The sequence below is a fragment of the Coregonus clupeaformis genome, chromosome 3 (genome assembly GCF_020615455.1).
Source record: "Coregonus clupeaformis isolate EN_2021a chromosome 3, ASM2061545v1, whole genome shotgun sequence".
Classification (NCBI taxonomy): domain Eukaryota; kingdom Metazoa; phylum Chordata; class Actinopteri; order Salmoniformes; family Salmonidae; genus Coregonus; species Coregonus clupeaformis.
Genome location: NC_059194.1, coordinates 3,643,180 through 3,880,633, shown reverse-complemented (window position 1 = coordinate 3,880,633; position 237,454 = coordinate 3,643,180). Strand labels below are relative to the sequence as shown.

The 237,454-nt window shown below is 45.3% G+C and overlaps 13 protein-coding genes across 22 annotated transcripts in view; 7 read left to right on the top strand and 6 right to left on the bottom strand.

Annotated features, from left to right (window-relative positions):
• Window positions 1–1,671, top strand: part of LOC121539167 (neuroligin-3-like) — a 343,557-nt gene extending 341,886 nt beyond the window's left edge. For both annotated transcript variants that reach the window (XM_045206887.1, XM_045206888.1), the window contains one exon: window positions 1–1,671. This exon is cut by the window's left edge and continues 43 nt beyond it. In XM_045206887.1, the coding sequence (XP_045062822.1) occupies window positions 1–599 (599 nt within the window). In that variant the 3' untranslated portion in view covers window positions 600–1,671.
• A 35,857-nt stretch (window positions 1,672–37,528) lies between these two features.
• On the bottom strand, window positions 37,529–41,699 carry LOC121539183 (regulator of cell cycle RGCC). Its single transcript, XM_041847494.2, has 5 exons — window positions 41,510–41,699; window positions 40,992–41,177; window positions 40,335–40,415; window positions 38,811–38,873; window positions 37,529–37,579 (listed from the first exon to the last, which is right to left on the bottom strand). Exons 1-5 carry the CDS (start codon window positions 41,550–41,552, stop codon window positions 37,572–37,574), a joined length of 381 nt encoding a protein of 126 aa, XP_041703428.2. The 5' UTR covers window positions 41,553–41,699; the 3' UTR covers window positions 37,529–37,571.
• A 1,498-nt stretch (window positions 41,700–43,197) lies between these two features.
• LOC121545732 (protocadherin-20) lies at window positions 43,198–48,484 on the top strand. Its single transcript, XM_041856519.2, has 3 exons — window positions 43,198–43,288; window positions 44,778–44,971; window positions 45,962–48,484. Exons 1-3 carry the CDS (start codon window positions 43,265–43,267, stop codon window positions 48,402–48,404), a joined length of 2,661 nt encoding a protein of 886 aa, XP_041712453.2. The 5' UTR covers window positions 43,198–43,264; the 3' UTR covers window positions 48,405–48,484.
• A 15,515-nt stretch (window positions 48,485–63,999) lies between these two features.
• On the top strand, window positions 64,000–78,902 carry LOC121539188 (myelin proteolipid protein). Of its 3 annotated transcripts, XM_041847513.2 has the most exons (7): window positions 64,000–64,146; window positions 68,520–68,706; window positions 69,534–69,690; window positions 74,644–74,812; window positions 75,061–75,134; window positions 75,287–75,352; window positions 78,014–78,902. In XM_041847513.2, exons 1-7 carry the CDS (start codon window positions 64,143–64,145, stop codon window positions 78,188–78,190), a joined length of 834 nt encoding a protein of 277 aa, XP_041703447.1. In that variant the 5' UTR covers window positions 64,000–64,142; the 3' UTR covers window positions 78,191–78,902. The 3 variants fall into 3 exon arrangements, with proteins under 3 accessions (XP_041703447.1, XP_041703441.1, XP_041703455.1); XM_041847507.1 differs by lacking the exon at window positions 64,000–64,146 and having other exon boundaries at window positions 68,504–68,706; XM_041847521.2 differs by lacking the exons at window positions 64,000–64,146; window positions 78,014–78,902 and adding an exon at window positions 75,759–78,005 and having other exon boundaries at window positions 68,504–68,706.
• Window positions 78,903–84,319: 5,417 nt separating this feature from the next.
• LOC121545739 (ras-related protein Rab-9B-like) lies at window positions 84,320–91,299 on the bottom strand. 3 transcript variants are annotated; one of them, XR_005996293.2, is made up of 4 exons: window positions 91,218–91,299; window positions 86,626–86,959; window positions 84,893–86,101; window positions 84,320–84,760 (listed from the first exon to the last, which is right to left on the bottom strand). XR_005996293.2 is itself a non-coding variant. In XM_041856532.2 (3 exons), the coding sequence occupies exons 2-3, from the start codon at window positions 86,773–86,775 to the stop codon at window positions 85,640–85,642; spliced, it is 612 nt and encodes a 203-aa protein (XP_041712466.1). In that variant the 5' UTR covers window positions 86,776–86,959; window positions 91,218–91,299; the 3' UTR covers window positions 84,320–85,639. The 3 variants fall into 3 exon arrangements, 1 of the variants encoding a protein (XP_041712466.1); XR_005996291.2 differs by having other exon boundaries at window positions 84,320–85,024; window positions 85,069–86,101; XM_041856532.2 differs by having other exon boundaries at window positions 84,320–86,101.
• A 454-nt stretch (window positions 91,300–91,753) lies between these two features.
• LOC121539209 (alpha-(1,3)-fucosyltransferase 11) lies at window positions 91,754–95,865 on the top strand. 2 transcript variants are annotated; one of them, XM_041847532.2, is made up of 7 exons: window positions 91,754–91,897; window positions 92,275–92,643; window positions 92,933–93,107; window positions 93,422–93,627; window positions 93,870–94,016; window positions 94,407–94,882; window positions 95,078–95,865. In XM_041847532.2, exons 1-7 carry the CDS (start codon window positions 91,889–91,891, stop codon window positions 95,244–95,246), a joined length of 1,551 nt encoding a protein of 516 aa, XP_041703466.2. In that variant the 5' UTR covers window positions 91,754–91,888; the 3' UTR covers window positions 95,247–95,865. The 2 variants fall into 2 exon arrangements, with proteins under 2 accessions (XP_041703466.2, XP_041703476.2); XM_041847542.2 differs by having other exon boundaries at window positions 91,755–91,897; window positions 95,093–95,865.
• Window positions 95,797–116,864, bottom strand: LOC121539219 (zinc finger protein 185). 2 transcript variants are annotated; one of them, XM_041847554.2, is made up of 12 exons: window positions 116,298–116,864; window positions 115,892–115,951; window positions 113,380–113,439; window positions 113,006–113,074; window positions 110,067–110,126; window positions 107,805–107,864; window positions 106,219–106,287; window positions 103,959–103,982; window positions 102,069–102,143; window positions 101,254–101,382; window positions 97,135–97,240; window positions 95,797–96,893 (listed from the first exon to the last, which is right to left on the bottom strand). In XM_041847554.2, exons 1-12 carry the CDS (start codon window positions 116,489–116,491, stop codon window positions 96,795–96,797), a joined length of 1,005 nt encoding a protein of 334 aa, XP_041703488.1. In that variant the 5' UTR covers window positions 116,492–116,864; the 3' UTR covers window positions 95,797–96,794. The 2 variants fall into 2 exon arrangements, with proteins under 2 accessions (XP_041703488.1, XP_041703498.1); XM_041847564.2 differs by having other exon boundaries at window positions 102,069–102,125.
• LOC121537997 (extracellular matrix protein A-like) lies at window positions 116,770–130,311 on the bottom strand. The gene is made up of 12 exons (XM_045206440.1): window positions 130,227–130,311; window positions 123,991–124,046; window positions 123,558–123,675; window positions 122,984–123,094; window positions 120,969–120,995; window positions 120,797–120,859; window positions 120,395–120,445; window positions 119,395–119,475; window positions 119,016–119,096; window positions 118,797–118,859; window positions 116,894–118,691; window positions 116,770–116,775 (listed from the first exon to the last, which is right to left on the bottom strand). The coding sequence occupies exons 2-12, from the start codon at window positions 123,998–124,000 to the stop codon at window positions 116,770–116,772; spliced, it is 2,409 nt and encodes an 802-aa protein (XP_045062375.1). The 5' UTR covers window positions 124,001–124,046; window positions 130,227–130,311.
• Window positions 130,312–132,508: 2,197 nt separating this feature from the next.
• On the bottom strand, window positions 132,509–147,761 carry LOC121539231 (sterol-4-alpha-carboxylate 3-dehydrogenase, decarboxylating-like). Of its 3 annotated transcripts, none has more exons than XM_045206866.1 (8): window positions 147,694–147,761; window positions 147,430–147,488; window positions 147,104–147,265; window positions 146,780–146,926; window positions 146,447–146,575; window positions 145,704–145,846; window positions 137,451–137,553; window positions 132,509–133,552 (listed from the first exon to the last, which is right to left on the bottom strand). In XM_045206866.1, exons 2-8 carry the CDS (start codon window positions 147,448–147,450, stop codon window positions 133,220–133,222), a joined length of 1,038 nt encoding a protein of 345 aa, XP_045062801.1. In that variant the 5' UTR covers window positions 147,451–147,488; window positions 147,694–147,761; the 3' UTR covers window positions 132,509–133,219. The 3 variants fall into 3 exon arrangements, with proteins under 3 accessions (XP_045062801.1, XP_045062806.1, XP_045062795.1); XM_045206871.1 differs by having other exon boundaries at window positions 147,702–147,761; XM_045206860.1 differs by having other exon boundaries at window positions 147,430–147,750.
• A 391-nt stretch (window positions 147,762–148,152) lies between these two features.
• LOC121539239 (caltractin-like) lies at window positions 148,153–152,072 on the top strand. Its single transcript, XM_041847586.2, has 5 exons — window positions 148,153–148,491; window positions 149,220–149,381; window positions 149,620–149,748; window positions 150,346–150,483; window positions 151,215–152,072. The coding sequence occupies exons 1-5, from the start codon at window positions 148,489–148,491 to the stop codon at window positions 151,302–151,304; spliced, it is 522 nt and encodes a 173-aa protein (XP_041703520.2). The 5' UTR covers window positions 148,153–148,488; the 3' UTR covers window positions 151,305–152,072.
• An 8,738-nt stretch (window positions 152,073–160,810) lies between these two features.
• LOC121538001 (acidic repeat-containing protein-like) lies at window positions 160,811–204,164 on the bottom strand. The gene is made up of 10 exons (XM_045206438.1): window positions 204,079–204,164; window positions 202,874–202,923; window positions 202,173–202,236; window positions 202,008–202,087; window positions 201,159–201,599; window positions 200,037–200,104; window positions 164,866–165,021; window positions 163,549–163,684; window positions 162,324–162,528; window positions 160,811–161,628 (listed from the first exon to the last, which is right to left on the bottom strand). The coding sequence occupies exons 1-10, from the start codon at window positions 204,162–204,164 to the stop codon at window positions 161,397–161,399; spliced, it is 1,518 nt and encodes a 505-aa protein (XP_045062373.1). The 3' UTR covers window positions 160,811–161,396.
• A 1,147-nt stretch (window positions 204,165–205,311) lies between these two features.
• LOC121539247 (zinc finger and SCAN domain-containing protein 12) lies at window positions 205,312–208,937 on the top strand. The gene is made up of 2 exons (XM_041847600.2): window positions 205,312–205,590; window positions 207,424–208,937. Exons 1-2 carry the CDS (start codon window positions 205,401–205,403, stop codon window positions 208,701–208,703), a joined length of 1,470 nt encoding a protein of 489 aa, XP_041703534.1. The 5' UTR covers window positions 205,312–205,400; the 3' UTR covers window positions 208,704–208,937.
• A 2,282-nt stretch (window positions 208,938–211,219) lies between these two features.
• LOC121539260 lies at window positions 211,220–222,158 on the top strand. Its single transcript, XM_041847624.2, has 4 exons — window positions 211,220–211,279; window positions 212,093–212,118; window positions 212,393–213,000; window positions 221,289–222,158. The coding sequence occupies exons 3-4, from the start codon at window positions 212,602–212,604 to the stop codon at window positions 221,553–221,555; spliced, it is 666 nt and encodes a 221-aa protein (XP_041703558.1). The 5' UTR covers window positions 211,220–211,279; window positions 212,093–212,118; window positions 212,393–212,601; the 3' UTR covers window positions 221,556–222,158.
• Window positions 222,159–237,454: the final 15,296 nt, after the last annotated feature.

Below are 237,454 nucleotides of genomic sequence, written 5' to 3'. Positions count from 1 at the left end.
AGACGTGGCCCTTCAACACCAAGCGGCCCCCCATGTCCCCGGCCTACAACAACGAGGATAATGAGGCGTGGAACGGAGACGAGGACACCGGCCCGCTGGTCGTAGAGAACCCCAGGGACTACTCCACGGAGCTCAGCGTCACCATCGCCGTGGGAGCCTCGCTGCTCTTCCTCAACGTTCTAGCCTTCGCAGCGCTTTACTACCGGAAGGATAAACGGAGGGAGGCTTCGGGAGGTCGCCGCGGTCAACCCAGCCCACAGACCCGCCACGGCCAGGCTACATCCAACGACATCGGCCACCACCAGGGCCCCAACGAGGAGGAGATCATGTCCCTGCAGATCAACCAGACGCACCACGAGTGTGAGGCGATGGGGGTGGGGAACCCGGGGAATGACGGGGGGCTGCGTCTGGCCTCGCTTCCCGACTACACCCTGACCCTGCGGAGGTCACCGGACGACATCCCTCTGATGACCCCCAATACCATCACCATGATCCCAAACTCTCTGGTGGGGATGCCCAACCTGCACCCCTACAACACTTTCACAGCCGGGTTCAACTCCACCGGCCTGCCCCACTCCCACTCCACCACCCGGGTATAGCTTTAAGGAGGAGAGGGTGATGGAGGAGGAGAAGAGGATTCTGTTTTTTAAATATCACAGGGAAAGGATTTGGGGGGAGGGGAGGGGAAGGCAGGAATAAGTGAGAGGGATTAAAAAGTCAAGAGAATTAACTAGACTTTTACTACCAAGAAGAGGACAGAGAGTGGCTGAGAGGAGACGAGAGCTCTCTGCTTTCTGTGTGGATGTTAAGTTGTGCAGAGCTGCCAAAATCAACCTGCTACTCCTCCCTCCCTGGATGGGATGGGGCTGCGGAGGGAGGGGTCTTTTCTGCAGTGTTTTTCTTCAAATAATCATTTTAAAAGCCTTTTTAAGCAGACTGACAGGGGATATTATCAACACGTTCTTCTTGAATTCATAACACCAAGAGAAAAGTGCTTTTTCTTCCTCATCTTCCTGAGGGAGACAGAACAAACATTTCAAACAAAGGCCTCTACCAGGAAATCAGCGTTATGTTTGAGTCGCTTGTGTTGTTTTGTTTCAATGCCTTACAAAAGCTTGTCTTCTTTAGATTCTTTTTTCTTCTTCATTTCTATTATTCCCAGAGACTATTCCATGTGGAGTGTGTGACAATTTGACGTGACTCAAAAGACACAAGTGACTTAATCGTTAACTGAATCGTGAACTGAACTGAACTGGAACCAAGAGTATCAACTCTGCTGCAGTGCTGAAGATGAAGAGAATTAAAAAGCATCTTGGTGCAACTTGTTTCTCTGCTGCATACCCAAACAACAACTACAGCCACACAGATGGTGGTAGCTTTTTTTTTTTAGCTCCCATAGAGAGGATTGTATGGAATAGACTCTGCCATCCCAGATGATACCACAGAGATAAAAAAAAAAACGATGTTACTGTGATTGTTTTGTTAAGAAAATATATTTTGCAACCAATTTATCCATTAAGCGATTTGATCTTATCTCTCTCCACAAAGTTACACTTCTATACACACACTGCTCAGCGCACCTGTGTGTCGGTGTGCATATACATTTACATTTACATCATTTAGCAGACGCTCTTATCCAGAGCGACTTACAAATTGCGACTTATATAAACGTGGTTGTGTGTGTGTGTGTGTGTGTGTGTGTGTGTGCGTGTGCGTGCGACTGTGTGTGTGTGTGTGCTTACACAACTGTTTTTGTGTTTGCAGGGCGTTTTATGTGGCGGGCGGGATAGGAGGGGGTTGAGGGTAGGAGTTATTTCTCATATTGTTCATTCAGTTCTCTATCACCAGTGTTGTTTACGCTGCAGCTGCATCTCTGGGTGTATGTCTTTCCTGCGAAATAGCACTTTTGTTATTTTAAAAAATATTATATATGTCTAATTTTGCTTCAAGTTGACAAAAACAAATCTATAATTTTACGTGTAAGAGAAAAAATAGCTAAAGATTCAACTGAACTAACTGACATGATTCCATTGGCTTTGTAAGAAAGAGAGAGAATCTCTTGAAAAGCAGACAGTGGTCTGTTTGCACTGAATAAACTACATCAGTGCACACTTGTGTTTCTTTGAATATACTGTATATATATATAAATATGGGCATACATACATATACGTATAGGGCTTTTACAGAGAGATATCACTCCCATGTACCTACTCTACTAGTAAACTACTGTTAAGCAGTGCAGAGAGGTAACTACACTAGGTAACTAGTACTACTGTTAAGCAGTGCAGAGAGGTAACTACAGTAGGTAACTAGTACTACTGTTAAACAGTGCAGAGAGGTAACTTTAGTAGGTAACTAGTACTACTGTTAAGCAGTGCAGAGAGGTAACTACAGTAGGTAACTAGTACTACTGTTAAGCAGTGCAGAGAGGTAACTAGTACTACTGTTAAGCAGTGCAGAGAGGTAACTAGTACTACTGTTAAACAGTGCAGAGAGGTAACTACAGTAGGTAACTAGTACTACTGTTAAGCAGTGCAGAGAGGTAACTACAGTAGGTAACTAGTACTACTGTTAATCAGTGCAGAGAGGTAACTACACTAGGTAACTAGTACTACTGTTAAACAGTGCAGAGAGGTAACTAGTACTACTGTTAAACAGTGCAGAGAGGTAACTACAGTAGGTAACTAGTACTACTGTTAAACAGTGCAGAGAGGTAACTACAGTAGGTAACTAGTACTACTGTTAATATCAAACTGAAAGCCCCACCAACATGTATGAAGGTAATTTCTGTGTATGAGCTGTCTTCATCATCGGTAACATCATGAAGTTGAACAACCGACTGCTCCAGGTGGCTTTGTACAAGCTCTATATGTATATTTATGTATAAATATATTTAATATTTATTTATGTATACCACACGCATACATGCTGATTGTGCCATGTGCCAAATTAAAACCATAAAAATGGAGACGTTTCATTAAACCTTTTTTCTTGTGCTGAAATTCTTTCTTTCTTTTTTTGATGGAAATTCTGTTTCTCCTAATTTAGAATGAGATTATAGTTCTGGAAAAATCCCCAAAACAGAAATTGTTCATCTCAATGTTCTCTCTCGCTCTCTTCCCTCTCTCTCCTTTCTCAACCCATAAGAAAAACTGGCTAAAACCCTCTTCCAACAAAGCCTGAATTATGACGATGATGATTGCTGAATGATTTCCTGCTGGTTATCAGAAACCGCTTTGAAGGGGACAATGCTCTTGATGAGAAGGAGGACACATTAGAACAAAATGCATCATTACATGTGGCTAATAATTGTGTATCCTTTGTTGCCAGGCAATGCATGGGAGGGGAAATAGGTGGGTATCTTGTTCAGTAACAGTCAACCACCTCCAGCCCAGTGTGAAACCTCGGATTCATACCAAATGGCATCCTGTTCCCTACATAGTGCACTCAGAGCCATGTATTTAGGGTCATGTCTAGAAGGGATGCCGCTAATGTATTTAGAATGTTTAGACATTCAGTTACATGGCATTATTTAAATATTTCCCATGTTATGTTAATGGTGCTCTAACATGGCTGCCATAGAATGTTGTAGTGTCGTGTAAATGCATCATAATGCAGAAACCTCAGTGTCCCAACTCTCTAAATACATGGCTCTGAGTGCACTATGTAGGGCCCTCAAACTCAACTCTGGGCTTTGAAGCCACTTCCACTGTGTTTTTTCATTGTTCCCCTCTAATCAGGGACTGATTTAGACCTGGGACACCAGGTATGTGCAGTTCAGTATCAGGTAAAACAGAAAACCAGCAGGCTCCGGACCTTGTAGGGTAAGCGTTGAAGGGAATAGGATGCCGTTTGGGACACAGACATTGGTTAAGGTGTCCATATTTGGACAGCCTCAGAGTCACAAGCAGTTGGCAATTCCTTCTTACTCTCAGGCTGTCCTAATATGGACTCTGTACTCCTTAATAATCAACCTCTCTCCTGAATGGATTGAGGAAATATACCTGTACGCCTGGTCAGACCACAACTAACTGGTTAAACTGTACACGTTATAACAGGTATTATGACATTCCTATAACGGTATAATAACAGGATACCAGTTATAACAGTGTTGTGACAGGATACCAGTTTTAACAGTGTTATGATAGGATACCAGTTTTAACAGTGTTGTGACAGGATACAGTGCCTTGCAAAAGTAAGGCAAGGAGGCCATTAATCAGAGAGGCTCAATCTTTCTCTCTCTCCTCTCTCTCTCTGCACCTGTCTCTCTCCCTCTCCTCTCTCTCTGCACCTGTCTATCTCTCACTCCTCTCTCTCTCTGCACCTGTCTCTCTCTCCCTCTGCACCTGTCTCTCTCTGCACCTGTCTATCTCTCTCCAAACCTGTCTATCACCTTCTCCTCTCTCTCTCTGCACCTGTCTCTCTCTCCTCTCTCTCTGCACCTGTCTCTCTCCTCTCTCTATCTGCACCTGTCTATCACCTTCTGCTCTCTCTCTCAGCACCTGTCAATGTCTTTCTCATTGTTACGAACCCCGTGGCTTTAAACGTCTAGGGTGGATGGACAAGAGACCCGTAACATAATTCATGCAAATTAGAATCGTGACATGGAACAGTGAGAACAAAAACTACACGACAACCATAAACTACCGTCAAACATAAAATGTTTATTTTTGAACACACGGTAAAGGTTCGGGAAAAAGGGCTGAGCAGGACCCAAGAAATGAAACAATAGTGTAAAAAAAAACTAACCTGATCTTGCCTGCCTCAAGAACCGCTAAGCTACTGCTAATCATACAGAAATTACAGTGGGTGGTCCGCTCAGGTCTAACTAGTGTTTTTAGACAGTTTTCTTTCTACGGGTAATGTATGCCCAAGGGCAACTTGCTTAAATCCCCCTTTTCCCAGAAACACACAACAAAGTTACCAAACAGAGTAACCAGCAAATGAGTGAGTACACAGGACACCACAGTATCCATACTCACATACGGAAAATAGTCTCTCTCTACAAACACAACTGACCGGCTTTTAAACAATGGGATGTGTGATTGAAAAACAAGAAACAGGTGGTGCAATGTAGAGGATTGTCCACTGATTGGTCCACCTCAGCAATCAGCAGACACCCCAACGACCATCAATCAGGAACATACAGGACACCTGTGATTAGGGCAGAAGGAGAGGAAAAACACAAAAAGACACAGGATACCTGTATCCGTAACACTCATCTCTCTCTGCACATGTCTCTCTCTCTCCTCTCTCTCTCTGCACCTGTCTATCTATCTCTCCTCTCTCTCTCTGCACCTGTCTATCTCTCTCCTCTCTCTCTCTGCACCTGTCTATCTATCTCTCCTCTCTCTCTCTGCACCTGTCTATCTCTCTCCTCTCTCTCTGCACCTGTCTATCTCTCTCTCCTCTCTCTCTCTGCACCTGTCTATCTACCTCTCCTCTCTCTCTCTGCACCTGTCTATCTCTCTCCACTCTCTCTCTGCACCTGTCTATCTCTCTCCACTCTCTCTCTGCACCTGTATATCTCTCTCTCCTCTCTCTCTCTGCACCTGTCTATCTCTCTCCACTCTCTCTCTGCACCTGTCTATCTCTCTCCACTCCCTCTCTGCACCTGTATATCTCTCTCTCCTCTCTCTCTCTGCACCTGTCTGTCTCTCTCATCTCTATCTCTCCAAACCTGTCTATCTCTCTCCTCTCTCTCTGCACCTGCCGATATCTCTCTCCTCTCTCTCTCTGCACCTGTCTATCTACCTCTCCTCTCTCTCTCTGCACCTGTCTATCTCTCTCTACTCTCTCTCTCTCTCTGCACCTGTCTATCTCTCTCTACTCTCTCTCTGCACCTGTCTATCTCTAACTCCTCTCTCTCTCTGCACCTGTGTATCTCTCTCTCCTCTCTCAGTCAGCACCTGTCTATCTATATCTCCTCTTCTTTCTGCACCTGTCTATCTCTCTCTCGTCTCTCCCTCTGCACCTTTTCTCTCTCTCTCTACTCTCTCTCTGCACCTCTCTATCTCTCTCCTCTCTCTCTGCACCTGTCTCTCTCCCCTCTCTCTCTCTGCACCTGTCTATCTCTCTCCAAACCTGTCTATCACTTTCTCCTCTCTCTCTCTGCACCTGTTTATCTCTCTCTCCTCTTTCTCTGCACCTGCCGATCTCTCTCTCTACTCTCTCTCTGCACCTGTCTATCTACCTCTCCTCTTTCTTTCTGCACCTGTCTATCTCTCTTTCTCTCTCTCTCTGCACCTGTCTATCTCTCTCCTCTCTCTCTCTGCACCTGTATATCTCTCTCCTCTCTCTCTCTCTGCACCTCTCTATCTCTCTCCACTCTCTCTCTCTGTACCTGTCTGTCTATCTCATCTCTATCTCTCCACACCTGTCTATCTCTCTCTCCTGTCTCTCTCTACGCCTGTCTATCTCTAACTCCTCTCTCTCTCTGCACCTGTGTATCTCTCTCTCCTCTCTCAGTCAGCACCTGTCTATCTCTCTCCTCTCTCTCTCTGCACCTGTCTATATCTCTCCTCTCTCTCTCTGCACCTGTCTATCTCTCTCCTCTCTCTCTCTGCACCTGTCTATCTATCTCTCCTCTCTCTCTCTGCACCTGTCTATCTCTCTCCTCTCTCTCTGCACCTGTCTATCTCTCTCTCCTCTCTCTCTCTGCACCTGTCTATCTACCTCTCCTCTCTCTCTCTGCACCTGTCTATCTCTCTCCTACTCTCTCTCTGCACCTGTCTATCTCTCTCCACTCTCTCTCTGCACCTGTATATCTCTCTCCTCTCTCTCTCTGCACCTGTCTATCTCTCTCCACTCTCTCTCTGCACCTGTCTATCTCTCTCCACTCCCTCTCTGCACCTGTATATCTCTCTCTCCTCTCTCTCTCTGCACCTGTCTGTCTCTCTCATCTCTATCTCTCCAAACCTGTCTATCTCTCTCCTCTCTCTCTGCACCTGCCGATATCTCTCTCCTCTCTCTCTCTGCACCTGTCTATCTACCTCCCTCTCTCTCTCTCTGCACCTGTCTATCTCTCTCTCTCTCTCTCTCTCTCTGCACCTGTCTATCTCTCTCTACTCTCTCTCTGCACCTGTCTATCTCTAACTCCCTCTCTCTCTGCACCTGTGTATCTCTCTCCCTCTCTCAGTCAGCACCTGTCTATCTATATCTCCTCTTCTTTCTGCACCTGTCTATCTCTCTCTCGTCTCTCCCTCTGCACCTTTTCTCTCTCTCTCTACTCTCTCTCTGCACCTCTCTATCTCTCTCCTCTCTCTCTGCACCTGTCTCTCTCCCCTCTCTCTCTCTGCACCTGTCTATCTCTCTCCAAACCTGTCTATCACTTTCTCCTCTCTCTCTCTGCACCTGTTTATCTCTCTCTCCTCTTTCTCTGCACCTGCCGATCTCTCTCTCTACTCTCTCTCTGCACCTGTCTATCTACCTCTCCTCTTTCTTTCTGCACCTGTCTATCTCTCTTTCTCTCTCTCTCTGCACCTGTCTATCTCTCTCCTCTCTCTCTCTCTGCACCTCTCTATCTCTCTCCACTCTCTCTCTCTGTACCTGTCTGTCTATCTCATCTCTATCTCTCCACACCTGTCTATCTCTCTCTCCTGTCTCTCTCTACGCCTGTCTATCTCTAACTCCTCTCTCTCTCTGCACCTGTGTATCTCTCTCTCCTCTCTCAGTCAGCACCTGCCGATCTCTCTCTCCTCTCTCTCTCTGCACCTGTCTATCTACCTCTCCCCTTTCTTTCAGCACCTGTCTCTCTCTCTCTGTCCTCTCTCTCTATACCTGTCTATCTGTCTCTCCTATCTCTCTCTCTCCCCTCTCTCACACCTGTCTATCTATATCTCCTCTTCTTTCTGCACCTGTCAATCTCTTTCTCCTCTCTCTCTCTGCACCTGTCTATCTACATATCCTCTTTCTGTCTGCACCTGTCTATCTCTCTCTCCTCTCTCTCTGCACCTGTCTATCTCTCTCCTCTCTCTCTCTGCAGCTGTCAATCTCTTTCTCCTCTCTCTCTGCACCTTTTCTCTCTCTCTCTACTCTCTCTCTGCACCTGTCTATCTCTCTCCTCTCTCTCTGCACCTGTTTCTCTCCTCTCTCTCTCTGCACCTGCCTATCTCTCTCTCCTCTCTCTCTCTGCACCTGCTGATCTCTCTCTCCTCTCTCTCTCTCTGCACCTGTCTATCTGCCTCTCCTCTTTCTTTCTGCACCTGTCTATCTCTCTCCTGTCTCTCTCTGCACCTGTATATCTCTCTTTCTCTCTCTCTCAGCACCTGTCTATCTCTCTCTCCTCTCTCTCTGCACCTGTCTCTCATTTCTCTCTCTCTTCACCTTTCTATCTCTCTCTACACCTGTCTATCTCTATCTCCTCTCTCTCTCTGCACCTGTCTATCTCTCCCTCCTCTCTCTCTGCACCTGTCCATCTCTCTCCTCTCTCTCTGCACCTGTCTCTCTTTCTCCTCTCTCTCTCTGCACCTATTCATCTCTTTCTCCTCTCTCTCTCTGCACCTGTCTATCTCTCTCCTCTCTCTCTCTGCACCTGTATATCTCTCTCCTCTTTCTCTCTCTGCACCTCTCTATCTCTCTCCACTCTCTCTTTCTGTACCTGTCTGTCTATCTCATCTCTATCTCTCCACACCTGTCTATCTCTCTCTCCTGTCTCTCTCTATGCCTGTCTATCTCTAACTCCTCTCTCTCTCTGCACCTGTGTATCTCTCTCTCCTCTCTCAGTCAGCACCTGCCGATCTCTCTCTCCTCTCTCTCTCTCTGCACCTGTCTATCTACCTCTCCCCTTTCTTTCAGCACCTGTCTCTCTCTCTCTGTCCTCTCTCTCTATACCTGTCTATCTGTCTCTCCTATCTCTCTCTGCACCTTTCTATCTCTCTCTCCCCTCTCTCACACCTGTCTATCTATATCTCCTCTTCTTTCTGCACCTGTCAATCTCTTTCTCCTCTCTCTCTCTGCACCTGTCTATCTACATATCCTCTTTCTTTCTGCACCTGTCTATCTCTCCTCTCTCTCTCTGCACCTGTCTATCTCTCTCTCCTCTCTCTCTCTGCAGCTGTCAATCTCTTTCTCCTCTCTCTCTGCACCTTTTCTCTCTCTCTCTACTCTCTCTCTGCACCTGTCTATCTCTCTCCTCTCTCTCTGCACCTGTTTCTCTCCTCTCTCTCTCTGCACCTGCCTATCTCTCTCTCCTCTCTCTCTCTGCACCTGCCGATCTCTCTCTCCTCTCTCTCTCTCTGCACCTGTCTATCTGCCTCTCCTCTTTCTTTCTGCACCTGTCTATCTCTCTCCTGTCTCTCTCTGCACCTGTATATCTCTCTTTCTCTTTCTCTCAGCACCTGTCTATCTCTCTCTCCTCTCTCGCTGCACCTGTCTCTCATTTCTCTCTCTCTGCACCTGTCTATCTCTCTCTACACCTGTCTATCTCTATCTCCTCTCTCTCTCTGCACCTGTCTATCTCTCCCTCCTCTCTCTCTGCACCTGTCCATCTCTCTCCTCTCTCTCTGCACCTGTCTCTCTTTCTCCTCTCTCTCTCTGCACCTGTTCATCTCTCTCTCCTCTCTCTCTGCACCTGTCTATCTCTCTCCTCTCTCTCTCTGCACCTGTATATCTCTCTCCTCTCTCTCTCTCTGCACCTCTCTATCTCTCTCCACTCTCTCTCTCTGTACCTGTCTGTCTATCTCATCTCTATCTCTCCACACCTGTCTATCTCTCTCTCCTGTCTCTCTCTACGCCTGTCTATCTCTAACTCCTCTCTCTCTCTGCACCTGTGTATCTCTCTCTCCTCTCTCAGTCAGCACCTGTCTATCTCTCATACACAAAGACACACATTCTGCACCTCTCTCACTGCAGCCCACTTTCTATCTCTCTTTCCCTCTTTCTGTACCTCCATCTGCCTCTCTCTCTCTCTCTCTCTCTCTGTCTCTCTCTCTCTCTCTTTTTCTCTCTCTCTCTTTTTCTCACACGTTCCTTTCCATCTCTCCATTAAGTGCCATAATCAGAATTATAGTGGTTAATGTTCAGTCATTTTAGTTCTTGCTTGGATTGTTGGATTGTTGTGATGTTCTACTGAGGAAAACAAGATAATGATGACTTCCTTTTGAGAAACCAGGAAAACATGTCTGCACTCTAACACTCTATATTCTATACAGTATGTCTACTCCACTTGTGTAGTTGTATTTTTGGTCTTTTTTTTCTCACTGGGAAATAATGTACAATCTACTTTTCCAAGAATATTAATAGTTATCATTTCGGAATGAGATACTATACATTTGCATTCAAAGTGAGGTTGCATTCATCTCATCAATATAGCTACTCCTGTGAGCTAACCACAACAGGCTGGCTCTGAGCAATAAGCTATACAGTATAGTAGATCACAGTACAATTCAGTGTGTTATCTTTTTCCAGTACATTTCTGTATATTATATTGCAGTTCAGTGTATTGTTCCAGTACAGTCTGGTCCGGAGCACTCCTGTACAGTTATATTACATTTTAGTACAATACGGTATATTATATTGCAGTCCAGTCCAGTTGAGAGTATTATATTCCAGTCCAGTATATCATATTGCAGCCCAGTCCAGTTGAGAGTATTATATTCCAGTCCAGTATATTATATTGCAGTCCAGTCCAGTTGAGAGTATTATATTCCAGTCCAGTATATTATATTGCAGTCCAGTCCAGTTGAGAGTATTATATTCCAGTCCAGTATATCATATTGCAGTCCAGTCCAGTTGAGAGTATTATATTCCAGTCCAGTATATCATATTGCAGTCCAGTCCAGTTGAGAGTATTATATTCCAGTCCAGTATATCATATTGCAGTCCAGTCCAGTCCAGTGTGTTATTATATAACAGCAGCAGCAATAGGTCTATACTCCCAGCTGCACCTCAGACTCTAGCGGACTAGCTGTCTTCTCAGTAATGATGTGGCCTCTGTGAGATGGATGACCTGGAGAAATGACTGGGGCCACAGAGACACACTTCTATACACTCCCAACTTTCGTCCCAAATGGCACCCTATTACCTATGTAGGGCACTACATTTGACGAGGACCCATAGGGCTCTGGGCAAAAGTAGTGACATTATATAGGGAATAGGGTACCATTTGGGACGCACCCCAGGCTGCCTGTATGAGTCCAGATACAGGGGTAACACCACACACTAGCTGTAGTGTGAATCTCTATGGATTATCACTCAGTCATGTACCACAACTACACCTGGCAACTGAACCAGCTCAGTACAATACAGGGCACAGGCACGAGGAGCCAGGCCCACCCAATCAGATTGCTCTTTACTTGTCAGTGTTCCAAACGGGACATTATTTGTCTTTTTACCTAAACATGCAAACACCATCAGATAGAATTCATAGCAAGCACTGGACTTAGTCCGGTTTGATGAAATATAACAGAACAGATTAACTGGATTGACATTCACTCTCATGGGATGGGTTGCCAAAAACAACTAACTGAAAGCCACACCCCCAATAAGTAAGGAATATGACTGCATTGAGTCATATGTCACTGGGCTTCTATGGCTACATGCACCATGCCACTGCCTACTTCATTTGTTTATTTAGCAAACAAGACAGCTCATAATCTAGTGCCTTTATCACAGTCAACACCTATATTTTAGCTTTAATTAGCTTTAAAGATGTTAAATTCTGTCTGAACCTCATGGTAAAATGTGTAAAATAGCATGGGATGAGCTATAGAACTGCACATTTTCCTCTCTGCCCCGTGGCAAAATGTGTAGAATTGCAGGAAATTTGTTTTAAAACAGCAACATTTTCTCTCAGCTTCATGGCAAAATGTGTAGAATAGCATGAGATTAGCTATAAAACTGCACTTTTGTTTTAATAGCTAGCAGACCGATTGGAAGTGATTTATTTCACGACAGTCAGTCTGATGTTCTCTGGTCCTTGGTGGGTGTGGAGGGGAAAGGTCAAGAGGTCCTTGTTCTGTAAATAACACTGGTTAGTGGTAGAATGTCTGTACCCTATCAAGACAAACCAGTTCTCGAACTAATCATTCCACTTTAAGAACATTTCTTTCTAGGTCTTGAATTTTTTATTTTAGAACTAATTAATTAAATTCTAGTTCTAGAACTAATCCATTTCTCTCCCCTTCCAGGATGTTTCATTCCAGAACCATTTAATTAGTGTTCTAGAACATTGCGTTCCGTAAAGCTGTTAGAAACCAAAGCATGTCCATCTGAATATCTCAGGGCTGCATCGGCTGTTTGACCATCAGATGGCAGTCTTCCATGGGCTTTCATAGATCAGTCTACCGAAGGGAGGAAAGGAGGAGTCATAGTAGACTCCGGTTGAAGTTTTTTCAGTGAAAGGTACAGTGCAGTCAAAAACGTGATTTTCCTGTGTTTTATATATATTTCCACACTATGAGGTTGGAATAATACTTTTAGAGTAAGAGCTGTTTGAAAAGACCACCTGAAATGTCGGCCTGTTTTGGTGGGATGGAGTTTTGGCCTGCCTGGTGACAACATCAGGCGCTAAATTAGTTAATAGACCAATAAGAAAGAGAGTTCCAAACCTCTCTGCCAATAACAGCTAGTTTTCAGTTTACCCCTCCACAGTCAGACCACTCCCAGACAATCCTAGTATAATTCTTGCTTGAGAAATTGTTCTTTGCTAAGAAGCTATTTTCGTTTCTTTTTCACCATTTTATTGAAAACAATCACAGTACGGTACTTAATTGTTACCCATAAATTATTTGATATTGAGATTAAAACGGCTGCAGTGGACATTTAAATTTGAACTTATTCTCTTTAACAGTGTGCACACAGACACAGACATGTCAACAATGTCTGACATATTCTGCTCCTGACAGAGTTAAACAAGCAGAACTTTAGTCAATCTACTCATCCAGACGGATAGATGAATGAACACATTTCCCCTAACTATTTAATCCATGGTTTTATGATTTTAACAAGAAAATCTGTGCATGGGGCAAAGTAGCGTAATGTATGATGTCAAAAAACTTCAGAGTACATTTTCATTCTGCAAAGAGATTATTGCAATTATATGAATGATTTTCAATGGTGGAAAGGTAGAGTATGGTGTCAACAAATTCCAAGTCACCAATGAAGTAATGCCTCATTGGAAGTTCTTAGAGGGAGAAGCCATTCACATTCCATTGAAATGAATATCTGGGGGAAGAATTCCAATGGTTTCCTGTCACACACAATAGGGTGTGGACAGAGACACAGAGCTCAGCAGGAAATAGCAGGAATAAATAGCAAGACTACCTATGGAGTTACGGTGCCTTTTCTTAGCATTTCACATAGAAATAGAAGGCCAAAATACTTCCTGTGTTCCCTTTGGTGATGTGTGGTGATGTGTGGTGATGTGTGGTGATGTGTGGTATGGTGTGGTGATGTGTGGTGATGTGTGGTGTGGTGTGGTGATGTGTGGTGATGTGATGTGTGGTGTGGTGATGTGTGATGATGTGATGTGTGGTGATGTGTGGTGATGTGATGTGTGGTGATGTGTGGTGATGTGTGATGATGTGATGTGTGGTGATGTGTGGTGATGTGATGTGTGGTGATGTGTGATGATGTGATGTGTGGTGATGTGATGTGTGGTGATGTGTGATGATGTGATGTGTGGTGATGTGTGGTGATGTGATGTGTGGTGATGTGTGGTGATGTGTGATGATGTGATGTGTGATGATGTGATGTGTGGTGATGTGTGGTGATGTGTGGTGATGTGTGATGATGTGATGTGTGGTGATGTGTGGTATGGTGTGGTGATGTGTGGTGATGTGTGGTGTGGTGTGGTGATGTGTGATGATGTGATGTGTGGTGATGTGTGATGATGTGATGTGTGATGATGTGATGTGTGGTGATGTGTGGTGATGTGATGTGTGGTGATGTGATGTGTGGTGATGTGATGTGTGGTGTGGTGATGTGTGATGATGTGATGTGTGGTGATGTGATGTGTGGTGATGTGTGGTGATGTGATGTGTGGTGATGTGTGGTGATGTGATGTGTGGTGATGTGTGGTGATGTGATGTGTGGTGATGTGATGTGTGGTGTGGTGATGTGTGATGATGTGATGTGTGGTGATGTGTGGTGATGTGATGTGTGATGATGTGATGTGTGGTGATGTGTGGTGATGTGATGTGTGGTGATGTGATGTGTGATGATGTGATGTGTGGTGATGTGTGGTGATGTGATGTGTGGTGATGTGATGTGTGATGATGTGATGTGTGGTGATGTGTGGTATGGTGTGGTGATGTGTGGTGATGTGTGGTGTGGTGTGGTGATGTGTGATGATGTGATGTGTGGTGATGTGTGATGATGTGATGTGTGATGATGTGATGTGTGGTGATGTGTGGTGATGTGATGTGTGGTGATGTGATGTGTGGTGATGTGATGTGTGGTGTGGTGATGTGTGATGATGTGATGTGTGGTGATGTGATGTGTGATGATGTGATGTGTGGTGATGTGATGTGTGGTGATGTGTGGTGATGTGATGTGTGATGATGTGATGTGTGATGATGTGATGTGTGGTGATGTGTGGTGATGTGATGTGTGGTGATGTGATGTGTGGTGATGTGATGTGTGGTGTGGTGATGTGTGATGATGTGATGTGTGGTGATGTGATGTGTGATGATGTGATGTGTGGTGATGTGTGGTGATGTGATGTGTGGTGATGTGTGGTGATGTGATGTGTGGTAATGTGTGGTGATGTGTGGTGATGTGTGATGATGTGTGATGATGTGATGTGTGGTGATGTGTGGTGATGTGATGTGTGGTGATGTGTGATGATGTGATATGTGGTGATGTGATGTGTGGTGATGTGTGGTGATGTGTGGTGATGTGTGGTATGGTGTGGTGATGTGTGGTGATGTGCTGTGTGGTGATGTGTGGTGATGTGATGTGTGGTGATGTGATGTGTGGTGATGTGATGTGTGGTGATGTGTGGTGATGTGTGATGATGTGATGTGTGGTGATGTGTGGTGAGGTGATGTGTGGTGATGTGATGTGTGGTGATGTGATGTGTGGTGATGTTTGGTGAGGTGATGTGTGGTGATGTGATGTGTGGTGATGTGTAGTGATGTGTGATGATGTGATGTGTGGTGATGTGTGGTGATGTGATGTGTTGTGATGTGTGGTGATGTGTGATGATGTGTGGTGATGTGTGGTGATGTGTGGTGTGGTGTGGTGATGATCATGGTGATTGTAAAGGGAATCTGTCTCTGTTTTTCTCTCAGACGGGTGGATCACGGCTGCATTCTTTTCATTTCTCACTTTTGACAGATATTTTTACATTTTAAAAGGGAATATGCAAGTTCTTCTAAAGTGGGTTGTGTCCCTAAACAATCAATCTTACAGTTCACTTCAATGGTGTAAAAGGAATGGTTTTAACCTTGAACGTGACATTGAATTTGTCACCTAATTAAAACAACAGAAACGGCATGTGAGGTCCTCATCATATGAAGCTATAAAAAGACTACCTCCCAATACTTCCCTATCCTTCCTACACAAAAAAATGATCTCATTATGACATCCCACAATTATTATATTTCCGGGGTCTAGTTCCTTCTATCAACCCTACGTGACCCTTCAGCCCTCAGCTCTCCAGCAACAACAGATCACTGAGGCGGAACCTGGAACTCCGGAGCGTTCTGGAACTCTGGAACTCACTCAGTCAGTTCTATTATGTAACTCTCTCCCAGGCAGGCCGTGTGATTCCAACTGGGGGACACAGTCTCCCAGCGTCCCAAATGGCACCCTGTTCCCTATGTAGTGCACTATTTTTGACCAGAGCCCTATGAAAAAGTGATGTACTATATAGGGAATAGGGTGCCATTTGGGACTCAGCAACAGTCTGATCCCATGTGAGAGCTTTGTTAGCTGAAACCATTATGGCAGATCCCAAGAGAACGCCACTGTTCAGCTCTCATTTAAACAGATGAGTCATTCTATGTCATTTCAGCAAGCCATGACAACCATCATCGCAGATTGTTCTGAAATAGTTTCTGTAGTTAAAAAAAGTTTGGCATTCCTGAAACATTACTTTGTTGAAATGAAATTTGATCTCAGAGAAATTGAGCTAACTGATTGCACCCAAATTGGCCATTTTAATTTATAGGAATCATACAATATTCAATAAATGTAGTAACTAACATCCGATTTGGGACAAACTTTTTCCTACCAATGAGTAAGACCTGAGGAATCACCAAAAAATGGTCAAAGGCCACCCACGGACCCCCCACACCCCATGTCGATCCCACCCCAACAACCAGTATACAATATCAGTACTCTATGTTTGACAAGTAGTATGGTGCTGCGGCTTGGGGTATTACTTCTCCATACTATGTAATGTATTCCCTGTGAATCTGGTGACATGTTTTTCCCCTGTTCAGAGAAATTATTAATTGAAGTCGCTTGCATTATTTATCATAAAATAGTGTGGAAGCACCAGGTTTAGACCACTAGATGCTGCTGTTCCTGTTATACCGCCACACTCTTTTATCCATTTTGCTGCTCTCTTGTGTTTATTAAATAAATAAATAAAAAAGTGTAACTTTGGGTAGAAAACCAATAGATTTGGCTCATGATGAAAATAAATTGTGTGGTCATCCTCACAATTCAAGCCAGTCCTCCTCAGTTCGTCCTTCTTTTACTCTTAATCTGTGTCCAGGAAACAGGCCCTTTGTGTGTGGTTTATTCCCTTCAAAAAAGTTCTGAATTAGTAGCAGGAACAGTGGCATGTAGTGGTCAAAACCTGGTACTTTCACACTACTTTATGGTAAATAATGCAAACGACTTCAATGACTGATTTATCTGAACAGGGGAAAAACACATGACCAGATTCACAGGGAATACATTACAAAGGTTGAAGAAGCAATACTCCAAGCCGCAGCTTCATACTATTTGTCAAACATAGAGAACTGATACTTTATACTGGTTATTGGGGTGGGATTGACATGTTGTGTGGCGGGTTCGTGGGTGGTAGAAGGAAGTTTGGTCCAAATCGGATGTTGGGTACCATATTTATTGAATATTATCTCAATCCTATCAATTAAATTGGCCAATTTGGGTGCAATCAATTAGCTTAATTTCTCAGAGATCTAATTATATTTCAATAAAATAATCTGAGATGATGGGTGTCTAAATCCTCTTTCTTGTGCTTTTTGAGGTGGAACGACCTAGATGACAGACAGGACACTGCGTCCTAAGCATACTGTTCTGTAGTTAACTATGTCTGGTATTCTCCCCAGTCCCCAATGTCTTCTCTCCTCTCATAATTATTTTAGCAGTTACGAATCTATTGGTTATTTTGGGATTGTTGGTATTATGAAAAGGGCAGTGTTTTGTTTTTATCTTTATTAGGTAATGTGCACACTAAAAGTACCACTGTATTACTGTGTGTTTAGTACTGCTGTGGAAGGCCTGTCTATCTCTCCCTTTTCATTTGTATCAGCCCAACCATTTTCATTTGTATCAGCCCTGTTGGGTTTGCAGTGTTGGGGAGTAATGAACTACATGTAGTTCAACTAGTAAGTTAACCTCATTTTGCAGTAGCTTGGTGGTAGTTGAACTACATTCAAATATGGGTAGTGTTTTCATGTAGCGGTGTAGCTAACTACTGGAACTATACACTACTAGGACTATACACTACTGGAACTATACACTACTATACACTACTGGGACTATACACTACTGGGACTATACACTACTGGAACTATACACTACTGGGACTATTCACTACTGGAACTATACACTACTGGGACTATTCACTACTGGAACTATACACTACTGGAACTATACACTACTGGAACTATACACTACTGCAGGGTTCTTCAATTCCGGTCCTGGAGGGCCGAACCCTCTGTTTTTCGTCCTCTCCTTCTAATCAGGGGCTAATTCAGACCTGGGACACCAGGTGAGTGCAATTAACTACCAGGTAGAAATAATAAACAGAAGTGTTTCGGCCCTCCAGGACCGGAATTAAAGAACCCTGCACTACGGGAACTATACACTACTGGAACTATACACTACTGGAACTATACACTACTGGAACTATACACTACTATACACTACTGGAACTATACACTACTGGAACTATACACTACTGGAACTATACACTACTGGAACTATATACTACTGGAACTATACACTACTGGAACTATACACTACTGGAACTATACACTCCTGGAACTATACACTACTGGAACTATACACTACTGGACCTATACACTACTGGAACTATACACTACTGGAGCTATACACTACTGGAACTATACACTACTATAACTATACACTACTGGAACTATACACTACTGGGACTATACACTACTGGAACTATACACTATTGGAACTATACACTACTGGAACTATACACTAATGGACCTATACACTTCTGGAACTATACACTACTGGGACTATACACTACTGGAACTATACACTACTGGGACTATACACTACTGGAACTATACACTACTGGGACTATACACTACTGGAACTATACACTACTATAACCACACACTACTGGAAGTATACACTACTGGGACTATATACTACTGGAACTATACACTTCTGGAACTATACACTACTGGAACTATACACTATTGGGACTATACACCACTGGGACTATACACTACTATACACTACTGGAACTATACACTTCTGGAACTATACTCTACTGGAACTATACACTACTGGAACTATACACTACTGGAACTATACACTACTGGAACTATACACTACTGGAACTATACATTACTATACACTACTGGAACTATACACTTCTGGAACTATACACTACTGGAACTATACACTACTATACACTACTGGAACTATACACTACTGGGACTATACACTACTGGAACTATACACTACTGGAACTATACACTACTATACACTACTGGGACTATACACTACTGGAACTATACACTACTGGAACTATACACTACTGGAACTATACACTACTATACACTACTGGAACTATACACTACTGGAACTATACACTACTATACACTACTGGAACTATACACTACTGGAACTATACACTAATGGAACTATACACTACTACTCACTACTGGAACTATACACTACTGGAACTATACACTAATGGAACTATACACTACTGGAACTATACACTACTATACACTACTGGAACTATACACTACTGGGACTATACACTACTGGAACTATACACTACTGGAACTATACACCACTGGAACTATACACTTCTATACACTACTGGAACTATACACTACTGGACCTATACACTACTGGAAATATACACTACTGGAACTATACACTACTGGAACTATACACTACTATAACCACACACTACTGGAAGTATACACTACTGGGACTATACACTACTGGAACTATACACTTCTGGAACTATACACTACTGGAACTATACACTATTGGGACTATACACCACTGGGACTATACACTACTATACACTACTGGAACTATACACTTCTGGAACTATACTCTACTGGAACTATACACTACTGGAACTATACACTACTGGAACTATACACTACTGGAACTATACACTACTGGAACTATACATTACTATACACTACTGGAACTATACACTTCTGGAACTATACACTACTGGAACTATACACTACTATACACTACTGGAACTATACACTACTGGGACTATACACTACTGGAACTATACACTACTGGAACTATACACTACTATACACTACTGGGACTATACACTACTGGAACTATACACTACTGGAACTATACACTACTGGAACTATACACTACTATACACTACTGGAACTATACACTACTGGAACTATACACTACTGGAACTATACACTACTATACACTACTGGAACTATACACTACTGGAACTATAAACTAATCGAACTATACACTACTACTCACTACTGGAACTATACACTACTGGAACTATACACTAATGGAACTATACACTACTGGAACTATACACTACTATACACTACTGGAACTATACACTACTGGGACTATACACTACTGGAACTATACACTACTGGAACTATACACCACTGGAACTATACACTTCTATACACTACTGGAACTATACACTACTGGACCTATACACTACTGGAAATATACACTACTGGAACTATACACTACTGGAACTATACACTACTATACACTACTGGAACTATACACTACTATACACTACTGGAACTATACACTACTGGAACTATACACTACTGGAACTATACACTACTGGACCTATACACTACTGGAACTATACACTACTGGAACTATACACTACTGGAACTATACACTACTTTACACTACTGGAACGATACACTACTATACACTACTGGAACTATACACTACTGGAAATATACACTACTGGACCTATACACTACTGGAACTATACACTACTATACACTACTGGAACTATACACTTCTGGAACTATACACTACTGGAACTATACACTACTGGAACTATACACTACTATACACTACTGGAACTATACACTACTGGAGCTATACACTACTGGAACTATACACTACTGGAACTATACACTACTGGAATTATACACTACTGGAACTATACACTACTGGAACAATACACTACTAGAACTATACACTACTGGAACTATACACTACTGGGACTATACACTACTGGGACTATACACTACTGGAACTATACACTACTATACACTACTGGAACTATACACTACTGGGACTATACACTACTGGAACTATACACTACTGGGACTATACACTACTGGGACTATACACTACTGGAACTATACACTACTGGAACTATACACTACTGGAACTATACACTACTGGAACTATACACTACTGGGACTATACACTACTGGAACTATACACTACCATACACTACTGGAACTATACACTACTGGGACTATACACTACTGGAACTATACACTACTGGGACTATTCACTAATGGGACTATAAACTACTGGATCTATACACTACTATACACTACTGGAACTATACACTACTGGGACTATACACTACTGGAACTATACACTACTGGGACTATACACTACTGGAACTATACACTACTGGAACTATACACTACTGGAACTATACACTACTGGAACTATACACTACTGGAACTATACACTACTGGAACTATACACTACTGGAACTATACACTAATAGACCTATACACTACTGGAACTATACACTACTGGACCTATACACTACTGGGACTATACACTACTGGAACTATACACTACTGGGACTATACACTACTGGAACTATACACTACTGGGACTATACACCACTGGAACTATACACTACTGGAACTATACACTACTGGAACTATACACTACTGGAACTATACACTACTGGACCTATATACTACTGAAACTTTACACTACTGGAACTATACACTACTGGGACTATATACTACTGGGACTATACACTACTGGAAGTATACACTACTATACACTACTGGACCTATACACTACTGGGACTATACACTACTGGAACTATACACTACTGGGACTATACACTACTGGAACTATACACTACTGGGACTATACCCTACTGGAACTATACACTACTGGGACTATACACTACTGGAACTATACACTACTGGAACTATACACTACTGGGACTATACACTACTGGAACTATACACTACTGGAACTATACACTACTGGAACTATACACTACTGGACCTATACACTACTATACACTACTGGGACTATACACTACTGGAACTATACACTACTGGAACTATACACTACTGGAACTATACACTACTATACACTACTGGGACTATACACTACTGGAACTATACACTACTGGAACTATACACTACTGGAACTCTACACTACTATACACTACTGGAACTATACACTACTGGAACTATACACTACTGGAACTATACACTACTGGAACTATACACTACTGGACCTATATACTACTGGAACTATACACTACTGGGACTATACACTACTGGAACTATACACTACTGGGACTATACACTACTGGAACTATACACTACTGGAACTATACACTACTGGAACTATACACTACTGGACCTGTATACTACTGGAACTATACACTACTGGAACTATACACTACTGGAACTATACACTACTGGAACTATACACTACTGGACCTATATACTACTGGAACTATACACTACTGGAACTATACACTACTGGACCTATATACTACTGGAACTATACACTACTGGAACTATACACTACTGGAACTATACACTACTGGGTCTATACACTACTCGAACTATACACTACTCGAACTATACACTACTGGAACTATACACTACTATACACTACTGGGACTATACACTACTGGAACTATACACTACTGGACCTATACACTACTATACACTACTGGGACTATACACTACTGGAACTATACAATACTGGAACTATACACTACTGGAACTATACACTACTATACACTACAGGAACTATACACTACTGGAACTATACACTACTGGAACTATACACTACTGGAACTATACACTACTGGAACTATACACTACTGGGACTATACACTACTGGACCTATACACTACTGGAACTATACACTACTGGGACTATACACTACTGAAACAATACACTACTATACACTACTGGGACTATACACTACTGGAACTATACACTACTGGACCTATACACTACTGGAACTATACACTACTGGAACTATACACTACTGGAACTATACACTACTGGAACTATACACTACTGGAACTATACACTACTGGAACTATACACTACTGGGACTATACACTACTATACACTACTGGAACTATACACTACTGGAACTATACACTACTGGAACTATACACTACTGGAACTATACACTACTGGAACTATACACTACTGGAGCTATACACTACTGGGACTATACACTACTATACACTACTGGAACTATACACTACTGGGACTATACACTACTGGACCTATACACTACTATACACTACTGGAACTATACATTACTCGAACTATATACTACTGGGACTATACACTACTGGAACTATACACTACTGGAACTATACACTACTGGAACTATACACTACTGGGACTATACACTACTGGGACTATACACTACTGGGACTATACACTACTGGAACTATACACTACTGGAACTATACACTACTGGAACTATACACTACTGGAACTATACACTACTGGGACTATACACTACTGGAACTATACACTACTGGGACTATACACTACTGGAACTATACACTACTGGAACTATACACTACTGGGACTATACACTACTATACACTACTGGAACTATACACTCCTGGGACTATACACTACTGGAACTATACACTACTGGGACTATACACTACTGGAACTATACACTACTGGAACTATACACTACTGGAACTATACACTACTGGGACTATACACTACTGGAACTATACACTACTGGGACTATACACTACTGGAACTATACTCTACTGGAACTATACACTACTGGAACTATACACTACTGGAACTATACACTACTGGGACTATACACTACTGGAACTATGCACTACTGGAACTATACACTACTGGAACTATACACTACTATACACTACTGGAACTATACACTACTGGAACTATACACTATTGGAACTATACACTACTGGAACTATACACTACTGGGACTATACACTACTGGGACTATACACTACTGGAACTATACACTACTGGAACTATACACTACTGGAACTATACACTACTGGAGCTATACACTACTGGAACTATACACTACTATACACTACTGGAACTATACACTACTGGAACTATACACTACTATACACTAATGGAACTATACACTACTATAACTATACACTACTGGAACTATACACTACTGGGACTATACACTACTGGAACTATACACTACTGGAACTATATACTACTGGGACTATACACTACTGGAACTATACACTACTATAACCATACACTACTGGAAGTATACACTACTGGGACTATACACTACTGGAACTATACACTTCTGGAACTATACACTACTGGAACTATACACTATTGGGACTATACACCACTGGGACTATACACTACTATACACTACTGGAACTATACACTTCTGGAACTATACTCTACTGGAACTATACACTACTGGAACTATACACTACTGGAACTATACACTACTGGAACTATACACTACTGGAACTATACATTACTATACACTACTGGAACTATACACTTCTGGAACTATACACTACTGGAACTATACACTACTATACACTACTGGAACTATACACTACTGGAACTATACACTACTATACACTACTGGAACTATACACTACTGGAACTATACACTAGTGGAACTATACACTACTGGAACTATACACTACTGGGACTATACACTACTGGGACTATACACTACTGGAACTATACACTACTGGAACTATACACTACTGGAACTATACACTACTGGGACTATACACTACTGGATCTATACACTACCAGAACTATACACTACTATACACTACTGGAACTATACACTACTGGAACTATACACTACTGGACCTATACACTACTGGAACTATACACTACTGGAACTATACACTACTGGAACTATACACTACTGGAACTATACACTACTGGAACTATACACTACTGGGACTATACACTACTGGGACTATACACTACTGGAACTATACACTACTGGAACTATACACTACTGGAACTATACACTACTGGAACTATACACTACTGGGACTATACACTACTGGAACTATACACTACCATACACTACTGGAACTATACACTACTGGGACTATACACTACTGGAACTATACACTACCATACACTACTGGAACTATACACTACTGGAACTATACACTACTGGAACTATACACTACTGGGACTATACACTACTGGGACTGTACACTACTGGAACTATACACTACTGGAACTATACACTACTGGAACTATACACTACTGGAACTATACACTACTGGGACTATACACTACTGGAACTATACACTACTATACACTACTGGGACTATACACTACTGGAACTATACACTACTGGAACTATACACTACTGGAACTATACACTACTGGAACTATACACTACTGGGTGAAGTAGGCAATAATTGTCCTTGCTATGCAGCAGACCTGCTTAATTTTCACTTCAAACATAGTTTTCCTTTTTAATAGGTCAAATTACACATTGTGTTAACATCTTACTCCAGAGTGATTTGTTCTTGCAATTTGTAGTCATTGACATTTCAGATTTACATATGATATTTTTTCACTAACTTGTTTGGATGTATTGAACTACCTTTTTAAAGTAACTTTAGTTAAGTAAACTATATATTTCTGAAGGGTAGCTTTAGTGTAGCTTATCTTCTTCCAGTGTGAAGTAATTGGTAGCTTGGTAAACTATATTTTCAGGGCAGCTTCCCCATCACTGTGGGTTTGACGCTAACATCAATTCAATTCAGTTCAACTGACTGTCTAATAGACTGACACTCTCCATCATTACCCTCTGTCATTTAGAGAAACAATGTGAACCATAGATAATATGACCCTTGAATTTCACAGACAGCCAATCATCACCCACAAACAGTCCTAGGAGACCAATTATCATGGAGACAACACGGGGCTGCCCTACTTGATGAACATACATTACGTTCACATCATATTGAAGGTAATTTGCTGGGAGTTGATAACGATAATAACACTGCGATCAGATCTCAGTGATGTCGCTAATGCAACGATATTTTAACTCAGATCACAGCAGGTGAGCACTGATGGTTTCTGACACAGATAGTGGTAGGGAGTGGAGATGTGATTGGGATGAAGTCATGCTGGGCCTGCACTCTCACATCCTCCCAAGACATAACTACTTTATACATAAAACCAATAAAGGTACAGTGAGGGAAAAAAGTATTTGATCCCCTGCTGATTTTGTACGTTTGCCCACTGACAAAGATGTTCATTGGCAAACTTCAGACAGGCATGTATACAGTGGGGAGAACAAGTCTTTGATGCACTGACGATTTTGCAGGTTTTCCTACTTACAAAGCATGTAGAGGTCTGTAATTTTTATCATAGGTACACTTCAACTGTGAGAGACGGAATCTAAAACAAAAATCCAGAAAATCACATTGTATGATTTTTAAGTAATTAATTTGCATTTTATTGCATGACATAAGTATTTGATCACCTACCAACCAGTAAGAACTCCATCTCTCACAGACCTGTTAGTTTTTCTTTAAGAAGCCCTCCTGTTCTCCACTCATTACCTGTATTAACTGCATCTGTTTGAACTCGTTACCTGTATAAAAGACACCTGTCCACACACTCAATCAAACAGACTCCAACCTCTCCACAATGGCCAAGACCAGAGAGCTGTGTAAGGACATCAGGGATAAAATTGTAGACCTGCACAAGGCTGGGATGGGCTACAGGACAATAGGCAAGCAGCTTGGTGAGAAGGCAACAACTGTTGGCGCAATTATTAGAAAATGGAAGAAGTTCAAGATGACGGTCAATCACCCTCGGTCTGGGGCTCCATGCAAGATCTCACCTCGTGGGGCATCAATGATCATGAGGAAGGTGAGGGATCAGCCCAGAACTACAGGGCAGGACCTGGTCAATGACCTGAAGAGAGCTGGGACCACAGTCTCAAAGAAAACCATTAGTAACACACTACGCCGTCATGGATTAAAATCCTGCAGCGCACGCAAGGTCCCCCTGCTCAAGCCAGCGCATGTCCAGGCCCATCTGAAGTTTTCCAATGACCATTTGGATGATCCAGAGGAGGAATGGGAGAAGGTCATGTGGTCTGATGAGACAAAAATAGAGCTTTTTGGTCTAAACTCCACTCGCCGTGTTTGGAGGAAGAAGAAGGATGAGTACAACCCCAAGAACACCATCCCAACCGTGAAGCATGGAGGTGGAAACATCATTCTTTGGGGATGCTTTTCTGCAAAGGGGACAGGACGACTGCACCGTATTGAGGGGAGGATGGATGGGGCCATGTATCGCGAGATCTTGGCCAACAACCTCCTTCCCTCAGTAAGTGCATTGAAGATGCGTCGTGGCTGGGTCTTCCAGCATGACAACAACCCGAAACACACAGCCAGGGCAACTAAGGAGTGGCTCCGTAAGAAGCATCTCAAGGTCCTGGAGTGGCCTAGCCAGTCTCCAAACCTGAACCCAATAGAAAATCTTTGGAGGGAGCTGAAAGTCCGTATTGCCCAGCGACAGCCCCGAAACCTGAAGGATCTGGAGAAGGTCTGTATGGAGGAGTGGGCCAATATTCCTGCTGCAGTGTGTGCAAACCTGGTCAAGACCTACAGGAAACGTATGATCTCTGTAATTGCAAAGAAAGGTTTCTGTACCAAATATTAAGTTCTGCTTTTCTGATGTATCAAATACTTATGTCATGCAATAAAATGCAAATTAATTACTTAAAAATCATACAATGTGATTTTCTGGATTTTTGTTTTAGATTCCGTCTCTCACAGTTGAAGTGTACCTATCATAACAATTACAGACCTCTACATGCTTTGTAAGTAGGAAAACCTGCAAAATCGGCAGTGTATCAAATACTTGTTCTCCCCACTGTATATACTTATTATGGACACAGCATGTCTTACACTAGGTATCTTGTTGTTATTAGTTGTTGTTATTAGTCCCATCCTTCAGCTCCATTCAACACCTCCCATCTATCTCTTAACACCATCCATATTGGATTTCTATTTGCCATATATTTTTCAACTGTCAATTCAGGTAGCATTCAAAGTCCTGCATTTGTGTTAACCATGGCAACCAGCATTGTAAATAAAGAGATGTGCAGCCTCTGTGTCTGTGGATCCTTTCCCCTTAATGTATGTTTCATGTCAGCCAGACCTGTCTTTTCAAAGAAACACTATTTATTTCAATCTCTAGTTGAATAAAATAAGGAGTCTATGACTTCAGTCCTTGTTTCATTTTCACTCGTTATTATCTGGTAAATAACGGACAACCATTGATAACCAAGAAGAGAATAAGGTGAGGAAACAGTCCATGATAGCCAGGCCATCTTTTCAAATAAACATAATTTAATTATCTCTATTTGAGCAAAATAAGTAGTTTTGTCGTGATCACAAGAAAATCTGAACAATTCAGGTAAAGAGCACCACAGTCAAGCAGATAGATTCCGTCTCTCACAGTTGAAGTGTACCTATGATAAAAATTACAGACCTCTACATGCTTTGTAAGTAGGAAAACCTGCAAAATCGTCAGTGTATCAAAGACTTGTTCTCCCCACTGTATACATGCCTGTCTGAAGTTTGCCAATGAACATCTGAATGATTCAGAGGAGAACTGGGTGAAAGTGTTGTGGTCAGATGAGACCAAAATGGAGCTCTTTGGCATCAACTCAACTCGCCGTGTTTGGAGGAGGGGGAATGCTGCCTATGACCCCAAGAACACCATCCCCACCGTCAAACATGGAGGTGGAAACATTATGCTTTGGGGGTGTTTTTCTGCTAAGGGGACAGGACAACTTCACCGCATCAAAGGGACGATGGACGGGGCCATGCACCGTCAAATCTTGGGTGAGAACCTCCTTCCCTCAGCCAGGGCATTGAAAATGGGTTGTGGATGGGTATTCCAGCATGACAATGACCCAAAACACACAGCCAAGGTAACAAAGGAGTGGCTCAAGAAGAAGCACATTAAGGTCCTGGAGTGGCCTAGCCAGTCTCCAGACCTTAATCCCATAGAAAATCTGTGGAGGGAGCTGAAGGTTCGAGTTGCCAAACGTCAGCCTTGAAACCTTAATGACTTGGAGAAGATCTGCAAAGAGGAGTGGGACAAAATCCCTCCTGAGATGTGTGCAAACCTGGTGGCCAACTACAAGAAACGTCTGACCTCTGTGATTGCCAACAAGGGTTTTGCCACCAAGTACTAAGTCATGTTTTGCAGAGGGGTCAAATACTTATTTCCCTCATTAAAATGCTAATCAATTTATAACATTTTTGACATGCGTTTTTCTGGATCTTTTTGTTGTTATTCTGTCTCTCACTGTTCAAATAAACCTACCATTAAAATTATAGACTGATCATGTCTTTGTCAGTGGGCAAATGTACAAAATCAGCAGGGGATCAAATACTTTTTTCCCTCACTGTGTGTTTTGGAGCATTTGATTGTGCAGACCCTTTTTATTAGCCTGTTTTACTAGCCTGTTTTTTATTAAATCTGGCCCAGCTCACCAATGAAAAGTTGATGTGCATTTGACCTCATATGCTCTTTGAGAAATCTCCATTGAGAATAACTAGTGACAATTTCTTAGAATGCTGAAGTAATCCCATACGCAATTTTGGAATAGTGAAGTGAGAAGGGCCAAACCACGGCCCTTTCAGTTTCAATCTGAACTTGACCACTGACTGCATTGTTTTCCTCATCATTGTGGCTCTTCATTTTTAGATGGTTCTCACCCCCACACCACCCAAACTTCAAAGTTCCAGACAATCCCCAGTGTTGATGCCAGGCCAAATTTGGTGTTTTTTTCTCCCTGGGTTATGTCCAAAAGTGTAGCCTATTCCCTACATAGTGCACTACTTTTGACTAGAGACCTATGGGCCCCGGTCAAAAGTAGTGCATTATATAGAGAATAGAATGCCATTTTGGACGCAACCCAGGTTTGTTCTCCCTGCACAGTTGTGGCCTCAATCAGTCAGCACATCTCCTTTATCTGTCTGGAGCAGACAGGCAGCTCGGGGACAGGGACACGTTCCTCTATTGGTGACTATTGTTTAGGTGTTTCTCTCTCGATTTCTCTCTCACCGCCCACTTTGCCCGCGTCTGCTCCCCCTCCACAGTCACACACACACACACTACTCTTGTGCCAAGTCTTGTTGTGGTCAGGTGGGGTTGAGTAGTGTTGGCAAGGGTTCAGAAGAGAAGTCCCTCCCAGGACAAAGTGTCTTAAATGAACCATAAACACACAGAGAACATAGTGTTTAGAATGTCCTGCCGTCCCTTCCATTAGGGGGAAACCTTCTTACTGTGGACATAACCCATGATGCAATGGAAAAACTGAAGGAAGGGGATCAAAAAGTTCAGTATGTACCAGTACGGTAGGCTCAGTCATGTGCCAACTGCTCAGTCAAAGAAAATATATTGTGTATGTTGTTTTATAAAATGTCATTCCAAGTTCACCTTGTTTTCTTTGGCAACCGTGGTATAAGCACAATAAACAACTCCTCCACGCTCTGTACATTCGGTGGATCTAATGTACTCTAACGTACAGCTAATTTAACTTATTACCACGTCATACTGCTAATGTAGCCTATTACCGAATCATACAGCTAATGTAGCCTACTACCTAGTCATACAGCTAATGTAGCCTACTACCTAGTCATACAGCTAATGTAGCCTACTACCTAGTCATACAGCTAATGTAGCCTACTACCTAGTCATACAGCTAATGTAGCCTCCTACCGAGTCATACAGCTAATGTAGCCTACTACCTAGTCATACAGCTAATGTACCTACTACCTAGTCATACAGCTAATGTACCTACTACCGAGTCATACAGCTAATGTAGCCTACTACCGAGTCATACAGCTAATGTAGCCTACTACCGAGTCATACAGCTAATGTAGCCTACTACCTAGTCATACAGCTAATGTACCTACTACCTAGTCATACAGCTAATGTACCTACTACCTAGTCATACAGCTAATGTAGCCTACTACCGCGTCATACAGCTAATATAGCCTACTACCTAGTCATACAGCTAATGTACCTACTACCTAGTCATACAGCTAATGTAGCCTACTACCGCGTCATACAGCTAATGTAGCCTACTACCGAGTCATACAGCTAATGTACCTACTACTGAGTCATACAGCTAATGTAGCCTACTACCTAGTCATACAGATAATGTAGCCTACTACTGAGTCATACAGCTAATGTAGCCTACTACCGAGTCATACAGCTAATGTAGCCTATTACCTAGTCATACAGCTAATGTAGCCTACTACCGAGTCATACAGCTAATGTAGCCTACTACCGAGTCATACAGCGAATGTACCTACTACCGAGTCATACAGCTAATGTAGCCTACTACCGAGTCATACAGCTAATGTAGCCTACTACCTAGTCATACAGCTAATGTACCTACAACCTAGTCATACAGCTAATGTAGCCTACTACCGAGTCATACAGCTAATGTAGCCTACTACCGAGTCATACAGCTAATGTAGCCTATTACCTAGTCATACAGCTAATGTACCTACTACCTAGTCATACAGCTAATATAGCCTACTACCGAGACATACAGCTAAAGTAGCCTACTACCTAGTCATACAGCTAATGTAGACTACTACCTAGTCATACAGCTAATGTAGCCTACTACCTAGTCATACAGCTAATGTAGCCTACTACCGAGTCATACAGCTAATGTAGCCTACTACCGAGTCATACAGCTAATGTAGTCTACTACCCAGTCATACAGCTAATGTAGCCTACTACCGAGTCATACAGCTAATGTAGCCTACTACCTAGTCATACAGCTAATGTAGCCTACTACCTAGTCATACAGCTAATGTAGCCTACTACCTAGTCATACAGCTAATGTAGCCTACTACCTAGTCATACAGCTAATGTAGCCTACTACCGAGTCATACAGCTAATGTAGCCTACTACCTAGTCATACAGCTAATGTAGCCTACTACCGAGTCATACAGCTAATGTAGCCTACTACCTAGTCATACAGCTAATGTAGCCTACTACCTAGTCATACAGCTAATGTAACCTCCTACCGAGTCATACAGCTAATGTAGCCTACTACCGAGTCATACAGCTAATATAGCCTACTACCGAGTCATACAGCTAATGTAGCCTACTACCTAGTCATACAGCTAATGTAGCCTACTACCTAGTCATACAGCTAATGTAGCCTACTACCGAGTCATACAGCTAATGTAGCCTACTACCTAGTCATACAGCTAATGTAGCCTACTACCGAGTCATACAGCTAATGTAGCCTACTACCTAGTCATACAGCTAATGTAGCCTACTACCTAGTCATACAGCTAATGTAGCCTCCTACCGAGTCATACAGCTAATGTAGCCTACTACCTAGTCATACAGCTAATGTACCTACTACCGAGTCATACAGCTAATGTAGCCTACTACCTAGTCATACAGCTAATGTAGCCTACTACCTAGTCATACAGCTAATGTAGCCTACTACCGAGTCATACAGCTAATATAGCCTACTACCGAGTCATACAGCTAATGTAGCCTACTACCTAGTCATACAGCTAATGTAGCCTACTACCGAGTCATACAGCTAATATAGCCTACTACCGAGTCATACAGCTAATGTAGCCTACTACCGAGTCATACAGCTAATGTAGCCTACTACCTAGTCATACAGCTAATATAGCCTACTACCGAGTCATACAGCTAATGTACCTACTACCGAGTCATACAGCTAATGTAGCCTACTACCGAGTCATACAGCTAATGTAGCCTACTACCTAGTCATACAGCTAATATAGCCTACTACCGAGTCATACAGCTAATGTACCTACTACCGAGTCATACAGCTAATGTAGCCTACTACCTAGTCATACAGCTAATATAGCCTACTACCGAGTCATACAGCTAAGGTACCTACTACCGAGTCATACAGCTAATGTACCTACTACCGAGTCATATAGCTAATGTAGCCTACTACCTAGTCATACAGCTAATATAGCCTACTACCGAGTCATACAGCTAATGTACCTACTACCGAGTCATACACTTAATGTAGCCTACTACCTAGTCATACAGCTAATATAGCCTACTACCGAGTCATACAGCTAATGTACCTACTACCGAGTCATACAGCTAATGTAGCCTACTACCGCGTCATCTATTATTTTCACAGAATGTACAGTGTTGTTATGGTTGTTTGTCACTTAGTTAAAAATAACTGATTCAGCCCACAGCTTTAGTGACAGTCACATGTTAACGATGGCATAGTATGCTACACATCACGTGTACCCACAAGATCCACCAGTTAGTAATGCTGTAAGCACTAAAGCACATCTCGTTAGTGTCTGTGGATATGTACAAATCTCACTACATAAGGTAAAAACTCATTTGAGACCCATTTGCGCAATTTGGTTGTCATTAGGGTGTCAGTTGAGATGCATATAATAATCCGGCCAAAAGTAGTGCATTACATGGGAAATAGGGTGTCATTAGAGACAAATAGAATATTTGCAAAGCCTTTCAAGTCTTCAAATACATTATTTCTTGATCAGCTCTGGATAAGCAGAACAACATATTTTTCCTTCAGCTTCTGTCAGCAGTCGCCTCTTAGAGACAGCAATGAATTATAGTCTCATTACTGACCCCCTGACAAACATAGATTACATCACTATTGTTATGCAATCAACTCTACTGACGTGCTTCCCACCTTTAACTGTTTCCGAGCGGTGCCAGGGATATATTTGTGTGTTTCCTGATTTGGTTTGGAGTTTCACTTCTGCCAAGCAATCAGAGGAGTCATACGGGAACTGGAAGACAACAGGAAGTGAAGGCACGGGCAGTTGTAGGAGTGACACTGGCAGTAAGTAAGACTAAAAGCGAAGGTAGAAGCCAGCAGTCAACCATTTTCTTTGTTGGTTTAGTTTTCTGTTAATCCTCTTGTTTTCTTATAATCCTCTATTCAACATATTCAGTCATATCTCCTCCGTGACATAGCTGATGCCCCCCCCCCCCCCCACACAAATCCAATCTAATAGCATCTGTCACGAATACAGCCGAGGCTGCCCCTCCTCCTTGCTCGGGCAGGCTTCGGCGTTCGTCGTCACCGGAGTACTAGCTGCCACCGATCGATGTTTCTGTGTTACACTAGTCTTGTCTTTATTAAATCACACCTGTTACCCATTATGCTTATTTGTGTCCCTGTAATTACCTCTGTTTTCCCTCCTGAGTTTGTGCGTGATTGTCCGTTGTTTTACGTCGTTTGGTGAGCTGTTGTACTGCTCTTCCCTGCGTGGAGGGTTTGTTATGGTTTACTTTTGTTTAGTAAATCCATTCATTTTCTCAGTTCTGTGTCCTGCGCCTGATTCCGTTTCACCACTTCACCCAGACGTTGACAGCATCATTATTGATATCATGTGAAATTATATTTTTTCACTTACTTTTCCCTTTACATTTTCCCCTGTCACACCCTGACTCAGGGGACTCGTATATGTTCTATGTTGTGTATTTCTATGTTGGGTTTCTATTATGTGTAGATCTATGTTGGCCGGTGTGGTTCCCAATCAGAGGCAGCTGTAGCTCGTTGTCTCTGATTGGGGCCCATACTTAGGCAGCCTATTGGCACTAGTGGGTTGTGGGATCTTGTTCCAGTTAAGGTATGTTGTGCTGCGCTGCCTTGGACTTCACGTTTCGTTTTGTTTGTTGTGTTCAATATTTAATAAACATGTACGCATATCACTCTGCGCCTTGGTCTGACCTGTCGATGAACGAACGTGACAGAAGATCCCACCAGATCTGGACCAAGCAGTGTGCCGAGGAGGAGCAGAGAGGATGGACTTGGCAGGAGATGAGAGAGGATCTGGCAAGAAAGAGGGAGGCCCTGATCAGGGTGGAGAGGCAATCCCAAAAACATTTTTTGGGGGGGGCACACGGTGTGGACGACGAGGCAGCAGGAGGCCGTGACAGGGCGGATCTGCTGGTTAGGAGAGGAGGCCACCAGATTACGGGGGCCATTGGTTCAGAGGGAGCAGAAGGAAGATGTAGAGGCACGGCGAGAGGAGCTGGTTAGGCAGCAGAAGGAGCGGGGGTTAATAAAGGAACCCAGTCCCGCTTCTCGCACCAAGCCAGTGGTGCGCGTCGCCAGCCCGGCCCGGCCTGTTCCTGCCCCTCGCACCGAGCCAGTGGTGCGCGTCGCCAGCCCGGCCCGGCCTGTTCCTGCCCCTCGCACCAAGCCAGTGGTGCGCGTCGCCAGCCCAGTCCGGCCTGTTCCTGTTCCCTCGCACCAAGCCAGTGGTGCGCATCGCCAGCCCGGCCCGGCCTGTTCCTGTCCCTCGCACCAAGCCAGTGGTGCGCGTCGCCAGCCCGGCCCGGCCTGTTCCTGCTTCTCGCACCAAGCCAGTGGTGCGTGTCGCCAGTCCGGCCCGGCCTGTTTCTGCTCCTCGCACCAAGCCAGTGGTGCATGTTCCTAGTCCGGTTCGGCCCGTGCCTGCTCCTCGCACCAGACCAGTGGTGAGTGTGTCCAGTTCGGCACGGCCCGTGCCCGTTCCACCGGTGCCTGGTCCGGTACCAGTCAGCAGCTCCAGTCCGGAGCCAGAGCAGTCCGCTCCACCGGTGCCTGATCCAGCTCCGGTCAGCGGCTCCACTCCGGAGCCAGAGCAGTCCGCTCCACCAGGGTCCAGTCCAGATCCGGTCAGCAGCTCCAGTCCGGAGCCAGAGCAGTCCGCTCCACCGGTGCCCGGTCCAGCTCCGGTCAGCGGTTCCAGTCCAGACCCAGACGTCAGCCCCTCTCCAGGTTCGGGGTGTCCCACACCAGGGTCCAGACAGGACTTGGTACTTTGTGGGAGGAAGGAGAGGGGAAGCAGCGCTCCGAGGTCCAGACCAGACCAGGGGCGCAACAGGGAGGCGGAGAGTAAGAGGTCATCACGCCCAGAGCCGGATCCGCCTCCGAGGCGGAATGCCCACCCGGCCCCTACCCTGTTATGTTTATGTTGCGCGGTCGGAGTCCGCACCTTTGGGGGTACTGTCACGCCCTGACTCAGGGGACGCTTAAATGTTGCGTCAGGGTGTGTATGTTCTATGTTGTGTATTTCTATGTTGGGTTTCTAATATGTGTAGATCTATGTTGGCCGGTGTGGTTCCCAATCAGAGGCAGCTGTAGCTCGTTGTCTCTGATTGGGGACCATACTTAGGCAGCCTATTGGCACTAGTGGGTTGTGGGATCTTGTTCCAGTTAAGGTATGTTGTGCTGCGCTGCCTTGGACTTCACGTTTCGTTTTGTTTGTTGTTTTGTCGTTGTGTTTAATATTTAATAAACATGTACGCATATCACGCTGCGCCTTGGTCTGACCCGTCGATGAACGAACGTGACATCCCTCCACTTACTCCATGCTTTTAGACTATTCATTTTGCTTTCAAATAACTCAAAAAGAGAGCAAACGTTCTTTAAAATAACAATCTTTATTCATCTGTGCATTCCTCTGTACAAAAATCATCATCATCAGTTGAGGGACTGGTCTGTTTGTATTATAGGCAATATATTACTGCACATCACTTTACAATATAAAACGTAGCATTTTAACAATTACTGTACATGGGGGGGGTCCAACACATTGGGTTGTGATGACAATGGGTTTCATTATTATAAAGCCTTGCATTAGGAAACAGCAGGTTGGCATAAACACTTACTAATCACAAGGTACTGTGGAGTCTCTGCTGCTTTCACCCACTGATCTGTTTCCTTCATATCTGCATATGAAAAGGGCCCCTACTTCCTTTATAGTGGAATAGGTAGCGCACTATACAGGTGCCATTTCGCACACGTTCATGTTCTCCTATTGAAGAGATACACGTTCATGTTCTCCTATTGAAGAGATACACGTTCATGTTCTGCTATTGAAGAGATACACGTTCATGTTTTCCTATTGAAGAGATACACGTTCATGTTCTCCTATTGAAGAGATACACGTTCATGTTCTGCTATTGAAGAGATACACGTTCATGTTTTCCTATTGAAGAGATACACGTTCATGTTCTGCTATTGAAGAGATACACATTAATGTTCTCCTATTGAAGAGATACACGTTCATGTTCTCCTATTGAAGAGATACACGTTCATGTTCTCCTATTGAAGAGATACACATTCATGTTCTCCTATTGAAGAGATACACGTTCATGTTCTCCTATTGAAGAGATACACGTTAATGTTCTCCTATTGAAGAGATACACGTTAATGTTCTCCTATTGAAGAGATACACGTTGACTATAAAACAGCTTCATTTAGCTGTGAATACGTCACCAGTCTGAGGGAAGGGATGTAGTCTATCACCTCAGGTCCAGTAGTGTTCTAGCTATTGAAACATCATGCCCTTTTAATTCCTCATGTTTAACCTCTTTTTCCCAGAGGGGCCAGGAGAGAGCTGGCTTTCTCCGAACAGAACAGAACAGAACTGTGCTATTTTAAATCTGTGTGTATGTGTGTGTCTCTCTCCATCCCTCTCCATCCCTCTACGTCTCTCTCTCCATCTCTCTCCGTCTCTGTCTCTCATCTCTCTCTCTCCATCTCTCTCTCCATCTCTCTCCATCTCTCTCTCCGTCTCTCTCCATCTCTCCGTCTCTCTCCATCTCTTTCCATATCTCTCCCTCTCCGTCTCTCTCCATCTCGCTCTCCCCGTCTCGCTCCGTCTCTCTCCGCCTCCCTCTCCATCTCTCTCTCTCTCCATCTCTCTCCGTCTCTCCGTCTCTCTCCGTCTCTCTCTCCGTCTCTCTCCGTCTCTATCCATCTCCGTCTCTCTCCATCTCCATCTCACCATCTCCGTCTTTCTCCATCTCCATCTCTCTCCATCTCTCCATCTACGTCTCTTGTCTCTTGCTCTCCGCTCACATCTCTGTCAGACAGACAGACAGTCAGTCAGTCAGACAGACAGACAGACAGACAGACAGACAGACAGACAGACAGTCATTAGCATGCAGCAGCCTGGTACAGATGCCGAGAGCAGTCATGATTAATGGGGAACAGCACTTCTCTGTGTCTCTGGCCCACTGATAGCATGTGTGTGTATGTGTGTGTGTGAGTCTGCGTGCATGTCTGCGCGTGTGTGTGTGTGTGTTTGTGTTTGTGTGTGCGTGGTTGTGTATGGGTGTGTGTGTGTGTGTGTGTGTGTGTGTGTGTGTGTGTGTGTGTGTGTGTGTGTGTGTGTGTGTGTGTGTGTGTGTGTGTGCGTGGTTGTGTATGTGTGTGTGTGTGTGTGTGTGTGTGTGTGTGTGTGTGTGTGTGTGTGTGTGTGTGTGTGTGTGTGTGTGTGTGTGTGTGTGTGTGTGTGTGTGTGTGCGTGCGTGGTTGTGTATGGGTGTCTGCGCATCTACGTCTGTGTGTTCTCTGAAACAGCACTGCCTCTCTACTGATAGTGGTCACAGTGATAGTCATGTACTATAGACTATTATCACTGGAGGGCATGTAGATAGCCCACCTCAACCCTGCAGACACTAGAGGAGCTCTGTGATTCACTGGATACTGCAGGGATGACACTAGAGGAGCTCTGTTATTCAGCTAGATACTGCAGGGATGACACTAGAGGAGCTCTGTTATTCAGCTAGATACTGCAGGGATGAGACCCAGAGTCTGAGTTCCAAATGGCACCCTATTCCCTTTAGGGCTTTATTTCCCCATATGGCTCTGGTCAAAAGCAGTGCACTATACGGCTTGTAGGCTACTGGCTACTAGCCGCTCTACATGTTAGCATCTCAATGGAAAGGGGGAATGTATAATATTAAAGGCCTAACCAGCAGTAAATAAATGAATAATATTAAAGGCCTAACCAGCAGTAAATAGTGCAGGCCACTGAGCCCAGGTAGTAGGTTTAACTGGGAAGGGACAGCAATAGAAAATAGACTGCATGATATACTGAGCTCAGCTGGCATAGAACCACTAAAGGGGTATAAAGAGATTGAAACACTAGACTAAAGGGGTATAAAGAGATTGAAACACTAGACTAAAGGGGTATGAAGAGATTGAAACACTAGACTAAAGGGCAATAAAGAGATTGAAACACTAGACTAAAGTGGTATAATGGCATTGTCAGGTTGTGGGGAATTTTTGTTTTGTTTTGAGATGCATACCAGCAAGTTCCCGGTCCAAACTGTCGATTAATCTCTGTAGGTCTCCTGTGTCTCCCATCCTGGCTGCAGAGAAAAAGGAGAGCATGTGAGAAAGGAGAAATAGAGAGTGGTGGAATGGAACATTTCTGTGGAGAGACGCAGCAGTAGCAGTTCTAAGTTCACTGGCATTTCCTCCTTTGGACCAGAGCAGGAAATGTGATCCAACTCCCAGAATTATATAAGAAGAACCTGCATCCCAAATGGCACCATATTCCCTAGAGCCCTAAGGGCCCTGGTCAAATGTAGTGGACTATATAGGAAATAGGGTAACATTTGGAACACACAGAAGGAGTCAGGATACAACCCCTTGTTTAACCAAGATGGAAAATAAGATTCACAGACTCTTATTCAGCTGGCATTATAAAAATCACATCTTAAACAGCCCATAATATATAAAACTCAACTGAGCCAGTGAGGCGCCTGCAGCACACCTCAGACTGACCGACATGGACCTTATAGTGTTATGTTTAGCTTATGTATGGCTTATGAATGCTTTATGTAATGCTATGTATGTCTAATGCATGTCTTAAGTAGTGTTATGTATCTCTAATGTATGTCTTAAGTAGTGTTATGTATGTCTAATGTATGTCTTAAGTAGTGTTATGTATGTCTAATGTGTGTCTTAAGTAGTGTTATGTATGTCTAATGTATGTCTTAAGTAGTGTTATGTATGTCTAATGCATGTCTTAAGTAGTTTTATGTATGTCTAATGTATGTCTTAGGTAGTGTTATGTATGTCTAATGCATGTCTTAAGTAGTGTTATGTATGTCTAATGCATGTCTTAAGTAGTGTTATGTATGTCTAATGTATGTCTTAAGTAGTGTTATGTATGTCTAATGTATGTCTGAAGTAGTGTTATGTATGTATAATGCATGTCTTAAGTAGTGTTATGTATGTCTTAAGTAGTGCCTTGTGTGCCAGTATAATGGAGACAGACAGACAGGTGCCCCCTCAACCAGCACTCTGTGGTCTTTCCATTAACATTATTCCCTCATCCACATTAGACAATCTGGCCCCTTTCACCCACCCACACACAGCTGCTCCTACCCTGACAAAACCCTAAGCCCCCCCTCCACCCTGCCCAGATGAGGCTCGATAGCCCTGCAGGAGACAGGCTGTAGAAGCACCGCAGCCAAGCTTTGTCGTGTAAACTCAACTCAATGGTGATCGATGGTAATGCACTAATTATCTGTGTAAATGTGATAGTGATCTGTGTATGGACTGATAGTGATCTCCTACTACAGTGTTTCCCAACCCTGGTCCTCGAGTACCGCCAACAGTACACAGTTTTCGTTGTAGCCCTTGACAAACACACATCATTCAACTCACTGAGGGCTTGATGATTAAAATGTGGACTGTTGGGGGTACTCGAGGACCAGGGTTGGAAAACACTGTCCTACTACAACTCTAGCTGGTCAGATAGCTCAGAGCTGGTTTAGATGGTCAACTGATGGGTTGAGATGTAGTGGTATAGGTCTCCTTACCTTTGGCTGTCACTTTTATGCCTGCAGTGTGGAGCTCTTCTTCACTGGTGTTCAAACTGTTACCCAGAGACGCCTCACTGCCTGGAGGATGGGATGAGAGAGCGAGAGGAGGTTAGACCACAAGAACACAACTAATATATGCCAATTAGTAGTGCTTTTATACAAAGCAACTTACAGTCATGCGTGCGTACATTTTACATATGGGTGGTCTCATGAATCGAACCCACAATCCTGGCATTACAAGCTCCATGCTCTACCAACTGAGCTACAGAGGACCATTCTGACAGCTAAAGTTGAATATAACTTTCAGATTGAATGAGGTGCTAAATAAGATAATGCAGCCCTTCATCCACAGACGGTCATGCACATCCATTCCATTTAATGGAGCAAAGGTGCATTAGTTGAAATAGTGTTATTTTGCGTTACTCTCTATTTTCATGTAAAGTTGATGCATGTTCATGAGCCGATGATGTCGCCAGTGAAAACTGTCAAGTGTGGGTTGATAAGAGCGGTTCAAACCGCGGCTACCCACAGGCGTACTCTCCCGCTATTCTCCATCTGAGTCACCTTTTACGCACAAACATCACGCGCCCTCCTCCACGTATGTATGGGACACCCAACAACGACCATAAAGGTTTAGACCTAAAGGCTACTCACTGCAGTCACTATTGTCCTCCACGCCGCTGTCGCTGACCACTGAGCGGTCGTCCCCTAGCCCGGTGCGCCGTTTGGCTTCAGACAGGAGCCGCTCGTATGCGTACGGGACGCTTTGGGAAGGCTCTCTCAACTCCTCAACCACGTCAGCGAACTCCTGGAGCAGACCAGTTAGCTCCAGCTCCAAGTCTGATAGGGGATTTCGAATATGGTTTTAGTTAGAGTGAGAATAATTCAATTCAATGATTTAATTTAATTACTTTACACATGTGTTTTAATTAGCCTATTAATAATAGGCCTGAAGTGATACTTAAAATATATATTTATATGCCATTAAAAACTAAATAATTGATACCAAACAAAATCAGGCTATTTAAAATCAATCCAAACAAAATCAGGCTATTTGAAATCAATCCACATTAAAAATCTACAACAGCAGGACTAAAATGCAAGAAAAAACGCTGCAATAATCAATACCCTAATGATCAATATGTACAATCAAGCCAACGCTCAAGACCCACCTGAAAAGTTCTCTGTGGGCATTCTGAAGTTTTCTGTAGACATTCTGAAAAGCGGGAATAATGTGTCGATGACTACTAGAATACAGCAACTGTTCAAGAAGTCAAGTTTGAAGTTGACAAGTGGGGTCTTCTGTTTATAAAGCCTCCTTAGACTTTACTCACAACGGGAAAAGACGCACTCTGCAGCACCCAATCAGGTCACTGCTCGCGCGGCTTCTGTGGTTACAGTAGTGAGTGGGCGTCTCGAAAGTAACAGTAAAGGGCGAGGAAAATCTTTTCCACAAACGTAAACGAATGAACGGAACAGTCTCAGAAACCCCAAAATAGAATCTTATGCAACTCTGAGCCATTTTTCTGATGGGTTTTCCATGCGTCACAGAAATCCTCTCTATAATGCCAATTCAGTCTAGAGTCTAAAGGAAATTGACGAGTGGAATTATGAGATTTTCCTAAAATATTTTTTCTATGTTTTCAACCATTATGTAATAAATTGTAGGCCTACTGTTGCCTATTATCTATTATAAACAGCCAATCTGGCTATCTTATTACTGTTTTCCCAGGAAACGCATCTTTACTAACATTAGCCCACCTTAACCCTCCCGTTGTCCTAGGGTCAAAATTACCCGCCACTGTGTTGAACCAACTTTATTTAATTTTTATATTTTTTGGATCATTTGTGAGAAGGAGGCAGTGATACTTTCTTTAAAGTCTCACTGCCTCCTTCTCACAAATGATCCCAAAAATATTAAAATTAAATAAAGTTGGTTCAACACAGTGGCGGGTCATTTTGACCCTAGGACAACGGGAGGGTTAAAGGCCTAATCATAAAGTTACTTCTTATTATGCTTTTTGGAAATTAACCCGGAAGTATATTCACTGTAGAAGGCCCGTTATTGTAAATTCACCTGAAACTACTCCAACCAACCAACAGGGGTCACTCAAGAAGTGAGAATGAAACGTTACAATTGAAGTCACTATAGACGTCTGTCCTACTGACTGACTTACTGGTGGTATGCCTACACCTCTGGGGAGGAAAGACTATAGCCCTTTTACAGTCATATTTCTATATTTAGTTGGACAATACTAGAATTGGAGAAGCACTCTGAGACCACTTGTCATTTGTGGCCACGTTTGACACAGTGGATTTGGAACTTTGTGGTGGAATAACTGTCCCCAAACTGACTTCTTTCTCATCATGATTAACAGTAAGTGTTTCATATGGTTACAGATAAGAACATTTTACATTTACATTTTAGTAATTTAGCAGACGCTCTTATCCAGAGCGACTTACAGTTAGTGAGTGCATACATTATTTTTTTTATACTGGCCCCCCGTGGGAAATCGAACCCACGGGGGGCCAGTTTGAAGAACCTTTTGTATGTCATGTTCCTTTCACCAGAACCATGAAGACAATCCTTTTACTTTCAATTGGTAAATTCCTCAAACCACTGAACCAGAGATAAACGTTACAGCAAGAAGGTAAACAATACTGACTAACCAGATGTTCTGATTTGCTGCTGCACACTGTCCAATCAGCTTATTACCTGTAGTGGGAGGGGCACCTGTCTGGCAGAGTGACAGGTGGGAGGGGCGGGAGAGGAGGAGTGGAGAGGGTGCTAACAGTCCCCAGGTAGGCTACAGGTATAGCTGCCTCCAGCCCCAGTCTTCCTCCCTACTCTTAGCAGAGGTGGAGGCAGAGGAAACCAAGACAGGTGTCATGTGTGGAGGCTACAGGCCAATGGGACGGATGATAATATGAACTGGGCTGTACTCATTCAGGTCAGTCAACCATTAGAGAATTTCCTTATCACTTAATTAATTAATCACTACAGGGCAATTTATCTGTCATATCATATGTCATATGTCATATCATATTTTGTATCTATGTAATTGTCTATGCTAATTACTGTAACCTAATAAATATTAGTTCACCAAAAGGTCAGTGAACCACTATAGGTCAGTATGAGGGCTGTATCTTTGACTACATCTTCTCATTCATGCATTGACACAGACGGATTAATGATTTTCTCTGGAAGCTAATAAAAGGCAATATGACAGTGTTATCTTTGACTACAATCATTCGCCGGCTGCTTATTTAGTTACTCTGGCAGCATAGTAGTATTGTTGATCATTACTTGATCATACGACAGGGAGCTAGTGAATGGGTAATAGGTCATGGGTAATGGGATATCGTCGAGGAAAAGTCACAAAGTCCTTGAGTTAATGGGTTATTGTTGTGACTGGGAGCCCATGAAAAAGAAGACCTTCTGTACACTCCTTGGCTGTTTTAAGAATAATGCTTGATGATCGCTATTATTCACTATTAATATGGAACATCATTTTACATTTTAGTCATTTAGCAGACGCTCTTATCCAGAGCGACTTACAGTTAGTGAATACATATTTTTTATTTTTATACTGGCCCCCTGTGGGAAACGAACCCACAACCCTGGCGTTGCAAACGCCATGCTCTATCAACTGAGCTACATCCCTGCCGGCCATTCCCTCCCCTACCCTGGACGACGCTGGGCCAATTGTGCGCCGCCAATGAGTCTCCCGGTCGCGGCCGGCTGCGACAGAGCCTGGATGCGAACCAGGATCTCTAGTGGCACAGTTAGCACTGCGATGCAGTGCCTTAGACCACTGCGCCACTCAGGAGACTCGTCATGTAACTATGTAAATTGTCATGTTAATATGTACATTGTCATGTAAATTATGTGCATATGTTTTGTTAAGTGCTTTTTGATAATGATTATTTATAATTCCACAAGCATGTTTTGTCATTAGTCATGGTGCAGTAGGTTTGAATAGTAAGTGAATGAGGGGGTGAGATGCATCAGATTATATTGCAGTACTGCTGCACACACAGGATGCGTCCCCAATGCCACCCTATTCCCTAAATAGTGTACAATAAAATTTTTACGCTATTGGCCCTGGTCAAAAGAAGTGCACTAGATAGGGAATAAGGTGCCCTTTAGGATGCAGACAGTCCCTTCTTTTACAGTAGGCACTGAGGTAGAAATGCCACTGTTAATAATAGATCATTAAAGGAAGGAAGATGTTTCCATCCTAGCCTACTTCATGGAGAACTTCCAAGGATGATCATTTCCTCATATGAATGTTTTTCCTCCTCACAACAATGTTCTCCAGTGTTTTTAAGTTCCTTATTCAGGGTTCGTCTTTAGAACGTGGTCCATATCAGTGCTTTACTTCACACCAATGCCCTCTAGTCCAAGTCCTACGTTTTCTCTTCTATGTTCTCCTTTAGAACGTACTGGTCATGGTCCATCTCAGGCAGATCCTGTGCTACGGTTCCGTTCGGATCTCAGTTCCAGAGGAGCAGGAGGCTGGGGTCTGGGTCGGGTCCATCGGGTCCACGTCCCCCCCCCCCTACCAGCTCCTGACCCAGGTCTACCTCAGGGTGGACCAGGGGACAGGGGATGTCTACACGACCGACCACAGGTGGTTATTTATTGAAACTCATTCTAGATGATGTGATAGCCTTCAGGCCTTTTGACTGTTTCTTTACCTAACTGGATGGATTTTTGCACTTCTTTGATGTTTATTGTTGCTGTATGTTTTTTATGTATACCTTCTGCTGATAAAGAAACTTCCTCTTGACTAGTAGCAAAGTAATACACTACATGGCCAAAAGTATTTGGACACCTGCTCGTCGAACAAAATCATGGGCATTAATATGGAGTTGGTCCCCCTTTGCTGCTATAACAGCCTCCACTCATCTGGGAAGGCTTTCCACTAGATGTTGGAACATTGCTACAGGACTTGCATCCATTCAGCCACAAGAGCAATGGTGAGGTCGGGCACTGATGTTGGCCGATTAGGCCTGGCTCGCAGTCGGCATTCCAATTCATCCCAAAGGTGTTCGATGGGGTTGAGGTCAGGGCTCTGTGCAGGCCAGTCAAGTTCTTCCACACCGATCTCGACAAACCATTTCTGTATGGACCTCGCTTTGTGCACAGGGGCATTGTCATGCTGACGTTGGTTCCAGAGGCAGTTTGGAACTAGGTAGTAAGTGTTGCAACCGAGGACAGATTATTTTTACACGCTAAGCGCTTCAGCACTCTGCGGTCCCGTTCTGTGAGCTTGTGTGGCCTACCACTTTGTGGCTGAGTTGTAGTTGCTCCTAGACGTTTCCACTTCACAATAACAGCACCTCCAGTTGACCGGGGCAGCTCTAGCAGGGCAGAAATGTGACGAACTGACTTGTTGGAAAGGTGGCATCCTATGACGGTGCAACGTCGAAAGTCACTGAGCTCTTAAGTATGGGCCATTCTACTGCCAATGTTTGTCCATGGAGATTGCATGGCTATCTGTCAGCAACAGGTGTGGCTGAAATAGCCAAATCCACTAATTTGAAGGGGTGTCCACATACTTTCGTACATACTGTATAGTGTATGTTGTAACAGTAATATATCCATCTATCTATTGCAGGATGGACCGAGAGGTCTTGTGTCCTGACCAACCCCAGGCTGGGGAGTGTATCGTCCCACACGACGCCATTGTGGGCCCTGAGGCAGAGCTGGTGAAGTTCATGGTGGTTGTAGAGGACATCAATGACCACACTCCTCACTTTGACAACACTGAGATCCACCTGAGTGTCTCTGAGGATGTGGCTGTGGGGACCAGTTTCTTATTGGACGACCGGGCAGAGGACAGAGACATTGGACGTAACGGACAGCTGCAGTACCACCTAGAGGGAGCCGGTGGGTTTTTCAGTGTGACAGTAGAAGAAGAAGAAGAAGCGGCCATTTTGTTTTTGGTTGTGCGACAAGGACTAGACCGCGAGAAGCAGGATCTTCATGAGATGACTCTAGTGGCCACAGACTGTAGCTTTACTCCACTAAGCGCCACAGCAACTTTATTCATAAAAGTGACTGACGTGAACGATAACTGCCCAAAGTTTACACTGGACAGCCCCCAGAAGGTGGTTATTACAGTGGACACACCCAGAGACACAGCAGTAGCCAGGGTCAGAGCCACAGACCTAGACCTGGGCCCCAACGCTGCTATAACCTACTCCCTCAGCCCCAAGATCTCAGAACGGGCCAGGGAACTCTTCAGTCTGGACAGTCACACTGGCCTGATCAGCCTGAGAGGAGACCTCAGAGACCGCCACAGTGACAGTGTTAGTGTTAGTGACAGGGGAGAGGAGGTGGTGTTGAAAGTGTTAGCCAGCGGCCCCCACTGCCCCCCTGCAGACACTCAGGTAACCGTATCCCTGCTCCCCGCGCCATACCAGGAGAATGGCATAAAGATCAGGTTCATAGCAGAGCATCAAAACCAGACAATAGTGTTACAGGAAAATCAGCCCCCCACTGTCTTGGCTTTGCTAGAGCTGCCGGGGAACACTAGTAGTGTTAGAGGCTCATCGTCTCTCTCAATTGAAGGAGAGGTGCCGTTTTCTTTGAGCCTGCAGAACGGCAAATATCTCCTGTCGACATCAAAGCCCTTAGACTACGAGATGAAGAGTGAATATCATGTTTCTGTAGTGATGCGTGGTGGTGTCGGGGAGACTGCAGCTCAGGGCTTCCCTAGGAGAGTGATCCGGGTGAGGGTGGTGGATGTGAATGATAATGCTCCACAGTTTCTCCAGAGTCACTATCTGATAGACATAGAGGAGAATAACCCTGCTGGGGCGTTTCTGCTTAAAGTCAGGGCGCAGGATGCAGACAGCAGTCAGAACGGGCAGGTCACCTACAAACTGGGCCGACCATCACACACAGCGGCAGTGGCAGCGGCAGCCATTTTTAGAATCGACCAGAACACAGGTCAGCTGACAGTTTCTGTACCCCTGGACAGGGAACAACAGGACGTTCACAGACTGACAGTTGTAGCCAGAGATAATGGCGTTCCTCCATTAGAGTCCTCTGCGACGGTGACGATCACCGTCCTGGACCAGAATGATAACGCTCCTGTCTTCCTCACCCCTCACTTCATCTTTTTCATCCCTGAGAATATACCTCCCCTGGCCCAGGTGGGGAAGGTGGGGGTGTCGGACTTGGACGCAGGGCTTAACGGAGAGGTGGAGGTGAGGGTGGTGAACAGCAGTGTCGGCCCCTTCGTCATAGACAACGCCCAGGGGATGCTGCGCTGCATGGCCGACGTCGACCGCGAGAAACAGGACCGCTACGAGTTAGATCTCCTTGCCACCGACAACGGACGCCCGTCACCTCTGACCTCCGTCGCCAGGGTAACCGTGTTCATCGAGGATGTCAACGACAACCAGCCCCAGGTCATCCTACCCAGCAGCAACCTGTCGTGTCTCACCATCTCCACGGGGACCACCACGGGCACCATGGTAACCAAGATCTACGCCATCGACAAGGACTCAGGGTTAAACTCTGAGATCACATACACCATTGCAGCTCGGGAACCACCGGGCACCTATCCATCATCCCATCAGCACGGTGACAGCAGCAGCAGTCCCTTCCAGCTGGGCGCTCGGTCCGGTAACGTGACCTTAGCCCAGAGACTCATGGGTAAGGACCTGGGGATGCACCACCTGTTCATCGTGGTGACTGACGGTGGGAAACCAGTTCCCCTCCACACCACCATCTGGGTCAACCTGCTGGTCAACGACACCTTGGAACCATGCCACCTGGACATCATGCCAAGATCCCTGCCCTATAGACCGGCACAGACGCCCCCCGAAACACCCTCTGAGATGCCCGTCTGCGACAGACATGCTCAGTTGATCCTGCTGCTAGGCCTGGGCATGATGGTGGCCTCGCTCTGTCTGTTTCTGGTGACAGTTGTTTTATACATGAAACAGAGGAAGAGATCTAGAGGAGAACGGCAGCAGAGGAGGCAGGTAAAGGAGAATCAGATTCCTCTACGCATTCAGGAGAGATATTCTTCAGGAGAAGCGTTATAATGAGAGAGAGGCAGTGCTTGTTCTGACTGGACTCTGTATTATGTATATAGTTGACGTTTCCTGTATACCATGTAAAAAGTCTGAAATCAATTCTACAATTAAATACATTTTCACTGTTTTCACACAAAGGAGTCTCTCTCTCTCTTTCAATATTCTAAATTGAAACGCACTGGTTAAATGTCTGATACAATCCAATATAAATTTGATCAAGCTAACGAATAAAATAAAAGAAAGAAAGAAGCTAGCTTTAAAGTGAGGTGAAGATTTAAGGAACATCATTTATAACAAATGAAAGGAACATTTCTTCATTTGCCGTGAGGTTTATATTTCATTTTCTTTAGCTAATTGTAGTCTAGTATTGGTTAGTAGAGGCTAACCCAGAGTAATACATCCTACAGCAAACAAAGAGAAGACTATGACTTTTCTTGTGTCCCAAACAGCACCCTATTCCCGACATTGGTAGGGCCCTGGTCAAAAGTAGTGCACTATATAGGGAATAGGGTGACATTTGGGACAAAGACTTAATCTAATCAAAATGTGAGTGAGAAGGAAATCTGAGATATTCAAGGAAATTATTAACTTGAGATATGTGACCTGTCAACTAAGGCAGACATCGATGTTAAATAAGGGATACACATTCTAAACTCGTCTTGTACGAAAGAGTGAGAAGAAGAAAACAAAGTGAAAGTGGTTTTAATCACAAGATCGTTATGTTCTGTTTCCATTATCTTTAGCCTAATCCCTGGTCAGATCGTTATGTTCTGTTTCCATTATCTTTAGCCTAATCCCTGGTCAGATCGTTATGTTCTGTTTCCATTATCTTTAGCCTAATCCCTGTTCAGATCGTTATGTTCTGTTTCCATTATCTTTAGCCTAATCCCTGTTCAGATCGTTATGTTCTGTTTCCATTATCTTTAGCCTAATCCCTGGTCAGATCGTTATGTTCTGTTTCCATTACTTTAGCCTAATCCCTGTTCAGATCGTTATGTTCTGTTTCCATTATCTTTAGCCTAATCCCTGTTCAGATCGTTATGTTCTGTTTCCATTATCTTTATCCTAATCCCTGTTCAGATCGTTATGTTCTGTTTCCATTATCTTTAGCCTAATCCCTGGTCAGATCTTTATGTTCTGTTTCCATTATCTTTAGCCTAATCCCTGTTCAGATCGTTATGTTCTGTTTCCATTATCTTTAGCCTAATCCCTGGTCAGATCTTTATGTTCTGTTTCCATTAACTTTAGCCTAATCCCTGTTCAGATCATTATGTTCTGTTTCCATTATCTTTAGCCTAATCCCTGGTCAGATCTTTATGTTCTGTTTCCATTATCTTTAGCCTAATCCCTGGTCAGATCGTTATGTTCTGTTTCCATTATCTTTAGCCTAATCCCTGTTCAGATCTTTATGTTCTGTTTCCATTATCTTTAGCCTAATCCCTGTTCAGATCGTTATGTTCTGTTTCCATTATCTTTAGCCTAATCCCTGTTCAGATCTTGATGTTCTGTTTCCATTATCTTTAGCCTAATCCCTGTTCAGATCTTTATGTTCTGTTTCCATTATCTTTAGCCTAATCCCTGTTCAGATCTTTATGTTCTGTTTCCATTATCTTTAGCCTAATCCCTAGTCAGATCGTTATGTTCTGTTTCCATTATCTTTATCCTAATCCCTGTTCAGATCGTTATGTTCTGTTTCCATTATCTTTAGCCTAATCCCTGGTCAGATCGTTATGTTCTGTTTCCATTATCTTTAGCCTAATCCCTGTTCAGATCGTTATGTTCTGTTTCCATTATCTTTAGCCTAATCCCTGTTCAGATCTTTATGTTCTGTTTCCATTATCTTTAGCCTAATCCCTGTTCAGATCTTTATGTTCTGTTTCCATTATCTTTAGCCTAATCCCTGGTCAGATCGTTATGTTCTGTTTCCATTATCTTTAGCCTAATCCCTGGTCAGATCGTTATGTTCTGTTTCCATTATCTTTAGCCTAATCCCTGTTCAGATCGTTATGTTCTGTTTCCATTATCTTTAGCCTAATCCCTGTTCAGATTGTTATGTTCTGTTTCCATTATCTTTAGCCTAATCCCTGGTCAGATCGTTATGTTCTGTTTCCATTATCTTTAGCCTAATCCCTGTTCAGATCGTTATGTTCTGTTTCCATTATCTTTAGCCTAATCCCTGTCCAGATCGTTATGTTCTGTTTCCATTATCTTTAGCCTAATCCCTGTTCAGATCGTTATGTTCTGTTTCCATTATCTTTAGCCCAATCTCTGGAGTAAGACTTTTAAGCAGGTCAACATTCACAAGGCCGCAGGGCCAGACGGATTACCAGGACGTGTACTCCAAGCATGCGCTGACCAACTGGCAAGTGTCTTCACTGATATTTTCAACATGTCCCTGACTGAGTCTGTAATACCAACATGTTTCAAGCAGACCACCATAGTCCCTGTGCCCAAGAACACTAAAATAACTTGCCTGAATGACTATCGACCCGTAGCACTCACGTCTGTAGTCATGAAGTGCTTTGAAAGGCTGGTCATGGCTCACATCAACACCATTATCCCAGAAACCCTAGACCCACTCCAATTTGCATACCGCCCCAACAGATCCACAGATGATGCAATCTCTATTGCACTCCACACTGCCCTTTCCCACCTGGACAAGAGGAACACCTACGTGAGAATGTGATTCATTGACTACAGCTCAGCGTTCAACACCATAGTGCCCTCAAAGCTCATCACTAAGCTAAGGACCCTGGGACTAAACACCTCCCTCTGCAACTGGATCCTGGACTTCCTGACGGGCTGCCTCCAGGTGGTAAGGGTAGGTAACAACACATCTGTCACGCTGATCCTCAACACGGGGGCCCCTCAGGGGTGCGTGCTCAGTCCCCTCCTGTACTCCCTGTTCACCCATGACTGCATGGCCAGGCATGACTCCAACACCATCATTAAGTTTGCCGACAACACAACAGTGTTAAGCCTCATCACTGACAACGATGAGACAGTCTATAGGGAGGAGGTCAGAAACAACCTCTCCCTCAATGTGATCAAGACAAAGGAGATGATTGTGGACTACAGGAAAAAAAGAGGACTGAGCACGCCCCCATTCTCATCGACGGGGCTGTAGTGGAGCGGGTCGAGAGTTTCAAGTTCCTTGGTGTCCACATCACCAACAAACTAACATGGTCCAAACACACCAAGACAGTCGTGAAAGAGGGCACGACAAACCCTATTCCCCCTCAGGAGACTGAAAAGATTTGGCATGGGTCCTCAGATCCTCAAAACGTTATACAGCTGCACCATTGAGAGCATCCTGACTGGTTGCATCACCGCCTGGTATGGCAACTGCTCGGCCTCCGACCGCAAGACACTATTTGCATTGCGAATGCCTAACAAGACACAACATACTTTGATCCAGTGTTTTCAAAGCTGGGAGACAGCTACATATCAAAATAGAAAACTAAACCCTCCATTTCTGTTTGTGTTTGCACAAGCTGTTTTTTCTGTGAGGGATAAAACAACCAAAAGAAAACATGAAAATGACTTGTGTCCCTAAGTAGACAGTAGGTCAACTGAATAGTCACTCACTGTAAACCTAAAGGAGCTATAAGACCATTCACAGTCTGTGTGGGGTATCAGGTGTTAGGCTACTGTACCCTAGTCCCTTAATGATGACAGTCTGTGTGGGGTATCAGGTGTTAGGCTACTGTACCCTAGTCCCTTAATGATGACAGTCTGTGTGGGGTATCAGGTGTTAGGCTACTGTACCCTAGTCCCTTAATGATGACAGTCTGTGTGGGGTATCAGGTGTTAGGCTACTGTACCCTAGTCCCTTAATGATGACAGTCTGTGTGGGGTATCAGGTGTTAGGCTACTGTACACTAGTCCCTTAATGATGACAGTCTGTGTGGGGTATCAGGTGTTAGGCTACTGTACACTAGTCCCTTAATGATGACAGTCTGTGTGGGGTATCAGGTGTTAGGCTACTGTACCCTAGTCCCTTAATGATGACAGTCTGTGTGGGGTATCAGGTGTTAGGCTACTGTACCCTAGTCCCTTAATGATGACAGTCTGTGTGGGGTATCAGGTGTTAGGCTACTGTACCCTAGTCCCTTAATGATGACAGTCTGTGTGGGGTATCAGGTGTTAGGCTACTGTACACTAGTCCCTTAATGATGACAGTCTGTGTGGGGTATCAGGTGTTAGGCTACTGTACCCTAGTCCCTTAATGATGACAGTCTGTGTGGGGTATCAGGTGTTAGGCTACTGTACACTAGTCCCTTAATGATGACAGTCTGTGTGGGGTATCAGGTGTTAGGCTACTGTACACTAGTCCCTTAATGATGACAGTCTGTGTGGGGTATCAGGTGTTAGGCTACTGTACCCTAGTTCCTTAATGATGACAGTCTGTGTGGGGTATCAGGTGTTAGGCTACTGTACACTAGTCCCTTAATGATGACAGTCTGTGTGGGGATATCAGGTGTTAGGCTACTGTACCCTAGTCCCTTAATGATGACAGTCTGTGTGGGGTATCAGGTGTTAGGCTACTGTACCCTAGTCCCTTAATGATGACAGTCTGTGTGGGGTATCAGGTGTTAGGCTACTGTACCCTAGTCCCTTAATGATGACAGTCTGTGTGGGGTATCAGGTGTTAGGCTACTGTACCCTAGTCCCTTAATGATGACAGTGAGGAGAGAAACACAGAGCAGCTCTTGGCCTGAAGACTGAGATCTGTTTCATACAGACCTGGGTTCAAACAGTATTTGAAATCTTTCAAATACTTTATCTTTGCTTGATTGAGCTTGCCTGCCGCAACGGAACCAATAGAAAAGTACCTTAAATATGCAAACCCTGCCTAACTGGCACTCCAGGGAGCCTCAAGCAAATGCGCAAAGATTTTTTATGATTTCAAATACTCTTTGAACCCAGGTCTGGTCTAAACTGAGGTAACAGCCCAGGTTAAGTTGATTGGAGCTTTCTCCGATTTCCCACTCTGACTGATGGCTGCTCTCAGGTATTTAGACACACAAAAGGGTTTAATGTTCCTCTTGAGGGGAGGTGATGAAAGTTCCACCAAGGATCTGCTTAGAGGAGGGCAGGAGGCAGTGGGGCAGGTAGGGAGGGAGGGGGATGTGGTGAGGCATGGGGAAGGCAGGGGAGACAGGTGGGAGATGGTGGGGGGAGGGTGGGTGGCGGTGGAAGAGGTAAGGTTGCAGTGGGGGAGGTAGGGGAGACGCTGGGTCAAGGGAGGACAGAGGAGGCAGGGGGGCGGAGTGAGGGGTTGTAAGTTACATATGGACAGACAGGTGTGAGGCTGGGGGGGGGGGCAAATGGGGGGGGGGAGGGGTTGTATGGATCAACAGACAGGTGTGAGGCTGGGGGGCAGATGGGGGAGGGTGAGGGGTTGTATGGATCAACAGACAGGTGTGAGGCTGGGGGGGGCAGATGGAGGAGGGTGAGGGGTTGTATGGATCAATAGACAGGTGTGAGGCTGGGGGGGGCAGATGTGGGAGGGTGAGGGGTTGTATGGATCAATAGACAGGTGTGAGGCTGGGGGCAGATGGGGGAGGGTGAGGGGTTGTATGGATCAACAGACAGGTGTGAGGCTGGGGGGGGCAGATGGAGGAGGGTGAGGGGTTGTATGGATCAATAGACAGGTGTGAGGCTGGGGGGGGCAGATGGAGGAGGGTGAGGGGTTGTATGGATCAACAGACAGGTGTGAGGCTGGGGGGGGGCTGATGGAGGAGGGTGAGGGGTTGTATGGATCAATAGACAGGTGAGATACCGCAGCAGCAGCAAGGAACACCACCATCTCAAGTCACGGAGCGAGCCCTCTCTCCATCACCCGATATCTGTCATTCTCACTCCTCTAGTGTAGTGTTAGATCACATTTCACCCAGCCAGGACAGAATACACTGTACTGTACTTCTAAAAGGAGTAGACTACTTCTCCTGCTGTTGTCAGGAGCCTTGTTCAGAAGGGTGCAAGGTTACAGAACACACAGTTAGAAGAGTATTCTGTAGAACAGATGTTATAGAATAGAGTCCATACATCTTGTTGTCAAAGGCCTTGTTCAGGACAACGTTACGGAAGAGACCCCTGACATGTTGACTGTTGTGTAGAGCAGATGGGGTTATGGAATAGGGTGTCGTGTCAGCTCTCCTCGTGACGTCTTTAAGACGTTCTGACCGTTTCACCTTACTGAAATGAATACACCCCAGGTGAGGAATGTGATATGATACCTGACACGGTTCTTATCGTCAGGTACTACGGCCCTCATTCCTTAGTGTCTGGTCTATCTGCAGATTGTTGTTCATAGGGAGGGAAAACATCAAGCAAGTCTTAACCTGCATGTCACAAAGTTAAGAAGGATCAACATGAAAAAGACATCAGGCTGTAACATTAAGCACAACAAGATGAAATAGAATACAGAGACCACAAATCAAAGTTTACTACATCCAGTATTGAAAAAACACAACAACTGTCGGAGAATCAGTTCCTGTTCAGTCAGTTTTCTAAGCTCCTTCACATGTTGAGACAGTAGACATAAAAGGAAATGAAAGTGTTTGGTTGAGAGAATTCCCCATATCACATAATCTTTCCAACGAAGTTGAAACCTGACACCGTAGTCGTTGAAATAATTATTCAAGCCTTTGGAGTTTGGCACCTTGTGTAATTCCACCTGTCATCATGCTCGGTTTGAAGTGTGTATGGGTGGGAGAGTGTGTGTGGGTAGATGAGTGTGTGTGTATGTGTGCGTGTGCGTGTGCGTATGTGTGTGTGTGTGTGTGTGTGTGTAGTGTACAACCTCAAAGATAGACATCTAGGTAGAGACACTATAAATCACCTACTAGTTACCTCTATTCTGTTTATATCCTTACTACTCATTAGTGTGTGACTTGGTCTACACAGCAGTCAACTGAGCTTTGAAAAAGCCTCACAGAGGCCTCAAACAGAATCCACAGTTCAATGGAATGTGGGTAAGAGAGGAGTGGTTCTATTCTTTTCTAGAACCCTGTGAGTCATCTTCAGGTATTCCATGGTAGAAGACAATCTCTTCAACCTATAGTCTACCGCAACGATTCTCAACTTGTGGGTCTGAGTAAAACATTTAATAAATAGAATACTCCGGTCTGAACTTAAATGACTTAAAGCAGGTAGAAAGTGTGTAGAAATTATAATTAACTATTTTTTTATATATATATACAGTGAGGGGAAAAGTATTTGATCCCCTGCTGATTTTGTACGTTTGCCCACTGACAAAGAAATGATCAGTCTATAATTTTAATGGTAGGTTTATTTGAACAGTGAGAGACAGAATAACTTTTTAAAAAATCCAGAAAAATGCATGTCAAAAATGTTATGAATTGATTTGCATTTTAATGAGGGAAATAAGTATTTCATTAAGGTTTTGAGGCTGACGTTTGGCAACTCGAACCTTCAGCTCCCTCCACAGATTTTCTATGGGATTAAGGTCTGGAGACTGGCTAGGCCATTCCAGGACCTTAATTTGCTTCTTCTTGAGCCACTCCTTTGTTGCCTTGGCCGTGTGTTTTGGGTCATTGTCATGCTGGAATACCCATTCACGACCCATTTTCAATGCCCTGGCTGAGGGAAGGAGGTTCTCACCCAAGATTTGACGGTACATGGCCCCGTCCATCGTCCCTTTAATGTGGTGAAGTTGTCCTGTCCCCTTAGCAGAAAAACACCCCCAAAGCATAATGTTTCCACCTCCATGTTTGACGGTGGGGAAGGGGTGTTCTTGGGGTCATAGGCAGCATTCCTCCTCCTCCAAACACGGCGAGTTGAGTTGATGGCAAAGAGCTCGATTTTGGTCTCATCTGACCACAACACTTTCACCCAGTTCTCCTCTGAATCATTCAGATGTTCATTGGCAAACTTCAGACGGCCCTGTATATGTGCTTTCTTGAGCAGGGGGACCTTGCGGGCGCTGCAGGATTTCAGTCCTTCACGGCGTAGTGTGTTACCAACTGTTTTCTTGGTGACTATGGTCCCAGCTGCCTTGAGATCATTGACAAGATCCTCCCGTGTAGTTCTGGGCTGATTCCTCACCGTTCTCATGATCATTGCAACTCCACGAGGTGAGATCTTGCATGGAGCCCCAGGCAGAGGGAGATTGACAGTTATTTTGTGTTTCTTCCATTTGTGAATAACCGGACCAACTGTTGTCACCTTCTCACCAAGTTGCTTGGCGATGGTCTTGTAGCCCATTCCACCCTTGTGTAGGTCTACAATCTTGTCCCTGACATCCTTGGAGAGCTCTTTGGTCTTGGCCATGGTGGAGAGTTTGGAATCTGATTGATTGATTGCTTCTGTGGGCAGGTGTCTTTTATACAGGTAACAAACTGAGATTAGGAGCACTCCCTTTAAGAGTGTGCTCCTAATCTCAGCTCGTTACCTGTATAAAAGACACCTGTGAGCCAGAAATCTTTCTGATTGAGAGGGGGTCAAATACTTATTTCCCTCATTAAAATTAAAATCAATTTATAAAAATGTTTCCATCTCTGGAAATCTCTGGAAATAAATTCATAAATCCCAGTATTTTCAATATAGGGCTATTAGAAGTGCTATTTTGGTTGGTTTTGTGGTCTCAAACCAGAGTTTTTTAACATTCTTCATCAAGAATATGGGCAAAATGTAATTATTGACAATGAAAGAGGTGGGAATGTTGTTCCCTTGTCATATAATTGCTAAATGTACTACATTAAAAATAGTTTTCCAGATTGTATTTTGGTGATAATTTTTTCGCTAACCAAATATTGAGACAACCTGGTTCAATTTGAGTCCCAAGGCAAAACCAGTTGAGAACCACTGGTCTACCAGAAGTCTATTCCTATTCACAGGAGGAGCTTTGGTCTGAGGATGTCTCAGGTAGTCACCTGACATAGAAATGACCACAGCCTTATGAATTGGGCCTTTTAAATCAAATCAAATCAAATTGTATTCGTCACATACACGTGTTTAGCAAGTGGCCAGTGATTTCAATAGGCAGCAGCAGCCTCTAATATTGTCCTTGATGATCTTTTTGGCCTTCCTGTGACATCGGGTGCTGTATGTGTCTTGGAGGGCGGGTAGTTTGCCCCCGGTAATGCGTTCGGCAGACCGCACTGCCCTCTGGAGAGCCGGGCGGTGCAGTTGCCGTACCAGGCGGTGATACAGCCCGACAGGACGCTCTCAATTGTGCATCTGTAAAAGTTTGTGAGGGTTTTAGGTGTCAAGCCAAATTTCTTCTGCCTCCTGAGGTTGAAGAGGCTCTGTTGCGCCTTCTTCAACACACTGTCTGCGTGGGTGGACCATTTCAGTTTGAAAACAACTCATTCCCTGACCGGGAATCGAACCCAGGCCGCAGCGGTGAGAGCACCGAATCCTAACCACTAGACCACCAGATGAAGTTAGAATGGATCTAGTCTCGTGGGGTCGTCCTTCCAAATCTCGTCTCGTTCACTCAGAACGTGAGAAGCCTTGGTTTCTGAGCATATTACATCTAATACTGATTAGAGCCTATGCAACCTGCTGTACATATGGAGCAAGCTCATCATGTGTAATGCTGCCACCTGGTGGCTAAGATGTGTGACGGAAATTATGTACTGTTGTTTTTATACTATTTTTGTACTATTTTTTTAATTTTAGGGGGTAGATCAGCTTTAATATTGCAGATAGATTGTAACTTCCATCAATGTAATTGTCTGCATCACTTCCAATCCCCCATATGGTTTTTTCTTCTTTTTTTTCTCGCATATATATATACACATACATACACATATATATATACACATACATACACACATATATATATATACACATACATACACATATACAGTGGGAAAAAAAGTATTTAGTCAGCCACCAATTGTGCATGTTCTCCCACTTAAAAAAGATGAGAGGCCTGTAATTTTCATCATAGGTACACGTCAACTATGACAGACAAATTGAGAAAAAAAAATCCAGAAAATCCCATTGTAGGATTTTTTATGAATTTATTTGCAAATTATGGTGGAAAATAAGTATTTGGTCACCTACAAACAAGCAAGATTTCTGGCTCTCACAGACCTGTAATTTCTTCTTTAAGAGGCTCCTCTGTCCTCCACTCGTTACCTGTATTAATGGCACCTGTTTGAACTTGTTATCAGTATAAAAGACACCTGTCCACAACCTCAAACAGTCACACTCCAAACTTCACAATGGCCAAGACCAAAGAGCTGTCAAAGGACACCAAAAACAAAATTGTAGACCTGCACCAGGCTGGGAAGACTGAATCTGCAATAGGTAAGGCAGCTTGGTTTGAAGAAATCAACTGTGGGAGCAATTATTAGGAAATGGAAGACATACAAGACCACTGATAATCTCCCTCGATCTGGGGCTCCACGCAAGATCTCACCCCGTGGGGTCAAAATGATCACAAGAACGGTGAGCAAAAATCCCAGAACCACACGGGGGGACCTAGTGAATGACCTGCAGAGAGCTGGGACCAAAGTAACAAAGCCTACCATCAGTAACACACTACGCCGCCAGGGACTCAAATCCTGCAGTGCGAGACGTGTCCCCCTGCTTAAGCCAGTACATGTCCAGGCCCGTCTGAAGTGCATTTGGATGATCCAGAAGAGGATTGGGAGAATGTCATATGGTCAGATGAAACCAAAATATAACTTTTTGGTAAAAACTCAACTCGTCATGTTTGGAGGACAAAGAATGCTGAGTTGCATCCAAAGAACACCATACCTACTGTGAAGCATGGGGTTAGAAACATCATGCTTTGGAGCTGTTTTTCTGCAAAGGGACCAGGACGACTGATCCGTGTAAAGGAAAGAATGAATGGGGCCATGTATCGTGAGATTTTGAGTGAAACTCTCCTTCCATCAGCAAGGGCATTGAAGATGAAACGTGGCTGGGTCTTTCAGCATGACAATCATACCAAACACACCGACCGGGCAACGAAGGAGTGGCTTCGTAAGAAGCATTTCAAGGTCCTGGAGTGGCCTAGCCAGTCTCCAGATCTCAACCCCATAGAAAATCTTTGGAGGGAGTTGAAAGTCTGTGTTGCCCAGCGACAGCCCCAAAACATCACTGCTCTAGAGGAGATCTGCATGGAGGAATGGGCCAAAATACCAGCAACAGTGTGTGAAAACCTTGTGAAGACGTACAGAAAACGTTTGACCTGTGTCATTGCTAACAAAGGGTATATAACAAAGTATTGAGAAACTTTTGTTATTGACCAAATACTTATTTTCCACCATCATATGCCAATAAATTCATAAAAAATCCTACAATGTGATTTTCTGGATTTTTTTTTCTCATTTTGTCTGTCATAGTTGACGTGTACCTATGATGAAAATTACAGGCCTCTCTCATCTTTTTAAGTGGGAGAACTTGCACAATTGGTGGCTGACTAAATACTTTTTTCCCCCACTGTATATATATACACATACATACATATATACACATACATACATATATACATACATATATATCCTTAAAAATATATATATATTTCCCTTTATTACTTTCCAACCCCACCATCCCTTCCCTAATTGGAGTAAACTAGTGAACAACAATGCTTAGGCCTCTACTTCATGCATATACATACTATATCAATTTTATGGACACAGTCAATAATTATATTTTGTTTGTTTTTACTCCTGAACTTCCTCCAATCATTTTCATGATTTCCATCTGGTATGCTTCTATATGCCATATCTTTCTAACTGTGCTCTTTCACAAAAGCTCACAATATATAACCTACAGTGGGGAGAACAAGTATTTGATACACTGCCGATTTTGCAGGTTTTCCTACTTACAAAGCATGTAGAGGTCTGTAATTTTTATCATAGGTACACTTCAACTGTGAGAGATGGAATCTAAAACAAAAATCCAGAAAATCACATTGTATGATTTTTAAGTAATTAATTTGCATTTTATTGCATGACATAAGTATTTGATACATCAGAAAAGCAGAACTTAATATTTGGTACAGAAACCTTTGTTTGCAATTACAGAGATCATACGTTTCCTGTAGGTCTTGACCAGGTTTGCACACACTGCAGCAGGGATTTTGGCCCACTCCTCCATACAGACCTTCTCCAGATCCTTCAGGTTTCGGGGCTGTCGCTGGGCAATACGGACTTTCAGCTCCCTCCAAAGATGTTCTATTGGGTTCAGGTCTGGAGACTGGCTAGGCCACGCCAGGACCTTGAGATGCTTCTTACGGAGCCACTCCTTAGTTGCCCTGGCTGTGTGTTTCGGGTCGTTGTCATGCTGGAAGACCCAGCCACGACCCATCTTCAATGCTCTTACTGAGGGAAGGAGGTTGTTGGCCAAGATCTCGCGATACATCCTCCCCTCAATACGGTGCAGTCGTCCTGTCCCCTTTGCAGAAAAGCATCCCCAAAGAATTATGTTTCCACCTCCATGCTTCACGGTTGGGATGGTGTTCTTGGGGTTGTACTCATCCTTCTTCTTCCTCCAAACACGGCGAGTGGAGTTTAGACCAAAAAGCTCTATTTTTGTCTCATCAGACCACATTACCTTCTCCCATTCCTCCTCTGGATCATCCAGATGGTTGCAAACTTCAGACGGGCCTGGACATGCGCTGGCTTGAGCAGGGGGACATTGTGTGTGCTGCAGGATTTTAATCTACGACGGCGTAGTGTGTTACTTATGGTTTTCTTTGAGACTGTGGTCCCAGCTCTCTTCAGGTCATTGACCAGGTCCTGCCGTGTAGTTCTGAGCTGATCCCTCACCTTCCTCATGATCATTGATGCCCCACGAGGTGAGATCTTGCATGGAGCCCCAGACCGAGGGTGATTGACCATCATCTTGAACTTCTTCCATTTTCTAATAATTGCGCCAAGAGTTGTTGCCTTCTCACCAAGCTGCTTGCCTATTGTCCTGTAGCCCATCCCAGCCTTGTGCAGGTCTACAATTTTATCCCTGATGTCCTTACACAGCTCTCTGGTCTTGGCCATTGTGGAGAGGTTGGAGTCTTGAGTGTGTGGACAGGGGTCTTTTATACAGGTAACGAGCTCAAACAGGTGCAGTTAATACAGGTAATGAGTAGAGAACAGGAGAGCTTCTTAAAGAAAAACTAACAGGTCTGTGAGAGCCGGAATTCTGACTGGTTGGTAGGTGATCAAATACTTATGTCATGCAATAAAATGCAAATTAATTACTTAAAAATCATACAATGTGATTTTCTGGATTTTCCTCTACATGCTTTGTAAGTAGGAAAACCTGCAAAATCGGCGTGTATCAAATACGTGTTCTCCCCACTGTATATACTTATTATGGACACAGCATGTCTTACACTAGGTATCTTGTTGTTATTAGTTGTTGTTATTAGTCCCATCCTTCAGCTCCATTCAACACCTCCCATCTATCTCTTAACACCATCCATATTGGATTTCTATTTGCCATATATTTTTCAACTGTCAATTCAGGTAGCATTCAAAGTCCTGCATTTTTGTTAACCATGGCAACCAGCATTGTAAATAAAGAGATGTGCAGCCTCTGTGTCTGTGGATCCTTTCCCCTTAATGTATGTTTCATGTCAGCCAGACCTGTCTTTTCAAAGAAACACTATTTATTTAAATCTCTAGTTGAATAAAATAAGGAGTCTATGACTTCAGTCCTTGTTTCATTTTCACTCATTATTATCTGGTAAATAACGGACAACCATTGATAACCAAGAAGATAATAAGGTGAGGAAACAGTCCATGATAGCCAGGCCATCTTTTCAAAGAAACATAATTTAATTATCTCTATTTGAGCAAAATAAGTAGTTTTGTCGTGATCACAAGAAAATCTGAACAATTCAGGTAAAGGGCACCACAGTCAAGCAGAAAAATCTGAATGTTCTATCATACAGTGAGAACAATTAGTTTCCCTGGCTACTTAGAAATACTATAAAAACGTAATGAATAGATGACATTCACTGCTATAAACCTGTCTCCAATATAATCGCATAGTTTACACAGACCCACCGCGGACCTTTGACAGTAAATCTCTGTGTGAAAAGGCTTCCCATGGTCTGTTTTGTCAACGAACTCAATGTACTCCAAACACTGGTGGTAACCAGATGATCCCAATAATTTACTGTATGTAGCCTAGTAAACGATGCCCCCCTCTGGTATGTTCTGTTGGGAACAGTCTGGGACTCGTTGTTGTCGTTTACCTGTTTACTACTCAAATATATTTGACATATAAAGTCAAAGACGAAATTAACTGCAAAACACTGGTCTCAAATGTACTAGGCTACACAGAACCACAGCAGACACATTGTAAATTGAAAGGCTTTCCACCATTTTAAACCGTGTCCCAGTCCAACATGCCTAGCCCTGCCCACTGGGGCGTGGCTTGTGGAGCGCTCTTTGAAATAAGCGCTCCTATCGTCAGTGTTCCACCGGATCCAGTTATCTCAACACACCGGTTTCAAACAGTTTCAAAGCAGCAGACACCAACTGTTTCAAACACAGACACTAGGGGATGCACTTGCGCTATACGTTCTCACACAGTAGCCTAATGACAGATATCTGCCAGAGTAAAATCAAGAGGAAACAGACTCTTCTTGAAAAGTTTACTGATGATGTCACAGTGTCTAACCTCTCATGAACACCCCCAGTCTCTTTTCTTCAGTCCATATGTTCCGAAGACAACTTTTACAAACTTCCATGACCCACCACCCATCATGTCATCTGATCAGTCCAGCAATCAGGGAGCTAGAAGAGACCCAAAAATGACATTTTACAAGATGTCAATAGCCTCCTGTAGGCTGTTAACCTCGTACAAACCATCCTGATCTCGCCTGCTTACATTCTGTTTCGCTAAATGTATCCTTTTAGTGTAACAGAATGTATGCTCGGGAGATCAGGATGGTTCATACAAGGCTAGTAGGCTGTGGCCGATGCCTGTTGATTCACACCGCTCAACACAATACTAGGCTATTGTTTCGTTTATCGTCCCATGAAACAGTAGGCTTACATCACTACTATACTACTGGGCCTATCAGACTAGGATACACTTGAAAACGAAAGAAAGAAAGAAAGAAAGAAAAAAAAAAAAAAAGAAAAAAGAAAGAAGAAGAAGGAAGAAGAAGAAGAAAGAAGAAAAAAGAAAGAAAGAAAGAAGAAGAAAGAAGAAAGAAAGAAAGAAAGAAAGAAAGAGAAAGAAAAAGAAGAAAGAAAGAGAACGAACATGGAACCTTTTCTGGCAAGACATCTTGGAGATGCTACCACAATGATATGGTGCTGCTTACCACCAATGAACTGAAGTACATTTTTCCATATTGCTACATTGCCTTATCAGCTGTTAGTTTAATATTACATGTTACAATTGACAATACAGCACGGGGGGCCAGTATGAAAAGTAAAACAAATAAAAAATAATGTATGCACTCACTAACTGTAAGTCGCTCTGGATAAGAGTGTCTGCTAAATGACTAAAATGTAATGTAATGTATAGACCTCATAGACCTCCTTCATTATCCTCAGTCTTGAACCCAGGCCGTTCTAGTGTGGACCCGTAGTCCATTGAAAATCGACATTGTTTCTTTAAGATTCGACTTTCAGTCCATCAGCGGGTCTGTCTGTTCATTGTTTGAGAGAGAGAGAAAGAGAGCGAGTTGAGGTTGATATTTTGGGCGCTGAGGACAAGTCGTGCATAATATCAGCGGAGCAGCTGCGGTGGAAACAGCACAGAACGCCTCTGTTGAGCGCATATCCTACAAGAGACAACATGGGTAAGTCATCTACATTTGTTATGGTACCTCTAATAGGCTATTTATAGCCAATCAACCACAACCAAACGATACATTTTCTTTGGTATTCTTGGAATTATTTTCACATTATAACATATATTAGGCTATGGCTGGCATGAGAGGGTAAAATTGCCTATTCTCACTGGCAAAGCCCAGTACTAAGTGGTTTATTTAATGCTTCTAGAGGCACATACTAGCCTACTTTTCAGAAGTGCCTTGTCGCGTTTGCTTTCACATACAATTTCTTCATTTTTACCAACAGAACGTGTTCTAAGTACTATTTGTTTGAGGAAAGTAGCAAGTTAATTAATTATAGGCCACTTTGCAACAATTTGAACAAAATGGGATTCAGTTAGTAAAATGTTTCACCTGCTTCCTAGGGCATACAGGGCTGTGATGTCACTGAGAAGTTAATTGAGGTCCCTAATAGGTCCTAGTATCTTTATTAGTATAGTTCCTCCCTGCAGTTGTCAAGGGGGACCTTTGAGGCCAGAACAGTGCAAATAGAGAGAAGTGGAACTGTTTAAACTAGGTAGAAAACCCCTGCACCTGTTGCTGGGTGAAGATGCTATTTTCCTTCCTATGTGTACTGCTATTTTGTCAAAATAACCAAATTGCTTGAACATAAGTATTGAGACTATGAGAGTAAAGTGTGGATTATCAAATGTTCGTTGTTATCACTGCATATGATGGCAGTTAGTCAGTGTTCTTTCATTGGCAAACTTTTTAATTGGTTTAAAACTCATTTCCAGACCAGCGTTATTATGCAACCTGGAAGACAGCCTGAACACACACACACACACACACACACACACACACACACACACACACACACACACACACACACACACACACATACACACAACCCTGGAGTCGCCGAGTGCATGTGTATTATGCCCCTTCCAGCCATTCTGTACCAACTGTAATAATGGTACCAGCTCCAGCCAGTCTTCTGAGGGAGGGAGAGAGAGAGAGATCGTTCCCCACTTCCACCAGACTTTTGGATATCCGTCTGGCTGTCACAAGCCTCCTTCTGCTCCTATAAACCCCAGTGTGTGTGCTGGAGGTGGCTCTGGCTATTGTTTGCTTGACATTGGTGTCCCTTGTCTTCCCACACTGCACCGAGTGTTGTCTCTGCAGTCACACAAGCAGCCTCTCTCTCCCTTTCTTCTTCTCTCTTTCTCTGTCCTCCCTCTTTTCTCACACTCCCCGTGGTGTGAGCGGTGATTGGAGCCGGGGTTAGTGCTGGGGTTGGGACAGACAGACCGATCCTCACGTCCTAAGGGCCCATTCACAGCACATGACTCTGGGGAAGAATGCCCATCAGCTAGCAGACAGACTGAATGCTACTGTGCATAGAGAACAGACCAGTCCGTCCTCACAGAGTAACCCAGGGATGAGCTTTTTTAAATCAAATCAAATCAAATCAAATTTTATTGGTCACATGCGCCGAATACAACAAGTGCAGACATTACAGTGAAATGCTTACTTACAGCCCTTAACCAACAGTGCGTTTATTTTAAACAAAAAAGTAAGAATAAAACAACAACAAAAAAAAAAAAAAGTGTTGAGAAAAACAAAGAGCAGAAGTAAAATAAAGTGACAGTAGGGAGGCTATATATACAGGGGGTAACGGTGCAGAGTCAATGTGCGGGGGGCACCGGCTAGTTGAGGTAGTTGAGGTAATATGTACATGTGGGTAGAGTTAAAGTGACTATGCATAAATACTTAACAGAGTAGCAGCAGCGTAAAAGGATGGGGTGGGGGGGGCAGTGCAAATAGTCCGGGTAGCCATGATTAGCTGTTCAGGAGTCTTATGGCTTGTGGGTAGAAGCTGTTGAGAAGTCTTTTGGACCTAGACTTGGCACTCCGGTACCGCTTGCCGTGCGGTAGCAGAGAGAACAGTCTATGACTAGGGTGGCTGGAGTCTTTGACAATTTTGAGGGCCTTCCTCTGACACCGCCTGGTATAGAGGTCTTGGATGGCAGGGAGCTTTGCCCCAGTGATGTACTGGGCCGTACGCACTACCCTCTGTAGTGCCTTGCGGTCAGAGGCCAAGCAGTTGCCATACCAGGCGGTGATGCAACCAGTCAGGATGCTCTCGATGGTGCAGCTGTAGAATTTTTGAGGATCTGAGGACCCATGCCAAATCTTTTTAGTCTCCTGAGGGGGAATAGGCTTTGTCGTGCCCTCTTCACGACTGTCTTGGTGTGCTTGGACCATGATAGTTCGTTGGTGATGTGGACACCAAGGAACTTGAAGCTCTCAACCTGTTCCACTACAGCCCCGTCGATGAGAATGGGGGCGTGCTCAGTCCTCTTTTTTTTCCTGTAGTCCACAATCATCTCCTTTGTCTTGGTCACGTTGAGGGAGAGGTTGTTGTCCTGGCACCACCACGGCCAGATCTCTGACCTCCTCCCTATAGGCTGTCTCATCGTTGTCGGTGATCAGGCCTACCACTGTTGTGTCGTCGGCAAACTTAATGATGGTGTTGGAGTCGTGCCTGGCCATGCAGTCATGGGTGAACAGAGAGTACAGGAGGGGGACTGAGCACGCACCCCCTGAGGGGCCCCCCGTGTTGAGGATCAGTGTGGCAGATGTGTTGTTACCTACCCTTACCACCTGGGGGCGGCCCGTCAGGAAGTCCAGGATCCAGTTGCAGAGGGAGGTGTTTAGTCCCAGGATCCTTAGCTTAGTGATGAGCTTAGAGGGCACTATGGTGTTGAATGCTGAGCTGTAGTCAATGAATAGCATTCTCACGTAGGGTGTTCCTCTTGTCCAGGTGGGAAAGGGCAGTGTGGAGTGCGATAGAGATTGCATCATCTGTGGATCTGTTGGGGCGGTATGCAAATTGGAGTGGGTCTAGGGTTTCTGGGATTATGCTGTTGATGTGAGCCATGACCAGTCTTTCAAAGCACTTCATGGCTACAGACGTCAGTGCCACAGGTCGGTAGTCATTTAGGCAGGTTATCTTAGAGTTCTTGGGCACGGGGACTATGGTGGTCTGCTTGAAACATGTTGGTATTACAGACTCGGTCAGGGACATGTTGAAAATGTCAGTGAAGACACTTGCCAGTTGGTCAGCACATGCTCGGAGTACACGCCCTGGTAATCCGTCTGGCCCAGCGGCCTTGTGAATGTTGACTTGCTTAAAAGTCTTACTCACATCGGCTACGGAGAGCGTGATCACATAGTCGTCCGGAACAGCTGGTGCTCTCATGCATGCTTCAGTGTTGCTTGCCTCGAAGCGAGCATAGAAGTGGTTTAGCTCGTCTGGTAGGCTTGTGTCACTGGGCAGCTCGCGGCTGTGCTTCCCTTTGTAGTCTGTAATAGTTTTCAAGCCCTGCCACATCCGACGAGCGTCAGAGCCAGTGTAGTATGATTCAATCTTAGACCTGTATTGACTCTTTGCCTGTTTGATGGTTCGTCGGAGGTCATAGCGGGATTTCTTATAAGCTTCCGGGTTAGAGTCCCGTTCCTTGAAAGCGGCAGCTCTACCCTTTAGCTCAGTGCGGATGTTGCCTGTAATCCATGGCTTCTGGTTGGGGTATGTACGTACGGTCACTGTGGGGGACGACATCATCGATGCACTTATTGATGAAGCCAGTGACTGATGTGGTGTACTCCTCAATGCTGTCTGAAGAATCCCGGAACATGTTCCAGTCTGTGCTAGCAAAACAGTCCTGTAGCTTGGCATCTGCGTCATCTGACCACTTTTTTATTAACCGAATCACTGGTGCTTCCTGCTTCAGTTTTTGCTTATAAGCAGGAATCAGGAGGATAGAGTTATGGTCAGATTTGCCAAATGGAGGGCGAGGGAGAGCTTTGTATGCGTCTCTGTGTGTGGAGTAAAGGTGGTCTAGCTGGATAGTGTATTGGCTGTAGCCAGATCTTTACAGTATACAGTTGTTGTTTATTCATCCATGTAGTCACAGTGACGTTGTATGTTCATTACCACTCCCCTGGTGATGTGTTCATTACCACTCCCCTGGTGATGTGTTCATTACCACTCCCCTGGTGATGTGTTCATTACCACTCCCCTGGTGATGTGTTCATTACCACTCCCCTGGTGATGTGTTCATTACCACTCCCCTGGTGATGTGTTCATTACCACTCCCCTGGTGATGTGTTCATTACCACTCCCCTGGTGATGTGTTCATTACCACTCCCCTGGTGATGTGTTCATTACCACTCCCCTGGTGATGTGTTCATTACCTCCTCACATGTTGTTATATCCTGTATTGGTGGTTGTGACTGCTGTAGAAAGTGTCTGGGAGGATTGCCCTATGCTCCTCTAGAGGTAACCCATACATAACCCTACATTAACCCCTATGTGGTTATGTCCTGTCCTATAGGTTGTTATGACTGCTGTATGAAGTGCCTGGGAGGAGTACCCTATTGCTCCCTGGTGGCCACTATGCTATGTTTCTCAGGGATAGCTCTGTTCTGTGGCTGTGGTCACCAGGCCCTCACTGAGACGGAGAGACTCATCGAGACATACTTCGCCCGTAACCTACAGGACTACATTACCCTGGCCTACCTGTGAGTGTCTCAAAGGCTATTGCTTTATCCCTAACCTACCCCCTACGAATACCTGAAACTGATTAGAAAAGAGGTGGCCAAGACCTAGAAGGCTTTAAAGCTGGGCTGGAATAAAAACCACAATTGTTTTTGTGATCCAGGACCAGGATTGGCCACATCTGGTTTAGATGTTCCCTAAGTCTACTGTATAAGTATTTTAAACTAAATGGTAGCCCTCATGTTAACGGTACACCTCATGTTAATGGTACACCTCATGTTAATGGTACACCTCATGTTAATGGTACACCTCATGTTAACGGTACACCTCATGTTAACGGTACACCTCATGTTAATGGTACACCTCATGTTAACGGTACACCTCATGTTAATGGTACACCTCATGTTAATGGTACACCTCATGTTAATGGTACACCTCATGTTAACGGTACACCTCATGTTAACGGTACACCTCATGTTAATGGTACACCTCATGTTAACGGTACACCTCATGTTAACGGTACACCTCATGTTAACGGTACACCTCATGTTAACGGTACACCTCATGTTAACGGTACACCTCATGTTAATGGTACACCTCATGTTAACGGTACACCTCATGTTAACGGTACACCTCATGTTAACGGTACACCTCATGTTAACGGTACACCTCATGTTAATGGTAGCCCTCATGTTAACGGTACACCTCATGTTAATGGTAGCCCTCATGTTAACGGTACACCTCATGTTAACGGTACACCTCATGTTAATGGTACACCTCATGTTAACGGTACACCTCTGTAGTGATGTGTCCTTTTACCCCTCCCCCTCCTCTCCCTCTCCCTCCATAGTATCCAGTACTTCCAGTATGTTATCTATGGCCTGGCTTCATTCTTCTTCCTCTACTGCATCGTACTGCTGGCGGAGGGATTCTACACCACCAGCGCCGCCAAGCAGACCTTTGGAGAGTTCAGGAGCACCCTGTGTGGACGCTGTCTTAGTAGCACGGTGAGAGAGTGGGGGCAATGGTGGAGTGGAGGTGTAATGGTAACAGGGTGGGGTAGAGGTGTATGGTAACAGGGTGGGGTAGAGGTGTGATGGGAACAGGGTGGGGTAGAGGTGTAATGGTAACAGGGTGGGGTAGAGGTGTGATGGTAACAGGGTGGAGGTGTGGTGGTAACAGGGTGGGGTAGAGGTGTGATGGTAACAGGGTGGGGTAGAGGTGTGATGGTAACAGGGTGGGGTAGAGGTGTGATGGGAACAGGGTGGGGTAGAGGTGTGATGGTAACAGGGTGGGGTAGAGGTGTGATGGTAACAGGGTGGGGTAGAGGTGTGATGGGAACAGGGTGGGGTAGAGGTGTGATGGGAACAGGGTGGGGTAGAGGTGTGATGGGAACAGGGTGGGGTAGAGGTGTGATGGTAACAGGGTGGGGTAGAGGTGTGATGGGAACAGGGTGGGGTAGAGGTGTGATGGGAACAGGGTGGGGTAGAGGTGTGATGGTAACAGGGTGGGGTAGAGGTGTGATGGTAACAGGGTGGGGTAGAGGTGTAATGGTAACAGGGTGGGGTAGAGGTGTGATGGTAACAGGGTGGGGGTAGAGGTGTGATGGTAACAGGGTGGGGTGGAGGTGTAATGGTAACAGGGTGGGGTGGAGGTGTGATGGGAATAGGGTGGGGTAGAGGTGTGATGGGAACAGGGTGGGGTAGAGGTGTGATGGGAACAGGGTGGGGTAGAGGTGTGATGGGAACAGGGTGGGGTAGAGGTGTGATGGTAACAGGGTGGGGTAGAGGTGTGATGGGAACAGGGTGGGGTAGAGGTGTGATGGGAACAGGGTGGGGTAGAGGTGTGATGGTAACAGGGTGGGGTAGAGGTGTGATGGTAACAGGGTGGGGTAGAGGTGTGATGGTAACAGGGTGGGGTAGAGGTGTGATGGGAACAGGGTGGGGTGGAGGTGTGATGGTAACAGGGTGGGGTGGAGGTGTGATTGTAACAGGGTGGGGTAGAGGTGTGATGGTAATGGGGTGGAGGTGTGATGGTAACAGGGTGGGGTGGAGGTGTGATGGTAACAGGGTGGGGTAGAGGTGTGATGGTAATGGGGTGGAGGTGTGATGGGAACAGGGTGGGGTAGAGGTGTGATGGTAATGGGGTGGAGGTGTGATGGGAACAGGGTGGGGTAGAGGTGTGGTGGTAACAGGGTGGGGGTAGAGGTGTGGTGGTAACAGGGTGGGGTAGAGGTGTGGTGGTAACAGGGTGGGGTAGAGGTGTGATGGTAACAGGGTGGGGTAGAGGTGTGATGGTAACAGGGTGGGGTAGAGGTGTGATGGGAACAGGGTGGGGTAGAGGTGTGATGGTAACAGGGTGGGGGTAGAGGTGTGATGGTAACAGGGTGGGGTAGAGGTGTGGTGGTAACAGGGTGGGGTAGAGGTGTGGTGGTAACAGGGTGGGGTGGAGGTGTGATGGTAACAGGGTGGGGTAGAGGTGTGGTGGGAACAGGGTGGGGTAGAGGTGTGATGGTAACAGGGTGGGGTAGAGGTGTGATGGTAACAGGGTGGGGTAGAGGTGTGATGGGAACAGGGTGGGGTAGAGGTGTGATGGTAACAGGGTGGGGTAGAGGTGTGATGGGAACAGGGTGGGGTAGAGGTGTGGTGGTAACAGGGTGGGGTAGAGGTGTGGTGGTAACGGGGTGGAGGTGTGATGGGAACAGGGTGGGGTAGAGGTGTGATGGTAACAGGGTGGGGTAGAGGTGTGGTGGTAACGGGGTGGAGGTGTGATGGGAACAGGGTGGGGTAGAGGTGTGATGGTAACAGGGTGGGGTAGAGGTGTGATGGGAACAGGGTGGGGTAGAGGTGTGATGGTAACAGGGTGGGGTAGAGGTGTGATGGGAACAGGGTGGGGTGGAGGTGTGATGGTAACGGGGTGGAGGTGTGATGGTAACAGGGTGGGGTAGAGGTGTGGTGGTAACGGGGTGGAGGTGTGATGGGAACAGGGTGGGGTAGAGGTGTGATGGTAACAGGGTGGGGTAGAGGTGTGATGGGAACAGGGTGGGGTAGAGGTGTGATGGGAACAGGGTGGGGTGGAGGTGTGGTGGTAACAGGGTGGGGTAGAGGTGTGATGGGAACAGGGTGGGGTAGAGGTGTGGTGGGAACAGGGTGGGGTAGAGGTGTGGTGGTAACAGGGTGGGGTAGAGGTGTGATGGGAACAGGGTGGGGTAGAGGTGTGGTGGTAACAGGGTGGGGTAGAGGTGTGATGGGAACAGGGTGGGGTGGAGGTGTGATGGGAACAGGGTGGGGTGGAGGTGTGATGGTAACAGGGGTGGGGTGGAGGTGTGATGGGAACAGGGTGGGGTGGAGGTGTGGTGGTAACAGGGTGGGGTAGAGGTGTGGTGGTAACAGGGTGGGGTAGAGGTGTGATGGTAACGGGGTGGGGTAGAGGTGTGGTGGTAACAGGGTGGGGTAGAGGTGTGATGGTAACAGGGTGGGGTAGAGGTGTGATGGTAACAGGGTGGGGTAGAGGTGTGATGGTAACAGGGTGGGGTAGAGGTGTGGTGGTAACAGGGTGGGGTAGAGGTGTGATGGTAACAGGGTGGGGTAGAGGTGTGATGGTAACAGGGTGGGGTAGAGGTGTGATGGTAACAGGGTGGGGTAGAGGTGTGATGGGAACGGGGTGGAGGTGTGATGGTAACAGGGTGGGGTAGAGGTGTGGTGGTAACAGGGTGGGGTGGAGGTGTGATGGGAACAGGGTGGGGTGGAGGTGTGATGGTAACGGGGTGGAGGTGTGATGGTAACAGGGTGGGGTAGAGGTGTGGTGGTAACGGGGTGGAGGTGTGATGGTAACAGGGTGGGGTAGAGGTGTGATGGTAACAGGGTGGGGTAGAGGTGTGATGGTAACAGGGTGGGGTAGAGGTGTGATGGGAACAGGGTGGGGTGGAGGTGTGATGGTAACGGGGTGGAGGTGTGATGGTAACAGGGTGGGGTAGAGGTGTGGTGGTAACGGGGTGGAGGTGTGATGGTAACAGGGTGGGGTAGAGGTGTGGTGGTAACAGGGTGGGGTAGAGGTGTGATGGGAACAGGGTGGGGTGGAGGTGTGGTGGTAACGGGGTGGAGGTGTGATGGTAACAGGGTGGGGTAGAGGTGTGGTGGTAACGGGGTGGAGGTGTGATGGGAACAGGGTGGAGTAGAGGTGTGATGGTAATGGGGTGGGGTAGAGGTGTGATGGTAACAGGGTGGGGTAGAGGTGTAATGGGAACAGGGTGGGGTAGAGGTGTGATGGTAACAGGGTGGGGTAGAGGTGTGATGGTAACAGGGTGGGGGTAGAGGTGTGATGGTAACAGGGTGGGGTAGAGGTGTGGTGGTAACAGGGTGGGGTAGAGGTGTGATGGTAACAGGGTGGGGTAGAGGTGTGATGGTAACAGGGTGGAGTAGAGGTGTGATGGTAATGGGGTGGGGTAGAGGTGTGATGGTAACAGGGTGGGGTAGAGGTGTGATGGGAACAGGGTGGGGTGGAGGTGTGATGGTAACGGGGTGGAGGTGTGGTGGTAACAGGGTGGGGTAGAGGTGTGGTGGTAACGGGGTGGAGGTGTGATGGGAACAGGGTGGGGTGGAGGTGTGATGGTAACAGGGTGGGGTAGAGGTGTGATGGGAACAGGGTGGGGTGGAGGTGTGATGGTAACAGGGTGGGGTAGAGGTGTGATGGTAACAGGGTGGGGTAGAGGTGTGGTGGGAACAGGGTGGGGTGGAGGTGTGATGGTAACAGGGTGGGGTAGAGGTGTGATGGTAACAGGGTGGGGTAGAGGTGTGATGGGAACAGGGTGGGGTAGAGGTGTGATGGGAACAGGGTGGGGTGGAGGTGTGATGGTAACAGGGTGGGGTAGAGGTGTGATGGTAACAGGGTGGGGTAGAGGTGTGATGGGAACAGGGTGGGGTAGAGGTGTGGTGGTAACGGGGTGGAGGTGTGATGGGAACAGGGTGGGGTAGAGGTGTAATGGTAACAGGGTGGGGTGGAGGTGTGGTGGTAACGGGGTGGAGGTGTGGTGGTAACAGGGTGGGGTGGAGGTGTGGTGGTAACAGGGTGGGGTAGAGGTGTGATGGTAACAGGGTGGGGTGGAGGTGTGATGGTAACAGGGTGGGGTAGAGGTGTGATGGTAACAGGGTGGGGTAGAGGTGTGATGGTAACAGGGTGGGGTAGAGGTGTGGTGGTAACAGGGTGGGGTAGAGGTGTGGTGGTAACAGGGTGGGGTAGAGGTGTGATGGTAACAGGGTGGGGTAGAGGTGTGATGGTAACAGGGTGGGGTGGAGGTGTGATGGTAACAGGGTGGGGTAGAGGTGTGATGGTAACAGGGTGGGGTAGAGGTGTGATGGTAACAGGGTGGGGTAGAGGTGTGATGGTAACAGGGTGGGGTAGAGGTGTGGTGGTAACAGGGTGGGGTAGAGGTGTGATGGGAACAGGGTGGGGTAGAGGTGTGATGGGAACAGGGTGGGGTAGAGGTGTGATGGGAACAGGGTGGGGTAGAGGTGTGGTGGTAACAGGGTGGGGTAGAGGTGTGGTGGGAACAGGGTGGGGTAGAGGTGTGATGGTAACAGGGTGGGGTAGAGGTGTAATGGTAAGAGGATGGAGGAAAGGCTGGGTGAGGAGGTAGTTGAGAGGATGGGGTGTAGGTAGAGTGGGGGGTGAGGAGGATGGGGTGAAGGTATAGTGGGGGGTGAGGAGGATGGGGTGAAGGTATAGTGGGGGGTGAGGAGGTAGCTCAGAGGATGGGGTGAAGGTAGAGTGGGGGGTGAGGAGGTAGTTCAGAGGATGGGGTGAAGGTAGAGTAGGGCTGAGGCTAGTAGGATAGTGGTAAGGTTGAGGGTGGAGATGAGAGCTCAACAAAACTGTAAAAGTTGCACTTCCCTGATTCATTTTTGGCCTGTTACGATTCATAATACCTAAACATCCATCCATCTCTCTCCCTTCATCTCCAGTTTATATTAATAACGTACCTGCTGGTGGTGGTGTGGCTGTTGGTGTTTGCCTTCTCTGCCTTGCCTGTCTACTTCTTCTACAACATGGCCGCTACCTGCCACACCATCACCGTCCTGACTGAGACCCCAGCTAGCATCAACCAGCTCTGTATCGACGCCAGGCAGTACGGTAAGGAAAGAACTTCACCTCACTGTAGTTCTCTGTATGATCCATTATGTTTATTCATATGGTAACAAATCAACCTTACCTCACTGTAGTTCTCGATACAACCTAATCATTCATGTGGATTCAGGTTGCTCAATTCAATTAATTCAAATCTACTCTGCGGAAATTTGGAGTGACAATGCCAACTGTGAAAGCTGAAATTTTACAGCAGAGAATCAGAAATGTGTAATTTTTTCTTCAATTTCTTTCAGGGCTCCTACCATGGAATGCGATGCCAGGCAAAGCTTGTGGAATGACACTGTCCACTGTCTGCAAAACCAGAGAGGTCAGTAATACAGTTTGTCTCATGATAAAACTTGGCAGGACACGTTAAAAACAAAGCGTCTCTAGAGTGTAGAATGTCAACTTCTCTGACATATTTCCAGAATGACCACATGATCACTGACTCATCTCTGACTCTGATTTGACCTTTTACAGTTCCGTCTGACCTACGACCTGTACATCGCAGCGTTCGCCGGGGCTGGCATCACACTCTTGGCGCTGGTGAGTGACCCTGCCCTAACCTCTTAACTGAAACCAGATTGGCTACAGCTTTACAATGGAGTTGTGTCCCATGTGACGTAGTCAGTGTAGGTGTTCAGGAATGCCAGAGTGTCAGGCCTCCATGGCTGACGAGTCTCACTGTAGCTCTCTGTTCTTTGACTTGAGTTCTCAGCTGATTATAATGATAAACACCATAATAACGTCATAACGTCTGGTACTTTTCTTGCTGGGAAGATCCCATAGTTACATTGCCGTATCAGTACACTGTTAATGTAGCCTACTGTAGATGCTCAGAATTATACTGAGATTGTCATGGACCTTGATGAACAGGAAATGGGGCTCAATTCTGTCTTCTCTCTTTCCTTTCGTTCTCTTTCTTTCCCTCTTTCTCCATCTCTCTCTCTAGCTCACCTACATGGTGTCCACCACCTATAACTTTGCGTTGCTGCGGTACCTGGGGAGAAAGGGCATCGGCACGCGGTGTTAGACTCTCCACTTCCTCCCTCCTGTCTCTCGATCTGACACAGAGACACCCAGAGGGAACACTATGACTCCCTGACACCCCTCTACCTATCCTCAACACCACCGGTGGAGTTGATTCTTTGAACTTAAATGATTGCTTCCTTCAGTGAATTCTGTTCTGTCCATTTTCCCTTCAAGACCCACCAGCGTTTCCCTGTACTGTGTCTTCATAGCATAATGGGTGGTTCAGTGGAAGTTTTGTTGAGGAACCCAGACGTATACTACCGTTTTGTGCTGCTTTGTCACACTGTCTTTCTCATGTTATATTTAGTTTGCTCTGAAGCTGTCTTCAAGTTTTCTGTATTTTGTTATTCTCCATGTATATTTTATCGTGTGTGTGTGTCACCAAATGTTTGTAAAGATTGACGTAATCTTCCTCATATACTGAGGTTAGTGTGCCTGGCATATACTCCATGTTTTATCTTTCTTCACTTTTAAAAGAAATCGCAATGTAAAACCTAACTAATCATTTTGGTAACATAACAAATAATTTTATTTTACAAATATCTTCAGTTATAAATGTCACACTGATTTATGGTAAGGGACTACTTGCCTACTTTAGGCTATGGGATTATAATCAGTTACCATGGGTACCATCCCTCACATCTGGTTGCCATGGTGCCAGACAAGCGTGCATTTGCAGTTCTTCTCTCTGACCTCAGGGCCTTTTCTCACGGGCAGCAGAAAGGCCTCAACAATGGAGGCCGCCCCGCATAGGACTTCTTAGAAAACTAACCAATCAGAGGGGATTCCAAGGGTCCACCTGCCCCGGCCCCCGGGTGGGAGATGGAAGGGGGGGGGTCTGTATGACAAGGCCCCTTTGTTACTATAGGGACCTTGGTCTGTGGCAAGGGTCATATTGAATGTCAGAGGGAGAGGGTCTTCATGACAAAGACAGGGTAAAGGCTGAATACTTCTCTCAATGGCCTGAATACAACCCTTCTGTGATGGGCCCACTGCTGCACGACACCCCATCTGTTGGAGGTGATGGACCCTGTGAAGGGATTTGGAATGAAAAGGGTTAACATTTGTTTGAACGAAGGGATTTCTCATCTGAGAAAAGGGACAGTATGTTTAGTGAGTTTGTGTTGGTACAGATCAAGAGGAGAAGTCCTTAATTTCTCTGTTTTTAATGTTAAGATGGTAAAGTTGTTACAGGTGCTTACTTTTTTAGCAACCTTTTATGTTATTTAGAAGTTTAAAATATCTCTTAAGATGCTTGACTCTGTTTGGCACTACATTGAGGTGATATTATTATTATTATTGCTCTCCCTTCTGGCGGTATATATGGTATCGTTTGCAAGGGATGAGGTTCTTATATAGAGGCAAAACGATGCAGTTTGGTCTCTGTAGCTGTCTAGAAAATAATTAGTAGTTATTGTATAACACCCTACTACTTACTGTAGATAAATGTACTAATCTTAATGACAATTTAAACTTTGTTTAAACAAAAGACGGCTTCTTTAACTAACAAAATATATTGTAACATACTGTGAGTATAGGTTATCCAATTGGGTGGAAGCTTTATCCAGCAGCACAGGTTGGTTTTGTGAATTGACAGCTGGCTGTTTGTTTCTTTTGTGTTTTTATGATACCATGTTGGTTTGGTAATAAAATATGGTCTCTCCTTTTTAAAGAAGTTGTTCTCTCTCTTTCTGTTACGACCGGGTATCGAACCCATGATGTCCATGCTACTCTAAGGTTAATACTACTTTGTGTGCCCTGCAAGCTCCTCGACGTGGCATTTAGTTATTAACATTTATGTAAAGTCTGCCACGGGAAACTAGGCTGCTCATCACACAAGCATAGCTCACTGAACCAACTCTGTTACACCTCTCAATATCAGTAAATGTTTTGTGTGAGAAAAGCCTGGTGTTGTATTCTCTGATTGGTTTGATGCTACTGTAGGCCGTGACCTCCTGGGACTGGTGTTGTATTCTCTGATTGGTTTGATGCTACTGTAGGCCGTGACCTCCTGGGACTGGTGTCGTATTCTCTGATTGGTTTGATGCTACTGTAGGCCGTGACCTCCTGGGACTGGTGTTGTATTCTCTGATTGGTTTGATGCTACTGTAGGCCGTGACCTCCTGGGACTGGTGTCGTATTCTCTGATTCGCTCATCGCTTCTCTTCCCCACAGATACACTGCTCCCTCCACCTGGCAGTCAGACGGGTAGGCCTAAAGGAAGAGAGAAGGCGGGGGAAGGAGGAGAGGAAGAGCTACGAGCTGTACGGTAGACTGCAGAAGGACATAGGAGGGACAATGCACTCCCCTTACGCCCCCCACATCATATCTGATAGTCTACCTCCTGACTGACCCCCTCAATCCTCCATGGTAACCCCTAAGAACAATCAATTGGAGCTGACTCCTTAAACTTGAAGTGCCAGTTTCCCGGACCCAGATTAAGCCTAATCCTGGATTTTTAAAAGCACTTTCAGTGGAGAATCTCCATTGATCATGCTTTTTAATCCAGGACTTGGCCTACTAATCTGAGCCCGGGAAACTGTCCCGCGAAAGGTTCCTCCCTAATATTGAAAACAATTTATATTTGCTTTATATCCTTAGTCTTTAAACCCAGACACCCCTCTTGTGTCTTCTTAGCCCAGTGGGTGGTTTAGTTTGGAGAGCTGTTGAGATTCCTGCAGAGTATACTTCTGCTTTGGATCTAGCAAGTCCTTTTAGGACCAGGCCAGATCCATTGTCAGGATATTATTCCATGTTAAAATACAGATTCTTTATGTATTTATATACAGATGATCTGACTCTAGCCATACATTGGCTCTATGAAGTCCTATGAAGTTGCTTCAAGTGTGTTCATTTTGATGTAGGTTTACATGACTTGTGTTCCAGCTTAAATTCATAGTTAGATGTATGAGTTGTACACAGTGCAGATGTTGGACCTATTTGGCCTTGATCTTTTCTTTTCATGTCCTTCTCTGAGGGGACGAATATGAAATGTTACCATATCAAATGTGTTTTGCTTTTTTGGCCAAATCAAGGTAAATAAAGAAGATATGCAATACCCTAACTACCCCTTTTTTATGATCCGATGCTAGCAATGTAGTTTCTAAAGAGTCATGCACTCAACACCACACTGTCGAAAAGAAGGCCAAAACCACATACCAGTCAGTGCCTGTATTTGGTATGTTGCATGTTTGTTTTTATTAGTTGTCATACAGTATTGGATAGTAGTCACACGTACATCAGTCTTTCTGCATCTCATATGGAACCCTATTCCCTATATAGTGACATCATTCTGACCAGGGGCCATAGGGCTGATTCCCTATACAGTGGAGCCATAGGGCTGATTCCCTATATAGTGGGGCCCATAGGGCTGATTCCCTATATAGTGGGGCCCATAGGGCTGATTCCCTATATAGTGGGGCCATAGGGCTGATTCCCTATATAGTGGGGCCATAGGGCTGATTCCCTATACAGTGGAGCCATAGGGCTGATTCCCTATATAGTGGGGCCATAGGGCTGATTCCCTATATAGTGGGGCCATAGGGCTGATTCCCTATATAGTGGGGCCCATAGGGCTGATTCCCTATACAGTGGAGCCATAGGGCTGATTCCCTATATAGTGGGGCCATAGGGCTGATTCCCTATATAGTGGGGCCATAGGGCTGATTCCCTATATAGTGGGGCCCATAGGGCTGATTCCCTATATAGTGGGGCCATAGGGCTGATTCCCTATACAGTGGGGCCATAGGGCTGATTCCCTATATAGTGGGGCCATAGGACTGATTCCCTATACAGTGGGGCCATAGGACTGATTCCCTATATAGTGGGGCCATAGGGCTGATTCCCTATATAGTGGGGCCATAGGGCTGATTCCCTATATAGTGGGGCCATAGGGCTGATTCCCTATACAGTGGGGCCATAGGGCTGATTCCCTATATAGTGGGGCCATAGGGCTGATTCCCTATACAGTGGGGCCATAGGGCTGATTCCCTATATAGTGGGGCCATAGGGCTGATTCCCTATACAGTGGGGCCATAGGGCTGATTCCCTATATAGTGGGGCCATAGGACTGATTCCCTATATAGTGGGGCCATAGGACTGATTCCCTATATAGTGGGGCCATAGGACTGATTCCCTATATAGTGGGGCCATAGGGCTGATTCCCTATATAGTGGGGCCATAGGGCTGATTCCCTATATAGTGGGGCCATAGGGCTGATTCCCTATACAGTGGAGCCATAGGGCTGTTTCCGTATATAGTGGGTCCATAGGGCTGATTCCCTATACAGTGGGGCCATAGGGCTGATTCCCTATATAGTGGGGCCATAGGGCTGATTCCCTATATAGTGGGGCCATAGGGCTGATTCCCTATACAGTGGGGCCATAGGGCTGATTCCCTATATAGTGGGGCCATAGGGCCGATTCCCTATATAGCGGGGCCATAGGGCTGATTCCCTATACAGTGGGGCCATAGGGCTGATTCCCTATATAGTGGGGCCATAGGGCTGATTCCCTATATAGTGGGGCCATAGGGCTGATTCCCTATATAGTGGGGCCATAGGGCTGATTCCCTATATAGTGGGGCCATAGGGCTGATTCCCTATACAGTGGGGCCCATAGGGCTGATTCCCTATATAGTGGGGCCATAGGGCTGATTCCCTATATAGTGGGGCCATAGGGCTGATTCCCTATATAGTGGGGCCATAGGGCTGATTCCCTATATAGCGGGGCCATAGGGCTCTGGTCAAAAGTAGTGCTCTATGTACTGTAGTAATTGGGTGCCATTTGGAACGCAGCTCTGTAAAGGGACAGTCTTAACCTCCGTAGGGTAACAAAGAGAGCTTTTAAGGAAGGTTTGATATTGGATTTACAACAAACAATCAACAGATATACAGTAATAATCCTACATCACAACTGTATGGTAGTCAGTTAACACACCTCTTACTCAGCTCAAAGCAGATTAACAAACACTTAGGTGAGGTTAGAAATGACATTTTAGTCAGTTCGTACAGTATTATTGAGGATTTAAATGATTGTACGGTTATTTCAGGAATGAAATGAATGCCCTTTCCAATGTACATGTAGCCATGTCTTTGTGCACTGTGGCAAGCCCAAAGGAAACATTACGGTGTACATTGTTCTTATTCATTAAACATATAGATAAAAAACAAAACGGGTCATCAACATTGGTTATTGGGAGTGAGACGACTAGATGGTGAGGAGACGAGAACTGTATGTTAACAGATTGAATAGATTCTCAGGAATATAGTTTACATAGCAGTGGAATGTGATGTCTGACCTTCCATTGGGTAAAATACATCACATGTATAGTTTTATTTTTTCTGTTAAAACAAGCCATTCACATCTGTTAATACTTCCCTTTTGTTGCACACCATGACCTGGAACATTCCAAGTGTAATTTTGTTATACTGTTTTTCTAAATACCACAGGTTGAGTGAATTGACAAGACAATCAACATCATCAATAGATACAGGTGTACCATGACATCAGAGTGAACATAACACAGTGCTAAAGTTTCATTGAACGGTTGGCTCTTTCACAGTGGGCCTCTCTGCTCTACCAGACAGTCATCTCATTTCAATTGAGAGGCAGATTACTTTTATCAACATAACTTTAAAAGATATGAAGAAATGTAACTTGAATCAGTGAATTTCACATGCTACACGCATGCAAATAAAATAATGTATTGTAGTAGTACTGCAACACTGCATTGGTTGATTAATTTGGTAGGCATAGCAACAGTACCATGTTGACGACTAGGTAAAATACTGGAAACAGAGACAACTGAATAGTCATATGTGGATTCAGGCATCAGAAGTACTGTATAACATCAGGAATGCTGAATAACTACCAAATAAGGTCATACAAATATGTATCAAACTGATCCTTTGCTTTAGGCTACATCATTCAAATCCAGTGAGGGCAGGCCAGCATAGGTACATATTTAAGTAAAATAACAAGACAAACATTAAGTACCCAAACATATAACAATGTTTTTAAGATAATGCTCACTTATGTTTCCCTCTTATCAATACCTATGGGAGAAAATTCAATATCTGTACATTAAAAGGTACAATAATTTTTCTCTGTAGGTTGTTTCACATTCAAATATAACTTTGATCAACGAATATCAACAAGCCATTTCAGAGAAGTAGAGGGGGGGGCCTATGGTATTAGATTAAGGACTGGAATGTTCTTATATTCTGTCTAGAATGTTCTCTGACTGGAACGCTCTAGAGCTACCAATGTTCTAGATTCTATAAAGGTTCTACAACTTCCAATGTTCTATCTAGAACCTAGAATGTTCCAGAACTGTCAGTGTTCTAGAGCAGGGCCCATGCGGTAGACAGGCAAGGCAGTAGGGCTGAGAAACAAACCATCACCACTCTTCCTTAGTGACACACCAACCCAAACACAAGTTACAGGATATAAAACCCACAGTAAATATCAGAACATAAATTAACTTCAGAAAAGAAAAATGGATCTGCCATACGCCAAACAAAAACATTATATCCCTAACATTGATGTGTCAAGAGAGACCTACTATAAAATGAAAGGGATCTCACAAAAAAGGTACGTACCGTAGTAGGTAAGGGATAAAATTAAAGCAGGTACGTACCGTGGTAGGTAAGGGATGGAATTAAAGCAGGTACGTACCGTGGTAGGTAAGGGATGGAATTAAAGCAGGTACGTACCGTAGTAGGTAAGGGATGAAATTAAAGCAGGTACGTACCGTGGTAGGTAAGGGATGGAATTAAAGCAGGCATCTCCTACAACTCTCACACGTAGGCCTAACACTTCTCAGATTCAGACAAACCTAGAGAGCCTATAGGACATTTGGAAAAAATACTGTATAATCTGGTATAGATACAAAGTACCTCAAATAGATACATACCCAGTGTTAACAGATATGACAGAACAGAAACTCAAATAGATATGTACCCAGTGTTAACAGATATGACAGAACAGAAACTCAAAAAGTTAGACAGGTCCATAAATATTTGGACATTGACCAAGTTATTATTTTAGCCATCTACCACAGCATATTGGAGTTGAAATTAAATAGTGCAGACTTTTAGCTTTAATTTGAGGGTATTTACATCCAAATCGGGTGAACGGTGTAGGAATTACAGCATTTTCTATGTGGTCCCCCCCTTTTTAAGGGACCAAAAGTAATTGGACAATTGTCTGCTCAGCTGTTCCATGGCCAGGTGTGTTATTCCCTCATTAGTTCATTTACAAGGAAGCAGATAAAAGGTCTAGAGTTGGAATCTGTTGCTGTTAACCCTCAATATGAAGTCCAAAGAGCTGTCATAGCAAAAACATTACATGTGGCCAAATCAACTATTTGGTACATTCTTAAAAAGAAAGAATGCACTGGTGAGCTCAGGAACACAAAAAGGCCCGGAAGACCACGGAAAACAACTGTGGTGGATGACAGAATAATTAAACCCCTTCACAACAGTTGGCCAGATCAAGAACACCCTCCAGGAGGTAGCGTATCTGTGTCTAAGTCAACAACCAAGAGAAGACTTCACCAGAGTAAATACAGAGGGTTTACCATAAGATGTAAACCATTGGTAAGCCTCAAAAAAAGGAAGGCCAGATTAGAGTTTGCCAAAAAAAAACATCTAAAAAAGCCTGTACAGTTCTGGAACAACATCCTATGGACAGATGAGACAAAGATCAACTTGTACCAGAATGATGGGAAGAGAAGAGTATGGAGAAGGGAAGGAACTGCTCATGATCCGAAGCATACCACCTCATCTGTGAAGCATGGTGGAGGTAGTGTTATGGCGTGGGCATGTATGGCTGCCAGTGGAACTGGATCCCTTGTATTTATTGATGATGTGACTGCTGACAAAAGCAGCAGGATGAATTCTGAAGTGTTTAGGGCTTTTTTACCTGCTCAGATTCAGCCAAATGCTTCAAAACTCATTGGACGGCACTTCACAGTGCAGATGGACAATGACCCGAAGCATACTGCGAAAGCAACCCAATACTTTTTTAAGGCAAAGTGGAATGTTCTGCAATGGCCAAGTCAGTCACCTGACCTGAATCCAATTGAGCATGCATTTCACTTGCTGAAGGCAAAACGCCCCAAGAACAAGCAGGAACTGAAGACAGCTGCAGTAAAGGCAGAGCATCACCAAGAAAGAAACCCAGCATCTAGTGATGTCTATGGGTTCCAGACTTCAGGCAGTCATTGACTGCAAAGGATTTGCAACCAAGTATTCAAACTCACAATTTCATTTATGATTATGTTAGTTTGTCCTATTACTTTTGAGCCCCTAAAATTGGGGGGCAATGTATAAAAATGGTTGTAATTCCTACACGGTTCGTACAATAATTTTGACAAAACCCTTAAATTAAAGATGTTGTCTACACTTAAAGCACATCTTGATTGTTTCCTTTCAAATCCATTGTGGTGGCGTACAGAGCCCAAATGATGCAAATTGTGTCACTGTCCAAATACTTATGGACCTGACTGTATGTATCCAGTGTTAAATGATGACAGAACAAACTCAAATAGATATGTATCCAGTGTTAACAGATATGACAGAACATAAACTCAAATAGATATGTACCCAGTGTTAACAGACATGACAGAACATAAACTCAAATATATATGTATCCAGTGTTAAATGATAAACATATTTCCCTTTGGAGAAAATCTAACAATTCCTTTTTGTGCAGTAAACATTTGTCCTGGTACAGTAATGTGTGTAATCAATGTTGTCAGTTCTTAAACAAGATGTGTGACTGGATAAAGTCCCGCTTCACTTAGAGGTCTATGTCAGTGTATTATATTCAATTATATTCCACCAGTCAGTCAGCCAACCACCCAATCAATGTCATGAGATCTGACAGTGTGATAAGAGTCATGTTCTGGTCAAAGTACCTATGAGATCTGACTGTGTGATGGTCACGTTCTGGTCAAAGTACCTATGAGATCTGACTGTGTGATGGTCATGTTCTGGTCAAAGTACCTATGAGATCTGACTGTGCGATGGTCATTTTCTGGTCAAAGTACCTATGAGATCTGACTGTGTGATGGTCACGTTCTGGTCAAAGTACCTATGAGATCTGACTGTGTGATGGTCATGTTCTGGTCAAAGTACCTATGAGATCTGACTGTGTGATGGTCATGTTCTGGTCAAAGTACCTATGAGATCTGACTGTGTGATGGTCATGTTCTGGTCAAAGTACCTATGAGACCTTAAAAGACTTAGCAGACAGACAGAGATAGTAATGGATGAGAATGTTGCTGTGCCACAAGCAGCCTGTGCTCTCGGAGAGGAGAACTGGAAGGATATTAATATGATCAGATTAAAATGACTGTTCTGTAGGAGGGCTAGGCCTACATGGTGAAAACACTGCACAGGGCAGGTACATGAAGCTGAAGCTGGCTGGATGGATGTAGAGAGCAGTTTTGTGCTATACTGCTGAAAGCAGACCGAGTTTAAAAACATGGTGTAGCTGTTACATTGTACCTTTACATTGCTGTCTCCTGATAATCTTTCAAATCAGATGCGTTGATACTGACAACCCGACATTCTTTAAAATCAGCTGCATTGATAGCCTGATTCTCTTCTTATCAGCTGTATTGATACCCAATCATTTTCTTAACCCGACGGCAGTCTCAGTAGCTTGTACCTGCATCATGTAGATAACCATAGAGATCAGTGGAGAGCAGAACACCTCTATGGCTCTCAGCGAGCTACAGGCTAGACAGAGAGGACTCAGGGAGGGGCTAGCTCCGACCAGTCCTTTCAACCAATCAGCAGCAAGAAGAGCGCTGTACTTTACGGTTGCCGTGGAGATCGATAGTGCTACTCAACAACGTGTGGTCGATCTGATCCTCCGCCGCCAGAACCTCCCGTACCGCCGCCTCGAACGCCACTCCCACGTTAGTATCGTCCTTAGCACTGGTCTCAAAGTAGGGACAACAGCCGTTCTCCTCACACCAGGCCCGAGCCTCGTCCTCCCCCACCTCCCTCCCCTCCTCCTTGTCCACCTTGTTGCCCAGGACAACGAAGGGGAACCTCTCTGGGTCTCGTACGTCAGAGTAAAACATGAACTCCTTCTTCCAGGCGGCCAGGTTCTGGAAGCTGTGCAGGTCGTCTACAGCGAAGGTGAGGAGGCAGCAGTCGGCGCCACGGTAGAATGGCGTCCTCAGGGACTTGAAGCGCTCCTGACCCGCCGTGTCCCAGATCTGAAGGGTCACCAGGCGCCCGTCCACCTGGAGGGAGGAAGTGAATGAAAACCTTCATTGTCCCGAAGAGAAACCTTTTCGCCCCCAAAGAGAATTAGATATGTACACAGCAATCATAAAGTTATAAAACAGTAGACAGGAAGAATCAATGACAGTAGTACAGCATACAGTAAAACAATACATTTATAAAAAACATTTTGTGAGGTCAAAAAGTAGTCCACTGCACTAGCCTATATATAGAATAGAACAAATAACTGTTCAACCCCCCCCACAATTACGAACTGTGAACTGTATCCACGTGTTGTCTGCTGTAGTTATTGCATGTACTTACGTTGTGATGCTGTGCTTTGTTGAGATGCAAGACAAATTTCCCGAAAGGGACACAAATAATAATAATTATTATTATTATTATTCAATTTCAGACACAGACCTTGGCTCTATCTCCTCCCCTCCTTCTCAATCTTATAGGAGGAGAAGGTCCAAGGTCCCTCCCCTCATTTTGCATTTTGAGAATCAAGAAAAGCTTCATTCAGAAAGAGCTATAATCTGACCTCCAGGTCTCTGTTGAGGAACTCGACCCCGATGGTGTGGAAGGACTGGGTGTCGAAGCGGTCCGTGACGTAGCGGTTCATTAAGGAAGACTTCCCCACGCCACCGTCCCCCAGCAGGATCACCTTTAACAGCAAGCTCTTCCCGCTCATCACAACCCTCCCTCCACTGCTAGGCGCCACAGTTCACCAGGCCGTTCCAGGGTAAGGCCCCCTCCTTCCACTAGCAGGCTGGCTTGCCTGGAGCCGAGCCTCCTAGCTGGGTTACTGACCACTGTGACCCAGCCTCCACCTCGATGCTAGGCTACTGGGCTAGTACTAGCAGGGTCAATGCAACCTGAAGGATGAGCAGAGAGATATTGGTCACGTACACATATCTGGCAGACGTTATCGTGGGTGTAGCAAAATGCTTATGTTCCTAGCTCCAACAGTGCAGTAATACCTAAAAATACATGCGAATCCCAAAAATGTTAAGAAAAGAATTAAGAAATATAGAAATATTAGAATGAGCAATGTCAGAGTCCGGAATATAAATATATGTTTATGATGGTGTGTATAGACAGTGTATGAATAGAAAAGGTGTGTACAGCAGTAGTTATATAGGATGAGCCTTGACTAGAATACAGTATCTACATATGAAGTGGGTAAATCAGTATGTAAACATTATTAAAGTGACCAGTGTTCAATGACTATGTACATAGGGCAGCAGTCTCTAAGGTGCAGAGTTGAGAACCGGGTGGTAGCCGGCTAGTAACAGGCCGTGGCTTGGGTGGCTGAGGTCCTTGATGAACTTCTTAGCCTTCTGAGACACCGGGTGCTGTAGAATGTGTTGGGCTGACCGCACCACCCTCTGGAGAGCCCTGCGGTTGCGGACGGTGCAGTTGCTGTACCAGACGGTGATACAGTCTGACAGGATGCTCTCAATGGTGCATCTGTAGAAGTTCGTGAGGGTCTTAGGGACCAAGCCAAATTTCTTCAGCCTCCTGAGGTTGAAGAGGCGCTGTTGCGCCTTCTTCACCAAACTGTCTGTGTGGATAGACAATTTCAGATTGTCAGTGATGTGCACGCCGAGGAACTTGAAGCTGCTCTCTCTGCTGTCTCCTGAAATCCACGATCAGCTCCTTCATTTTGTTGACGTTGAGGGAGAGATTATTTTGTGTCGAGTAAGGTGGAGGTGATATAATCCTTAACTAGCCTCTCAAAGCACTTCATGATGACAGAAGTGAGTGCTACAGGGCGATAGTCATTTAGTTCAGGGGTTCCCAAACTTTTTCACTCGGGGCTCCCCTTCCAGCATTGGGGAACATCCCACACCCTTCCCTGCGCGCGCAGCTTATTTCCTGCAATTCTACACATTTTGTCATGGGGTGCAAAGATAATTTTGAAGTTTTAAAGCACATTTTCTTGCTATTCTATACTTTTTGCCATGTCTAATGTGTATTCATGTGATATTTGAGTGACAAAAAAATGACCACAATATCTATGGGCTAAAAAACCAAATAAAACAACGTTAGCTGACATGGGCTAGTTGATCTGGACATTTCTGACAAGTCTCTAAGGTATACAATGACTAACATGACAAGAGGAACTGATGATGCACTTACCAATTTCGAAATTGCACCTTGTGCATTCTACTATTACAAATTTCAAGAGTAAGTTTAAAGCCGGACTGAGTTCCTTTAAAAAAAAAAAAAAACACACCCACCCTGCAAACCCCTCACGTCCCCCCTAGGGGGCGCGCCCCACAGTTTGGGAACCACTGATTTAGTTCAGTTATCTTCGCTTTCTTGGGTACAGAAACAATGGTGGACATTTTGAAGCAAGTGGGGACAACAGACTGGGATAGGGAGAGATTTAATATGTCTGTAAACATTCCAGCCAGCTGGTCTGCACATGCTCTGAGGAAGCAGCTAGGGATGCCGTCTGGGCTGGCAGCCTTGCAAGGGTTAACACGCTTAAATGTCTAACTCATGTCGTCAGTGGAAACAACATCCTCTATGCACTTCCTGATGAATTCAGTCACCAAGTTAGTGTATATGTCAATGCTATTCTCAGAGACAACCCAGAACATATCCTAGTCCGCGTGATCAAAACAATCTTGGAGCATAGATTCCGATTGGTCAGACCAACATTGAACAGTCCTTACCACGGGTACTTCCTGTTTCAGTTTCTGCCTATAGGAAGGGAGGAGCAGAATGGAGGTGTGATCTGATTTGCCAAAGCATAAAAAAAAGTGACTTACATTTCAAATGTAAAATGTCCAATGTCTTTACAGGTAATATTGGTGTATTAGGACATGAATATGTGTGGTTCTAAGGTATTTTAGATGTATTTGTAAATTGAATGGGATCCTATGGGCAAATGGCATAACATGATATGCCTATAAAGTATCTAAATATGTGGGATATGGACCAGAAACTGTCTTGGGATATCAAACAACAGTATAAGTAAGTGCTAAAACAGGTACACGTGTCAAAATGGGGATTATCCTGGTGGTTTCGCTTTCCTGAAACACAAACTCCAGATTGTAAGTAAATTAAATGGGGTTTATAAACCCATATTTCTTGACTAACCTAAACTTAATCAAATAACTGTTTTACAAAAAATCTATACAATAGGTGTAAGCAATGGTCCTAGTAAATAATTAAAGTTATCAGCACAGCACACCCATTGACAATACATTAGAATGAGCTTATTATCATTACCGAAATTAAGAATCTCATTACCGAAATGGACCTAAAAATGATGCAGTAATGAGAAATGTTTCGTAATAAGAGGCCCTTAGCTCAATCTGCAAGTAATAGAAGACTGCCATTATGAATCAGCAAACAATTGACCACATCAGTAAAGCCCATCCATACCTCCATGTTGGTAAGGGAAAACCCAGAACATATCCTAGTCCGTAAAGCCCATCCATACCTCCATGTTGGTAAGGGAAAACCCAGAACATATCCTAGTCCGTAAAGCCCATCCATACCTCCATGTTGGTAAGGGAAAACCCAGAACATATCCTAGTCCGTAAAGCCCATCCATACCTCCATGTTGGTAAGGTAATGGTTCTTTAAGTTTTTCCCAATTTGAGCATTTTAGTCATTTCAGTAATGAGTAAGTTAAGTGTTGTAAAGAGGGTGTTTGAGAATAAGATCCTCATTCTGAAGGTATATAAGTGAAGAAATTAAATGAACTTGTGCTCATCTAAGGACTGTTCCTCTAGATGATGCATCATTGGTGAATTCAACTTTCTTTTAAGAAAGATTGGAGTTTTTACAGCAACTTGATAAAGTGTTATGGTAATGAGTGTTTTTATATAATAATTATTATAGTTTAATGTAAACTTCTATTCATGTATAAAAAAAAAGTGATTTATGGACAAACTACAGCAACATATTTTGTGTTTTATTCAAATAAGTTTGTTTTTTTCTCAAATAAAATTGTATAAAATGACCCGAGAATTTAATCCGGATGCATTTCAGTAATGAGAATGTGGGGTGAAAATGTATACAATTCCAGTGGTGTAAAGTACATAAGTAAAAATACTTTAAAGTGCTACTTAAGTAGTTTTTTAGGGTATCTGTACTTTACTTGACTGACTATTTATATTTTTGACTACTTTTACTTTTACTTCACTACATTCCTAAAGAAAATAATGTACTTTTTATTCCATACATTTTCCCTGACACCCAAAAGTACTTGTTACATTTTGAATGCTAAGCAGGACAGGAAAATGGTCCAATTCACCACTTATCAAGAGAACATCCCTGGTCATCCTTATTGCCTCTTGAGCTGGTGGACTCACTAAACACACATGCTTCGTGTGCCCCTGGTTATCCATAATTAAAAAAACAAGAAAATGGTGCTATCTGGGTTGTTTAATATAGGGAATTTGAAATGACTTATACTTTTACTTTCAATACTTAAGTATATTCCAACCAAATACTTTTACTGAAGTAGTATTTTACTGGTTGACTTTCATTTTTACTTGAGTAATTTTCTATTACGGTATCTTTACTTTTACTCAAGTATGACAATTGGATACTTTTCCACCACTGTAAAATTCAGGCAAAAAAATGAAAATTCTTTTTAAACAGTCACTGTGGCATAAACTAGGCATCTTAGTCTTCAGAATGATTGTTTGTTGCAGATGCATCATGGTTTTCTAACTCAATTTGCTACTGCGATGACTAAAACTGGTTTCATGAGAATCACCCAATTGTTTAGTAGCTAACCCCAACTCCCTGCTATACTGTTGTTCTGATACCATTTTATTGTCGATAATGAAATCTGAGGGTTCCCATTTCGTAAATGTAGCTACATATTACACAGGACATCTAGCTAGATCTGGGGATGAATAGCTAGCAAATGAAATGGCGACTATGTAATGATGGTGATGGTGAAAAGAAAAAGCCAAACAGTAGCCAGCTAGCCTGTTACCGTTAGCTAGCTATCCACTGGGATGGGTTGTGTTGTTGACATCAATTGTTCTGAATTATTCAACTAAACTACGAATAAATAGACCGGTTTGAGCAAACATGCGCCATATTCAATATTACTACATGTGACTGCATTAATTTAAGGCGTAAAATCGTTTTCGTTACCTCATTTTGTATCGTCATATAAGTCGTAGCTTGCCCAGTCTTGCAACTGAGATTTGACGTACTGTGAACACTTGCTTGTTGGGGTTGAGGCGCGTCCCCAGTATTTTCCAGTTCAAACAGTTGCGTTTTGCAACAAAAACGAGATTTTCTATTGGACAAATTCAGGTAGGTCGCGCTCGTTTCATTCCGTTTGCTTTCGTTTAAGAAACGTTTTGCAACTGAATTGGCGTAATGAATATGCCCCTGAGTCCAGTCGCGACGCTTGGTCCTAAAGCCCACGTTGAGCATGTCCATCCCTGGTCCATCTATTTATTTTGCTGTCAAATTTGGTCCATGCTCTGTGAGTCTGGATACTTCGACATGTTCAAATAGCCCTGCTTTGACTGTACATATTATCTTATTTTTTATTATTATTTTTTATCACTGAAGAAAATAATGTGTAAGTGCACAGTCAGTATGTGATTCCACTCCAGAACTGTAGATGGTAGTAATGCACTAAACGTTGATTTAGCGTGGAGACGCGTACCAGAGGCAGATCCCAGATTATTTCCCTTTCTTTACTGCTTCCTCAGGTCTTTGTCTCCGCCCAAATAAATATTTCCAGAGGAAATTCCTGAGTTCTGTGACAGAAAAAAAGAGAGGAACGCACCTACATTCATGTGTTTATTGTAATGATAACGGTAAGAATACGTGCGGTTTGTTATGACCTTTGTAATGTGTCTGATTATGTGTCCCTCATGAGTGGTTTCTTCAGTATCTAGCCAGAGAGATGGCTTTGATCTTTACTACGATGTGGCTGGCTGGCTGGCTAGTTACAGTAGATCAGTGTATTTAGTTGCTGTATATAGGGAAATATCACCGTGTAGCCATCATGTAAGTGAACCTGGTATGGACAGACCAGAGCCATCTATTGCGTGCCAACATGAAGCATATCTATGGGCCAACAACATCCATAGACTATGGCTCTATGGCTTGACTAGTGTGCAGTGTACAAGCAGACAGAATCCAAATAAATGCATGATGTCTGATCTATATAATGTCTCTCTCTGGTTCTTAGATGTCTGTGGAGTGGAGGCTGGGGGCCAGGCTGGTGCCCTGCTGTGTGTGGTTGTGTCTGGGGCTGCTGTGTCTCCTGTCCACCCTGCCCTGTTCCTGGTCCCAGGACCCCCTTTACGTTGGCGACCCCATGGATATTGGGGACCCCATGGATGCAGATCGGGGTGCCTTCCAGCCGCAGAGTGCCCTGTCTGACATGGAGTTCTCTTCCATTGCTTCCTACCGCGGCCCCGGCAACAATGACTCACGTGGCAACAAGGAGCTGCCCATCCTGTTGTGGTGGAGTGCAGGACTCTTCCCTCATTTCCCCGGAGACACAGAACGCATCGACTGTCACTCCTCCTCCTGTCTGGTCACACGCAATAGGAAGGTCTGTGGTTCTAGTATTATAGCTTGGTCTTCCAGTGGTTTTTTTATTTTGTGTGTTATCTTAGCCTGGTCCTAGATCTGTTTGTGCTGTTTTGCCAACTCCTATGGCTATGGCCATTGTCACACCAACATATCTGTGACCAGGCTAGTGTTATCTTTGTGATCTGTTAATACACGTTGTTTATAATATGTTATTAATAATAGCCCTGTCTTTTTCATGACCATGGATTTCCGTTTGTATTGACAGCAATGTGGATATGAATAAACTGGAACCATCCTGATCTCTACAGGTTCAACTGTACCGACGCACCTCCTCCATCATCTTCTATGGGACAGACTTCAGGGCCTACGAGGCTCCTCTTCCCAGACCCTCTCACCAGACCTGGGCCTTATTCCACGAGGAGTCCCCCATGAACAACTACGTCCTGTCCCACAGCCCAGGCATCAGGCTGTTTAACTACACAGGTACAGGGAGACAATGTGTCATCTCTTATCTTGTGTAAATAAATTAAAGGGTACTTGGAGCCAACAATCGCTCACATAAAAAAATTAAGCCTGCGTCCCAAATAGCACCCTATTCCATATATATTGCACTACTTTTGACCAGTGCACATAGGGCTCTATCTAGGGAATAGAGTATTATTTGGGACGTAGCCTCAAACAAAGGCCAGCACTCACTTGAATGAATATAAGTTGCAATCAAAGCTTTGTTTTAATTTAATTTTTCTCATAGCAACATGTCTTAACAGACCAAACACTCCCTATGTTCAACTCCACAGCCACCTTCAGGAGGGGCTCAGACTACCCTCTGACCCTGCAGTGGTTGCCCTCCCTGGGATACCTGCTCCAACCCGTAGCCGTGTCTCTGGAGCAGAAGAACCACTGGAGGAGAGAGGGCCTGGCCCCAATCATGTACATGCAGTCACACTGTGATGTCCCCTCTGACAGGGACAGATACGTACAGAAACTCATGAAGTACATAGAGGTACAGTGGTATGGAATGTGTTCCCTCCTAGCCTAGATGTTTTGATATAAAGGAATGTTGTCTGGTTTTTATTGTTGTATCCCATGATTTGGTGGACTGGCAACCATTTGTGTGAGTTGAGCCCTCTACCCTAGTCCTAACTTTTCTCCCAAATACCTCTTTCTTTGTCCCCTGTTCCCCCACCCACTGTCTCTCTATATTTATTTATCTTTCACTCTCTCGCCCCCCCTCCCTCCCTCCAGGTGGACTCATATGGAAAATGTCTGAACAATAAGCCCCTCCCCCAGTACCTGGAGGACACAAGCACGGCCACAGGGGAGGACGCCGGCTTCATGAGCTTCACAGCACGCTACAAGTTCCACCTGGCCCTGGAGAACGGCCTGTGTCAGGTGAGTGAGTGAGTGAGTGAGTGAGTGAGTGAGTGAGTGAGTGAGTGAGTGAGTGAGTGAGTGAGTGAGTGAGTGAGTGAGAGAGAGAGAGAGAGAGTGAGACAGAGACAGAGACAGAGAGAGAGAGAAATACTAAATTAATGATTTTATCGTTGTTTTAGACATCCTTTATGTTTTATTATTTTATTAATCTCTCTTATACAATAGGAACTTAATGGTGAATAATGTATTGTGTCATTTTGGAGTCACTTTTATTTTAATTTAACTTCCTGCTTACTTTCATAGCGAATTGCCTTTAATTGTTTTCGTCTCTTTCATTTCATTGTTGTAAAGCATGTTTGATTTTAAATGTACTTTAAATAAAGTTGGATTTAATTTGATTTCCTCCAGGACTACATGACAGAGAAGCTATGGCGGCCTCTCCACCAGGGCTGTGTACCAGTCTACCGCGGCTCCTCCTCAGTAGCCAACTGGATGCCCAACGACCACTCTGTCATCCTTATCGATGACTTCCCATCACCTCAGGACCTAGCCAAGTTCCTCAAGGCGCTGGATGAGAACGATGAAGAGTATGCTAAGTATTTAGAGTTTAAGAAGCCGAGCCGTGTTACCAACGTTGGCCTGTTGGAGGCACTGGAGAGCAGGGAGTGGGGCGTGAACGACATGAGCAAACCCAACTACCTCAACGGCTTCGAGTGCTATGTCTGTGACCAGGAAAATACCAGACTGGCAGCTGAACGGGCTTATAGGAAAGCCCCAGAGAAGAGCCCGCCCCCCCAGCCTAAGATGGCCAATAATTCTCATATGGGATGTCCTCTACCCAGCCCAGGGTTTGGAGACATTCAGGACCTACACACCAATGACAGGTAGGCACCACCAGCCTCTGAAATGAAGGGCTTTGTTCTTTGTATAAATTGCTTTACCCTTATAAGTGTAGTACTTTATGACAGTGTACTGTTTGCAATGAGAGATATTCCTCCGTTGAGTGAGTGTCTTAACATCACAAGCGTTTTTCTCCTAACATTTCAGAAACTGCTGTGCTTATTAGCCTTATTTATTAGTGTGTGTTTTTTCAGCTGGGTCCAGATGTGGCCCCAGGACTACTGGCAGAGCCTAGATCAGGCTGAAGGATTGGAGTCTCTCATCAGACATAACGAGTCGGACCCTGCACTGCTCTGGCATCACATCCAGGAGATGGCTATGAGGAGGGCCAGAGGAGGACAGGCATAACTAGTCGAACCCTGCACTGCTGAGGAACCACATACAGGAGGAGAGCCAGAGGTAACTGAGAAAGTTCCTTATTGACTGAAAGAGGACAAGGAAAGAAAGCCATCTATTTGGACATGTCCAGAGACTTGCACCCCTAAACCAGTGAGTGGGGCAAACCAGAGAGATATGGACCAGCAATGCTTGGAGAATCTACCACAATGTTAATTAACTGTTACTGAACTAGAGAAGATGAACTGTTACTGAACTAGAGAAGCTCAACTGTTACTGAACTAGAAGATGTACAAAAAAATTATAATACATAATTGTTTTAAAATGCCATCCACTTGAGGTGTCTGGTAGCCGTATCTGTGGTACCAAAGGGCCTAATGTATGTCAAAGTTACAGTAGATGTTTTTTTTTACCCCTCTCTGCAATGAAAACCTTTGTGCAATATATTTGATCTTGTTCTATAGGTCTCAAACCTGTCGCCATAACTGCCTTTTTCGACAATCTTTGCAACACTCAATCATGTACAACATTTTTTATACTCTATATTTATATCATGTTTATGTATATCTGTTTTATTGTTTATTGACAGAAAAAGCATAAGACAATTAAAAATGAAAATGTGAAAAAAATATATATTATAGTTATTTACTTTGCATAGTCAAGCCTGAAAGTAGAAAATTGTACCCAACTGCTAATCTACAGAGCCAGTTCCCAGTTAAATATTTTCATTACATAATCATATTTAGAGACTTTTACATACAGTTCCTTCATATTTCACAATAAATTCACCAAGTTACGACATTAAAAGGTCCAATGAAGCCGTTTTTAATCGCAATATCAAACCATTTCTAGGTAATTAAGTACCTCACTGTGATTATTTTCAATTAAAATGGTCAAAAAGAAATAAAAATAGCTTTTAAACAACAAGCAATTTCTCGAAAAATAATTTAGCTGAGAGTCTGAGTGAGAGTCCTAACTGGACGAGCCTAATGGGAAGGATATGTAACATGAAAACTAGTTGTTATTCGCAATACTACCTGGTGATGCCGCCAGGCAGGCCAAAACTCCTCCCACCAAAACAGGCTGACATCTTTGGCGCTTACACACTTAAATGGAATTATCATAATTTTCACAATTTCGCAGTATTATTCCAACCTCATAGCGTGGAAATACAGTATATGTAAAACACAGGAAAATCACATTTCTGACTGCACTGGACCTTTAAGAAAAAAAATATAAAAAAATAATAAAGTGTTCATTAATTTGGACGGAAGACAATATCAGTAATATGATCATATTATTCTCTTTACCAACCCTAAACCACAGAATAACTTCCATAGTGTTCCAGTGTTAACCTCATGCAATTCAGTAGGATCCATACAAAGGTATGAAAACAAAATCTCACACATGGAAATTCATGTCAAACTCAAGGTGCAGTGTCCCTGTCTGTTAGCAGACGACAGGTCTTGATTGGGTGAGAGCAGTTAAATCAGCCATCCAGTCTTGTCACCTCTGTGGCCATGAAGGAAAAGAGACAAGGAGACAAGGAAAGGAAGCATCCTAGAAGACGTTGCCATAGCAGCTCTCACAGTGGACAGTCCCTTTGTGCAGGAACATGTTGAACAGAAAGTCTCCCATTGGCTTACTGCAAACACCACACTGCAACAACAACAACATAGCATATTGTTAATGTAACACAGCCAAGACTATATGAAGGCTTCAGCTTAGTTCTAGTCTGCAATAATTTTACCTGCGAGCAACACTGCTGCTATACCACTGAAACAAACACTTTTACCACTACCGCAGCCACCACAGCTGATACAGGGTCAAAGTGTATAACCTATAACATGATTGTAACCAGAGTATAACATATAACCTGTTGATAACCAGGCTTAGTTACCTTGAAGCAGGCCGAGTGACAGGAGATGTTGAGGTGCTCGATGGTGATCTTGGCATCGTTGCCCACCTGCTCTCCACAGTACGTACAGGCAGACGTCGTAGTAGTCCTAGGGGAGGGGGGAGGGGGGGTGTTCAGCATGGGACACAGCTCTATTCGGTCAAAGCCTGTATCTACATGTTTCCAGCCAAGGCATTACAAAATGGCATGTGTGTCCAAGGTTATTATAGTTTTGTGATTTAATATTAGTTTTAATTTCTATTAGTATTCATATTTTTTGGGAAATTCAGTTTAGTTTCAGTTAGTCTTCAGACTTGATTTACTCATCTTTATTTAGTTTGTTTGATAAAAATGTTTCTATATTATTTAGTTTTAGTTTTAGTCAGGGCCGGTCCTTGTCGTTCTGCCTGGCTAGGCAAGACCAAAAAATGCAGCCCCCAAAAAACTAGAATACTCCCAGTAAGCAAAATGATGTTGAAAAGACGTGTAAAATAGGTATTTTCCAGACGTTGAAGTTAGGTTCTGAATAAAAGGTGAAAATAAATTTTCAGTACGTTTAAAATACATATATACACTACCGTTCAAAAGTTTGGGGTCACTTAGAAATGTCTTCGTTTTCTAAAGAAAAGCAATTTTTTTATCCATTTTTAAAATAACATCAAATTGATCAGAAATACAGTGTAGACATTGTTAATGTTTTAAATGGCTATTGTAGCTGGAAACGGCTGATTTTTTAAATGGAATATCTACATAGGCGTATAGAGGCCCATTATCAGCAACCATCAGTCCTGTGTTCCAATGGCACGTTGTGTTTGCTAATCCAAGTTTATAATTTTTGGTTCTGAATAAAAGTTGAAAATACGTAATTTATAGACGTCTATGTTTGGGCCAAATAAAGGCTGGTCCAGACCGGACAAAATCTGAACCAAACATAGACGTCTATATTGGTTCAGATTTTGTCTGGACCGGACCAAAAACCAATGTCCGTGGATGTGGAAATCAAGGCCGGTCCAGACTGCACCAAAAAAAGATTTCCAAAAGGCATCAGTGTCGGCCCGTGCTTACTGAGGTGTAGCCTACAGTGTTGCCTGAAATTGAATTTTATGAATGTCCTTCCATGTGAGGCCTACTGTTTGTAAAACAGGTGTTGCATTGGCTTTACTAGTCCTGATTCCTGTAAATAATCAATTTGGCTATTTAAGCTCTGAATATCAGCTACCCAACTTTATCAGGAGTTATCCTGGGCCTATTTGCAATGTATTTACACAGCAGGAAATGCAGAAGTATTTTCTTTTTCGCTATGATCAGCTTGTCAAAAATGTACGGATACAAACTAGAAACCACTGATCATGACAATGGGGTGAAACTCCTGGACAACAGTTGTGATTGTCCATTCCATATTGTCCATTTTACTTTGACCCATCCTGTTTTTAAGATATGTTGTTTGTTAACATGACAGCACATTTCTTTATTTGATTGGGCGCCGTTTAGGTTAGGCTATTCATTTAGATCGGAGAAACCTGCATGATGTAAAAAGTGTCTGTGTCATTACATTGTCATACATTTTATCTCCAGCCTGTAGGCCACATCTTCCTCTTTCTACCATATCCTATATCTGCTACATGATTTATGTTAGATGTTTTTTTTTGACGGAACGTTGGTGGTGCATGGCAGCGAAGCGTCTCTCCAACTGCACCCTGGAGAAACGCCCCTTTGACAAAGTGGGCACTTTTTATCACAGGGCGGCATCAGCGCTCACCTAAAAAGGCCATATGCCACTGGTTGAGAGAAATTGTCATTGGGCAGAATTATGTTTGGTTTTATGTGTTTGTCGGTCAGTTTAGCTCAGAAAATGCCGCCCTCATCAATCTGCCGCCTAATCCTGCCTAATGAGCTGGCCGGCCGTGGTCTTAGTGTTTTAGGGACAGAAAGCTTATGTGTCACTTCCTGCCACTGGGAGGCAATAATACATTAGGTGATGGGCCAGGACCATAGACTTGGATAGACGTAACATCTCTGTATCTGTGTCATGATGGCGTCTGTGAGAACATGGGTAGCACCATTGAGGCCGTCTCCATCTTGAAATAGTACATTTTCTTGTTCACAAGTAAAATTAATTGGCTGATCACGCCTGTTGACCTGGCTGTCACGACTCCAACCGGGTCATCAGGTCATGCCAACAGGGTCATCAGGAGGGATCAGCCAATGAAGTTGGAAGTCCCGCCCAGTTGACTAAATCAAAATGGAGAAAATCCTCAATGGCGCTGCCCATGCTAACACAGGTTTTTGGCCACTACAGGCCTCCATACAACACCTTGGCCAGGACATACTGTAGGATTGGTTAGGTTTAAATATTAAAACAATCCTAATGTGACTTGGATTGAAAGGACAAACGCCTAGACTGGTGCAAGAAATATGGTGGAAGGAAACGCTCTTGCCGATGTTTACACCAATCCAATGCTTTTTTAACTTTAGTAGTAGATGTAAGAAAAATCAAGTACCTTTACCGTTATCTGACAGAAAGAGAGAGGAAAAATCAACAAAGGAAGTCATGGCACATTTGACATATTTATGTAATATTATACATGGATAAACAGCCATCCTTGCCTGCCAGAACTGGAGACTCTGTAAACATGGCCCCCCTTTAACTCTTCCAGGTATTTCCGCAGCTCACACAGGGCACTTAATGCCCTGCCAGGTTGACCCTCCGGCTGGACAGTGACCTCAGACACAGTCTTCGATGCAAGGAAGCTATTTTTCTGATGCACTGTGGTCGAGATGCTTGCTGGATTCATCTTGCTGGCATCTTACTGGGGTCCTGCTGCTCCACGGCTGTACTCTCTGATTTGCTGAAGTACAAAAGACTCTGCTTCCCTCATCAGTGGCTCCATCTCTGTTGAGCGAAGTGCCAGAGACACTGTTGGGTCCATCAGGCAAACTGCTGCAGGGGTTGGATCGAAGTTGGCTGCCAGAGGATTCAGTATGCATGTGAAGTGCTCACGCAGTGACTTCAGGAGGACCTGTGCCAACTGTTTTGCAATAGTAGCAACTGCAAGTGTGCCTCAAGGTTGAGAAGGCACGGCACCACATCAGACAGTGACTGGCTGTCAGTTTGAAGTTGGTCGTGTGGACGGCTCCAGCAACTTCACACACAGTTCTAGCTTGGCCCAGTCACGCTCCGTGCTCGCCCTCTGATTTCTTCCCTGTTAGCTAGTGATAGTGATGCACAAGCTAGGCCTATTTGAAACATTGACATCTACTGGAAGCTTTTACCCGCCAGATTCAGAAGCTCGAAAAACCCATTTGGAAAAAAAGCTTAAAAACCCCATTTGATTTTTGCACAAGGTTAAGAAGAAAACAACTAAAACTAAACATAATTTGATGTTTTTTTGTTTTTTTTTGTTTTTTGCAGTCAAAGATAGTCACAGTATAGTTTTAGTTTTTCAAATATTTTTCGTTGAAATAGTTATTTCAGTTTACTAAATAGTTTTTCCACCTTTAGTTTTAGTTTACTATAATAACCTTGGTGTCCATACCACTTCTATTTGGTGTTTGCCGATCTGAAGGAACCGGATAGGTGTAAGCAATAAAGTTTGATTTGAATATGTTGATGATCCCACTCCACCCAGCTAGCGTTGTAGCTTCCTTCTGCCGTGTTGATCACACCTATCTGGGTTCCTTCTGCCGTGTTGATCACACCTATCTGGGTTCCTTCTGCCGTGTTGATCACACCTATCTGGGTTCCTTCTGCCGTGTTGATCACACCTATCCCTTCTGCCGTTGATCACACCTATCTGGCTTCCTTCGCCGTGTGTCACACTTGTCCTTCTGCCGTGTTGATCACACCTATCTGGGTTCCTTCTGCCGTGTTGATCACACCTATCTGGGTTCCTTCTGCCGTGTTGATCACACCTATCTGGGTCCCTTCTGCCGTGTTGATCACACCTATCTGGGTTCCTTCTGCTGTGTTGATCACACCTATCTGGGTTCCTTCTGCCGTGTTGATCACACCTATCTGGGTCCCTTCTGCCGTGTTGATCACACCTATCTGGGTTCCTTCAGATTTGAACAACAAGGGCCTAGGAGTTGTTTTCAATGGAGGAGTGGACAAAGTATTGTTACCTGGTGGAAGAGGAGGGGCTGCTGTTGGAATGGCTGCTAGAACTAGACGTTACATAGTCAGGATCGTCTCTAGTGTTGTGCTTGGTTAGGTCTGTAGCGTTCACATACTCCTTCAGGTACACAAAACACCTGAGAGAGGAGAGAGAGGCAATAAAATGGAGAAAGAGAGAGGCAATGAAATGGAGAGAGAGAGGCAATGAAATAGAGAGAGAGGCAATGAAATGGAGAGAGAGAGGCAATGAAATAGAGAGAGAGGCAATGAAATGGAGAGAGAGGCAATGAAATGGAGAGAGAGGCAATGAAATGGAGAGAGAGGCAATGAAATGGAGAGAGAGAGAGGCAATGAAATGGAGAGAGAGAGGCAATGAAATAGAGAGAGAGGCAATGAAATGGAGAGAGAGGCAATGAAATGGAGAGAGAGGCAATGAAATGGAGAGAGAGAGAGGCAATGAAATGGAGAGAGAGAGGCAATGAAATAGAGAGAGAGGCAATGAAATGGAGAGAGAGGCAATGAAATGGAGAGAGAGAGAGAGAGGCAATAAAATGGAGAAAGAGAGGCAATGAAATAGAGAGAGAGGCAATGAAATGGAGAGAGAGAGAGGCAATGAAATGGAGAGAGAGAGGCAATGAAATAGAGAGAGAGGCAATGAAATAGAGAGAGAGAGGCAATGAAATAGAGAGAGAGAGAAGAGCGGTAGAAGGTTGAGAGAGACTTATTGTAACCATCACAAATAGTAACCATCACTACTAGGCTAATGTTTATAACTCACTGTACTTCTAAAGTTATACCCCCATCCTTCTCATGATTCACTCACTTATTGGACTCAGTGTCTGGTGACTTGGGTCTCTGGTTGGCAGAACTGTCCAAGGTCCTGGAGTAGGAAATAAAACTGTATATCAGATGATGTGTTATTATGGGTCAAATAGAACATAGCAGAGAAATGGAATGGGACAGAAAAACACAGGACAGGCTATACTGGTATGTCTGTAAGTAGTACCAGAGAGGCTTAATACAGAGCTCAACATAACAGTCAGAGGTAACCTTAGATCCAGTACAGAGAGCTAATACAGCTGCTTTGGCCTAAATCTCTTAAATGGGTCCCCCTATTACCACCATTACGATATTACACATTCACCAGGTACTGAACAGGTAAGACTAGTGGATAACGACTAGTGCTATGAACTCACAGTTTCTCCTGGATAACCTGTATGTACTATGACCCTGACAGTTTCTTCTGGATAACCTGTATGTACTATGACCCTGACAGTTTCTCCTGGATAACCTGTATGTACTATGACCCTGACAGTTTCTCCTGGATAACCTGTATGTACTATGACCCTGACAGTTTCTCCTGGATAACCTGTATGTACTATGACCCTGACAGTTTCTCCTGGATAACCTGTATGTGCTATGACCCTGACAGTTTCTCCTGGATAACCTGTATGTACTATGACCCTGACAGTTTCTCCTGGATAACCTGTATGTACTATGACCCTGACAGTTTCTCCTGGATAACCTGTATGTACTATGACCCTGACAGTTTCTCCTGGATAACCTGTATGTGCTATGACCCTGACAGTTCCTCCTGGATAACCTGTATGTACTATGACCCTGACAGTTTCTCCTGGATTACCTGTATGTACTATGACCCTGACAGTTTCTCCTGGATAACCTGTATGTGCTATGACCCTGACAGTTTCTCCTGGATAACCTGTATGTACTATGACCCTGACAGTTTCTCCTGGATAACCTGTATGTACTATGACCCTGACAGTTTCTCCTGGATAACCTGTATGTACTATGACCCTGACAGTTTCTCCTGGATAACCTGTATGTACTATGACCCTGACAGTTTCTCCTGGATAACCTGTATGTACTATGACCCTGACAGTTTCTCCTGGATAACCTGTATGTACTATGACCCTGACAGTTTCTCCTGGATAACCTGTATGTACTATGACCCTGACAGTTTCTCCTGGATAACCTGTATGTACTATGACCCTGACAGTTTCTCCTGGATAACCTGTATGTACTATGACCCTGACAGTTTCTCCTGGATAACCTGTATGTACTATGACCCTGACAGTTTCTCCTGGATAACCTGTATGTACTATGACCCTGACAGTTTCTCCTGGATAACCTGTATGTACTATGACCCTGACAGTTTCTCCTGGATAACCTGTATGTACTATGACCCTGACAGTTTCTCCTGGATAACCTGTATGTACTATGACCTCACAGTTTCTCCTGGATAACCTGTATGTGCTATGACCTCACAGTTTCTCCTGGATAACCTGTATGTACTATGACCCTGACAGTTTCTCCTGGATAACCTGTATGTACTATGACCTCACAGTTTCTCCTGGATAACCTGTATGTACTATGACCCTGACAGTTTCTCCTGGATAACCTGTATGTACTATGACCCTGACAGTTTCTCCTGGATATACCTTTAGTACCCCCAATATCACACGTATTTGGTTTCCTATCTTACTACCAATAGATTCCTTACTATCATAGAGTCCATAACTTAGGTATCTCCAACTACAACATGCATTAGGTTTCCTTACCACAGCAGCAAAGAGAATGTTGTAAAGATGTTAGATTAAAGCGGACAATGGGAAGGTATGCTATGACAGACATGAGGGAAACAATGAAGAGATATTAAGATGTTGCTGTGTAAGACATAACATGACACACTCACCGGTCCATTGAAGGCTCTGGGTCTCTGTGATGGAGAGACAGTAATATCAGTCAGAGCATCCACTTCTAGAAATTGTCTTTCAATTGCCAACAACCGTCTTCACACTGGGCACAAACGTCTATTCCACGTTGGTTCAACATCATTTCATTGACATTATGTGGAAACAACATTGATTCAACCAGTGTGTTGACAGTGGGTTCTCATCCAAGTCTCTAACTTGTAACTTCTTCTTCTAACTTGTCCCTTCATCTTCTTCTAACTTGTCCCTTCATCTTCTTCTAACTTGTCCATTCTTCTTCTTCTTCTAACTTGTCCCTTCTTCTAACTTGTCTCTTCTTCTTCTTCTAACTTGTCCCTTCTTCTAACTTGTCCCTTCTTCTAACTTGTCCCTTCTTCTAACTTGTCCCTTCTTCTTCTTCTAACTTGTCCCTTCTTCTTCTTCTAACTTGTACCTTCTTCTTCTTCTAACTTGTCCCTTCTTCTTCTTCTTCTTCTTCTAACGTGTCCCTTCTTCTTCTTCTAACTTGTCCCTTCTTCTTCTTCTAACTTGTCCCTTCTTCTTCTTCTTCTAACTCGTCCCTTCTTCTTCTTCTTCTAACTTCGTCCCTTCTTCTTCTTCTTCTAACTCGTCCCTTCTTCTTCTTCTTCTTCTTCTTCTTCTTCTTCTTCTTCTTCTTCTTCTTCTTCTTCTTCTTCTTCTTCTTCTTCTTCTTCTTCTTCTTCTTCTTCTTCTTCTTCTTCTTACTTGTCCCTTCTTCTTCTTCTTCTTCTAACTTGTCCCTTCTTCTAACTTGTCCCTTCTTCTTCTTCTTCTTCTAACTTGTCCCTTCTTCTTCTTCTAACTTGTCCCTTCTTCTTCTTCTAACTTGTCCCTTCTTCTTCTTTTTAACTTGTCCCTTCTTCTTCTTCTTCTAACTTGTCCCTTCTTCTTCTTCTAACTTGTCCCTTCTTCTTCTTTTAACTTGTCCATTCTTCTTCTTCTTTTAACTTGTCCCTTCTTCTTCTTCTTCTTCTTCTAACTTGTCCCTTTTTCTTCTAACTTGTCCCTTCTTCTTCTAACTTGTCCCTTCTTCTTCTTCTAACTTGTCCCTTCTTCTTCTAACTTGTCCCTTCTTCTAACTTGTCCCTTCTTCTTCTTCTAACTTGTCCCTTCTTCTTCCTCTAACTTGTCCCTTCTTCTTCCTCTAACTTGTCCCTTCTTCTTCCTCTAACTTGTCCCTTCTTCTTCCTCTAACTTGTCCCTTCTTCTTCCTCTAACTTGTCCCTTCTTCTTCTTTTAACTTGTCCATTCTTCTTCTTCTTTTAACTTGTCCCTTCTTCTTCTTCTTCTTCTTCTAACTTGTCCCTTTTTCTTCTAACTTGTCCCTTCTTCTTCTAACTTGTCCCTTCTTCTAACTTGTCCATTCTTCTTCTAACTTGTCCCTTCTTCTTCTTCTAACTTGTCCCTTCTTCTTCTTCTAACTTGTCCCTTCTTCTTCTTCTAACTTGTCCCTTCTTCTAACTTGTCCATTCTTCTTCTAACTTGTCCCTTCTTCTTCTTCTAACTTGTCCCTTCTTCTTCCTCTAACTTGTCCCTTCTTCTTCCTCTAACTTGTCCCTTCTTCTTCCTCTAACTTGTCCCTTCTTCTTCCTCTAACTTGTCACTTCTTCTTCTAACTTGTCACTTCTCAACTGTGATGCTAAGCTGTATGTCTCCGTATAAAGAGGGACTGTCCAATAGTCAACCAGCTAGCCTTTCTGATGTCTAAGAAACACACTTAGCTCTGTGTTCTTGTCCATGTTTCTTTAACATTACTTTAATCACTTCTCATCTGTAGTAAGCTACGTATGCCTCCTTCTGCCAGTCGTTCCCCCTTCCAGAGGGTATGTAGGTGAATGGCAGGGATTATGTTTCTCTGGCTGCTTTACTGGCTAAGAAAGGTGTGGTCTGACACTTCTTTACTACAGTGTTACCTTACCTTACCTTACCTTACCTCACCTTACCTGACCGACCTCTCCTCTCCTCCCCTTCTAGTCATACTGCAGTTAACCATTACCTCACTCACTCTTTCTTTCTTTTGATCTCTCGCTCTCTTTGGTCTCTCTCTCATTCTCTCTCTCATTCTCTCTCTGGTATTTCCTCCCTCTCTCTCCTTCCTCTCTCTCTCTCTGACATGCTTCTAACATGATGTTAGTCAATGATTAAAGACTGTGTTATAATATAAACATTTAAATAGGACCAATAAGTCCTATAGGGGTTGTAATATAAAAAAGGTCATACCTCTCCTCCTTCTCTTGATTGACAGTAGGTGCACTCCATCTATCCCATGGTGAATCACTCTCAGATGACCTACAACACACACACACACAAACAAACACAAACCATTAAGACATCATACATACCACTCCCATAGGAAGACACAGTAACATCATGTACATAGTGATGGATGTAAAGAGATCCGTTTACTAGAGATGTAAGGGAAAGTGGTAACAGGTTCATATCTGAACTATATCCTATATACAGCAGCACCCATTCACTATATGTTCTGGTTCACTGGGCTGAGGGTGTTACTGATGGAGGATATAGAAAGGGGCTGAGGGTGTTACTGATGGAGGATATAGAAAGAGGCTGAGGGTGTTACTGATGGAGGATATAAAGGGGCTGAGGGTGTTACTGATGGAGGATATAGAAAGAGGCTGAGGGTGTTACTGATGGAGGATATAGAAAGAGGCTGAGGGTGTTACTGATGGAGGATATAGAAAGGGGCTGAGGGTGTTACTGATGGAGGATATAGAAAGAGGCTGAGGGTGTTACTGATGGAGGATATAGAAAGAGGCTGAGGGTGTTACTGATGGAGGATATAGAAAGAGGCTGAGGGTGTTACTGATGGAGGATATAGAAAGAGGCTGAGGGTGTTACTGATGGAGGATATAGAAAGAGGCTGAGGGTGTTACTGATGGAGGATATAGAAAGAGGCTGAGGGTGTTACTGATGGAGGACATAAAGGGGCTGAGGGTGTTACTGATGGAGGATATAGAAAGAGGCTGAGGGTGTTACTGATGGAGGATATAGAAAGAGGCTGAGGGTGTTACTGATGGAGGATATAGAAAGGGGCTGAGGGTGTTACTGATGGAGGATATAGAAAGAGGCTGAGGGTGTTACTGATGGAGGATATAGAAAGAGGCTGAGGGTGTTACTGATGGAGGATATAGAAAGAGGCTGAGGGTGTTACTGATGGAGGATATAGAAAGAGGCTGAGGGTGTTACTGATGGAGGATATAGAAAGAGGCTGAGGGTGTTACTGATGGAGGATATAGAAAGAGGCTGAGGGTGTTACTGATGGAGGATATAGAAAGAGGCTGAGGGTGTTACTGATGGAGGATATAGAAAGGGGCTGAGGGTGTTACTGATGGAGGATATAGAAAGGGGCTGAGGGTGTTACTGATGGAGGATATAGAAAGGGGCTGAGGGTGTTACTGATGGAGGATATAGAAAGAGGCTGAGGGTGTTACTGATGGAGGACATAGAAAGAGGCTGAGGGTGTTACTGATGGAGGATATAGAAAGAGGCTGAGGGTGTTACTGATGGAGGATATAGAAAGAGGCTGAGGGTGTTACTGATGGAGGATATAGAAAGGGGCTGAGGGTGTTACTGATGGAGGATATAGAAAGAGGCTGAGGGTGTTACTGATGGAGGATATAGAAAGAGGCTGAGGGTGTTACTGATGGAGGATATAGAAAGAGGCTGAGGGTGTTACTGATGGAGGATATAGAAAGAGGCTGAGGGTGGGTGTGAGGAGTGATTCAGTGCAGTGGTGTGTGTGCGTTTGATGCTTTAACAGAGACTTTGATAAAGAGGTGGCTTACTGTTTCTGAACCGTGTCCAGGGACACCTGTGGACTCTGCTCCTCAGGCTCTTCATCCTCACTGAAATGTAAAAACATAAAAGGATTTTAGTACTGGACGGATGGGTGGTTTGATGTGGGCTTGGTTAGGAGCTTGGGAGGTGGCAGTGTGGATGTATATAAGTGATGATCTGTGAGGAGGTACAGTATATCTAACATGGGGTCTCTCTCAGTAGACAGGTACAGTATACAGTGAGGGAAAAAAAGTATTTGATCCCCTGCTGATATCGTACGTTTGCCCAATAACAAAGAAATTATCAGTCTATAATTGTTATGGTAGGTTTATTTGAACAGTGAGAGACAGAATAACAACAAAAAAATCCAGAAAAACGCATGTCAAAAATGTTATAAATTGATTTGCATAATGAAGGAAATAAGTCCTCTGTAGCTCAGCTGGTAGAGCACGGCGCTTGTAACGCCAAGGTAGTGGGTTCGATCCCCGGGACCACCCATACACAAAAAAATAAATAATGTATGCACGCATGACTGTAAGTCGCTTTGGATAAAAGCGTCTGCTAAATGGCATATTATATTATTATATTATTATTTGACCCGTCTGCAAAACATGACTTAGTACTTGGTGGCAAAACCCTTGTTGGCAATCACAGAGGTCAGACGTTTCTTGTAGTTGGCCACCAGGTTTGCACACATCTCAGGGGGGATTTTGTCCCACTCCTCTTTGCAGATCTTCTCCAAGTCATTAAGGTTTCGAGGCTGACGTTTGGCAACTCGAACCTTCAGCTCCCTCCACAGTTTTTAAATGGGATTAAGGTCTGGAGACTGGCTAGGCCACTCCAGGACCTTAATATGCTTCTTCTTGAGCCACTCCTTTGTTGCCTTGGCCATGTGTTTTGGGTCATTGTCATGCTGGAATTTTGGTCTCATCTGACCACAACACTTTCACCCAGTTCTCCTCTGAATCATTCAGATGTTCATTGGCAAACTTCAGACGGCCCTGTATATGTGCTTTCTTGAGCAGGGGGACCTTGCGGGCGCTGCAGGATTTCAGTCCTTCACAGCGTAGTGTGTTACCAATTGTTTTCTTGGTGACTATGGTCCCAGCTGCCTTGAGATCATTGACAAGATCCTCCCGTGTAGTTCTGGGCTGATTCCTCACCGTTCTCATGATCATTGCAACTCCACGAGGTGAGATCTTGCATGGAGCCCCAGGCCGAGGGAGATTGACAGTTCTTTTGTGTTTCTTCCATTTGCGAATAATCACACCAACTTTTGTCACCTTCTCACCAAGCTGCTTGGCGATGGTCTTGTAGCCCATTCCAGCCTTGTGTAGGTCTGCAATCTTGTCCCTGACATCCTTGGACAGCTCTTTGGTCTTGGACATGGTGGAGAGTTTGGAATCTGATTGATTGATTGCTTCTGTGGACATGTCTCTTTTATACAGGTAACAAACTAAGATTAGGAGCACTCCCTTTAAGAGTGTGCTCCTAATCTCAGCTCGTTACCTGTATAAAAGACACCTGGGAGCCAGAAATCTTTCTGATTGAGAGGGGGTCAAATACTTATTTCCCTCATTAAAATGCAAATCAATTGATACAATTTTTGACATGCGTTTTTCTGGATTTTCTTGTTGTTATTCTGTCTCTCACTGTTCAAATAAACCTACCATTAAAATCATAGACTGATCATTTCTTTGTCAGTGGGCAAACGTACAAAATCAGCAGGGGATCAAATACTTTTTTCCCTCACTGTATCTAACATGTGGTCTCTCTCAGTAGACAGGTACAGTATATCTAACAGGGGGTCTCTCTCAGTAAACAGGTACAGTATATCTAACAGGTGGTCTCTCTCAGTAGACAGGTACAGTATATCTAACAGGTGGTCTCTCTCAGTAGACAGGTACAGTATATCTAACAGGGGGTTTCTCTCAGTAGACAGGTACAGTATATCTAACAGGTGGTCTCTCTCAGTAGACAGGTACAGTATATCTAACAGGTGGTCTCTCTCAGTAGACAGGTACAGTATATCTAACAGGTGGTCTCTCTCAGTAGGCAGGTACAGTATATCTAACAGGGGGTCTCTCTCAGTAGACAGGTACAGTATATCTAACAGGTGGTCTCTCTCAGTAGACAGGTACAGTATATCTAACAGGTGGTCTCTCTCAGTAGACAGGTACAGTATATCTAACAGGTGGTCTCTCTCAGTAGACAGGTACAGTATATCTAACAGGTGGTCTCTCTCAGTAGACAGGTACAGTATATCTCACCTGGAGTCAGTACTAGGGGTCGGACTGTCAGGGGACACTACCTCTGTCGAGACAATATCTCTGTTGAAATAATATCATTATATGTTATACTGTTAGAATTAAACACATTGAAGTAGTAGTAGTAGATTTATTAGTGGCAGGTCGTAGTAGTAGTAGTAGTAGTAGATTTAGTATCTCCCGACCCCCCCCCGTCTCAGCCTCCAGTATCTATGCTGCAATAGTGGGCTAGGGTCAGTCTGTTATATCTGGTGTTATTCTCCTGTCTTATCCAGTGTCCTGTGTGAATTTAAGTATGCTCCCTCTAATTCTCTCTCTCTCCCTCCCCTCCCGGAGGACCTGAGCCCTAGGACCATGCCTCAGGACTACCTGGCCTGATGACTCCTGGCTGTCCCCAGTCCACCTGGTCGTGCTGCTGCTCCAGTTCCCACTCTTCTACCTCTGGCTATGGAACCCTGACCTGACGTGCTACCTTGTCCCAGACCTGCTGTTTTCAACTCTCTCTCTCTACCACACCTGCTATTTCAACCTCTAAATGCCTGGCTATGAAAAGCCAACTGACATTTACTCCTGAGGTACTGACCTGTTGCAACGTTTGAACATCTTGGAGAAAAATCCGGCCTTAATGGCCATGTACTGTTATAATCTCCACCCGGCACAGCCAGAAGGGGACTGGCCACCCCTCAGAGCCTGGCTCTAGGTTTCTTTCTAGGTTTCTACCTTTCTAGGGAGTTTTTCCTAGCCACCGTGCTTCTACATCTGCATTGCTTGCTGTTTGGGGTTTTAGGCTGGGTTTCTGTATAGCACTTTGTGACATCTGCTGATGTAAAAAGGGCTTTATAAATACATTTGATTGATTTAGTAGTGGCAGGTAGTAGTAGTAGTAGTAGATTTAGTAGTAGTAGTAGTAGTAGTGGATGTAGTAGTAATAGATTTAGTAGTAACAGGTAGTAGTAGTAGTAGTAGTAGTAGTAATATATTTAGTAGTAACAGGTAGTAGTAGTAATAGCAGTTGAAGTGGTTAGTATGTTAGTGGCAGAGGATTTCCGTGTAGACTCCACTTCAGTACCTGGGGAAGGTGGAGTAGTGGACTGAGAGAGCCTGGAGCAGGCCAAAGAGGCTGAGCTATAGAGATAGTATGCATCTCATTGACTTGTGATGTGATGGAAGGAGAAGGGTGCAATGTTATGCTGTTTGAATGAAAAACATATGGAGAGACATGGGAGAGGAAGACTTGAGTTCAACCAAAACTGATGTCCGGAAAGCCTGTGGCATTAGGAAAGATAACTGTTGTGTTGTCAGACCCTGTGTGTGTGTGTGTGTGTGTGTGTGTGACATACTTAATTTCCTAGTAGTGCAAGATCATATTACTCCTCTCAGATGTCCACATAGAGGAAGCACAAAGAGGGCTAGGGGTAGAGGCTAGGGGTAGAGGCTAGGGGTAGAGAGTAGGGGTAGAGAGTAGGGGTAGAGGCTAGGGGTAGAGGCTAGGGGGAAAGGGTAGAGGTTAGAGGATGGGGGTAGAGGCTAGGGGTAGAGATTAGGGGTAGAGGGGTAGAGCTTAGAGGTAGAGAATAGGGGTAGAGGCTAGGGGTAGAGGTTAGAGCATGGGGTAGAGGCTAGGGGGAAAGGGTAGAGGTTAGAGATAGAGATTAGTGGTAGAGGCTTGGGGTAGAGATTAGGGGTAGAGGCTAGGGGTAGATGCTAGGGGTAGAGATTAGGGGTAGAGGGGTAGAGGCTAGGGGTAGATGCTAGGGGTAGAGGTTAGAGGATGGGGGTAGAGATTAGGGGTAGAGGCTAGGGGTAGAGAATAGGGGTAGAGGTTAGAGGATGGGGTAGAGATTAGGGATAGAGATTAGTGGTAGAGGCTAGGGGTAGAGTTTAGGGGTGAGGCTAGGGGTAGATGCTAGGGGTAGAGATTAGGGGTAGAGGGGTAGAGGCTAGGGGGTAGAGGCTAGGGGTAGAGGTTAGGGGTAGAGATTAGGGGTAGAGGCTAGGGGGTAGAGATTAGGGGGAGAGAGTAGAGGTTAGAAGCTAGGGTGAGAGGGTAGAGTCTAGGGGGAGAAGTAGAGGCTAGGGGAGAGGTTAGAGGCTAGGGGAGAGGTTAGAGAGGGGGAGAGGTTGAGTCTAGGGGGAGAGGTTAGAGAGGGGAGAGGGGAGAGAGGGAGGGAGAGGTTAGAGGCTAGGGGGAGAGGTTAGAGAGGGGAGAGGGGGAGAGGTTAGAGGCTAGGGGGAGAGGTTAGAGAGGGGGAGAGGGAGAGGCTAGGGGGAGAGGTTAGAGAGGGGGAGAGGTTAGAGGCTAGGGGGAGAGGTTAGAGAGGGGGGAGAGGAGAGGTTAGAGAGGGGAGAGGGGAGAGGCTAGGGGGAGAGGTTAGAGAGGGGGAGAGGTTAGAGGCTAGGGGGAGAGGTTAGAGCCTAGGGGGAGAGGTTAGAGGCTAGGGGGAGAGGTTAGAGAGGGGGAGAGGGGGAGAGGTTAGAGAGGGGGAGAGGGGAGAGGCTAGGGGGAGAGGTTAGAGAGGGGGAGAGGTTAGAGGCTAGGGGGGAGAGGGTAGAGAGGGGAGAGGGGAGAGGCTAGGGGGAGAGGTTAGAGAGGGGGAGAGGTTAGAGAGGGAGAGGGAGAGGCTAGGGGGAGAGGTTAGAGAGGGGAGAGGTTAGAGAGGGGGAGAGGGAGAGGCTAGGGGGAGAGGTTAGAGGAGGGGAGAGGTTAGAGGCTAGGGGAGAGGTTAGAGGGGGAGAGGCTAGGGGGGAGAGGTTAGAGACTAGGGGGAGAAGTAGATGCTAGGGTAGAGATTGGTCAGTAGGTTGCCCCCTAACCTCTGGTCCATCAGAACCAGAGACACAGTTGGTCAGTAAGTTGCCCCCGAGTCAGACACACACACATGCACTGTGATGTATGGAGGAATGAATGAGTGTCTGATATAAGGGGTCTCCTCTTTTCCTACCTGTCTGATCCACTGAGACACTCCAGACTCCAAGATCTGGGAGGGATGGGATCCGCCAACTCCTCTTCACTACACGGAGAGGAGAGGAGAGGAGAGGAGAGGAGAGGAGAGGAGAGGAGAGGAGAGGAGAGGGGAGAGGAGAGGAGAGGAGAGGAGAGGGGGAGAGGAGAGGAGAGGAGAGGGAGGAGAGGAGAGGAGGAGAGGAGAGGAGAGGGAGAGGAGAGAGAGGAGGAGAGGAGAGGAGAGGAGAGGATGAATATAATTACAGGGCTTAAAGTGCCACCAAGTTTGTGGACAACAGTCAGTCATGATGCATTGTCGTTTTAAATAAGTTATTTGAAAAGTTATAAAATAATAAAGTATTTTGAACAAACCCGTTAGTGAGAGAGAGGAGATCATCAATCATGAGCTGAGGCATCGGCTCACTTTGCGCTCTGTAGACAAGACAGAGAGGACTTGAATAGAAGAGCACAATGGTTTACAGCTAACAGACTATTATAGCAGCAGCTAACAAACTATAATAGTAACAGTTAACAGACTATTATAGCAGCGGTTAACAGACTATTATAGCAGCAGCTAACAGACTATTATAGCAGCAGTTAACAGACTATTATAGCAGCAGCTAACAGACTATTATAGCAGCAGCTAACAGACTATTATAGCAGCAGCTAACAGACTATTATAGCAGCAGCTAACAGACTATTATAGCAGCAGCTAACAGACTATTATAGCAGCAGCTAACAGACTATTATAGCAGCAGCTAACAGACTATTATAGCAGCAGCTAACAGACTATTATAGCAGCAGCTAACAGACTATTATAGCAGCAGCTAACAGACTATTATAGCAGCAGCTAACAGACTATTATAGCAGCAGCTAACAGACTATTATAGCAGCAGCTAACAGACTATTATAGCAGCAGCTAACAGACTATTATAGCAGCAGCTAACAGACTATTATAGCAGCAGCTAACAGACTATTATAGCAGCAGCTAACAGACTATTATAGCAGCAGCTAACAGACTATTATAGCAGCAGCTAACAGACTATTATAGCAGCAGCTAACAGACTATTATAGCAGCAGCTAACAGACTATTATAGCAGCAGCTAACAGACTATTATAGCAGCAGCTAACAGACTATTATAGCAGCAGCTAACAGACTATTATAGCAGCAGCTAACAGACTATAATAGCAGCAGCTAACAGACTATTATAGCAGCAGCTAACAGACTATTATAGCAGCAGCTAACAGACTATTATAGCAGCAGCTAACAGACTATTATAGCAGCAGCTAACAGACTATTATAGCAGCAGCTAACAGACTATTATAGCAGCAGCTAACAGACTATTATAGCAGCAGCTAACAGACTATTATAGCAGCAGCTAACAGACTATTATAGCAGCAGCTAACAGACTATTATAGCAGCAGCTAACAGACTATTATAGCAGCAGCTAACAGACTATTATAGCAGCAGCTAACAGACTATTATAGCAGCAGCTAACAGACTATTATAGCAGCAGCTAACAGACTATTATAGCAGCAGCTAACATACTATTATAGCAGCAGCTAACAGACTATTATAGCAGCAGCTAACAGACTATTATAGCAGCAGCTAACAGACTATTATAGCAGCAGCTAACAGACTATTATAGCAGCAGCTAACAGACTATTATAGCAGCAGCTAACAGACTATTATAGCAGCAGCTAACAGACTATTATAGCAGCAGCTAACAGACTATTATAGCAGCAGCTAACAGACTATTATAGCAGCAGCTAACAGACTATTATAGCAGCAGCTAACAGACTATTATAGCAGCAGCTAACAGACTATTATAGCAGCAGCTAACAGACGATTATAGCAGCAGCTAACAGACTATTATAGCAGCAGCTAACAGACTATTATAGCAGCAGCTAACATACTATTATAGCAGCAGCTAACAGACTATAATAGCAGCAGCTGGCTAGCCATCACACACACACTTCACAACACCTGTGTAAGACCACATTTAATTGTGTGTCAATAGTTGACTGATCACTTCCTCTTTTGGCTCTTATTAAGGTACTTCGCCAGCAGAATGGTGTTTTAATATACACTGAGTATACAAAACATTAAGAACACCTGCTCTTTCCATGACATAAACTGACCAGGTGAATCCAGGTGAAAGCTATGATCTCTCATTGATTTCACTTGCTAAATCCACTCTAAATCAGTGCAGATGAAGGGGAGGAGGCAGGTTAAAGAATTATTTTTAAGTGTTGAGACATGGATTGTGTATGTGTGCCATTCAGAGGGTGAATTGGCAAGACAAAATATGTAAGTGCCTTTGAACAGGGTATGGTAGTAGGTGCCAGGTTCCACCGGTTTGTGTCAAGAACTGCAACGCTGCTGGGTTTTTCACGCTTAACAGTTTCCCATGTGTATCAAGAATGGTCGACCGCCCAAAGGACATCCAGCCAACTTGACACAACTGTGGGAAGCATTGGAGTCAACATGGGCCAGCATCCTTGTGGAACGCTTTCGACACCTTGTAGAGTCCATGCCCCGACGAATTGAGGCTGTTCTGAGAGGGGTGCAACTCAATATTAGGAAGGTGTTCCAAATGTTTTGTTCACTCAGTGCAGAAGTACACAATGACAGCTGACACCAGGGGTGTATTCACTAGAAACCAAACGTAAGCAACCGGACGAAACAGGGAGGGACTAACCTGAACGTGTCCAATAAAAAAAACACTAGTTTTCTTTGCAAAACATTTTCAATTGCAAAACATTTTGTAACGGTTTGGTACGGTGTGCCCTAATTAATACACCCCGTTTGTAACCCGCTGTAACCGGTTTCATATCACCCACTATGACATGAATGAGGAAGTGTCTCTCTGTGGTTTCCTACCTGTCCTCTGGCTCTGCAGGCTCTGCTGTCTCGGTGCATACTGGGTCAGGGACTCTGGAGCTATGGGGGACAGGAGATATACTTTGTGTTATTGGACTACAGCTATCTAGGATTCAAACTTTACAACTGACTCTTGGAGGTTCTCTAAAGACAGTGGGATGGACCAACTAACTATCTAGGGTTCAAACTGTAGAACTGACTCCTGGAGGTTCTCTAAAGACAATGGGGTGGACCAACTTTAATAGTCTCACCCAGAGCACTACCCATAATGTAAATAAAATGGTCTGGTCTCAACACTACACACACTGTGGTGCAACATATCTGATAATTGTTTAGTTAATACGTCAAAATGTTTCTATCTATACTTATTCAAATGCATAGATACATTAATGAATCAATACTGTACCTGGATGAACCTGTGTCGAAGGAGATGAGCGTGTCCGACAGGGCGGTTAGTGTGTCCACTGGGGCAGGATCCGTCTTCACTGGTTTGTATGGTACAGGGGACACTAATACAGGGGCCACTGGGGGGACTACTTTCAACAGGACACTACTCTCTGGGGACAGCTCAGTGGCCACTTTGGTATGCCCTGGCTTCATGCCCTCATAAGGGTCAATCACTGATGAGGTGTCAACTATGACAGGGGTTGGAAGGAGGACGTCTTTCACACATACATGGATGTCCTCCACAAATACAGGAGGGACATCTTTCACACATACAGAAGGGACGTCTTTCACACACACAGGAGAGACGTCCTTCACACACACAGGAGAGACGTCCTTCACACACACAGGAGAGACGTCCTTCACACACACAGGAGAGACGTCCTTCACACACACAGGAGAGACGTCTTTCACAGATACAGTAGAGACATCTTTCACAGCTACAGGAGAGACATCTTTCACAGATACAGGAGAGACATCTTTCACAGACACAGGAGAGACATCTTTCACAGACACAGGAGAGACATCTTTCACAGACACAGGAGAGACATCTTTCACAGACACAGGAGAGACATCTTTCACAGACACAGGAGAGACATCTTTCACAGACACAGGAGAGACATCTTTCACAGATACAGGAGAGACATCTTTCACAGATACAGGAGAGACATCTTTCACAGACACAGGAGAGACATCTTTCACAGATACAGGAGAGACATCTGTCACAGACACAGGAGAGACATATTTCACAGTTACAGGAGAGACATCTTTCACAGATACAGGAGAGACATCTTTCACAGATACAGGAGAGACATCTTTCACAGATACAGGAGAGACATCTTTCACAGATACAGGAGAGACATCTTTCACAGATACAGGAGAGACATCTTTCACAGGAGCGACATCTTTCACAGATACAGGAGAGGCAGCTTTCACAGATACAGGAGAGACATCTTTCACAGATACAGGAGAGACATCTTTCACAGATACAGGAGAGACATCTTTCACAGATACAGGAGAGACATCTTTCACAGATACAGGAGCGACATCTTTCACAGATACAGGAGCGACATCTTTCACAGATACAGGAGAGGCAGCTTTCACAGATACAGGAGAGACATCTTTCACAGATACAGGAGAGACATCTTTCACAGATACAGGAGCGACATCTTTCACAGATACAGGAGAGACATCTTTCACAGATACAGGAGAGACATCTTTCACAGATACAGGAGAGACATCTTTCACAGATACAGGAGAGACATCTTTCACAGATACAGGAGCGACATCTTTCACAGATACAGGAGCGACATCTTTCACAGATACAGGAGCGACATCTTTCACAGATACAGGAGAGGCAGCTTTCACAGATACAGGAGAGGCAGCTTTCACAGATACAGGAGAGACATCTTTCACATATACAGGAGCGACATCTTTCACAGATACAGGAGAGACATCTTTCACAGATACAGGAGAGACATCTTTCACAGATACAGGAGCGACATCTTTCACAGATACAGGAGCGACATCTTTCACAGATACAGGAGAGACATCTTTCACAGATACAGGAGAGACATCTTTCACAGATACAGGAGAGATATCTTTCACAGATACAGGAGCGACATCTTTCACAGATACAGGAGAGACATCTTTCACAGATACAGGAGAGACATCTTTCACAGATACAGGAGAGACATCTTTCACAGATACAGGAGAGACATCTTTCACAGATACAGCAGGGGCATCTTTCACACATACAGGAGAGGCAGCTTTCACAGATACAGGAGCGACATCTTTCACAGATACAGGAGAGACATCTTTCACAGATACAGGAGAGACATCTTTCACAGATACAGGAGAGACATCTTTCACAGATACAGGAGAGACATCTTTCACACATACAGGAGAGACATCTTTCACAGATACAGGAGAGACATCTTTCACAGATACAGGAGAGACATCTTTCACAGATACAGGAGAGACATCTTTCACCGATACAGGAGAGACATCTTTCACAGATACAGGAGAGACATCTTTCACAGATACAGGAGAGACATCTTTCACAGATACAGGAGCGACATCTTTCACAGATACAGGAGAGACATCTTTCACAGATACAGGAGAGACATCTTTCACAGATACAGGAGAGACATCTTTCACAGATACAGGAGAGACATCTTTCACACATACAGGAGAGACATCTTTCACAGATACAGGAGAGACATCTTTCACACATACAGGAGAGACATCTTTCACACATACAGGAGGGACGTCTTTCACAGATGGTGCAGCTGGTTCTTCGGGGACAGAGAGAGTCTCAGTGAAGACAGAGTCATCATTGTCTGTGATCACCACCCTTTAGACACACAAGAAACAACATTTCATTTTATTTCAGACAACGTCATCATTTTCCATGAGGGACAAAACAGGACAGGACGGTCCTTTGAGAGGCATCAGTTACCTTTTAGCCACAAAATATGGAACATCTGTGGTCGGGGAGGTTTCTGGTGGTTTCTCTGTAGAACTGTCAGGAGAACAGGAGATAAGACACAAACAGAGGAATAGAGAGATGGAGAGAGGGGGAGAGAGAGAGACAGAGAGCGAGAGAGAGAAGAGAGAGAGAGAGAGAGAGAGAGAGAGAGAGAGAGAGAGAGAGAGGGGTATTTAACCAATTACATACTCATATTTGTTGGCGGCTGAGAGGACGTAGGAGCGTTGTCGGACTGAAGAGGTCCTGAGCACGTTCATGGCTGCTTCCTCCCTGATGGACAGATGGAGAGAGAAAGAGGGAGACAGGGAGGAAAGAGAGAAAGAGAGAGAGAGAGAGAGAGAGAGAGAGAGAGAGAGAGAGAGAGAGAGAGAGAGAGAGAGAGAGAGAGAGAGAGAGAGAGAGAGAGAGGTGGGGGGGAGAAAGAGATTAGACTTGTTTTTCCTTGACGTGACGTCTATTTTGTGAGGTAAAATAAGAGTTTCTGCATCTGAAATGGCACCCTAATCCCTATACAGGGCCCTGGTCAAAAGTAGAGCTCTATAAAGGGAATTGAATGCATGTCTCGCACCGTTTCTCCTTCTCCTTTGGGGAAAGCTGGTCCTCAGTTTGAACTGGGAGGTTTGAGGTGCGACGCACTGTGTGAGGAGCTCTGGAAGGAACGACACACATACACAGTACTTATCAAACACATCCCCTGAAGTCACTACAGTTATCTCTGATAATCCTTTACCACACACAGCACTTATCAAACACATCCCCTTAAGTCACTACAGTTATCTCTGATAATCCTTTACCACACACAGCACTTATCAAACACATCCCCTGAAGTCACTACAGTTATCTCTGATAATCCTTTACCACACACAGTACTTATCAAACACATCCCCTTAAGTCACTACAGTTATCTCTGATAATCCTTTACCACACACAGTACTTATCAAACACATCCCCTGAAGTCACTACAGTTATCTCTGATAATCCTTTACCACACACAGCACTTATCAAACACATCCCCTTAAGTCACTACAGTTATCTCTGATAATCATTTACCACACACAGCACTTATCAAACACATCCCCTTAAGTCACTACAGTTATCTCTGATAATCATTTACCACACACAGCACTTATCAAACACATCCCCTTAAGTCACTACAGTTATCTCTGATAATCCTTTACCACACACATTACTTATCAAACACATCCCCTTAAGTCACTACAGTTATCTCTGATAATCCTTTACCACACACAGAACTTATCAAACACATCCCCTGAAGTCACTACAGTTATCTCTGATAATCCTTTACCACACACAGTACTTATCAAACACATCCCCTTAAGTCACTACAGTTATCTCTGATAATCCTTTACCACACACAGTATTTATCAAACACATCCCCTGAAGTCACTACAGTTATCTCTGATAATCCTTTACCACACACAGCACTTATCAAACACATCCCCTGAAGTCACTACAGTTATCTCTGATAATCCTTTACCACACACAGTGTCATACACTCAAACACGTTCACTGAGTTTACTCATAAGAATTGCATAAGGTTTACTCACATTCTCTTGTAGCTCTCTGAAGGCCTCTTGGTGAAGCTGGATGGTGACCCACTGCAAATAGAGGGACACCATGTAATCAAGCCATCTAACAGGGCATTGGCTGTCTAAATGACAGACTGAGTACACAGAATAGACTCTACTCTATTTAATAGAGTCCCTGCTGCCAGTAGATCTCTGACATCACTGCTGCCAGTAGATCTCTGACATCACTGCTGCCAGTAGAATCTCTGACATCACTGCTGCCAGTTGAGCTCTGACATTACTGCTGCCAGTTGAGCTCTGACATTACTGCTGCCAGTAGATCTCTGACATCACTGCTGCCAGTAGATCTCTGACATCACTGCTGCCAGTAGATCTCTGACATCACTGCTGCCAGTAGAGCTCTGACATTACTTTATTTACCTGAAGCCATTGGATGTAGATGAGATGGCAGCAGACTTGGTGTCTGTCTTGGTGAAAATCCCTCTGAAAAAATAAATAAGATTATTCACCTTTTAGATTATTCATAATTAATGAATGTAATACATTGAATAAGCTGTTGACCAAGTGATGCAATGGTGGAGGTCTGTTTTACCTGATAAGGTATCCTGCAGATGGTGCTCTAGATTTAGGAAAGAAAAGTTTATGGTCAGTTTATGATGAAGAACATGTTTTGTTGTTTGTGTTTTGAGGTGGGGTGTCAGTGTGTAGTGTTGAGGTGGGGTGTCAGTGTGTAGTGTTGAGGTGGGGTGTCAGTGTGTAGTGTTGAGGTGAGGTGAGGTGTTAGTGTTGAGGTGTCAGTATGTAGTGTTGAGGTGAGGTGTCAGTGTGTAGTGTTGAGGTGAGGTGTCAGTGTGTAGTGTTGAGGTGGGGTGTCAGTGTGTAGTGTTGAGGTGGGGTGTCAGTGTGTAGTGTTGAGGTGGGGTGTCAGTGTGTAGTGTTGAGGAGGGGTGTCCGTGTGTAGTGTTGAGGTGGAGTGTCAGTGTGTAGTGTTGAGGTGAGGTGTCAGTGTGTAGTGTTGAGGTGTCAGTGTGTAGTGTTGAGGTGGGGTGTCAGTGTGTAGTGTTGAGGAGAGGTGTCAGTGTGTAGTGTTGAGGTGAGGTGTCAGTGTGTAGTGTTGAGGAGAGGTGTCAGTGTGTAGTGTTGAGATGGGGTGTCAGTGTGTAGTGTTGAGGTGTCAGTGTGTAGTGTTGAGGTAGGGTGTCAGTATGTAGTGTTGAGGTGAGGTGTCAGTGTGTAGTGTTGAGCTGAGGTGTCAGTGTATAGTGTTGAGGTGAGGTGTCAGTGTATAGTGTTGAGGTGAGGTGAGGTGTCAATGTGTAGTGTTGAGGTGGGGTGTCAGTATGTAGTGTTGAGGTGGGGTGTCAGTGTGTAGTGTAGAGGTGTCAGTGTGTAGTGTTGAGGTGAGGTGTCAGTGTGTAGTGTTGAGGTGAGGGGTGTCAGTGTGTAGTGTTGAGGTGAGGTGTCAGTGTGTAGTGTTGAGGTGGGGGTGTCAGTGTGTAGTGTTGAGGTGGGGTGTCAGTGTGTAGTGTTGAGGTGAGGTGAGGTGTAGTGTGTAGTGTTGAGGTGGGGTGTCAGTGTGTAGTGTTGAGGTGAGGTGTCAGTGTGTAGTGTTGAGGTGAGGTGTCAGTGTGTAGTGTTGAGGTGAGGTGTCAGTATGTAGTGTTGAGGTGGGGTGTCAGTGTGTAGTGTTGAGGTGGGGTGTCAGTGTGTGCTGGTGAGGTGTCAGTGTGTAGTGTTGAGGTGGGGTGTCAGTGTGTAGTGTTGAGGTGGGGTGTCAGTGTGTAGTGTTGAGGTGGGGTGTCAGTGTGTAGTGTTGAGGTGAGGTGAGGTGTTAGTGTGTAGTGTTGAGGTGGGGTGTCCGTGTGTAGTGTTGAGGTGAGGTGTCAGTGTGTAGTGTTGAGGTGGGGTGTCAGTGTGTAGTGTTGAGGTGGGGTGTCAGTGTGTAGTGTTGAGGTGGGGTGTCAGTGTGTAGTGTTGAGGTGGGGGTTATTTGTCAGTGTGTAGTGTTGAGGTGGGGTGTCAGTGTGTAGTGTTGAGGTGGGGTGTCAGTGTGTAGTGTTGAGGTGGGGTGTCAGTGTGTAGTGTTGAGGTGGGGTGTCAGTGTGTAGTGTTGAGGTGGGGTGTCAGTGTGTAGTGTTGAGCTGAGGTGTTAGTGTGTAGTGTTGAGGTGAGGTGTCAGTGTGTAGTGTTGAGGTGGGGTGAGGTGTTAGTGTGTAGTGTTGAGGTGGGGTGTCAGTGTGTAGTGTTGAGGTGGGGTGTCAGTGTGTAGTGTTGAGGTGGGGTGTCAGTGTGTAGTGTTGAGGTGGGGTGTCAGTGTGTAGTGTTGAGGTGGGGTGTCAGTGTGTAGTGTTGAGGTGGGGTGTTAGTGTGTAGTGTTGAGGTGGGGTGTCAGTGTGTAGTGTTGAGGTGAGGTGTCAGTGTGTAGTGTTGAGGTGGGGTGTCAATGTGTAGTGTTGAGGTGGGGTGTCAGTGTGTAGTGTTGAGGTGGGGTGTCAGTGTGTAGTGTTGAGGTGGGGTGTCAGTGTGTAGTGTTGAGGTGGGGTGTCAGTGTGTAGTGTTGAGGTGGGGTGTCAGTGTGTAGTGTTGAGGTGAGGTGTTAGTGTTTACCTGTCTTCTGCAGGTCTGGTGGGGGAGGGAGGGGACTTGGAGGTGGGGGATTGCACTGGGCTGGTGTCTATAGGGGCTCCATTCAGACGATTCACTCTAACTTCTGCCATCCTGCTCAGAGAGGGGGAGGGAGGGAGAGAGAGAGAGGGGGGGGATAGAGAGAGAGAGAGAGAGAGAGAGAGAGAGGGGGACGTTCAATACGGTCCATATGAGTCTAACCTCATCCCCAGGTTAATTGCTACCGCACGTAGAGAGATCTGGCTGGTAAACGAGACTAATATGACTAACTTCATCCTAATGACTTAGTTTCTCTGTTTGTCTGTCTGTCTCACCATGGTTTCTCCTGTCTGTCTGTGCCTGTCTGTCTGTCTGCCTCACCATAGTATATCCTGTCTGTCTACCCATCTGTCTGTCTGTCTCACTGTGGTTTCTCCTGTCTGTCTGTCTGTCTGTCTGTCTGTCTGTCCATGGTTTTTCCTGTCTGTCTGTCTGTCTGTCTGTCTGTCTGTCTGTCTGTCTGTCCATGGTTTTTCCTGTCTGTCTGTCTCACCATGGTTTATCATGTCTGTCTCACCATGGTTTCTCCTCCTCTGCTTCAGACTGGGGTTCACTGCATCTCTGCATCCAGCTGGCATCTCCCTTCAGCTTGGTCCGAACCTTAGTGGCCTTGAACACTGATGCTCTGTCCCCCTCTGAAACACAAACAAACACAGTGCACACGTTAGACATAAACGCACACACACACGCACGCACAAATGCACATAATAAAAAACAATCACACACACACGCCATCTGAATAAGAACACACCTTCATGATACATACTTCCCATTGAGCACACAGATGGAATGGAGGAAACTATTTTGTAATAAACATGGTATCCATCACCTCATCCCATTGGCATGAAGTTGATCTACTACCACACCTTACAATGGTAGGAAACACACTATCACACACTCATCATATTGAAATCCCCTCAGTCAGTCAGTCAGTAACCCAGTAAACTCACCTTTTGACATAGTCGTCCGTTTGTAATCTGGTTCCTATGACTCCTCTACTGGCTCCCTGAGTACCACAGACAGCAGAACAGACACAGGTTAGTAAGAGAGGTCCGGTCCACAAACAACCCCTAGTCTGTGTCCCACTTGGTCTTTGTGTATATCTGATAGGATTGGACCTCTTGGTGTACAGTATTGGTATAGGTGCTGGACTGACACACTCAGGGTTGCAGGTTAGAGGCCCATTGGGGCTACCCCTCTAGTTTGTTCTAGAACTGTTAAATCTCGGTCAAAAGGAGGGCCACAGTATCCCTCACCTCCCTTAAGGAACAGGAACATGTGATAGGCATTCCACAGTCATCCTTCAACTATGCAGGTGAGCCGGTCCTACCACTTTCTGCCAAACTACCAAACATACCCTCTGTCAGCCAAAGATAGATGGACACACAAGCATGAACGCACACACACACGCATGCACACACACACACACACACAAACTGGAGCAAACATAATTTCTCAACGTAGGGTCTTAGAAGCAGGGTTCGAGATGTTCATGAAAACCTTGTCTGCTTGCTCTTTCTCCCACACACAGTGCATTCGGAAAGTATTCAGACCCTTTGACTTTTTCCACATTTTGTTACAGACTTATTCTAAAATGGATTCAATACTTTTTCCCCACAGCAATCTACACACAATACCCCATAATAACAAAGCGAAAATAGGTTTTTAGATTTTTTTTGCAAATGTATTAAAAATAAAAAACAGAAATACCTTATTTACATAAGTATTCAGACCCTTTGCTATGAGACTCGACATTTATCTCAGGTGCATCCTGTTTACATTGATCATCCTTGAGATGTTTCTACTACTTGATTGGAGTCCACCTGTGGTAAATTAAATTGATTGGACATGATTTGGAAAGGCACACACCTGTCTATATAAGGTCCCACAGTTGACAGTGCATGTCAGAGCAGAAACCAAGCCATGAGGTCAAAAGAATTGTCCGTAGAGCTCCAAGACAGGATTGTGTCGAGGCACAGATCTGAGGAAGGGTACCAAACAAATTCTGCAGGATTGAAGGTCCCCGAGAACACAGTGGCTTCCATCATTCTTAAATGCAAGAAGTTTGGAACCACCAAGACTCTTCCTAGAGCTGGCCGCCCGGCCAAACTGAGCAATCGGGGGAGAAGGGCCTTGGTCAGGGAGGTGACCAAGAACCCGATGGTCACTCTGACAGAGCTCTAGAGTTACTCCGTGAAGATGGGAGAACCTTCCAGAAGGACAACCATCTCTGCAGCACTCTACCAATCAGGCCTTTATGGTAGAGTGGCCAGACAGAAGCCACTCCTCAGTAAAAGGCATATAACAGCCTGCTTTGAGTTTGCCAAAAAGCACCTAAAGACTCTCAGACCATGAGAAACAAGATTCTCTGGTCTGATGAAACCAAGATTAAACTCTTTGGCCTGAATGCCAAGCGTCACATCTGGAGGAAACCTGGCACCATCCCTACAGTGAAGCATGGTGGTGGCAGCATCATGCTGTGGGGATGTTTTTCAGCGGCTGGGACAGGGAGACTAGTCAGGATCGAGGCAAAGATGAACGGAGCAAAGTACAGAGAGATCCTTGATGAAAACCTGCTCCAGAGCACTCAGGACCTCAGACTGGGGTGAAGGTTCAACTTCCAACAGGACAACAACCCTAAGCACACAGCCAAGATAATACAGGAGTGGCTTTGGGACAAGTCTCTGAATGTCCTTGATTGGCCCAGCCAGAGCCCAGACTTGAACCCGATCAAACATCTCTAGAGAGACCTGAAAATAGCTGTGCAGCGACGCTCCCCATCCAACCTGACAGAGCTTGAGAGGATCTGCAGAGGGGAATGGGAGAAACTCCCCAAATACAGGTGTGCCAAGCTTGTAGCGTCATACCCAAGAAGACTCGAGGCTGTAATCGCTGCCAAAGGTGCTTCAACAAAGTACTAAGTAAAAGGTCTGAATACTTATGTAAATGTGATATTTCTAAAAACCTGTTTAAGTTGGAAGTTTACATACACTTAGGTTGGAGTCATTAAAACTTGTTTTTCAACCACTCCACAAATGTATTGTTAACATTTACATTTTACAGACGCTCTTATCCAGAGCGACTTACAGTCAGTGAGTGCATACATTCTTATTTTATTTTTTTCATACTGGCCCCCCGTGGGAATCGAACCCACAACCCTGGCGTTGCAAACGCCATGCTCTACCAACTGAGCTACATCCCTGCCAGCCATTCCCTCCCCTACCCTGGACGACTCTGGGCCAATTGTGCACCGCCCCATGGGTCTCCTGGTCGCGGCCGGCTACGACAGAGCCTGGATTTGAACCAGGATCTCTAGTGGCACAGCTAGCACTGCGATGCAGTGCCTTAGACCACTGCGCAACTCGGGAGATTGACTATAGTTTTGGCAAGTCAGTTAGGACATCTACTTTGTGCATGACACAAGTCATTTTTCCAACAATTGTTTACAGACAGATTATTTCACTTATAATTAATTGTATCACAATTTCACTAAGTTGACTGTGCCTTTAAACAGCTTGGAAAATTCCAGAAAATTATTTCATGGCTTTAGAAGCTTCTGATAGGCTAATTGACATAATTTGAGTCAATTGGAGGTGTACCTGTGGATGTATTTCAAGGCCTACCTTCAAACTCAGTGCCTCTTTGCTTCACATCATGGGAAAATCAAAAGAAATCAGCCAAGACCTCAGAAAAAAAATTGTAGACCTCCACAAGTCTGGTTCATCCTTGGGAGCAATTTCCAAATGCCTGAAGGTACCACGTTCATCTGTACCAACAATAGTATGCAAGTATAAACACCATGGGACCACGCAGCCGTCATACCGCTCAGGAAGGAGACGCGTTCTGTCTCCTAGAGATTAACGTACTTTGGTGCGAAAAGTGCAAATCAATCCCAGAACAACAGCATAGGACCTTGTGAAGATGCTGGAGGAAACAGGTACAAAAGTATCTATATCCACAGTAAAACGAGTCCTATATCGACATAACCTGAAAAGCAGCTCAGCAAGGAAGAAGCCACTGCTCCACAACCGCCATAAAAAATCCAGACTACGGTTTGCAACTGCACATGGGGACAAAGATCGTACTTTTTGGAGAAATATCCTCTGGTCTGATGAAACAAAAATAGAACTGTTTGGCCATAATGACCATCGTTATGTTTGGAGGAAAAAGGGGGTAACTTGCAAGCCGAAGAACACCATCCCAACCGTAAAGCACGGGGGTGGTAGCATCATGCTGTGGGGGTGCTTTGCTGCAGGAGGGACTGGTGCACTTCACAAAATAGATGGCATCATGAGGAAGGAAAATTATGTGGATATATTGAAGCAACATCTCAAGACATCAGTCAGGAAGTTAAAGCTTGGTCGCAAATGGGTCTACCAAATGGACAATGACCCCAATCATACTTCCAAAGTTGTGGCAAAATGGATTAAGGACAACAAAATCAAGGTATTGGAGTGACCATCACAAAGCCCTGACCTCAAGCCTATAGAACATTTGTGGGCAGAACTGAAAAAGCGTGTGCGAGCAAGGAGGCCTACAAACCTGACTCAGTTACACCAGCTCTGTCAGGAGGAATGGGCCAAAATTCACCCAACTTATTGTGGGAAGCTTGTGGAAGGCTTCCCGAAACGTTTGACCCAAGTTAAACAATTGAAAGGCAATGCTACCAAATACTAATTGAGTGTATGTAAACTTCTGACCCACTGGGAATGTGATGAAAGAAATAAAAGCTTAAATAAATCATTCTCTCTACTATTATTCTGACATTTCACATTCTTAAAATAAAGTGGTGATCCTAACTGACCTAAAACAGAGAATTTTTACTAGGATTAAATGTCAGGAATTGTGAAAAACTGAGTTTAAATGTATTTGGCTATGGTGTATGTAAACTTCCGACTTCAACTGTGTGTATATATATATATATATATATATATACACAGCTGCGGGAAAAAATTGAGACCACTGCAAAATTATCAGTTTCTCTGGTTTTACTATTTATAGGTATGTGTTTGGGTAAAAATAACATTTTTGTTTTATTCTATAAACTACTGACAACATTTCTCCCAAATTCCAAATAAAAACATTGTCATTTAGAGCATTTATTTGCAGAAAATTACAACTGGTCAAAATAACAAAAAAATATGTAGTGTTGTCAGACCTCGAATAATGCAAAGAAAATAAGTTCATGTTAATTTTTAAACAACACAATACTAATGTTTTAACTTAGGAAGAGTTCAGAAATCAATATTTGGTGGAATAACCCTGATTTTCAATCACAGCTTTCATGCGTCTTGGCATGCTCTCCACCAGTCTTTCACATTGATGTTGGGAGATTGGGCTGGCCATGACAGGGTCTTGATCTGGTGGTCCTCCATCCACATCTTGATTGACCTGGCTGTGTGGCATGGCGCATTGTCCTGCTGGAAAAACCAATCCTCAGAGATGGGGAACAATGTCAGAGCAAAAGGAAGCAAGTTTTCTTCCAGGACAACCTTGTACGTGGCTTGATTCATGCGTCCTTCACAAAGACAAATCTGCCCGATTCCAGCCTTGCTGAAGCACCCCCAGATCATCACCGATTCTCCAACAAATTTCACAGTGGGTGCGAGACACTGTGGCTTGTAGGCCTCTCCAGGTCTCTGTCTAACCATTAGACGACCAGGTGTTGGGCAAAGCTGAAAATTGCACTCATCAGAGAAGATGACCATAATCCAGTCCTCTACGGTCCAATCATTATGGTCTTTTGTAAACCTCAGCCTGGCTCTTCTTTGCTTCTCATTGATGAAGGGCTTCTTTCTAGCTTTGCATGACTTCAGCCCTGCCCCTAGGAGCCTGTTTCGAACCGTCCTCGCCGTGCACTTCACCCCAGCTGCCGTTTGCCATTCTTTTTGTAGGTCACTTGATGTCATCCTACGGTTGTTGAGTGACATTCGAATGAGTTGGCGGTCATCCTGGTCAGTAGAGAGTCGTTTTCGCCCTCTGCCGGTCAGTAGCTTTGTTGTCTCCAGTGTCTGCTGCTTGACTTTGTTCTTGTTCTTATGAACCGCCACATTGAAATTCTAAGGATGGAAGCAACCTGACGCTCACTGTAACCATCTGCCAGTAAAGCCAGAATTGAACCCTTCTTTTCCTCACTCAAAACTTTCCTTTTCAACTCTTTTGGCATGGTCAATAGTTATTTTTTGATTAATATTACTTTTGAGGTACTATTAGCACTGTTTTTGCCATCCAACTGGTCCTATTGCAAGAGGATAGTGATGACCACAGCAGTGGTTTTTATACTTTTCCTCGTTAAATAAGATTTGGTTCATGTGATCACCTAATCAGTACCTAATTCAGTAGAATGAGGTGTGCCTGTGTTGGAATTCAACAGCCACTGGAATGGAATGGCTGTCATACATGTAGAGATGCTGATTTAAGAAAAATGTACAGTGGTCTCTTAATTTTTTCCACAGCTGTATATATATATATATTACACAATTCACATTAAACACAAACGGCTAACTCACATTTCTCCTCAGGAAGCAAATGAAAATTGTAATAAAACGTTGTTAAGATTTTTCCTTATCTAAACGACATGCAAAGTTAACCTTATGCAAAATAAAATGGAGTGCTGCCAAATTCACTGTGCAAATGACCTCCCAGTGGTAAAATGTAAATCCTGAGGCAGTGGAATCGCTCTTTCCGAATATCTTCTGGCGGTGATGACAGACCAACTAGACTGAAGGCAGGCATAGATACTGTATCGATCATACATGATACACACCATACATTTTACATGATACACACCACCAGCGCACACACACACACACACACACACACACACACACACACACACACACACACACACGTTAAATGATCAATGATAAAGCTACGGTAAGGGAGTAGCAGGATGGAAACTCTTCTGACAGACAGACTGACAACCACGGAAACAAGGCAGAGAGAATAATGGTTCTGAGAGGACAGACAGACTGACAACCATCACACGTCTGTCAGGGTCTGAGGAGTTAGCATAGCATAAACAGTTAGCATAACATAAACAGTTAGCAAAGAATAGGATTGATTATATATGATCTATGCTGATTCAAAAAGAGAGGGTCAAGAAAGAGAGAATCCACATTCTAAGCCCTGACAAACGTGGCACAAACTAACCTCATAAGTAACAGGAGTAAAAAAAAGTACCTACTTTCACTGGATACTGTATCCACAGACTGTCTCCCAAACTGTAGAGAATCCCACACAGTAGATTGAGAGCAGGTGAGAGAGAACAGTATAGGTCAAGACTGATAGGTGTTGGAACAGGTACGGGCGTGGACACAGACTAGCTCAGCCAGTCAGAGGCTATGCCACCCCCCAGGGTGGGTGTGTGTGTGTATGTTTGTGTAGGGGGGGGGTGTGTGTGTGTAGGGGTGTGTGTGTGTGTTTGTGTAGGAGTGTGTGTGTGTTTGTGTGTGAGTGTGTAGGGGTGTGTGTGTGTGTGTTTGTGTAGGGGTGTGTGTGTGTGTGTTTGTGTAGGGGTGTGTGTGTGTGTGTGTGTGTAGGGGTGTGTGTGTGTGTGTGTGTTTGTGTGTAGGGGGGGTGTGTGTGTGTGTAGGGGTGTGTGTGTGTGTGTGTTTGTGTAGGAGTGTGTGTGTGTTTGTGTGTGAGTGTGTAGGGTTGTGTGTGTGTGTGTGTTTGTGTGTGGGTGTGTGTGTAGGGGTAAGAAGTGAGTTTCATTTATCACTTATTTCCCTCTCTTTTATCACATACCTGAGAGCCTGGTGAGCAGGAACATACCTGGCATAACACACACACACGTTGGGTCCTAGAAGACTGTTTCTCTCATGCTTACTGGATAGGGACACACAGTGCACGCATCATCAGAAAGAGACAGAGACATCAACACATCTGAGAACAGTGACTGTATCTATTATTTAACAGAGACATCAACACATCTGAGAACAGTGACTGTATATATTCTCTAACAATTGGGTCACACTTTAAAGTCTACTGTACTTCAAAGTGTTTCACAATCCCAAAGCAAACACCAGGACTGCTATTTGCTTTGTAACGTTACAAGTTCAATAAGCCTCTCTGTTTCTCTTTCAAACCACAGCCAATTATGTTCTAGCCACATTAAAACATGCCTCATCTTGATAGGGTCTGTTTAAGTTAATAGCGGTCTGTTGAAAGACAGACCTGGGTAACACTTTCAGTCAGCTGACCTATGAATGGGTAAACCATGGGACCTTGAGGTGCAGACGTAGGCAGAACAGGGTGCTAGCTCACAGATGAGTGTGTGTGTGTGGACACTTTCTCAGAGCACCTGCGTACTCCAACATCTACCATCTGCTCCAAAGCACAGTTGTCAATAGCAACATAATAGAATAACACAGTTGTCAATAGCAACATAATAGATTAACTCTGAAAATGAGTGTCCACACCAGATAGTGTTCTAAGTCTACAGTACATAACACCACCCCTATTTAGCTACAGAAACAATCACACACATACCATGCATACGTTCCATACCGTGCATAAGTTCACCCACCCTTTTTTAAATGGAATAGGGTGGGGACTTGGGAGGGATGTCCATTTACTCAGTCATACAGGTTCACTGTAGTAGAGAGAGTAAGGATGAGGAAACTGGTTGGTTTTAGTGCCAAAGTTTCACTTCAGCTGATAGTCAGTGTAAACTGTGAAGTCTATTGAACAACCTTGCGCTTTTCTCAACCCCCCTCATCCCGCTCTTTGAGGGCTAAACCAGTTGAACGGCTAAGCCTAGCAGCAGTGACAGTCTCACCGTGGCTCATTATACTAGAAGGAATGTCAGGCATTTCAACCTAACCACTGCCCTCCATCTTTCTTCCGCCCCCGCTCCCACCTAAACAATACCTTTCAGTGGAATCAGCTTTAATAAGCGTTACATGTGACAATGTGTTTACGAGGAAGTCATGTCATTGTGACAGTAAGACAGCTGGAATGTAGAAAAAGGAGAATGACGGAGAGAGAGACAGAGAGGATGGAGAGAGAGAGAGACAGAGACAGACAGAGAGATGGAGAGGATGGAGAAAGGATGGAGAGAGACAGAGACAGAGAAAGACAGAGAGAAAGACAGAGAGAGAGAGAGAGGATGGAGAGAGAGAGGATGGAGAGAGGAAGGAGACAGAGAGAGAGACAGAGACTAGTTTCCCATCCCTTTTTCTGTTCTGTGAACTATTGTTCTATAAAATACGTTGCAATACACTTTGTCTTTGTCTTAAATATATGTCATAGTAACATTAATCCTGTGACATCGGCTTTGGAAAAAAATAAGGATGGGGCTTGCCTGAGTAATGGTGGATAAATGCTTCAAAACATGCAAAAAAAATTCTTTAGCCAACTATTTTCTAATGAGGGTAAACAAACGTTGTAATTTATATGTTGACAATGTTGGTTCATATACAAACACATTCTATGTTAGCGTTTTAATAAACAAACTGTACAATGTTTAGATTAAGGGAATGTAAGGCATAACATATTTTATTTGAAATGAACAAACTGCATGATTGATTGTGATTTGTATAAGAAAATAGAAACAAGATATCTGTAGAGGGAAAACAGTCACAGTAAATGTATCACTCATACATCAAAATGAGTGCTCATGAATAATGGTAAGAGGAAGTGCTGGAAACATCTCCATGTTAGATTGTGTATCCTCATTCCACAGAGAGAAGAAATGTGTGCTGCTCTCTATTGGTGAAGAGAGGTACTGAAGCCAGGCAAAAATGGAGTACAGAAAGTTCTAGAAAAGGTGAGTGTTCACAGATCCTCATACAGGCCTACAGACATTATGAGAGAACACACTCATTTCAAAGGCTCATACCCCCAGTTAGTATTATGGGCCAAAAAATATATGTGAGTTTGAAAGAAAACTTGTTTACCTAAAGAACAAGACTTAAGACACTGGTGAGAATATGAAACACAGTCCGTCCCTTGGGGTTGAATCTTAACTTGAGAACTGTACACATAACTGCCAGCTTAAATGTTTTTCAACCATTGACATCAGTGCATGATTTATGTGCATAGATCTCAAGTTAGGATTTAGCCGTGAGGTTCCATACCACTAGCCTTGAATCCAAACTGATATTATCCATTTCACCATTGTTTCACAGAGCATATCAGTATGGTTTCTAGGCTACCATATTGCAGGTATAGCCATCAGGCTCCATGACGTAGATGAGGATAGCTCGCCACCGTGCGTCTGATCCCGTCCCTTAGACTAACCACAGGCTTGTACCCCATGTCCTGCTTGGCTCTGGAGCAGCTGTAGAAGTGGTGTGTACCTGCCAGGGCCACCCTCATGGGGGTGAAGGTGGGCTTGAAAGCCACTAGGGGGCGTAGTAACAGAGACAGCAGCCACAGCAGCAGAGCTAGCCCGTAGACTAGTGTGTAGGGAAGGTGGTAGCGCGGCGCAGCATAGCCCAGACCTACTAGAATATCTGACATGAAGTCCCAGAACCGGACAGGCTCGTCATTAGTGATGTGGTACGCCTGGAGGGGGAGGAAGACCAGTCAATACGGATTGAGAAAATTGACAGAGTTAGGGTAAGACATTCCTATTCATTCTCTGTAGCCATACATTGGCTAGAACCTAATCTTGTCCACCAGCCACCTCATTCTTTTTGGAACCGTCTGGTTTCACAGCGCCTCAGAAAGGGACTTGAATGGAGCCTATGGCAGGAGCGGGAAGAAAATCTAGCGGGAGTTTATTGGCTGATCTCTCAGTCCATCACCATCTAGCACAGGAATGGGCAACTTTGATGGGGGTGGGGCCACAACAAATCAGAACTCATCATGGGTCTGCGTACTATATGATATGATATCTGATTCAGACTGACTAACAAAATCAATAGGGCCCCCCCGGCCAGTAATAAAAAGTTTAGATAACTGGTCACTAAACTAACTTAGCAATCTAAAAAAAAAAATAGCTGACATGGGCTAATTGACTGACATAAGAGAAAAACTGCAGATGCACAACCAAATTTCGAAATTGCACTTTCTAACTCGCAACTAAGTTGCGACCCCGACTGAGTTCCCCCAAAAAAGTTGCCGATCCCTGATACAGCATAACCCTTAGAACCTCCCCTCTACATTGTGGATATCAAAGTGCAAGCAGTGCAAGTGATTTACTGTAGGCTAAACAAGGAAGTGAGTTCAGGAAATCGGAAAGTACAGCACCAGTCAAAAGTTTGGACACACCTACTCATTCAAGGGTTTGTCTTTATTTTTACTATTTTCTACATTGTAGAATAATAGTGAAGACATAAAAACTATGAAATAACACATATGGAATCATGTAGTAACCAAAAAAGTGTTAAACAACTCAAAATATTTTATATTCTTCAAAGTAGCCACCCTTTGCCTTGTTGACAGCTTTGCACACTCTTGGCATTTCTCTCAACCAGCTTCATGAGGAATGCTTTTCCAACAGTCTTGAAGGAGTTCCCACATATGCTGAGCACTTGCTGGCTGCTTTTCCTTTACTCTGTGGTCCAACTCATCCCAAACCATCTCAATTGGGTTGAGGTCAGGGGATTGTGGAGGCCAGGTCATCTGATGCAGCACTCCATCACTCTCCTTCTGCATCTCAGTGCTTGAGGCGTCACTACAGGCCCCCTGGTTCGATTCCAGGCTGTATCACAACCGGCCGTGATTGGGAGTCCCATAGGGCGGCGCACAATTGGCCCAGCGTCGTCCGGGTTTGGCCGGTGTAGGCCATCATTGTAAATAAGAATTTGTTCTTAACTGAATTGCCTAGTTAAATAAAGGTTAAATAAAAAAATAAAAAAATAAGCGCAAACCAGATGGGATGGCATATCGCTGCAGAATGCTGTGGTAGCCATGCTGGTTAAGTGTGCCTTGAATTCTAAATAAAATCACGTCTGTTCACCTACTCTGCATCTCACAAAGACACAGCGGTTGGAACCAAAAATCTCAAATTTGGACTCATCAGACCAAAGGACAGATTTCCACCGGTATAATGTCCATTGCTCGTGTTTCTTGGCTCAAGCAAGTCTCTTCTTCTTATTGGTGTCCTTTAGTAGTGGTTTCTTTGCAGCAATTCGACCATGAAGGCCTGATTCACGCAGTCTCCTCTGAACAGTTGATGTTGAGATGTGTCTGTTACTTGAACTCTGTGAAGCATTTATTTGGCAGTCCTCATGAGAGCCAGTTTCATCATAGTGCTTGATGGTTTTTGCGACTGCACTTGAAGAAACTTCTTGAAATTTTCCGGATTGACTGACCTTCATTTCTTAAAGTAATGATGGACTGTCATTTCTCTTTGCTTTTTTGAGCTGTTCTTGCCATAATATGGCACACCTGTTAATTGAAATGCATTCCAGGTGACTAGCTCATGAAGCTGGTTGAGAGAATGCCAAGAGTGTGCAAAGCTGTCATGAAGGCAAAGGATGGCTACTTTAAAGAATCTCAAAAGTAAAATATATCTTGATTTGTTTAACACTTTTTTGGTTACTACATGATTCCATATGTGTTATTTCATAGTTTTGATGTCTTCACTATTATTCTACAATGTAGAAAATAGTAAAAAGAAAAGAAAAACCCTGGATTGAGTAGGTGTCCAAACTTTTGACTGGTTCTGTATGCATCTTAGAACTAGTTTTCACATATAAACTTTATATGCCCAAACTCAATTAATTGAGCTTCCCAAAAATAACCCTAACCCAAAAATAATATGGCCGCTGTGATGGAACATTAATTTGAATTGCCGAATTTCAGCATTTTTCCAAGTCCCATCTAATACAGCTGTAGCAGGCTCTCTCTCTCCCGCCTCGATTTTAGCCCACACCCCTTTCAAGTCCCACTTTGTTGCACTGTATTTCCAGGCTCTATATCGACAGCTTGGGACTATAAAGATTCTATCTGCATTTTTTGGTGAAATTGAGTAATTGACATAACCTTGTTCTGTTCAATGTTCTCTACCTATATAGTGCTCTAAATACCTCAATTTATGTTGTTAAGTTCAAAAGAATTTCTGTTCAAGTTCTGAATATGCAATTGAGGACGCCGTTTGTTAGAACCAATGTTCCCTCAAAAAAATGTGAGCAAATGTAAGGTCTGCTGAGTGCAAACTTGAAGGTTATGAAATTCTGTGCAACTTCCAGCGCGCGATTACTGTGAACACTGAGGCTGTACCTGCTTTAAGTTACAGTTTTAACAGTGGCCATTTGATCATAATGTAGGCCGTTCAGAGAGGCCTACCATCAAAAACAATGGAGAAAAATGCATCCCATAACATTTAAATATGGAAATAGCTGTTCTATCATTCAGCCTACAGTAGCAGCCAATGTGTGGTGTTCAATGTAGGCCTACATTCCATGATACTTTTTTTTTTTATATGCAGGGCTTGACATTAACCTGTTTATCCACTTGTCCTTTAAACAAGGAGGTGACTGAAAATGTGTTGTTTGATGCAAGAAACCACTTCACAAAATAAAATGCATTATTATTCCCATACCATTATTACAGAGAATCAGACAAATTATGCTACGCTCTTCCTCTTGGCTACTTAGCTTATTCAAGACCATCTCAAAATACAACACTGCCCCTTTAAGACATAAAAAAAAGCTCTTTACTTGACTGGCTTTTCAAAGATGGCTAGAAACGCACAGGTTTTGTGCTCTTGTAGGAAGCAATTATTCCCCCATTGTTGACTAGAAATGAGCTATAACTGGGCTAATAACTCACTAACTAGCAAAGGATATGAACAAATGTGTACACGTGGTTACATGCAGCACTCGTTTTGATCTCAAAACAAGCGCACCTCCTCGCGACCGCTCATACTGTAGCCTAAACATTGTCCAGTTCAAAGTGAAAGGCACAGATCCATATATAGCAATGGCTATTTGCATATAGGCCTATAGCTGATTGGTTATGGCGCACCGGTCTGTGTAGAGTACTTGCCTGACTCGTGCCTGTCAATGCAATATAATCCTACTCCAATGCGCTCTGCCTGCAAGAAAATCTCTTGCACAGTTAGTTTTGTATACTAAGTCTTGCATAGTTAGTTTTGTTTCCGTATGTTACATTGAAATTGGCTAACATTGCGTTGATTCGATCACAATTCCCACAGTAAAGGGAAACGTTGATAGTGTTAACTAAAGGGGAAAACTCAAGAAAGGTGAGTGAAGTTCAATCTCGTGCTTCTCTGCAAGGGTGGATATTTCTTCTGTGCAGCAGTCCGATTGAGAGCTGCGCGCCCACGCGTAGTTTAGAGGGAACATAGGTTAGAACCCAACAAATATTGTGTGAGTGCGAAAGGAATCTCTTTCTTCGAACACAGAACAGTTGACCCTATTGGTCATCATCACACAGTTGTACAGTGCAGGCAGGTCTACCATATGAGCTAGGACATATAGAGGGTTCCTACCTTGCCACAGATAGGAGACTCTGGCCTCAGACTCTCAGCTGCCAGGATGTGTCCATGATCCACATTCTCCACAAAGGTGAAATCCACCAGGTTACAACCATCACTAGAGACAGAGAGAGAAGACCGAGGCAGAGAGAGAGACAACATCAACAAGGGCAGCCCCATATTTACATGTACGTCATTTAGCAGACGCTCTTATCCAGAGCAACTTACAAATTGGTGCATTCACCTTATGATAGCCTGTGGGACAACCACTTTACAATTTAATTTTTTATATTTTGCTAATTTTTTAATTCATAATTTATTTGTTTTATATATATATATAAAGAATCTCAAAAGTAAAATATAGTAGAAGGATTACTTTTATACTATCCCAGGTATTCCTTAAAGAGGTAGGGTTTCAAGTGTCTCCAGAAGGTGGTCAGTGACTCCACTGTCCTGGCGTCGTGAGGGAGCTTGTTCCACCATTGGGGTGCCAGAGCAGCGAACAGTTTTGACTGGGCTGAGCGGGAACTGTGCTTCCGCAGAGGTAGGGGAACCAGCAGGCCAGAGGTGGAAGAACGCAATGCCCTCGTTTGGGTGTAGGGACTGATCAGAGCCTGAAGGTAAGGAGGTGCCGTTCCCCTCACAGCTCCATAGGCAAGCACCATGGTCTTGTAGCAGATGCGAGCTTCAACTGGAAGCCAGTGGAGTGTGCGAGGAGCGGGGTGACGTGAGAGAACTTGGGAAGGTTGAACACCAGACGGGCTGCAGCATTCTGGATGAGTTGTAGGGGTTTAATGGCACAGGCAGGGAGCCCAGCCAACAGCGAGTTGCAGTAATCCAGACGGGAGATGACAAGTGCCTGGATTAGGATCTGTGCCGCTTCCTGTGTAAGGTAGGGTCGTATTCTGCGAATGTTGTCGAAGCATGAACCTACAGGAACGGGTCACCACTTTGATGTTAGCGGAGAACGACAGGGTGTTGTCCAGGGTCACGCCAAGGTTCCTTGCACTCTGGGAGGAGGACACAACGGAGTTGAGATCATGGAGCGGGCAGTCCTTCCCCGGGAGGAAGAGCAGCTCTGTCTTGCCAAGGTTCAGCTTGAGGTGGTGATCCGACATCCACACTGATATGTCTGCCAGACATGCAGAGATGTGATTCGCCACCTGGTTATCAGAAGGGGGAATGGAGAAGATTAATTGTGTGTCGTCTGCGTAGCAATGATAGGAGAGACCATGTGAGGATATGACAGAGCCAAGTGACTTGGTGTATAGAGAGAATAGGAGAGGGCCTAGAACTGAGCCCTGGGGGACACCAGTGGTGAGAGCACGTGGTGCGGAGACAGATTCTCGCCACGCCACCTGGTTGGAGCGACCTGTCAGGTAGGTCGCAATCCAAGAGTGAGCCGCGCCGGAGATGCCCAACTCGGAGAGGGTGGAGAGGAGGATCTGATGGTTCACAGTATCAAAGGCAGCAGATAGGTCTAGAAGGATGAGAGCAGAGGAGAGAGAGTTAGCTTTGGCAGTTCGGAGAGCCTCCGTGACACAGAGAAGAGCAGTCTCAGTTGAATGACCAGTCTTGAAACCTGACTGGTTTGGATCAAGAAGGTCATTCTGAGAGAGATAGCAGGAGAGTTGGCTATAGACGGCACGCTCAAGAGTTTTGGAGAGAAAAGAAAGAAGGGATACTGGTCTGTAGTTGTTGACATCGGAGGGATCGAGTGTAGGTTTTTTGAGGATGGGTGCAACTCTCGCTTTCTTGAAGATGGAAGGGACATAGCCAGTGGACAAGGATGAGTTGATGAGTGAGGCGAGGTAAGGGAGAAGGTCTCCGGAAATGGTCTGGAGAAGAGAGGAGGGGATAGGGTCAAGCGGGCAGGTTGTTGGGCGGCTGGCCATCACAAGTCGCAAGATTTCATCTGGAGAGAGAGGGGAGAAAGAAGTCAAAGCATAGGGTAGGGCAGTGTGAGCAGGACCAGCGCTGTCATTTGACTTAATATGTCGTCAACCTTCTTTTCAAAATGGTTGACGAACCATGTATTAGATCGTAGGTAGGTAGTTAGCCGTAGTTAGGTATTGTATTTATTATAGGTTAGTATTGTTGTTATTGTAGGTTTCCGTAGGTAATTGTAGGTTAGTATCGAAGCACGAGGCTAGCTAGCTAACGGGTAGCTACTGGTAACGATTAGCAACGCTAGAGAGCTGGTCCCAATGTTAATGTAGTGCTAGCCAACGTTTAATTTTTGCTTAACCATGTATTAGATCGTAGGTAGGTAGTTACTATCATAGGTTAGTATTGTTGTTTTTGTAGGTTTCCGTAGGTAATTGTAGGTTAGTATCGAAGCACGAGGCTAGCTAGCTAGCGGGTAGCTACTGGTAACGATTAGCAACGCTAGAGAGCTGGTCCCAATGTTAATGTAGTGCTAGCCAACGTTTAATTTTTGCTTAACCATGTATTAGATCGTAGGTAGGTAGTTAGCCGTAGTTAGGTATTATATTTATTATAGGTTAGTATTGTTGTTATTGTAGGTTTCCGTAGGTAATTGTAGGTTAGTATCGAAGCACGAGGCTAGCTAGCTAGCGGGTAGCTACTGGTAACGATTAGCAACGCTGGAGAGCTGGTTCCAATGTTAATGTAGTGCTAGCCAACGTTTAATTTTTTGCTGCGTTATGCGTTATGAAAGGAACTAGACACGGACTTGAATTATCTGTTTAGTGTGCTAACACACTCTTGGCAGTTTGTTGTAACCAAGTATTGATGCTAAATTGTGTGTTAATGGATGCTAGCTTGCAAGTTAGCTACGGCGTCATAGCTAGGCATCGTGGGTTGTTGTGTGTAGTTACTGTGTCTTGGCAGTGCCGGCTGTAGCACGAAGCGAGCTACCTAGCCGTTTTTTCGAACAGAGTCAGAGTCAACACAATAGCCATTGTGTGCCGGGTGTAGCACGAAGCTAGCTAGCTAGCCGTTCTTCAAACAAAGTCAACACAGTGGCCATTGCTAGCTACCCAACACGACCAGCTAACTGTACGGTAGTAGCTAAATACAATATACTTGTCCTAGCTAGCCAACGTCTAATCATTGCTGCGTCATGAAAGGAACTTGACACAGACACGAATGATCTGTTTAGTGTGTTATCACACTATTGGTGGTTTGTTGTGACCAAGTGTTGGTGCTAAACGGTGTTTTATTGTTATTGGATGCTAGCTTGCTAGTTAGCTATGGTGTCATAGTTGGCTAGCTGAATAAAGTGGGTTGAGTCTATTCCTTTAAACATTGAACCGCTGTGGTTCACAACAATTCTGATTTCTAAAGGCGGAAGTTGGGAGAGTTTTTGTTCGGGTGGTTCAGTGAAACAATTTTAGTTTCTGAGGTAGACGTTTTTGGTGAGGGAGGCCCTGCTCTCTCCGCTCCCAGATGCTTAGCTCATTTCATTCCGATCTCCTCTGCATTTTTGTAGCCATTTGCTACAGCCTGTCAACTATGTCTCTGCCTATCCCTGTTCTCTCCTCTCTGCACAGGCTACACAAACGCACCACACCGCGTGGCTGCTGCCTCTCTAACCTGGTGGTCCCTGCACGCACCACCCACGTGGAGTTCCAGGTCGCAGGCAGCCTCTGGAACTGCCGTTCTGCTGCCAACAAAGCTGACTTCATCCCAGCCTATGCCAACCTCCAGTCCCTCGACTTCCTGGCGCTGACGGAAACATGGATCACCACTGAAAACACTGCTACTCCTACTGCTCTCTCCTCGTCTGACCATGTGTTCTCGCATACCCCGAGAGCATCTGGTCAGAGGGGTGGTGTACAGGAATCCTCATCTCTCCCAAGTGGACATTCTCAATTTTTCCCCCTAACCCATCTGTCTATCTCCTCATTTGAATTCCATGCTGTCACAGTCACTAGCCCATTTAAGCTTAATATCCTTGTCATCTATCGCCCTCCAGGTTCCCTTGGAGAGTTCATCAATGAGCTTGACGCCTTGATAAGTTCCTTCCCTGAGGATGGCTCACCCCTCACAGTTTTGGGGGATTTCAACCTCCCTATGTCCACATTTGACTCATTTCTCTCTGCCTCCTTCTTTCCACTCCTCTCCTCTTTTGACCTCACCCTCTCACCGTCCCCCTACTCACAAGGCAGGCAATACGCTTGACCTCATCTTCACTAGATGCTGCTCCTCTACTAATCTCACTGCAACTCCCCTCCATGTCTCCGACCACTACTTTGTTTCCTTTTCTCTCTCGCTCTCCTCCCACACTACTCACTCTGCCCCTACACAGATGGTAATGCGCCGCCGCAACCTTCGCTCTCTCTCTCCCACTACTCTCTCCTCTTCCATCCTATCATCTCTTCCCTCTGCTCAATCCTTCTCCCTCCAATCTCCTGATTCTGCCTCCTCAACCCTCCTCTCCTCCCTTTCTGCATCCTTTGACTCTCTGTGTCCCCTATCCTCCCGGCCGGCTCGGTCCTCCCCTCCAGCTCCGTGGCTTGATGACTCATTGCGAGCTCACAGAACAGAGCTCCGGGCAGCGGAGCGGAAATGGAAGAAAACTAAACTCCCTGCCGACCTGGCATCTTTTCACTCCCTCCTCTCTACATTTTCTTCATCTGTTTCTGCTGCTAAGGCCACCTTCTACCACTCTAAATTCCAAGCATCTGCCTCTAACCCTAGGAAGCTCTTTGCCACATTTTCCTCCCTCCTGAATCCTCCCCCCTCCTCTCTCTCTGTAGATGACTTCGTCAACCACTTTGAAAAGAAGGTTGACGACATCCGATCCTCGTTTGTTAAGTGTAATGACACTGCTGGTCCTGCTCACACTGCCCTACCCTATGCTTTGACTTCTTTCTCCCCTCTCTCTCCAGATAAAATCCTGCGACTTGTGACTGCAGGCCGCCCAACAACCTGCCCGCTTGACCCCATCCCCTCCTCCCTTCTCCAGACCATCTCCGGTGACCTTCTCCCCCTACCTCACCTCGCTGATCAACTCATCCTTGACCGCTGGCCATGTCCCTTCCGTCTTCAAGAGAGCGAGAGTTGCTCCCCCTTCTCAAAAAACCCAACACTCGACCCCACTGATGTCAACAACTACAGACCAGTATCCCTTCTTTCTTTTCTTTCCAAAACTATTGAGCGTGCCGTCTTTAGCCAACTCTCTTGCTATCTCTCTCAGAATGACCTTCTTGATCCAAACCAATCAGGTTTCAGGACTGGTCATTCAACTGAGACTGCTCTTCTCTGTGTCACGGAGACTCTCCCGCACTGCTAAAGCTAACTCTCTCTCCTCTGCTCTTGTCCTTCTAGACCTGTCTGCTGCCTTTGATACTGTGAACCATCAGATCCTCCTCTCCACCCTCTCCGAGCTGGGCATCTCCGGCGCGGCTCACTCCTGGATTGCGTCCTACCTGACCGGTCGCTCCTACCAAGTGGCGTGGCGAGAAGCTGTCTCCGCACCACGTGCTCTCACCACTGGTGTCCCCCAGGGCTCAGTTCTAGGCCCTCTCCTTTTCTCCCCTATACACCAAGTCACTTGGCTCTGTCATATCCTCACATGGCCTTTCCTATCATTGCTACGCTGACGATACACAACTAATCTTCTCCTTTCCCCCTTTCTGATAACCAGGTGGCGAATCGCATCTCTGCATGTCTGGCAGACATATCAGTATGGATGACGGATCACCACCTCAAGCTGAACCCTGGCAAGACGGAGCTGCTCTTCCTCCCGGGGAAGGACTGCCCGTTCCATGATCTCGCCATCACGGTTGACAACTCCGCTGTGTCCTCCTCCCAGAGTGCGAAGAGCCTAGGCGTGACCCTGGACAACACCCTGTCGTTTCTCCGCCAACATCAAGGCGGTGACCCGCTCCTGCAGGTTCATGCTCTACAACATTCGGAGAGTACGACCCTGCCTTACACAGGAAGCGGCACAGGTCCTAATCCAGGCACTTGTCATCTCCCGTCTGGACTACTGCAACTCGCTGTTGGCTGGCCTCCCTGCCTGTGCCATTAAACCCCTACAACTCATCCAGAATGCCGCAGCCCGTCTGGTGTTCAACCTTCCCAAGTTCTCTCACGTCACCCCCTCCTCCGCACACTCCACTGGCTTCCAGTTGAAGCTCGCATCCGCTACAAGACCATGGTGCTTGCCTATGGAGCAGTGAGGGGAACGGCACCTCTGTACCTTCAGGCTCTGATCAGTCCCTACACCCAAACGAGGGCATTGCGTTCATCCACCTCTGGCCTGCTGGCTCCCTTCCTCTGCGGAAGCATAGCTCCCGCTCAGCCCAGTCAAAACTGTTCGCTGCTCTGGCACCCCAATGGTGGAACAAGCTCCCTCACGACGCCAGGACAGCGGAGTCACTCACCACCTTCCGGAGACATTTGAAACCCCACCTCTTTAAGGAATACCTGGGATAGGATAAAGTGTTCCTTCTAACCCCCCCCCAAATTGTAAAGTGGTTATCCCACTGGCTATAGGGTGAACGCACCAATTTGCGAGTCGCTCTGGCTAAGAGCATCTGCTAAATGACGTTAATGTGCCCTTGAGCAAGGCACTTAACCCTAATTGCTCCTGTAAGTCGCTCTGGATAAGAGCGTCTGCTAAATGACTAAAATGTAATGTAAATGAGAGGGAGGAGGGAGGGGGAGGAGGAGGAGGATTCAGCAGGGAGGAGAAGGTGGCAAAGAGCTTCCTAGGATTAGAGGCAGATGCTTGAAATTTAGAGTGGTAAAAAGTGGCTTTAGCAGCAGAAATGGAGGAAGAGAATGTAGAGAGTAGGGAGTGGAAAGATGACAGGTCCGCAGGGAGTCTAGTTTTCCTCCATTTCCGCTCGGCTGCCCAGAGCCCTGTTCTCTGAGCTCGCAATGAATCGTCAAGCCACGGAGCAGGAGGGGAGGACCGAGCCGGCCGGGAGGATAGGGGACATAGAGAGTCAAAAGATGCAGAAAGGGAGGAGAGGAGGGTTGAGGAGGCAGAATCAGGAGATTGGAGGGAGAAGGATTTAGCAGAGGGAAGAGATGATAGGATGGAAGAGGAAAGAGTAGCGGGAGAGAGAGAGCGAAGATTGCGACGGCACATTACCATCTGAGTAGGGGCAGAGTGAGTAGTGTTGGAGGAGAGCGAGAGAGAAAAGGATACGAAGTAGTGGTTGGAGACTTGGAGGGGAGTTGCAGTGAGATTAGTAGAAGAACAGCATCTAGTAAAGATGAGGTCAAGCGTATTGCCTGCCTTGTGAGTAGGGGGGACGGTGTGAGGGTGAGGTCAAAAGAGGAAAGGAGTGGAAAGAAGGAGGCAGAGAGAAATGAGTCAAAGGCAGACGTAGGGAGGTTAAAGTCACCCAGAATTGTGAGGGGTGAGCCATCCTCAGGAAAGGAACTTATCAAGGCATCAAGCTCATTGATGAACTCTCCAAGGGAACCTGGAGGGCGATAAATGACAAGGATGTTAAGCTTGAATGGGCTAGTGACTGTGACAGCATGGAATTCAAATGAGGAGATAGACAGATGGGTCAGGGGAAAAAGAGAGAATGTCCACTTGGGAGAGATGAGGATTCCTGTGCCACTGCTGCGCTGACCAGATGCTCTCGGGTATGCGAGAACACATGATCAGACGAGGAAAGAGCAGTAGGAGTAGCAGTGTTTTCTGTGGTAATCCATGTTTCCGTCAGCGCCAAGAAGTCGAGGGACTGGAGGGTGGCATAGGCTGAGATTAACTCTTGCCTTGTTGGCCGCAGAACGGCAGTTCCAGAGGCTACCGGAGACCTGGAATTCCACGTGGGTCGTGCGCGCAGGGACCACCAGATTAGAGTGGCAGCAGCCACGCGGTGTGAAGCGTTTGTATGGCCTGTGCGGAGAGGAGACCAGGGATAGACAGACACATAGTTGACAGGCTACAGAAAATGGCTACAATAATGCAAAGGAGATCAGAATGAAATGAACTAAGCATCTGGGAAAGCGAGAGAGCGGGGCCTCCCTCACGTTTCACTGAAACACTCAAATACTGTAGAACTCTCCCAACTTCCACTTTAGATTAATAGACTTTAGTTAGTGTCTGGTCTATTAGCGATGTTACCAAACAGACTAGTTCTGTCTCTTGCCTCTAGTTAGTGTCTGGTCTATTAGCGATGTTACCAAACAGACTAGTTCTGTCTCTTACCTCTAGTTAGTGTCTGGTCTGTTAGCGATGTATCATATCCATAAAACTTTAACTTTGGTTGATCCCACTATGTCTAGGGAAGAGTCCATGTTTCATTCCAGTCCTGTGTATGACTGACTGACCCGATGATGAACTTCATCTTGCCCCTGCGTGCCGTGTCGACCAGGATGGGCACCAGCTGGGGGTCCCGGGGGCCGAAGATACCGTGAGGTCGGATGGCCACCGTCAGGAGACCCTTCTCTTTGTCACAGGCCTTCAGAACCAGCTGAGACACCACAGAGAGACAAGATGCAGATAGAGGAGAACATTACTTATTTAATGTGGAGCTGATGTGGAGCATGTAGAGTGTATGTTACATGTATGGATAGGTCAGCATCAATGTCTTAATGTGTAGGCAAGTTCTCCCCCCTAGCAATGCTCTGGTACCATTAACATAACTTTGATAAGGCTATTCTACAAAATAAACAAGCTTCCTCACCTTCTCCTGTTCTATCTTGGTCTCTGTGAAGTGGTGTCCTCACCTTCTCCTGTTCTATCTTGGTCTCTGTGTAGTAGTGTCATCACCTTCTCCTGTTCTATCTTGGTCTCTGTGTAGTAGTGTCCTCACCTTCTCCTGTTCTATCTTGGTCTCTGTGTAGTGGTGTCCTCACCTTCTCCTGTTCTATCTTGGTCTCTGTGTAGTAGTGTCCTCACCTTCTCCTGTTCTATCTTGGTCTCTGTGTAGTGGTGTCCTCACCTTCTCCTGTTCTATCTTGGTCTCTGTGTAGTGGTGTCCTCACCTTCTCCTGTTCTATCTTGGTCTCTGTGTAGTGGTGTCCTCACCTTCTCCTGTTCTATCTTGGTCTCTGTGTAGTGGTGTCCTCACCTTCTCCTGTTCTATCTTGGTCTCTGTGTAGTAGTCAATGGGCTTCTTGGCGTAGGGAAGGTCTTCTCTCCCATCCTTGATGTCTGTTCCTTCAAACACCACACTGGCACTGCTGGTCAATACCACTTTCTATAGTAGACAGACAGAAAAACACCTTAACTGTTAGTCCCCTATACTGACTATCTATTTACTAGATCAGTAATTACATTAAAGAAGGGAGAATGTCCAAGTATTTTAACAGAGCATTTCTTTCATTGAATTGAGTCTGTCTTTATTGTAATATATTGTATGACAGGCCTGTCTGTCTAGTAGTAACTCTATACTGCCCCCTACCTGTACTCCGGCCTCGGTGCAGGCCTGTAGGACAGTCTGTGTCCCCTGAATGTTGACTCTCTGAAACAGAGCCTTGTCATCACTGGCTGGGGCTGGAGAGGCACAGTGGAACACCAGGGAGACATCTTGGAGGGCTGTTAGGAGAGCCTGGGATAGGGACACACAATGATGCCCAGATGCAGACACACACAAGCACACACGGAGACACACACAGGCCTAACATGTACACACAAGGCACAAAGGCCATAGACCACAACAAGGTCATATAGCTGGCCCCAACCAGCTCAGTGCACAGACTCTTCATATACAGACAGACAGACTCACCTGTTTGTCACAGAGGTCTCCCTGGTGGAAGGTGACTCCAGGTAGTTCGTAGCTCTGTCTGATGTCAAACACTGACACAGTGTAGCCCTTATCCAAGAGCTTCTCTACCAGGTGTCTACCCAGGAACCCAGAGCCTCCTATCACTGCACACCGCTTACTGCTCTGTAAAGGGACAACATTCAGTAAAGACAGACAGACACAAAAAGACACACTATGATACAATGAAACTGACAACCATTAGACATATGAGAAGAACAAATAAATAGCCTAAGCATGTGGCACATAGCTCAGAATTGTATATGTTCTTCAACCTACTGCGCACTCACCGGTCGTATGCGCGTGGCCATGGCAAACTGCAGGTGAGTCGTCGATGTTGGAAGCCAAACTGACAGAGAAATTAGATTATTTGGTTAAAGTTCCCTCGTTCGAAAACAGTTTGACAAGATGTCACATGGACAATTGAAGCATGATGAAGACTACAAGCAAACACCTTTAGGCTATTTCAAGACAAGTTTACAATATAAAGACACACTAATATGCTTTCAAAAAAGTGAAAATGTTTCATCTGTTTTGCAACAATATAAACGGACCCGCGCACAAATATAATAAACCCTGTATCTGCTGAGCGTGAGAGGCGCTCTCGTTGGGTGGACGGAAGTTTGGGTGGAAAGGGGACATGCTCGAACAGCCAATGGAGTGGAGCTACGTCAAAGAACGCCACTGCTCTGACCAACCGGGACATAGTCACAGTGAGACCACACCCACAGCGGGTAGCTATAGGAGTGTAAACGCCCCTAAACCTGATCCTGTATCCGTTTTTATATTTCACACACCTCGGTTTCAGATCAGTTGGCGCACGGAGAACAGATTCTGGATCAGAGCTTCAACGATCAATCCAGCCAATTGTCGTATAGAGTTTTATACCACATGTCCTCAACAACCAATTACCTTCTCGCCCGACTAGATGCACTCGATTTAGCTTGCTCGCCACGTTTATACGAATTGTTTCCATTCTGAATGTGCCAATTTGTATCCCCGGCAGGCAGAATGAGCTAAATCGAGTGCGCATTCACGGGCACTGATCAAAATGACGATAGCACAGACAGAATACTGCGTTCATTGACTGGAAATCTTCATTTTATTTTCTTAATTTCGTAACCAAAAATTATATTAACCATATTATAACATTGTGATATGCTCGACTGATAATAACTGTATATCTGTTATTGCAGACCCTGTAATAAACGGTCCGGTTTTCTGTCTATGATCTCATCCCTGCCTGGATGCTAGGAGGAGAGAGAGGAGCGACAGCAACACATTAGACAGAGCACTCTTCAGTAAATCTACGGTTCTCTTGTTGCTGTCTTCGCGAGTGATCATCTGAAATGGTGAGTAGGCTAATGCTGGAGCGCAATTAACGGTTTTGCAATTTACATTTTAGTCATTTAGCAGACGCTCTTATCCATAGCGACTTACAGTTAGTGAGTGCATACATTTTTCATACTGGCCCCCCGTGGGAATCGAACCCACAACTCTGGCGTTGCAAGCGCCATGCTCTACCAACTGAGCTACAGGAGGCCAATTCTGTTTTGAGACTCCTTGTGCTTCTGCTACAAATGACAAAAGGCCTCCATACACTGAGGCTACCACAACCGGTATTAACCGTAACTGGCTGTGCGATAGGAATACTAGGCTTGCTTATTATTCACTCATTTGAAGCAAGTGCATATTATCTGATAGGGCTAATAATGGGATGTAAATAATCAGAATGAAAAAAGTAATGATGCATTTTTTCCCATGTCTATGCTAGCCTTCTATTTCCGGCTATCTGTAAATAATCAGCTATAGTGCTAGTCATGATCTCCCTATTTATGCCATGTTTCCCCCAGGCTATCAGACTTTTACATTGAAATGGCCCTATGCAGATACAAGATGACTTGTCTATAAAGATCAATTGAAATCACACCCTTCTAAGGCTTTCCCTGTCTCTTTATCTCCTGGCTGTATCTCAATATTCTGACATAGCTGGACTGAAGGAGATTAGACAAGGAATCCACTTAAGACCATTGAGATGCACCCATCAAGCCTTAATGTGTTTCCTTGTTGCCATCGCTAGGCGACCAGTGTAAAGAGGCCGTCCCTGGGTCCGGTCCCTCCCCCCAGGAAGAAGTCCAGCCCCAAGCCGGAGCTCACTGAGGAGCTGAAGCAGGAGATCAGAGAGGCCTTCGAACTGTTCGACACCGACGCCTCCGGACACATCGACGTCAAGGAGTTAAAGGTCAGGGGTCAGAGGTTAGGGGTTATGCACAGGGACAATGTTTGTGTAACGTGACGTACTACAGTACCCATAATGCTTAGTAATACAGTGTCGGTCAACAAAGATAGTCCTGGGGAGCTACGGGGTGGTCAAGCGTTTGTTCCAACTCAGCACTAACACACCTGGTTTTAACCAACTCATCTGTTTCTATCTATCTATCTATCTATCTATCTATCTCTCTCTCTCTCTCTCTCTCTAGGTTGCTATGAGGGCGCTGGGGTTTGAGCCAAAGAAAGAGGAGATTAAGAGGATGATAATGGAGGTGGATAAGGACGGAACAGGAAAGATCTCCTTCTCTGATTTCTTCACCGTCATGACTCAGAAGATGGTAAGAAAAACAACATAGTGAATAAATAATGTCTGTTTTTGTCATAAATAATTTACACTGTCAGTGTTTAACATTGTAAGCTAAAACATAAACAAAGAGAGTTGCACACACTACATATAAACACCCAATAATTTATTGGGTAAACCACCACCGTTTCGGCATCACTGTGCCTTCTTCAGGGTGATGTCATGAATGCTTGAACCAGGTTATGTAGACAAACTGCGCAATTAGTTCAACCAATGACAATAGTGAGGAGTGTGTCATAATTATTAGGTTAATTAGAATAAATTGAGTGAAACTGTTAAAAGACAATGGTTTACAGTGTGGTTACTACATGATTCCATGTGTTATTTCATCGTTATTCTACAATGTAGAAAATAGTAAAAATAAAGAAAAACCCTTGAATGAGTAGGTGTTCTAAAACCTTTGACCGGTAGTGTATATAGAGTATTTTGTTGTATTACAGGGTATTTTAGTAATATTGTATCACCATGCAGTAATATTGTATCACCATGCAGTAATATTGTATCACCATGCAGTATTGTGTTATTGTATTGTGTTACAGTGTGTTGTAACTGTTACTGTCTACCCACCCAGGCTGAGAAGGATTCTAAGGAGGAGATCCTGAAAGCATTCCGTCTGTTTGATGATGATGAGACGGGGAAGATCTCCTTCAGGAACCTGAAGAGGGTCGCTAAAGAACTAGGAGAGAACCTGACTGACGAGGAACTGCAGGTGAGACACACACATGGACAGCACTGTACACACACACACACACACACCACACCTGGACAGCACTGTATACACACATACACACACACACATGGACAGCACTGTATACACACACACACACACACACACACATCATCGCACTGTATACACACACACACACACACACATGGACAGCACTGTATACACACACACACACACACACCTGGACAGCACTGTATACACACACACACACACACACACACATGGACAGCACTGTATACACACACACACACACACACACACACACACACATGGACAGCACTGTATACACACACACACACACACCTGGACAGCACTGTATACACACACACACACACACACACAACACACAAAAACACACACACACACACACCTGGACAGCACTGTATACACACACACACACACACACATGGACAGCACTGTATACACACATGGACAGCACTGTATACACACACACACACACACACACGGACAGCACCTTTGCCCCACACCTGGAGAGCACTGTACACACACGTGAACATACAGGATGATATGGGATAGGATAGAAGAGCTTTATTTTGTCAAGAAAAATATTCTGGTCTACTGCTAAGGCTTCTGTTTAATAGTTTACTGTGAATCTGCCATCCTCCCTTCCCCTGTTCCCTGCTTCCTCTCTCCTCCGTTCCCATCCCTCTCCCTCCCCCTCCATCCCTCCCCTCCTTCCTCCACTCCTCCAGGAAATGATCGAGGAGGCAGACAGGGATGGAGACGGAGAGGTGAACCAGGGAGAGTTCCTCCGCATCATGAAGAAGACCAGCCTGTACTGAGACTGAACCAGGGTGTTGTGGGGTAGAGGGTGGTGTTGGGGACATACAGGGGCAGAGGAGACTGTGGGTTGGTTTTACATGTTATGTACTAGTCAAGTCATTACTCAGTTATCCTGTCCTAGTTTAATTAGACAACTTCCTTTCCTCGTCTCCTTCCTTACTGTCATGACCACTCATCAGTTAGTCTTTATAGCGCTCTGTCTGTCTCTTAGTTAGAATGCTGGTAGAGTCCCAAAACAGTGCTTTCATCTATCAATACCCTGTTTCACCTTTCATATCTGTTATCGTGAAGGTAAATGGGACAAGGACAGGAAGCTGTTTAAGAAGACTAGGATCAGATACTGCACACAGAAAGATGCCAAACAATCATTTCCATTCCAGAACCTCTACTCTTCTCTCCTTCATGTAGATAGATTTATGTGACGTCAAGGATTTGCCTAAAAGAATCGCCTTGCTCAAACTGATCCCCTTAAACACGTTGCTTGTCTTCGTGCCTGAGTCTCTACCAGAGGGTATGAATCATCAGTTTCAGGGAAGACCCCACCTCCTCTACCCCTAGTCAGCCCCTCCCCTCCAACACCCACCTTAAATCTATTTGAACTCTAATCTAAAGTTGTGAAAGTTGACTGTATTTTTCTTATTCGTATTGTTGTATTTTTGTCTCTTTGAATTATCTACAGTATGATCTCCTGTATTCTGTGTTTTGTACGTATAAACTGTATGTGCAGATATATTGATATTTAAGATATGAATTCATTAAATACCTTTAAGCAGTTTTTCCAGTGTCAGTGTATTCGTAAGACAAGATCATGGTACTGTGTCGCCATGTTCTGACCATAGAGATCCATATACTGTGTCACCATGTTCTGACCATAGAGATCCATATACTGTGTCACCATGTTTGATAAGTCTCTAGAAAGAGCGACCACAGCGAGACAGCTGAAGGTGAGCGACCACAGAGAGACAGCTGAAGGTGAGCGACCACAGAGAGACAGCTGAAGGTGAGCGACCACAGAGAGACAGCTGAAGGTGAGCGACCACAGAGAGACAGCTGAAGGTGAGCGACCACAGTGAGACAGCTGAAGGTGAGCGACCACAGAGAGACAGCTGAAGGTGAGCGACCACAGAGAGACAGCTGAAGGTGAGCGACCACAGTGAGACAGCTGAAGGTGAGCGACCACAGAGAGACAGCTGAAGGTGAGCGACCACAGAGAGACAGCTGAAGGTGAACGACCACAGTGAGACAGCTGAAGGTGAGCGACCACAGAGAGACAGCTGAAGGTGAGCGACCACAGTGAGACAGCTGAAGGTGAGCGACCACAGAGAGACAGCTGAAGGTGAGCGACCACAGAGAGACAGCTGAAGGTGAGCGACCACAGAGACAGCTGAAGGTGAGCGACCACAGTGAGACAGCTGAAGATGAGCGACCACAGAGAGACAGCTGAAGGTGAGCGACCACAGAGAGACAGCTGAAGGTGAGCGGCCACAGAGAGACAGCTGAAGTTGAGCGGCCACAGAGAGACAGCTGAAGGTGAGCGACCACAGAGAGACAGCTGAAGGTGAGCGACCACAGTGAGACAGCTGAAGGTGAGCGACCACAGAGAGACAGCTGAAGGTGAGCGACCACAGAGAGACAGCTGAAGGTGAGCGACCACAGAGAGACAGCTGAAGGTGAGCGACCACAGAGAGACAGCTGAAGGTGAGCGACCACAGAGAGACAGCTGAAGGTGAGCGGCCACAGAGAGACAGCTGAAGTTGAGCGGCCACAGAGAGACAGCTGAAGGTGAGCGACCACAGAGAGAACAGCTGAAGGTGAGCGACCACAGTGAGACAGCTGAAGGTGAGCGACCACAGAGAGACAGCTGAAGGTGAGCGACCACAGAGAGACAGCTGAAGGTGAGCGACCACAGAGAGACAGCTGAAGGTGAGCGGCCACAGAGAGACAGCTGAAGTTGAGCGGCCACAGAGAGACAGCTGAAGGTGAGCGGCCACAGAGAGACAGCTGAAGGTGAGCGACCACAGTGAGACAGCTGAAGGTGAGCGACCACAGAGAGACAGCTGAAGGTGAGCGACCACAGAGAGACAGCTGAAGGTGAGCGACCACAGAGAGACAGCTGAAGGTGAGCGGCCACAGAGAGACAGCTGAAGTTGAGCGGCCACAGAGAGACAGCTGAAGGTGAGCGACCACAGAGAGACAGCTGAAGGTGAGCGACAACAGAGAGACAGCTGAAGGTGAGCGACCACAGAGAGACAGCTGAAGGTGAGCGACCACAGAGAGACAGCTGAAGGTGAACGACCACAGTGAGACAGCTGAAGGTGAGCGACCACAGAGAGACAGCTGAAGGTGAGCGACCACAGTGAGACAGCTGAAGGTGAGCGACCACAGAGAGACAGCTGAAGGTGAGCGACCACAGAGAGACAGCTGAAGGTGAGCGACCACAGAGAGACAGCTGAAGGTGAGCGACCACAGTGAGACAGCTGAAGGTCAGCGACCACAGAGAGACAGCTGAAGGTGAGCGACCACAGAGAGACAGCTGAAGGTGAGCGACCACAGTGAGACAGCTGAAGGTGAGCGACCACAGTGAGACAGCTGAAAGTGAGCGACCACAGAGAGACAGCTGAAGGTGAGCGACCACAGAGAGACAGCTGAAGGTGAGCGACCACAGAGAGACAGCTGAAGGTGAGCGACCACAGTGAGACAGCTGAAGGTGAGCGACCACAGAGAGACAGCTGAAGGTGAGCGACCACAGTGAGACAGCTGAAGGTGAGCGACCACAGAGAGACAGCTGAAGGTGAGCGACCACAGAGAGACAGCTGAAGGTGAACGACCACAGTGAGACAGCTGAAGGTGAGCGACCACAGAGAGACAGCTGAAGGTGAGCGACCACAGTGAGACAGCTGAAGGTGAGCGACCACAGTGAGACAGCTGAAGGTGAGCGACCACAGAGAGACAGCTGAAGGTGAGCGACCACAGTGAGACAGCTGAAGGTGAGCGACCACAGAGAGACAGCTGAAGGTGAGCGACCACAGAGAGACAGCTGAAGGTGAGCGACCACAGAGAGACAGCTGAAGGTGAGCGGCCACAGAGAGACAGCTGAAGGTGAGCGGCCACAGAGAGACAGCTGAAGTTGAGCGACCACAGAGAGACAGCTGAAGGTGAGCGACCACAGAGAGACAGCTGAAGGTGAGCGACCACAGTGAGACAGCTGAAGGTGAGCGACCACAGAGAGACAGCTGAAAGTGAGCGACCACAGAGAGACAGCTGAAGGTGAGCGACCACAGAGAGACAGCTGAAGGTGAGCGACCACAGAGAGACAGCTGAAGGTGAGCGACCACAGAGAGACAGCTGAAGGTGAGCGACCACAGAGAGACAGCTGAAAGTGAGCGACCACAGAGAGACAGCTGAAGGTGAGCGACCACAGAGAGACAGCTGAAGGTAAGTGTCAGTCAACCAGACCTGGGTTCAAATACTATTTAAGGTATTTCAATTACTTTCAAAAGACATTTAGAAAGTATTTTAAAATACTTGAATAGACGGACTCAAATACCCTTTAAGTATTTTTTTAATACAATCAAATAGTAGGCTGTTTATAGAAAATGTTAAAATACTTTCAATTGAAGTAATTGATTTGGGCCACATTATTTTAAAATACTCAGATAGACAGAAAATAAGTATTTAAATAACAACCATGTATTTGAACCCAGGTCTGCAGTCAGCATGTCTCTCGGCTTTATAGTAACTATTTCCATGGACCATGATTAACATTAACATTATTTATTTGAATATGAGAGAACATGCTAGACAACATGTCAGTAAAGAAGCCATTGAAAACGTAATTGTTGTGTCCTTCAAAATAGGTATTGTTACTTTAGTACTGAGGATATTTGCAAACTAATCTGTCATATAAACTACCAGTGGTCGACTCAGGTATGAGTATTGTAGGAGGTATTGGCTGCTGATGCTACTGTTGTCACGCCCTGGCCTTGAGAGCCCGGTTTTCTTTAGTTGGTTTGGTCAGGGTGTCCATTCTATGTTGTTCTATTTCTATGTTGGCCGGGTGTGGTAATTGAGTCGCCTTCTTTTTACAGAAGGCGAGAGACAGATCGGCATATTCGGGGGGAATGTGCATGGTGGAGACCTGGTTTGGACTTTCCACCGTAGTTGCCCCTATGGAAACACCTACACACCTCCCCGAGCACTGACTTGATCATCCCTTGAGAGCCCTCTGTTGCCATGAAATAGTGGGGTCATGAGACGTTAACCAGGGAAGCCCCAACACCACTGGAAACGCAGGAGAATCAGTCAGATAGACTAATACCGCCCGAAAGCGGCGGGTGAAATCCTCATAGCGTACTGACGCTGCGTCTATTCCTCCCCACTCGGCGTTGGCCCACTCGAGCGCTCTCCCAGACAGACAGGAAATGAGGGCGGACACGCTCTCGTATCCCGAGGGAACCGGGTGGATGGTTGCCAGGTAGAGCTCTACCTGGAGCAGAAAACCCTGGCACCCAGCAGCTGTACCATCGTATGCCCTCGGGAGCGAGAGCCGAATCCCACTGGACCCAGGTGACGAAGGGGTGGACAGCGGTGTGGGTGGTTGTGTAGTTGGAGGTGTAGGTGTAGGACCACCACCTCTCTCCCATCGCTCCATAGTGTTCAACACGCGCTCCATAGCGGTACCAAGAGTCTGGATCATGGTCGCCTGCTGTTGGACACGTGCCTCCATTGATCGGGACGAAATGAATGTACCTGCTGACTCCATATTTAGGTGCGTGTTTCTGTCAGGAATCAGGATGTCAGTGTGATGCGGTAGGACGAAGTCAGGCGCAGGACACAGAGCTAATCGAAAACGTACTTTACTCGTAGGTAACGTAAAATAACATAACCTCCACGCAGGGAGGAAACAAACCCGCTCAACAGACGACAACCAAACATGAACAAACACGCACAACATACAGTGGGAGCCAGAGGGTTAAATAGGGAAGTGATCAATACTAATGGGAACCAGGTGTGATCAATCAAGACAAGACAAGTAGAACACAGAAACATAGATCGGTAGCAGCTAGTACTCCGGTGATGACGAACGCCGAAGCCTGCCCGAGCAAGGAGGAGGAGCAGCCTCGGCTGAAACCGTGACAGTACCCCCCCTTGACGCGCGACTCCAGCCGTGCACCGACACCGGCCTCGGGGATGGCCAGGAGGACGCGGCGCAGGGCGAGTCGGATGACGACGGTGGAAATCCCTGAACATGGAGGGATCGAGGATGTCCCTCCTAGGGACACAGCACCGTTCCTCCGGACCGTACCCCTCCCACTCCACGAGATACTGCAGGCCCCCCACCCAACTCCTCGAATCCAGAATGGAACGGACCGAGTACGCCGGTGACCCCTCGATGTCCAGTGGGGGCGGAGGAACCTCCCGTACCTCAGACTCCTGGAGTGGACCAGCTACCACCGACCTGAGGAGAGACACATGGAACGAGGGGTTAATACGGTAATTCAGAGGAAGCTGTAACCTATAACACACCTCGTTCAATCTCCTCAGGACTTTAAATGGACCCACAAACCGCCGACCCAGCTTCCGGCAGGGCAAGCGAAGGGGCAGGTTTCGGGGCGAGAGCCAGACCCGGTCCCCCGGTGCATACACCGGGGCCTCACTGCGGTGGCGTTCGGCGCTCGCCTTTTGTACTAGCTGCTACCAATCTATGTTTCTGTGTTCTACTTGTCTTGTCTTGATTGTTCAAGACTTCTTCCTACCGCATCACATTGACATCCTGACAACTGTACTGTGGATTATTCCATTAATCAATTATGAGTCTGTGCTCTTTGGGTATGTCGCTCCTATTTGGGTGTCAGGAATACAATTCTACTCTCACACTTCTGAGTTCTGAGTTCTCCATGACATTTCAAGTGAGGTCAGGTCAACTTTAGTTCATCACTTTGAGCCATAAAAACATTGGTTGTCCCAATAATATCTCCTTTAAATCATCTCTCCTTTTAATAATCTCTTACATACAAATCCCTCACAGCGTAAAAATCCTCACAATTCAACTTCACTGATTAAAAAGGAAATGACTGGTTTAAGAAATATGGTGGAAACTCCCTCTTGTCCATGCCTCCACCAATATGCTTTTACATTTGTGGGAAGCTAGTGAACAAGTGATATTATTGGGACGCACCCATTGATGTTGGGGTGAACTCTTCCAGGTCCAGCAGGGCCTTACAGGGCCTGGAGACCCACATGGGGATGGAGAAATACCCAGATAGGAGGTTAGGTGTTGATTTGGGATTCAGGGTCTCTTTCTGTTCCAGGAGTCGCTATGGGAACCCCCAACTGTAATGTGATGGCCTTGCAGAACGTGGTGACCCAGATGGACAGTCACCTCTACCACCTGGCCTAACTGATCTCCCTGTGTGTCGGCTGTACCCTCAACACTCTCCTTAGTATCCCTCTGCTCCTCCCATCACCAGAGCCCCCTCCATGCTCAGCCAAACACGCTTCTTCATCCTCACACATCTCCTTTGCTGCGACAACATACAGGTCAGAGTTGGAATCAGAATTAGCTTGATTTGCCAAGTACATTTACATGTAGCAGGAATTTGACCTGGTGAAAGAGTTCTGACCACAATGAACAGAATGTAGACAGGTGAGGGCTACGTAGACAGGTGAGGGCTACGTAACAGTGATGGTGGGGAGTTTTGAGTTGTGACACTTCTGAAAAGCGCGGTATCTAGTATTAATGCTCTTTATAATTTGTAATACTTATCTGGTTTCCATGGATGGTTCAGCCATGAAGCTTGCAACACCACAGTGGTAGGTCCGTTCTAGACCTGCATGGACTATATAGTAGGCTTTAATATAATCCTTAAGTTTACTGTCACTTGGAATTGAAACGTTTGCTACATTTAAATTCATTTTTTCAATTTTATTCTGGTTCCAGCTGCTTCTCCTGACCTCCAAAGCAGCCCCCGTCATGTCCTGGGAGGGCATGCCTGTGGCCCAGTGTCTGGTCTCTGCTGCCTCTCAGGGCTGCTCTATGGTGGGTACACTAGCTGGTATAAATGTACAAGCATTGTATTGTATTGTATTGTATTGTATTGCATATCGGGTTGCACATTTCTGGTAACTTTAACCAAAATTCCCTAGATTTCCAGAAATCCTGGTTGGAAGTTTCCTGGAAAAGCACAAAATCCGGAATCCTGTGACCAGGATGTCTGGAAAACCAGGGAATTTTCCAACTCTAATTACATACACCACATGGCAAAAGGTATGTAAACACCTGCTCGTCAAACATCTCATTCCAAAATCATGGGCATTAATACGGAGTTGGTCCCCCTTTGCTGCTATAACAGCCTCCACTCTTCTGGGAAGGCTTTCCACTAGATGTTGGAACATTGCTGCGGGGACTTGATTCCATTCAGCCACAAGAGCATTAGTGAGGTCAGGCACTGATGTTGGGCAATTAGGCTTCGCGCTTCAGCACTCAGCGGTCCCGTTCTGTGAGCTTCGGTGGCTTACCACTTCAGCTCTAGCAGGGCCGAAATTTGACCAACTTTCATGTTGGGTAGGGTGGCATCCTATGATGGAGCCACATTGAAAGTCACTGAGCTCTTCAGTAAGGCCTTTCTACTGCCAATGTTTGTCTATGGAAATTGCATGGCTGTGTGCTCGATTTTATACACCTGTCAGCAACGAGTGTGGCTGAAATACCGGTAGCTTATCCACTAATTTTGGCCATGTAGTGTGTACACGGTACTGTATATATCTGTGTTAATATAAATACCCTTCTCTAGCCTTGACTCAATAGGCAGTGCCCCATTGAGCTGCCCAACATTTATGAAAGCAATCGTTAACCTGATGTTACTCCTCCTCTTCTTCCACACTATCTTTTCTGTTGTTTCGGATCCACTAAGCTGACATTGTTCCCTGAAATGATAGATTTGGATGGCTGAGTCAATAGACCAGTGGAGAAGGGTATTTTGCAGAGACAATACATGTACAAAAGCAAACAGAATGGTTGTAATAAGCAAGAGTGGGATAACATTCCTCAGTCTACCAGTAAATCATCAGATATGTTTAGAAAACATCAAATCTTTATTCAAAAATAAAAGCTTGTCATCAACAAAACACAAATATTAAGACAACCGTTAAAAATGTAACATACATTTCCCGCATGTTGCCACATCTGCCTGTTATGCACCGTATTAAATGTAATAAATACATTTAAAAAACTATACATAAAAAAAAAAAAGATTCATTTTCACAGATTAATATTTCAAGTAATTCAAAACAGTTGGTCACAATATATGTACATCTCTAGAGCACAAAAAACTGTGAACCCCAAAATGATATTTAAAGGGTATGAAACCATGTCACAGGCAGGCTTGACAACAATATACAGTGCCTTAGTAAAGTATTCAGACCCATTGACTTTTTCCACATTTTGTTAAAGTTACAGCCTTATTCTCAAATGGATTAAATTGTTTTTTTCCTTATCGATCTACACGCAATACCCCATAATGACAAAGCAAAAATTGATTTTTAGAAAATGTTGCCAATTTATTAAAAACAAAAAACCGAAATATCACATTTACATAAGTATTCAGACCCTTTACTCAGTACTTTGTTGAAGCACCTTTGGCAGCGATTACAGCCTCAAGTCTTCTTGGGTATGACGCTACAAGCTTGGCACACCTGTCCTCTGTCGGATTGGATGGGGAGCATTGCTGCACAGCTATTTTCAGGTCTCTCCAGAGATGTTTGATCGGGTTCAAGTCCGGGCTCTGGCTGGGCCACTCAAGGACATTCAGAGACTTGTCCCGAAGCCTCTCCTGTGTTGTCTTGGCTGTGTGCTTAGGGTCGTTGTCCTGTTGGAAGGTGAACCTTTGCCCGAAGTCTGAGGTCCTGAGCGTTCTGGAGCAGGTTTTCATTAAGGAACTCTCTGTACTTTGCTCCATTCATCTTTGCCTTGATCCTGACTAGTCTCCCTGTCCCTGCTGCTGAAAAACATCCCCACAGGTTGATGCTGCCACCACCATGCTTCAGCGTAGGGATGGTGCCAGGTTTCCTCCAGACCTGATGCTTGGCATTCAGGCCAAAGAGTTCAATCTTGGTTTCATCAGACCAGAGAATCTTGTCTTTAGGTGCCTTTTGGCAAACTCCAAGCGGGCTGTCATGTGCCTTTTACTGAGGAGTGGCTTCCGTCTGGCCACTCTACCATAAAGGCCTAATTGGTGGAGTGCTGCAGAGATGGTTGTCCTTCTGGAAGGTTCTCCCATCTCCACGGAGGAACTCTAGAGCTCTGTCAGAGTGGACTCCAATCAAGTTGTAGAAACATCTCAAGGATGATCAATGGAAAAACAGGATGCACCTGAGCTCAATTTCGAGTCTCAGAGCTAAGGGTCTGAATACTTATGTAAGTAAGGTATAGATTTTTTGTTTTAAATAAATGTGCAAAAAAAAAAAAAAAGGGCTATTGTGTGTAGATTGCTGAGGAAATTGTTTTATTGAATCCATTTTAGAATAAGGCTGTCACGTAACAGGGGTCTGAATACTTTCCAAAGGTACTGTATGACTGATTCACGTTGCCTTTAGTCACTGTTCAGTGTTTCTCTTGGCTCAGTTCACTGTAATGGTGAGACTCCAGTTAGAGACGTAAGGAATGACAACAGACTGCCTCTGAAAACCTGATACATACACAGAGGTATTTAAGACAGACCTATCAACTTGAAGATCCCACTAATCTTACACATTAGGATGGTTAAAAGAGAAGGATCCCACCATTGCTTCAAATCAGAGCAGTGGAAACCTTCAAGAAGGAATTAACAGAATGATGCATGTTCAGGGAGGGTTTTACGGCTACTCCTGAACAAAAAACATGTCTTATTATTAATATCCTGAGTGCTTTATAGTCCAGGAGACAAGAGTACTGTAGGGCTAATCCAAGTCCATGCAACCACACCCTCCAACTGCATCAGAATGATTCCACCTCATCTCTTTCACACCTATCAAATAATGTGAGACCAGTGAAAATCCTCAAGCCAAGGATACAGTTTTTGTATAGGGACAGCTGATCCCGCTCTTTCTCCCTCTCAGCTCTGGCTGAGTTTGGTCTTAGTGGCGAAGTCAACACTGAGTTTCCTCATCACCTCACCGTGGCTCTGACCCACCAGGTCCTGGCGAACGCTCCCATAGTTCTCCTTGACGAAGTTGGCGAAGGGTGTGGGCGCCCGGGTCTTGGCGGGGGTGAGTAGGACCAGCTGACCCGTACAGAGGGCACACACAAACCTCTGGGTGTCCAGAGACTTAGAGTGGCGACCGAGTCTACAGAGGGTAGGAAGATGAGAACAGTTTAGCCATCAATAGGTTTTCGAGTTTAGCCATCAATTGGTTTTCGAGTTTAGCCATCAATTGGTTTTCGAGTTTAGCCATCAATTGGTTTTCGAGTTTAGCCATCAATTGGTTTTCGAGTTTAGCCATCAATTGGTTTTCGAGTTTAGCCATCAATTGGTTTTCGAGTTTAGCCATCAACTGGTTTTCGAGTTTAGCCATCAATTGGTCTTCGAGTTTAGCCATCAATTGGTTTTCGAGTTTAGTCATCAATTGGTTTTCGAGTTTAGCCATCAATTGGTCTTCGAGTTTAGCCATCAATTCATGAGAATCCATGCTAGATTGAGGGCTTGAACTACCTAGTTTGATAGTATAACTATAAGCTATGACAATACATACTGTAGGGGGAGAAAGAGAATATTCAATTTAAGTCTCAGGCAATAATATATCAAAAATATAATGCCATTTGGCAGACACTTTTATCCCAAGCGATTAACACTACTACAGTGAGTATATATTGTTGACCCCTGCTGAGCCACACAGGACAACTACTTCATCTGACGGAATGACTCAGTTTCCTTGGATTAAATAAATCCATCTTTAAAATCCCAAAACGACATTTCATTTGCAGCGCTAAAACAGTATTCAAGTGTAAGCCAGGGACAGACAGGAAGTTAGTGTCGACCTACGTGTTTTTGCAGCGGCTGCACTGGTACTGGTACTTGTAGTTAATGTCGTAGCCGTGGCAGCGGGTAACCGTGGGCAGCTCGGGGTGTGCCAGCGTGGCCTTGTGGGCGTACAGCTTCCAGAAGGGGCCGTGCCCATCCCTCACACTGTTGATCAACCAGGTGGCAGCGTGGCACATCTCATGGACCAACGTGTCACGCAGACGGTCTGGGAGGACGAGACGGGGGAGGATGAGACGGGGGAGGATGAGACGGGGGAGGACGAGACAGGGGGAGGATGAGACGGGGGGAGGAGGATGAAACGGGGGAGGGGGATGAGACGGGGGGAGGAGGATGAAACGGGGGGAGGGGGGATGAGACGGGGGGAGGAGGATGAAACGGGGGGAGGAGGATGAGACGGGGGGAGGAGGATGAAACGGGGGAGGGGGATGAGATGGGGGGAGGAGGATGAAACGGGGGAGGGGGGATGAGACGGGGGGAGGAGGATGAAACGGGGGGAGGAGGATGAAACGGGGGGGAGGGGGATGAAACGGGGGAGGGGGATGAGGGGGATGAGACGGGGGGGAGGAGGATGAGACGGGGGAGGATGAGACGGGGGAGGAGGTAGACGGGGGAGGAGGATGAGACGGGGGGAGGAGGATGAAACGGGGGAGGGGGGATGAGACGGGGGGAGGAGGATGAAACGGGGGAGGAGGATGAAACGGGGGGAGGGGGATGAGACGGGGGGGAGGGGGATGAGACGGGGGGGAAGAAGAGGGGAGGATGAGACGGTAGAGTGAGAGAGGGAATGGGAGAGAGAGGAGAGGAGAGAGGGAATGGGAGAGAGAGGAGAGGGAGAGAGAGGAGAGAGGGAATGGGAGAGAGAGGAGAGGAGAGAGGGAATGGGAGAGAGAGAGGGAGAGAGGGAATGGGAGAGAGAGGAGAGGGAGAAAGAGGAGAGGGAATGGGAGAGAGAGGAGAGAGGGAGTGGGAGAGAGAGGAGAGAGGGAATGGGAGAGAGAGGAGAGGGAGAGAGAGGAGAGGGAGAGAGAGGAGAGGGAGGATGGGTGAGAATGAGGGAAGGTGGGAGAGAAAGAAGGAGATATGTTAAACCAGGTTTAATCATACAGACACGGGCTGCACAAATTCAAGTTTGACTTTAAATGACTTACACCAGAACCTAATTTCAACGTTATAACAACATACATTTAATCTCATGTCATTAGTTCTTCAACCGGCCAAGCCTTACCTGCAGAGTCACAGACCTTCTCAGAGAGTTGGATGCGGGCGTATCGGTTCCCTCCTCCTCTCTCCTGCCCTGTGATGCAGTAGCCAGCAGTCTTCCTCATCTTCTTATTCCAGCTCACTGACATGTTACTGGGCAGCTGGGGCACAGAGGTTAGAAAGGTAACAAGAGGTAAAACAGCTCACTGACATGTTACTGGGCAGCTGGGGCACAGAGGTTAGAAAGGTAACAAGAGGTAAAACAGCTCACTGACATGTTCCTGGGCAGCTGGGGCACAGAGGTTAGAAAGGTAACAAGAGGTAAAACAGCTCACTGACATGTTACTGGGCAGCTGGGGCACAGAGGTTAGAAAGGTAACAAGAGGTAAAACAGCTCACTGACATGTTCCTGGGCAGCTGGGGCACAGAGGTTAGAAAGGTAACAAGAGGTAAAACAGCTCACTGACATGTTCCTGGGCAGCTGGGGCACAGAGGTTAGAAAGGTAACAAGAGGTAAAACAGCTCACTGACATGTTACTGGGCAGCTGGGGCACAGAGGTTAGAAAGGTAACCAGAGGTAAAACAGCTCACTGACATGTTCCTGGGCAGCTGGGGCACAGAGGTTAGAAAGGTAACCAGAGGTAAAACAGCTCACTGACATGTTACTGGGCAGCTGGGGCACAGAGGTTAGAAAGGTAACAAGAGGTAAAACAGCTCACTGACATGTTACTGGGCAGCTAGGGCACAGAGGTTAGAAAGGTAACCAGAGGTAAAACAGCTCACTGACATGTTACTGGGCAGCTAGGGCACAGAGGTTAGAAAGGTAACAAGAGGTAAAACAGCTCACTGACATGTTCCTGGGCAGCTAGGGCACAGAGGTTAGAAAGGTAACCAGAGGTAAAACAGCTCACTGACATGTTCCTGGGCAGCTAGGGCACAGAGGTTAGAAAGGTAACCAGAGGTAAAACAGCTCACTGACATGTTACTGGGCAGCTGGGGCACAGAGGTTAGAAAGGTAACAAGAGGTAAAACAGCTCACTGACATGTTACTGGGCAGCTGGGGCACAGAGGTTAGAAAGGTAACCAGAGGTAAAACAGCTCACTGACATGTTACTGGGCAGCTGGGGCACAAAGAGGTTAGAAAGGTAACAAGAGGTAAAAGACAAGCCCAGATCACATAATGTTAAGGTTCAGGTCAACACAAAACACTGTATTAGATGGCATCTTTATCACTCTCCAAGTGATATGGCAGTACATGTATGCTTATAACCTGTGTGTTTAACACTGTCTAGCCTATGTATGATTAAAGTGTGTGTGTGTGTGTGTGTGTGTGTGTGTGTACCTTGCTGTGGAACACGCTGGTGTTGTACAGGCAGTACAGTTTCCTGGTGAGCTCCTCCTTGGTCTGTTGGAAGTTGCGGCTGTAACTGGAGCCTGGTCCAGACAGAGACTGGAGGAAACATCCCGGAGTCATACACACTGCTGCTGACACTCTGAGGAGAGAAACACAGCCTGGAGTCATACACACTGCTGACACACTGAGGAGAGAAACACAGCCTGGAGTCATACACACTGCTGCTGACACACTGAGGAGAGAAACACAGCCTGGAGTCATACACACTGCTGCTGACACACTGAGGAGAGAAACACAGCCTGGAGTCTAACACACTGCTGACACACTGAGGAGAGAAACACAGCCTGGAGTCATACACACTGCTGGTGACACTCTGAGGAGAGAAACACAGCCTGGAGTCTAACACACTGCTGGTGACACTCTGAGGAGAGAAACACAGCCTGGAGTCTAACACACTGCTGACACTCTGAGGAGAGAAACACAGCCTGGAGTCTAACACACTGCTGCTGACACTCTGAGGAGAGAAACACAGCCTGGAGTCTAACACACTGCTGCTGACACACTGAGGAGAGAAACACAGCCTGGAGTCTAACACACTGCTGCTGACACACTGAGGAGAGAAACACAGCCTGGAGTCTAACACACTGCTGCTGACACACTGAGGAGAGAAACACAGCCTGGAGTCTAACAAACTGCTGACATTCTGAGGAGAGAAACACAGCCTGGAGTCTAACAAACTGCTGACATTCTGAGGAGAGAAACACAGCCTGGAGTCTAACACACTGCTGACATTCTGAGGAGAGAAACACAGCCTGGAGTCTAACACACTGCTGACATTCTGAGGAGAGAAACACAGCCTGGAGTCTAACACACTGCTGACATTCTGAGGAGAGAAACACAGCCTGGAGTCTAACACACTGCTGCTGACACTCTGAGGAGAGAAACACAGCCTGGAGTCTAACACACTGCTGCTGACACTCTGAGGAGAGAAACACAGCCTGGAGTCTAACACACTGCTGACACTCTGAGGACAGAAACACAGCCTGGAGTCTAACACACTGCTGCTGACACACTGAGGAGAGAAACACAGCCTGGAGTCTAACACACTGCTGCTGACACTCTGAGGAGAGAAACACAGCCTGGAGTCTAACACACTGCTGCTGACACTCTGAGGAGAGAAACACAGCCTGGAGTCTAACACACTGCTGCTACACTCTGAGGAGAGAAACACAGCCTGGAGTCTAACACACTGCTGCTGACACTCTGAGGAGAGAAACACAGCCTGGAGTCTAACACACTGCTGCTGACACTCTGAGGAGAGAAACACAGCCTGGAGTCTAACACACTACTGCTGACACTCTGAGGAGAGAAACACAGCCTGGAGTCTAACACACTGCTGCTGACACTCTGAGGAGAGAAACACAGCCTGGAGTCTAACACACTGCTGTTGACACTCTGAGGAGAGAAACACAGCCTGGAGTCTAACACACTGCTGCTGACACTCTGAGGAGAGAAACACAGCCTGGAGTCTAACACACTGCTGACACTCTGAGGAGAGAAACACAGCCTGGAGTCTAACACACTACTGACACACTGAGGAGAGAAACACAGCCTGGAGTCTAACACACTGCTGACACTCTGAGGAGAGAAACACAGCCTGGAGTCTAACACACTACTGACACACTGAGGAGAGAAACACAGCCTGGAGTCTAACACACTGCTGCTGACACACTGAGGAGAGAAACACAGCCTGGAGTCTAACACACTGCTGCTGACACACTGAGGAGAGAAACACAGCCTGGAGTCTAACACACTGCTGACACTCTGAGGAGAGAAACACAGCCTGGAGTCTAACACACTGCTGCTGACACACTGAGGAGAGAAACACAGCCTGGAGTCTAACACACTGCTGCTGACACTCTGAGGAGAGAAACACAGCCTGGAGTCTAACACACTGCTGCACACACTGAGGAGAGAAACACAGCCTGGAGTCTAACACACTGCTGCTGACACACTGAGGAGGGAAACACAGCCTGGAGTCTAACACACTGCTGCACACACTGAGGAGAGAAACACAGCCTGGAGTCTAACACACTGCTGCTGACACACTGAGGAGAGAAACACAGCCTGGAGTCTAACACACTGCTGACACACTGAGGAGAGAAACACAGCCTGGAGTCTAACACACTGCTGCTGACACTCTGAGGAGAGAAACACAGCCTGGAGTCTAACACACTGCTGCTGACACACTGAGGAGAGAAACACAGCCTGAGTCTAACACACTGCTGACACTCTGAGGAGAGAAACACAGCCTGGAGTCTAACACACTGCTGCTGACACTCTGAGGAGAGAAACACAGCCTGGAGTCTAACACACTGCTGCTGACACTCTGAGGAGAGAAACACAGCCTGGAGTCTAACACACTGCTGCTGACACTCTGAGGAGAGAAACACAGTCTGGAGTCTAACACACTGCTGACACTCTGAGGAGAGAAACACAGCCTGGAGTCTAACACACTGGCTGACACTCTGAGGAGAGAAACACAGCCTGGAGTCTAACACACTGCTGACACACTGAGGAGAGAAACACAGCCTGGAGTCTAACACACTGCTGACACTCTGAGGAGAGAAACACAGCCTGGAGTCTAACACACTGCTGCTGACACACTGAGGAGAGAAACACAGCCTGGAGTCTAACACACTGCTGCTGACACTCTGAGGAGAGAAACACAGCCTGGAGTCTAACACACTGCTGACACTCTGAGGAGAGAAACACAGCCTGGAGTCTAACACACTACTGACACACTGAGGAGAGAAACACAGCCTGGAGTCTAACACACTGCTGCACACTCTGAGGAGAGAAACACAGCCTGGAGTCTAACACACTACTGCACACACTGAGGAGAGAAACACAGCCTGGAGTCTAACACACTGCTGCTGACACACTGAGGAGAGAAACACAGCCTGGAGTCTAACACACTGCTGCTGACACACTGAGGAGAGAAACACAGCCTGGAGTCTAACACACTGCTGACACTCTGAGGAGAGAAACACAGCCTGGAGTCTAACACACTGCTGCTGACACACTGAGGAGAGAAACACAGCCTGGAGTCTAACACACTGCTGCTGACACTCTGAGGAGAGAAACACAGCCTGGAGTCTAACACACTGCTGACACACTGAGGAGAGAAACACAGCCTGGAGTCTAACACACTGCTGCTGACACACTGAGGAGGGAAACACAGTCTGGAGTCTAACACACTGCTGACACACTGAGGAGAGAAACACAGCCTGGAGTCTAACACACTGCTGACACACTGAGGAGAGAAACACAGCCTGGAGTCTAACACACTGCTGACACACTGAGGAGAGAAACACAGCCTGGAGTCTAACACACTGCTGCTGACACTCTGAGGAGAGAAACACAGCCTGGAGTCTAACACACTGCTGCTGACACACTGAGGAGAGAAACACAGCCTGGAGTCTAACACACTGCTGACACTCTGAGGAGAGAAACACAGCCTGGAGTCTAACACACTGCTGCTGACACTCTGAGGAGAGAAACACAGCCTGGAGTCTAACACACTGCTGCTGACACTCTGAGGAGAGAAACACAGCCTGGAGTCTAACACACTGCTGCTGACACTCTGAGGAGAGAAACACAGTCTGGAGTCTAACACACTGCTGACACTCTGAGGAGAGAAACACAGCCTGGAGTCTAACACACTGGTGACACTCTGAGGAGAGAAACACAGCCTGGAGTCTAACACACTGCTGACACACTGAGGAGAGAAACACAGCCTGGAGTCTAACACACTGGTGACACTCTGAGGAGAGAAACACAGCCTGGAGTCTAACACACTGCTGCTGACACACTGAGGAGAGAAACACAGCCTGGAGTCTAACACACTGCTGCTGACACACTGAGGAGAGAAACACAGCCTGGAGTCTAACACACTGCTGCTGACACTCTGAGGAGAGAAACACAGCCTGGAGTCTAACACACTGGCTGACACTCTGAGGAGAGAAACACAGTCTGGAGTCTAACATACTGCTGCTGACACTCTGAGGAGAGAAACACAGCCTGGAGTCTAACACACTGGTGACACTCTGGGGAGAGAAACACAGTCTGGAGTCTAACACACTGGTGACACTCTGAGGAGAGAAACACAGCCTGGAGTCTAACACACTGCAGACACTCTGAGGAGAGAAACACAGCCTGGAGTCTAACACACTGCTGCTGACACTCTGAGGAGAGAAACACAGCCTGGAGTCTAACACACTGCTGCTGACACTCTGAGGAGAGAAACACAGCCTGGAGTCTAACACACTGCTGCTGACACTCTGAGGAGAGAAACACAGCCTGGAGTCTAACACACTGCTGACACTCTGAGGAGAGAAACACAGCCTGGAGTCTAACACACTACTGCTGACACTCTGAGGAGAGAAACACAGCCTGGAGTCTAACACACTGGTGACACTCTGAGGAGAGAAACACAGCCTGGAGTCTAACACACTGCTGACACACTGAGGACAGAAACACAGTCTGGAGTCTAACACACTGCTGCACACACTGAGGAGAGAAACACAGCCTGGAGTCTAACACACTGCTGACACTCTGAGGAGAGAAACACAGTCTGGAGTCTAACACACTGCTGACACACTGAGGAGAGAAACACAGCCTGGAGTCTAACACTGCTGACACACTGAGGAGAGAAACACAGCCTGGAGTCTAACACACTGCTGCTGACACTCTGAGGAGAGAAACACAGCCTGGAGTCTAACACACTGCTGCTGACACTCTGAGGAGAGAAACACAGCCTGGAGTCTAACACACTACTGCTGACACTCTGAGGAGAGAAACACAGCCTGGAGTCTAACACACTGCTGCTGACACTCTGAGGAGAGAAACACAGCCTGGAGTCTAACACACTGCTGCTGACACTCTGAGGAGAGAAACACAGCCTGGAGTCTAACACACTGCTGACACTCTGAGGAGAGAAACACAGCCTGGAGTCTAACACACTGCTGACACTCTGAGGAGAGAAACACAGCCTGGAGTCTAACACACTACTGACACACTGAGGAGAGAAACACAGCCTGGAGTCTAACACACTGCTGACACTCTGAGGAGAGAAACACAGCCTGGAGTCTAACACACTACTGACACACTGAGGAGAGAAACACAGCCTGGAGTCTAACACACTGCTGCTGACACACTGAGGAGAGAAACACAGCCTGGAGTCTAACACACTGCTGCTGACACTCTGAGGAGAGAAACACAGCCTGGAGTCTAACACACTACTGACACACTGAGGAGAGAAACACAGCCTGGAGTCTAACACACTGCTGCTGACACACTGAGGAGAGAAACACAGCCTGGAGTCTAACACACTGCTGACACTCTGAGGAGAGAAACACAGCCTGGAGTCTAACACACTGCTGCTGACACACTGAGGAGAGAAACACAGCCTGGAGTCTAACACACTGCTGCTGACACACTGAGGAGAGAAACACAGCCTGGAGTCTAACACACTGCTGCTGACACACTGAGGAGAGAAACACAGCCTGGAGTCTAACACACTGCTGCTGACACACTGAGGAGAGAAACACAGCCTGGAGTCTAACACACTGCTGCTGACACTCTGAGGAGAGAAACACAGCCTGGAGTCTAACACACTGCTGCTGACACTCTGAGGAGAGAAACACAGCCTGGAGTCTAACACACTGCTGCTGACACTCTGAGGAGAGAAACACAGCCTGGAGTCTAACACACTGCTGACACACTGAGGAGAGAAACACAGCCTGGAGTCTAACACACTGCTGCTGACACACTGAGGAGGGAAACACAGTCTGGAGTCTAACACACTGCTGACACACTGAGGAGAGAAACACAGCCTGGAGTCTAACACACTGCTGACACACTGAGGAGAGAAACACAGCCTGGAGTCTAACACACTGCTGACACACTGAGGAGAGAAACACAGCCTGGAGTCTAACACACTGCTGCTGACACACTGAGGAGAGAAACACAGCCTGGAGTCTAACACACTGCTGACACTCTGAGGAGAGAAACACAGCCTGGAGTCTAACACACTGCTGCTGACACTCTGAGGAGAGAAACACAGCCTGGAGTCTAACACACTGCTGCTGACACTCTGAGGAGAGAAACACAGCCTGGAGTCTAACACACTGCTGACACTCTGAGGAGAGAAACACAGCCTGGAGTCTAACACACTGCTGACACTCTGAGGAGAGAAACACAGCCTGGAGTCTAACACACTGCTGCTGACACACTGAGGAGAGAAACACAGCCTGGAGTCTAACACACTGCTGCTGACACACTGAGGAGAGAAACACAGCCTGGAGTCTAACACACTGCTGCTGACACACTGAGGAGAGAAACACAGCCTGGAGTCTAACACACTGCTGCTGACACACTGAGGAGAGAAACACAGCCTGGAGTCTAACACACTGCTGCTGACACTCTGAGGAGAGAAACACAGCCTGGAGTCTAACACACTGCTGCTGACACTCTGAGGAGAGAAACACAGCCTGGAGTCTAACACACTGCTGCTGACACTCTGAGGAGAGAAACACAGCCTGGAGTCTAACACACTGCTGCTGACACTCTGAGGAGAGAAACACAGCCTGGAGTCTAACACACTGCTGCTGACACTCTGAGGAGAGAAACACAGCCTGGAGTCTAACACACTGCTGACACTCTGAGGAGAGAAACACAGCCTGGAGTCTAACACACTGCTGCGACACTCTGAGGAGAGAAACACAGCCTGGAGTCTAACACACTGCTGACACTCTGAGGAGAGAAACACAGCCTGGAGTCTAACACACTGCTGACACTCTGAGGAGAGAAACACAGCCTGGAGTCTAACACACTGCTGCTGACACTCTGAGGAGAGAAACACAGCCTGGAGTCTAACACACTGCTGCTGACACACTGAGGAGAGAAACACAGCCTGGAGTCTAACACACTGCTGCTGACACACTGAGGAGAGAAACACAGCCTGGAGTCTAACACACTGGTGACACTCTGAGGAGAGAAACACAGCCTGGAGTCTAACACACTGCTGACACACTGAGGAGAGAAACACAGCCTGGAGTCTAACACACTGGTGACACTCTGAGGAGAGAAACACAGCCTGGAGTCTAACACACTGCTGCTGACACACTGAGGAGAGAAACACAGCCTGGAGTCTAACACACTGCTGCTGACACACTGAGGAGAGAAACACAGCCTGGAGTCTAACACACTGCTGCTGACACTCTGAGGAGAGAAACACAGCCTGGAGTCTAACACACTGCTGCTGACACTCTGAGGAGAGAAACACAGCCTGGAGTCTAACACACTGCTGACACTCTGAGGAGAGAAACACAGCCTGGAGTCTAACACACTGCTGCTGACACACTGAGGAGAGAAACACAGCCTGGAGTCTAACACACTGCTGCTGACACACTGAGGAGAGAAACACAGCCTGGAGTCTAACACACTGGTGACACTCTGAGGAGAGAAACACAGCCTGGAGTCTAACACACTGCTGACACACTGAGGAGAGAAACACAGCCTGGAGTCTAACACACTGGTGACACTCTGAGGAGAGAAACACAGCCTGGAGTCTAACACACTGCTGCTGACACACTGAGGAGAGAAACACAGCCTGGAGTCTAACACACTGCTGCTGACACTCTGAGGAGAGAAACACAGCCTGGAGTCTAACACACTGCTGCTGACACTCTGAGGAGAGAAACACAGCCTGGAGTCTAACACACTGCTGACACACTTAGGAGAGAAACACAGCCTGGAGTCTAACACACTGCTGCTGACACACTGAGGAGGGAAACACAGTCTGGAGTCTAACACACTGCTGACATACTGAGGAGAGAAACACAGCCTGGAGTCTAACACACTGCTGACACACTGAGGAGAGAAACACAGCCTGGAGTCTAACACACTGCTGACACACTGAGGAGAGAAACACAGCCTGGAGTCTAACACACTGCTGCTGACACTCTGAGGAGAGAAACACAGCCTGGAGTCTAACACACTGCTGCTGACACACTGAGGAGAGAAACACAGCCTGGAGTCTAACACACTGCTGACACTCTGAGGAGAGAAACACAGCCTGGAGTCTAACACACTGCTGCTGACACTCTGAGGAGAGAAACACAGCCTGGAGTCTAACACACTGCTGCTGACACTCTGAGGAGAGAAACACAGCCTGGAGTCTAACACACTGCTGCTGACACTCTGAGGAGAGAAACACAGTCTGGAGTCTAACACACTGCTGACACTCTGAGGAGAGAAACACAGCCTGGAGTCTAACACACTGCTGACACTCTGAGGAGAGAAACACAGCCTGGAGTCTAACACACTGCTGACACACTGAGGAGAGAAACACAGCCTGGAGTCTAACACACTGGTGACACTCTGAGGAGAGAAACACAGCCTGGAGTCTAACACACTGCTGCTGACACACTGAGGAGAGAAACACAGCCTGGAGTCTAACACACTGCTGCTGACACACTGAGGAGAGAAACACAGCCTGGAGTCTAACACACTGCTGCTGACACTCTGAGGAGAGAAACACAGCCTGGAGTCTAATACACTGGTGACACTCTGAGGAGAGAAACACAGTCTGGAGTCTAACACACTGCTGCTGACACTCTGAGGAGAGAAACACAGCCTGGAGTCTAACACACTGGTGACACTCTGGGGAGAGAAACACAGTCTGGAGTCTAACACACTGGTGACACTCTGAGGAGAGAAACACAGCCTGGAGTCTAACACACTGCTGACACTCTGAGGAGAGAAACACAGCCTGGAGTCTAACACACTACTGACACACTGAGGAGAGAAACACAGCCTGGAGTCTAACACACTGCTGCTGACACACTGAGGAGAGAAACACAGCCTGGAGTCTAACACACTGCTGCTGACACTCTGAGGAGAGAAACACAGCCTGGAGTCTAACACACTACTGACACACTGAGGAGAGAAACACAGCCTGGAGTCTAACACACTGCTGCTGACACACTGAGGAGAGAAACACAGCCTGGAGTCTAACACACTGCTGACACTCTGAGGAGAGAAACACAGCCTGGAGTCTAACACACTGCTGCTGACACACTGAGGAGAGAAACACAGCCTGGAGTCTAACACACTGCTGCTGACACACTGAGGAGAGAAACACAGCCTGGAGTCTAACACACTGCTGCTGACACACTGAGGAGAGAAACACAGCCTGGAGTCTAACACACTGCTGCTGACACACTGAGGAGAGAAACACAGCCTGGAGTCTAACACACTGCTGCTGACACTCTGAGGAGAGAAACACAGCCTGGAGTCTAACACACTGCTGCTGACACTCTGAGGAGAGAAACACAGCCTGGAGTCTAACACACTGCTGCTGACACTCTGAGGAGAGAAACACAGCCTGGAGTCTAACACACTGCTGACACACTGAGGAGAGAAACACAGCCTGGAGTCTAACACACTGCTGCTGACACACTGAGGAGGGAAACACAGTCTGGAGTCTAACACACTGCTGACACACTGAGGAGAGAAACACAGCCTGGAGTCTAACACACTGCTGACACACTGAGGAGAGAAACACAGCCTGGAGTCTAACACACTGCTGACACACTGAGGAGAGAAACACAGCCTGGAGTCTAACACACTGCTGCTGACACACTGAGGAGAGAAACACAGCCTGGAGTCTAACACACTGCTGACACTCTGAGGAGAGAAACACAGCCTGGAGTCTAACACACTGCTGCTGACACTCTGAGGAGAGAAACACAGCCTGGAGTCTAACACACTGCTGCTGACACTCTGAGGAGAGAAACACAGCCTGGAGTCTAACACACTGCTGACACTCTGAGGAGAGAAACACAGCCTGGAGTCTAACACACTGCTGACACTCTGAGGAGAGAAACACAGCCTGGAGTCTAACACACTGCTGCTGACACACTGAGGAGAGAAACACAGCCTGGAGTCTAACACACTGCTGCTGACACACTGAGGAGAGAAACACAGCCTGGAGTCTAACACACTGCTGCTGACACACTGAGGAGAGAAACACAGCCTGGAGTCTAACACACTGCTGCTGACACACTGAGGAGAGAAACACAGCCTGGAGTCTAACACACTGCTGCTGACACTCTGAGGAGAGAAACACAGCCTGGAGTCTAACACACTGCTGCTGACACTCTGAGGAGAGAAACACAGCCTGGAGTCTAACACACTGCTGCTGACACTCTGAGGAGAGAAACACAGCCTGGAGTCTAACACACTGCTGCTGACACTCTGAGGAGAGAAACACAGCCTGGAGTCTAACACACTGCTGCTGACACTCTGAGGAGAGAAACACAGCCTGGAGTCTAACACACTGCTGACACTCTGAGGAGAGAAACACAGCCTGGAGTCTAACACACTGCTGCTGACACTCTGAGGAGAGAAACACAGCCTGGAGTCTAACACACTGCTGACACTCTGAGGAGAGAAACACAGCCTGGAGTCTAACACACTGCTGACACTCTGAGGAGAGAAACACAGCCTGGAGTCTAACACACTGCTGCTGACACTCTGAGGAGAGAAACACAGCCTGGAGTCTAACACACTGCTGCTGACACACTGAGGAGAGAAACACAGCCTGGAGTCTAACACACTGCTGCTGACACACTGAGGAGAGAAACACAGCCTGGAGTCTAACACACTGGTGACACTCTGAGGAGAGAAACACAGCCTGGAGTCTAACACACTGCTGACACACTGAGGAGAGAAACACAGCCTGGAGTCTAACACACTGGTGACACTCTGAGGAGAGAAACACAGCCTGGAGTCTAACACACTGCTGCTGACACACTGAGGAGAGAAACACAGCCTGGAGTCTAACACACTGCTGCTGACACACTGAGGAGAGAAACACAGCCTGGAGTCTAACACACTGCTGCTGACACTCTGAGGAGAGAAACACAGCCTGGAGTCTAACACACTGCTGCTGACACTCTGAGGAGAGAAACACAGCCTGGAGTCTAACACACTGCTGACACTCTGAGGAGAGAAACACAGCCTGGAGTCTAACACACTGCTGCTGACACACTGAGGAGAGAAACACAGCCTGGAGTCTAACACACTGCTGCTGACACACTGAGGAGAGAAACACAGCCTGGAGTCTAACACACTGGTGACACTCTGAGGAGAGAAACACAGCCTGGAGTCTAACACACTGCTGACACACTGAGGAGAGAAACACAGCCTGGAGTCTAACACACTGGTGACACTCTGAGGAGAGAAACACAGCCTGGAGTCTAACACACTGCTGCTGACACACTGAGGAGAGAAACACAGCCTGGAGTCTAACACACTGCTGCTGACACTCTGAGGAGAGAAACACAGCCTGGAGTCTAACACACTGCTGCTGACACTCTGAGGAGAGAAACACAGCCTGGAGTCTAACACACTGCTGACACACTTAGGAGAGAAACACAGCCTGGAGTCTAACACACTGCTGCTGACACACTGAGGAGGGAAACACAGTCTGGAGTCTAACACACTGCTGACATACTGAGGAGAGAAACACAGCCTGGAGTCTAACACACTGCTGACACACTGAGGAGAGAAACACAGCCTGGAGTCTAACACACTGCTGACACACTGAGGAGAGAAACACAGCCTGGAGTCTAACACACTGCTGCTGACACTCTGAGGAGAGAAACACAGCCTGGAGTCTAACACACTGCTGCTGACACACTGAGGAGAGAAACACAGCCTGGGAGTCTAACACACTGCTGACACTCTGAGGAGAGAAACACAGCCTGGAGTCTAACACACTGCTGCTGACACTCTGAGGAGAGAAACACAGCCTGGAGTCTAACACACTGCTGCTGACACTCTGAGGAGAGAAACACAGCCTGGAGTCTAACACACTGCTGCTGACACTCTGAGGAGAGAAACACAGTCTGGAGTCTAACACACTGCTGACACTCTGAGGAGAGAAACACAGCCTGGAGTCTAACACACTGGTGACACTCTGAGGAGAGAAACACAGCCTGGAGTCTAACACACTGCTGACACACTGAGGAGAGAAACACAGCCTGGAGTCTAACACACTGGTGACACTCTGAGGAGAGAAACACAGCCTGGAGTCTAACACACTGCTGCTGACACACTGAGGAGAGAAACACAGCCTGGAGTCTAACACACTGCTGCTGACACACTGAGGAGAGAAACACAGCCTGGAGTCTAACACACTGCTGCTGACACTCTGAGGAGAGAAACACAGCCTGGAGTCTAATACACTGGTGACACTCTGAGGAGAGAAACACAGTCTGGAGTCTAACACACTGCTGCTGACACTCTGAGGAGAGAAACACAGCCTGGAGTCTAACACACTGGTGACACTCTGGGGAGAGAAACACAGTCTGGAGTCTAACACACTGGTGACACTCTGAGGAGAGAAACACAGCCTGGAGTCTAACACACTGCAGACACTCTGAGGAGAGAAACACAGCCTGGAGTCTAACACACTGCTGCTGACACTCTGAGGAGAGAAACACAGCCTGGAGTCTAACACACTGCTGCTGACACTCTGAGGAGAGAAACACAGCCTGGAGTCTAACACACTGCTGCTGACACTCTGAGGAGAGAAACACAGCCTGGAGTCTAACACACTGCTGACACTCTGAGGAGAGAAACACAGCCTGGAGTCTAACACACTACTGCTGACACTCTGAGGAGAGAAACACAGCCTGGAGTCTAACACACTGGTGACACTCTGAGGAGAGAAACACAGCCTGGAGTCTAACACACTGCTGACACACTGAGGACAGAAACACAGTCTGGAGTCTAACACACTGCTGACACACTGAGGAGAGAAACACAGCCTGGAGTCTAACACACTGCTGACACTCTGAGGAGAGAAACACAGTCTGGAGTCTAACACACTGCTGACACACTGAGGAGAGAAACACAGCCTGGAGTCTAACACACTGCTGACACACTGAGGAGAGAAACACAGCCTGGAGTCTAACACACTGCTGCTGACACTCTGAGGAGAGAAACACAGCCTGGAGTCTAACACACTGCTGCTGACACTCTGAGGAGAGAAACACAGCCTGGAGTCTAACACACTACTGCTGACACACTGAGGAGAGAAACACAGCCTGGAGTCTAACACACTGCTGCTGACACTCTGAGGAGAGAAACACAGCCTGGAGTCTAACACACTGCTGCTGACACACTGAGGAGAGAAACACAGCCTGGAGTCTAACACACTGCTGACACTCTGAGGAGAGAAACACAGCCTGGAGTCTAACACACTGCTGCTGACACTCTGAGGAGAGAAACACAGCCTGGAGTCTAACACACTGCTGCTGACACTCTGAGGAGAGAAACACAGCCTGGAGTCTAACACACTGCTGACACTCTGAGGAGAGAAACACAGCCTGGAGTCTAACACACTGCTGACACTCTGAGGAGAGAAACACAGCCTGGAGTCTAACACACTGCTGCTGACACACTGAGGAGAGAAACACAGCCTGGAGTCTAACACACTGCTGCTGACACACTGAGGAGAGAAACACAGCCTGGAGTCTAACACACTGCTGCTGACACACTGAGGAGAGAAACACAGCCTGGAGTCTAACACACTGCTGCTGACACACTGAGGAGAGAAACACAGCCTGGAGTCTAACACACTGCTGCTGACACTCTGAGGAGAGAAACACAGCCTGGAGTCTAACACACTGCTGCTGACACTCTGAGGAGAGAAACACAGCCTGGAGTCTAACACACTGCTGCTGACACTCTGAGGAGAGAAACACAGCCTGGAGTCTAACACACTGCTGCTGACACTCTGAGGAGAGAAACACAGCCTGGAGTCTAACACACTGCTGCTGACACTCTGAGGAGAGAAACACAGCCTGGAGTCTAACACACTGCTGACACTCTGAGGAGAGAAACACAGCCTGGAGTCTAACACACTGCTGCTGACACTCTGAGGAGAGAAACACAGCCTGGAGTCTAACACACTGCTGACACTCTGAGGAGAGAAACACAGCCTGGAGTCTAACACACTGCTGACACTCTGAGGAGAGAAACACAGCCTGGAGTCTAACACACTGCTGCTGACACTCTGAGGAGAGAAACACAGCCTGGAGTCTAACACACTGCTGCTGACACACTGAGGAGAGAAACACAGCCTGGAGTCTAACACACTGGTGACACTCTGAGGAGAGAAACACAGCCTGGAGTCTAACACACTGCTGACACACTGAGGAGAGAAACACAGCCTGGAGTCTAACACACTGGTGACACTCTGAGGAGAGAAACACAGCCTGGAGTCTAACACACTGCTGCTGACACACTGAGGAGAGAAACACAGCCTGGAGTCTAACACACTGCTGCTGACACACTGAGGAGAGAAACACAGCCTGGAGTCTAACACACTGCTGCTGACACTCTGAGGAGAGAAACACAGCCTGGAGTCTAACACACTGCTGCTGACACTCTGAGGAGAGAAACACAGCCTGGAGTCTAACACACTGCTGCTGACACTCTGAGGAGAGAAACACAGCCTGGAGTCTAACACACTGCTGACACTCTGAGGAGAGAAACACAGCCTGGAGTCTAACACACTGCTGCTGACACTCTGAGGAGAGAAACACAGCCTGGAGTCTAACACACTGGTGACACTCTGAGGAGAGAAACACAGCCTGGAGTCTAACACACTGCTGCTGACACACTGAGGAGAGAAACACAGCCTGGAGTCTAACACACTGCTGCTGACACTCTGAGGAGAGAAACACAGCCTGGAGTCTAACACACTGCTGCTGACACTCTGAGGAGAGAAACACAGCCTGGAGTCTAACACACTGCTGCTGACACTCTGAGGAGAGAAACACAGCCTGGAGTCTAACACACTGCTGACACACTGAGGAGAGAAACACAGCCTGGAGTCTAACACACTGCTGCTGACACACTGAGGAGGGAAACACAGTCTGGAGTCTAACACACTGCTGACACACTGAGGAGAGAAACACAGCCTGGAGTCTAACACACTGCTGACACACTGAGGAGAGAAACACAGCCTGGAGTCTAACACACTGCTGACACACTGAGGAGAGAAACACAGCCTGGAGTCTAACACACTGCTGCTGACACTCTGAGGAGAGAAACACAGCCTGGAGTCTAACACACTGCTGCTGACACACTGAGGAGAGAAACACAGCCTGGAGTCTAACACACTGCTGACACTCTGAGGAGAGAAACACAGCCTGGAGTCTAACACACTGCTGCTGACACTCTGAGGAGAGAAACACAGCCTGGAGTCTAACACACTGCTGCTGACACTCTGAGGAGAGAAACACAGCCTGGAGTCTAACACACTGCTGACACTCTGAGGAGAGAAACACAGCCTGGAGTCTAACACACTGCTGACACTCTGAGGAGAGAAACACAGCCTGGAGTCTAACACACTGCTGCTGACACACTGAGGAGAGAAACACAGCCTGGAGTCTAACACACTGCTGCTGACACACTGAGGAGAGAAACACAGCCTGGAGTCTAACACACTGCTGCTGACACACTGAGGAGAGAAACACAGCCTGGAGTCTAACACACTGCTGCTGACACACTGAGGAGAGAAACACAGCCTGGAGTCTAACACACTGCTGCTGACACTCTGAGGAGAGAAACACAGCCTGGAGTCTAACACACTGCTGCTGACACTCTGAGGAGAGAAACACAGCCTGGAGTCTAACACACTGCTGCTGACACTCTGAGGAGAGAAACACAGCCTGGAGTCTAACACACTGCTGCTGACACTCTGAGGAGAGAAACACAGCCTGGAGTCTAACACACTGCTGCTGACACTCTGAGGAGAGAAACACAGCCTGGAGTCTAACACACTGCTGACACTCTGAGGAGAGAAACACAGCCTGGAGTCTAACACACTGCTGCTGACACTCTGAGGAGAGAAACACAGCCTGGAGTCTAACACACTGCTGACACTCTGAGGAGAGAAACACAGCCTGGAGTCTAACACACTGCTGACACTCTGAGGAGAGAAACACAGCCTGGAGTCTAACACACTGCTGCTGACACTCTGAGGAGAGAAACACAGCCTGGAGTCTAACACACTGCTGCTGACACACTGAGGAGAGAAACACAGCCTGGAGTCTAACACACTGGTGACACTCTGAGGAGAGAAACACAGCCTGGAGTCTAACACACTGCTGACACACTGAGGAGAGAAACACAGCCTGGAGTCTAACACACTGGTGACACTCTGAGGAGAGAAACACAGCCTGGAGTCTAACACACTGCTGCTGACACACTGAGGAGAGAAACACAGCCTGGAGTCTAACACACTGCTGCTGACACACTGAGGAGAGAAACACAGCCTGGAGTCTAACACACTGCTGCTGACACTCTGAGGAGAGAAACACAGCCTGGAGTCTAACACACTGCTGCTGACACTCTGAGGAGAGAAACACAGCCTGGAGTCTAACACACTGCTGACACTCTGAGGAGAGAAACACAGCCTGGAGTCTAACACACTGCTGCTGACACTCTGAGGAGAGAAACACAGCCTGGAGTCTAACACACTGGTGACACTCTGAGGAGAGAAACACAGCCTGGAGTCTAACACACTGCTGACACACTGAGGACAGAAACACAGCCTGGAGTCTAACACACTGCTGACACACTGAGGAGAGAAACACAGCCTGGAGTCTAACACACTGCTGACACTCTGAGGAGAGAAACACAGTCTGGAGTCTAACACACTGCTGACACACTGAGGAGAGAAACACAGCCTGGAGTCTAACACACTGCTGACACACTGAGGAGAGAAACACAGCCTGGAGTCTAACACACTGCTGCTGACACACTGAGGAGAGAAACACAGCCTGGAGTCTAACACACTGCTGCTGACACTCTGAGGAGAGAAACACAGCCTGGAGTCTAACACACTACTGCTGACACTCTGAGGAGAGAAACACAGCCTGGAGTCTAACACACTGCTGCTGACACACTGAGGAGAGAAACACAGCCTGGAGTCTAACACACTGCTGACACTCTGAGGAGAGAAACACAGCCTGGAGTCTAACACACTGCTGCTGACACACTGAGGAGAGAAACACAGCCTGGAGTCTAACACACTGCTGCTGACACACTGAGGAGAGAAACACAGCCTGGAGTCTAACACACTGCTGCTGACACACTGAGGAGAGAAACACAGCCTGGAGTCTAACACACTGCTGCGACACTCTGAGGAGAGAAACACAGCCTGGAGTCTAACACACTGCTGCTGACACTCTGAGGAGAGAAACACAGCCTGGAGTCTAACACACTGGTGACACTCTGAGGAGAGAAACACAGCCTGGAGTCTAACACACTGCTGACACACTGAGGAGAGAAACACAGCCTGGAGTCTAACACACTGGTGACACTCTGAGGAGAGAAACACAGCCTGGAGTCTAACACACTGCTGCTGACACACTGAGGAGAGAAACACAGCCTGGAGTCTAACACACTGCTGCTGACACACTGAGGAGAGAAACACAGCCTGGAGTCTAACACACTGCTGCTGACACTCTGAGGAGAGAAACACAGCCTGGAGTCTAACACACTGCTGCTGACACTCTGAGGAGAGAAACACAGCCTGGAGTCTAACACACTGCTGACACTCTGAGGAGAGAAACACAGCCTGGAGTCTAACACACTGCTGACACTCTGAGGAGAGAAACACAGCCTGGAGTCTAACACACTGCTGCTGACACACTGAGGAGAGAAACACAGCCTGGAGTCTAACACACTGCTGCTGACACACTGAGGAGAGAAACACAGCCTGGAGTCTAACACACTGCTGCTGACACACTGAGGAGAGAAACACAGCCTGGAGTCTAACACACTGCTGCTGACACACTGAGGAGAGAAACACAGCCTGGAGTCTAACACACTGCTGCTGACACTCTGAGGAGAGAAACACAGCCTGGAGTCTAACACACTGCTGCTGACACTCTGAGGAGAGAAACACAGCCTGGAGTCTAACACACTGCTGCTGACACTCTGAGGAGAGAAACACAGCCTGGAGTCTAACACACTGCTGCTGACACTCTGAGGAGAGAAACACAGCCTGGAGTCTAACACACTGCTGCTGACACTCTGAGGAGAGAAACACAGCCTGGAGTCTAACACACTGCTGACACTCTGAGGAGAGAAACACAGCCTGGAGTCTAACACACTGCTGCTGACACTCTGAGGAGAGAAACACAGCCTGGAGTCTAACACACTGCTGACACTCTGAGGAGAGAAACACAGCCTGGAGTCTAACACACTGCTGACACTCTGAGGAGAGAAACACAGCCTGGAGTCTAACACACTGCTGCTGACACTCTGAGGAGAGAAACACAGCCTGGAGTCTAACACACTGCTGCTGACACACTGAGGAGAGAAACACAGCCTGGAGTCTAACACACTGGTGACACTCTGAGGAGAGAAACACAGCCTGGAGTCTAACACACTGCTGACACACTGAGGAGAGAAACACAGCCTGGAGTCTAACACACTGGTGACACTCTGAGGAGAGAAACACAGCCTGGAGTCTAACACACTGCTGCTGACACACTGAGGAGAGAAACACAGCCTGGAGTCTAACACACTGCTGCTGACACACTGAGGAGAGAAACACAGCCTGGAGTCTAACACACTGCTGCTGACACTCTGAGGAGAGAAACACAGCCTGGAGTCTAACACACTGCTGCTGACACTCTGAGGAGAGAAACACAGCCTGGAGTCTAACACACTGCTGACACTCTGAGGAGAGAAACACAGCCTGGAGTCTAACACACTGCTGCTGACACTCTGAGGAGAGAAACACAGCCTGGAGTCTAACACACTGGTGACACTCTGAGGAGAGAAACACAGCCTGGAGTCTAACACACTGCTGACACACTGAGGACAGAAACACAGTCTGGAGTCTAACACACTGCTGACACACTGAGGAGAGAAACACAGCCTGGAGTCTAACACACTGCTGCACACTCTGAGGAGAGAAACACAGCCTGGAGTCTAACACACTGCTGACACACTGAGGAGAGAAACACAGCCTGGAGTCTAACACACTGCTGACACACTGAGGAGAGAAACACAGCCTGGAGTCTAACACACTGCTGCTGACACTCTGAGGAGAGAAACACAGCCTGGAGTCTAACACACTGGTGACACTCTGAGGAGAGAAACACAGCCTGGAGTCTAACACACTGCTGACACACTGAGGAGAGAAACACAGCCTGGAGTCTAACACACTGGTGACACTCTGAGGAGAGAAACACAGCCTGGAGTCTAACACACTGCTGCTGACACACTGAGGAGAGAAACACAGCCTGGAGTCTAACACACTGCTGCTGACACTCTGAGGAGAGAAACACAGCCTGGAGTCTAACACACTACTGCTGACACTCTGAGGAGAGAAACACAGCCTGGAGTCTAACACACTGCTGCTGACACACTGAGGAGAGAAACACAGCCTGGAGTCTAACACACTGCTGACACTCTGAGGAGAGAAACACAGCCTGGAGTCTAACACACTGCTGCTGACACACTGAGGAGAGAAACACAGCCTGGAGTCTAACACACTGCTGCTGACACACTGAGGAGAGAAACACAGCCTGGAGTCTAACACACTGCTGCTGACACACTGAGGAGAGAAACACAGCCTGGAGTCTAACACACTGCTGCTGACACTCTGAGGAGAGAAACACAGCCTGGAGTCTAACACACTGCTGCTGACACTCTGAGGAGAGAAACACAGCCTGGAGTCTAACACACTGGTGACACTCTGAGGAGAGAAACACAGCCTGGAGTCTAACACACTGCTGACACACTGAGGAGAGAAACACAGCCTGGAGTCTAACACACTGGTGACACTCTGAGGAGAGAAACACAGCCTGGAGTCTAACACACTGCTGCTGACACACTGAGGAGAGAAACACAGCCTGGAGTCTAACACACTGCTGCTGACACACTGAGGAGAGAAACACAGCCTGGAGTCTAACACACTGCTGCTGACACTGAGGAGAGAAACACAGCCTGGAGTCTAACACACTGCTGCTGACACTCTGAGGAGAGAAACACAGCCTGGAGTCTAACACACTGCTGACACTCTGAGGAGAGAAACACAGCCTGGAGTCTAACACACTGCTGCTGACACTCTGAGGAGAGAAACACAGCCTGGAGTCTAACACGCTGCGTGACACTCTGAGGAGAGAAACACAGCCTGGAGTCTAACACACTGCTGACACACTGAGGACAGAAACACAGTCTGGAGTCTAACACACTGCTGACACACTGAGGAGAGAAACACAGCCTGGAGTCTAACACACTGCTGACACTCTGAGGAGAGAAACACAGCCTGGAGTCTAACACACTGCTGACACACTGAGGAGAGAAACACAGCCTGGAGTCTAACACACTGCTGACACACTGAGGAGAGAAACACAGCCTGGAGTCTAACACACTGCTGCTGACACTCTGAGGAGAGAAACACAGCCTGGAGTCTAACACACTGCTGCTGACACTCTGAGGAGAGAAACACAGCCTGGAGTCTAACACACTACTGCTGACACTCTGAGGAGAGAAACACAGCCTGGAGTCTAACACACTGCTGCTGACACTCTGAGGAGAGAAACACAGCCTGGAGTCTAACACACTGCTGACACTCTGAGGAGAGAAACACAGCCTGGAGTCTAACACACTACTGACACACTGAGGAGAGAAACACAGCCTGGAGTCTAACACACTGCTGCTGCTGACACACTGAGGAGAGAAACACAGCCTGGAGTCTAACACACTGCTACTGACACTCTGAGGAGAGAAACACAGCCTGGAGTCTAACACACTACTGACACACTGAGGAGAGAAACACAGCCTGGAGTCTAACACACTGCTGCTGACACACTGAGGAGAGAAACACAGCCTGGAGTCTAACACACTGCTGACACTCTGAGGAGAGAAACACAGCCTGGAGTCTAACACACTGCTGCTGACACACTGAGGAGAGAAACACAGCCTGGAGTCTAACACACTGCTGCTGACACACTGAGGAGAGAAACACAGCCTGGAGTCTAACACACTGCTGCTGACACACTGAGGAGAGAAACACAGCCTGGAGTCTAACACACTGCTGCTGACACTCTGAGGAGAGAAACACAGCCTGGAGTCTAACACACTGCTGCTGACACTCTGAGGAGAGAAACACAGCCTGGAGTCTAACACACTGCTGCTGACACTCTGAGGAGAGAAACACAGCCTGGAGTCTAACACACTGCTGACACACTGAGGAGAGAAACACAGCCTGGAGTCTAACACACTGCTGCTGACACACTGAGGAGGGAAACACAGTCTGAGTCTAACACACTGCTGACACACTGAGGAGAGAAACACAGCCTGGAGTCTAACACACTGCTGACACACTGAGGAGAGAAACACAGCCTGGAGTCTAACACACTGCTGACACACTGAGGAGAGAAACACAGCCTGGAGTCTAACACACTGCTGCTGACACTCTGAGGAGAGAAACACAGCCTGGAGTCTAACACACTGCTGCTGACACACTGAGGAGAGAAACACAGCCTGGAGTCTAACACACTGCTGACACTCTGAGGAGAGAAACACAGCCTGGAGTCTAACACACTGCTGCTGACACTCTGAGGAGAGAAACACAGCCTGGAGTCTAACACACTGCTGCTGACACTCTGAGGAGAGAAACACAGCCTGGAGTCTAACACACTGCTGACACTCTGAGGAGAGAAACACAGCCTGGAGTCTAACACACTGCTGACACTCTGAGGAGAGAAACACAGCCTGGAGTCTAACACACTGCTGACACTCTGAGGAGAGAAACACAGCCTGGAGTCTAACACACTGCTGCTGACACTCTGAGGAGAGAAACACAGCCTGGAGTCTAACACACTGCTGCGACACACTGAGGAGAGAAACACAGCCTGGAGTCTAACACACTGCTGCTGACACACTGAGGAGAGAAACACAGCCTGGAGTCTAACACACTGCGTGACACTCTGAGGAGAGAAACACAGCCTGGAGTCTAACACACTGCTGACACACTGAGGAGAGAAACACAGCCTGGAGTCTAACACACTGGTGACACTCTGAGGAGAGAAACACAGCCTGGAGTCTAACACACTGCTGCTGACACACTTAGGAGAGAAACACAGCCTGGAGTCTAACACACTGCTGACACACTGAGGAGAGAAACACAGCCTGGAGTCTAACACACTGCTGCTGACACTCTGAGGAGAGAAACACAGCCTGGAGTCTAACACACTGCTGCTGACACTCTGAGGAGAGAAACACAGCCTGGAGTCTAACACACTGGTGACACTCTGAGGAGAGAAACACAGTCTGGAGTCTAACACACTGCTGCTGACACTCTGAGGAGAGAAACACAGCCTGGAGTCTAACACACTGCGTGACACTCTGGGGAGAGAAACACAGTCTGGAGTCTAACACACTGGTGACACTCTGAGGAGAGAAACACAGCCTGGAGTCTAACACACTGCTGCTGACACTCTGAGGAGAGAAACACAGCCTGGAGTCTCACACACTGCTGCTGACACTCTGAGGAGAGAAACACAGCCTGGAGTCTCACACACTGCTGCTGACACTCTGAGGAGAGAAACACAGCCTGGAGTCTAACACACTGCTGCCTGACACTCTGAGGAGAGAAACACAGCCTGGAGTCTAACACACTGCTGCTGACACTCTGAGGAGAGAAACACAGCCTGGAGTCTAACACACTGCTGCTGACACTCTGAGGAGAGAAACACAGCCTGGAGTCTAACACACTGCTGACACTCTGAGGAGAGAAACACAGCCTGGAGTCTAACACACTGCTGCTGACACTCTGAGGAGAGAAACACAGCCTGGAGTCTAACACACTGCTGACACTCTGAGGAGAGAAACACAGCCTGGAGTCTAACACACATGCTGCTGACACACTGAGGAGAGAAACACAGCCTGGAGTCTAACACACTGCTGCACACACTGAGGAGAGAAACACAGCCTGGAGTCTAACACACTGCTGCTGACACTCTGAGGAGAGAAACACAGCCTGGAGTCTAACACACTGCTGCACACTCTGAGGAGAGAAACACAGCCTGGAGTCATACACACTGGTGACAATCTGAGGAGAGAAACACAGCCTGGAGTCTAACACACTGCTGACACACTGAGGAGAGAAACACAGTCTGGAGTCTAACACACTGCTGACACTCTGAGGAGAGAAACACAGCCTGGAGTCTAACACACTGCTGCTGACACTCTGAGGAGAGAAACACAGCCTGGAGTCTAACACACTGCTGACACTCTGAGGAGAGAAACACAGCCTGGAGTCTAACACACTGCTGACACTCTGAGGAGAGAAACACAGCCTGGAGTCTAACACACTGCTGCTGACACTCTGAGGAGAGAAACACAGCCTGGAGTCTAACACACTGCTGCTGACACACTGAGGAGAGAAACACAGCCTGGAGTCTAACACACTGCTGCTGACACACTGAGGAGAGAAACACAGCCTGGAGTCTAACACACTGCTGCTGACACACTGAGGAGAGAAACAGCCTGGAGTCTAACACACTGCTGCTGACACACTGAGGAGAGAAACACAGCCTGGAGTCTAACACACTGCTGCTGACACTCTGAGGAGAGAAACACAGCCTGGAGTCTAACACACTGCTGCTGACACTCTGAGGAGAGAAACACAGCCTGGAGTCTAACACACTGCTGCTGACACTCTGAGGAGAGAAACACAGCCTGGAGTCTAACACACTGGTGACACTCTGAGGAGAGAAACACAGCCTGGAGTCTAACACACTGCTGCTGACACTCTGAGGAGAGAAACACAGCCTGGAGTCTAACACACTGGTGACACTCTGGGAGAGAAACACAGCCTGGAGTCTAACACACTGCTGACACACTGAGGAGAGAAACACAGCCTGGAGTCTAACACACTGCGTGACACTCTGAGGAGAGAAACACAGCCTGGAGTCTAACACACTGCTGCTGACACACTGAGGAGAGAAACACAGCCTGGAGTCTAACACACTGCTGCTGACACACTGAGGAGAGAAACACAGCCTGGAGTCTAACACACTGCTGCTGACACTCTGAGGAGAGAAACACAGCCTGGAGTCTAACACACTGCTGCTGACACTCTGAGGAGAGAAACACAGCCTGGAGTCTAACACACTGCTGACACTCTGAGGAGAGAAACACAGCCTGGAGTCTAACACACTGCTGCTGACACTCTGAGGAGAGAAACACAGCCTGGAGTCTAACACACTGGTGACACTCTGAGGAGAGAAACACAGCCTGGAGTCTAACACACTGCTGACACACTGAGGACAGAAACACAGTCTGAGTCTAACACACTGCTGACACACTGAGGAGAGAAACACAGCCTGGAGTCTAACACACTGCTGACACTCTGAGGAGAGAAACACAGTCTGGAGTCTAACACACTGCTGACACACTGAGGAGAGAAACACAGCCTGGAGTCTAACACACTGCTGACACTCTGAGGAGAGAAACACAGCCTGGAGTCTAACACACTGCTGCTGACACTCTGAGGAGAGAAACACAGCCTGGAGTCTAACACACTGCTGCTGACACTCTGAGGAGAGAAACACAGCCTGGAGTCTAACACACTACTGCTGACACTCTGAGGAGAGAAACACAGCCTGGAGTCTAACACACTGCTGCTGACACTCTGAGGAGAGAAACACAGCCTGGAGTCTAACACACTGCTGACACTCTGAGGAGAGAAACACAGCCTGGAGTCTAACACACTACTGCTACACACTGAGGAGAGAAACACAGCCTGGAGTCTAACACACTGCTGCTGCACACACTGAGGAGAGAAACACAGCCTGGAGTCTAACACACTGCTGCTGACACTCTGAGGAGAGAAACACAGCCTGGAGTCTAAACACACTACTGACACACTGAGGAGAGAAACACAGCCTGGAGTCTAACACACTGCTGCTGACACACTGAGGAGAGAAACACAGCCTGGAGTCTAACACACTGCTGACACTCTGAGGAGAGAAACACAGCCTGGAGTCTAACACACTGCTGCTGACACTCTGAGGAGAGAAACACAGCCTGGAGTCTAACACACTGCTGCTGACACACTGAGGAGAGAAACACAGCCTGGAGTCTAACACACTGCTGCTGACACACTGAGGAGAGAAACACAGCCTGGAGTCTAACACACTGCTGCTGACACTCTGAGGAGAGAAACACAGCCTGGAGTCTAACACACTGCTGCTGACACTCTGAGGAGAGAAACACAGCCTGGAGTCTAACACACTGCTGACACACTGAGGAGAGAAACACAGCCTGGAGTCTAACACACTGCTGCTGACACACTGAGGAGAGAAACACAGCCTGGAGTCTAACACACTGCTGACACACTGAGGAGAGAAACACAGCCTGGAGTCTAACACACTGCTGACACACTGAGGAGAGAAACACAGCCTGGAGTCTAACACACTGCTGACACACTGAGGAGAGAGAACACAGCCTGGAGTCTAACACACTGCTGCTGACACTCTGAGGAGAGAAACACAGCCTGGAGTCTAACACACTGCTGCTGACACTCTGAGGAGAGAAACACAGCCTGGAGTCTAACACACTGCTGCTACACTCTGAGGAGAGAAACACAGCCTGGAGTCTAACACACTGCTGCTGACACTCTGAGGAGAGAAACACAGCCTGGAGTCTAACACACTGCTGCTGACACTCTGAGGAGAGAAACACAGCCTGGAGTCTAACACACTGCTGACACTCTGAGGAGAGAAACACAGCCTGGAGTCTAACACACTGCTGACACTCTGAGGAGAGAAACACAGCCTGGAGTCTAACACACTGCTGACACTCTGAGGAGAGAAACACAGCCTGGAGTCTAACACACTGCTGCTGACACTCTGAGGAGAGAAACACAGCCTGGAGTCTAACACACTGCTGCTGACACACTGAGGAGAGAAACACAGCCTGGAGTCTAACACACTGCTGCTGACACACTGAGGAGAGAAACACAGCCTGGAGTCTAACACACTGGTGACACTCTGAGGAGAGAAACACAGCCTGGAGTCTAACACACTGCTGACACACTGAGGAGAGAAACACAGCCTGGAGTCTAACACACTGGTGACACTCTGAGGAGAGAAACACAGCCTGGAGTCTAACACACTGCTGCTGACACACTTAGGAGAGAAACACAGCCTGGAGTCTAACACACTGCTGCTGACACACTGAGGAGAGAAACACAGCCTGGAGTCTAACACACTGCTGCTGACACTCTGAGGAGAGAAACACAGCCTGGAGTCTAACACACTGCTGCTGACACTCTGAGGAGAGAAACACAGCCTGGAGTCTAACACACTGGTGACACTCTGAGGAGAGAAACACAGTCTGGAGTCTAACACACTGCTGCTGACACTCTGAGGAGAGAAACACAGCCTGGAGTCTAACACACTGCTGCTGACACTCTGAGGAGAGAAACACAGCCTGGAGTCTAACACACTGGTGACACTCTGAGGAGAGAAACACAGCCTGGAGTCTAACACACTGCTGCGACACTCTGAGGAGAGAAACACAGCCTGGAGTCTAACACACTGCTGCTGACACTCTGAGGAGAGAAACACAGCCTGGAGTCTAACACACTGCTGCTGACACTCTGAGGAGAGAAACACAGCCTGGAGTCTAACACACTGCTGCTGACACTCTGAGGAGAGAAACACAGCCTGGAGTCTAACACACTGCTGCTGACACTCTGAGGAGAGAAACACAGCCTGGAGTCTAACACACTGCTGCTGACACTCTGAGGAGAGAAACACAGCCTGGAGTCTAACACACTGCTGACACTCTGAGGAGAGAAACACAGCCTGGAGTCTAACACACTGCTGACACTCTGAGGAGAGAAACACAGCCTGGAGTCTAACACACTGGTGACACTCTGAGGAGAGAAACACAGCCTGGAGTCTAACACACTGCTGCTGACACACTGAGGAGAGAAACACAGCCTGGAGTCTAACACACTGCTGCTGACACACTGAGGAGAGAAACACAGCCTGGAGTCTAACACACTGCTGCTACACTCTGAGGAGAGAAACACAGCCTGGAGTCTAACACACTGCTTGACACTCTGAGGAGAGAAACACAGCCTGGAGTCATACACACTGGTGACAATCTGAGGAGAGAAACACAGCCTGGAGTCTAACACACTGCTGACACTCTGAGGAGAGAAACACAGTCTGAGTCTAACACACTGCTGACACTCTGAGGAGAGAAACACAGCCTGGAGTCTAACACACTGCTGACACTCTGAGGAGAGAAACACAGCCTGGAGTCTAACACACTGCTGACACTCTGAGGAGAGAAACACAGCCTGGAGTCTAACACACTGCTGACACTCTGAGGAGAGAAACACAGCCTGGAGTCTAACACACTGCTGACACTCTGAGGAGAGAAACACAGCCTGGAGTCTAACACACTGCTGCTGACACACTGAGGAGAGAAACACAGCCTGGAGTCTAACACACTGCTGCTGACACACTGAGGAGAGAAACACAGCCTGGAGTCTAACACACTGCTGCTGACACACTGAGGAGAGAAACAGCCTGGAGTCTAACACACTGCTGCTGACACACTGAGGAGAGAAACACAGCCTGGAGTCTAACACACTGCTGCTGACACTCTGAGGAGAGAAACACAGCCTGGAGTCTAACACACTGCTGCTGACACTCTGAGGAGAGAAACACAGCCTGGAGTCTAACACACTGCTGCTGACACTCTGAGGAGAGAAACACAGCCTGGAGTCTAACACACTGTGCTGACACTCTGAGGAGAGAAACACAGCCTGGAGTCTAACACACTGGTGACACTCTGAGGAGAGAAACACAGCCTGGAGTCTAACACACTGCTGCTGACACTCTGAGGAGAGAAACACAGCCTGGAGTCTAACACACTGCTGCTGACACTCTGAGGAGAGAAACACAGCCTGGAGTCTAACACACTGCTGCTGACACTCTGAGGAGAGAAACACAGCCTGGAGTCTAACACACTGCTGCTGACACTCTGAGGAGAGAAACACAGCCTGGAGTCTAACACACTGCTGACACACTGAGGAGAGAAACACAGCCTGGAGTCTAACACACTGCTGCTGACACACTGAGGAGGAAACACAGTCTGGAGTCTAACACACTGCTGACACACTGAGGAGAAACACAGCCTGGAGTCTAACACACTGCTGACACACTGAGGAGAGAAACACAGCCTGGAGTCTAACACACTGCTGACACACTGAGGAGAGAAACACAGCCTGGAGTCTAACACACTGCTGCTGACACTCTGAGGAGAGAAACACAGCCTGGAGTCTAACACACTGCTGCTGACACACTGAGGAGAGAAACACAGCCTGGAGTCTAACACACTGCTGACACTCTGAGGAGAGAAACACAGCCTGGAGTCTAACACACTGCTGCTGACACTCTGAGGAGAGAAACACAGCCTGGAGTCTAACACACTGCTGCTGACACTCTGAGGAGAGAAACACAGCCTGGAGTCTAACACACTGCTGACACTCTGAGGAGAGAAACACAGCCTGGAGTCTAACACACTGCTGCACACTCTGAGGAGAGAAACACAGCCTGGAGTCTAACACACTGCTGACACTCTGAGGAGAGAAACACAGCCTGGAGTCTAACACACTGCTGCTGACACTCTGAGGAGAGAAACACAGCCTGGAGTCTAACACACTGCTGCTGACACACTGAGGAGAGAAACACAGCCTGGAGTCTAACACACTGCTGCTGACACACTGAGGAGAGAAACACAGCCTGGAGTCTAACACACTGCTGACACTCTGAGGAGAGAAACACAGCCTGGAGTCTAACACACTGCTGACACACTGAGGAGAGAAACACAGCCTGGAGTCTAACACACTGGTGACACTCTGAGGAGAGAAACACAGCCTGGAGTCTAACACACTGCTGCTGACACACTGAGGAGAGAAACACAGCCTGGAGTCTAACACACTGCTGCTGACACACTGAGGAGAGAAACACAGCCTGGAGTCTAACACACTGCTGCTGACACTCTGAGGAGAGAAACACAGCCTGGAGTCTAACACACTGCTGCTGACACTCTGAGGAGAGAAACACAGCCTGGAGTCTAACACACTGGTGACACTCTGAGGAGAGAAACACAGTCTGGAGTCTAACACACTGCTGCTGACACTCTGAGGAGAGAAACACAGCCTGGAGTCTAACACACTGGTGACACTCTGGGGAGAGAAACACAGTCTGGAGTCTAACACACTGGTGACACTCTGAGGAGAGAAACACAGCCTGGAGTCTAACACACTGCTGCTGACACTCTGAGGAGAGAAACACAGCCTGGAGTCTCACACACTGCTGCTGACACTCTGAGGAGAGAAACACAGCCTGGAGTCTAACACACTGCTGCTGACACTCTGAGGAGAGAAACACAGCCTGGAGTCTAACACACTGCTGCTGACACTCTGAGGAGAGAAACACAGCCTGGAGTCTAACACACTGCTGCTGACACTCTGAGGAGAGAAACACAGCCTGGAGTCTAACACACTGCTGCTGACACTCTGAGGAGAGAAACACAGCCTGGAGTCTAACACACTGCTGACACTCTGAGGAGAGAAACACAGCCTGGAGTCTAACACACTACTGCTGACACTCTGAGGAGAGAAACACAGCCTGGAGTCTAACACACTGTGACACTCTGAGGAGAGAAACACAGCCTGGAGTCTAACACACTGCTGCTGACACACTGAGGAGAGAAACACAGCCTGGAGTCTAACACACTGCTGCTGACACACTGAGGAGAGAAACACAGCCTGGAGTCTAACACACTGCTGCTGACACTCTGAGGAGAGAAACACAGCCTGGAGTCTAACACACTGCTGACACTCTGAGGAGAGAAACACAGCCTGGAGTCTAACACACTGCTGACAATCTGAGGAGAGAAACACAGCCTGGAGTCTAACACACTGCTGACACTCTGAGGAGAGAAACACAGCCTGGAGTCTAACACACTGCTGACACTCTGAGGAGAGAAACACAGCCTGGAGTCTAACACACTGCTGCTGACACTCTGAGGAGAGAAACACAGCCTGGAGTCTAACACACTGCTGACACTCTGAGGAGAGAAACACAGCCTGGAGTCTAACACACTGCTGACACTCTGAGGAGAGAAACACAGCCTGGAGTCTAACACACTGCTGCTGACACTCTGAGGAGAGAAACACAGCCTGGAGTCTAACACACTGCTGCTGACACACTGAGGAGAGAAACACAGCCTGGAGTCTAACACACTGCTGCTGACACTCTGAGGAGAGAAACACAGCCTGGAGTCTAACACACTGCTGCTGACACTCTGAGGAGAGAAACACAGCCTGGAGTCTAACACACTGCTGCTGACACACTGAGGAGAGAAACACAGCCTGGAGTCTAACACACTGCTGCTGACACTCTGAGGAGAGAAACACAGCCTGGAGTCTAACACACTGCTGCTGACACTCTGAGGAGAGAAACACAGTCTGGAGTCTAACACACTGCTGCTGACACTCTGAGGAGAGAAACACAGCCTGGAGTCTAACACACTGGTGACACTCTGGGGAGAGAAACACAGTCTGGAGTCTAACACACTGGTGACACTCTGAGGAGAGAAACACAGCCTGGAGTCTAACACACTGCTGACACTCTGAGGAGAGAAACACAGCCTGGAGTCTAACACACTGCTGCTGACACTCTGAGGAGAGAAACACAGCCTGGAGTCTAACACACTGCTGCTGACACTCTGAGGAGAGAAACACAGCCTGGAGTCTAACACACTGCTGCTGACACTCTGAGGAGAGAAACACAGCCTGGAGTCTAACACACTGCTGACACTCTGAGGAGAGAAACACAGCCTGGAGTCTAACACACTGCTGCTGACACTCTGAGGAGAGAAACACAGCCTGGAGTCTAACACACTGGTGACACTCTGAGGAGAGAAACACAGCCTGGAGTCTAACACACTGCTGCTGACACACTGAGGAGAGAAACACAGCCTGGAGTCTAACACACTGCTGCTGACACACTGAGGAGAGAAACACAGCCTGGAGTCTAACACACTGCTGCTGACACTCTGAGGAGAGAAACACAGCCTGGAGTCTAACACACTGCTGACACTCTGAGGAGAGAAACACAGCCTGGAGTCATACACACTGGTGACAATCTGAGGAGAGAAACACAGCCTGGAGTCTAACACACTGCTGACACACTGAGGAGAGAAACACAGTCTGGAGTCTAACACACTGGTGACACTCTGAGGAGAGAAACACAGCCTGGAGTCTAACACACTGCTGACACTCTGAGGAGAGAAACACAGCCTGGAGTCTAACACACTGCTGCTGACACACTGAGGAGAGAAACACAGCCTGGAGTCTAACACACTGCTGCTGACACTCTGAGGAGAGAAACACAGCCTGGAGTCTAACACACTGCTGACACTCTGAGGAGAGAAACACAGCCTGGAGTCATACACACTGCTGACACTCTGAGGAGAGAAACACAGCCTGGAGTCTAACACACTGCTGCACACTCTGAGGAGAGAAACACAGCCTGGAGTCTAACACACTGCTGACACTCTGAGGAGAGAAACACAGCCTGGAGTCTAACACACTGCTGCTGACACTCTGAGGAGAGAAACACAGCCTGGAGTCTAACACACTGCTGACACTCTGAGGAGAGAAACACAGCCTGGAGTCTAACACACTGCTGACACTCTGAGGAGAGAAACACAGCCTGGAGTCTAACACACTGCTGCTGACACTCTGAGGAGAGAAACACAGCCTGGAGTCTAACACACTGCTGCTGACACTCTGAGGAGAGAAACACAGCCTGGAGTCTAACACACTGCTGCTGACACTCTGAGGAGAGAAACACAGCCTGGAGTCTAACACACTGCTGCTGACACACTGAGGAGAGAAACACAGCCTGGAGTCTAACACACTGCTGCTGACACACTGAGGAGAGAAACACAGCCTGGAGTCTAACACACTGCTGCTGACACTCTGAGGAGAGAAACACAGCCTGGAGTCTAACACACTGCTGCTGACACTCTGAGGAGAGAAACACAGTCTGGAGTCTAACACACTGCTGCTGACACTCTGAGGAGAGAAACACAGCCTGGAGTCTAACACACTGCGTGACACTCTGAGGAGAGAAACACAGCCTGGAGTCATACACACTGGTGACACTCTGAGGAGAGAAACACAGCCTGGAGTCTAACACACTGCTGACACTCTGAGGAGAGAAACACAGCCTGGAGTCTAACACACTGCTGCTGACACTCTGAGGAGAGAAACACAGCCTGGAGTCTAACACACTGCTGCTGACACTCTGAGGAGAGAAACACAGCCTGGAGTCTAACACACTGCTGCTGACACTCTGAGGAGAGAAACACAGCCTGGAGTCTAACACACTGCTGACACTCTGAGGAGAGAAACACAGCCTGGAGTCTAACACACTACTGCTGACACTCTGAGGAGAGAAACACAGCCTGGAGTCTAACACACTGGTGACACTCTGAGGAGAGAAACACAGCCTGGAGTCTAACACACTGCTGCTGACACACTGAGGAGAGAAACACAGCCTGGAGTCTAACACACTGCTGCTGACACACTGAGGAGAGAAACACAGCCTGGAGTCTAACACACTGCTGCTGACACTCTGAGGAGAGAAACACAGCCTGGAGTCTAACACACTGCTGACACTCTGAGGAGAGAAACACAGCCTGGAGTCATACACACTGGTGACAATCTGAGGAGAGAAACACAGCCTGGAGTCTAACACACTGCTGACACACTGAGGAGAGAAACACAGTCTGGAGTCTAACACACTGGTGACACTCTGAGGAGAGAAACACAGCCTGGAGTCTAACACACTGCTGACACTCTGAGGAGAGAAACACAGCCTGGAGTCTAACACACTGCTGACACACTGAGGACAGAAACACAGCCTATTGATCTACACCCTGCCCTAGGCCCTGTTCAGTAGAGTATTGATCTATACCCTGCCCTAGGCCCTGTTCAATGGAGTATTGATCTACACCCTGCCCTAGGACCTGTTCAGTAGAGTATTGATCTACATCCTGCCCTAGGCCCTGTTCAGTAGAGTATTGATCTACATCATGCCCTAGGCCCTGTTCAATGGAGTATTGATCTACACCCCGCCCTAGGCCCTGTTCAATTGAATATTGATCTACATCCTGCCCTAGGCCCTGTTCAGTAGAGTATTGATCTACACCCCGCCCTAGGCCCTGTTCAATTGAATATTGATCTACATCCTGCCCTAGGCCCTGTTCAGTAGAGTATTGATCTACACCCTGCCCTAGGCCCTGTTCAGTAGAGTATTGATCTACACCCTGTCCTAGGCCCTGTTCAGTAGAGTATTGATCTACATCCTGCCCTAGGCCCTGTTCAGTAATTGATCTACACCCTGCCCTAGGCCCTGTTCAGTAGAGTATTGATCTACACCCTGCCCTAGGCCCTGATCAGTAGAGTATTGATCTACACCCTGCCCTAGGCCCTGTTCAATGGAATATTGATCTACACCCTGCCCTAGGCCCTGTTCAGTAGAGTATTGATCTACATCCTGCCCTAGGCCCTGTTCAGTAGAGTATTGATCTACACCCTGCTCTAGGCCCTGTTCAGTATAGTATTGATCTACATCATGCCCTAGGCCCTGCTCAGTAGAGTATTGATCTACATCCTGCCCTAGGCCCTGTTCAGTAGAGTATTGATCTACATCATGCCCTAGGCCCTGTTCAATTAAGTATTGATCTATACCCTGCCCTAGGCCCTGTTCAGTAGAGTATTGATCTACATCCTGCCCTAGGACCTGTTCAGTAGAGTATTGATCTACACCCTGCCCTAGGCCCTGTTCAGTAGAGTATTGATCTACACCCTGCCCTAGGCCCTGTTCAGTAGAGTATTGATCTACATCATGCCCTAGGCCCTGTTCAATGGAGTATTGATCTACACCCTGCCCTAGGCCCTGTTCAGTAGAGTATTGATCTACACCCTGCCCTAGGCCCTGTTCAGTAGAGTATTGATCTACACCCTGCCCTAGGCCCTGTTCAGTAGAGTATTGATCTACACCCTGCCCTAGGCCCTGTTCAGTAGAGTATTGATCTACATCCTGCCCTAGGCCCTGTTCAGTAGAGTATTGATCTACATCATGCCCTAGGCCCTGTTCAGTTAGAGTATTGATCTACACCCTGCCCTAGGCCCTGTTCAGTAGAGTATTGATCTACATCCCTGCCCTAGGCCCTGTTCAGTAGAGTATTGATCTACACCCTGCCCTAGGCCCTGTTCAGTAGAGTATTGATCTACACCCTGCCCTAGGCCCTGTTCAGTAGAGTATTGATCTACATCATGCCCTAGGCCCTGTTCAGTAGAGTATTGATCTACACCCTGCCCTAGGCCCTGTTCAGTAGAGTATTGATCTACACCCTGCCCTAGGCCCTGTTCAGTAGAGTATTGATCTACACCCTGCCCTAGGCCCTGTTCAGTAGAGTATTGATCTACACCCTGCCCTAGGCCCTGTTCAGTAGAGTATTGATCTACACCCTGCCCTAGGCCCTGTTCAGTAGAGTATTGATCTACACCCTGCCCTAGGCCCTGTTCAGTAGAGTATTGATCTACACCCTGCCCTAGGCCCTGTTCAGTAGAGTATTGATCTACACCCTGCCCTAGGCCCTGTTCAGTAGAGTATTGATCTACACCCTGCCCTAGGCCCTGTTCAGTAGAGTATTGATCTACACCCTGCCCTAGGCCCTGTTCAGTAGAGTATTGATCTACACCCTGCCCTAGGCCCTGTTCAGTAGAGTATTGATCTACACCCTGCCCTAGGCCCTGTTCAATATTACCTGGAGGAGGAAAGGCTGCTGGTCTGGAGTCTGGTTTCCGTCTGGGACACTGTGGGTTTAGTGACGAGCGGCCGCACCGCGGTCTTCAGAGCCAATGGTGTTCTCCCTACCAGCCGAGGGCCCGCCTCTTTCGAGGCTTTGGGCCGTGGAGCTGACAGAAGGGGCTTCTGATTGGGCCCTGGATTCACACACGAGGAAGCAGCCAATGAGATTACATGATATAGAAACAAAAAAGGAAAAGTACCAATTAAAGACCACAGCTGGCAGAAGCCTTGTGGGTGGAAACTGTCTGAACAGAAATATATTAGTTACCTGTGTTATGTTTAGGTGTTGGGGTGTTACCTGTGTTGTGTTGGGGTGTTACCTGTGTTATGTTTGGGTGTTGGGGTGTTACCTGTGTTATGTTTAGGTGTTGGGGTGTTACCTGTGTTATGTTTAACTGTTGGGGTGTTGCCTGTGTTATGTTTAGGTGTTGCCTGTGTTATGTTTAGGTGTTGGGGTGTTGCCTGTGTTATGTTTAGGTGTTGGGGTGTTGCCTGTGTTATGTTTAGGTGTTGCCTGTGTTATGTTTAGGTGTTGGGATGTTGCCTGTGTTATGTTTAGGTGTTGGGATGTTGCCTGTGTTATGTTTAGGTGTTGGGGTGTTGCCCGTGTTATGTTTAGGTGTTGGGGTGTTGCCCGTGTTATGTTCTAGGTGTGCCTGTGTTGTTTAGGTGTTGCCTGTGTTATGTTTAGGTGTTGGGATGTTGCCTGTGTTATGTTTAGGTGTTGGGGTGTTGCCTGTGTTATGTTTAGGTGTTGGGGTGTTGCCTGTGTTATGTTTAGGTGTTGGGGATGTTGCCTGTGTTATGTTTAGGTGTTGGGATGTTACCTGTGTTATGTTTAGGTGTTGGGGTGTTGCCTGTGTTATGTTTAGGTGTTGGGGTGTTGCCTGTGTTATGTTTAGGTGTTGGGGTGTTGCCTGTGTTATGTTTAGGTGTTGGGGTGTTGCCTGTGTTATGTTTAGGTGTTGGGATGTTACCTGTGTTATGTTTAGGTGTTGGGATGTTCCCTCTGTTGCCTGTGTTATGTTTAGGTGTCGGGGTGTTACCTGTGTTGTGTTGGGGTGTTGCCTGTGTTGTGTTTATGTGTTGAGGTGTTACCTCTTTGTGTTGGGGTGTTGCCTGTGTTATGTTTAGGTGTTGGGATGTTACCTGTGTTACCTGTGTTGTGTTTAGGTGTTGGGGTGTTACCTGTGTTATGTTTAGGTGTTGGGGTGTTGCCAGCCTTGTGGTTTTTCTTAATTCTGTCCAGTAAGCTGAGGAACTCCTCCTCTGAGCTGGCTGAGTCCTCCAGCTTCGACACGGCTGAGTGGGCCCGCTGTGGAAGGGGGGCCGGGGAAGGTGTGAAGGAGGAAGAGGGGAGAGGAAGAGAGCTTGGAGAGAGGGAGGGCAGAGGAGGAGGGGAGGACAAGGGAAAGAAGATGTTGTCCTCCTGGTTACTTTGTGGAACTTTGACCTTGTGCGTCCGTGACGACGGCGGCTTGCGCACAGGGTGGCGCGTCCTCCATGTGCTCTTCATCACGATACCATCATCTTCTTCACTGTCGCTGAGGAAAACTGGGGAGTCACACTGGGACAGGGGTCTTCTGACTGGGGGCTGGGAGGATAACAGCTTAGGGGTCTTAAACGCACCTGAAGAAGACAGACAAACTGTGTCTTTTTGTTGGGACTGAATCATAATATATCCATGAGTTAAACAAAACAGACAGTGACTGTTGAGTAGGTAATGCTTTCAGCCTAACAACTCCCCTTAGCCGTGACAATATATCATTTTAACCAAGGCTTCCTGGGTATTACTTCAATTCTGGCTATGCAAAGAAAAGTCATCACAGTGCTGAACTGAAATCGAGCAGAAAGAACTTCTTAGAAACAGATTTCAGTTAATTACAAGCATGTATGATGACAGTCAATGTCTGAGTATCAAATGGCACCCTATTCCCTATGTAGTCCACTACTTTTGAATAGAGCCCTATGCGCCCTGGTCAAAAGTAGTGCACTACATAGGGAATAGGTTGCCATTAGGGATGCACTCAATGTTACCTTTGGAGGTAGGTGTTTTTTTCTTCTCGACAACAAAGTCATCATCAGAGGAAAAGCTGTGGACAATGAAGTTTCTGAGGCTGAGGACAAAACAGGAGATAAACCTGAGTATTTAACACACGATAGGGACCATAGTCATGGTAAGAGAGGTTGGAACCACTGTACCTGTCTTCACTGCCATGCACTGCTTCCTTGGGCTTAGGCTTGGGAGTTTTCATATGGCTCAGGACTTCAGGGGCACCAGAGGAGAGACAAGGGAACAGTAAACATGTCATCCCCACGAATGATGCAGCCGCAGTTATACCTCTTCCTCTGCTGTTACTCACAAATGTCCGTTAATTACTATAGCTCCCGCCTTGGGTCAATCAGGTGTAATTTTGTACATTTTGTAAATGCCGGATCTCTATGACAAGACGCATCATTCACCAGAGTTTCGTCAAAATCAGGCCAGTGCTGTGCTGTCTGAGATATCACGTGTGGCTATTGATTTCAACATCAAACGACGCATTTTGCTGTTCTACGAGTGGTTGAGCGCAGTCAGTAAATAATGAGCATTTTCAAGTACAACTATAGTAACGATGGTTTTGGGGAAAAGCTCTGAGATTTAACAATGCTCCTACGAAGATTCTAACAATGAATTTAGCCTTAAGATCCATTTAGGAAACCGGGCCCTGGACAGTCAGAAACAATACTGTTCTTTGACTTAGAAATGACACACCAAATTAGACATGACAAACACCCATTCGAAATGACATACAACATTGTTTCAATAAAGAATTCTGAAGCCTCATTGGGTTTCAGAATATGACGTGGTAATGATCAAAACATTACTTCCCCAATGCAGAAGACACCAGTATGGTACTTACAGTTTTCAAAGCTGTCATCACTGTCTGAGCTTAATACAAGGACTGGTTCACTAGAGGGGAGAGAATCAGAGAATTAACATCAACATATTTTGTCCAATTGAATGACTAGACAGAGCAAATGGGATTAAGGGCACTATTCAAGCAGTATCGCTGAAGTTCAGCATTACAGCGTGATTTAAATTTAAAGGCAACGTTCCCAGGTTAGTGAGTACTGCATTCACAGTAAACGCTGCATATGTCGGCTCAATTGGACATTACATTTACATTTCTATTGCGCAATCTGTAATGCTTCAGTGATACAGATTGAATAGAACCCTAAGACTACAAGGCTATGTAGGCTGGAAGTTGGGCTGTGACAGTCATGGCATTTTGGATGACTGTAATTGGCCAGCCAAATGACAGCGTTCACCATAATAACCGTAAACATTTTGGGGACATTTTCTACTCTCCTCCGCTCCTGACTGCATGTGCTGCCATAGAATTTGAATTAATAGAACGGGTGTCCCCATTCAAGTCAATGATGGCATAATGTGTGGACTGGCGGCCATTGCGAGTGTACCCATAGGAACAAAGCAGAAAGTAAAATATTTGTTGATTCAACTCAGCTGACATTACAAAAAAAAAAACATTCCATTGCCTGAGCAAAATCAGTTAACATCATTTGAATGAAAATTCTACATTACCATGGAAATTGCATCACAATACCAGGCAGCCATTGCGAGTGTACGCATGAGTTTACCAGTCAAATAGCCAGGGTTAGAGGTTCCAAGTCTGTTCTATTCATTATATTTATATGTGTGCTGCTGCTGCATTGTGGTTGGCATTGCCTAGGCAATGTTTCAGCAAAGCGCAAAAAAGTGAGACACCCCACTCCCTCATTTTTTCTGGTTACATTACATTCAATTAACTAAGCAGACCAGACCCAGCTGCTATTGCATTGGTGTCTATGGGATAACCACCCCCTTAAGCAGACCGGAACTGACCACTTTTTTCAATGGTAAACGGCCTGAATGAACTATCTTAATTTATCCACCATCTTTGAAACGGACTCAACCGCACAAATGCCGTCCCATCTTCAGTCTTCAGTCAGCTGTTTATGTTTTTAACTGTTATGACGGTTATTTTATTTTCATGACGGTCTTCATCCATAACCGTTCGTTACACAGTAATTGTTCCAGCACTAGCTAGGTGAATCACTACTTTACCGGACTTTCTTAGCAGCAACGCAGTGTTTCCGAGAAGCAGCTTTGGGTGTAGCCTGCTCCACAAGAACTACAGACAAGAAGAGCATGGAGATTCATTGATTAAACTACAGTATTTCAATGCATAGCTATCATGTCATGGCACCATGAGTTGGCCAATGCACATACAGCTCTGGACCAGGTGTAAAGGAATCTTCCAGGTGAACAAAATGAGAGCAGTCGTAGGTAAATCAATCCAGGTTTAATATAGATTGCAACAAGGAGACACCCTTCAGCACAGAAGCAGAGAAAATGTCTAACAGGCCTTTTGGAGACAGGCCCTTTATATCCTAATAGACTAGCAACCCAACCCACTGACTCTCACTTACACTGGTCGAAATCATCTTCGCTGGACTCCATCAACACCTTGGTCCTGTAACTGTTGCCCTTGGAGACCTGGTTCTCTTTCCCTGAGCCTGCGTCATCCTCTTCCTCACTGTCTGGCAGATGCAGCCGGACTGGGGGAGGAAGGTCTTGAGCACCCCTGGAGCCGTGATTGCCTGTGGCCGGACGCCAAGTCTTACTGATGCTCTTAATCAGCTGCAAAGAAGATATGGGATGTGTTTGAAATGGCACCCTTTTCCCTATATAGTGCACTACTTTTGACCGGGGACTATAGGACTCCGGTAAAAAATAGTGTACTATTCATCTTATTCCATATATAGTGCAGTACTTTTGACCAGGTCAAATGAAGTGCACTACATATGAAATAGTGTGCAATTGATTAACATAATCACTGGTGGTTCTGATTAAAGTGACCAAGTAAGTTAACAACAACATACCTGTTCTTCTGCTGTTTCCAACCCTCCCTTCTCTGACCACCCCAGTTTCTCTGCAACTCTTTGAAATAATCTGTGATTGTCGTCATCCATGGTCCTTTTCTCTGTAAGGGGGACAATTTAACTATTATCTGCTAACAACATGCTCGGGTAGCGTACACACCACTGATAGCTAGCTATGCCACTGAATAGCCCTATTTGGGCAATGTATACAAACAAGACACATTTTGATCTCACTACGCATTTCTATTTGATGCAATATTTGATGTTCGCGAATCTGGACATAACGCTACCTTTGAAGATGATGCTAAGTACTTTGTGCCCACGTCTCGGACAGTGACTGATAGCGACAAGCGAAAATTCAAAACTGCACACCGGAAGTTGTCATTGGCAGAACGAAAACGAGTAGTAATGACGTAGCTAGATGCGGAACTAGGCCGACGTAGAACAAATTATTGCGTTGTTCACAATAATAATACGAATTTGTAGACTTTTATTCTGCTCACAATGTCTAAACTACAGTTGCTGAATGCGTATGTTACTGAACGACTAACGGCGGCTGCTACAGAGATCTCCGTAGCCATAGAGACAACAGTAGTAGAGTTGCATGAAGAAATCTCCCGTTCGACGGAGGAGAATGATCGTCTACGAAGACTGCTGGATTTGGTTTTCAACCGACAGATAAAGTTACACAGAGGTTTGTATTGACGACTTGCAACTGTATTAACATACATCAATCATATGGGAACTTGGCAAGATATAAGCTTAAGTTAAGCTATTGTAAATATACAAGTACAAAGGCAAAGCTGCAATTGTAATGTTGAATCCCACAGCAGTATTCTCTGTGTACCAAAACCAATAAACAAGTTAGCTAGCTTTTTAACATTTTGTAGTTGCAGGTTTTAGACATTTAAACTTTGGATTTAGTTTTAGACAAAATATTTCCTGAATTATCAGCAACTTTATACACTACCGGTCAAAAGTTTTAGAACACCTACTGATTCAAGGGTTTTTCTTCATTTTTACTATTTTCTACATTTTAGAATAATAGTGAAGACATCAAACCTATGAAATAACACACATGGAATCATGTAGTAACCAAAAAAGTGTTAAATAAAAATATATTTGAGATTTGAGATTCTTCAAATAGCCACCCTTTGCCTTGATGACAGCTTTGCACACTCTTGGCATTCTCTCAACCAGCTTCACCTGGAATGCTTTTCCAACAGTCTTGAAGGAGTTCTCATATATGCTGAGCACTTGTTGGCTGCTTTTCCTTCACTCTGCTGTCCGACTCATCCCAAACCATCTCAATATGGTTGAGGTCGGGGATTGTGGAGGCCAGGTCATCTAATGCAGCACTCCATCACTCTCCTTCCTGATAAAATAGCCCTTACACAGCCTGGAGGTGTGTTGGGTCATTGTCCTGTTGAAAAACAAATGATAGTCCCACTAAGCCCAAACCAGATGGGATGGCGTATCGCTGCAGAATTCTGTGGGAGCCATGCTGGTTAAGTGTTCCTTGAATTCTAAATAAATCACAGACAGTGTCACCAGCAAAGCACCATAACACCTCCTCCTCCATGCTTTATGGTGGGAAATACACATGCAGAGATCATCCGTTCACCCACACCGCGTCTCACAAAGACACAGAGGTTGGAACCAAAAATCTCAAATTTGGACTCCAGACCAAAGGACAAATTTCCACCGGTCTAATGCTCGTGTTTCTTGGCCCAAGCAAGTCTCTTCTTCTTATTGGTGTCCTTTAGTAGTAGTTTCTTTGCAGCAATTCGACCATGAAGGCCTGATTCACACAGTCTCCTCTGAACAGTTGATGTTGAGATGTGTCTGTTACTTGAACTCTGTGAAGCATTTATTTGGGCTGCAATTTCTGAGGCTGGTAACTCTAATGAACTTATCCTCTGCAGCAGAGGTAACTCTGGGTCTTCCATTCCTGTGGCGGTCCTCATGAGAGCCAGTTTCATCATAGCGCTTGATGGTTTTTGCGACTGCACTTAAAGAAACTTTCAAAATTCTTGAAATGTTCCTTATTGACTGACCTTCATGTCTTAAAGTAGTGATGGACTGTCGTTTCTGCTTATTTGAGCTGTTCTTTCCATAATATGGTATTTACCAAATAGGGTAAATATCAAATACCCCCCGTAACAACACAACTGATTGGCTCAAACGCATTAAGAAGGAAAGAAATTCCACAAATACGTTTTAAGAAGGAACACCTGTTAATTGAAATACATTCCAGGTGACTACCTCATGAAGCTGGTCGAGAGAATGCCAAGAGTGTGCAAAGACAAAGGGTGGCTATTTGAAGAAAATCAAATATAAAATATATTTTGATTTGTTTAACACTTTTTTGGTTACTACATGATACCATATGTGTTCTTTTTTAGTTTTGATGTCTTCATTATTATTCTACAATGTAGAAAATAGTAAAAATAAAGAAAAACCCTTGAATGAGTAGGTGTTCTAAAACTTTTGACTGGTAGTGTATTTCTTATTTTTCCTTTATCAGATCCCCACCAGCTCACGCTCCCCAAATCTGAAGAGGAGGTTCCCTCTGTGCAGCAGCACTGTGAGGAGGAGTGGAGCCCCAGTCTGATTCAGGAGGACCCAGAGCTCACACAGATTAAAGAGGAACAGGAGGAACTCAGGACCAATCAGGAGGAAGAGCAGCTTCAAGCACTGGGGGAGGCTGATCTCATAAAGTTCATATTTCCTCCTGCCTGTGTGAAAAATGTTTGTGATCAGGAGAACCCATCTCAGCCCTCACATCTTCACCAAACCCAAACTGTGGAGGACAGAGAGAGGGACTCTCTACTCACCTACACAACTGAAGAGATCAAAACAGAACCAGATGGAGAGGACTACAGAGTATCAGAACCAACCAGTGACTCTCCGCCCCTCTCTGCAGTAAATCCAGACTGTTCTGCAGCTCAGAGTGAAAACAGGGAAAGTGATGATGAGGAGAGAGGAGGACTACTGTCAGGGTCTAAGACACTCAAATCAATGACAAAACAGACAAAGAATGGAGAAAGGTTCCATACCAGTGCTGGAGGCAGGACGGAGACCATGTTGCCCTGTTTGACATCATCTAGTCAAACGGATGCTGCTCCTTATTGTTGCAAGGTGTGTAGGAAGACTTTTGTTTCAAACGGTTTTTTAATTTATCATGTGCGAAAAACACACACAGAGCATAAAGAATGCCAGTGTGGTGTGTGTGGAAAATGCTTAAATTCTACAGAAAGTATGATGGGTCACCTACAAACTCATACTGAAGAAAACATTTCTTGTCATGTTTGTGGCAAATGTTTCTCTAAAAGTGGTGATCTCAAAACACATATTAGAAGTCATACAGGAGAGAAACCATATCAATGCACTCAATGTAGTAAATGCTACACACAGAAAGTACACCTTAAAAATCATATTAGAACTCATACAGGGGAGAAACCATTTAGGTGTAAAGAATGTGGGAAATACTTCACACAGAAGAATACCCTGTCCAATCACATGATGATCCACAGAGGGGAGAAACCGTATCAGTGTAAAACTTGTGGGAAACGCTTCACTGAAAGTGGAACCCTGAGCAGGCATATAAGAGTTCACACAGGGGAGAAACCACATCAGTGCCAAGAATGTGGGAAATGCTTCACTGAGCGTGGAAACCTGACTAAACATATAAAGATCCACAGAAGAGAGAGATCCTATTATTGCAGCTACTGTAGCATATGCTTTACTGATGAAGCTAATTGTAAAAGACACATGAACACTGTTCACAAGAGTGAGAACATATGACAGTGGAGTGGCATAAAACCTTCAGATATAAAATATAATGTATAGAACTGACATGATCCTGTGCTCTGCGCTACATGACAGATAAACATGTATTTTCCATACATTTCTTCTTCAGCATGTGGGAGTTTTGTACATCATATTTTCATCACATCTTCTACAACTCGTGGTCCTCTGTAGCTCAATTGGTAGAGCATGGCGCTTGTAACGCCAGGGTAGTGGGTTCGATCCCCGGGACCACCCATACGTAAAAATGTATGCACACATGACTGTAAGTCGCTTTGGATAAAAGCGTCTGCTAAAGGGCATATTATTATTATTATAACCCTACTCTGGATATGTGTGTATTTCTGTTAAAATGTTCTGTTTCTTTTCTTGCAAACTTAATTGTATTTCCATGTGAATTACCGGTATAAATAAAGGTTAAATGAAAAAAGCAATCAGAGTTCTTGCTCATCTATTGCAGATTGACATGAATGACATTTCAGCCAGACAACAGTCTCAACCAAGTTCTGCTTACACTTGTTTCATCTTGGGAAGATGTTGGTTATTACCTTTTCAAAAACATGAAAGGTTGGGTACCACGTATATATAGCATTAGACACATAATCATATTTTGGAGTTTAGATTTTTACAATGCTGCTCAGTAGAGACTACTTTTGTGTGGCCACACGATGGCACCCACGGCCAAAGCCATTCGGTGAAGCGGAAGCTGTCATTTGCAGAAAGGAAACGTGAGAGATTTGATATCTCTTCCGGATAATATTTTTTTAACGTGTTTTGCAGGATATAATCAAAGAGTTTCTAAACCCAGACGCGCAACATCGCAAGCAGACCAGGCCGAGGTTTGAAAAGGCAATGAGAGAAGTGAAAAATTATTCCTTAGTTAATTTTCTCGAAATCCAAAGGCAAACCTAGATTCGAGCCAAGTAGTGGAACATGTTATTACTCCAACCTCGTGAAAGTGACAAACTGACGCGTTTTCATTTTGCTCCCGACCCATTGGAAACGACAGACTGTAGTCTATCTTGGGTTAGTTATACAAATATTTGGTTGGACCCAATGATGTGTTTCTGCGCATGAGCTTAGCTAGCCAACGTCGCCATGACATCGCCTACAAGTCTTCATACTGTACTGTCTTTGATATAATATATAAGAAGAAGAAGAAGAAGAAGAACAAGAACAAGAACAATAAGAATAAGCAGCTGCTTCCTTGCTACATTTTGACTATGTGAAATGTAACGTTGCAGGCTGAGCAGAATAATACGGACTTGTCTACTTTATTTCCGGGCAAAATGTCTAAACTACAGTTGCTGAACGTGTATGTTACTGAACGACTAACAGCGGCAGTTGCAGAGATATCCGTGGAGGTCGAGAGAACAGTAGTAGAGTTGTATGAAGAAATCTCCCGTTCTAAGGAGGAGAATGACCGTCTGCGAAGGCTGTTGGATTTGGTTTTCAACCCAGAGATAAAGTTACACAAAGCAGGTTTGTATTGACTAGCTACTGTATTAGCCAGAATAGATTCCGACCCTACACTTGCTTAAAGCTGCGCTGGGTCGGACTACCCCAAGACGCTAACTGCTGCTGTAGCCCAATTGATGATAATATCTTCTGGTCAGGGGACTTTTGTTAATAAGAGCCCTGACTCTCGTTCTTAACATTAAAACGCATCGCTTGCGGTACGGTTTTGGAAACATAAGGAACGTATCTTTAATATCAACAATAAATAATTTCCAAAATTACTATACACCATAGGGTTGGGGTTAGTGTTCCCACGGCCATATCTCCATGTTACAGCGCTTGTTTACAGAAGACAGATGGAAGACATAGTCGGCCACCTGTGCTATCTAGCGTGGTCCGAACACCTGTGTGTATGCATAACTGGGAAGGAAGTGTAGTTTGTCAACTGGAGGCGCACACAGCGTATGGATCTGTGCAAAACTGCTGCAGTAAGTGTATATTTTTTTTACAAATATGATTTCTTGCAGATCATGAAAGATAAGGGGCATAAGCATATGTTTCGAAAACCGTTTTGTAAGCAATGTTTTGAAATTTCTAAACGTTAAAACACAGTGTCGGAATTGTAGTTCACACACAGCCAACTGTGTGCAAAGCTAACCGCTGAAACCCTGTGGATAATAAGAAGGTAATAAGAAGGGTTTTCAAGAACTAGGGTAGGACAGGCTTCTTGTTTAGATTAAGACCCCACAGAGCCGGCGTGAGATGTGGCTCGGGAAATGTATCGCAGTTCAGGGATGAGAAAAGCATTGTACTCCGAATTGTCCCATTATCCCAGCTGTTACACCAAGAAGATTGAAATACTGCTAGTTGTTTAGTAGACTGCCCTTTTCATCCTCATGCTAGCTAACAGCAGCCATAGGCCTGTCTCTCGCTTCCGGGGCGGGACATCCGTTTTGGGGAAAATCTGGGAAATTCTATATCTGGTCTATGGCGTGGTGTTCTTTCAATAGAAATAGCGTAAACCAAGAGCAAAACCTGTTGTAGAGTACCTCTGTTCGAAATCAAGGGGGAAAAACTGCATTATTTAAAGCCTCGCACTTTGAAGTCAACCCGAGGTGGGCTAACTCGAATTGCGTTTCGACTGCCTCTAGAATGTAGAAATTATGTAATGTTGCTAGCTAGCCAATTTTGGTTACAACTAGCAAGATATCTAGCTAGCTAGCAAGATGTTGAAGAACACATTAAATTCACCATCACCACGCTGTAACTAACGTTACCCCTTGCTAGCTAGCTAGCTAGCTAAACGGTTAGCGTCGTCGCTAGCATAACAGGCTAGCTAGCTAGTTTAATTCCTAACCTTGCTTGCCGCGGCCAGGTAGCCAAATGTTTAGCTTGCTAGCTAGCTAGCTAGCTAAACGGTTAGCGTCATCACTAACATAACAGGCAAGCTAGCTAGTTTAATTCCTAACCTTGCTTGCCATGGCATTGGCTACTAGCTGGCAGGCTAACCAAATACACCAGACACCTAAAATCCCTGCTAACTCACGTTAGATAGCTAGCTTGTTTCAACTCTGACTTGCAAGCTAACGTTAGCTAGCTAGCATTTAAGGGCTGACCGTTCTCAAACGTTTATTGTGTAGTGCAAAAATAAATGAAGGATCCAACTAAGTTGGTAATTCGTTAGTGATGGGGGAAAAAATAGATATAGTTACATATCACAATATTTGTTTTATTATATCGCATCGTTTTGACAATATAGCAATATTATTGTTGCTCTAGTTGGCCGTACCTTCACCAAAACTCCAGTATTTTTCCTTCATAGCTTTTTCTCCGTCTTCTTTTTAAAAAGGGAGCCAATTAGTTTTCAGCACATTTATTTCCATGACTGATCATAACTTGTTTTCTCATGTCTATCTCTTGTCCCCCAGGAAGCCTGTCCTACCCCAGTGCAGCTGTAAGCAAGTGGAGGGTTGGAATCTATTCTGGCTACCGCTGTATTAGCTAAACTTACATGAATCAAACGGATAGCAAGTTAATACAAGAAATTAGATTCAATTGTAATGTTGAATCTATAAAGCTGTTCTAATCAATATAATGGAAATGATCAAATAGCTAAGTAGCATTTTTAAAATGTCTTAATGTCATGTTTTAGACAGGACCCATAGAAGATAACTATTGATTAAGTTTTAGATTTAAAATGTCTAAGTAACTTTATACTTCTCCATCAGATGCCCAGCAGCTCACTCTCACCATATCTGAAGAGGAGGTTTTCCCGGAACAGCAGCACTGTGAGCAGGAGTGGAGCCCCAGTCTGGTTCAGGAGGACCCAGAGCCCACACTGATTAAAGAGGAACAGGAGGAACTCAGAACCAGTCAGGAGGAAGGGCAGCTTGAAGGGCTCTTTGATACTAAAGACTCCATATTCACTTCTCCCTTTATGGAAAGTGACTGTGATCAGGAGGACCCACCTCAGCCCTCACATCTTCACCAAACCCAAACTGTGGAGGACAGAGAGAGGGACTCTCTACTCACCTACACAACTGAAGAGATCAAAACAGAACCAGATGGAGAGGACTACAGAGTATCAGAACCAACCAGTGACTCTCCGCCCCTCTCTGCAGTAAATCCAGACTGTTCTGCAGCTCAGAGTGAAAACAGGGAAAGTGATGATGAGGAGAGAGGAGGACTACTGTCAGGGTCTAAGACACTCAAATCAATGACAAAACAGACAAAGAATGGAGAAAGGTTCCATACCAGTGCTGGAGGCAGGACGGAGACCATGTTGCCCTGTTTGACATCATCTAGTCAAACGGATGCTGCTCCTTATTGTTGGAAGGTGTGTAGGAAGACTTTCGTGTCTGTTTTTATTTAATTTATCATGTGCGAAAAACACACACAGAGCATAAAGAATGCCAGTGTGGTGTGTGTGGAAAAGGCTTAAATTCTACAGAAAGTATGATGGGTCACCTACAAACTCATACTGAAGAAAACATTTCTTGTCATGTTTGTAGCAAATGTTTCTCTAAGAATAGTGATCTCAAAATACATAGGAGTCACACAGGAGCCAAATCATATCGGCGTAAGCAATGTAGGAAATACTACACACAGAAAGTACACATTAACCTGTTAACGCCTGGTGTGACATGGCACAGTGTCTTTAAACACCTGGGGCCTCATTTATCAAAGTTTGTGAGCACAAGAAATACTCAACCTAGCATGCACCAGTTTTCCCGCAAAGGTTGGCATTTATCAATTTTGAACTTAATGGGAATTTTGGCAATTTTGAACTTAAAGTGTGCTAATCTCCACCCAAATCTCAGACCATGCATATACACAACTTCTAGTGGTTGATCAACTGTATTGCAAGCAAATGTTGTTATTTTTGGGGAAATGGGGGTGTTTGATGAGAATTATAATAATTGAAGGCTGATAAAAAGAAAATGTAGTCCTAGTGATAAAACCGATGCATTTGCTGTTGGTATATCATATATTGAATTAACTTTTACTATTTAAAGGCCTAAATCATAATCATATTGGAGGACATGTCTATCTAGGACTAAATCATAATCATATTGGAGGACATGTCTCTTATTAAATAGGACTAAATCATAATAATATTGGAGGACATGTCTATCTAGGACTAAATCATAATCATATTGGAGGACATGTCTCTATTATATAGGACTAAATCATAATCATATTGGAGGACATGTCTCTTAAATAGGACTAAATCATAATCATATTGGAGGACATGTCTCTATTATATAGGACTAAATCATAATAATATTAGAGGACATGTCTCTATTATATAGGACTAAATCATAATCATATTGGAGGACATGTCTCTTAAATAGGACTAAATCATAATCATATTGGAGGACATGTCTCTTAAATAGGACTAAATCATAATCATATTGGAGGACATGTCTCTATCTAGGACTAAATCATAATAATATTAGAGGACATGTCTCTATTATATAGGACTAAATCATAATCATATTGGAGGACATGTCTCTATTATATAGGACTAAATCATAATCATATTGGAGGACATGTCTCTATTATATAGGACTAAATCATAATCATATTGGAGGACATGTCTCTTAAATAGGACTAAATCATAATCATATTGGAGGACATGTCTCTATTATATAGGACTAAATCATAATAATATTAGAGGACATGTCTCTATTATATAGGACTAAATCATAATCATATTGGAGGACATGTCTCTTAAATAGGACTAAATCATAATCATATTGGAGGACATGTCTCTATCTAGGACTAAATCATAATAATATTAGAGGACATGTCTCTATTATATAGGACTAAATCATAATCATATTGGAGGACATGTCTCTATTATATAGGACTAAATCATAATCATATTGGAGGACATGTCTCTATTATATAGGACTAAATCATAATCATATTGGAGGACATGTCTCTTAAATAGGACTAAATCATAATCATATTAGAGGACATGTCTCTATTAAATAGGACTAAATCATAATCATATTAGAGGACATGTCTCTATTATATAGGACTAAATCATAATCATATTGGAGGACATGTCTCTCCTTTTCTGACATGACTGGTTTATTCCCGCTACACAACTAATATTAGGTTTTATCCATCGCTCATCAAATAAAAATAAAATGTAATTTATCACATGCAGTGAAATTCCCAACGATGCAGACTTAAAAAATAATATTGAAAAGGAATAGAATGGAGTGATGTACAGGGAGTACCAGGTCAATGTGCAGGGGTATTTAGGTAGATATGTACAGGGTAAAGTGACTAGGCATCAGGATAGATATTAATAAGGTATTTAGGTAGATATGTACAGGGTAAAGTGACTAGGCATCAGGATAGATAATAATAAGGTATTTAGGTAGATATGTACAGGGTAAAGTGACTAGGCATCAGGATAGATATTAATAAGGTATTTAGGTAGATACGTACTTGGTAAAGTGACTAGGCATCAGGATAGATAATAATAAGGTATTTAGGTAGATATGTACAGGGTAAAGTAACTAGGCATCAGGATAGATAATAATAAGGTATTTAGGTAGATATGTACAGGGTAAAGTGACTGGGCATCAGGATAGATAATAAGAAGTTATTTAGGTAGATATGTACAGGGTAAAGTGACTAGGCATCAGGATAGATAATAATAAGGTATTTAGGTAGATATGTACAGGGTAAAGTGACTAGGCATCAGGATAGATAATAATAAGGTATTTAGGTAGATATGTACAGGGTAAAGTGACTAGGCATCAGGATAGATAATAATAAGGTATTTAGGTAGATATGTACAGGGTAAAGTGACTAGGCATCAGGGTAGATAATAATAAGGTATTTAGGTAGATATGTACAGGGTAAAGTGACTAGGCATCAGGGTAGATAATAATAAGGTATTTAGGTAGATATGTACAGGGTAAAGTGACTAGGCATCAGGATAGATAATAAGGTATTTATGTAGATATGTACAGGGTAAAGTGACTAGGCATCAGGATAGATAACAAAAAGGTATTTAGGTAGATATGTACAGGGTAAAGTGACTAGGCATCAGGATAGATAATAATAAGGTATTTAGGTAGATATGTACAGGGTAAAGTGACTAGGCATCAGGATAGATAATAATAAGGTATTTAGGTAGATATGTACAGGGTAAAGTGACTAGGCATCAGGGTAGATAATAATAAGGTATTTAGGTAGATATGTACAGGGTAAAGTGACTAGGCATCAGGATAGATAATAATAAGGTATTTAGGTAGATATGTACAGGGTAAAGTGACTAGGCATCAGGGTAGATAATAATAAGGTATTTAGGTAGATATGTACAGGGTAAAGTGACTAGGCATCAGGATAGATAATAATAAGGTATTTAGGTAGATATGTACAGGGTAAAGTGACTAGGCATCAGGATAGATAATAATAAGGTATTTAGGTAGATATGTACAGGGTAAAGTGACTAGGCATCAGGATAGATAATAATAAGGTATTTATGTAGATATGTACAGGGTAAAGTGACTAGGCATCAGGATAGATAATAATAAGGTATTTAGGTAGATATGTACAGGGTAAAGTGACTAGGGATCAGGATAGATAATAATAAAGAGGAGCAGTATATGGTAAGTGTAAAAGTGTGCGTGTGTGTTTTGTCGGTATGCGTGTGTGCGTATGTAGTGCATGTGAATGTGTGTGTTTTGTGTGAGCGTGTCAATGTAGTGTGTGTGTGTATATAGTCTTGTGAGTTTGTGATGGGAAGGGGCTCTTTTTACTTACTCTGATATTTGACTCATTCAGTCAAAATAATGAATCTTTCAACTAATTTCGTTCATTTGAGTCAGTAATGCCCAGAGCACACAGGACCCCCTACCAGCGAACGATGAACTGAAAACTCTTGTTAACGTTGTTCACCATAAGGGGCTTATTGGCGCTGTCATTTGTGACTGAGACTTGTAAAAGTGTGCTTTATGCAATGTACTTTTGTTGATTGCTAGGCATACAAATACGATTATTTCTTGATACATTTGAAACAGAACCTGGTCTCGGAGCATTTCGTAATATTCTGTACTTAAATCCGAGACACTCCATTTAGTATGATACGTTACTTATGGTATGTATTCATTTGTGGATGTCCATCATCCATTTCGTATACTATGTTACAAATTACAATTTGTATGATATTTTACGAATTTGCCTAAGTAGTACAATATGTTACGAATTTGCAAAACATATGTAATGCTAATGTTAGCTAGCTGGCTAACATTATCTAGGCTAGGGGTTAAGACTTAGGTTAAAGGGTTAAGGTTAGGGGAAGGGTTAGCTAACATGCTAAGTAGTTGCAAAGTAGCTAAAAAGTAGTAAGTAGTTTAAAAGTAGCTAATTAGCTAAAATGCTAAAGTTATCAGTGATGAGATTCGAACACGCAACCTTTGGGTTGCTAGACGTTTGTGTTGTACCGTACCAAACGTAACACATCATACTAATTTGAGTGTCCTGGATTTACATTTTAATATGTTACGTTTAGTCAATGAGACCAGGCTGTGAAACGAGGTCTAGTTGTGGCCACAACCGGACTAGATTGTGTAAGACTCTTGGCAGAATGCATTGCTTGACTGCCGGGTGATGAGCATAATATCGTTTGTGAACTGCAGCACCCCAAACGATTAGTTCTCGAGTTCGAGTTTGTTAAGCAAAGGCTGTGTGTATGTTTTGGTTCTACAAAGATGTGGCCATCACATTCAATAATGAAGTAATCGCATTAATTCTTGAACCATGCGATCAATCCGTTCTAAACATGTATTTGTCTTCTCTATGCTGCCTGCAACATCATCTATTTTTCTGCGCGCACATATGACAGACCGCTGTTGGTTGGAACACGTCTCTGGAGCCGCTGAGTTGGAGGAGCATGTATTCATTCTGCCGTAGAATTCATTGTGGCCAGCCAGCAGGTCAAACGAACGACAAAAATGAACGAGTCACTCAGAAATACGAATCATGACTCTCCAGCCAGTAAAAAGAGACGTTCAAAAATAACTAATCGTTTGCGAACTGCACATCACTATTTTGAGTGTGCATAGTCAGTGCAATATCAGTGGAGGCTGGTGGGAGGAGCTATAGAAGGACGTGCTCAATGTAATGACTGGAATTAATGTAAAACATGTGGTTTCCATATGTTTGATGTTTGATACTGTTTCCATTTACTCCATTCCAGCCGTTACAATGAACCCGTCCTCCTATAGCTCCTCCCACCAGCCTCCATTGTGCAAGATGGGGTCAGTGCAATGTAGATAGTCAGGGTAACCATTAATTAATTATTTAGTATTCTTACGGCTATTTAACAGTCTCATGGTTTGGGGGTAAAAGCTGTCTCGGAGCCTATGATATTGTACTGTTTGCCGGACGGTAGCAGAGTGAACAGTCTATGCCTTGGGGTGCTGGAGTCTTTGGCCATTTTTCGGGCCTTCCTCTGACACCGCCTAGCATGGAGGTCCTGGATGGCAGGGAGCTCGGCCCCAGTGATATACTAGTCTAACCGCATCACCCTCTATAGTGCTTTGCAGTCGAGGGTGGTGCATTTGCCATATCAAGCAGTGATTCAGCCAGTCAAGATGCTTTTTGAAGATCCGAGGGTCCATGCCAAATTGTTTCAACCTCCTGAGGGGAAACAGACGCTGTCGTGCCATCTTCACAAGTGCGGTTGTGTGTGGGCCGGAGTATGTGAACGGAGTTGAGCGGTTGGAAATTCCACTCATTGCTCACAGAGCAGTCTTTCCTCACCGCTCCGGCGCTCAACTTCCTTTCCCCTGCTCCGGTAAAAATCGCTCAGCGCTCACAGGAGAGACAAAAAATGGTATGGCGGTTTCGGCGCCAAGATCTTTGTAAGGCAGGGTTTACACACAAACACACACCACCAGTCCAAGTGAAGGGTTCAACCGGTTTATTACTATCAGGTTTCAGCAGCATTCCTGATATACCAAACTCAGAACAGACAGAGTAAACACTTCGTCACCAGTGGACGGTCCTCCAATCTTGGTCTTCGGGGGTTCATAAGTTCCTTTCTTCCGTTAATCCTCCTTCTCCACCATACGTTCTGTCTCCTCACTAACCTCCTACTCCTTCACCTGCCGGGGTCAAAGAAAAGACAAACCAGGGCGCGGTTAAGTAGAGGCCCTGATTGGTTTCACCTGTCTGCAGTTTGGCCCTGATTGGTTTCACCTGTCTGCAGTTTGGCCCTGATTGGTTTCACCTGTCTGCAGTTTGGCTCTGATTACAACTGGAGACAGGTGTGGCTGTTCTGCTGCAGTCTAGAAGTTTTCCCCTGAGCTGTCCGTGGTCCTGCATCTGGGGAATACTTCACAGTGCTGTCCGTGGTCCTGCCTCTGGGGAATACTTCACAGTGCTGTCCGTGGTCCTGCCTTTTGGGAATACTACACAGTGCTGTCCGTGGTCCTGCCTCTGGGGAATACTTCACAGTGCTGTCCGTGGTCCTGCCTCTGGGGAATACTTCACAGTGCTGTCCGTGGTCCTGCCTCTGGGGAATACTTCACAGTGCTGTCCGTGGTCCTGCCTCTGGGGAATACTTCACAGTGCTGTCCGTGGGTCCCGGCAGCCAAAAAACAAAGAAACCTCACAGGCACATAACGTCCATCCACCACAAACCCTGAAACCACCACAACCCCTGAAACCACCACAAACCCTGAAACCACCACAACCCCTGAAACCACCACAACCCCTGAAACCACCACAACCCCTGAAACCACCACAACCCCTGAAACCGCTACAACGGCCTTCACAAATTCACTCCATCTTTTGTTTAAAAATATAATTTAACAAACACCCAATCTACTTTTGTGACTATATAAACCATTTGTTTTTTAAATAGGCTATCGTAAGAAGCTTCAACATTTCAACAACATGTAGGCTATTGAACCAGGACCTACATGATGATATGAGACCGCTGTGTTAACAAAACAACTGGCATTTTCTCTTATCTATTGAAGCTCAGATACTTCAGTTGTAACTGGCTCTGTTGCGCTCACATTTTACAGTTGATAGACAACTTTTTAATTCTTACAAACGTAGACTTGTCTTTTTTAACAACAGGCTTTTATAGAAATCAAAACGTCTCCAGTGCTGCTGTACGGGCTTATTGGTTGTCTTGCTATATATTACACAGGCTGTGACCTTTTTCTCGGTGGACTCATATCAACATCTCTGCACATTAGTGGTGGTGTAGGCCAAATAAATACAACAGAATAATGAAAAGAACCGTGATGAAGGAAATAAAAAATGCGCAGAGCTCGTGGCTGAGCTGTACCGGAGCAAAATTGGAATGGACAGGCTCTCCAAATTTTTAAAAATCCACTCCACGCTCCAGCCAAATTACACACGCTCCTCGCTCCACTCCAGCTCCACTCCACTTACATCCTCTGGTGTGGACCATGTTAAGTCCTTAGTGATGTGGACGCCAAGACCCGCCCCACCACAGCCCTGTGGATGTGGATGGGGGCGTGCTCTCCCCTCTTTCTCCTGTAGTCCACAATCAGCTTCTTGGTGTTCCTGACATTGAAGGAGAGGTTGTTGTCATGGTACCACACTGCCAAGTCTCTGACCTGCTCCCTGTAGGCTGCCTCGTCGGTGATCAGGCCTACCACCTTCGTGCTGTCAGCAAACTTGATGATGGTGTTGGAGTTGTGCGTGACCACACAGTCGTGAGTGAACAGGGAGTACAGGAGGGGACTAAGCACACACCCTTGAGGGGCCCCTGTGTTGAGGGTCAGCGTGGCGGAGGTGTTGTTGCCTACCCTGTCCAATCTTATCCAGGTGGAAGAGGGCAGTGTGAAGTGCAATTGAGATTGTGTCATCTGTGGATCTGTTGGGGTGGTATGCAAATTGGAGTGGGTCATTCAATAGCCAACAATGCTCGAAAGTAAATCGACCTGTAGCCTATTTAAAATATTTGACCGTATGGATATGCAACAGCATTGTTCTGCAATAGGAGCCTATTTAATCTCAGAGCCTATGCCAAGGCAGGAGATAGAAACACAATCATGTATTGATGAATAAAATATTGAACAACAATTCGTATTTTTCATAAGTGTGAGCTGTAGCATTTCCTCTTAAATTGTTCAAATATACAATCAGTCTTGCAGAATGCTCGGCCAGTGATTGGCACTAACTATAGGCAGCATGCATTTTTTGATTTAAAAAAACTACAGAAATGTGATCAAAATTGCCATTGCGTTTTCTTTTAGAAACTGTCACGGCCCAGTTCCAACATCTCCATATCATACAGAAAATTAGTATGGCTCTGATTTACCAATGAAAACGTGTATATGTTGCATGCAACAGTTTGATAAATCCCAATCATTTGTTGCGCACGCAATGCATTTTCAGACTGGTTGAACAATGACCATCTCAAAAGTAGTGTGTGTGTGTGTGTGTGTGTGTGTACTCTGGCTGGCTGTATTTCATATGTGTTCATCTTTTTTCAGCATGCTGCCCAAGAAACTCGCTTTTGCATTCATCACTGGTGACGACATTGATTGACTGCTAATAATAATAGTAACTAATTATGATAATAATGATATTGTATGATTGTTTTGTTAGGTCACCACAGGCCTGAACCAAGCTAATACAAGAGTACGTCCAGCTGCTGACACCATAGACCCTCCAAAGCCACCCAAAGTGCTCCGTACTGGAGTTAGTGATGAAGTCCGCACGGATCAAATTGAACACTGGCCAGTGAAGTGTGAGACCCGGGGTCGCTGCAAAGTCTGCCAGAAAAATGTAACAAATACCCTCTGCCAGAAATGTGACGTGAGACTGTGTTTCACCTTTGAGAGGAATTGCTACAAGTTGTACCACATGCCTTAGTGCGGGAGATAATGGCCCACTGACAGGATAAACAACTGGGTTTCAGAAATAATGAGTTAGGCTTCATAATGAATGTTTACATTTCAATGGTTTTATTACATTGTATTGCTATTGTTGTATTTAAGCGCAATGTTACACATTGATACACACACTCTCTCTGTCTTCTGTCTTTATCAGAGTAAAATATGTTATATGAATTATTATTGAGATTTTGTGTATTTATGAAGATTTTGACGTTTCTTTTGCATTTCAGGATTTAACTCAGGGTTATACTTTGTTCACATTTAAATAAAGCTGTAAGATTTGATAAACTGAGTGTTTTCTGTGTTTTGTATTTAAGAGACATATTGTTGAAATATGTTACAGTATATGTAATATGTTATTTGGGTCTTCTTGGGCAGTCCTAATCACAGTTTAATTGTCATGCAAGGAAAACTGGGTCTGGGTATCTAAGGGTTAAATGTCATTTGAGAACTCATACAGGGGAGAAATAGTTTAGGTGTCAAGAAAAAAAAATATTCGGTTTTATGAATGTTGAATGAATGTTTTTTTTCAAGAAAAAATTATACTGAAGAAAAATATAAACGCAAAATGTAAAGTTTTGGTCCCATGTTTTATGAGCTGAAATAAAAGATCCCAGAAATGTTCCATACGCACAAAAATCTTATTTCTCTAAAATGTTTAAATGTTTAAAATTTGTTTACATCCCTGTTAGTGAGCATTTCTCATTTGCCAAGATTCTCCATCCACCTGACAGGTGTGGCATATCAAGAAGCTGATTAAACAGCATGATCATCACACAGGTGCAACTTGTGCTGGGGACAATAAAAGGCCACTAATCTTCATTATTAAGGTGATAATTGCACTTTTCTTCCTAACACAATACCGCAATTTTTTTATTTTTTTATTTTTATTTCACCTTTCTTTAACCAGGTAAGCCAGTTGAGAACAAGTTCTCATTTACAACTGCGACCTGGCCAAGATAAAGCAAAGCAGTGCGGAAAAAACAACAACAACACAGAGTTACATATGGGATAAACAAAAACGTACAGTCAATAACACAATAGAAAAATCTATATACAGTGTGTGCAAATGTAGTAAATTATGGAGGTAAGGCAATAAATAGGCCAGAGTTCAAAATAATTACAATTATAATTTAGTATTAACACTGGAGTGATAGATGTGCAGAAGATGATGTGCAAATAGAGATATTGGGGTGCAAATGAGCAAAGTAAATAACAATGTAAATAACAATATGGGGATGAGGTAGTTGGGTGGGCTAATTACAGATGGGCTGTGTACAGGTGCAGTGATCGGTAAGCTGCTCTGACAACTGATGCTTAAAGATAGTGAGGGGAGATAAGTGTCTCCAGCTTCAGAGATTTGTGCAGTTCGTTCCAGTCATTTGCAGCAGAGAACTGGAAGGAATGGCGACCAAAGGAGGTGTTGGCTTTGGGGATGACCAGTGAGATATACCTGCTGGAACGCATACTACGGGTGGGTGTTGCTTTGGTGACCAATGAGCTAAGATAAGGCGGGGATTTGCCTAGAAGGGATTTATAGATGACCTGGAGCCAGTGGGTTTGGCGACGAATATGTAGTGAGGGCCAGCCAACGAGAGCGTACAGGTCACAATGGTGGGTAGTATATGGGGCTTTGGTGACAAAACGGATGGCACTGTGATAGACTACATCCAATTTTTACTGAGTAGAGTGTTGGAAGCTATTTTGTAAATGACATCGCCGAAGTCAAGGATCGGTAGGATAGTCAGTTTTACGAGGGCATGTTTAGCAGCATGAATGAAGGAGGCTTTGTTTGCGAAATAGGAAGCCGATTCTAGATTTAACTTTGGATTGGAGATGCTTAATGTGAGTCTGGAAGGAGAGTTTACAGTCTAACCAGACACCTAGGTATTTGTAGTTGTCCACATATTCTAAGTCAGAGCCGCCGAGAGTAGTGATTCTAGTCGGGCAGGCAGGTGCAAGCAGCGTTCGATTGAAGAGCATGCACTTAGTTTTACTAGCGTTTAAGAGCAGTTGGAGGCCACGGAAGGAGTGTTGTATGGCATTGAAGTTAGTTTGGAGGTTTGTTAACACAGTGTCCAATGAAGGGCCAGATGTATACAAAATGGTGTCGTCTGCGTAGAGGTGGATCTGAGAGTCACCAGCAGCAAGAGCGACATCATTGATATACACAGGGAATAGAGTCGGCCCGAGAATTGAACCCTGTGGCACCCCCATAGAGACTGCCAGAGGTCCAGACAACAGGCCCTCCGATTTGACACATTGAACTCTATCTGAGAAGTAGTTGGTGAACCAGGCGAGGCAGTCATTTGAGAAACCAAGGCTATTTAGTCTGCCAATAAGAATGCGGTGATTGACAGAGTCAAAAGCCTTGGCCAGGTCAATGAAGACGGCTGCACAGTACTGTCTTTTATCGATCACGGTTATTATATTGTTTAGGACCTTGAGCGTGGCTGAGGTACACCCATGACCAGCTCTGAAACTAGATTGCATAGCGGAGAAGGTACGGTGGGATTCTAAATGGTCGGTGATCTGTTTGTTAACTTGGCTTTCAAATACTTTTCGAAAGGCAGGGCAGGATGGATATAGGTCTGTAACAGTTTGGATCTAGAGTGTCACCCCCTTTGAAGAGGGGGGATGACCACGGCAGCTTTCAATCTCTGGGGATCTCAGACGATACGAAAGAGAGGTTGAACAGGCTGGCGATAGGGGTTGCGACAATTTCGGCAGCTAATTTTAGAAAGAAAGGGTCCAGATTGTCTAGCCCAGCTGATTTTGTAGGGGTCCAGATTTTGCAGCTCTTTCAGCACATCAGCTATCTGAATTTGGGTGAAGGAGAAGCGGGGGGGCATGGGCAAGTTGCAGCGGAGGGTGCAGAGCTGGTGGGTAGGGGTAGCCAGGTGGAAAGTATGGCCAGCCGTAGCAAAATGCTTGTTGAAATTTTCGATTATCGTAGATTTATCGGTAGTGACAGTGTTCCCTAGCCTCAGTGCAGTGGGCAGCTGGGAGGAGGTGCTCTTATTCTCCATGGACTTTACAGTGTCCCAAAACTTTTTGGAGTTAGTGCTACAGGATGCATATTTCTGTTTGAAAAAGTTAGCATTTGCTTTCCTAACTGATTGTGTATATTGGTTCCTGACTTCCCTGAAAAGTTGCATATCGCGGGGGCTGTTCGATGCTAATGCCGTACACCACAGGATGTTTTTGTGCTGGTCAAGGGCAGTCAAGTCTGGGGTGAACCATCTGTTCTTAGTTCTGAATTTCTTGAATGGGGCATGCTTATTTAAGATGGAGAGGAAAGCACTTTTAAAGAACAACCAGGCATCCTCTACTGACGGAATGAGGTCAATATCCATCCAGGATACCTGGGCCAGGTCAATTAGGAAGGCCTGCTCGCTAAAGTGTTTTAGGGAGCGTTTGACAGTGATGAGGGGTGGTCGTTTGACCGCGGACCCATTACGGACGCAGGCAATGAGGCAGTGATCGCTGAGATCCTGGTTGAAGACAGCGGAGATGTATTTAGAGGGTCAATTAGTCAGGATGATATCTATGAGGGTGCCCATGTTAACGGATTTAGGGTTGTACCTGGTAGGTTCCTTGATAATTTGTGTGAGATTGAGGGCATCTAGTTTAAATTGTAGGACGGTCAGGGTGTTAAGCATATCCCAGTTTAGGTCACCAAGCAATACGGACTCTGAGGATAGATGGAGGGCAATCAATTAACATATGGTGTTCAGGGCACAGCTGGGGGCTGAGGGGGGTCTGTAGCAATACTTATTTCTGGAAAGGTGGATTTTTAGTAGAAGCTCAAACTATTTGGGCACAGACCTAGATAGTATGATAGAGCTCTGCAGGCTATCTCTACAGTAGATTGCAACTCCGCCCCCTTTGGCAGTTCTATCTAGACGGAAAATGTTGTAGTTGGGATGGACTTTTCAGAATCTTTGGTGGCCTTCCTAAGCCAGGATTCAGACACTGCTAGAACATCAGGGTTGGCTGAGTGTGCTAATGCAGTGAATAACTCAAACTTAGGGAGGAAGCTTCTGATGTTAACATGCAGGAAACCAAGGCTCAACAAATGATAGCGCCTGGGGAGCAAGAGTGATACTAGGGGCTACAGGGCCTGGGTTAACCTCTACATCACCAGAGGAACAGAGGAGGAGTAGAATAAGGATAAGGCTAAAGGCTTTAAGAACTGGTCTTCTAGTGCGTTGGGTACAGAGAAGAAAAGGGGCCGATTTCCGGGCGTTGTAGAATAGATTCAGGGCATTATGTACAGACAAGGATATGGAAGGATATGAGTACAGTGGAGGTAAACCTAAGCGTTGGGTAAAGATGAAAGAGATAGCATCACTGGAGGCACCGATTGAGCCGGTCTCCGCGTGTGTGGCGGGTGGGACAAAGGAGCTATTTGAGGCAGTTTGAGAATGACTTGGGGTTCTATATTGAAATTGTATAATAAGAACTAACTGGAACAGCAATAGGCAAGGCATATTGACATGGGAGAGAGGCATAAAGCAATCACAGGGGTTATTAGAGAGAGCTAAGACAACAACTGGTAATGGTGATGAAAGTTTTGGCTGAGGCTAAACAGATAAACAGGACAGGGTACCGTGTAAAGGAACAGTCCAGCAGGCATCAGCTGTGCAGCTGAGTGATCATAAGGTCCAGTGAACAGCAATATGTGAGTCCGAGAGCAGTTCGAATTGGTGCTAAAGCACAGCGAGCAGGAAGCACGGCTGTTGTTTGCGTGTGCTAGCGGGCCGGGGCTAGCAGATGGATCTTCGCGGTCATCGCAACGGGAAGCCTGTTGAAACCACAAACGATTACATCGGCAGACCAGTCGTGATGGGTCGGCGGGGCTCCGTGTCGACTCTAGGAGGTCCCGTCCGGTTGACAGAGAGGTAGATAGCCGGGAGTATATAAAGTTAGGATTCATGAGATACCCTGTAAGAGCCTTTGTGCACAAGCCCCTTCAGTGTCATAAATGTAAAATATTTGGTAATTTGTCAAGTGTGTGCAGAAGGGAAGAATATCGTTGCCAGATCAAATCAAATGAAATTGTATTTGCCACATGCGCCGAATACAACAGGCGAAGACCTTACAGTTAAATGCTTCCTTACAAGCCCTTAACCAACAATGCAGTTTTCAAGAAAAGAAAACAGCAGCAGTAAAATAAAATAACAGTAGGGAGGCTGTATACATATATATACACAGGGGGTAGACCTTCTTCTCCCCTACCAACTCACACAGCAGGCCACCTTGTCATCCCCAGGTCCAAGCTCCTGAGTGCCTGTGACAGGGCTTTCTCCAGGGTTGCTCCTAGGCTCTGGAACTCCCTCCCTCCAGCCATCTGCGACTCGGAGTTCATCACCAACTTTCAGCAGTCCCTCCTAAAGCCCCACCTCTTTGACAACCAGCACCTAAACCAAACCCTACCCCTAACCAGGTCCGTATCCAAACCCCATCCCTCCCCATCCACTGATACATCACACTCTTTCCCTTCTTTGAGACCACCCCTCTCTTTATTCATGTTTTTGTTTAGTCTGATGTTTTGACTCCAGTTTTAGTTTTTCTTTTCATTTCTACAATTGCAAAGCAACTTTGTGTCCTTGAACTCACCCTCCATCTACCTCCATGGACTCACCCTCCATCTACCTCCATGGACTCACCCTCCATCTACCTCCATGGACTCACCCTCCATCTACCTCCATGGACTCACCACCAGCGCGGACGTCACACTGCCTGAGTCTGCACTTCTGTCTGATCTTTTGGGGTCCTCCAAACTTCTTCATGTCTTTACAGAAATCACACAGAGCGCAGTCCTCAGTCCTCCTGCACGGCTCACACTCCCCACACATACGGGTTAAACGCCTCACCTGCACACACATGGGAATCACACTGGAATCACACTGCAGGGTTTTTTCTACATAACAACAAGTTTTGGGTGGGCTGCCTAAGCAGGTTTTTTTGGGCCCCCCTAAATCCAAACAGTGCAACAACAACAAAAACTATTGGGATGGAAAAAGACTTTCAGTGAAAACTTAGCCATGGCAAAATACTGCTATAAATAAATAGACTGAAGCATGGGGTCTCCCATCTGCATTTACCCCAAAACACACAATGTAGCAAATGCTACTAATATGCATGCTTCGTTTGTAAATGATGTCTGAGTGTTGGAGCGTGCCCATGGCTATCCGTAAATTAATAAAAAACAAGAAAATTATGCCGTCTGGTTTGCTTAATATAAAGACTTTGAAATGATTTATACTTTTACTTTTGATACTTAAGTATATTTAAAACCAAATACTTTTAGACTTTTACTCAAGTAGTATTTTACTGGGTGACTTTCACTTTTACTTGAGTCATTTTCTATTAAGGTATCTTTACTTTTACTCAAGTATGACAATTGGGTACTTTTTCCACCACTGGTAAAGTGAAGGATGTGAGGATTACGAGAGGAAGTTTGTTTTGATTTTTTGTACTTCTGTGGATCAGAAGGAATGTGTGTTGAGGCTCTCCTGATTTGAAAAGTTTGACGTGTCGTGTGTCTCTTCGGAACAGGGCACCCCTCAAGGGGATAATATCTGGAGTCTCGTGGGAAGTCAATGTTAAAGAGATGAAAAATATTCCTGGAGTGATTGATGCACATCGGATGAATCGAGTGGTGAATTATGAAAAAGTGAATAGTTGATCTGTTCTTTTGTGCAGTTGGGGTATATAAACTACAAAGTCAGAGCATTTATCCCAAAACCAATGCAGTGTGATCACTGTAAAGCTTTTGGTCATGTGTCAAGGGTTTGCGGAAGGGAGAAACCGAGATGTCCAAGTTATGGAAAATATCATTTAATGTGTTATAAAAGTGATGAAAAAGTGAAATGTTGCAATTGTGTTGGGAACCATGAAGCCACGTCTTTTGAATTCCCAACAAGGGTGAAAGAAAATGAGGTGGCCAAAGTTAGGGTTTTATAGATCATTTCCTGTGCAGCAGCGGTTAAAAGGGTTTGAATGGCGCTCCTGAAGAGTCCTTGGTGGTGGATGGGCCTTCAATGCAAGCTGCATGGGGTTGCCTTTCACCAAGATGATCCTGACATTTTAAAGGTTAAAAAGGTGGACTTTGTGGCCATTATCGCAATTGTGATTAATGGCACTGCCAAGGTGGAGAAAAGATCTAGGAAGATAGAATGAATTGTGGTTGCGGTGGAACGGTTCCTGGGGCTGAAAGATTTCTCTGCAAAAGAGTTACATGGAATATTGTCAAAAACCGTACCACCATCTTAGGCCCTAGAGACTGAGAAGGGAGATATGGAGATTTAAAAGAAGGAAGAAATTGAAGTTTTGTTTTGTCAATGTACTTTTATTTGGGTGGATTTAGTTAGTTTCCCTGTTATGTATTGAATTTATTTTGTTACATGGAATATTGGCAAAAGCCATATCCCTCTATCAGGTCCTAGAGCCTGAGAAGGGGGATATGGATAACTAAAAGAAGGAAGAAATGGGAGTTTTGTTTGTTTTGGCAATGTACTATTTTTATTAGGGTGGAGTAAATTCGTATATATTTTGTGGTTTCAAACCGTCCAGTTGGTGGCGGCAATACAACCTTTGGATGTAGTCCACCATAAAACCCACAGAAGAAGAAGAAGGAAATGAAAACGCCCCATTAACATTGGATGCCAACCGCCGTTAAACCCCATCGAAGAAGAATAAGTTTGGCACCTGAATGTGGCCCAGGTACAACAACGTTTATTCACCCCCAAAATGAATATTTATGAGCAATTCCCCAAACTACACTTTCTCACCTGAATGCGTTTTGGTTGAGCGTTACGGTTTAAACGCGTTTTGCCAGAGAGGAAGAAGAGAATCTTTGGTTTTGCACGCTATTTATATATTTCAATTGTATTTTTCGTCCATATAACGTTACAGGTAGGGTGAGGAATAATACGAACATGTCGACTTTCATTCCGCTCAAAATGCCTAAACTACAGTTGTTGAACGAGTATGTTACTGAACCACAAACAGCGGTTGCTAGAGAGATCTCCGTAGCCAAAGACACAACAGAGTTGCATGAAGAAATCTCCCGTTTGAAGGAGGAGAATGGCCGTCTACGAAGGTGGTTTGATTTGGTTTTAAACCCAGAGATAAAGTTACACAGAGCAGGTTTGTATTGACCAGTTACTGTAATTAGCTAGCCAAATATCTCACACGGAGTTGAACGCAGACTAAAGTTTTTTTTTAATGAACCTCCAACTCTCGAGTCTCTGTTAAGTCGATACTTCAAAATGTAAATTCTAAAACTAGGGACGTCAAACATTGAGGCTGCACAGACTCTATGGAGGCTAGTCTAGATCGCCGAGTGAGAAATAGATGTCATTGTTGCAATAGTTGGTGAGTGGGCAACATACTATCATCTTAAATTGACATGTTTAATTATTTTTCCAGTTTGTGTTACTACCTTATGTCTAAAGTAATTAGGACTGACAGGGTTTTAGACCTATCATATGAAGTCACCGTCTCTTTTATTTCCTGACAGATAAACCATTAAATACAGTGAGCTCCAACAGTATTGGGACAAGTGACATTTTTTTGTTTGTTTTGGATCTGTACGCCAGCACTTTGGATTTGAAATGATACATTGACTGAGGTTATTAAAGTGCAGACTGTCAGCTTTAATTTGAGGGTTATTTTCATCCATATCTGGGGGCCAATCATATTGGGGCAAATTCAAGTTCACTTATGTGTATTAAAGTAGTAAAAAGTATTTGGTCCCATATTCCTAGCATGCAATGACTACAAGCTTGTGAATCTACAAATTTGTTGGATACATTTGCTGTTTTGTTTTGGTTGTGTTTCAGATTATTTTGTGCCCAATAGAAATGAATGGTAAATAATGTATTGTGTCATTTTGGAGTCACTTATATTGTAAATAAGAATATGTTTCTAAACACTTGTACATTGTGGATGCTACCATTATTACAGATAATCCTGAATGAATTGTGAACAATGAGTGAGAAAGTTAGACGCATAAATATCAGCCCCCCAAAAATGCTACCCTCCCCTGTTATAATGGTGAGAGGTTAGCATATCTTGGGGGGTATGATATTATAGCTAACCACCCCTGTTATTATAATGGTGAGAGGTTAGCATATCTGATGGGGTATGATGCAAATTGTAAAAGACATGAGGACTGTTAACAAGAGTGAGAACATCTGAGAGTGGAGTACAGTTAATCCTGGAGTACAGTTAATCCTGGAGTACAGTTAATCCTGGAGTACAGTTAATCCTGGAGTACAGTTAATCCTGCAGATGGATGATGTAAATCTGACATGATCCGTTCCTCTACATGACAGATAAACATGTACGGTGCATACGGAAAGTATTCAGACCCCTTTACTTTTTCCACGTTTTGTTATGTTACAGCCTTATTCTAGAATGGATTAAAATGTTTTTTTTCCCCACCTCATCAATCTACACACAATACCCCATAATGACAAAGCAAAAACAGGTTTTTAGAAATGTTTGCACATTTACTATGAGTATTCAGACCCTACTCAGTACTTTGCCGAAGCACCTTTGGCAGCAATTACAGCCTTGAGTCGTCTTGGGTATTGCGCTACAAGCTTGGCACACCTGTATTTGGGGAGTTTCTCCCATTCTTCTCTGCAGATTGTCTCAAGCTCTGTCAGGTTGGATGGGGAGCATCGCTGCACAGCTATTTTCAGGTCTCTCCAGAGATGTTTGATCGGGTTCAAGTCCAGGCTCTGGCTGGGCCACTCAAGGACATTCAGAGACTTGTCCCGAAGCCACTCCGGGGTTGTCTTGGCTGTGTTCTTAGGGTCATTGTCCTTTTGGAAGGTGAACCTTCGCCCCCAGTCTGAGGTCCTGAGCGCTCTAGAGCAGGTTTTCATCAAGGATGTCTCTGTACTTAGGGATGGTGCCTGGTTTCCTACAGACGTGACACTTGGCATTCAGGCCAGAGAATCTTGTTTCTCGTGGTCTGAGAGTCCTTTAGGTGCCTTTTGGCAAACTCCTAGCGAGCTGTCGTGCCTTTTACTGAGGAGTGGCTTCCGCCTGGCCACTCTACCATAAAGGCCTGATTGGTGGAGTGCTGCAGAGATTGTTTTCCTTCTGGAAGGTTCTCCCATCTCCACAGAGGAACTCTGGAGCTCTGTCAGTGACCATCGGGTTCTTGGGCACCTCCTTGACCAAGGCCCTTCTCCCCCGATTGCTCAGTTTGGCCGGGCGGCCAGCTCTAGGAAGAGTCTCTTGGTGGTTCCAAACTTCTTCCATCTAAGAATGATGGAGGCCACTGTGTTCTTGGGGACCTTCAATGCTGCAGACATTTTTTGGTACCATTCCCCAGATCTGTGCCTTGACACAATCCTGTCTCGGGGCTCTACGGACAATTCCTTCAACCTCATGGCTTGGTTTTTGCTCTGACATGCACTGTCAACTGTGGGACCTTTATATAGACAGGTGTGTGCCTTTCCAAATCATGTCCAATCAATTTAATTTACCACAGGTGGACTCCATCAAGTTGTAGAAAGATCTCAAAGATGATCAATGGAAACGATGCACCTGAGCTCAATTTCGAGTCTAAACCTGTTTTTGCTTTGTCATTTATGGTGTATTGTGTGTAGATTGAGGATTTTTTTGTTTGGTTAATCCATTTTAGAATAAGGCTGTAACGTAACAAAATGTGGAGAAGGGGTCTGAATACTTTCCGAATGCACTGTATTTTCTATACAATAAATGTCTTCTTTAGGAGCACAGTATGTGGGAGTTTTCTACAGTCTACCTGTTGTTATATATTTTCATTACATCTTCTACAACCCTACTCTGGATACACGAGTGCATTTCTGTTTAGGACTACATGTTCTGTTTATTTTCTTGCTAAATAGATTTTTATCTCAGTGAGAATAACCTGTATAAATAAAGGTTGAATGAAAAATAGCAGCCAGAGTTCTTGCTCATTCATTGCAGGTTGACACAAAGGACATTTCAGCCAGTCAACAGTCTCTCAACCGAGTTCTCTTTGCTAACGCTTGTATCATCTTGGGAAGATGTTGGTTAGGCTACAGATTGCTTATTGCCGCTTCAAAAACATGAACCTTTATTTTCCAGGGTATGTTTTTAAAAATTAAAAATAAATAACCTATTCAAGTTTGACTCCAATGTGAATGTGTCGAGATTAAATTTGTTGTTTGGCACATAAATTACGGCTGTTGCCGTTTCACATAAAAGTTTTAATAAAACAAAACAACATGAATACACTCAACATAAAAGTTGTAATCTCGCTATTCATCACTATTTGAAGATTAAATATTTGGTGTAAGAGAGGTTGGACACAACGTATAGTATTTAGAAAAAGAAACATTGGAGTTTAGACTTACAATGATGCTCAATAGAGACTACTTTAGTTTGACTACAAGATGGCGCCAACGGACAAAAACATTCGGCAGATTTAAAACTGGCGAAGCGGAAGCTGTCATTTGGAGAAAGGAAACATGTCTCTTCCGGACGGCTTTTTCAAATTAGCATCACGGCAGAAACATTAAGACTTCCGGTTTTCCGATTTTGCCTATAAAATAAAAGTGCGGTAAAACGCTATGTGTAGGATACGAAATCAATATTTTTTTGTGGCTTTGCATAGTCATAGTGCATAATGTTAAAATTATGTTACAAAATTGTTACTACATCAGCGAACAATTTAAACTAAAGAGAATTACTATTTTATAAAGATTATAAGTTGGAGCACATTGAGAAATGGCTATGTTTTTAATGTCATTTCATGTTATGTATATGACTGGTGCTATGCTTAAAATTGTTTCTTGGTTGTTAAAGATTCTATCACGGTTGAAATGTATTTCCTGTTTGCTTGAGCTATAGCCACATGTATATTATCCTAGTAACACCCTCTAGTGGCTTCTAGTCTCATGTATACTGAACAATACTATAAATGCAACATGCAACAATTTTCTAAGATTTTACTGAGTTACAATTCATATAAGGTAATCAGTCAATTGAAATAAATTCATTAGGCCCTAAACTATGGATTTCACATGACTGGGAATACAACAGATATGCATCTGTTGGTCACAAATACCTTAAATAAAAGGGATCAGAAAACCAGTCACTATTTGGTGTGACCACCATTTGCCTCATGCAGCGCGACACATCTCCTTCACATAGTGTTGATCAGGCTGTTGATTGTGGCCTGTGGAATGTTGTCTCACTCCTCTTCAATGACTGTGCAAAGTTGCTGGATAGTTACTCTGTTCACAAAGTTGACATCAGAAAACTGCTCGCCCACATGACGCCATACAAGTGGTCTGCGGTTGTGAGGCTGGTTGAATGTACTGCTAAATTCTGTAAAACTACGTTGGAGGTGGCTTATGGTAGAGAAATGAACATTCAATTCTCTGGCAACAGCGCTGGTGGACATTCCTGCAGTCAGTATGCCAATTGCACACTCCCTCAAAACATGAGACATCTGTGGCATTGTGTTGTGTGACAAAACTGCACATTTTAGAGTGGGCTTTATTGTCCCCAGCACAAGGTGCACCTGTGTAATGATCATGCTGTTTAATCAGCTTCTTGATATGCCACACCTGTCAGGTGGATGGGTTATCTTGGCAAGGGATAAATGCTCACTAACAGGGATGTAAACAAATGTGTGCGCACAATTTTAGAGAAATAAGCTTTTTGTGCGTATGGAACATTTCTGGGATCTTTTGTTTCAGCTCATGAAACATGGGACCAACACTTTACATGTTGCGTTTATATTAGTGTTCAGTGTATCTTATCCTAGTTCTGTGAAACCATAACGCTATGTGCTGTGCACAGCAGTTGTCTTACTATATTTTGCTAATAAATACAAATTATTAGGTTATTCAGAGTTTGTGACTATATACCCATGCAACAGAACAATGCAGTTCCCTGTATATGGAATACATACTGGACTGTAGAGGGAAAAGTTTACTAACTGTCTCAGCTAAAATGTTAGGTGGAAAAGACTCTGTAGGGTCTCTACTAACCAAATGTGTTTAGTTTTGGAAGGGGATTGTGTCTACAGACTGTTGCTGGCTTTTTACTCCTCCCCCTCCATAGCCCTGCATTGGACCGCCTAGCACCTGTCTCAGCTAAAGTTAGGTGGGAAAAGACTCTGTAGGGTGAGTTTGAACCTAAAGCTAAGTCAAAGGAAGTGTTGCTGGACTTTTACTGTTGTATGGTTCAAATTTGGCACTGTGTCATCGGACTCGTATATTTTCATTCCAAAATACCTTATAATGTAAAAGACAAATATCCTACAATCTTCCTTCTGGTGAACACTTTGGGAAAAAATACAACACATACAATGTGTCTATTCAAAAAGTCAAGAGAGATGCAAATAAATTTGTTCCAAAAAAGTATACTTTATTCATAACACATATAACAAGGAAGTTAGTTTAATCAAATTGATCATCAACAGTTACACCGAAGTTTCAAATTAGTTTCAAGTTTTATTGTCACATGCACAAGTGAAGTGAAATGCTTACTTGCTAGCTCTTTCCCAACAATGCAGTATTCAATATCAAATAGTATAAAGTTGTTTTTTTTAACACGAGAAATAAGAAAAACATGAGAAAGTAAGCTATATACAGGGTCCGTGCCAGTACCAAATGTACAATGTGCAGGGATACAAGAGTGGTTAAGGTAGATATGTACGTGCAGGAAGGGGTAAGGAGACTGTGACTGGTAGCAGGATAAATAAATAATAATAATAATCATCATCATCAATATAGCAGCAGCATAAGGGGTGGGTGGGTGGGTGTGTGTGTGGTGATGAGTGTGTGTATGTGAGTGTATGTGTGTTGGTGTCAGTGTGTGTGTGTGTGTCTGTGTATGTGCAAGAGTGTCAGTATAGGCGTGTGTGAGTGTGTGGGTAGAGACCCGTGAGTGGCATATAGTCAGTGTAGATAGACTGTGGGTGAGGGTGGGCAGCCATTGATTTACTGTTCAAAAGTCTCAGTGCCTGGAGTCTTTGGCTGTTCAAAAGTCTCAGTGCTTGGTGATAGAAGCTGTCTCGGCGCCTTTTGGTCCGAGACCCAATGCTCTGGTACCGCCTGACGGACAGTAGCTGAGAGAATGGTCCATGGCTGGGGTGGCTGGAGTGTTTGGAAATATTTGGGGACTTCCTCAGACACCGCCTGGTGTCTCCTCCCCACTCTCTATTTGATTGGTGTTTTTCTATCAATTAGTGTACTGTCTTTGACTGTGTTGCTCTGACTTCAGTTTGTACTGTCACCCTCATTTCCTATCTCATCACATATGGGTGACAGGCTCAAAGAGTTGGTCAACTCAAGCTGTACCTCAATCTGATTAACAAGACTTTGAATGTTACTTATATTCTTGTTCCACATATTCCTAAGAATTTTGACACTACGATTAGTGACAATGGTCGTTCCAGTTGGCCATTGAAAAGTTTTGGCAACATCCCAAAATTGGAAATCAAATGTTTAATTATGCTGCGTGACAGCATGTATTGCCTTTGGAATGGATGGAGTAAAAGTCCAGCAACACTCCGTATAATTCAGAGCCCCATGACGCCATATATACATTCTACAGACCCTACTGAGTATTCCCTACAATGCTTTTACTGCTGCATCTAGAATAGTTTTTGCTCTATAAGCCAATATGGATTTCATGTACACTGATTTGCATTGGGGCATTTATTTGACCTTGGAACATGTTTTATGGTAATGGTTCAAGAAGAAATGCTGGACGGTTCTGGAGTGGCCAGCGAAGAGTCCAGATCTGAATCACAGGTATAACTTATGGCGAGATCTGAAAACAGCAGTTGGTGGAGCGCACCCCAAACATTAAAGAATTAGAACAGTTTGCGGCTGTGCAACCATGTACTAGCTCAGAGGTGCCAATAATTTTGTCCATTCCATTTGTCTTTAATTTCTCAATTAAAATTGTAAACTAAAAATTGGCTCTGCAATGTTGAAAATCCAATAACAAGGTGTGGAGACCAAAAGTTACTTTCAATTTCAACTTATTTTAGAAGAAATAGGGAATTATTTAAGAGAAGTGCAAGGGTGCCAATATACTTGGCCCAAAGCAATGCAATGGAGTTGGCGTCATGATAATGGCTACTATTGCAGTAGCTATTCTAATCAATAAAATGGAAATGATAGCTAGCTAGCTTTTTTAACATTTCATATCTCTATGGTTTAGGGCCCAGTGAAGAGAACTTTGTAATCAGTTTTAGATTGGAAAATGACAAATTATTTATTAAATTATTATCAACTTTATACTATCTATTTTTACTTTATCAAATCCCCAGCAGCTCAATGTCCATGTGGGCTGTGTTATTTATGTTAAACCTCTCGTTCTCTCAAACAGATAATTAGTGAACATAAAAATTAAAATCAGGAGAAACGACAGTCGCGGTACATTTTAATGACCAAAAACATGACATTTCTACCTTTTAGATGTTGTGGCATAGAGAACGTGAAGATATCAAACAGGGGAGGTGATATAAATATTACTCTGAGTAAAATATTATGTTTTGGGATTTTCACCCTCCAGACATTATTCCCAAAAGGTCATAACGATGAAATGCCCGTGCATGTTATGTTGTAACGTTAAATGTGAACATGAACTAATGCCACCACTTCAGATGACTGACGTTTTTTCTTGCACTGTACCCAATGATTTATGAAAACTTACTTGATAGGTCGATGTCCTCGTTGTGGTTTTACAGACGTGTTTAATACGTTTTATCTACACACTTTATTAGAATACTTATGAAATGCACATTGTTATATTTGGTAACACTTTTATTTTCCCTCGAATTCATCCTCATTCGATGCATTGAACGGATGTGGGTGG

What these genes read in the sequence shown, in the direction of transcription:
- LOC121539188 (XM_041847507.1), top strand. Translation starts at nt 68,504, where the DNA reads ATGTCCTGTCCTATAGGTTGTTATGACTGCTGTATGAAGTGCCTGGGA. An exon ending in GACGCTGTCTTAGTAGCACG is followed by an intron (nt 69,691 to 74,643) that starts GTGAGAGAGTGG and finishes CTTCATCTCCAG; the next exon opens with TTTATATTAATAACGTACCT. An exon ending in TATCGACGCCAGGCAGTACG is followed by an intron (nt 74,813 to 75,060) that starts GTAAGGAAAGAA and finishes AATTTCTTTCAG; the next exon opens with GGCTCCTACCATGGAATGCG.
- LOC121539183 (XM_041847494.2), bottom strand. Translation starts at nt 41,552, where the DNA reads ATGTCTACAGAAAACTTCAGAATGCCCACAGAGAACTTTTCAG. An exon ending in GCCCACAGAGAACTTTTCAG is followed by an intron (nt 41,178 to 41,509) that starts GTGGGTCTTGAG and finishes ATCCCCTATCAG; the next exon opens with ACTTGGAGCTGGAGCTAACT. An exon ending in CATAAAAGTGACAGCCAAAG is followed by an intron (nt 38,874 to 40,334) that starts GTAAGGAGACCT and finishes TTTTCTCTGCAG; the next exon opens with CCAGGATGGGAGACACAGGA.
- LOC121537997 (XM_045206440.1), bottom strand. An exon ending in TCTGCAGGATACCTTATCAG is followed by an intron (nt 120,860 to 120,968) that starts GTAAAACAGACC and finishes TTATTTTTTCAG; the next exon opens with AGGGATTTTCACCAAGACAG. An exon ending in TCTACATCCAATGGCTTCAG is followed by an intron (nt 120,446 to 120,796) that starts GTAAATAAAGTA and finishes CTCTATTTGCAG; the next exon opens with TGGGTCACCATCCAGCTTCA.
- LOC121545732 (XM_041856519.2), top strand. Translation starts at nt 43,265, where the DNA reads ATGAACTGGGCTGTACTCATTCAG. An exon ending in ACTGGGCTGTACTCATTCAG is followed by an intron (nt 43,289 to 44,777) that starts GTCAGTCAACCA and finishes GTTCTCCTTTAG; the next exon opens with AACGTACTGGTCATGGTCCA. An exon ending in GTCTACACGACCGACCACAG is followed by an intron (nt 44,972 to 45,961) that starts GTGGTTATTTAT and finishes TATCTATTGCAG; the next exon opens with GATGGACCGAGAGGTCTTGT.
- LOC121539247 (XM_041847600.2), top strand. Translation starts at nt 205,401, where the DNA reads ATGTCTAAACTACAGTTGCTGAATGCGTATGTTACTGAACGACTAACG. An exon ending in ACAGATAAAGTTACACAGAG is followed by an intron (nt 205,591 to 207,423) that starts GTTTGTATTGAC and finishes TTCCTTTATCAG; the next exon opens with ATCCCCACCAGCTCACGCTC.
- LOC121539260 (XM_041847624.2), top strand. Translation starts at nt 212,602, where the DNA reads ATGGAAAGTGACTGTGATCAGGAGGACCCACCTCAGCCCTCACATCTT. An exon ending in CTGCTCCTTATTGTTGGAAG is followed by an intron (nt 213,001 to 221,288) that starts GTGTGTAGGAAG and finishes TTGTTTTGTTAG; the next exon opens with GTCACCACAGGCCTGAACCA.
- LOC121545739 (XM_041856532.2), bottom strand. Translation starts at nt 86,775, where the DNA reads ATGAGCGGGAAGAGCTTGCTGTTAAAGGTGATCCTGCTGGGGGACGGT. An exon ending in TCCTCAACAGAGACCTGGAG is followed by an intron (nt 86,102 to 86,625) that starts GTCAGATTATAG and finishes TCCTCCCTCCAG; the next exon opens with GTGGACGGGCGCCTGGTGAC.
- LOC121539239 (XM_041847586.2), top strand. An exon ending in TCGACGTCAAGGAGTTAAAG is followed by an intron (nt 149,382 to 149,619) that starts GTCAGGGGTCAG and finishes CTCTCTCTCTAG; the next exon opens with GTTGCTATGAGGGCGCTGGG. An exon ending in CCGTCATGACTCAGAAGATG is followed by an intron (nt 149,749 to 150,345) that starts GTAAGAAAAACA and finishes CTACCCACCCAG; the next exon opens with GCTGAGAAGGATTCTAAGGA.
- LOC121539231 (XM_045206866.1), bottom strand. Translation starts at nt 147,450, where the DNA reads ATGGCCACGCGCATACGACCG. An exon ending in TGGCCACGCGCATACGACCG is followed by an intron (nt 147,266 to 147,429) that starts GTGAGTGCGCAG and finishes GTCCCTTTACAG; the next exon opens with AGCAGTAAGCGGTGTGCAGT. An exon ending in GCACCGAGGCCGGAGTACAG is followed by an intron (nt 146,576 to 146,779) that starts GTAGGGGGCAGT and finishes TGTCTACTATAG; the next exon opens with AAAGTGGTATTGACCAGCAG.
- LOC121539209 (XM_041847532.2), top strand. An exon ending in CAGGCTGTTTAACTACACAG is followed by an intron (nt 93,108 to 93,421) that starts GTACAGGGAGAC and finishes TCAACTCCACAG; the next exon opens with CCACCTTCAGGAGGGGCTCA. An exon ending in TGGAGAACGGCCTGTGTCAG is followed by an intron (nt 94,017 to 94,406) that starts GTGAGTGAGTGA and finishes GATTTCCTCCAG; the next exon opens with GACTACATGACAGAGAAGCT.
- LOC121538001 (XM_045206438.1), bottom strand. Translation starts at nt 204,164, where the DNA reads ATGCTCTTCTTGTCTGTAGTTCTTGTGGAGCAGGCTACACCCAAAGCT. An exon ending in GTTGCTGCTAAGAAAGTCCG is followed by an intron (nt 202,924 to 204,078) that starts GTAAAGTAGTGA and finishes TCTCCCCTCTAG; the next exon opens with TGAACCAGTCCTTGTATTAA. An exon ending in AAGAGGCGGGCCCTCGGCTG is followed by an intron (nt 165,022 to 200,036) that starts GTAGGGAGAACA and finishes TGTGTTTCTCTC; the next exon opens with CTCAGAGTGTCAGCAGCAGT.
- LOC121539219 (XM_041847554.2), bottom strand. Translation starts at nt 116,491, where the DNA reads ATGAAGCCAGGGCATACCAAAGTGGCCACTGAGCTGTCCCCAGAGAGT. An exon ending in CCTGCAGAGCCAGAGGACAG is followed by an intron (nt 113,440 to 115,891) that starts GTAGGAAACCAC and finishes TCTTGTCTACAG; the next exon opens with AGCGCAAAGTGAGCCGATGC. An exon ending in CCAGAGCCTTCAATGGACCG is followed by an intron (nt 102,144 to 103,958) that starts GTGAGTGTGTCA and finishes TCTGATATACAG; the next exon opens with TTTTATTTCCTACTCCAGGA.